Source organism: Mesoplodon bidens, assembly GCF_964165515.1.
Source record: "Mesoplodon bidens genome assembly, chromosome: 10".
Taxonomy (NCBI): Eukaryota; Metazoa; Chordata; class Mammalia; order Artiodactyla; family Ziphiidae; genus Mesoplodon; species Mesoplodon bidens.
In genome coordinates this window covers 74663620-74944026 of record NC_138172.1, presented here as the reverse complement: position 1 = coordinate 74944026, position 280407 = coordinate 74663620, and the positions used below count along the sequence as shown (strand labels likewise).

Sequence of the window (280407 nt, the reverse complement as noted above, 5' to 3'; positions counted from 1 at the left end):
TATTTCAAACGGGCTCAGCAAAGGGCTGGCTCTGAACAAAGACCTTGAGGAAATATGGGAGAAGGCCATAAAATGTCTGAGAGAGCAGCAAGCACAAAGTACCTAAAGTTGGAACATGCTTGTTTATCTGAGGAAAAGTGAGAATGTCTAAATGGCAGGGGAGAGAGGAAGCTAGCGGTCAGAACATGTAAAGTCTAATAGGTGCTGTAGAAACTTCGAAGGGCATGCACCTTCTCTCCAGGCACCTTTTCTGAGTGTGGTAGGGAGAATTCTGAGATGGCCTCCCAGGATTCCTCACCCGCTGTGTACACACTCTGTATAATCCCAAGACTGTGAATATGACAGTTTTCACTCTTGTGATTAGGTTATATTATATGGCACAGTTGATTCTAGAAATGAGAGACTGTCCCAATGGGTGAGACCTAGTCACATGAACCTTTTTTTATTTTATTTTTTATTGGAGTACAGTTGATTTAAAATGTTATTAGTTTCTGCTGTACAGCAAAGTGAATCAGTTTACATATACATATATCCACTCTTTTTTATTCTTTTCCCATAGTGGTCATTACAGAGTATTGAGTAGTGTTCCCTGTGCTATACAGTAGGTTATTATTAGTTATCTATTTTATATATAGTAGTGTGCATATGTCAATCCAATTCTCCCAATTTATCCCTCCTCCCCTTTTCCCTCTTGGTAACCATACGTATGACTTCTACATCTGTGATTCTATTTCTATTTTGTAAATAGGTTCATTTGTGCCATTTTTTTAGATTCCACATATAAGGGATATCATATGATATTTGTCTTTCTCTGTCTGACTTACTTCACTCAGTTTGAACATGAACCTTTTAAAAGTAAGAGTTTTCTCAACAATGAAGAACAAACAGCCAATTCAAAAATGGGCAAAAGACCTGAAGAAACATTTCTCCAAAGATATACAAATGACCTATAAGCATATGAAAAGATGCTTAACACCACTGTTCATTAGGGAAATGTAAATCAAAACTACAGTGAGATACCACTAAATGTCCATTAGGATGGCTATTACAAAACAAACAAAAAAAAAAACCAGACAATAAAAAGTGTTGGTGAGGGATGTAGAGAAATTGGAACACTTGTGCACTGTTGGTGGGAATGTAAAACGTTACAGCCACTGTGGAACACTGTATGGAGGGTCCTCAAAAAATTAAAAAGAGAATTATTCCCCGGTCTGGGAAGATCCCACATGCTGCAGAGCGGCTAGGCCCATGAGCCATGGCCGCTGAGCCTGCGCGTCCGGAGCCTGTGCTCCCCAACGGGAGAGGCCACAGCAGTGAGAGGCCCACGTACCGCAAAAAAAAAAAAAAAAAAAAAAAGAATTATTATATGATCCAGCAATTCTACTTCTGGGCATACACCCAAAAGAATTGAAAGCAGGATCTCAAAGAGATATTTGTACACCCATGTTTACAGCAGCATTATTCACAAGAGCTAAAACATGGAAGTAACCAAAGTGTCCATCAATAGATGAGTGAATAAGCAAAATGTGGTCTATACATACAATGCAATATCACTCAGCATATCAAAATTCTTTAATATGCTACAACATGGGTGCATCTTGAGGACATTATGCTAAGTGAAATAAGCATCACAAAAAGACAAGTACTATATGATTCCGCTTACATGAAGCACTTAGTGTAGTCAAAATCACAGAGACGAAAAGTAGAATGGTAGTGGCCAAGGGGCCAGGGTGAGGGGAGGATGGAGAGTTATTGTTTAATGGAGATACAGTTTCAGTTTTACAAGATGAAAGAATTCTGGAAACGTATGGTGATGATGTTTGCACAACATTATGACTGTATTTAATACAGCTGAACTGTACACTTAAAAATGGTTAAGATGGTAAATTTTATGTTATGTGTCTTTTACCACAATAAAAAAAAATTGGGAAAAAAAAAAGCAGAGTTTTCTTTGGCTGGTCAAAGAAGAAGTCAGAGATTTAAAGCATGATGCATTGGTGTTCCACTGCTGGCTTCAGTATGGAGGGGACTGTGTGGCAATGTACACACGCAGCCTTTAGGAGCTGCAAGCAACCAGCCCTGGCTGACAGCCAGCCAGGAAATGGAATCTCAATCCTACAGTCACAAAGAACCAAATTCTGCCAACAATAAGAATGAGCTTGGAAGCGGATTTTCCCCCCCAGAGCCTCCAGATAAAATCTCAGTCCGGCCAACACCTTGATTTCGACCTTGTGGTACCCTAAGCAGAGAACCCAGCCATCCATGCCAGACTTCTGACTTACAGAACTGTGAGCTAATAAATGGATGTTGCTTTGAGGTACTAAATTGGTGGTCATTTATTATACCACAACAGACAACTAATACACTCAGTATGATGGGAAGCCATAGGTACATGTAGCCTTTTTTATGAGTTTTACTTTATGTCACCCCAATTAGACAATAAGCTCCCTGAAGGCATAAACCCCACAGCCTCTGTGTGTCTCTGTGTCCTTCCACAAGACTGGACCAGTTGCCACATGGACACCCAGGAACTATTCCACAAATGGGTAAAACATTTTGATCAAAGGCAAGCTGTTTGGGAAAACTGCTTAGCCTCTTGTACTAACCACTTTGGAGGACTGTTGATATATGTGTAAGCTCTTTAAGAAAAAGTGGCACATTGTATACGTATGTTTTGCCCTCTTCTGGGGGGAATGACATCTTCAAATGCAACATGCTGAAATAGAGCTCACCTACCGTCCAAACACAGCTCCACCAGACCTTCCCTTCCACTGCCAATAACACCACCATCGCCCAGGTACCCAAGCTCTGAACCTTAGACTCACACTCAATTCCTGCCTCTCCCATCCACCCCATAGTTGGAGTCCTAGAAATTCATTTTCCAAAATGCCTCTCCATAAGTCCCAGCAGTCATGTTCCCACCACTGTCAGCCTAACTGAGGCTTCCTCTGCTCTCACCTGCATGAGGGCAAGGACTCCCAAAGAGCTTCACCATTCCCTCTTCCCTGCCTCAAATCCTCCTTGGTCCACCACCTGGTTAACCCCCTAAGATAACACTTGGCAATGTAGGCTTTTTCTCTAAGACCTCCATAGGCTCCTCATTGGTCACTTAGGTGAGCTGGTTGCCCCACACCAGGCTGTGAGCATCTTGAGGGCAAGGGCCATGTGTTGAGCTTCTTTGTAGCATCATTGATATCCCATGCCTGTAGGAAGCTATTGATGATAATGGTCATGACCATGGGAACTTGGAGGCTTCCTTTTCTTCTAGGTCGGAGAAGACTAGCCTGGGCTGTCCTTCTCCCGCACTCTAAAGACTTAATCAGAAGCAGGGGAGGGCTTCCCTGGTGGCGCAGTGGTTGAGAGTCCGCCTGCCGATGCAGGGGACACGGGTTCATGCCCCGGTCTGGGAAGATCCCACATGCCACGGAGCGGCTAGGCCCGTGAGCCATGGCCGCTGAGCCTGTGCGTCCGGAGACTGTGCTCCGCAACAGGAGAGGCCGCAACAGTGAGAGGCCCGCGTACTGCAAAAAAAAAAAAAAAGAAAAAAAAGAAGCAGGGGAAAGCTGTGAAGCGTGCCTATTCTTCTCTATTAAACCTACTACCCCCAACCCCTCCCCGCCCCTTGGAATCCTGGCCAGCATGCACCTCCCATCCCAGTTACTCCTTTATCTATATCAGCTTTCAGATCTTTTGTTCACAATAAAGGGGTTCCCTTCCCGAGGATATATGCAATTTAACATGGAGATAGTCTTAAAGGAAGCAAATGTTAATGGTAGGGATTCAAGTATCAGCTGGTGGGTGGATTGAGATGTTTGGACCGGGACATAGAGTTTTACTCCAGCATCCAAAACCACACCCCCACCCGTGCAGCAGGACTGATGTTAATAAAAGAATAGCATTGAACACGCGTACCCTCTTCCCACAGCTGGGAACAGAACAAGAATCCAGGAAATGGGCAGGATCCAGAACAGGCTGCTGTTAAGAATCCCCAGTGAGAAGATGCAGAGGAAATTTGTGAGATGTCGAATGCCCTGGAGATCTTAACAAAATAAAAGAAAAGCTCCTCCCATCCACCCCCACCTGAGACCCTTTTCCTACACCCCCAAAGGTCAGGCTGGGTTGGAGGGTTGGTCACTCAGTCAAGAATTGCAGGGAAGGCTGCTATGACTTTGGTCATTTCCATGCCCCCAACCTTATTACCAACTCTAAAGAGAATGGACCCCCTTTCCACAAGTCCAACCCACCCCAGGAGTGAATGATGGAGAAGGCATCTTCTAGATCCATCACACTCTCCCTATTCCATCTGTCCCGTTGCCCTGATTGAAGCCCAGAGAAGGGGACCCCTTTGCAATCCTTGCTTCCCTGTGATTGTAGCCCACAGCTCAGGGCCTAGAGAGGGGAAGCCTCTATGTGTGTGCGCAGGCGCGGGGCAGGGTGGGCGGAGGGGAGACCCGGGAAGATGAGAGGCGCAACGCAAGAGGAGGAAGGGAGGAAGATGTGCACAGCTTGGGGGGGTACTGGCCCTCTGGCATCCTGGAGGAGTCTTCCTCCTTAATTGCTTGAGTTTTACAGCTGTCATGGCTAACGAGAAATTAAAAAGCACCCTGACCCCTGACCCCGCCCCTGCCCCCGTCCTCACAAGTGCTTTCTCAGCACTTCGCCCTGGGAGAAGCACCCAGCGGAGGATGCTACGGAGACTCGACCCGGGGATGCCTTGGGCTGACGGCTCTCCGCTCCCGAGGCGGGAGGCAGGAGGCCACAGCAGGGAGGGGAGGTGGGAGTGGGTCCCCAGCTTCTCCGCTCAGGCTCTGGTTTCCTGGACGGCCCTGATTATACCTCCTGCTTCATAATCCCCACAGCTCTTCTGGGACTTGTCAGACCTCAGGCCCAGGTTTGGGGTTTGGGAAATAGGGTCCCTGGAACTGCAGTTTGAAGATCTAGACTCAGCTGGCCTGGGCACAGTGAGCAATTCTATAAAATGGAGGGAAATGAAGAAAAGATGGTCAGAAACCACAGCAAGAAGGATCTCAGCTAGCACAGGGAAGAACTTCCCAGCTGTCTCTCACACCACACCCAGAGAAACAGTCTCCTCTCTAAAGATAAGAAACCTCTGCTTAGCATCGCCCATGGGAGTCTGCGTGATCTGGCCAGTGCCTGCCTCCTCTCCCCACCCCCATCCAGGACTCAAGGCCAGACACTAACCTATTTGCTCTCAGAATGGAATTCCAACACCTACAGGTTTGAGACCATCAGCGTAGCTCCTTCCTGCCACCCACCCTTCCCCCTCCTCCCCCCAAGGACCACTGAATTTTCACAAGCCAAATGCTATGTTCTAATGTCTTCCCTTCCCATTTTTCACCTGCACTACCCCCCACAGTTCTGCACAGTACAGTTAAATAGTGGCATCGTGTACCCAGATTACCTGTCGTGTACCCAGTGGATTCTAGTTCTTTCACTTTAAATAGTAACACTGCAATCTGCAACAAACATCTCTGCAGCTCACTTAATCGAGTGAATAGATTTCCGAATACATTTTTTTTTAAATCAATGGGGTGACATTTTGCACTATTTTATTTTATTTTTTGACATAGCGTTCTTTTTTTTTCTTTAAAAAATTTTTTTTATTTGGGTATAGTTGTCTTACAATGTTGTGTTACTTTCTACTGTACAGCAAAGTGGAGTTCCCTGTGCTATACAGCAGGTTCTTACTAGTTATCGATTTTATACATATTAGTGTATATATGTCAATCCCAATCTCCAAATTCATCTCACCACCCCATACACTGATTCCCGAATACATCTGCTATTGTTCTTTCAAACTTGTGTAGATACTATGGAAATTAATGACAGGCGATGTCATTTCAAATTGCTCCTAACTTCATCATAGATTGTTGCCTTCACAGATTTTCTCAAATGATGGATACCTTTCATACAGCAACTGTCCTTTGGAGTTCTGGGATGTTTTGAAGGGTTTTTTTGGTGTTAAAATCGGGTTTTCCAGCTCAGGATGGTTGGGGATCTGCACACGAAGTCAACCAATGATTGCTGCACATGTGCCATCCCCAATCACATTAATATTCCATTCTGGCAAATCTTACATAAGTCCGTTTTTACATAAGTCAGAATCCTTTCAAATCAGGAGATAAATGAAGCAGGTATCTGCTTGGCAGCAACGTAGACATGGGAAAAGACGGAAACCTGCCTAGTGAGGGTGTCACAGCTCACCTTGCCCGTGAACGAGGGTTACTTCAGAGCAAAGGAGCAGAGAGCGTGACACACGTGTTTACACCCTGTCAGCCAGGGCTCTCTCTTGCCAAGGCTGCTGGAAAAGCTTGACTCAGGCTGAGTTTACATAAGTCAGCCTTACGTAAGTGTATACCTATAAAGACACTGGAAGGTACAAGGAGAAATGTAAATAGCCGGGATTATGGGTGTGAGTTTAATTTGGGGGACCTGATATTACAAGACCACTTTAAAAATAATGTAAGCATGCTCAAGATGAAGCTTGGGCAGAATGCCTACTATGCGCCCAGCCCTGTGGAGGGGTTGTCAGATAATTAAGAGATGTTATGAGATGGTCCCTGCCTTAACGAAGCCTATAATCAAGTTATGGAAAGCTCTAGAATCCACTAAAGCAGGCTTCCATCTCCCTCCCACTTGGCTGGCCCCGGGGCTCTGGCCACTGTCTGCTCACTCTTAATACCCCTTCCCCTCCCCCCACATTACTCCCTAACCAAGCTCTCCCCTCATCCTGTTCCCCAGCTTGTCCCCACAGAGGAGGAAACCTCTCCATGTACGGGACATTCCTTGGCATGTCACTGATATTCACAGCTATGACAATGTCAAAAGGCACGGCCCCCCCCCACGCCCGCCTCCCTCAGCTGCCTTTCTTGCCTCCCCAGTATCTTTGGGGGGACTCCAGTGTTCCTGCCTTCTCTCTGTCCCCAGCCTCCTCCCTAAACACAGCTCAGGGGGACTCAGGATGGGGATGAGGGAGGGAGGGGCAGATAGGCCTCCACCATCTGCATGTTCTCAGCAATCAAATCAGTCCTCCCCCGACGCCTATCCGGGGCTGGAGTCGGGGGGTGGGCGAGTGCTGAGTCAGGATATTCCTCACATTCCCTCCCTTCTCCTGTGGCCCGAATGCCGCAAACCCTGCCTCCGAGTGACCAGCCTCAGCTGAGTGTCTGCTCCTGGGCACTGACCCCAGCCTCAGACCAGCCCTCGTCCCTCACACCCCGAGGGGGAGGCCACAGGGGGGAGATCATGCTGCCTACTCTCCTCTGGCCCCCTGCTGGGAAGAGGTTGGGGACCACGCTGCCTCCTGCTGCCCCCATTTCCCTCCCTCATCCCTGGCTCCGTCTCCCCCACCTGGCCCTACTCACAAAATCTGCTGCCACTGATCGGGAAAGGACAGCGAAGGTGGTGGAGAATGAGAAGCGAGATCCTCCACAAGGCACACAGCCAATGGGGCACCACACGGGGCATGGTCCCCTCTTGAGTGCAATGTCTGGAGAGCCTCGGGTGTGCAGAAGCAAACCTGAGGGAAGCCCTGGGAAAGGCTTCCAACTCCAGGGAGCCCCCAGTCTGAAGGGAAGCCCTGCTTGTCCTCAGGGAGCCCAGAGTCTGATGAGGGAGACTCCCCACAAAGAGTGGGCAAGGGAGGAAGGAGGCTGTGCTTTCTAGCTAACTTATACTAACATATAAAGACTCAGAAGTTGCAGGGCAAAGCTATGTGAGTGAGCCTGGAACGTGCAAGAAGCACAGGAACCATCAGCAGGTAAAACTGGTCTAGACAGGAAAGGAAGGCCTCCTGGAGGAAGAGACTTTATGGGACAGAGAACATTTCTGGAGGCTCAGAAATGAGCAAGGAGGACAAGGTGAGTGGGAGGGCCCAGGACAGAGAGAAGGCCTCCCTAGGGCAGCAGAGCCTGGGAACGGGCACTGGACAGGGATCAGGATCCCAGGCTCCTTTTCAGGTGGCAGCGGCCAAGGCCCTGCCCCTCTCAGGCCACAGATGCCTCCTCAGCACAATGTGGGGCTCGGCCACAGGACTCCGAGGGCACCTCCAACAGGATGTGTGTCAGGCCCTCCTGCTCAGCTCAGTGCTCTGCTGTCAAACAAAGGACCTGCATTTTCATTTTCACTGGACCCACAGATTATATTCCCAGTCTTGCCCCCCAGCCCAGAGGGTCTGTTTTCTTCCCTGTGTCTTCTCCTCTGGAGAAGCCCTGGTGGGGAGGAGAGCAGGAGGGCGGCCTGAGGGGCTTGGCTTCCTGGCTCCTAAAGGCTACATGCAGGGAGGAGGTGGACCCTGCTGAAGCTCCTGGCATATGCAGGCCCCAGGCCTGACCCTTGGCAGCCGGCAGCAGCCCACTCAGCCCACAAATGGCCTCATCCCTCGGAGGGCCCAGCAGGATCATTTCACAACGTGTGTGCTCGATGGAGCCTGTTCTTGGAAAGCTGGGGACGGGACAGCTCAGTCCTGGGTGTGGGAAAGGCCTCGGCCCCTAGGGTCTGTGCTTGGAACAATAAACAACCGAGGGCCCACTTGTGTAGGAGGGGGAGTGGGGACAGGGTTTAGCCAGTGCTCTGTGGCTGGGGGGAGACAAGGGTCCCTCCAAGAGCTTACCACACAGCCTTCCCTGCTCAAGGGGAATACTCCAATCAGAGGAGGGGCACGGGAGGAGGCTGGGATTCGAGGGTGTGTGGCAGAGGCATGCAGGGTGGCAGGGGAGGATGTCATAGCCCAGCAGGCTGAGAGGGCTCAGGGCAGGGCCCATCACAGTGCCCGGTTCCCATGGACACGCCATATGGGTTTGGGAGGTAAGGATTCAGAATTACAGTCAGGGGCAGTAGGTGCCCTGTCCTTGCACAGCTGGCATCTGGCCACCTGAGCTGGAACAGAGAAGCAAGAGAAAAGCCCAGACCGTAGGAGGGTTCAATTTGCAGGGTACAGACTATGTCCTGAATCCACTAAGAAATAGGGCATGGGGGCTTTCCTGGTGGCGCAGTGGTTAAGAATCTGCCTGCCAATGCAGGGGACATGGGTTCAAGCCCTGGTCTGGGAAGATCCCACATGCCGCAGAGCAACTAAGCCCATGTGCCACAACTACTGAGCCTGCACTCTAGAGCCCACGAGCCACAACTACTGAAGCCCGCACGCCTAGAGCCCGTGCTCCACAGCAAGAGAAGCCACCGCAATGAGAAGCTCGCGCACCACAACAAAGAGTAGCCCCCGCTCACCACAACAAGAGAAAGCCCGCACACAGCAACAAAGACCCAACGCAGCCATAAATAAATAAATAAATTTATATTAAAACGAAAAGAAAGAAAAAAGAAATAGGACACAGAAGCTGAGCAGGATGGGGTGGGGGGCAGGGGCAGGCATTTTCAGAGAAGGCTTCCTGGAGAAGGGACTTGAAACAATCCTCTTTATGACAAAGGAGAAAGAGTGAGGCTTTGCACGGAACAGAGCTGAGGGTGTCCTGACAGAGAGAACAGCCTCTACAAAGGCCTAGAAGTGCCTGGGAAATGAAGATTACCCCACCTCACCCGCTTTGGGTGAGAGAGGGGGAGGAGCTGTGCTGATCCATGGGAAAAATCCCCAGATGACGGGTCAGGGCCAATCCGCCTTTGATGTGCCAGTTCAGATAACTGAGGCCTGGATGCTTCTAACAGGCAGGGGCCAGGCCAGCCGTGGGGGGGGGGGGGGGGCTGCTGGAGGAGGGGACCTAGCACTGTGGCTGTCATAGCTCAATAAATGTCTTAATGAATGCATTGAGTGAATGATTGATTGATTGATAGGGCTAATGAGTCACGGGTGGTGCTTTTCTGAGAGACTGGCAAAGGCGACCTCTGGGCTCAGCCCCCTTCTGATGCCTCCATGGGGTTTATAAATACCCCGCAGATTTCACCCATGGACTAGTGCCCCCTCCAGGCTGCCTCCTCGGCTCTCCTGGCTCCTCTGCCTCTACTCAAAGACCTTAGCCTCTAAAACAATACAAAATTAACAAAAAGGATTTTCATGTACATATAAAATTCAAGTACATATAATAGCAACAGCAATAATAATTGACATGTAGTGATCATTTACTGCATGCCAGGCTCTGTGCCAGTTGCTTTATGTGTCTAATCTCATAAATCTCAGAACAACCCTTCTAAGTAAACACTACTAGATGCACAAAAAATGTGTGTTCAAGAGAAATGTTTTTAACTTTATTTTGGTTCTCTGACACACATTTTTCACATTTTAACATCTCTGAAATCAGGATGCGCCTTGCAATCAATAACAAGAAGGCACTGTGTCAGAGTTTAATTAGCAGTATTTTTTCTTCTTAATGGTACGTAATTTGTTTGTCTTGCTTTTGATGAAATATAGTTGACGACGTCCATGGCCTACGTAACTGACCACCTGCCCCTTTTATCCTTTTTTTTTTTTTTTTTTTTGCGGTGTGTGGGCCTCTCACTGCTGTGGCCTCTCCCGTTGCGGAGCACAGGCTCCGGACGCGCAGGCTCAGCGGCCATGGCTCATGGGCCCAGCCACTCCGTGGCATGTGGGATCTTCCCGGACTGGGGCACAAACCCGTGTCCCCTGCATTGGCAGGCAGACTCTCAACCACTGCGCCACCAGGGAAGCCCCACCTGCCCCTTTTAATCAATAGTGGATGAGAGACGGTTCTTGTTTCTCTGTTTCCAAGTCTGTTCCTGGGGGTGGAGGTTGTGTCTCAACCCACCAGCCTGGGGGCTGCCTGAGAACAGGCTGTCTTCTCTCCCCAGAGCTCCCAGCAGCCCCCAGCCCAGCACCCCCAGCTAGGGAGGCCCACTAGACATGGGGGGATGAGGGGGCACGGAGTACCCTGGACCTTCCAAACAAGCCCTTTTTAGGCAGCATAGAAAGAAAGAGCACTGGGAAGCTGAACTCAGCAGATCCCCGGAGGAATGGAGGTCAAAGGGAAGGAACAGGATTGCCCCACACTTCTCCAGGAAGCTCTAGGCTATTGGAAACAGCGTAGGCCACCCAGACCAGGAGCCACTTGCAAACGCTGGGCCTGGCCTCTTCCAGCACTTGCTACGCTTACCTGCCAAAGTGTGTTCCCCTTGGCCTGCCCCTCTGCCCTCAGGCCGGGCCCAGGAGACAGGCAAGAGCAAGTGAGGGAGGGACCAGCCTCATTGGAGAGCCGAGGAAACTGAGACCCGAGGGCCCCCGACCTGGCTCTGCCCCAGCAGAGGTGCTGAGCTGGGTGCCCATGCCCACCCTCTAGGCTCCCCTCAGTGGGGGATCTCCGGGAGTCAAGGGGCGAGGGGAAGGGAGAAGTGTCTCTTGCCAGGGACTCTCCCACTTGGTCAGAACATTGCCACCACCTCCTCCTCCTTCCCTCTTTTCCCAGGACTCCTCCCCTCAGAGGCCCGTTCCTCTCCGTCCTCCACTTCCCGGAAGCGCCATCCTGGGATGCTGGTGGCCCCCAGAGGCCCACTGACCACTCAGTCAGGTGCCCAAGCCCTGCCTGGTTGGTGGGGGAGGGGGAAAGGGACAGATAAACCATTACTTGTTCCCTCCCCTCCAGACCTGGGGGCGGAGGCCTCTGAATCTGCAGCAGGGCTGGAGGATTAGGTCTTTAATGAGGACCAGGGACTTACGGGGTTAGGGAGGGGGCTTTCATCCTGGCCTGGGTCGGGGAGGGAGCCCAGTGTCCCGTGCTGGGCTTCCCAAGCCCCCTCTTTCAGCACCTCCTCCTCACTCCCCTGTCTTTGGAGGCTCACGGATGGGTCCTGTTGGGGTGCATGTGGGAGGCCAAATAATGGCTGCCCCTCCTGTCCATGGCCCACCAGGACTCTGCAGTCAGAGCCTACCAGAGCCACACATGCTCAGAATCCCCCCTCACAGCTGTGGGCCTTAAGGACAGAGCCCATGCCTCCTGCCTGTCTTCTACCACGCACCCCTGCAGGTGGATTTCAGAGGCTCCTTCCCTTCTCTCTGCATCTCCTGGCCGTGGGCCATGGACCCAGTAAATGACCTCTGGAAAAGGGGTGGGGGTGGGAGGTGCATAGACACCGGGACCCACTGTGACTACTGCCTGGGGTGACACTGAGCTGAGCCCCACGTGCAAGTGGAGGTGGTAAAAGGGGAGCAGGTGGGGGGTTAGGGCAGAGACTGAGCAGTCGGGTCCCAAGACTAAAGCTTGGGGAACTGGGGCTGGGATCCCTCGGACTGAGTGCATAGTGACCCCATTTCTCAGGGAGAAATTGGCCCCCGGGGATGGAGAGGGCAAGGCCTACTTACTGGGGCTGGACCCCAGGGAGAGAATCTCAAGGCCCTTAGGGATGCGAGGAGCCTCGGAGCTCAGTACACACCCCTGCTTTCTGAGCCGGGAGCCTCAGACCCAGAAAGGGCAAAGGGCTAGTCCAAGGTCCCACAGGGGGTTAGGAGTGAGCCTGGAATCAACCCAGTGCTCCCACCAACCAGCCTAGTGCAACCAACCCACACTAGTGCTGAGACCTAGAAAGGTATTAACTCACCTAATTCCTCTTATGAAGAAACTGAGACTCAGAGAAGCCAAGTAACTTGCTGAAAGTCACCCCAGGAGTCTGGCTCTAAGGCTGGTAAATGTCTGGTTCACAGTGATCTCTCCAGATCGCTTCTTGGGCATGAAGCCTGAATCCTGAAGCTGAAGCAGAGTGTCTCTGGGGATGCAGGGGTGCAGGAACTGGGGGCTGACCCAGGAGGTGGGGGCTCTCTACTTAGCTGGGGCACAGAGCTGGTCCCTACCTTGCTAGGACCATCCCAATCCCCACCTGGAGGACCCAGGGCAGGCAGGGAGACCAGGGGCCCCCATGCCCAGCCTGCTCACTGTTTCTTTAGTGCCAGCTCAGCCCTGCCCTCCCAGCACACTGTGGGGAGAGCTGCCCCTCAGTGGTCGGCTGAGCCTGGGCTCTGCTGGGCCCCCACCCTTCCACCCCATTCCAGACCACCCGACAGTGATGCCAGGAGACACTGGGTAGCAAGAAGAAGGGGGCCTCTGCAAACACGAACACTGACCTAGGCATGGCGCCAAGTGTTATACAGGACATATCTTTTCACCAGCATATTTCCAGCCCCTTAGCACGGTTCCTGGCTTTTGAAAACACTCTGTAACTGCTGCATGAATGACTGAGAAACACAAAGATCAGTGAGGCGTGGACCTGCCCTCCAAGAGGTGACAAGCTGATGGAGGAATCAGTTATGTAGACTACTAATTATAACACAAGGCAAACAAAATACAGTAGGAACTCAGTGGAGGGAGAGGTTAATTCCACCTGCAGGACTGGAGGAGGCAGCATTTGAGCTATGTAATAATAACAATAATACTGATGATGATGATGATGACTTAGATTTATTGGATTTGTCTGGCATACTTCTCAATACTTTTTATGCATTAACTTATTTATTCTTCATACTACCACCAGTTGTAGATACTATTAATATGCCCATTTTACAGATGGTGAAACCAAGGCTCAAAGTAACTTGCAGTAAGTCACACAGCTATAATAAATGAGCAGAGCCATGATTTAAGCCCAATTCTCACTGAAAAGGATGTTTGGGTTTTTACGTTTGTCCATTTGACATTCATTCAACAATTATTTATTAACTACTGCTCTGTACCAGACAGTCAGAGGCTAACTGACCACAGAACTGACCTCTATGGGTGATTCAGCAGGACTATAAATAACCTTAACATAAAACAGGAAGTAATTTGGTTCAAAAAGATGTACAGACAGAGGATGGAGAAAGTACGAGGCAATGGTGACAGAGGCTTCATGGGGGAGGTGGCCTTTGAGCTGGACTTAGAAGGCTGGATAGAACTTGGACACCCGGAGGTGGCAGGGGGCATTCTAGGCCAAGGGAACAGCTTAAGCAAAGGCACAGGGGCAGGAATGGGAGGGACCTATACAAGAAACAGTGAAAGGTGCAATTTGACCAGATAGGGAGGTTAGAAACGAGCGCCCATGGGCCACATCCGGACCTCAGACGTGTTCTGTCTGGCCCACCCCCACTGGCCTACACAGTGTCCTTGAAAAAGGCGCAGTCCATCGCCAGAGCCAGAAGGTAAACAATGAGGTTGGGGGTGGAGGAAGGCGGGCTTTGTAGTCTTAAATTCCAGAAATGCAACAACCATTGAGAAGCGGAGTAGCACACCTCCCCCCTCACTCCAGTCCACTTCCCTTGTCCCCAGTTACCTGTCTGGCCCCCGTAGGCATTTGAGTTTGAGGACCTGGATGAGAGCCCAGGGCACCGAAGAGAGCAACAGTGGATAACCATGGGAAGATACCTTGAGGTCTAGACACAAAGGGCCTTGAACACTGGACTAAAGAATATGGGCTTTATGTTGGCAATAGCTGTGTAATTATAGCCCCTCCACCAACCGCAGCTGGGTGAGAAAGACATGAACGCGCACGGGCATGCACACACACACACACACACACATACACACACACACACACGGAGTCTGGGGACAGTCTAAATTGATGTCAACCGAACCTGGGAAGCCCCAGGAGAAATCTTTACACACATTGTCCTGGCCTCAGCCTCAGATTTCACAGCCCTCCTGTCCCCATGCCCAGCCCCAAAGTTGTCCCAGCTGTGTCCTCAGCAAGCTTCTCTCTTCTTTATGCAGAAGGGAGTCCCAGAGGTGTCTCCTGACCCCAGAAGCTCCCCAACCCCCAGTGCGGAGTTTGCTGGCCAGACTGAGAATTCCGGACAGGATTTAGAACTGGAATTTCCCTCTGGGTGGGCGGGGCTGATCAGGTGAGCTGTGTTACAGGGCTGGGGGCTGAGTGGAAAAATTTGGCCTGTCCCAGCCCCTTCTCCCAGTGACTCAGGCCCTGGGTGGTGGTGAGTCTGGGGAGGGGATGAGACAGGAACCCATAGAAAAAAGTTCTCTTGTCTCTGGCTCTGCCACTGCCCAGTCCCCTCCCCCATTCCACACACACCCAGCCTCGCTGCTCACCACAGCCACTGGCTGTATCTGCAGCCACAGACCCAGCCAACTCATCCCAGGGCCTTCCCAGCCTGGGTGGGAGCAGGGTGACCAGCCCACCGGAACTTGGGCCTAGCCCACTTCCGGGCAGCCTTGGGGGCACAGGTGTCCCCATGGTGGATATGGAGGCAGGCTTGCCAGGTTTAGCAAATAAAAATACAGGACATTCATTGTCCCATGCAATATACTGAAAATTATTTGTTATATTTTCTCTCTTCTTTATGCAAAAGGGAGTCCTGGAGCCAAGCACTCTGAAATTCAAATTTAACTGGGAATCTTCCATTTTATCTGGTGACTTTCTGTGAGGGACAGGGGTGAGGATAGCGAATAGAATACCCAAGGCATCTCCACCGCTCAGGCCCACCGACGGTCCAAGATCTCCTCTGCCCCACCCCCCTTACCATGTGCCCCTGCTAGACCCCTTGGTCCCCTGCTAGACCTCAGGGAGCCCTGCTTTGGCCTCAAGGCCTCTCTCAGATCTCCTAAGTCCCCAAGCACCAAGCCTTTTCTCCCAGAGAATCCCGGGACCTCAACCCGCACGCCAGACAGGGAGCCTGCAAGGATGTAGGGGGTAGTTTTCTGGACATGCCTGTGTCTGAGGACACCCCATCTCCACAGCATTTTCTTCAAGTTAGGAGGATTGGAGGGAGGAGGGGGTTTGCAACTCCAGGGGACCACTTAGACACCCTGCCTTCCTCCCTCTTCTGACTTTCTCCCCTTCACCCAGGGTCTGGTTGAAACAGGGTTTCTTGTCCCCTCTCTTCTTCTGGACCCCACACCCCTCCCAAAACACACTTGCCCATGAACCTGTAATAGTCCCCATCACTGGAGTATTCAAGCCCAGGCCAGGGGTCTTGTACAGAGAACGGGGCAGCAGGTGGGGACTGGATTCCACCAGCATCCCTGCCTGCGTGGAATAAGCACCTCCGATGTGTGGGCACTGCACTAGGCCCCAGGACAGCAGTGGCCGAGGGCCTCAAGCCACTGCCAGCCCACTGGGAGACAGAGGACACTCATCAGACAGCGAGGGTGGGGCAGAGAGAGGTAAGGACAGAGGACATGGCTGCCTTGAGAACATCAGGAAGGCCTTTTAGGTTTTATAAGGCAGACACACCTGGGCAGCCACTGCATCTAGGTTGTGGCTGTGGAGACTCCTCCTCCCACTCCTCCTCAGGTTTAAATTGGGCTTCTCTCTGCCCCCGCCTCTATGGGCTGACTGGCTCTGACAGTAAGCTCCCTGAGGGCAGGGCCATGCTGCCGTGTCAGATGTTCTTTGGAGATGGCAGTGTTTTGACTCAGGATTGGTTGACGGTTGTTTTTTTGGCAGCAGCTGCCTCAGGCCATGGGGTGAGGGATGCTGTGGATGCTGAAGGACTGTCTTGTCCCAGAGACGCACCCTCTCTTTCCTGGAGATTCCCACACCCACCTGCGGTACAGAGAGGGTAGGGCAGGGACCCATTGTCCAGATGGAGAAGCCAAGTCCCAGTGACTCACCTAAAGTCACGCAGCCCATGGGAGGAGGGTGGAGCCGGGAGAAGAGCCCGGGGGGTCCCAGAGCATACCCCAGGACTCCCACCACCTCCCTCCCCCCATCCACCCACGACTTTGGTGATGCTGGCTAAAAGGGAAGACACTGTTATCATAGTGAAGCCCTCTCACTCCTTCATGCAGACCCATCAGAAGTCAGAGGGGGAAGAGAAGCATTTCTCTGACCTTTGGGACCCCTGCACAATCCGGCCTAGGTCCTGACCCTCAGAGGGGCTGGGGCAGGCCAGCACCAAATTCTGGATCCCCAGATGCCTGATTCTGAATTAAGCTCAGCCAGCCTTCCCCTACCCACTCCGTTGGGGATCCTGACTCCCGACCCCCAGGGGTCCTGCCCCGGTCGTTGCCTCCATATCCATCCACACCCTCCCCACATCTTGGGCTTGCCTTGAATAATCACATCCTGGCAGAAATCAACCATCAGGCATCTGTCAGTCTCCAGGCTAGATAGCACAGTGGGCAGAGCACTGACTGAGCTGTGAACCCAGCAGAGCCAATCTGGCCACCATCCAAACCAGACACTCCCCATACAATAGCCTCTGATCTCTTAGTTGGCAGAGATGTTATGTTGTTGAAAACAGAGACCGAGTAGATCTTACAAGTTCTCATCACAAGAAAAAACATTGTAACTATGCATGGTGAGGAATATTAATTACACTTATTGTGGTGATCATTTCACAATATAGACAAATACCAGATCGTTATGTTGTATATATGACTAATATAATGTTATGTGTCAATTATACATCGATAAAAATAATTTTCTGTTTTAAAAAAAAAAAGAAAGAAAAAAGAAGACAGAGGTTGAATCTACTGGAAGGGCCCCCTTCCCCCACCCCACCCCGTCCACCTCCACTAACAAAACCTCGGCACCTCAACAGGGAGAAACAAGGAGGGGAAGAGGAAGGACCCTGAAAGGCCCACGGTGTCAGAGCCAGAAGGGAGTCAGGAGACCCGCCAGGCAGCCCCTCAATACACAGATAGGGAAACTGAGGCTGTGGGATAAGGGAAAGAAAAATGGGCTTCCAAAGCTCTGAGTTCTAGTACTGGCTCAGCCACTGTGTGACCCTGGGTGAGCGCCTTCCCCACTCTGTTCTCTGGGATCCCCCCACCCCCACCTTGCTGTTCCAGGGTTCTGGTTAAAGCATCTTACCCGAAGAACTCAGGTCCAACCACAGTCAGCTTCCTGTGGACTCCTCTCCTGACTAGCCCTCCAGCCCCTACCCCAGCCAGGTCCTAGAGACTTAGGGCAGATGGGGTGGAGGGAGGGGAGGAGGTGGGTATCACCCCAGGGAGGGGCAGCAGGGAAGGGAAACTAAGTGTGTCCCTGGCTTGCCCCAGCCTGTCCCCTGCATCCGGGGAAGGGTGAGAGTGACTGTCAGCTGGGGAAGGGGGGCAAGAGGGGCAGGCTGGGGAAGGGCAGGGAACCCCCGTCTGGACTTGTTGGGGCAGCCGGGTGCAGCTGTTTCCGGATAATGAAAGGGCCCTGATTGATATGGCAGCAGGGACTGACTCTAACCCTTACACTGGAGCCCTTCCCATCCTCCCCAACCTGGGCACACCCAGGGGCCCTCTTTAAGGATAGGCAAAAGCCAGGGAGAAGAGAAGAGAGGGGCTCCTGCTGCCACTGGGGACAATACCCCAAGGACCAGGAGAGGGAAGCTTGTCTAATCTTCCTGCCCCAGCCCAGCAGGGAGGGGAGTCTAGGGCTGGGCCGTGGGTGATGGACCAAGCCAGAGCCCAGGAGGACAGGCGAGGGAAGAGGGGCAAGGGGTTTGCTCCCTCCTCTCCGCATCCTGCGGTGCATACACACATGTTTGAACATTCAAATATATACACACAGAAATAGATTTTATCTATCTAGCCTCCAGGGATGGCAGAGAGGAGAGCAGGGATTGTTGTTGAGCATTCATTTTACAAAGTGTATAGCCATCTACCATTTGCCAGGCCCACATAATAATAGCTAACATTTATTGAGCATGTCCTGTGTGCTGGGTATCCTTCTAAGACCTCTAGGGGTATGAGCTCATTGACTCCTCACCACAGCCCTATGAGGTAGGTGCTATCATCACCCTTTTTTTTATAGATGAGGACATAGAAGCCCAGAGTGGTTAAAAACTTTCCAGTGGTCACACAGTGGTCACAGGCAAAGTCAAGATGTGAACTCAGTCTCCAGGGCTTGAGGCCTTAAACACTATGCTACTGCCTGCAGGGAACTCATGGTGGGGTCAGGAAGACATGCCAAGTTGTAAGCAATTTGAAAATAAATAATGACCTTATAACTGGAAAATAGAGATGTACAAGGTACAATGAGGGGCACTGTGGCTGGGGGTGGGGGGAAAGGGAGAACCATACAGTAAACTTTTGAATTGAAATTAAGGGGGTGGGGCTTCCCTGGTGGCACAGTGGTTGAGAGTCTGCCTGCCGATGCAGGGGACACGGGTTCGTGCCTCGGTCCGGGAGGATCCCACATGCCACAGAGCGGCTGGGCCCGTGAGCTATGGCTGCTGAGCCTGCGCGTCCGGAGCCTGTGCTCCGCAACGGGAGAGGCCACAACAGTGAAAGGCCCGCATACCGCAAAAAAAAAAAAAAGAGTATATTGTTTGATTTCCACATTTTTGTGAATTTTTCGGTTTTCCTTCTGTTACTGATTTCTAGTTACATCTCACTGTGATCAGAAAAGACACTTTGTATGATTTCAATATTTTTAAATTATTAAGACTTACTTTGTGGCTAAGATACAGTTGATCCTAGAGAATATTTCCTGTGAACTTGAGAAGAATGTGTATTCTGCTATTATTAGATGGTGTGTTGTGTATATGTCTGTTATGTCTAATTGGTTCATAGTGTTGTTCAGTTACCCTATTTCTTTATTGATCTTCTATCTAATTGTCCTATCCATTATTGGATGTGGTGTATTGAAGTGTCCAACTATTATTGTAGACTTGTCTGTTTCTCCCTTCAGTCATGTCAATTTTTGCTTCATATATTCTGGGGCTTCTGTTTTTAGGTATTTATAATTGTTATATCTTCTTGCTGAATTGAATCTTTCATTAATATATAATGGCCTTCTTTGTCTCTTTTAATATTTTTTTACTTACAGTCTATTTTGTATGACAATAATTTAGCCACTCTAGCTCTCTTTTGACTACTATTTGCATTGGATATCTTTTTCCATCCTTTTACTTTCAATCTCTTTATGCCGTTATATCTAAAGTAAGCCTCTTGTAGACAGCAGATTGTGTGTATTTTCAATCCAATCTTTGCCTTTTAATAGGAGAGTTTAATCCATTTACATTTACTGTGATTCCTAATTAAAAATGATTTATTTCTGCCATTTAGCTGTTTTCTGTATGTCTTATCTGTTTGTTTTTTCCCAATTCCTTCATTACTGCCTATTTTGGTATTTAGTTGACTTTTTGTAATGTACCATTTGACACCCTTCTTTTTTCCTTTTTTGTATATTTTTTATTATTTTCTTAATTATTATCTTGGGATTGTAATTAACATCTTAAACTTATAAGAACCTAGTTTTAATAATACCCCTAGTTTCAATATATAAACATTCTGCACCTTTACATCTCCATCTCTCCCCCTTTATATTATCATCACAGAAGATATCTTTATACATCATGTGCCCATTAACATAGATTTAGGGCTTCCCTGGTGGTGCAGTGGTTAAGAACCCACCTGCCAATGCAGGGGACATGGGTTCGAGCCCTGGTCTGGGAAGATCTCACATACCACAGAGCAACTAAGCTCGTGTGCCACAACTACTGAGCCTGTGCTCTAGAGCCCATGAGCCACAACTACTGAGCCTGTGTGCTGCAACTACTGAAGCCCGCATGCCTAGAGCCCGTGCTCCACAATGAGAGAAACCACCACAATGAGAAGCCCACGCACTGCAACAAAGAGTAGCCCCCACTCGCCGCAACTAGAGAAACCCCACGCACAGCAACGAAGATCCAACACAGCCAAAAATAAATAAATTTTTTACAAAATTAAAATAAAATAAAACTACCAAAAAACCTCATAGATGTATAATTATTGTTTTATGCATTTGCCTTTTGGTTTTTTTTGGGGGGGTTGGGTTTTTTTGTTTTTGGTTTTTTGGTTTTTTTGCAGTACACAGGCCTCTCACTGTTGTGGCCTCTCCATTGTGGAGCACAGGCTCCGGACACACAGGTTCAGCGGCCATGGCTCACAGGCCCAGCCGCTCCACGGCATGTGGGATCTTCCCATGAACCCGTGTCCCCTGCATCGGCGGGCAGACTCTCAACCACTGCGCCACCAGGGAAGCACTATGCATTTGCCTTTTAAATTAAATAATGATCTTACAAGAGGGAAAGGTTTCAAAGAAAGAAGTACAAGGTATGATGAGCCCTCAGAGGATGGGCACTGTGTATGGGGACTGGAGGAAAAGTAAAGAACCAGCAGAGCCTTCCAGGACAGTACACATTTGAATTAAAACTGAGTTTTAAAGAATAAAAAAAAAAATTACTATGTAAAGCTGCTCACTCACAGGAAACGATGTCCAAAATACTTCACTTAGTGCAAAAAGTTGGTTATCAAACAGCATGAATGATTTCATTTTTGTCAGTATGTGTGTATTTATACATATTTCAAGATGTATGTGTACATATGAATAGAAAAAATTCATGATTATACTCATAGTACTTTAACAGTGGTTATCTCCAATTGTTGGAACTATGGGAAGAGGAAACATTTCCATTTTTTTTCTAGTGCATTCTATATTGTTTGAATTATTTATAATGAGCATGCATCACTTTTATAACCAGGAAAAGCAACAATGTCTTTTTTGTTCTGAAGGGTAAAAAGAATAAGTAGGCATTCACTGTGGAGACAAAGTGGGGAAGGACCTGCTAGGCAGAAGGAACAGCAAAGAGGCATGAAAACCATGCTCTATTACAGGAACTGCCAGCCATAGGCATTGCTGTAGGGCATTGGAGGTGGCTGGAAAAGAAGTATTTCCAGGGACCATATTACCAAGGCCCTTTCATTTCATTAAAAAAAAAAGAAAAAAAAGAAAAAGAAAGAAAAGAGGACTTCCCAGGTGGCGCAGTGGTTAAGAAACCACCTGCCAATACAGGGGATATGGGTTTGAGCCCTGGTCCAGGAAGATCCCACATGCCGCAGAGCAACTAAACCCATGTGCCACAACTACTGAGCCCGCGTGCTGCAACTACTGAAGCCCACGTGTCTGGAGCCTAAGCTCTGCAACAAGAGAAGCCACTGCAATGAGAAGCCCACGCACCACAACGAAGAGTAGCCCCCGCTCACTGCAACTAGAGAAAGCCTGTGCACAGCAATGAAGACCCAACGCAGCCAAAGATAAATAAATAAATAAAATATATATTTTTAAAAGAGTATAGAATTAGTTCTTGGCATGAGGGCAGGAGATAACAGGTTTTGATTTACATGTTAAGCAAATTAGTGAATGGGGATGGGGAAGAACCCAGAGGCTGGAAGGCCAGTGTGAAAGCTGTTGCGCTAATTAAGGAAAAAGAAGATGGGACTGGAGGTGAGTCACGGCTTAGAGGGTAGAGAATAAAAATGGAAATACAAGATAAGTGGAGGCCAAATCAGACAACAATTACCCATGAATGGGAAGTGGATTAGTCTGTCTCACCAGACTCTCCAGTGCTGTAGCCTAGCCTGGCATACTAATGGCAGGAGGCCAGGTCTAGAGGTGATCATGAAGGAGGGGGAGGAAAATTCCCATTAAAAGAACCCTGTAGCCCCTTTAGGGCTGGCAAAGTCGTCTGACTTCCATCTCTTAGCACATCAGAATGTTGTTCCCATTCCACAGATGAAGAAACGGAGGCCTGGAGAGGTGATACAACCAGAGCAAGACCCAGAGAAGATCATTTATTAGCCACATGGGCGGGAGCACAGCTATCCCCAGCAGAGCCTGAGCAATGACTGCGTGTTTACTTTCTAGTTGTGTGACGTTTACATTCACATAACCTCTCTGTGCCTCAGTCTCCTGCTCTATGAAATAGGGGAAATAGTACACTACCTCATATGGTTGCTGAAAGAATTCAATTACTTAGAGCTTAGAGCCTGGCCCATAGTCAGTGCTCAGTAAATATGTGCTCTGATTATTTTTTATAATTATTATTAGTATCTACATAGTATCCCAGGCAGATCACCTGAAAAGAATGAATGGGTGGGAGCCAGGCTCCTAGCATTCACCAGGCCCCTTCCTTACTTCTCAGACCCTCACTCCTATGAAAAAGACCCAGAGGTTGGAATCTGCATCTGTGGTCTGGTCCACTAGGGCTCTGGGGCTCTCTGCAGCACCAACCCTTTCTGTTCATTCCCATGCTCCTTGGTACTAACATTCATTCATTCATTTAACAAATGTACCAAACTCTGGGCCTGTACTGGAGGCTGGGGCTACAAAGAAAATTATGGCCTGGGCCTGCCTTCAGGGAGTTCACTGTGTAGTCAGCTCAGCTTACCCACTCACTCACTCACCCACTCACTCATTTATTTATCACTTACTAGGAGCCTCCTCTGGGCCACACACATACACTCTGTTTATATCTCCTCCTGCCTTTGGACATTAAGCAATTATTCCAGGAGTCATTTCCCAGGGATTGTTTTGTTTCCAGTCTTTTTCTTATACTTTTCCCCTTGTGTACCCAGTCTGTGCCCACAAACAAAATCACACAGAGAAACCAAAACAGAGATCCAGGAAGAATACATTCTTCCCCCACATTTCCTGTGGCTGAAGATCTTCCACTAGTTCTTGGAGTCTGCAGGGGACAGCAGCAACAACTGAATCTTCTGGATTTTCCTCCTTTCGTTCATTCATTCATTTATTCATTTAACAAACTGCTTACTGAGCACTGTGTCTGGGCCAAGCCCCATACTGGGCAGAGCAGGGAAAACATAAATGAACAACCACAAAGTACACCCTCAAGGTGTCTCCACTGAGGTGGGTCAGTGGCTCCTTCTTTCCAGGAATATTTATTGAGCATCTTCCATGCGTCAGGCACCAGTCAAGGCTTTGGGATTGTGAATAAGAAAGATGAAATCCCTGCCCTCATGGAGCTTTCCTTCTAGACAGAAGGACAGACAATGGGCAAACCAATGCATAAATAGATGAGCAACTCTCCATGATCAAGGCTCTAAAGAAAATAAAACAGATTGATATGGTAGTGACTGAGGTTGGACAGCACAATCTATTCGAATCTCAGCAGGGCCTTCTCTGAGATAGCAATTACACCTACCTCTGCTGTGAGGAGGAAATGAGTTAACACATGTGAAGCCTAGCACATAATAAGCACTATAAGTTATCTTTTTTTAAAAAAATAAATGCATAAACAGATCATCAAAACACCAGGCAGTCAGTGTAGGATAAAGTGATATGGACGTGAGGCATTCTGAGAGCACTGGGGAGGAGCTCCAGGGGGCCAGGTGTGGCCCAAACAGGGATGGAGACGAGGATGCTGAACACAGATGCTCTTCTTCCCCACCCCACCCACAGCCCTGCAGCCCACTGGCCACCCCCAAGGATGTTGCTTCTCTAAGGGACTGGAGCGGGTGGGGTGGGGCCGATGAAACACACATGCCTCACCTCCCTCTAGGACAAGAGAGGAGGGAGGGTTCACAGGTGTCCACTGAGGCCCTTGCCAGGCCCAGGGCAAGTGGGAGAGTACCTGCTTTCACGGCCATCCCCTTCCAGGGCCCCTGGCTCTCCAAAGTGCCCATTGACCCATCTGGTGATGGAGATGCAGGGTGTGAGGGTCCCCAGATGCTTAATCCACGTGAGATTGAATGAAAGAGCAACTTCCATTCCTGGAGTCCCTCCCTAGATCCTAGGATCCCTTCCAACAGCTCTGTGGTAGAAGTATCACTGCCCCCATCTTTCAGATGAGCACACAGAGGCTAAGGCAGAATACAGATCATTCTCGGTCACTCAGTTCAGAAATGGCAGAGGAATGTAAAATCTGGCCTGGCCATAAAGCGGCCGTTCTTTTTATCCTCCCCTACTCTGCTTCTCCTCAACAGCAGCAGGGAGTGTGTGGGGAAAGACCATGGGGGTGGGTGGGGAGGGCTGGGAGGCTCAGGAGGGCGGAGGGAGTGAGGCAGATGTTGCTGTGCAGAATGACCTGAAGCTGAAGTGAGGGCTCCAGGATTGGGGGATCGCGGGGGGTTTACAACCAGGAAGACATGGAAGAGATGGAACCACAGGGAGAAAGCCCACCTGCCCCACCCCCAGCACAACAGGCATTCTGGCAAACAGGATGAGGATGGAGCAAGGCCCTCTGCTCCGCACCAACCCCCACTTGAGCATCAGCTGACCAGGCAGCCCCATTTCAAGCCTCATGCCCACAAGGGACCAGGATGTGGGCACCCAGGGACGGACAAGCCCTGACGTAGACAAGTCTGCGACTCCCCATGTGCGGCCTCCGCAGCCAAAAGCCAAATACTCCTTGTGGTTTGGGCCCCAGCCAAGCGCCCACACCCCAGCTCACGGGACCACAACTTCCCTGTTGCATCAGGTTACCAAGCGCGTGCACACAACCCAGAGCTGGTTACACAACTGTGGTGCGCGCATACGGCACCCACACACCCCGGGTGGCCCTACAGTCCCACAGAGGAAACCGCAGCCTTGCACGGAGGGCACAGGCCCCTCTACAAGCTCCTGGCATGGAGAGCCGGGCGAGCGGTGGGGAGGACGCCTGGCCAGGAGCCAGGATTCTGTGGGATCCACCACCGGCTCACTGTGAAACCCCAGTAAGTCACGTCCCCAGAGCCTGTTTCCCCACCTATAAAGGAAGATCTCCTTCTACCTTCATGATCCAGATACCCCTTTCCCTCCATGCCACTCAGCACCCTCTGAACCACCACCAACATCTTCCTTTCCCCTAGGAAAGTCTACGAGAAAGGGAGGCGGGAATTATGCAGCATGGAGACAGAGGGTTGGATGAGATGACCTCTAAAAGGGCCCTTCTCGGATGGGTCTTCTCCCCCAACAGAAGTGGGTGTGCCTTAAGCGGAATGCCATGGTCACCTCCTCCCTAGAAGAGGCAGGGCTGTGGCCAGAGCTTTTTGAGATGGCTCTAAGGAGCAGGAGACAGGGGAGGTAACTTTCTTCTCTGCACTTGTTTTTTTCCATTGCTCTACAACAAACATGTGTTACATATTACTTTGCAATAGAAGGCGGGGATGGGCTTGACACATTAACCTTCCCTGGGGGCATTTGCCCTCCGCCCAGGATGATGCCTTAAGCCAGTGTTCCCTTAAGTGCGTTGTGGTGAAAGAATCAGCATAGGAAACCTGGGCTAAACAAAGTCTGACAGGTTTTCTTGCTCAGAGGACTGCTCTGAGCCTCCAACGTCTCTGGGCCGAGACCTTCTGCGAGGAAGAGTGAGATGAGGAAACACATTTGGTCTCAGAGCTCTTTATAGGGAAGCATCTCGAGAGACACTTTCTAGGTACTGTGGGAACTCAGGGTCCAGTGAGGCGGAGAGCCAGGCACACACCCAACCATGAAGGGCCGCCATGGGAGAAGAGATGGCAGGCCCCGGAGGGCAGCGAGGGCAGACGCCCTAGGCGGCCTCCTGGGACTGCATGAGTCAAACGCCAACCCCTCTGCCCAGAACTGGCCAGAGCTCCGCATCCCGGTGAAGGCAGGTAGTAATGTGAGAGGGACCTTGGGTGGCCCGGCCACCTGCCTGAGGTTACTTAGATCTGCAGTGACCCCTGCTGGCTCTGCCCAAAATCACCCCTCCCCTTGTCCTCACCTTCCTGGTCTACCTCACCCTCCTCACCCACCTTCTCCTGCTCAACCCCTGACCCTCCAACATCTTCCCTAATGCCTCCACCCAGCCCTATGGGGATCCACCCCTGACCACATCCTGCCACCAGGACCCCACTCATTTCCCCATCCCTGGGACTAGAATCTGGCTGGACTGTGATAGAGCCCATTAGTGAATTCTGGGGCCTGAACTGGGGAGATTCTGATGGCACGAGGAAGCGGGCTCCAAAGATGGCCTGCCCCACTCTCAAGGGCATGGGACACCCACAGGACCCCTCTAATAATAGCAGACATTCACTGAGCACTCACTATCTTCCAGGAGCACAGCTAAACTTTTATATAGATTATTCCATTTGATTCTCATAAGAATCCTAAGAAGTAGGCACTATTTCTACCTCTGTTATTAATCCAGTTTTCAGAAATGAAACTGAGACTCAGAAGTAAAAAAGTTAGGAAATGGCAAAGCTTGGATTCAAATCCAGCTCTCTGACTTCAGAGCCCATCCACGTACCCACTAAGCTATTTTATTCTTCTTGAATCTGCCCACCACCAGGGCCACCTTCATCTTCGAGGTCTGCCCAGTACCCACTGCTTTGGGGAAATGTGCCTCCATGGGCCCTGCCCCCTGCCCTCCAGGGATAGCCCAGGGATCCTCTTGTACCCTTCCTCCTGGTAAACTGGGTTGCAGATTTGATTTCCATGCCCAGGACCCACTCCCTCTTCTGATCATTGTGTCTAGATTTCTTTGGGGCAATACCCAGGCTCTCCACAGAAATGTCTTGGATGGAGATGACTCACCCCACCCCCATCTCCAGGGGGAGACATGTGATTCAGGCCTGGCCACTCAAGCACCAAAACGTCCTGATTGGTTCAGGAAGTTACATATGACCCGAACCAGGCCAACAGAGCCAATGCTAGGATTTTACTAAAGCCAGTGGGAAGGAGAATAGTTTTCTGCTCTGGAGTTGCTAACTGGATGTGTGTCTGTCAGAAGCTGCCTGAGAAGGAAGCTGACACAGGGGAGCAGAGACCAGTCCTGATGACTTTATGCATGCTGTGCCAAAGACAGGTCCATCCCTGGACTTTTCAGTGACCATAAGCCAATAAGTTACTTCTTTGTTGTTCTTGTCTTAAGCAAGTATGAGCTAGGCTCCTTCCTTCAAAACAAAGATCTATCAGAGCCTCCCCCCTCATTGTTAATCATTGTTAACAGCTGTGTCTCCTTCTTGCCTGTTCCTCCTATGCTTACTTAGACATACTGGACATTTTTTAAATAAAAATTGACACCACTGGCTACTCCTTCCTTCAGAATATACCCTTTTGCTTATTTTGGTGAAAACTTCACTCCCCTAGTTTTCCTCTGGCCCTTTCAAAGTCCCTTCCGGCTCTTTTTCCTTTGCTGGCTCCTCTTCATTTGCAAGTAACAGAAACCAACTCTGGCATTTGTTAAGCCCCCCAGAAATAGCATTTATTGGAAAAATATTGAGGAAGTAGCTCAGGGAATGGACTAGGAGGCTGGAGTACCTAGCTTGGAAATGAGACATACATTACTTGGCTGAATTCCAAAGGCCTCTTCCACGCTAGTGTCAGGACTCTCAAGATACTCAGTCCCAAGGGAGAGTCTGGCCCAGCTAAGCCCAGTTCACATGGCCAGCCCTGGGCCATCCCATGCAGGTGAGAGGGAGGGTCTGATGGAACAGGTCTCTAGGGATCCTTCTAAACTCTAGAGCAGGTAAGCAGATCATCTGATTTATCACCCCACGAGATGGCAGAAAGACAATGCCCCAAAGGGGAAACAAGGACCAGGAGGCCACAAAATGAGGGTGAACATCTTCCCAGGGTTCTCAGGGCTGTGCCTTTAGTGTTTTCTCTTCTCACTTTTTACTGCTCCCACTAACATGCCTACAATTCCCAACATAATCCTCCAGCCCAGACCTGTCTCCTGAGTCCATATCCGTATCTCCGTGAGCCTCACTGCATAGATGGCTCATAGGCCCTTCAACTCAATTAGTCCAACACTGAACTTGTGCTGACCACCAAACCTGCTCCTTCTTCAGGGTCCCTTAGCTCAAAAAATGCAACCACCAGTCTCTCAGCTGATCAGACTGAAAACTGGGAGTCACTGAGTCATTCTCAGTGTCCCGCCTGCCTGAGGGCCTCCACACATGCCAGTCCCTCTCTGGCACTCTCTCCAGTCTTCGCCACCCCGTCTCTCCCCCAGCTAAGTCCTTGTGTCATAGACTTCTATCCATCTCCTCTTCTTTAGTGGTAGAAACTGCTGCTCAACCCATGGCAGTCTAGAAAAAAGACAAATTCCTCAGCCCAGCCAAGTTAGCCTTAATGGGTCTCAGAATTCCAGCTCAGCAAACAGGCTATTATCTTGCTGGGCATCTCCTCCAGCAAGGAGGAAGATGGTACTTGCCATCCTCTTCCCACGCAGGCATTGGCCCAGGCAGCCACAAGAAGAAAGGGGTCCCAGGGCCAGGGGTGCCCCTCCTGGGGCCTGCTGTCTCCAACTCTTGCAGCTTGCTCTGGTGCCCCAGATTTCCTCTGACCTCCAAACCCTAGAGAATCCCTCTCTCCACCTCTGTCCTCCACCTTTGGTGATCCCCCAAAAGCATGAGGATGTGCCTAAGAGATGAAGTATGGAGGGTAAGGGATGGCGGACTGGTTTGGCCTAAACCTCACTAGGCTGTGATCTCCTTAGGGCAGGGATCAAGCGTTTTCTGTCCCTGTCTTCCTATACCTGGCATGGTGCCTGGCTCATAGTGGGCACTTAGTAAATGTCTACTGGATAAATAGAAAGGCTGTCTAGGGGGTGGTTTGGTGGGGTGAGGAGGATAATTTGAGATGCTGCCCACTGGGTGCTCTGAGGACCGGAGGAGAAAATGAGATGGGAAGGTGGTGAGAGCTAATGGTCTGCCCCAACCCCTCCACTGCCTTTGATGGGGGAGGGGACACAGCTGGGGGAGGCCAGGGGGAATCCAGAGCTGGTGGGAACTGGATCCCAGCAGACCCTCCTCTCGCCCCTACTCCCACACCCAGACGGGGTCTGTGGGTGAGCAAGCACATTTGGCTATTGTCTCTGATCTGTGATACCCCTGCTCCTCTTGATAGAGCAGAATCAAAGAGGTATTGCCACAGGGCCACACAAGAGCTGTCCAGACACACAGGGGTCTTCCGGGCCATTGTCTTCCCCGCACCCCCAGCCACTCCCAGGGGCCAGGCTGATCCCAGGGAGACCCGAGAAACAGGAGTAGTTCCAAACGGGTAGCTCGACTACAAATGTCACCTGGAAAAGCCTTCGGGATGCAGCCGGTTCAGTCTGATGCCTGCAAAGGGCAGATGAGGAAACAGAGGCCAGAGCACAAGGGTTTGCGCCCAGCCACAGAGGATGCTATCTGTAAAATACGGATAGCAGTGATTGTACTAATCTTACAGTGATATTGAGGGAACTCAATCAGTTGACACATATAAAGTGCCTGGAAGGGGCCTGATATGTAGTAAGTGCTCAATAAACACCGGCTATAACTACTGAATCATCATCAAAAGGTCTCCGTGTCCTGCCAAAGTTTTTCCTAACCCGGCAAAAGGCCTTCCCCTGAGGAGTGATTTGCGGGGGGCAAGTGGGAGGCAGCTCCGTCACACTCACTTCCCAGGGTGTGGGAAGAGCCTGGGCCCTTCCCTGAGCTCTCACTGACCTCAACCTCCAATCCCCGGCCTCTGGGATTCAGTGGCCCCTCAGCCTCTCCAGTCGCCAGCCTGTCTGGCGGGCTCTCACGCCTGATGCAGAGATAAACACATCCCGCGATAGTATTGTTTCCCACTTCCAGAAGCTCTCAAGTGCAATCCTAGAGGGTGGGATTAGCCAGGCATTTGAGCTGTTTAGGGGTTTGGAAGGATTGAGAGAGGCTGTTCCCAGAACTGGCCAGTCCCATCCTTGAGACAGTTGAGGTGGCTGGGCCTGCAGGCAAGGGGTAAGGGGAGCAGCTGTGACCTGAGCTTCTGGAACATTCTGCTGTCCTCCCCTACCACCATACACACTCACTTGGCCTCATGTGGCAGGAGGGGCTGCCCAGCTGAGTGGAAAAATGGGATAAATCTCTCCCATAGTCAATTCTCTCCCTGCCCCCAGAACAGAGCCTCCTGGTCCCTGTATTCCCTCAAGTGGCTGAACCAGGTGACTAGCCAGGTGTCTCCTGGGAAAGAGAAACTCTGAGCCCATGGCAGAGAGTGCCCACAGCACCCAGAGCCAGTGAGGGGCAGGCAGAGGCACGGGGAGTCTGGAGGAATGGAGTGTCAAGACTTCTTACATCATCATCTCTGGTAGGGTCAGCCCAGGGAGAGAGGCCTTCCTCTCCCAGCCAGGGCGGGCCCTCCTTCCCTCCCCACCCCCCAGTACTCTGGGTACCGCTACTCACATGACCTCACTGCTACGGCCAGGCCAGGCATGTGGCCAGGAGCCAGGCACCCGCCAAAATTCACATCCCCTAGAGACTAGCATGAGCCAGGCAGGGCCGGGACATGTCGCTCAGATAACCTCCAGCCGCCCGAACACACGCCTGCAAAGACAGCCTGTCCCACTAAGTGTTTACACCAGCCAGGCAGGCTCACCTCCCGTCTCAACAAGGCTGAACTTCGGGCACCCTCCTCTACTGATCCCATCTGTCAGCCAGAAACATCCCAACTCCGACTTCTCCCCTGCTAAGTTCTGCTCAGCTGTCCTGTCACAGGAAATCTCCCCTGAGTCCCCTTCCCACCTCTGACCTGTCCGTTATCTCACATAGTGATGTCCATTGTTGTAGTGATGATGGAAGAGGCAGAGGAGAAGTGATGGAGGTGATGATGTGGACATGGCTGTTGTAGTCATTCTCGCAGTTTCGGTGGTGGTGATGGTGATGGAGGTGGCGTTGATGGTGGTAACGGTGAGGGTACTCACGGTGGTGGAGGTGACAGTGGTGGTGACAGAGGGCTGGCAGTGATAGCAGAGGTGGTGGCATTGCTGGGATGGTGACAACAGTGGAGGTAGCAATGGTGGTTGAAGCAGCAGGAATGAGGTGAATAGGGGGTGTCTCCCTCCCCTCCCTAAAGCCCAGGGACACGACTAGACCCTCAGAAATGTCCCTGAGGACTCCAGGAAGAGTGGTGAGTAAAGAGTATCCAGGGCATTTAGTCACAGAAAGCCCCAGAGCAATGAGGTAATGACCCCTTGCCCAGTTCCCCAGTGAGGCATGATATGTTCCCCTCCCTGATCTTCAGTGACCTTCCCTCCGACTTGAAGCACAAATCATCTGGCCCAGAAACTGCTGAGGCTTCCCTTGAGAGAAGGTGGGAAGAGGCCAGGCTTAGGAGACGGAGGATCCAATATTGGAATCGCAACTAAATGGAACAAACTTAGGTCTGAATCTCCCTGTAGAATGGGAATCATAATTCTTACCGGCAGGGTCATTGTAAGACTGAGATGAATATCTTTAAAAGTGTCTGGCACAGAAGAGTAGCACGATGAATAATACATCTTTTTCATTCTGTTTTCCAAGGCTTTCTTATCAAGCCGTGGCCTCACCAACCCCTTTTGCCACATGCCTCCCTGTATTAGCTTTCTAGAAGTGCCATAACAAATTACCACAAACTTGGTGGCTTAAAACCACAGAAATGTATTATCTTGCCGTTTTGGAGGCCAGAAGGTGTCAGCAGGGTCATGCTCCCTCCGAACGCTCTAGGGGAGAATCTTCCCTTGTCTTTTCCAGTTTCCAGTGGCTCGAGGTGTTCCCTGGCTTGGGGCTCCCATCTCTGCCACCGTCTTCACATGGCTTTCTCCCATGGGTTTCTGTATGTTCTTTTCTGCTTCTAAAAGTACTCTCATCGGATTTAAGGCCCAGCCGAATCCAGCACTATCTCATCTCAATTCTCACCTTAATTACATCTGCAAAGACCCTATTTCCAAAGAAGATCACACAGTGAGGTCTCAGGTGGATATAAATTTGCGGAGAAAACTATTCAAACCACCAGACCCCTCGCCAGCCTCTGAGTACGCCAAACCTAATTCGCTAACCCGCACACCACCTGGCACGGTCACGGACCCTGTCCCTCTGAGCCTCCCAGGCCTGCTCCCAGACACCCCGCCCCATCCCCTCCACCCACAGACTGCCAGGCCCTCAGCCCTGGGCCCAGGCTCCCTGGTGCCATGCGTGCATGCCTGTGTGCATGTGCACAGACTCCCTTTTTCACTTGGCGGTGAGAAAGGGGGATTCTAGGCTTGAGTTGGAGCCCACAGGGGCCTCTCTGCTCGGAAATGCTTCTTCCTCTCCCCCTGGCAGCTGTTTGGCTTGGCGGGGACCCAGCTGGCAGGCTCTCCGCCAAGGAGCCCTGGGGGGCAGGGGGAGGGAATGGCGAGGGGCAGGCAGTTCCCTCCTCGGGCCCAGGCCCTGGGAGTTGGGCCAATGGCGGGCCTCCCTGCTGGCCAGCTCCAGCCCCCTTGCTCTTGGTCCTCCTCCTCCTCCTGTCCTTTCCATCCCACAAAGGGGAATTCTGGAGACCCTCCACCACCCCACCCCGGCCAAAGAGAAGACGTGCAGAAGGGGAGCAGCACTGGCAAAGCAAGAAACACACACCAGGAGAAAGAGCAGTCGGCAGGCCCTGGGTCTTTGCTCAGGGGGCTTTGAGAACTCTGAGGGCACCCCAGGACAACCTAGACTCTTCCAACCTCTGGATCCCCTGTCCCCACCCTCCCACAGCCTCCACCCCACTCCTCCCACATTCCTGAAATCTCCTGTCCTTAGCGTCCCCTCTAGGGCACTTGGCTTCTCCCTCCAGGGCCCCTCAGAACCCCCAAGCTGTTGCCCATTTTTCTGAATCAGTCCTCCCTTCAGATAAGTAGGATTGAAAATCATGCCCCCCAGCCCCCAGCAGGTCTGAGACCTTTTACTACTGATGGAAAAATAGTAAAGAAACATGCAGGGAGGGGCCCAGTATAATGAGCCTGGATTTTAGGGTCTAATAGGTCTGGGTTTATGTCACAGCCCTGCCACTTAAACACCCGTGTGACCCTGGACAGGTGATTTAGCCTCTCTGACCCTCAATTTCCTCTCATAAAAGTGGGGGTATTCATAGTTAATTTCCAGGTTGCAAGGATAAAATGGCACAGCTTCTGAAACAAGGTAGGTGTTCTCTGAATGGTAAGAGTGTACTACATGCCAAGCACTGTGTTAAGTGTTTTGTATAGATTAACTCATTCAACCCTAATAATAACGTCATGAAACACAAACCATTGCATGGCCAAGAGAGCTGAGCAGTGTCCCATAGCTGGTAAGTGGCTGAGTTGGGATTTGATTCCAGGTGCTTTGAATGCAGCCCCTGCTCTGTGCCTACACCACTGGCAGTGTAGCCAAGGTCTATAGTATTAGGATTAATATTATTAGAGAAAAAGTGTGCTTACGTAAATTTTGGAAGGAAAATGTATCAAGTATAATTTTAAACTTACTTGGGCTTCATTTTAAAACCTTTTTTTTAACCCATTTATTTTACTCGATTTGCTAGCTTTAGGGAAGAGATCCAAATGTGGGACCAGCCCTAAAGGTTCCATGTTCGTATTGCTTGTGCTGGCCATCACGGCAGTCTTGCTGGAGATGAACCATAGCACCAGAGCCCATGCTTCATTGTCAGTCTTGACCCAAAGATGTCACCATTCCTAGTTATCTGTCACCACATAATTGGTGTTGATTGGAAACTTTTCCCAAAATGGGGTAGAACTTCTCAGTTGTCTCTTCCATGTAACTTAAGCATAGTAATATAAATAAAGTAATAGTTGGATGTTAATTAAAAAAAGAAAGGCATAGAGAGCAGCTGGGCTGCCAGGGTTTTCCCAGGGGCCCCTGCAGGTGCAGCACGGACATCTCCCTTGCCCTTCGCACATGGATTTGCATGCAGTTCTTGAGTAGGGATCTGCCCAGCTGCCTTGGCAGTTCTGGAAGTCCCAGACACGGGAGCCAGCTCATCCCAGCCTCCCAGCCACGGCAGGAGACCACTGGACTGGAGGCTCCTTCGGCTCTCTCGTGCCCTGGCACATCTGGAAGCTGTTAGCCTCCATCCCCTCCCCCACCTCCGCCTCCGTGCTCCAGCTGTTCTTGGTGGCTAATTCTGGGAAGGACCCCTCAGCCATGGATGCTTGCAGAGGATGGGGTGGGGGAGGGGGTCCTCCCCACTGTGCTGGTGGGGTGGGATGGAGGCGGGCAGGCTGCAGAGGGTTCATATGCGTCACCCAGAAGAGCTGATCTCCTCCTCCTCCAGCCTTGCAGACAGTCTGCCTGCCCTTGGGGTTACTAGGGGTTGAGTAATGAGGAGGGAAGAGAGAGGGAGGAGGCAGGGGAGAGTGTGAAGGGAGACCAGGGAACAGAGACTGAGAGAATGTTTCTGCTGGAAGAGATCTGCAAAAAGTCATCTGATATTGTCCATCCCCCTGTTGCCTGGGGGTCACGATAACAACCACATAGTGTAGTGGACAGAGGGTAGCCTTTGTGATTGAGCGGAGCTGGGTCACAATCCTGGCTCCATCACTGTTGGTCTGTGTGACCTTGAACAAGGTCCTTACCCTCTCCAGGTCTGAGCAGCCTCATCTGTGCAATGGAAAGATGGTACCTCCCCTGCCAGAGGGTTCCCTGATTTGGTTCACACCCCAAATCATTGGCTTCCTCCTCTCTAAGAGCTGCAGGAAGCTGCATGGGATGCCTTTCCCTCACTCCACACCCTGCCCCACTTTCTGGGGTCTCACTCACTAGTGACTGCATCCAGTTCATTCACCCCATGCCTGGACCTGCTCTGAAAGCCATGCCCTACCCAGTTGGAGCCTGACTCTCCCTCCTCTCCTCACTTCTAAACTTGCTGAAGACCCCCTGCTGAGGGAGACTGCCTCAAATCTCCCTCCACTTCATAGTAACTGTGGCCTTGGGGAGGTTATTGAACATCTCTGAGACTCAGTTATCCCGGGGGTTAAACGTCATCACTGCTGCAAAGATGCTTCCTTACATGCTGTCGCGTGTCATCATCACAGCAATTCTGGAAAATATGGTTTCTTAGCCATCGTTTTATAGCTATGGAGGGAAGGACAGATGCTTACATTCATTGAAGACTTGCTACACACCAAGCCATGTGCTGGGCCTGAAAGAAAAGCTGAGGAAATCCTGGATTCTCCCCCTTAGAAGACGTGGGCTTTAAAAAGCCAAGGACTGGCTAATATCTCCTATGGGTACTACTGCAAAAGGCAGTGTCCCCAGGCCACCACACAGCCTGCCCTGCCTGCTATCATCCTGGTTGGGACACTCAAAGCACGGCTGCTCAGTCCCAAGCCAAGGAGCTGATCCAGCACCTGTAGTTGGATGGCCCTACACCCACACTTTCCTGCCGGTCAGCAAGCTCCTGTCCCTCTGGAACAATGAAATCACATCCCTCCCTGATGTGACGTGATCACATCTGACCCCATTCTTAGCCTTTCCTCTCCCCACCCCTCATTCCACACCCCCTTAACCCATTTGATGACTGGTCCGCAGTAGCCAATCCAGGTTGACTCCTTGTTATTTTTTCACAGCCATTCGAGTGCTTCTTTTGTGCCAGGCACTGTGCTAAGTGCTTTATGTCTACTGTCTCATTTGACACACCCCACAGCAAGCCCCCAAATGAGTATTATTATACCAATCTTGCAAATGAGGAAACCAAGCCTCAGAAACAGCGCCACCCCATGCATTGGGCAGACCTAGTCTATGGGACCAGCACCCTCAGTGCTTGTCAGCAGCCTTGCGCTGGTGTGAAAGAGCCAAGCCCACCCAGAGCAAGGGATTCTAGACCTGAGCAATCAACTGCCTATGCGTCAGCACTCCCTAGGTGCCCACTAGGGTCTCAAACTCAACGTGTCCAAAACCAAACCCCTGATTTTTCCCTCCAAATGCACTTCACTCACAGCTTCCCCATCACAGCTAATAGCAACTCCATCCTTCCAACGAATGGCTCAGGACAAAAATCTCAGTGCCACCATCAACACCTCTCCCCTACCTCTTGCTTTCAATCATCAGGAAGTCTTGTTTGCTCTACCTTCAAAATATATTCAAACCCAGTGACTCCCAACCGCCAAGCTGCCATCTCCTCTCTCCTGGTTTAGTTCAGGGGCCTCTCACAGGTCTCCCTCCTTCTGCTTTTGGACCCTACAGTCTACTCTCCTCACAGTCACCAGAGTTAGAGTTGACCCTTTTCAGGCCAACCTCTTGCCTCCTCTGCTCAACACACCCCAGTGTTACTTCCCACTCGGCATAAAAGCCAGGGCCTTACAATGGCCTCCAGCACCCACACATCTGACCTCTGCCCCCTCCCTCCCCTCCTACCACCTTCCCTGTTCCCTCTGCTCCAGCCACACTAGCCTCAAACACTGAAGGCACTTTCCTGCCTCAGGGCCTTTGCTCCTGCTGTTTTCTTTACCTGGAATGCTTTGCCCCCAAACACCCTCACGGCTCATTCCCTTACCTCCTCAGGCTTTGATCCTAAATCTCACCTCTCAATTAGGCCTGCTCTGACCAAACTATTTGTTTCTGTAACAACCTTTCCATCAACACTCTCAATCTTCTCCCCTTATCCTATTCAACTCTTAATTTCCAAAGCCCTTATAGGTCTCTAATATACCCTATAATTTACTTATTTTTGTTTCTTCTTTATCATCTCTCTCAACCACTAGAGTGCCAACTCCTTGTGGGCAGGCAAATGTCTCTGTTTTGTTCACTGCCACATACCAAGGACCTAGAACTATGCTTGGCACATAGTAGTACTTAATAAATATTTCTTGAATGAATGAGGTGACTGAGACGGTATATATCCCAAAGACACCTATGGGACAGCACATCTTGGGGGATTCAGGTGAGCTACTTGAAAGGTAAATTCACTTTTTTCGTAAGCATTTTTGGAGGTCTGCCATGTATCAGGCCCTGTGCTAAGTCCGGGAAAGTGATCAGGGACAGACATGGTCCCTGCTCTGGAGACTCCTTACCCAGAGGAGGACACAAGTACCATCTCCTGGAGTGGGGTCACAGTGGAGGTCATTCAGCTTAATACAAACAGTAATCACGGAGCAAATAGCATATGTGAGGCCCCTTGCTAGGACACCAGTTTTATTTTGCCCTTAAAATAGGTTTCACAGTTGAAAACACCTTCCCATCCATATCTCCTGAGACTCCCACCATCACTGCCACCATATCACCTCCAAACCCTCCCTCCTTTCCTCCCTTCATCCCTCCCTCCCTCCCTTTCTTCTCTCCCTCTTTTCTTTCTTCTAGAACACTTACTGAGCATCTGTTCCTTTCATAACACAGCAAGCTGTGGGTTGTAGGGTACCACTGTGGTTTCAGAGTCCCAGGAAATTTAAAACCATTTCAGTAAAAAGACCAAGCTGTTAGATAAGGAACAAACAAGCCATAGGCCTCAGGAGAAGGTAGGCTCAACCAAAGATATAGGGAGTTCTCCAGAAGAGAGTAGATCTGAGCCAGATCTAAGACAAAAAAAAAAAAAAAAAAGAATTTTCAGATATTCCAAGGTAGAAAGGAAGAAGGAAAATGATGCCAGGTGGAAGGAACAGCTTGAACAAAGGCTTAGAGAAGAGAACGAGCTGGCATGAAGGGCATCAATCTGGTTGGCACAGCAAGGTCATCTGAGGGGTGGTAGGATGTGCGGAGCACCCAGCCCATGTGAGGCGTGAGAAGGTCAGCAGTGGGACTGTGCAGTTGGACTTGACCACAGGCAGTAGAGCAAAGCACCAACTCTGGATTCACCTGGACCTGGAACCAGATCCTGGCCAAGCCCCTTGGGCAAGTCACTTCCTCTCTGCCTTGGATTTCTCACATTTAAAATAGAGATAATAATTCCCAGCTCACAAAATGTTTATGAGGATTAAATGAGATGATGTATATGAAAACTTCTGGCGTAGTACCTTGTAGAGGCTTTTTTAAAAATGTTTATTGAATCTGAGAAAATGAAGGCAGAGGGTGTGAACCGCTCATTCAGGTTTAGTCACAGAAAGAGGGAAACATATTGCACAATGGCCGGAGAGTGCAGAGCAGGGTCAAGGGAGACTTTTTTTTTAAGTTGTGGAAGACTGTGGGTATTTGAAAGCTGAGGAGGATGGGTGCAGCCAAAAGAGAGGCGGGCTAGTGATGAAAATGTTGTAAAACTGACCGTGGGGATGGTTGCACAACTCTGTGACTAGACTAAACCATCGAATTCTCACTTTAAGTGGGTGAACTGTATGGTATGTGAATTACACCTCAAGAAAGCTGCTTTAAAAAAAAAAAAAAGCAGGCTGGATAGACCTACAAGCTCCCAGGAAGGGGGTACTCAGCGAGGGCCAGACTTAGAGAAGAGACGAGGATACGGCGTTCCTCCAAGACAGCCTGGTGGGCTGGTGGGCTCACTCCTCTGTGCCATGGGCTTTAATAGGTGCCTACCAAGTACCAGGCACTGTATCAGGGACTGGGAGGCTGAGATGCCCTCAAGGTGCTCACAGTGCCTGGGCGAGGCCAACCGGAGCTGAGCCATGGGAGGGCAGGCAGAGTGTGGTGGAAGCAGGGAGGACACTGCCCTGCTCCCAGTCTTCAGCTGGAGGGGGCTTGATGTCTCGATCTGAGATAGACTCACCAGTAGACTCAGCGCTGAGGCAGACAGACACCTGGGCTGTGACTGGGGGTCGAGGCATAGCAAGGTAGGGTGCTCCCTAGTCTAACTGGGACAGTTGTTAAAAGTGCCCCATCCTGGAAGAAGTCAGAGAGTCCTCAAGCCATCACCCTTGATCTCCAAATCACTTCCATGAGACCTTGACAGGGGACCACCAAGAACATTTATGGAGTCCTCACTGTATACACAGCTCTAACCAGCATGTGGTTTCTTTGTTTTCTTGAGTAAATGCCCCCCACCCCAAAACACGGTGGGTCCTGCTCATGTGGTAAAGCCATGCTTTTGATGACAGGTGGAGGGAGAGACCTGGTGGGCTTGGGGGCAGGGCAAGCAGTTCGTTAGGGCCACTTTCTGTGGACAAACCACAGCTGGAAGAGCACCAAGAGTCAGATATATCTCTTGAGTCGACAGTACATGTCTCTGGGACACAGCCCAGACCAACCTGTAATGTCAGGTGTCCAGCACGTCCCCGGGCACTAGGCTGTCCCCACCACCACCACCACCACCACCCAGAGCTAACCACAGCCTTCGCCTTCCCCTCCCCCCCCAGAGCCACACCCCTGCTGGCCCCTCCCCCTACACCACCCCGCCCCACTCTGGGCTCATCAGGCAAACTGAGGCAGTGTGCTGGAGGGAGGGTCCTAAATGGGGTCCTGGCTTCTAGCCCCCCGGTTCTGCCATCAACCTGCTGTGTGACTGCCCCTCTGGACTCGGTCTCCTCACCTGTGAAGCAGGGGGACATGGCAAGGTTCAGAGCATAGGTTCCAGACCAGAAACTCCAGACTCCTGGGTTTTGATTCCCAGCTCTTCACCCAGCTTCTCTGTGAAACTGGGAAAATTATGTGTCCTCTTTGTGTCTCAACATCTTTAACTGAAATGGGGGTAGTGATAGCATCCCCCTCAAATGTTAGTGTGAGGAGCAAACAGGTGGATCGATATAAAGCACTCAGGATGCTGCCTGGCTCATAACGGTTAACTGTCTGTATTATTACGACTAAGAGGTAGGAGTGCCCAGTGGTCTCTGGGGTCCCTTCCAGCTCTGGCTGGAGTTCTGCCCACGCCATCATATTTGTCTGCATTTCTAATTATGCACAATATGTTGTTGTTATTTGTAACCTGGGCATCTCAAATCTGGATGACTCCTTGACCATGGACCTCTTTGACTTTCACCCTTTCCTGTAACATCCAATGCAAGGCTTGAGCCCCACCCGCAGAGCCCTTCCCCGAATCTCTGAGGGCTGGGGGATGGGGGGCTTCTCCCAAGTCTTTCCTCATGAAGCTCTCTGACATTTGGTGAGCTGCTCCTAAGCTTCACCAGGCCTACATCTATGTGGCAGACTTAAGTGAAGGTTCAAGTGTACGGTGGAAAAGTACAGCACAGAGTGGGAAGCACCCTCAACATTGAGGTGAAACAATGGGCATCTGGGTAAATAAGCCCCAGTACACACACAATGGAACACTGTGCAGCTGTAAAAAACTAATAATAATGCAAAAGCCCCTGCTGCCCAATGAAGGATCACTAAGTAAATACCAAGCTAGGTGCAGGATACTGTGAAGGACACATTTGTGAAAGAAAGGGAAAGGACCATAGATTTATATACATTTGCTGTATGTACATAGACTATCTCTGGGAAGCCACATAAGAAACTGGTGGTCACCTTAGTGGCTGGGGGCAAGGCAGAGGGAGACTTTTCATTGTTTACACCTTCGTACACTTAAAATTTTGATATATGCAAATATATTACCTACTAAGAAAAAAATAATAATTTTAAAAAATCAAGATGAGCCTTCATTGGGAGTTCCCTGGTGGTCCTGTGGTTAGGATTTGGTGCTTTCACTGCCGTGTCCTGGGTTCAATCCCTGGTTGGGGAACTGAGATCCCACAAGCCGCATGACACAGCCAAAATAAAAAATAAAAACTAAATAAAAGATGAGACTTCATTCTGCCTAGAGATGTCTTTGCTGGTCCTCACCAACTGGCCCTCTTTAGAGAGCCCTACCCGCACCTCTCTCTGCCCAGCTGCTTCAGACATGCCAGTGTCCTCAACATCTTGTAATATGCAAAACTTTCTCTCTTGACCTCATCTTCACCTATTCAAGGCCAGGCCTGTCTCTCCCAAAGGGCCCATTGCTGTATTTTCCCCACAAAAGAACCACTTCCTCAAGACGAAACACAGTACATTCCTAGAAAGCAGCCAAAGCGGCAGCAGCTTCTGTATTAAGTGGCCCTCTCGTTTTTCTGCCAGGTCTGTTTCCAAACCAGCCTCCCATCTGGACTGTGAGTTTCTTGGGGGCAGAAACCTGTCTTATTCATCCTTTATCTCCAGCCTCATAGGTGCTTGCCGTGCACACCACGTCATTTGTCCAGGGGATTCACAGCATCCTAAGGGCAGGAACTCCAAATTATCACATCTGTTCCTCCCTCAATGCCTAGCACAGGACAGCTCAGACCTCACACATAGAGCACGGCTAGGAAATGTCTATCAGATTGAATTGGTTTGGTAAGGTAAGTGTGTGGATGTGGAAAGATAGACAGGGAGGGTGGAACTTGAGCCAGAGCTGGAGCAGGAAAGCAGCTGCTGTATAATAATAACAGCTCATGTTAACTGAGCATTTTACTACGTGCCAGGTGCTCCTCTAAAAGCTTTTCATGTGTTACCTCATTTAGTCTTCACAACAACATTACCAACTACCAACAACCCTGTATTATCCCCATTGTACAGATAAGGAAACTGAGGCATGGAGCAATGAAGGAACTTGGCCAACATCACTGCAAACAAGTGGCAAAGCTGGGATTTGAACACAGTGTGAACCCAGAGCATATGTTCCCAACTTTATCTCACATGACCACAGTATAAAGCATATGCTCTCCAGAGAGAGTCTGGCCTGGCCACTGAAAAAATGAGATGGAAGGGCTCAGCCCAACCAGAGTCTGGGGCTGAGAGGTAGAGAAAAGGCCTTATAGAAGGGGTCCCCAATCCCTGGGCCATGGACCGGTAGCAGTCCGCAGCCTGTCAGGAGCCGGGCTGCACAGCAGGAGGTGAGCGGCGGGCGAGCCAGCGAAGCTTCATCTGCGGCTCCCCATCGCTCTCATGACGGCCTGAACCATCCCCAGCACCCCACCCACCCCGTCCGTGGAAAAATTGTCTTCCATGAAACCGGTGCCAAAAAGGTGGGGGACCGCTGCCTTATAGAATCTCCCTCTGCAGAGATTTTTCCAGGAAAGGAAGGACCACTCTCGGTCCAGGCCTGCTTGGAGGGTGGGGAGCTGGACACAATCACCTTCCAAGGTGTTCCCCATCTTCTGACTCGCACCTGAGCTGAGAGCCCTAAGAGCAGAAGACTATGTTTGGGGGTCCCTCATGGCTACAGCTTGGAGCAGCCACCCATGCCAGAGATTAAAGGTGGGAGCAACACAGATCCTGAAGAAAGACCAATGTCGATCTGACCCCAAATCCCTGCCTGGCAGGCAGAGGCCCCAACAAGGCCACCAGGAAACAGGCAAGAGACAAGAAGGTTGGGCCTTCCAGCTCCCAGACTGCCAATCCCAGCCCGGAGTGGCCTGACCCCTCCCACTAACCACCTGTGCTCCCAAGTGTGTCCCAGCCCACCAGAGGGGCCCTACACCCTCCCGGGGTACAACAACCCTCAGCTTTGATGTGTACCAGTAAATACACACCCCAAGAAATCCATTCATTCTTCTCCCATAAGTTTTCCCTGAGCTCACTACACTGGAAGCCCTGTGTTAGGCACCAGGGATGCTGGCCCACTTAGAAGTTACCCATCCATTGGGGAAAAGCAGTGCCTGAACAAGGAAGCACACTGAGGGTCCTCATCGGTTAGACGCTGGGAAGGAAATATGTGAGCCCGATGGATGCAGGAGTCAGTGAAGGCTACTTAAAGGAGTTAGTTAATGTTCGAGCTGAACTGTGAAAAAAATAATAAATGAGGTCAGGGGGAGCAGGGGAGGGGATGAGCTTTCCAGGCAGCGCTGAGGCCGTCTCATTTGTGTGGCGGCCAGGCCAGCCTCTCTCTGGAGAGCATATGCTTTATATTGTGGGAGACTGCAGGCCAGCTGGGGAGGGTAGGTCATCTGGGGTGACCGGCTTGTGGAGCCCAAGAGTATCAACCACGGGCAAGATGGAAAGGGGAGGGAAACAGAGGACTGGGAGCCACTCGGGCCCCTGCAGGGTCCTGGGTTTATGCTGCAGGAGACAGAGAACCACGGAGGGGCAGTAAGCAAGGGCGTGCCATGGTAGGGGGGAACCCTGGGCCTTGATGGTCAGCCTCATGGTCTGTGGGCCCCTGCTGCCCTTCACACCAAGCAGGATCCTGTCTACGTGTGTTTGAACCATGTTTCACCCACAGGCATGTTAAGGGAAGAGAAAGGAAGAGAACCCCACACATGGCTGGTCTGGATGCTGTCCTAGGCCCCAAAGGTGGCTAATGCCAGGTCCAGCTGGTCCCCATTGCTATCGACCGTAACTCCAGCAGGGGCTCAGAGGAGAGCAAAGAGAGCCTTTCATGGGGGAGGAGAGACTGGAAATAAGGTGAGAGATTTAAGATGACAGCAAACACTTATTGAGTGTTTAGCATATACTGGGCACTGTCTCAAGGCTTTTTACATATTAATCTTATGAAGTAGATTCTATTACTGTCCTCATTTTACAGAATGAAGCAAGTAAAGCACAGAGAAGTCCCACGGTATCTACCAAGGGGATTCAAATCCAGAGTCAGGCTCCTTCTGCTTATACTATAAATACTTACTGAACACCTACTATGTGCCAGGCACTGTCTGGGCACTTAGGACACAATGGTGAATAAACAGCGAATTTACAAATCGTCCATGTTGTCAACAAGTATGCCGTGCTACCTCCCTGAGGTGGGATAAGCAAGGGTCAGTCCTCATGCCTGGAGAGGATGCTCAGTGCCCCAGGGCATTATTGGCCCAGTTGCCAAGGAGAAAGAGCAGCCCCTCTGCTAAGAAGCTGGTGGCATCTGAGGCTCATGACCCCCTCTCTGATAGCCAGGCTACTGGACAGAGGACCTAGGGCTCAGGCCCTGCAGCACCCACCCTCACCACTGGGAAGAGTGTCCCTCTCACCGTCTCTCTGGGCTGTACCCAACCTCTTGGCAGCCCCTGGGTCAGGGGGGCGGTGAAGGGCAGTCTGTCAGGCAGACTTCATGGGAGAAACAGAAGAGACTCAGTTTCTCCTTCCCCAAGTCTTTTCTCGACCCTGCAGCACCGAGGGCTTCTGTCAGGCCTGGGGACTAGAGTGAATAGGTAGGAGGAAATAGCAGGACACTGGGGCAACTGGGCTGCTCTCCTGCCTGGGTGGTCAGCAGCTACCTCTGCAATATGACTCAGCAGCAGCCACTAAAGCCAGGCAAGGGAGAGAGGGCTTTGGTGTTGCAATCTTGTGCCAGCTACTCCAGGCAGGCCGTCTGAGGGCCAGGTCAGCCTCAGGGGTGTGGACTAGGGTAGGAATGTGTATTGGAGGGATCTTTGGGGACTTTCTTAAATTCATAGGCCAAGGGCAAGAAAGGCATTATCTGAGCTTATATTCCTGCTGCAAGCTCTACAGAGCCCCTGCCATGTCCTTCTTCCAACCAGTTCCTTTATTCCTCCCCTTGCCCCAAGAACCTCCCTGAAATTCTGCCTCCTCCAAATAGCCTTCCTGAACTGTCAGAAGTTAATGCTGCTCCTCGCCTCTGATCCATGTACCAATGCATAGACTGACTCAAGGCTTCTCCAGTGTTTTCCTCAAACTGTCATCCAAGTCAGGGAGTACAGTGGGCCCATGCCTCCTGACACAGTGGTCAAATTTTTTTGACATCTGATCTTTTATCTTCAAATATATGTGAGCTTTGCATTCTACTCCAGGATATAGCCATACATATCTGTTATTATATTGTGTTATTTTATTTTTTACCTCTTTATTGGATTATAATTGCTTTACAACGTTGTGTTAGTTTCTGCTGTACGATAAAGTGAATCAGCTATAAGTATACCTATATCCCCTCCCTCTTGAGCCTGTATTTTTTTTAATGTCTTAAGTTACTTACAAAGTGAATCATAATTTTTCTCCTAATATCTTCGAGGAAATTGATGCTGCAAGAAGATGCCCCACGTGTAACCTATAACTTTGTAAAGTGTCTGGGACTTCAGCACGAATATCATGCATGCCTTGATTGGAGGACCAATGAGGCAATAAACTTCAGCTGGAAGGACACAAGAGCTTCTTGTTGATACAGAGACACTGAGTCCTTAGGAACAGCCAGGCACGTGGGCAGCTGGAGCACCCTCTGTGATCACCTCTGGTAACATAGAACAAATACTACCTTGTTCTATGGATGCCATGATGGGACTGTGGTCAGGAAGCAGTTATCTAGAACAGTGGTTCTCAAACTTGGCTATAAATTAGAATGACCTGAGGATTTTCTAAAAATCCCAATGCTCAGACCACAACCTATACTAATTAAATCAGTGTCTCTGAGGATGAAATCTAGTCAAGGGTAGTTTTTAAGGCTCCCCCAAAGGATTCCAATGTGCAGTGAGTTTGAGAACCAAGGATCTGGGCCAATCCCTTTATAATGCAGATGGAGATGCTGAAACCCAGGGAAGAGAAGTGACTGCCCAAGGTCACGAAGCATGGCAGTGGCCAGACCCAATTGTTCTAGTGCCCAAGGCAGCCCTCCTTCTACTGTGCCCCTGCCCCCATCCTCCATGTTGTTGTGGGAACTGAGCTGGCCAACTGCTACTCCCACATGGACCTTGGGGTTCTTGGCTCAAAAGAAGAAATCCAGGACAGGCTGACAGATCCCCCTCACCCCAATATGCCCCCACCAAGCAGCCCCTGAGGCTGGACACCTTAGGGCAGAGCCCAACCCAGGAATTCTCCAGGCCCCGGACACCACCCTGGATTTAACAGGAGCTCAGGGAGACTGCGAGGAGAGGTGGGGCTTGCTGCAGGGACACCAAAGGGAGATGTGCTACAGCCATGGTGAAAGGGCTGGGGGCAGGAATGGATGATGACTTCCCTGGCCCTGCTCTGTGGGGCCCCGTACTCCCCACTCCCTTGATTCCCCACCCTTCTAATGATGTACTGACCCTTGCCCTCCACTTCACCACCCTCTCCCCCGCCCCCGATGGGAGGTGACAAAAATGCCAGCAGCCTGCAGAGTATCAGCAACTGTTTTCATTCTGGGGTCTGGCTGGGCTTTATAGGTCCATCTGGGGCCCTGCAGGGCCCTGTATCCAGGCTATCCTGTCTGTGAGGCACACACACACTAAACAGAATTTCTGGAGGCAGAGGAAGAGGCATCTCAGGGGTTCTGAGCCATTGGATTTAGGTGGGTGGGCGGGGCCGCAGGGGAAGACAAAGAGGCTGAATGGTGGCGGGAGGGTGTCAGTACTTCTGTCCCCCACCTTCCTCTCCTATCTTCTAACCCAGTGCTTCTCAACCCTGGGAGCACCAAGAAGCATGTGGGGGGCGGGGGGTTTAAAAGATTGATGCCTAGGTATTTGAAAGTCGCTAAGAGAACAGATCTTAAAAGTCTTCATTACAAGAAAAAAATTTTTTGTAACTATCTGTGGAGATGGATGTTAACTAGGCATATCGCAGCAATCATTTCACAATGTATACAAATATCAACTCATTATGTTGTACACCCGAAACTAATATAGTGTTATATGTCAATTATACCTTTATTTTTTATTTTTTATTTTTTTTAATTTTTTTTAATTAAAAAAAGAAAAGACTGATGCCTGGGGACTTCCCCGGCGGTCCAGTAGTTAGGACTTGGTACTTTCATGGCGTGGGCCGAGGTTCGATCCCTGGTAGGGGAACTAAGATCTTGCTAAGCCCTGCGGTGTGGCCAAAAAATTTTAAAAAATAATAAAAAATAAAAATGACTGATGCCTGGGCTCCGGCCCTAGGGGCCGTCTGCTTTTAAATCTCTACACGTGATTCTAATGTGCAGCCCGGGGGGAGCCCCCTGCCTGACAGAATCATACGGACAGGAGGATGGATTCTCAAACTGAGCAGAGGGTCAGGGAAAGTGTCTGCCCTTTCTGGGGGGTGCAGGGCAGGTAATATACCCTGGCCTCCTTCTTCAAGTCCATCATCAACAGGATGCAGTAAAATGTCATGGCTGGAGCACACAGAGATGCTGGTCCTCTCACTCCCCTTTCCTCGCCTTGGGCAAATTACTTGGCTTCTCAGAGCCTCATGGAGAGAATATTTGCCACCCGGGAGGTACCTGTGATAACTAAGTAATTAGGTCTACACGGTTCTGAGCACATAGTAAGCAATCAGTAATAGGTAACTTTTATTATAAAAAAAAATAAAAGCTAATTTGTACACCCATGCTCAAAGCAGTATTATTCACAAGAGCTAAAACATGGAAGTAACCCAAGTGTCCGTCGACAGAAGAATGGCTAAGCAAAATGTGGTCTATACATACAACGGAATATCATTCAGCCTTAAACAGGAAGAAAATTCTGCAATATGCTACAATATGGACGCACATTGAGGATGTTATACTAAGTGAAATAAGACAAATGTATGATTCCACTTACATGAGGTACTTGGAGTAGTCAAAATCAGAGAGACAGAAAGTAGAATGGTGGTTGCCAGGGGCTGGGGAGAGAGGGGAATGGGCAGTTAGTGCTTAATGGGTACAGAGTTTCAGCTTTACAAGACGAAGACAGTTCTGGGAAGGATGGTGGTGAAAGTTGCACATTACGAATGTATTTTACACAGCTGAGCTGCACACTTAAAAATGGTTAGGATGGGGACTCCCCTGGTGGTCCAGTGGTTAAGACTCCGTGCTCCCAATGCAGGGGGCCCTGGTTCGATCCCTGGTCAGAAAACTAGATCCCGCATATGGCAGTGAAGATCTTGCGTGCTGCAACTAAGACCCGGAGCAGCCAAAAAAATTTTTTTTAAATGGTTAGGATGATAAATTGTATATTATGCATATTTTACCACAGTTTTTTAAATGTGGAGAAAGTAAAACCACAGCCAGAATTGGTGATACAGCTGACCACAGGCCTGAGCAAGGCTGTTCCCAGGGAAGGGTGGACACAGGCCTTGCCTTCAGGCCTTTCCTTCTGAGATGGTACAGGGAGACAGATGCACAATGAATGAACTCAGCATTTACATTGCTAATAAACAGGAAATAATAGATGGGTTTAAATATTTACACGGTATGCAGGCTTCAGGGTGAGGACATTACTGGGGAGGGCCAAGAAGAAGAGGGGAAGAAGGGGACAGGAGACAGATGGAGAATGTAAACCCTGGTAGAAAATGGCGGGGGAGGGTTGAAGCCACTCAAATACGTGTTTCAGGCGTACCCAGGAGGAGGGGGAACCCCTGTCTAGGCCCCAGGGAGTGTGCCAGAGCCAAGCCGCATGCCCCTTCCTTCCACGGGAGATCCTTGTTTACCCTTTGAGACTGGAAGAGAATGTAATCAAATTATGACTCGTTATTCTAAATTACCATCTCCAGTGGGGAAGGCAGGCAGGCAGGGAGCCTGGAAAGGGGAAGCAAGTTGTTTTCTAGGACATTGTTTGTTTGCTCATTCTCCAGCTCCCTCTGTCCCCAAGCCCTTTCCTCCCTTTCTGCCTTCTCCATCCTGGCTTCTCCCTCCCTCCTTCCTGGATTCTGCTCCCTCTCTCCACCAGCTCCCAGGGCAGATTTGGGGGGGAGAGGGGGAAAGGGCAAAGCAGGCACTTCTTAGGTGACCATGGGAACAACCACAAGGAATATTCTGCCCCACAGGACTACCTGACCAGCCAAAAAGAATTTTTCCAGCCCCTCTCCCCTCCCAGCAAGATACAGCAAATATTGACACAATGTCTCTATTTCTATGTGTAGGGTCACTTGATTGACTAGGACTCTTTCTCTAACTTGCTGTGTCACTTTGGGCAAGTCACCAGTCCTCTCTTGAGCTGGGAGGTCATTCCAGAAAGAAGAACTTCCTCTGCTTGCCCTTTCCTGCCTCCCAGGACTGATGTGAGAACAAGGGGTGAGTCCACTGGTCAGAGACCCTCAGATCTGGGAGCCTGGAGGCCTGAGGCAGGTGACATGCACAGGCCTTCAGGGACAGGGGCAGCTGGGCTTGTGGTATGGTCCCCACAGAGATCCCAGGACCAACCTGGCCTGGAAGTCTTGAGCTAGATGCCCCCCTAAGAGCATCCCGTCCGTCCCCTGGCCTCCACTCAAGCCCACATGCAGCTTCTCAGAGAGGAGGGAAAGGTCAGATGGGCTAGATAGGGGAGAGCAAAGAAGGCCTCCTCCCTCACCCTGTGCCCGGGTACCTTCCAACCACCCACAGGACTGAGCAGAGAGGCTGGCTCCACTTCCTCGCCTGGGTTCTCATGCTCCAAGGCTTGGTAGCTTGTGGTGATAAATACAACCGAAAATCTTCTCAGGGGTCAAAAGGAAACTGAGAAAAGGGAAAAGGTGGCATTTTTCCAAACATGACAGTCATTCCCCCCTCCCCACAAACACACACACACACACACACACACACACACACGAGCTGTGCGTAGAGCACATACCATGTGGTCATGCGATCCGTGTCACTGAGAAAATCTAGTTTACGTTCTTTTATTATTAATATCCTTCACTTTAATCAATTCACCCAGAAACTGTCAGATCCAAAGCTCACCCAGAGACTGCACCCAGCCCGGGAGGACAGTGCTGAGGGGATGCTGTGACTGCCCTTTCCTGGCCCTGCAGTCTTCTCACTGCCCACAGCACCTTCCAACCTCACTCCATCCCCCTCCACCCAAGGGCAGGCTTCCTGAGGGGCCTGCAGTGGCTTCTGTAGGGACAGCAGGGACAGCATGAAGGAAGAGAGGAGGAAGCTTAGCTCCCCTGGCTCCCAGCCTCTCCCCCCACCCATCGTAGCCCCAGGACAAAAGTGCAAAGGATATACTTCAGCTCTAGAAGGATGGAGCCATCAAGTCAGAGATGACCTCAGAGACTCACCTTTCACTCTCCAGTGAGGTCACTGGAGTCCAGAGCAGCTCAGAGACATGCCCCAGGTCCCACAGCCAGTCAGTAGTGGACCCAGCGCTGAGACCCAGGTCTCCTGACTCTCCTATCAGCAGTGACTCCCCAGGCTTTCTCAGCCGTCGCCACCCCACCCCCAACTACCACTGTCCTGCTCAGTGTGGGTTGCTGTGGCAAAATACTGTAGACTGCTGTGTGGCTTAAAAACCAGACATTTAGTTCTCATGGTTCTGGAGGCTGGGCAGTCCAAGATCCAGGTGCCAACAGATTTGGTTCTTGGTGAGAGTCCACTTCCTGGTTGCAGATGGTCCTGTTCTCACAGTAGCCTCACAAGGCAGACGGAGGAAGCTCTGGTGTCTCCTCCTCTTCTTATAAGGCCACTAATCCCATCGCTGGGGCTTCACCCTCAGGACTCATCTAAATCTAATCAGCTCCCAAAGGCCTATCCTCCTAATACAATCACACTGGGGGTTAGGGCTCCAACATATAAGTGTGGGGTGGGGGGCACACAAACATTCAGTCTCTGACAACCACTGTGTGGCTTTTGCCCAACCCCCCCCCCACCAGTCCTCTCCAGGACTCTGAGGAAAACCATTCCAAATAGTAGAGCTCCCCAGGGGCCCCTGCCAGCTGGTCCTTAAAGTAGCCCCCTTCTCACCTAGATGCCCATCCCTGGCCTGGGCCCCAAGTGATTCCCTGACCCTCTGATAATGTCCACAGCAACAAAGATAAGGTCAGGGATTTACGGGAGGACCTGAGGATCGCCTCCGGATTCAGATCAGGCCTTTGAACAGAGCTCCTACCATCTCCGATCACTCTCAGCCCATCGTACCTGGTGACTCCCCAGACATCATTTTGTACAAGAGGAGAAACTGAGGCTCAGTGAGGTGAATGGACTGGCCCCAGCTGACCCAGCTGGTTCGTGGCAACTTAGAGCCCCCAGGTCTTCCACTCTGTGGCAGACTCCATGAGGCACTGTTCAGAGCCCCACTTCAGGAATAAAGGGCGTATTTTGCCAGCTGCTGAGAGTGCTGCAGGCAGAAAGGCCTGAGCTGCCACCCCCTGTGGAGACTGCCTGGCTGAAGAGGGGGTGACCTGCCCGCAACCTATGGCTGATTGTCATGTGGGTATAAAGATCTGACCCTCCTGTCCCTGCTTGAGTCAACCCTGAAGGATCATCCTAGCATCAGAACTCCCTGTGAGAGGCTGGGGCAGCTCACTGAGCCCCACTGCAGCCTGACCCCTCCCTCTTCCCGATCCCCCTTCCTTCCCTTTAGCAGACTCCGATCCTGGAGCACTCCTAGAACACCCACTGCATGCTAACCTCTGCCTCCGAGTCTACTTCTCAGGAACCCAATCTGTGACATACTCTGAATCCAGGGTGTGGGTTTCCATTGCTCTGAGAGATCTTGCACCTTACTTAGAGAAATAAACTTACCCAAAGGAAGACAAAAAATAAACAGCTGCATGGGAGACATGGAAGATGAAGAGGGCATGGCCCCTGATGCTCACAGAAGTCAGAAGGGAAAACAGATCCACCAGCTGACAGTCAAGATATTAAATGAAGGGCCCGCAAGAGCAAGATGGCAATTGGCATAGATGCTTGTAAAGTCCTGCTTTGGGGTCAGTCTGGAAGAGGAGCAGATTACAGAGTGTGAGCTCTTTAGCACCAGGATGAGTGTGAGGTTAGAGGACAAGCCCATTGGGCCAGGCACATCCTCTCTCAATCTGGGGACCTTAACAGATGTAGGGTGTTGAAATGGGGGTGCCAAGAGCCCAAATTATATCCTGTACTGGTCATACAACATCTGGGACACTGGGCTCAGCTTAGAGCATCACATTTTAAGGAGGATACTGACCAGCCCCAGCTGCACACCAGGGTGCTGAGGTCTGGAACTTAGGAGAGAAAAATAGAAGTTAAGGATGATCAGACCAAAGACTTGGGTGCCAGTGTTGTCTTCCAACCATTTAAACGCCATGGTGTAGAAAAGGGTCAGAGGGCAGAGCAAGGACCAGCAGGTATAAGTCACAGAGGGGCATGTTTGGGCCATCCACAAACGGAGCAGGCCCCCTTGATAGCACTATGTCCCCATTAGCGGGAAATGCCCCCTCAAAGCACCTCGTGGATTAGGGTCATGGCACATCTACTGTCCTCCAACAACCATTCTTCCCTTCTTCCTTAGTGTGTAACAGCACCTCTGATTCTTAGCTGTGCACATGGCTGTCCAGAATTAAGACATTTCCCTCGGGCTTCCCTGGTGGCGCAGTGGTTGAGAGTCCGCCTGCCGATGCAGGGGACACGGGTTCGTGCCCTGGTCCGGGAAGATCCCACATGCTGTGGAGTGGCTGGGCCCATGAGCCATGGCCGCTGAGCCTGCGCATCCGGAGCCTGTGCTCCGCAACGGGAGAGGCCACAACGGTGAGAGGCCCTCGTACCGCAAAAAAAAAAAAAAAAAAAAAAAAGACATTTCCCAGAAGCCCTTTCAGTTAGGGATAGCTATATAACTCAGTTCTGGCAATATAAGGGATATAAGCTAAAGCATGTACAACTTCCAGAAGGTGGCTTTCAAGGATGGCAGGTTGGGCCATTCTTTTTTTTTTTTTTTTTTTTTCTATTTATTTATTTTTGGCCGCACCGCGCAGCTTGTGAAATCTTAGTTCCCCAACCAGGAATTGAATCTGGGCCCTCGGCAGTGAGAGCTCGGAGTCTTAAACGCTGGATTACCAGGGAATTCCAGGGCCATTCTTTGTGTCTTTCTCCTTTCTCTTCCCTAGACCATATGGGCAGAATGACTGGAGCTCAAGCCATCATCTAGGACTAAGAGATAGCACAGCAACCAGCTAAAAGGAGCATGGGTTTCAGAGTCCTTTGCCGTCTTATTTAAGTCGCTGCTATTTGGAGTTTTCTGCCATGAAGAGCTGATATGACTCTTAACTAATACAGTGGTGACCATTTGTTGGCTTTTCTGTCCAGCACTTTCCCTTTCTCTTGAAACAGTACTTCCCTTCTTTGGGGAAACTGCTCTTCTTTTGGCCTTTCCTGCAGCTTCTCCATCAAGTCCCACTGGGGACTGCCAATCTTAGTGACTCAACTCCTGCCTCAAGGCTGAGAACTGCTGGCAGCCTCCTGAGGAGAGAACAAGGGAATAAAGGCAAAGTGCAGAGAGAAACAGAGACAAGAGGAGGAGGGGAAGAGCCCGGTGGTGGTTGAGTCTCTGGCTCCAGGTGTCCCGAGGCCCCACTGAACCCTGCCCATCCTAGGTTGGTTCTAAAAGGTAGCAAATGTCCTTCTACAAACTGGATGACTGTCACAACTCAGAGAGTCCTGGCTAATGTGGAATAGCATGTAACTAAGGAGCCAGAGATAGAAGGCAGACAAGCGCTGAAGTGGCAGGAAGGAAAGAGAGAGAGAGAATGCAGAAAGAGACAAAGGAGGTAAGGGGTGGGCCAGGCCTTGAAAGAAGCAGGGGATTCCAACTAGGAGATGAGGGAGGGCACCCCTGAAGAGGAACATGATGGAGGTGGAGGAGGGAAGGAAAATGAGCAGGGGTGGGTTTTGAGAGTCTGTGCGGGAGAAGAGGGAGGAAAAGTAGGAAGGGTAGTGGGAGGCACCTCACTTCACTCACGTCAGGCCGCAGAGTTGGGACTTTATTCTCCTTAGTCAGCAGTTCTCAGACTTTAGTCTTCCAGTTCCTTAAAAATGCAAATTCAGACTCCAGCTGTGGGCGATGAGATGCCATGGAGCAGGAAAGTGATTGGGGTGTTTAGGAAAATCAGACAGAGACAGTAGAGTAGATTGGAGATGGGGAAACTGAAGACGATGGACAAATTGACGTATTAGAAGATGGTGGAAATTTAGATGATAAGGAAGAGGGGGAAATCATGAGATAACTTTGAAATTCATGAAACTTATGAAAACTTTGGAAATTGGACGAGGGCAGTCAATGGTGTCTCTGTAAGTGAGAGGGAGACCTACAGCCCTGACAGCATTTATCAGGAAGGTGGTGGTGGCCTTACTTAGACATGGTGTACACCTAAGCTCCTTCAGAAGAACCAAGTAGAAATTTCTGTAGGCAGTCGTTGCCAGAGGCTGGAGCTCAAAGAAGCACTGCTGTGGATGTGGTTCTTATCAGCCTGAAGGTGAAAGCTGAAGGGCGAAAGTGGCTGAGACTCTGAAAGAGAGCAGAGCGGGGAGGTGGGAGCTGAAGGCTGAACTCTGCCGTTCCAGGTTACAAGGATGGGAATGTTCACAGAGCCAGAATCCTAGAACCATACAGAACTCCTCACAGATGGAGAAACTGAGGCCCAGAGAGCGTGAGTATCTGACTTCAGGTCGCCAGTTGGTTAAAGCAGAGCCTGATTTTCAGTCTGCAGCTCCTTCCTTTTGCTTTTGTAGGTGTTCCCATGTGCATGCAGGGGACAGCATCTCCCTAGGTGCCATTTTATACCCAGTAGCAAAAATGTGCCAGTAATTCCAAAGTGTTCTAAAAGGTTAAAAACCTTCTCCTTATACAATAACTGGATTGAGGCGCTGGGAGAAAGAAATCTGATGAGTTTCTCAGCCTGACAGGGACATGAAGGCCTTTTCTGAAAGGTCATCCAGCCCTCTGCAGAAATGCCCAGTCACAACCAGGGCTTGCTTGGTTTGTGAGGAAACTGAGTGGAGTGGGTCTCACTGGCCCCCACCACTGGGTGAAGCTGGGGTGAGGCAGATGCCAGCCAAGCACTGGGGGGTCCGGACTAGGGTGCACTCACTTGGAGAGGCTTCTGGCCGGGGCCTGGGGAGTGCACACAAAGGGCACTGCAGGCTTTCTGTCCTCCGGCAGTCTTGTTTGGGACCTCCTGCCTCTGGCCTCACTTTCCAGAAAGGTTCTGGGGTACTGAAGGCCCCTAAAGCTGCTTCTCACCAATCCCACTTCTCTTTTGTATTTTCCCCCTTTATCCATATCAGGGCGGCAGCATGCCGTAGTGATCCAGCATAGAAATGAATCAGTTTTGTTTTACAATTAATCTGTTATATGGTACATTTAAACTTTGTATACTTTTCCTGATGTGTGTGTTTTTTTTTTTAATTTTTGAAGGGAAGAGCAGGGAGGGGAGAGAAAGCAAATAAGCCCCAGGCCAATCATCCAGTTTACAAAATGTTTCTTTATCAGACAAGCGCTTTCACCCCTGGAGAGTGTTCCCCTGGTGCATGTAATCATTTGTTCACGAAAGGCACATAGTAGCTGCTGTCGAAATGAATCAATGAAGAAATAAGGGGATAAGATGAGTAATTTGGACAGAGTAAAGTCCTGGTGAGGAAAAGAAACAACACTGAAAAGCTGCTGGAAAACACTGAATGAGCAAGGACTCTGGACACACCCTGATTGTTTCCAGGCCCATTGCATCAAACAGGGCACACGTGTAGGTAGAGAGGCCGCCGCTGAGCAAGGGGTTCTTTGTCAAGGTCTCCTCACCCACCCCCACTCAAACCTGTTTGAAGGCAGCAGCCCAAACAAGCAGGAAACTGCCCTTTGTTAAAGGTCATGGGAAACCGAGGTGAGCAGCCAGGCGAGCCCAAAGCCAGCAGTCCCTGGCTGTCACCTCAACCCTGACTGGGGTGCTGTCCCTTCCCTCATCTGCACAAAACCAGTTGGGGAGGAGGGCAGCGGGGGCAGAGGAAACCGGACCCGTGTTGGGAGGCGCCCAGCCTCAGCTCCTGGCCCTGGCCATCCGGGCAGGCCACGTGTTGTTATGGTTTGAGTTGACCAGCTGGAATCAGCAGGGGGGTTGTAAGGAAACCACGTTAATTAGGAGAAAGCAAACAGGACTGTCACTGGCTCTGCCAGCCCTTTCTCCTAGTTCTCCCGCAGCCCCCTCCCACCCTTGTCTCTACCCCATCAGCTCTCTCCTTCTCGGGCCTTTTTGCTGCCTCTGCTCATTCACAGCGAACATCTGAACATCTGTGTGGCTCTTGGCTCTGACCAACTCTTCCTGGGCGAGGTGGGAGGAAGGCTGGAAGAGCACACTCATCCACAGCTGGGACCAGAACTTCCTCAGCCCCGAAGCCACAGACAGGCTGATCCACCCATGGCTTCCTAACTCTTGCTTTTGCTCTGACCTGAGCCGGCTGTCCTGTTGGCCAGCAGCAAGTCACTTAGACCAGATCATCTCTGCTGCGAGTTTAAGTTTTTCTTGGCAAAATGAACACTTCTGGGTTCATCTGTTATGAATGTTTCCCTGAACGTCTTCATTAGGACGGTTTACTTGGGACTTGAGTTCTCTCAAGGGTCCAGGACAAGGGGTGGGGTAAAGAAGGAAGATTTTCTTGGAAAATGGGGTGGAAACAAGGGGGCTGGGCTCCTGGGAGGAGGAGGTGGACAGAAGATTGTGTCAGGATAAGGAATGGTTCATTGGCCTCCCTCCTCTCATACATGTTCACACAGTGTCATTGCTGCCCTTCAAGGCCCAGGATTACTACTGCAGCTGGAAATAGTTCTTCCCGTGCATGAGAGTGACTCTGCCAACAGCCCCAGAAACTCTGGCTCCTGAAGAAACCTCTCCTTTGGGTGGCAACTACCACTTTGCAGCCCCCCAGAGAAGGGCCCTCACTCCCTTATATCCCACAGTACAGTTGTACTAGAAAATACAACAACAACAAAAACCACAACACACCCAACTGGGGACAGGGGTATATAAGACTCACTAATGAAAAGATGCTGTTTTTGGAGTAGGAAGATAGGTCTTAGAAAATATGTTTGAATTAAAAGCAACCTAAATGCCTAGTAATCAGGGATTGGTTAAGTAAGTTATGGCACTTGTAGACAATCAATTAGTATACAGCCATTTAAAACAGTGCTAAAGGGGATGTCGTGCTTCCACTGCAGGGGGTGCAGGTTTGACCCCTGGTCAGGGAACTAAGACCTTGCATGCTGCATGGCTCGGCCAAAAATTTTTAAATTAAAAAAAAAAAACAAAACAGTGCTAAAGAACAGAAAAAGAGATCAACAGAGATTCCAGAAATAGATCTATACCAGATAAAATGCAATGGGTAGAAGTATGACATTTTTAATAAATGATGCTGGGTCAGTTAAATTTCGCTATGGGGGGAAAAATGAATCTTAATCCCAATCTCAGACCACATAATAAAACAATTCCAGATGAGTTCAGATCTAATGTGAAAGTTAAACAATAAAGTTTTTGGAAGAAAACATAGGAGAACATCTTCATGACCCTGACAAGGAAAAAACTTTAAATAAGAAACCAAACAAGCCAACCAAAAAGGAAAGAAACCTGATAAATTACACTGTTAAAATTAAAAACAATGCTTATCGAAAAATATACAGTTGACCCTTGAATGACACAGGCTTGAATTGCACAGGTCCATCCCTATGTAGATTTTTTTTCAATAGTAAATACTACAGTACCATTTGACCCTTGGTTGATTGGTTCCCCGATTGTGGAACCAGGAATACGAAAGAACCTCGGATATGGGGGAACCCTGTATACAGAGGGCTGACTACAAGTTATACTCGGATTTCTGACTACGTGGAGATCAGTGCCCTGACGCCCACGTTGTTCAAGGGTCAACTGTAATACAGAAGAATGAAAAGGCAACCCACAGAGAGGCAGATGACATTTGCCATACATACATCCAATGAAGGACAAGTATCCAGAATATATAAAGAACTTCTACAAATCAATAAGAAAGACAACCCAATATAAAGTGGGTCAAAGACTTGAAAAGACATTTTACAAAAGAGGAGATCTAGATGGCTTACAAACATATGAAAAGTGACTCATCCTCATTTAGGCATCAGAGAAATGTAAATTAAAAACACAATGAGAGGGCTTCCTTGGTGGCGCAGTGGTTGAGAGTCCGCCTGCCGATACAAGGGACACAGGTTCGTGCCCCGGTCCAGGAAGATCCCACATGCCGTGGAGTGGCTGGGCCTGTGAACTATGGCCATTGAGCCTGCGCGTTCGGAGCCTGTGCTCCGCAACGGGAGAGGCCACAACAGTGGGAGGCCCACATACCGCAAAAAAAACACAACAACACAATGAGATCCTACTATGTACTCACCAGAATGGCCAAGATGAAAAATCACAGAAAATATCAAATATTGATAAGGATGTGGAATGCTGGGAACTGGTACAACTACTATGGAAAACTGTTTGGCAGAATCTACTTAAGCTGAGTATATACATACCCTATAACCGAACAGTTTCACTCCTAGATATAGTCCCAAGAGAAGTTTGCTCTTGTCTTCACAAAAATCATGTAGAAGAACGTACATCACAGCACTATTTGTAACAGTCCCAACTGGACATTATCTAAATCCTGTCAACAAAAGAAAGGATAAGTAAATTGTAGTATAATCACAATGGAACATTATACGACAATGAGAATGAATGATGACAACAATATATAACAATACGGGTGAATCTCACAAACATGATGTTGGTGAGCAGATGAAAGCAGACAGAAAAGGGTACATGCTACATGAGATTCTGTTTATATAACGTTCAAATGCAGGAAAAAGTAATTTATGGCGCTAAAAGTCAGGATAATGCTTACCCTTGAGGGGGCAGCGTCTGGAAGAGGACACCAGGGGGTGTTCTGGTGTGCTAGTAATGTTCTACTTGTTGGTGTGAGTAATGTGTTCCCTTTGTGAAAATGTATCAAGTTGTATACTGATAACCTGTATACTTTCTTATATAGGTTATTCTTTTTTTTTTTTTTTTTTTTTTTTTTTTTGCGGTACGCGGGCCTCTCCCTGCTGTGGCCTCTCCCGTTGCGGAGCACAGGCTCCAGACGCGCAGGCTCAGTGGCCATAGCTCACGGGCCCAGCCGCTCCGTGGCATGTGGGATCTTCCCGGACCGGGGCAGGAACCCGTGTCCCCTGCATCGGCAGGCGGACTCTCAACCACTGCGCCACCAGGGAAGCCCTAGGTTATTCTTCAATAACAATTTTTTTTTTTAAGTAAAGGCTAGTCTCTTGAGCAAAATCTGGTCTCAGAGAGTTCTTTTTTCACGTAAGGGCTAATTACGCAAGGATTCAGAAAAATAAGATATTACAAAACAAAGACTATGCACAGTATTATTTCATATTGCTGAATGCAAATAATGCTTATCTCTGGATTATGGATATTTCTTTTCTCTTTATTGTCATATTTTTTTACTATGATCATGTTACTTGTCATTGTAGAAAATATAAGTTGCTTTTTAAAATAAAATTTGATTATATTAAAGTAGGATATGATAACGAAGGGAGGGTTAGCACTCAAACACTTTAGCTCACTATGTCCAAAACAAACCCTGGGTGGGGCTCTGTTACTGCCTTGGTCCCAGTCATCCCCAGAAGTTGGGGACTTGTAAAGAAACAAGGGGTATGGTACAAGCAGGAAGGGCTCAAGGTCAACTGTACAAAAGGAAAGTATATAGAAGCTACATGAACAGCCAAGGATTTCCTTATCCTGGCCAGAACACCTGGACCTATACACCACCAAAACCCTCTGCTCCACTCCTAATCCATGTGTCCGTCTCACTCACCTAGATTGACCTTTCTCTCAAGTTTCCCCTTCCCAGCACCTGTTTTTGCTGAATTTGATGTTTTAAGGAAACCCAATGCCACGTTTCTCCCACTCTCCTCATCTCTGGTGACACCACTCAAGCTCCCCATGCAGCAGCTGCTCTGCATCCTCTTAGTCTACACGTGTGGCAGTCCCAACTGGAAGATGGACTCCTTCCCTCCCCTTCATCAGGGAATGTGCTCTGCCATTTAATGAGCCTGATTTTCCCACCCTTGAATTACAGTAGGATAACTAGAAAATCCCCCTTCCGGTGTGGAAAAGAATATCCTAACCACAATGTGGAAGAATTGAGCTGTGAATGGCTTTCCTTTCTTATGTAGCTCTAGGGGAATATCCTATACACCCTGCAAATCCAAAAGACAGAAAACTGGGCAGCTGTGTTTTCTTTCTGGTACTATAAGCTTCTTTATTAGGCACGTATGTCAAACTTATGAAAAGTACCTATAGCACAAAGGCCATTTCAGTAATTGCGCTATTAATAAATTATGTTTATTGAGCACTTGTGTTTTATCCCATCTAATCTTCACAAAAACGGTATAAAATAGGTTCTACCCATTCACTCAACAAGTATATAATGCACTCATTATGTGTCAAGTGCATAATGGATGCTGGAGCTATGAGAGTCAACCAAAAAAAAACAATGTCCTTGCCTTCAAGGAGCTTACAGTCTGGTGAGGAGACACATACTACACAGATGTAAAATTACAGTTGAGTGGGGTACTAAGATGGAGAGGTATCTGGTGCTGAGAACAAGTAACAGGGAAGTTAAGGAAGACTCTAATGTGGAAGTGAAGGTTGAGCTGAGCCCTGAGAAATAAGTTTACCAGTAGCCACAGAGCAGGCAGAGGAAATAGCTGAGCAAAGGTCCTGGGGCCAAAGGGAAGCGCCAAGTTATGAGAATGAAAGACGCGCGGGGGGTGGGGTGGGGGTGGTATTAACTCTATCCCAGGTCTGCGAGATACCTGATGTTCCAGAACCATTGTTTCTAACCATTTCAACTGCTCTGGTACAGACTTAAGCCCAGCCTCAAGAAGCTGAAAATCCACATCTCACCTGAAGAGAAGAAAAAGTTTTAAAGAAATAGGGGCAGTGCATGTGATTTTACCGAAGAAGCCCGCCAGGGAACGAAAGCGACCTTGGGAACTTCGAGGACTGGCAGACAAGAGCTAAAGACCTCCCTAGACTCTCGGAACAAAGCACAGACTTCACACAACGCCGCACCGCTTTGCGAAAAGCGGGAGAGGTGAGGAAATGGAAGTAACGGACAAGAATAACGGAGCTAGAAGCCCACAGGACGCAAGCTTCCGGCCCACCACTGCGGCTGCGCGCGCGCCGTTCCGGAAGCGGAAGGGCACAAGAGGTCAGCGTTGGTTTTCAAGATGGTGGCCCTCAATGTGCTGGTGTCCGGCTGCGGACGGCTGCTCAGAGGGCTCCTGGCAGGCCAGGCCGCGGCCAGCCGGGCCCGGCCTCCAGCTCGCGGGTTCAGGGAAGGTGAGTCCTGGGTACTGGTGACCTCCCAGGGTTGAAGAGGAGAAGCGAAGGTTGTTTCTTTCTGCCCCCGTGCGCCCCTCCCTCCCTTTCCTTCGCGCGGTTCCGAAACGCCGGAGATGCTTGGGCTCCGGGAGTGCTTGCAGTTCCCTTCCAGACCCTGATGCTGTTACTTTGATCTCCCACCCATCGTGATTTTCCTCATGCGTGGGGACGGGGGTGGGGGGATGGAGATCGGAGAGAAAAGCCTACTTAGTTAGCAGGGGCAGAAGAGAAACCTGTCCCAGGGTTCAGGAAAATTTTTGGTTAGGGTCTGCATGTTAATTCTCCGTTCCGTATTAGCCGAATCGCCGCCTCCTTCATTAAAGAATTCCTGCGCCATCGGGGAAGGACATCTGGATAACCTCCCCCGGGCCTCCCTTTCCAGTTTCTCATCTGAAAATGCTGTAATCTCATGGCAGCTTTTTCTACCTGGGCCGCTAGTCTGAGAAGTGGAAGCTAAGATGGAAGGATCATTGAACAGTTGAAACAGAGGCATATGCTGGATGGTGGCTTTGCTTTTCATTAATATTAAGTCTGGAAAAGCAGCCTGATTCTAGTATTGCACCGAGAGCTTACTGAAGGCCAAGTGCTGTACTTCAAGCTGTTAAGGGATTCTGGAGAAAAAAAAATATAACCCTTTTCCTGAGAACTTAGGTTCTAATAAGATGATATGATACATTCCAATAAATGCAAGTTAGGTATTAGGTATTTACATGCGGAAGTACAGGGAGATTAGGTTACCGGCAACAGCAAACCGAATTGGAAGTTTTCATGAAGGGGGTGTGTCTTTAACAGGCTCATAAAAGGATGGAATCTGGCAGAGAGTGAAAAGGTCTTTCAGGACATAGTCTTTGTGCACTGCTAGAAGCAGGAAAGGATGAGTGATGTGCAATAGAAGTGAAATGGTTTTGTGTGTGTGTGAGTGTGTGTTTTTAAGATCTGGTGTAGTATTGACCAGCATATCCTTTAACTGAAGCTGAGAAGAATCCAGAGGAAAATAGTGATCATTTTTGCCAGGGGGACCATAAAAGTCCAAAAAGAAGAGCCTAATGAAGAGAGCATTGGATTTGTCTCAGAAAAGGTCTCTTTTTTTATCTTTCAAACAGCAATTTCAATAGAATGGCAGACAGGGAACCCAGTTTGGGGAAATGAGAGATAGTTCATGAAGAAATTAGGTGTGTTTGAAAAATTTAGCTATGAAGGGAAGATGGAACATTTGCTAGAAAGAACAACAACATCCAGATACTGCCTGGTTAGCATTAGATAAACTAATTCATTGATAAAGAAAGACAACAAAGAGGTGTCTTGGATAAGGTGTTTCATCTGTTCCCATGCTGCAAAATAGGCATATGCCCATAACATTTTTGAGGGCGTCTACCAAGTGTCAAACACTAACGGCTGCAATTTACTTATCCTTTATGAAATCAAAAGTTGAAAACAGTTTTTTGCTATGTCCCCAGAGGATAAGCAAGCGGAAGAGTTTTGATTTTTTACAAAGGAATATTTGAGATTAGAATTTTTCAGTTGGAGAGTTTGTGAAATGCTGGGCTGTATGATGAGATGGGTGTTTGAAGTCTTCCTTGCCATAAATACCTGGTAGCTTCTCTGTGTTACTGTCAGACCTAAAGGCTAAATAATTGAATTGATGTGATCTTACATGAAGGCATTACCATATTCTATATTTTTCTTGAGAACCACCTATCTCCAAAGCCTTTAAATGAAAAAAAAAACCTTAATATTCTATCCATTATGTGTAAGGCTTAAAGAATTACACATAAAGCTAATTTTGACTGGTCCCAGCTGGTATATTTGACACACAAATAATATTGTACACATAGAATTTAAAGTCATGGAGAGGGGGCTTCCCTTCCCTGGTGGCGCAGTGGTTGAGAGTCCGCCTGCCGATGCAGGGGACGCGGGTTCGTGCCCCGGTCCGGGAAGATCCCACATGCCGCGGAGCGGCTGGGCCCGTGAGCCATGGCCGCTGAGCCTGCGCATCCGGAGCCTGTGCTCCGCAACGGGAGAGGCCACAGCAGTGAGAGGCCCGTGAACCGCAAAAAATAAAAATAAAAAAAGTAATAAAGTCATGGAGAGGAAGCTGGGTGTCTTGCTGAAAATATTCAAGCATTCTACTTTTCAGAGTATCAGATAGTACTTCCTTAATTTTAGTCAGAGTTCATGGGCACTCAACACCACTCCTCCTGCCTATAGAATCTCTCTATCCGAAGCAGTGATTCTCAATTGGGGGCAGTTTTGTCCCTCAGGGAACATTTGGCAATGTCCAGAGACATTTTTGGTTGTCACAGCTGGTGTTCATGGCATGTGGTGGGTAGAAGCCAGGGATGCTGCCAAGCATCTTCCAGTGCACAGGATAGCAGCCCTCCACAACAAAGAGCCACCTGGCCTGAAATATTGATCCTGCTGCTGTTGAGAAAGCCTGGTCTAAAGTTTGACAGAGGGACACACAAAACCAAAAAAGGTAATTACAGAAGAAGCAAGACTAAAGGAAGACAAAAATGGAAGTTGTGGTTTACTCAGTGCCTGCTGCAAACACTGTGCTAGGTTTTCCACGTACACTTATTCAGTCTTCTCAACAGTCCTTAAAGGTGAATATTACAGGCATTTTCACAAATGAGGAAATCTGGTCCAGAGGTGTTTGGGTAGCTGCCCAATATCACACAGCTAGTAAGTAGTGGAGTTGGAAGAACAGCAAGCACTTTTCCCTCCAGTAACATCACCTTGGTATATTCCATAGCAGGGCTTCCGCATGGTTCCCTCCCTTCCCTGAAAGCTCTTGTCAGTTAACTTGCTGGAGACCATTTAGTGTTCATGATTGACACTGTCAGACCTAGCAAAGGTTAGACCTTGTTCCTGCCGTGTCACTCTTAGAGCCCTTGTGAAGGAATGCATTTAAAACAAGAAAAGTAAACACATACGACTATCTGAATTAACAGTAGTGATCTGTCAGACCCTCAGAGCAGAGTGTGTTGAAATGAGTAAAGGCTGAAGGGAATTTTCTTCATCTTTTCCTAAGGGAGCTTTCTGGAGGACTTAGCATTTCAGACAAGGATATGCCTGGCAGGATGGGCATCCTTATAGGTAAAAGCTTTGAGAGAGGAGTGAGCAAATTGGGGCCTTTAAAGAATTCAAAAGACATAGTCCAGGGACTTCCCTGGTTGCGCAGTGGTTAGGACTGTTCCAAGTGCAGGGGGCCCGGGTTCGATACCTGGCCAGGGAACTAGATCTCACATGCATGCTGCAACCAAGAGTTCACATGCCGCAACTAAGGAGCTGGCGAGCTGCAACTAAGGAGCCCGCCTGCCGCAACTAAAACCCAGCGCAACCAAATAAATAAATAAATATTTTTTTTTTTTTTTTTTAAAAGACGTAGTCCAGAGTAACCTCCTAGTGGAAGGAGATTTTTATGTAGCAGTAAGACTCCTCATTTGAAGGATGGGACATTCCCTCAGAGGTCCAAGGGGAAAGGAAGGGGTAGGTGATGAGAGAATCAGAAAACTTTCGTGGCAGAATTAAAGGTGAACAGAAGGGAGCAGAGCTTGAGCAAGGAAGGAGTCTGAGGAGAGTAGTCAGTGGCCATACTTAGCCAACATGCGCTGTACTCCCTGACCCTGCATAAGGTTGTTGGTGCTGCCGTTTAGCCACCTTGCCATTCGGTTGCTCCGTCCCTTCATACTCTACTTGGGACTTGGTTTCCATGGATCCTTTCCAAGAAGAACCTTGGTCTCTGGGCACTTCCTGCAGCAGTGCCCTCCACTCCTCGTCTTTCCGCTCTCCTTACTTCCTCCTTTACTAAACAGCTGGGTCTTTATCCCGCTGCAGTTCACTGCGTCTGTGTTTATGTGGCCATCGAGGTCTTTTTCCATTCATTGCAATCTCACCTTGATGCTGTTTGCTCTAGACTTACAATTCAGTTATCTTGGACTCCATCCTAGGTGAGTATTTACTGAAGTACTCAAAGGATCTCTTTACGAGGCATGGACTTTGTTAGAGTGAGATTCCCTTGCTTGGTATAGTTCTCTTTTCTCCTCTAGGGCAAAGACTGTGTCTCCTAAGTAGGCTGGAGCTCTCCACAGTGGGTGGAGCCCGGCTGTACATTCCATGGGTGCTCAGCAGATGTGTTGCCTCCTGTGGCACAGATTATTTGATGTGTATGAGAAGTGCCTATCTTAGAAGATTTTGGCCCTTAATTCTAGTTTAGGAAACTGCTTTGTATCTTTCCTTAGTTTACTTGATACAGCCATATCTCGGAACACAAGAGCAATTCCATCTTTTCCTAAACAAGTTTTCAGTTAGTGACTAACAGTTTTTTATTAGTCCAGCTTTTCTTATCCACCCCCACTTCTCTTGAATGGAGAGGAGGCCAGGAACAAATGGATCTCAGGTTTTGTTTGGTTTTGACATGTTTTTGTATGCATGCTGAAAAGCAATATTATTTTGATTCCTAACTCCTGTTTTCAGAGGCTTGAAATCTCCTAGGGCCTCTTCAGGCTCCGGTGGGCCCTCTGTCCCTGCACTGAGACACCGCCCTGACCAGTCTCTGTCGTGTAAGAGTTCTCCAGTCATTCCTTCTCATTTGACAAATTGTCTCTATTAGATAAGCATCTGCCTATTGTTTTACCCACTGACTTATAGTGAGATGATTCACTGGTTCAGAGTTGCTGTGTGGGGAGCTCATTAACAGTGGAGCTTGCTACGAGCTTTGATCTGTCTTCCAGGGTACAGTGGGATGACTTCAGGGTTTGGTTCTTTGCCGGGAGTGATGTGTGTTTTGCTAGACTTGTTTACTTGATGGTTAGGACCCAAGTGCCTCCACCTAGAGGGGAAGCACATGTTTGTCCGCTTCATTTCAGGGCACTGTTCTCACGCTGACTCGAGTGGTACTGGAGTGGGTCTCTCCTTTTGTTTCCTATCAGGATTCTTAAAAACTCGCCCCCCACCTGTTGTTGCTCAGATTGGGTCACCCTCCGTCCCTCTTCCAACTTGGTTTTTGCAAATTTGCAAAGTTTCCGGGATGCCTGGCAGCCCTGCTGGGCTAGGGCTGCGTCCTCCTGCCTCCCTACTTTTGTAGGCTGACACAGTGCAGTGACCATCTCCCTGCAGCTGTGCTGGCCACCAGACTGAGTACCAGTTTGAGTCTCACCCACATCCCATTTAGGCTGGTCTCTGTTCGAAACAAGTAGATCTGTGCGGTGACACATTTTCTCCTAGGGAGAGAAACCTAGTTTGTCTTTGAATTGATTGGTATACAGTGTTCTCTGGAGGAAGCCTCGGGGCCTTTCTGGCCGTTGTTATACTCCTTTGTGTGTGTGGAGTTGAAGTTGAGAGGCTCTCAGGTTGGTTGTTTGAAGTAATGAGTCTTTATGAATGGCCTTGCCCAGAAAACAAACGGGGGACAATTCCAGGCAATCTGTGTCCAGTTTGGTGTCAGTCACAGAGCTCAGTGATCACAGATGCTGCTGTGGGCCTCCGGGTGGGTTAGAATTGCCTCACTTTTTTTTCTTAGACATTTTCATTCTCTCTTTTTACTGTTTATTTTTTATTGCAAAGGCAGTACATGTTTATTTTAGAAATTTCAGAAAATCACCTCCTCCCATCCCTGAGGGAAAACCAGTATTACCATTTAGGTGCGCAGCTGTAGGGGTCTGTGAGCTTCCTGTAATCCATGTCTAATTGTGTGTACACTTACGGACGTGTTTCCAGGGCAAGGTCCGTAACTTTCATTAGATTCACAAAGTTAACCTTAGGCTCTTTCTAATCTGTACTACTTCTTTCCTTGGCTAGGGCTGAGTAGAACTGATTGTGGTAGCCAAGCTACTGTTAAAATATGGTTTTACTATTTGGGGAGACAGTTTGCAGCCTACTATGTGCACTCATGTTTTCTGTTACAGTAGTTAGCAGTCAGAAGGGCATTATGAGAAGTATTTTGCTCCCTAGCCTTTATGGAGCATCTGCAGTATGCCAGTTCCTATGCTAAAAGCCATGGCTTCTTTCTCTAAAGAAACTGGGAGACCAAGGAGAATCTCCAAGAACTTTCTATTTGATTATATTTGCGGAATGTGGGTTATTAGCTTGGTTCTTCCTTTGGATATTGTTGAAGTTGTCTTTCTGCATCCTGGTTAAGTAAGAGGAAATATGTGCAGCCTGGCTTGCGTGCCTGTGTGCGTGCGACTTAATTGTCTTGCCCTCGGGTTCTCTTCTGACTGCCGCAGCGAAGAGCTGAGGGAGGCCCTCTAGTGTGGAACTGCAGCACTCTCTGCAGTTCTGCCTGGACCCCATATCTGCAGGCCCCTCATTCCCACCTCTCCCATCACCCCTCTCCGGTGTGGATAACAAAATGCACCCCTGCAGGGAGAGGAGAGGATTTGACTCACACAGCTGCCCTTGTACAGCTTTAACACAAGGCTCTCAGGATGTTTTAGGAGTGAACTGGTCTCATTACTTATCCACCGTGGGACCCCTGGAGCAGTGTTAGTTCAGTGCTGTATCTTAGATTGCAAACTCGTCAAGGTCAGGAATCATATTTGTCTGGTTCTCCTCATGAAAGAACATATGCGATGGGTATTTTTGAATGTCTTTTAGCGGCTTCTGCCCACTTCCCACCCCCCACCTTCAACCCTCAACTCTTAGGCCATTGTTGCTAGCCACAGTAGGGCAAGGTCTTGCCAAGTACCTTGGATGGAACCAAGATGAATCTAAGCTTAGAAATGCAGAAACAGTGTGGAGACCCTTAATCCCAGACAGATGATATGACGTGGGCATCGGGGCTTGCCCCCACCCAGCCTCCAGGGCACAGAGCCTTGGCACTGGGAGGTGAACCCTGCACACTTCCTTTTCCAGGTCAGGGCTGTGGGAGAGTGCAGAGAGAGGGCTCCGTTTTTCTGCATGTGTAGAGTTTGAGCTGTTACTTGAAACTCCCTGTTCCTTATTAAATGGCTGACCTAGTTTCTCCCTTTTATCTCTGTAGTGGTGGAGATCCAAGCAGGGAAGACAACTATAGTAAGTATCGTCGAGTTGGCCACTTCTAACATCTTTAATGCTTGGAGCTGCCTGGCTGCTCCTCTGAGGGAGGGTGGGAGGCCCCAACTGGACTCCTGGCTTCAGGATCTGCTCCCTCTGTGACCATAAATCCCACAGTCTACTATTTTCAACCTGTGTGTGAGAGTGTGGTTAATCAGGAACAGTTGCTGTGCCTGGACTAAGGCATCTGTTACTTGATTAAAGTGGCCCTTTGTATGACAAGAGCTCATAGGTATTTGCTGATATGTTCTTTGGCGGGTGATAAGTCAGTTTTCCAAAGGGGAAAACTAAGGTAATGACAAGACTAGAGAGAGTAGACCCCGGGCGAGGAGCCTGGATCTTTCCTTTCTGCCTAGAATGACTAAGCTACTACTCCTTCAGTGATGTAGTTAGAAGGTGACGCTCTCTGGGCCCTGGGCTCATAGCTGGCACCCTGTCTTCTCTGTTGGTGAGAAAGCTAGCACAGTTCTTCACCCACCTACTCCCCCCCTCCCTCACTGGGCCCATCTCACCTCCCTTCCTCTGGGAGTCATGGGGCCTAGATTATCCTATAATCCCTAAAAGACAACGTTGTTTTCACATGGCCTTCCACGCCTCCAAGAAATCCTCAACCACTCCACCGAGTTCCCAGAAGCCTCTGTAGCTTCCATGTCAACCAGGGATTTAACCCTTTGGCAGCCAGTCAAGATCAGTCCTCCCCAAGGCCTTCTTATCCCCAGGACAAGCCTTAGGGTTCCCTCTTTGGGTCTTCCCCAGAACACTCCCTCAGCCTTTTCACTGCTTAGCCTCACAACAGTTCTTTCTAGGGGGATCCCATTCCCTTAGGGCACCTTTTTTGGTTCCCTTATCTAAAGCCAAAACAGGTATTCACCCTTTAAACTCCATGCTGGTGGAGAGAAGCACATCTGGCTTTTGAGTGTGAAGAGTGTTTTTCCTGTGGGGCGTGAATTTGCTGTTTGTGGAGTGAACACAGAAGTATGTGGCCCCATGAGAGCCCCTGGGGGAGGTAACCCAGCCATGCCTGGAGAGGCGCTGCCGTGGCTGACTTTGGGTATTACTCTCCAGGGTCTCACTTTCTTCATCAGTAAAATAAGATCATGATTCCGCCCTCACTAGGTTGTGGGGTTAAATGAGATGATACATGTGGACCATTATTAGCACAGAACCAGGCCTATAGTGGGGAGTCAATAAGTGTTAGCTCTCCCCCACCAGGCCCACCTTGACCCCCTCCCAAGTCCTTCCATATACTTGCACATTTTCCCTAGCGCACCTCTCCCTTTCTGGCATAGCTGTGGTGGCCTTGGCAGAAGGGTAGTAACAGCACCCTGCATGGCCAAGCCTTGCTTCTGGCCCCCTTTGCCTTCTGCCAGTTCTTCCCTGGGAGACAGTGTTGCTTCCCTCCCAGAGTCTCTCAGACCTGTCCCAACATCACACAATCTGTGGCCTCAATCAGCAAGGCTTTCTAAACTCCCCTTCTTGCAATTGGAGCTGATGCCCAGATCATTGGTTTATTGAGCTTAGTAATTCCAAGGCTGTGTCACAGGATACAGCAGCCATGGAGGAGGTCACTTCACACGTGGCCTCAGCACGGTTTGAAAGGTGTCATCCAGAGTGACAAGAGGAGGAGGGCAGGGGAATGTATCCTCTCCTCTGTGTTTTTAGAGAGAGGGGGGAGGAGGAGAGCGCACACAGTTGTCTGCTTGTATAGGCCTAGACCAGCCTTCTCAGCCTGGCACTGCTGGCGTTTTAGACTGGCTGGTTCTGTGTTGTGAGTGGGGGCTGTCCTGTGCATGTAGTGTGGTTAGCACCTTCCCTGCTAGAGGCCAGTAGCACTCCATCCCCCCGTGGGGATGATCAGAAATGTCTCAGACGTTGTCCAGTGTCCCCTGGATCCTGTTTTTAGGCAACCCTGCCTGGTTGAGAACCACTGGCATAAACTTACCTCTGTCAGATAAAACTGGAAACTGCAGTTTCCTCTGAGAAGGACATGCAGGGTGGGAGGGAGACTTCCTTTGTACTCCGCATCCCTGCACAGTTTGAAACTTTTTACCACGTGCATTTATTACTTTTTCCCAAAGGAGAGAGAGGGAGGCATAATGTTCTGGAGTTTTTGTCTTTTTGAGGAAGGAAAGGTAGCATTCAGCTGATACAGCAAACCCCTCCCTCTTGCCACCAGCATTAAGTCCAGTTTCTACTACCCTTGCAGACCATCAGACCCATCTCTGTGGCCACCCCAAGGTCCATTATCCAGCAGCTATGGAATCAGCACCACAATTCTGGCGGAGAGACCCGTTAGCTACTCGCGTGAGGCCCCCAGAGATGAAGTCTCACCAGCACTCCTACCACTCGGGGGGTTGTTTGAGGATGAGAGGCTCTGCACAGCCCTCTCCCTCACAGGCTCTCTTTCTCTGCCTCCTAGATTGAAGGCCGAATCACAGGGACTCCCAAGGAAAGTCCAAATCCCCCCAACCCCTCCGGCCAGTGCCCCATCTGCCGCTGGAACCTGAAACACAAGTATAACTACGAGGTGAGTCTGGGCACAGACACACACGTCTGCGCATCTTGGAGCTCGTGTTCCCCGTGGGCTTAAGCAGCATCTCAATGAACCACCAAGACAGAAGCATTTTGTCCAGTTTTAAAAATGCTCAGGCTCCACCTCCAGATGATTCTGTTGGCCTGGGGTGGAGCTCAGCCATCATTATTTTTTAAAGCTCCCCAGGTGATTCTAATGTGCAGCAAGGGTGGAGAGTCACTGACTTAGTTCATGGTCTGGTTGTGGTTGATTCAGACCACCAGGGCCCTGGAGCCCCGTCTCATAGGGCTATGTTCCCAGGGGAGTGGAATCAGAATCTGAGCTTGGCTTTCCTCCTTTTATAATGAGGGCATCTCTGGAGAGTCCTTACTGTGATCTGGGGATACATCATTCTCTTTCCATATTGGAGCTACAAAGACCCCTGTTTGCTGTAGGTCTTCTAGAGCTGTTGTTTCACAGAGAGATGACAAGAGTGAACAACAATAGGTGAGTTGCACGGGGTGCTGCTCTATGTGTAAGCACCTACGGGGCATAATTCACTTAGTTTTCACAATATCCCTGTGACGTAGGGACTATTTTCATCCTTGTTTTACAGATGAGGAAATTCGAGGCATGAACTTGTTAATGAACAAGTGCCTCAGATCACCCAGCTAGTAAGTATCAGAGCTGGGACGCACACTCTGGGGCTACAAAACCCAGGCAGAGGCTACGATCCCAGCTAGTACTCTATATCGTGTCTAGAGGTGGGGCGGGCCTGCGGGAAAGGACGCAGCCCTGGAGAAATCCATACTTGTCCTTCAACGTTCTATTGGTGACATTAAGCAACCCTGTTTTTAGGTTTCAGGTGATTCGGACTCTGGGCCAGTTTGACCTGCAGGTTGTCCCTATGCCCCTCTGTGGAATGGGATGACTAAGGGCAGAGATCCCGGTCAGGTGGTCAGAGCAGGAGAGGCCACATGTCCACGGGATCTGAACAGAATGACCCAACTAATCTCCTGGGCTGGGAGCCTTGGCTTCAGGCCACCCCGGGGTGGGGGTGGGGGTATTCTTTTGACCTGTCCCGGCCCTTCCGCTGATGGCCACCTGGAGTAACAGGGAACTTGCAGGCCACGGGGCAGTGCTCTCAGCTTCTTGTGACATGGAAGTTAGTGGGGTCCTGGCCATACTTAGAATCCCAGCTGTGGATAGAGAGGTGAACCCCACACCTGCCTGATCACCATGGGGCACTCTTCCTATGAGCCATTTCCAGGAAATGGACTTGGCTCTGTTTATCAAGCAGAAGAAATCCAGTCCCCTCCAAGGTAAAGGCTGAAGAAGTTGTTTTTCTTTTACCCCTTTCCGCTCAGGGCACCGCCACTTTGAGCTGCACAGAGCTGTCAGCTTTCTTGGCAGCCTGCAGTGGGGGCACTGGGGCTGTGAGACCAGTGTATTATCCCTGGATAATCCAATCCAAGTTCTTTTCATCAGATTCTGGAGATTACGGGGGTGGCAATTGGGGGCCTGCGTCCCCCGGGAGCTGTCCAGTGATTAAAACAAACCTGCCGTTATACGGCGAGGCACCTGCCAGGGCAGCGAGTCAGTTTGAGGACCAGGACCATGGAGACAGGCATGCCAGGCCCCTCCGAGTCGGGTGGGTGACTTTTCCTTAACCCTCTCAGCCATCCTGTGAGAGTTGGGAGGGGACGTGGTCTCTCTTGATTCTGATTCTTAATTCTTGACTCTCTCCTTGACTCATCCAAAGCAGTCTGATGGTTCAAAGGAAGCCCAAGAATCCATTTACATCTGGTCACAGGGGGCTTAGAAGATGTGGGATTTAACCTCGCAACCTGGCCCCATCCTCAGCTTGTTGCTGCCTGGGGCTTCAGAGGGCACGGCACAAGGTTGAGGGGCTCTGTGGGTCTTCTGGGCTGTGGCATGTAGACTCTGGGGGCGGAAATGGTACAGGTTTTCCCTGTTGTGCAGAAGTACATAACATACCCCCTACCTCACCCAAGGAGGAGACCACACCTTTCATCACCAGGAAAGATACCGTGGGTGCATGAAAGCTTGTTAACCTTCTTGAAGAGTTCCTGTTCTCTAACCTAGTCTATCGGAAGACTTATCTCATGGAGGAGCTGAGGGCTCCTGGGGTTGGTAATGGGGTCGGGAAATCTCGCTAAGTTGGGATTGAACCTTTGTTGGGGTGGAGGTAGCAGGCCTGCGTGCAGAGCTCTGTGGGGAGGGAGTGGCCTCAGGTCTGTTCCGGGGGAGCCTCAGCCTCTTGCAGTGCCAGGGTACAGCAGCCTCCCCTGGAGGCCACTCGGCCCTGGCTCCCCAGCAGCAAGTGCCCGTCCAGAGGACCTGCATCTCCTGTTTTCCGTTTCCACTAGGATGTTCTGCTGCTCAGTCAGTTCATCCGGCCACACGGGGGCATGCTGCCCCGAAGGGTCACAGGCCTGTGCCAGGAAGAGCACCGCAAGATTGAGGAGTGTGTGAAGATGGCCCACCGAGCAGGTAGAAAGCACCTTGGGCTAAGAGGGGCAGAAGAAGGCTGTGGGCACCATTTCCACCCTCCAGCTGCCCCGTGTTCCAGCCCCTCCTGAAAGGGCAATGGGTATCCAGAGGCTTCATTATACTCACCCCCTAGTGCCAACCTCCTACCCCCTTGGGCTTTCCCTCCAGCCCCCAAGAGCTGCACAGGGAGCTGCAGAGACCATCCCCTTAAATGCTTTTCTCTCCACTCAGGTCTGCTCCCAAATCACAGGCCTAAGCTTCCCGAAGGATTTGTTCCAAAGAGCAAACCCCGACTCAACAGGTAAGCAAACCTGGGCTGGGGAGGCTCTCTCCTGGAGCTCGTCCCACAGTTCAGGAAAGCTGGAGCATTCTGTCCCTTCCAGCCTAAGCACCCACCCCATCAGTCCGACCACTGTGCACGCCTCTTGTTACCCTCCCCTGCCGGCCTCAGCCTCTCTCCTTGTCCCTCCCCAGTAGGGCACTTAGCACAGGGGTAAGAAGGTCGTTCTTCTTGTGCTAATGTGCTTATCTTCTGTTTATGACATCATACTGGGTTGCTATGGGAATGTCAGAGCACTTCTGCAAACTTTCAGTAATAGCACTGGGGTTATTAAAGGGCAAAATGAGGCCTTAGAAATAGAAATGGGAAGGCTCTCCGGGTCAGGGCCACTGTACATAGCTGCGCAAATCGTACACTGCAAAACTTTAAGGCAGCATCCAGGTAGACTAGATTGTGAATGGTTCTCCCTAGAGTTGTGCAGTTAACAACCTGCACAGCTGCACATGGCATCCCATGAGGTCCTGAGGTTTTATAGAGGAGGAGAGCAAGTCCCCTAGGTCCTAGAATCAGTCAGTCTGCCTTTCAGGTGGCCCCCTCTGGTGTAGATATAGATTCCTGTCTAACACTTAAACAGCTGTCTCTGACATTACCACACCCACATACTCCTAGAACTATAATACCCCCTTGTTGAGAGTAGATCCAGGTCTGTAAAATCAATGTTGGTATTTCTTCTTGTTCTCCCGTATCGTATCAATAGACCCCTTGCCTTCAGCCTGTCCCGCTGCCACTGGAATTGCACTCTGTGGTTAAAGCAAAGCAAGATACCCCACCCCCAGCAAATCTCCTAGGCTGATCCCCAACAGAACCCAGGCATGGAGGATGAGAGGCCAGGCAGATACTAGCCATGGATTGCTGGGCTGGGGGAGCAGGGCCAGAGCTGGGTCTTCACTGCCGCCTCGCCAACACCCTGGCCCCTTGCCCATCTCCACCTGCACCTCCCACACTGCTAGCTGGGCCATGTGCCAGCAGCCCCGGAGGAACGGGACATATTAACCTCTTCCTGTCTTTCCCAAATGTGCTGTGGACCTTTCGGGGGTGGAGCCCACCCCTACTCTGACTTGTTAAGAGACAGCAGCAGGCCTAAGGACACAATCCATCCTTCCCTCAGGCCTTTGAAGCAAAGCCAGGCTCCCTCCCATATATCCGGTGTCCTTTAACGTGACACAGGATTGATGATGCGTGGGGGCTCTTGGGTTGCAAAGGCCACCCTGGGGAGGAGAGGGAGTCCTGGCTACATGGGAGGCTGATTCCTTACAAGGGACTTTATGATTCCATCCAGAGGTCCTTGAGCTGCCATGCACCGGCCCAGGCTGTGCCGGGCCCCAGGGAGCCATGCGTCCTCCTTCCCCGCTCCTTCAGGAGAGGTAGGAGGAAGGAACCTTGGTTCTTCTTAGAGCTGGAGTGTTCCCAGAGGACCGTCGGAGGCCCTCAGCCCCCTCCCCTGCCAGCTGGCTGCTCCTTGTGGCACAAGCATCAGGCCCAGGGCCAGCTGAATGCCAGCTTCCCTGGGGTCTCCAGGGTGGGAGGGGCAGGGGGCCTTTAGGGCAGCAACTATGGAGAGCCTGGTGAGCCTCGGGATCTGGGGTCTTCAAACCCAAGGAGCACCCCTTTGGGGGAGGCTGCTCCTACACCCCCCCTCTTCACCCACCCTTCTGAAGCCTGGGAAATGCCAGCACAGGGGCCTGCCAGGTCCCAGCACCACCATAGGCATCCCTGAGCCCAGCCCACTGCACAGAGGCCCCCCCCTGCTGGGGCACTGACAGCCCAGTGGACATGGGGAAGCCCTCTCCTGCCGGCCTACCTCGCACGTGGCATGGGGCCAGTACCACCCACAGCTTTTACTTCCTCACAAAGCTCAGAGCAGAAGACATAGGTCCAGGGGAGCTCAGTTGAAATGTACAAATCAGCAGTCATTTTTTCACTCTTAGCTAAAAATTTTCAGCCATGGTTATTAATTTTTTTAATTAAAACCTCTCATTTGAGGGTCTCTAGAGGCGGCTGGGTTGAGCCCTAACCTAGTGTGGAAGCAGGGGAGGATCCTGGCCTTTGCCATGGCTGAGCTTTCAGGACGAAGGGTGGGCCTCTCTGGACGGGATCCAAGTTTCGCTCTGGACGGAGTAAACCCCAGTCCCAGCCGGCATGAGCCACTTTTCCGGGAACTATCAGGGCCCTGCTGCCATCCCCAAAGGAGGCAAAAGGACTATGGGTGGCAGCCATCTTTCCCCACCCCCACCCCCTCCTACTTACAAGAACCTTCCTGGCCCCCATCATGGGTTGGGTGAGGGGCAGGGATCCTCTACGAGTTATGGCTGCCTAGGCTTGTTCCCTGAAGGCTGGGGTGGCAGAGTGAGCCAAGTCGGGGAGAGGGAAGGATTCCTCCAGGCCCTTACATCAGCCTCTCCTCTCCCCGTGACTGGGCCACAGAGGGACGATCTGCTCTCTGAGCAGCCTCTTCCTCCACCTCCTCCCCCAGCAAATGCACACAAACACTGACGACTCATAAAGATCCAGGAAGCGTGTGGCCTTGTGCTGCCTGACCCTGGCCACACACACCTGCGGCAACAGGAGCCCAGCCCATCTGTTTACAGCATACTCAGCAGTTGGTCCCAGGAAAAGCCCTTCTCCTCAAGAAAGGAAAACTGGTGAAAGGGTTTGGTTGGCCAAGCGTGGCTTGGGCCTGAGGAGGCCATACCCACGGTCCCACAGCCGCCTCTCGTCCTCGCTCCACAGGTACCTCACCCGCTGGTCTCCCCGCTCCGTCAAGCCCATCTACAACAAAGGCCACCGCTGGAACAAGGTGCGCATGGCCGTGGGGTCCCCCTTCCTGAAGGACAACGTCTCCTACGCGAGCAGGCCTTTGGTGCTGTATCACTGACTGAGATCAGGGCCTCCCGAGAGCCGGCCCTGAGCTCATCCTGCACTCCCGCCCCATCCCACCAGGGTGGCCTGGCTCCTCCAACGTGGATGGCACAAGGGCTAGCAGGCCCAACACCAGTGCCCTGGGCCTGCTCTGCAGCAGAGCTGGGTGCTGGGTGCAGGTGGGGCAGTAGAGTCCCCAGGCAGCTGCTGTGGTCTCGTGACTGGCCTGGGCTCATTGCTGGTGGACAGGAGCTTTGCCCACAGGAATGTTATAAACCAGCTTGTACTCACCCACTGGGTGTGCGCCCACTGCTTGGGAAGTGCGGGGGGCTCGGCCCGTTTCCGGCCAGTTACTGAGCATTGAGTCACTGATCTCTTGTGATGGGCCACGTGAATGCAACAGGGGAGTTCACGGGCCAAACAGGTTCCCTTCCTCTCTATTGACAGCTGTTAGCTTTTTGGCCAGGGGGGCTGCAAGGAGGAGGTAAGTTAGGCTGCCCGGCCCATGTGCAGCTCTCATCTGAGTCCAAGAAGCTGCCCTCCTCAGAGGGCTCCTGGCTGTCACCTCCCCCCGCCATTTCCTCCCACCATTCTCTCTCGTTAGCACATTCCAACCCTCCGCCACTTGCTCTATTTAAGCTGGGCCTCTCCTCAGCCTGGACACCAGATGGAGGTGGAGATGAGGGGAAGCAGCAGCACAGAACAAACAGACCAAACTCACTGGACTTTATGAAAATACTGTTTAGACTCTCCAGACTCCCCAGGCGGCCCTCCTACAGCATGAACGGCAGGTCGATGTTCTTCTCGCCAGTGCCCACGTAGATGTAGCCATAGTTCTTGGTGCGAGGAGCGTGGTAGAAGGTGAGACCTGGCCAGAGCAGGCTGCGCAGCACCACCAGGGTGTTGCCTCTCTCCATCTGGATGCTCCAGGACCCTGAGGAGGAGCAGGAGGCAAAGCCTGGGCACTGTGGAGGCAGAGCCCTGCCGGGTATGCAGAGGCCCCAGGCTCCGGGCAGCCAGGCCCGAGCATTAAGTTCCAGTGGGAAAAGGGAAGACAGTTTAATTATCCCGGCACTTTACTCCTTCTGATTGCCTTTGAGCCGTTTCACTGCTCATTAAAACCACTTCCAGAGGGAGGGCAAAGGAAATGAAAAGAGGTAAAACTCAAAGCAGTCCCGTTTTGTTCCTGTCAGCAAGTCTAGTGAAAGGTTGCTTGGGGGAGGAAGCTGAATCCACAGTGCACAGGCAGAGGGGAGCTGGGGCTGGGCTAGGGGAGGCTCCAGGCTCCCTCTCACCCTGCGCTAGGGGTGCTCACTGGTGGCCTTCAGTCCTGGTGCGCTTCACCGCTGTTTGCCATTTGCTCTCTCTTCCCCAGGCCAGAAGCCTCTGCTCCTGAGATGGATGAGACCTGACCAGGCTCACATAGAAGTGGGGCCGTTTCAGGGCTCCCAGCTCAGTAGCCCTTTCTGGCAGCCGGTAGACTGGGAGCCATCCTTGGCGGGAGGGTACTTGAGCTGCAACTAATAAGCCTTTGTCTGTCCTGGGTTCTGCCCTGGTTTTTGCTCCTCAGACGGGAGCAGCCCAGCCTAGGGCTGAGCTGTGCAGCCGTGAGGACTTGGCGGGAAGGGCCTCATCCAGCTCCAGAACCGAGGGAGGGAGCCGTTGTGTGGGAGGAAGGAGCCTGGGAAAATCGCCTCTGGATGCAGATCTGGAACTTCTATTCCCCTGCGCAAGGCCTCTCCCGGCCCAGCCGCAGCTCTGCTCCAGGCCCTGCCAGAAAGGCAAATGCTTTGAAGGTTTTGGTGCTGGACCAGCCGGTGATGCGCTGAGAACTGCGCCTAGGCCTTCATCAGCTGCCAGGTCAGCCCGGCTGCCTAGCTTCCACTGCCCCTCTGCCCCTAGGCCTCCTCCAGCCACAGCCCACCATGGTCACTCCACACCCAACAGCCTCGGAGCTCAGGTCCCACCCTCCCACCCCGAATCCAAGAGACCTGACCACCAGGCACCCCTGGCTCTGATGGCAGCTCAGCCCTACTCAGGGTGCCAGCACCTGCCCGGGTCAAAGCCAGAGCTTTTGGGGTGGGGGGGTGTAGGTCAGCTGGCCTTGGGCTGCTTAGGGAGAGGCCACCTGAAGGCCACCTCAGCACCGTGCAGTGGCCTGCACCAAGTGCCACCACCCATGCATGAGATGATGAAGCAGAAGGCACAGTGTGGGCTTGACCCCGCTCCCCCGGGCTCACTCAGTGCCGGCCAGACAGCATTAAGAAGAAAGAAGGGTGTTCCTGGGTTCCCAGAGCTCTGGGTGGGGCACTGCCTAGGTTGGGAATGGGGGCACTATCTTTCCTGGTCAGAGAAGTGGAGAGGCTCGCAGCTTTCCTCTGCATATCTCCACCTCATAGACGTGCCCGCAGAGTTCTAGAGGCCTTAAAGGCCTGTTGCTTTCCCAGTCACTCACTTCAGAAAACAGATGGCCTAGGGGTAACTGGAGAGGGGGTGTGACAGAACAGTGTTCCCAGTGCACTGCATTCAGCGTCTGGCCAGAAGCACAGGCCCCCCCAGAAGACAGCCCCTGTTAGCCCCCCCTGCCAGTTCCCAGAGCATCGTCTGGGGTGTCCCTCCCCGCCCTTGGAGTCCACGGCCACACAGCCCCCTTGAACTGAAAAAGGTCAGGCTCTGCCCACCTGGGGAGGGCAGCTTGCAGCCAGATGCTGCCCTGGAGAAAGAACTGGAATCCTGGAGTCCCCCAGCCCAGACCACTGTCAGCAGTTCCCTGTTGCTGGCACCTTGGCACACCCTGGGCAAGGGCTGGGTCCTGGCCTCCCCTGGTACCAGACTGCCCACCTAGGGTTTGGCCACCGGGGGGCCCAGGCTCATCAGCAGGGGCTCTCCCCACCCCACCCAAGAGCAAAGAGAAACTGACAGGGGTGCTAGAGAAATACAGTGCTGCCTCCAGGGTGGGGGCCGGTGCTGAGCAGGCCCAGGGTGCTGGCCTAGTACAGGAGCGGCATGTGAAGTGGCCGGCCAGCCAATGACACTACCTCCTCCCTCCCTTGCATTCCTGTCACACTCCTTTCCTTGTCCCTGGCGCAGCTTGTCGCCCAGGAAACACACACACTCAACGTGCCAGGAATCACGTAGCGTCTACCTGGGAAGCCAGGCGCTTGCTGTCACCTTCACCCACTTTTCTCACTGCAACTGCTGGAAAGGCTGGGCCCAGCCAGCCACCACCTGTGGGACTCTGGGGAAAGCAGCCTCATGCAGCCCTGGTGTTTCCGTTCACAGCCCCTGGTCTCTCCCAAGTCTCCCCAGACCTCCCGTCCGGTCCCCTGGCAACCACTCTTCTCCACAAGCGCCCTTCTTCGAGGGTGTGGTGGGAGGGATATAAGCTGGTAAATCAGGAATGGGCCTTCCTGCATCAGCAGGAAGTTCCAGGGCCTTACCCACCTTGCCAATGTGGAAACCTCAGGCTGGGGTAGGCTCATCATAGTTATATTCTCCTGCCCGCCAGGAAGGAAGGCAGCAAAGCTCTGAGATTAAGTTTGAGGAGTAGAGTGGACCAGGCAGGGGTTCAGGGCTGTCCAGGGGCAGCAGACGGCTTAAGCCGGTCCTCAGACCAGCACCACACACCTTGTCACACACACACAAATGGCCATGGGCACCTTCTCAGAGCAGCCACTCCCACCACACCAGGGCCACAGCGCATGGGAAGGGGGTGGGGGCGGGGTGGGGAACCAGGCAGAAGAGTTCCCAGTCTTACTGATGAGCAAGGCCAGGCCCCCCGGTCCAGAAGACTGAGCACCTGTCACCCAGGCTTCCACAGGGCTGGAAGGGAGGTGCCACCTGCACACCCCCCAAGAGAAGGCTGATCCCAGACACCGTGTCCCCGAGCCCTCTTCGATGCTGTCCCCCTGGTCCCCCGCTGCTTTCCAGGGAAGCAGGCCCCTTGCTGCCCTCTGCTGCCTGAACTGGGCATTGTGCTGGAGCCTCAGCGGCCCTGTGCTGAGCAGTTCCTGAGATCTGTCAGCTCCGGCCCAGAGTGGAGCAAGGTGAGGTGCTCTGGCCTCTACCCAGCTCGCTCTGCTTCCCAGGACACCTATGACTTCGCTTGTGAGGCACCTTCTATTTTACTTTTCTGTTTCATTTGATCTTCCCAAACCTCTGTGAGGCAAAGATGGTGTCTTATTCCCAGCGGTGTCTCTGGTGCCTGGTACATAGTAGCTGCTCAGTGGCTATTATTTGCTGATAGACTAGAAGATTAAGGAGCATTGAATGGCAAGAGTACTGCCTAGAAATCTGGCATCCTGACCTGGTACTTCATGTGTCACCTGGCGAGAGCCCAAGCTCAGGGAACTCTTAGCTGTTGCCCTGTATCCACCAGGAGGATGGTTCTGCTCCCAAAGCCCTACTCCCGCAAAAGTCCGCAGACCCCAAGGCACAGTTAGGAGGGCATTAGTGGCCCCAGGCAGGGCCAATCTAAGCCATACCTGCTCACAGATGACATGAAGTTCCCCTGAACAATTGCCTCAGACCCTCAGAAAGGAAACTGATCCTACCTGGGCAGAAAACGGCTCCCAAATTCCACCCCTCCAGCCAGTGCTGGTGTCCCAGGGAACTCTCCCTCGGGATTTTGGCCTCACTTAGCAGCGCAGCCATTCTGGCTGCTGTCTGCCTGATGGGGCAGCCTCCCAGCCCCTCCTTTTGCTCTTTCACCGGCAGATAAGGAAGGGAGTCTGGGAGCAAAGTCCGAGTGAGTGTCTGCTCTCCCCCGACCATCCACACGTTTACCCCCACACCACGGCCCCCATCAAGACATCATGAGAAAAAGCTGGGCCCGACTTCCTGGAGGCTTTCTGGTGTTGGCTCTGGGAGGAAGGGAGCTGGAGGCCCAGAAGCTGTGGAGTTCCCAAGGTCAGGCCAGGAGCATCCCTCCCCTCAGGCCCACACACACAGGAGATGTCAGGAGCCCTCAGCCCCTAAGGCTCCAGGACTACGGCAAAGTGCGGGGGTGGACTGGGATGTTGAATCACTGGTTGACGCTTCAGCCCTAAGGCCCACCATTAGGGCAAGAAGTCTAGGCTCAAGCGGGAGGAGGCGCTCTTGTGTTAGCCCCCCCTAGTCACCCAGCGCTATGGAGGGAGTGCCTCATCCGCTGGCCCTGGAGCATCCTGCAGCAGGTGAGAAGGCTGAGAAGTCAGCACCGGACAGAGCTTTCCAGCCACACAGTGAATCAGGGAGGAGGGGCTGCTGCCCCCCGGTTAGGGGCTCTAAGAGGACTTTTCTCCATCCACCATTCAGCCCGTGGCGCCAGGTCCCACTACCACAGTGTTCCTGGCTCCCTTTATCAACCAGGGATATGCAGCCCCTTCCGGCCTTAACAGGCGGGGAGCAAAGAATTGGAGGAGGTAATGGGAGTCTGGGAAGTATGGTGGTTGAGAAATGCCCATCCCCAGTAAACCTTCATCTCCCCCAGAGGTCCAGGACCCCCTTTTCTATGCTCAAGGAGGGTTCACTCTGGAGCCCCCATGTGGTGGAGGCCAGAGTAGCCACTCTTTGCCGGCAGTCTTTACCCACCTGGGACCCAAGGCCCAGCCCCTGGGGCACTGCAGTAGCCCTGAAACAGCCTCCAGATCCCTGGCTTGCCCCTTGCCATCCATCCATGCACCACTGCCTTGCTATCACAGACCTGCTTACAAGCCACCAGCAGCTCCTACTGCCTTGGTCTACGCCTCCTACCCCTTGGCCTTCTAGGCTCTTCTAGGCCTGCCCGACCCACCTCCAAGGCCTTTTTGCTACCGACAACAAGATCAGTAATAATTATTAATTTTTACTTGAGTCCTTACTCAATGTGTTAAGCACTATTATAAATGTTTTGTATATGTGTTAACTCATTTAATTCTCATAACAACCCAATGAGGTAGGAAGTATTATTCCCCTTTTACAAATTGAGGCACAAGGAAATTGAGGGACTTGCCTGAGGTCACCCAGCTAGTATGCGGCAGATTCAGGATTCCAACGCAGGCTTTCTGGTTCCAGAGCCCTCTCCTTTAACGACTACTGCCGTCCCACCCCTACCCTGAGTTCCAGCCCGACTGGCTTGCTCGTTGCTCCTCAGAAGCATTTCCCCTTAGTGGTGGGGGTGACTATTGTCCTGCCATTCCCAATGTCCACTTAAAATGAAACACCATCTACTTGACACCACAGTTAAGGCCAGAGCCTTGGAGTCTAACGCTCTAACACTTAACTATGTCCTTGGGTTTAGCTCTCTGAGCCTCTGTTTCTTCATCTATAAAATGGGGATAATAGTATCTACCTCATAGGTCAGCTGTGAAGATTAAAATGAGATAAGGCATGGGAAGGACAGTACAATGTCTGGCACACGATAAGCAGTGTCATTGCTTTTATGAGTAGTTACTAGTATCATTATCTTTGCCATCATCAACAACGGATCCCTCCAGTTCTCAGAACACCAAGCATGGGGAGGGAAAGAAGCAGGGGTGCTGAGTCAGTGCCTTGGGTCTGGCCCCTGAATGCCCAGAGCCTGGCACCTGTCCTGGGATGCAGCATCCAAGCAAGAACATCTTCCAAGGACTGGTGGACCCCAGGAAGGAAATGGGGTCTCTGCGACTCCACCAACTGCTGGCTATATGCCTGGGCCAGGTGGGACCTGAAGTACAATAAGGCCTCTGGAGACCTCCCTGGTGGCACGGTGGTTAAGAATCCACCTACCAATGCAGGGGACAAGGGTGCGATCCCTGGTCTGAGAAGATCCCACATGCCGTGGAGAACTAGTGCACCACAGCTACTGAGCCTGCGCTCTAGAGCCCATGAGCCACAACTACTGAGCCCACGTGCCACAACTACTGAAGCCCGTGCACCTAGAGCCTGTGCTCCGCAGCAAGAGAAGCCACCGCAATGAGAAGCCCACGCACCGCAATGGAGAGTAGCCCCCGCTCGCTGCAACTAGAGAAAGACCACGTGCAGCAATGAAGACCCAACACAGCCAAATAAATAAATATTTAAAATTTTAAAAAGGCCTCTGAAGTTGTATGTTTTATGATTAAAAAGTACAACCACATAACAGGAGGCAAATGTATAGAACTCATTTCCTTAGCAGATGGCCTCAGCAGGTCAGTCAGCACCCACTCACTGAGCACCAGCTGTGTGCCAAGCACTGGATCTAACCCTGAAACTAACCATTGCGATGTATGTATGGCTAGTATTTTCAGGGGTGTTTTCAGAGATGTTTTGGGTGGGGGGAGATTCCCAATTTGCCTCCATTCAAGATTGGTATGAAAGTCAAAAGAAGCACTGAGAGACTTCCTGTCTGTGGAAGCACATGGAAGACAATCCTTTCGTCTGCAAACACTTACCAGCTGTTTACTAGGAGCTGAGCCCTGTATTGGGCCCTGGGGAAGCCCCATCCTCAAGGCCCCACAGTGAACCCCCAGTTCCCACCCAGGCCCTAGGTCCCACTCTTAGAGGAGAATGGCAGGTGGCACGGCCCACTGCTCTGACCTGGGGCAAATCCAATGTCCTCCAAATAACAGGCTGTTACCTTTGGGGAAGTCATGCTCCAAGGAGTCCATGAAGTCCAGGGAGGGGTCCAGGTCAGCCTTCTCAAGCAAGGTCTTGTTCTTCAGCTCAACAGGCTCCCTGAAGTGGAAGTAGGAACTGAGCTTCTTGGCTTCAGACGAGGACAGTCCTACAAAAGGGGCAGCAGGTAGGAAGTGAAGGTCATCCCCAAACCCCACAGCCCCCTTCCTCTATGATTGGGGACCACATGGAGGGGGTTACAGAGGACTCAGTCAGCTACTGACGGGGGACTGAAGAGCAAAAAGGGAGCAGTGTTCTCTCAGCCCGAACTTGGCTCAGATCCTGCAATGAGGACAGACCATGGAGGAGGAGGATAGGAAAAGGCGGGGAGCCCAGCACCACACAAAGCCCCAGACCCAGGTGGCCAGATGCTCCCCCACCCTCAGGCATAAAAGAGTCAGGGTCCAGTGACTGGGTACCCATGCCAAGCACAGATACCAGGTCATTGGGCACATCCTCCCAAGTGATGTGGCCACAGCTATTCTTTCTCTGAGAGAGTGGGCAGTCTCCCCTGGACTCCCAGGCATGTGTCCAACTATGCTCAGGAAGAGATGCCTTCTGGCCCTAAGAGATGCCTGAGAATTCACCTTCAAAGGTCCGATTGACACGGATGGGTCCAAAAGGGGTCTTAACGAGGGCACCTCGGGGGATGACAGCCACAGCCTTGTCGATCTGGTCAATGATGGACACCAAGCGGGTCTCTTCCTTGATCTGGACCTGAGGAGACAGGAGACAAGCCATCCTGCCAGGGCGGTGTGCCCAGTCACCCCTGGTGCAAGGGCCTCAGCATGACCATCTGATCTGGATCACCACAGTGTAGATGCCAGGTCCATGGAAAATCACGATGGTGAGTCCTCGCCTTCCCGCCCTCCGTTCCTTTCTTAAATTGGTGATGAGTGCAGTATTTAAAACTTAAAAAAAAAAAAAAAGCAGTCTCTCTCACTTCATCCCTGGCCCCCAAATTGCCCTCACTGGGGGCAGACACCGTTAATGGTTTTTTATGTACCTTTCCAGAAACAAACCATTCTATCATCATATTTTAATGTTGCTTATTTTGCCTTTTTAAAATATAAAAGCTATCATGCTCACTGTAGACTATCTGGGTAATAGAGAAATATTTTATAATATACCTAAGAAAATGAAAACCACTCGTAATCCCACCTTCTAAAGGTAATCGCTGATAACATATTGGTATACTTCCTTCTATTCTTTTTTTCTATGCCTATATTCAAAGGAAAATTAGAGTTACAGTTTATATAGTTTCATATCCTGCCCTTTGACTTAACATTATTTCTCAAGCATCACCCCATACTATTTTTACGCAGATGAAATTTGGTTATAATCAATATCAAGGGCAACCCTGAACAAAAGGACTTCATAGAGATGTTTGGGAAAAAGCAGCACTTGACAGGGAAAACATGTCACTGGGAGCCCCCAAAGTCACTCAACCACCTGTTTCCCATGGGTTGCTGACTAGAATTGATTACAAAGGAAGAGATCGAAACTAATACTTGATAAGTGTCTAGGCCAGGGGCTTTAAATATGTCACCTCATTTAATCTGCACAAGCCTGCAAAGTAAACATAATGATTCCAATTCTACAGAAAATAAAACTGAGGGGAGGTTAAGTTTGTCAGGCAGGCACAGGGTTGCAGCTGAAGCATCATAGACCTAGACCCAGAGTTTCGGCATCACCTGGGTTCCAGTGCAGAGGCTGGGTTTTGAATCCCAGGTTTCTCTAGTTTCAGAACTTGGGCTGGTTATTTTTTTACTGCACAATCCCATGTCTAGGAGTTGATCCTTCAAATCGAGTGCACACATGGGAAATGACGCATGCACAAGCTTATTCACTGTGGCATCGCTTGTCAGAGCAAAAACTTGGAAACCGACATTTCCATGAGACGCCGGTTACATATGGTATGTTCACACAATGGCAAAAAGAATGGAGAGGTTCTTCAAGGCACTGATGTAGAAAAATCTCCAAAATATATTGTTAGGAGAAAAAAGCAAGGTGTACATAACATGCTGCCATTTGTTTTGTTTTGTTTTTTAAGATAAAAAGAGAATATGTCTGGGTGAGGTATTGGCTGAGGTTTGTACTTGCATAAAATGTCTCTGGAATCAGAGCTTCTCAAACTTTAATGCATATTTAAATCCCCTGGGAGGGACTTCCCTGGTGGCACAGTGGTTAAGAATCCACCTGCCAATGCAGGGAACACAGGTTCGAGCCCTGGCCCAGGAAGATCCCCCATGCCGAGGAGCAACTAAGCCCGTGCACCACAACTACTGATCCTGTGTGCTAGAGCCCGCGAGCCACAACTACTGAGCCTGCACGCCTAGTGCCCGTGCTCTGCAGCAAGAGAAGCCACCGCAAAGAGAAGCCCCCATTTGCCGCAACTAGAGAGAGCCCACGTGCATTAACGAAGACCCAACGCGGCCAAAAATAAATAAATAAACTTATTTAAAAAATAAAACTAAAAATAAATCCCCTTGGAACATGTTAAAATTCAGATCCTGATGCCAGCCCAAGAGTCTGCATTTCTAACTCCCAGGGCATGGTGATGCTTCTGATACAGACTGCACTTTGAGTGGCAAGACTTGGACACACACACACACACACGCAACACGGTTATATTAATGACCCCCAGAAAGACGACCTGAATGACTGGTGGATAGGGTAGAAGGGAAACTTTACTATAATCCTTTTTGTGAATTGTGAACCAAGTGAATGTGTTATCTAGTAAAATACACATTTATACAAAAATATAAGCACCTGCGCACACCCCGTTGCCCCAGAGCAAAGCACACACCCCTTCTTCCCAGCCCCAGCCCCACAGCACGGCTCCCCCGAGAGTTGCCCAGCCACTTTGCCACCCTGTCATCACTCAGGAGTGGTGTTACCCTGGGCAAGTCACTTAACCTCTGTACCACCTGGAAAGTAAGGTACCAACTTCCCAGAGCTGTGAGGATGAAGCAATGGGACTGGCACAGTGGCACAGGGCCTTACACACCCAGCACCCCAGGCCCAGCTGGCCCCAGTGGCAGTGATGATAAACGTTGTTTCTGCTGCAGTGTGCATTGGGCTGGGATTTGGATGGCCCAGGTCCCTTTCATTCAGGCCCTCCTCCTCCTCTTGTCTTCACTCACCACTACTTCTTCTTCAAAGACCTTTTCGCCCTCATTCGCCTTCTGCAGCTCGGTGTGTTCATACGCATGTGAGGGGTCCCCCATGAAGCGGCCCTTCACCACAGACGTCTGCATCTCCATCTCCTCCGTGGCAGGGGGCAGGAGGCTCCACTCCATGCAGTTCAGGCTGCCAACAACATCCCCATCACCCCGATTCTAACTCCCCTCTCCCTCCAGCTTCCTGCCCCCGCCCCTTCTCAAGAGAGGTGAGGCCCAAGAAGAGCTGTTGGGAGTCACATCTTTCCCCTAAGAAGCGCTAAGTGCCTGTGGTGCACCCCACCCCACATGTGATGAAATTCAGCTTTATCTTTTAAAAGCTTCCGTATGCCAAGATTCCAAGAGCTTCTTCCTAGATAGATATCTGGACTGTGAGGTCCCGATGAGTTTCTGGAATCTGAAATTTCCTCAGTTGCAGGTGCCTCAGGTGGGCCCCAAATTCATGCTCAGCCTGCCTGCTGAGCTACAGCATGGCTATCTTCCCCCCACTTCTCAGGAAAGCCCAGCCCAGGCTCAAGAAGCTCTCTTCCTCTGAGGTCTTCCCTTCTTTCTCACATCCTGCCAGGAGGGGATATCCTCCCACTCCTCCCTCATCCACGTAGGGCCTGTGTCCCCAGCCTGCTCTCCGCTCACGTTTCCTCCCTTCACTCTCCACTGGCTCCTTCACAACATGAAAATGCCCCAGCTTTATAAAACAACAGCCCTCAAATCCATGCCCCTCTAGAAAATGCCCCTTTCCTGTCCCGCCCTCTTCTTCCCCAACTCTGAACCATAATCGAGAACAATTTGTTCTGTGGCAGCCCTTGTTCTCCCTCACTTTCACTCTTTGACCACTGCACCAAGATTCTGCCCCTGGCACCCCAAGAAACTGCTCCGAAGAAGGTCATCCATGGGACCTAAAAGCCAACAAACGCATCTCCATTTCTATTTCCTTTGACATCTCCCTTCTCCCTCCTCCAGTGCCTTAAGTACTTCCAAGGATCTATTCTCACTGCTCTTTTCTCTCCATGGTCTCACCTACCTGACCCCTAGAACCCCAGCTACTCCCTAGTTGAATCCAGCCACCTCTCACCACCTCCACTGCTTCCACACTTGTCCAAGCCACCATCTACTCTTGCCCAGATATTGCAGTAGCTTCCTAACCGGTCTCCCCATTGTCCATACCTGCTCCCCTTTCAGTCTAGTCCCCACCCAGCTGTTAAAACCTAAGCCAGATCATGTCTCTGTGAGGAACCTTCCAGTGACTTCCCATTGAGCCAAGTCCTTACAGTGCCCCACAGGGCCCTGCACAATTGTCTCACCCCTCTCTGACCTCATGTCCTGCAATGGTCCCCCTCACTCACTCCTCTCTAGCCACACTAGCCTCTTCAGGGTTCCACACTACACTAAGCCTCAGGGCCTTTGCACTTGCCTGGAATGCTTTTCCCTGAGATAAACACACAGCTTACTCTCTCAGTTGCTTCAGGTCTCTTCTCAAATGTTACTATTTATAATAGTACCCCATCCTGTATTCTCTGTCTCCTTTAGCACCAATGCTAAGTGTATGCAGTATATGTGTATGTTTATTTATTGTCTGTCTCCCCTACCCCACATACACACTAAAATGTAAACTCCATGAAGACAAGGACTTTGTCTCCTTTCGCAGTGAATTCCCCATGCCTAGATCAATGCCTGGCGCATACTAGGTGCCAAAGAAATAAAAACTAATTGGAATAGAGGGAGTCTCAAATCTCTATCTTCAGTCCAAATTTTTCTCTGTACTCCAGATCTGTACTTGAATATGCCTCCTTACCACCCTGCCCCATAGGCACCTCACACCAAATTCACTAGGCCTTCCCTAGTACCTCCTGAATTCTCTCCCAGTGGGGGGCACCAGCACTTACCCAGCTGCCTAAACTGGAAGGAAGGGTCAACCTTGACCTCTTCTTCACCTTTCCCCATTTAGTCACAAGTCCTGCCACTTCTACCACTTAAATCTTTCTTTCCAATCCCTCCCCTCTATTCCCTCAGCTACCTCCTCCTTTCAGTCCCCCTTCATCTGGACACTGCAACGTACTTCCAAATGCTCACCCACTTCCAGACCATTCTACCCACTCAGGTCTGAGCAGGCTCTTCTTGATTAAAGGCCCTCAGTGGCTCCCCATAGCCTGTGGACAAAGTTAAAACCCCTTGGCCTCTCCATCCAGTTCAACATAACACCCTAGGCTGCCACTGCCATGTTTGTCTGCCCACTATTCTCCCAAAACACCCAAAGCCAGCTCAAGCCAATAAGCTTGCAGTTGTTCCCTCTAACTGGCATGCCTGTCCCCCACACTTTCCTGGAGAACTCCAGATCATCTCTCAGATCTCAGTAATCTTATCTAATTACTCTCTAGGAGAATGTCCCACCCTGGCACCCCTTTGTGTACACCTCTGTCCCGGTTTTAAGACACTTTGCTGTAATTGCTGGGTTACCCATTGGTCTCCCTTCCTAGGATGTGAATAACTTGGAGATAGGGGTGAGTCTTAGCCATCTTTTTAACCCCAAGTCTAGCACAGGATACATCCAATCAATGTTGGATTGATACATGGATAGATAAATGAAGTCTCCAACTTCCTGAGGCCTCAACGGAATACTTGTAAGAGGATGAGCTCCCTGTCGTCGGGGGTAGTCAAAAAGAGGCTGGATGGTCCTGTATGGCACTGTCCAGGGAAATTTCTTCAGTTCTAAATCCCTTCTCTCCCATTCAACATTCGTTCACTACTTCCTAGAGCGCCTCCTGTGAGCCAACACCTCCACCGAAGATGCTTCAGGACCCACTTCCAAACAGCTCCCCACCCCCCCCTCAAGGCTTCTGACCCTTCTCCAAACTGAACTCTTTGAAAAAGCAGGCCCACCACCTGACGTCTACTCTGGGTCTTCATTCTCCAGAAACTTTCACCTTGCCCTGCCTCCGTTCTTGCCACACTTCCATTATAAACCCACCAGTCTCTAAGTTTCTCTGGCGTCCCTCCCCACATGTCCTCCCAGGGAGGACCTCGCCCATTCGCTTCCTGGACCTCGCCCCTTTCGATCCTACCTCGCACCCACCCCTTCCCGGCCCTCGCTAGCCCCCGGCTCCTCAGTATCCCCCTGTGGCCTCAGCCAGCCCAGGCGCCGCCTCCACCTGTACAGGGTCTTGCGTGGTGCGAGCTGGTCCTCGCTCAGGCCCTGCGCGATGTAGTAATCGGCGACGAGGCCGAGGATGCGGCCCCAGAAAAGGACCCGATCGAAGCGGTAGTCGCGTTTAACCAGCATAAGGGAAGTGAGCAGTGAGGCCCGACGGTCCGGGCTGAGGCCCTGCCCACTACCGGACGCCAGCTCCAGAGACAATAGGAGGCTCTCTTCGTCCATTCCTCCAGCGGCTCTGCTCAACGACTGCCAGGTTGCTAGGAGAAGCCGGTGTCCACTGAGACCCAAAGCTCCGCCCTCCCACTCGACCGGAAGCGGGATTTCACGCACGCGACCTCCTGCAGCCCAACTTCTGGGGCCTCCTGCCAGCACTTCTTCCCATGGAGCCCTTCCGAAAAGCCTGGGGGTACGCTAGCTCCCTCCCGCTTCCTCTCCCGAGTAGGTGTCGGGAGGTGTTCAGTTGTCAGGGCAACGGCGTGGTTTTCCCCCCAAATAGGTAGGACACAGTTGATATGTTGGAAGTCCAAATAAGCCAAATTCTGGGGATATTTTTGCTTTCCCTAAGCCCTTACACACGGTCAACATTTACTGAGTCCTCACTGTATATGCAGTGGGGGGTTGGGAAGAAAAATGCAACAGCGACACCAGCTATATTATTTCACTCCAGTCGTGTCCTTTCTTGGCCTCAGAATTATCTATGCAGAAAAGAACTTGAGATCCTCTTGGCTCTAGGATACCAAGGCAATTAATCCCCCGCAAAGCCAGGTCTTACAAAGACCTAGGCAAGGTGATGGGGTGGGGCGGGGGCGGTGAAGTTCCCCAGCGGCCCAGTGGTTGGTTAGGACTCCCCGCTTTCGCTGCCTGAGGACCTGGGCCAATCCCTGGTGGGGGAATTAAGATCCCACTAGCCCTGCGGCACGGGTAGCTGGGGCCTAGGCAATGGGGCAAGGTATAGGGCCATACCTTGGGAAAGGAGGGTGCGAAGAGGGGTACAAAATGGGTGATTTTACAGACTACACTTCCCCATCAACATTTTCACTTACATTAACAACTACATGTTCCCTACCACCTACATTTACCTACCTCAAGCCCCACAACTGTTGCTTTTAGGCGAAAGTGGTGGCAACAGATGAAAGGCCAGAACCCCACTGAAGCTGGGGCTCGCTCTTCACTCCCTGGGCTAGATACTATTTCTTCACATCCATCTCTGGAGTACCCAGCCAAGGTTAAGAGATAAACAGGGACTTGCATAGTGGCGCAGTAGTTAAGAATCCACCTGTCAATGCAGGGGACACGGGTTCAATCCCTGGTCCGGGAGGATCCCACATGCCAAGGAGCCACTAAGCCCATGCGCCACAACTACTGAGCCTGCGCTCTAGAGCCCATGAACCACAACTACTGAAACCCGCGCACCTAGAGCCCGTGCTCCGCAACAGAGAAGGCCCCGCGATGAGAAGTCCGCACACCACAATGAGGAGTAGCCCCGCTCGCCACAACTAGAGAAAGCCTGTGCTCAGCAACGAAGACCCAATGCAGCCAAAAATGAATAAATTAATTTTTAAAAAGAGATACACAGGTGCCTCAGCAGGCTTGTTGTCAGAGGAGGAGATGGGATTTATTGATAAAATTATTAACTGATCTTTTAATTTCTGGATTCCTTTGGAGGACTCATGAAATCAGAATGACCTGGCCCCAGTGCCAACTGGACAGAGAAGTGTCTAAATTACCTGAATAATTACTTTGTTTTGATTGCCTAGACATTCTTTATGAAGGCTTTTAGAAGTAGTACTTGAGGGACCTGACTTGGCTTAATGTGTCTTACATCTCAAAACAATTTATAACTCCCTTGTTCAAAACTCTCCCTCCCTTTAGGCAGACCCCTCAGCCTGTCCCTTCCCAAGTGGGAGATATGGCCCTGCTCCTCTTCTGTAAGGTAATATCAGACACAAAACCAGCAAAGTCCAGCTGGTGGAATATGTTTCAAGTGGACACAGCACAGAAAAGATCTCAAACCTTTTGTTTGCATTGATTCCATATTTACTCCACACCAATAAATGGCAGGTTCCATGTCACGAAACACAATCTGAAGCCAGAGACGGAAGTCCTGCAGCTTTCCAATTCTACCGCCTTCAGTAGGGCAAACCCTGCTTAATTAGCTCAGAGTAAAATCACACAGGGTGTACAGCACAGTGTAAAGCACTGAGCCTCTGGAGCCAGCTGGACTGGGTTTGAATCCAGATTTCGACACTTATACAAGTTATTCAATCTCAGGAATCCAGGTTTTGACACTTATCTTATGCAAGTTATTCAACCTGCCCAATCTCCCCAAGCGTCATCTATAAAACGGGGACTATAATATGAAGTTTTCAAGGTTATTAGATTAGATAATGTATATAAAGTGCTTAAAACCTACTATAAAATGTTAACTATTCTTATGTTTTCTTAAAATATAAAACATTCTTCTTAAAACATAAAAAATAGTATATATTGCCCCCATTTACACATACATACATACACACACACACACAAACACCCACCCCTATCTCCAACACCAGCAGGATGAGGATTCTGTCTTCAACTTGCTTCCAAGAAATAAGCAGGTGTTCTCAGGGACAAAGGGCATCAGTGCTTAGTGGTCAGGACAGCATCAAGCTGGAGAGGGTAACACTAAGGCTCAGGATGGCCAAGCCAGAAATGTAGCTGAGGAAGGACAGCCACAGGCAGGAGAGCAGGGTCTGCCTGAGGACAATACTGCCAACAGTAACTGCCAGCAGCCACCATGTAACTGCAATGGAGAGGCAGGGCAGAATTCCAGAAGGGACATCTGGCCTCAGGGAAGTGAGCCTACAGGGCAGTCTTGGTGCCTTAGCCTACAGTTCAATCAGGCTTTGCAAAGACTCTCTCGGTTTTCTTTTCTCAGTTCCCTTCCCCCATGTGACCTCTGCTTTGGGTACACATACTCATGTGGCAAGCAAAGAACATCGGGCTAGGAGCTAGCTGATGAGGACTCTTGCCCCAGCTCTGATATCAAACTGTTACAGAACCCTGGCCAAGTCACTTAACTTCCCAGATTGGCCTGGGGCTGATGAAGAGAAAGAATCATTAGTAAAAAAAAAATCATGGAAGCCCAAAGCATAAGAGGCCAAGGGGGAAGATAAAATACTCTAACCTCAAGCCTGGAAAGTCTCTTTAAGCTAAAAGAGTTTCAGGAAAATGTAACATATTAATCCATACATTTTATACCTAAGTTCATGAGTCATATTCACATTATGTCCCTAGTAAAAATTCTGAAAGGCCACAGCAAAAAGCAGGAAAGGGTCACCTCCATAGGGGTGTCTGTCTATGGGCCCATGTTTGCTTTCCAACCCCCAAAAGAAACACCTGACCTAGAACCCTCTGGAAAAATCAGCCTTTGATTCAAAGAGATGCTTGTTCGTGATTATTACAGCCCTAGCCATACCATCAGCCCCCCGGGAAGTCTAAGGGAGGCAGGCAGCCAGAAGGAGAGAACCTTCCTCTCACCAGGAATTAACTAGCTCCAAGCAAGAGACGGGTGACTTGGTGCCACAGGGGGAAAGATAATTTAGCCATTGTGTTCACGACGGGAATTCCCATTCACTCATGGAAGCCCTTCAGTGTCACTGGTGCCTGGAACCAAATATAATCCTCCCAGGCTGTAGCTGGGATGGGGGGTTGGCCACAGGACAGGGTCACAGTCAATTTGTGGCCCCGGCTGGGCACTCTGTAGTTGAGCTTAGGTCGAAACCAGTCTTCTCCACAGTCGCGGTGACCCTGTGCCATGACAATGGTGCCCATAAGTGGAGGAACCTGCAGCTCACTGAAGGCATCAGCCATGAAAATGGCTCGGAAGAGGCGGCGCAAACAAGCTGCCGTGCTCAGGCTCGGGTCCATGCTGTTGGGGACCAAGCGGGACAAGTCAAGCTCATAGAACTCCTTGGGACTGAGGGCATTGCCCCCAAGGAGGATCAGCACTCGTGGTACTAGTGTCCGGGCAAAGAGACCCTCCAGGTGGCTGAGGACGCTCTCCAGTTCTGCCAGAGTTTGTTGGCATTTCCTGCTGCTCACCTCGGCAGTGGCCCGAGGTTTCTTCTTCACCACTTCCTCTGCCTGTGAAGACAAAGAATGGTGACAGAGAAGTTCTGCAAGGTAGGGGAAAGCTAATGACCTTTGAAGAACCCTCTGGGATGGAGTAGACTTATGGGACTGGATTTCCAGTTCAGTGAACTGCCACAGGCAAGACACTGGGTTTTATCAGAGGGTAATGTATCAAAAAGGAAACTATATTCTTTGTACAAAATCCTAATTCTTCCACACTTAGAACAGCAAAGACAGTGTTCTGAAGCAGGAGGCATCCAGAAATTAGCAACTAAAATACTCAAGGAGATGTGGTGGCATGGCAGGTGGCAAATTTTTGCTGTGCTGAGAGTGATAACAAGACTGAGGATTATTTGGTCTAATAAATTCTGGAGTTCATCCTCCAGTTAAACATGGCAAATGGAAGGAAGGGAGGGATGGAGGGAGGAAGGGAGAAGGAAGGAAGGAAGGAAGGAAGGAAGGAAAGAGGGAATGGAGGGAGACAGGAAGGGAGGGAAGGAGGGGAGAGAAAGAGGACTCCCAAGGGCAAAAAGAACTGGAAGGGACTTCCCTGGTGGCACAATGGTTAAGAATCCGCCTGCCAACGCAGGGGACACGGGTTCAAGCCCGGGCCGGGAAGATCCCACATGCCGCGGAGCAACTAAGCCTGTGTGCCACAACTACTGGGCCTGCACTCTAGAGCCCACAAGCCACAACTACTGAGACCGTGTGCCACAACTACTGAAGCCTTCACGCCTAGAGCCCGTGCTCCGCAGCAAGAGAAGCCACTGCAATGAGAAGCCCGCGCACCACAACAAAGAGCAGCCCCCACTCGCCGCAACTAGAGAAAGCCGGCGCACAGCAAGGAAGACTCAACACGGCCAAAAATAAATAAATAAATAAATTGCAAAAAAAAAAAAAAAGAACTGGAAAATAGACAACTGTGGCCAAAGGCAACAACAAATTTTTGGAAGACAGTAAGCAGATGAAAGAGTTCGAAAGAGCTGAATACCAAGTACTGACAGAGGGGACTCCCCTGAGAAGTTTGAAATGATTCACAATGCAGAAGCCCATAAAGGCCCAGGAATTGTCCACTTAAGCACCACAGAAGACAAAAGTGAACACATGAGGACTGAGGGAACACCTGTGCAAGGACCCTTAGATCACCTGACAATTTCCTCCACCCAGACAAGAATGTTTTGGAAGTCCTCTTTCTCTTTCTTTCCTTCCTTCCTATTTCTCTCATTTAGTAGTATTTCAGATGGGAGCACAGATAAGCATGTGTTCAATTTGCCATGTTTAACTGGAAGACAACTCCAGAATCACCTTTATTAGATCAAATAATCCTCTTTCCTGTTATCACTACCATTACTTTCTCACCCAATATCCTTCAAGGTTATCAGCTAGCTCAGAGGCCCAGCCATGCACACAGAACTTTCAATGACTTATTCTTAAATATTCATCAGACACCAAATAAAAGCCTCTAACATGAAAGAGACCAAAACAAATAAATAGGAAAAGGAATCTGGAAGAAACGGAGACACTGCAAGCGACAGAGAAAAGCTTCAGAAATACAATAATTAACGTCCACAGGTAAGAGAAGTTCATACAGACAGGAAACAACAGGATGCAATTTAAAAGGAACATGTAAAAATTAAGAAAAACCTCTTAAGACTATGACTGCCAAAAAAGAAAAAAAATTGATGTAAGTGTTAGAATATAAACTCAAGGAAGTTTATATAAATATAAATTTATATTTATGTAAACATAATATAAACCCACAAAAAATATAACACAGAAACAAAGAGATGAGGATATGGACAGAAAAGACACTAAAATTAAAGGATCAGTTCATGAAGTCCAAATGCAACACACAATAGGAGTTTCAGAAAAAGAAAACAAGAGGAAAAGCAGGAAGGATTAGACTATCAAGACTAGAGTGGGTAGAAGGGGACAGAAGCCATAGGGCTGAAACATCCCTTACAGCTGCTTAGGCTGACAGGTCTGAAGATTCCTTAGACGCCGTTTTTACCTGCCCACCATCTAATAGCCACAAAGTCTCCCCACCAATTTTCTCCCAGAGCCTGTGACCACCTGGGGAGGTTTTCGGTAGAAGTGCTTAAGCTGTTCGTAGGGCAGAGGGAGTTGCTGGCGTTGGTACATGATATGCTTCAGAAGTTCACAAGTAAACCGACAGCACCCTTCCTGGCTGACCGGCCCGGGAAACACCACTGGCACCACGCAGTCTCTGGGGCGAAGGGGCTCCGAAGGGTTGGGAGGTTCCTGGAAGGAGGTGGTCTCAAGTTCTATCTGGGGGTCGTGGGTTTCCTCCGACTTCTCACACCACTCCAAATCTGGTAGGTGCACAGGGGGACAAGAGAGAAAAGTGAAAAACTTAAAAGGCCAAAGCCAGTCTTCTCATTCCCTTGTGGCGACATCGGCCACCACTGCGGAGGCGACACCCCGACACATGCAGATTCCCTCCCAAAACTCCCCTGTGGGCGGTGGCGCGGAGGTTCCGGATCCCAGTTGCCTAAGGTGAAGTAACGGCGGAATTTGTGGGGAACGGGTGGAGGATTTCGGAGGCAGCGACTGGGGCTCTGCTCAGAAAGTGGAGGCCCTGATCTGGGAAAACGAGTTGAGAGAAAGTGTAGTCAAGCAGGGCCCAGAACCCGTCGCGAAAAGGGGGGTGAACCAATGGAGTCCAGGGCCTTGGGGCGATGGAGTCAACGGGCCGAGTCAGAACTGGGAGGGACGCCGGGAAATGGGGACAAGGAAGACGGGCCAGAGAAGGGGCCAGGGGCTAAGTGACTGGAGGGAGCAGCGGTAGGGAAGAAACAGACTCCTCGAGCTCCGGACCCCAAGCCTTACCACAGACTGCGGACAGGGACTGCACTTCCAGCTCTGGGGCCGCCATCATAACCTCCTCCCCACTCTCCGGGCGGTTTGAATAGTTGCCCCGCGCAGCCTCATGGGAAACCCGCGCCTCCACTTCCGGTTCCGTTGCCCGAAAGTGGGCGGGGCGCCGCGTCAGTGTGGCGGAGGCTGGGCTGGTTGGGGTATTGAGCTCCGCGCTCTCCTCCTTAACACCGTCCGGCAAGTCTGCTGAGCCCTTCTCCCACAGGGTAACCACGGGTTCTCAGCCACTTAGCGCTGCCTTCCAAAGGACACCCGCCCGCATGCATCCGTTCTCTCCTGCGTTCCCTATTCGCTGCGCACCTACTTCGTGCCAGGCCCTGTCCTAGGTGCTGGAGACTCTGCAGCGAAGAAGCCAGAGGCAGGCGCTGTCCGCAAAGGGTTCAGTGCCTAATAGATTCAATGCAATGTGATGAATTATATAGTAAGGCATACATGGGCAGCGGACGCGAAGAACAGGAGCGCCTAACCTAGAGGGGGTGGGAGTGAGGAGTGGTCCCGGAGGAAACTGTGACCTGTAGGATGAGTAAAGGTAAAGAGGAGGGCCTGGTGGTCCTGGAGACTGTTAGAAAGAAACAACCCCCAAACGGATTCACTTGTGCTAAATCTCACCAAGACTCATTTCCTAACCTAGTAGCAGTTTCAGCTTCTCCTGGAGTGGAATTCTAAACTAACCAGTCTGGAATTTCCTAGTCAGCGCTAGTGAGGTAATCTGCAAGATAAGTCCCCCAACATTCCCCCTAATCCTTTCTTTCCTTTTGCTTATAACCTCCTTATCCTGCCCTCCCCTTTCTATAAAAGTCTTGCATTTTGAACAGCCCCTCAGAGTGCCTTTGTATTTACTAGATGGGATGCTGCCTGATTCATGAACTGTTAAATAAAGCCAATTAGATCTTCAAATCTTCAGTTGAACTTTGTTTTTTAACAAGACCTTGAGATACAAGAGCATCCTCTATTCAAGGAATAAAAAGAGTTCAGCTTATGAAGAGTTAAGGCTGTGATGGACAAACAGGAGCCAGATCATGGAAAGGCTTTATAAGCCACGTTAAAGCGTTTGAACTTGATCCCGGAGCGGGGGTGGGGGAACCTTTGAAAGATTTAAGTAGGGGAGTGGCATAATTACATTTACATGTTATAAATTTAATCTCTACACTGGGTCTAGATTACATACAGGATAAAGGAGGAGGCAGGGATACCAGTTAGAGCTAGCAACTGGAATTACCCAACTATTGGCTTGGCCAAAAAGTTCGTTCGGGTTTTTCCATAACATCTTATAGAAAAGGTGGTGAAAGAGGCCTGAACTAGGGTAGTCACAGTGGGGTGGAGAGAACTGGGTGAACCCTAGAGATATTTAGGAGGTCTAATGAGCATGGTGGTTGAGCCCAGGAAGAGGAGGAGGGGTAGAGAGAGACTGTCAAGAAGAAAAGCAGGTTTTTTACTTCAGCAACTCTTTGACCAGTTGTGCCATTCAGCGAAGGAGGGAACACCAGAGGAGGACCAGCTTTACCGGGGTATAGGTAAGGAGAAAAGATGAGTTCAGTTTTTTATAGGTTTGCTGTTCCATTGGACAGTGAAGAGATATTTAGGAACACCATTAGGAATAGAAATATGTATTTGAGAGTCATCAGCATGGGAGTGGATAAGATCACCCAGGGAGTGCATAGAATGAAAATGAGCAAGGATCCTGAAGACACTAATGTTTAGGGGATGAGCAGAAAGAGAAAGAGAATCTGTGGAGGAGACTGAGGAGTAGCCAGAGAAGCAGAAAGAAAAATAGACAAGTATTAGGTGATAGAGGCCAAGAAAAAGGTGTGTTTCAGGAAGCAGGGACCAGAGATCAAAACATACCATAAAAGTATAATGATTAAAATACTGTGGTGTTGGCTCAGGAATAAACAGATAATAAAACAGAAGACAGTCCAGAAACAGATCAATGTATATGTAGATCTTAGTATATGATGAGGGTGACTTCTCAAAGCAAATAACTTGAAACAACTCCCTATCCATTCAGGAGGGGAAAAAAATCAAGTTAGTTCCTATTACACATCCTACATAAAGATACATTCCAAATCGATTAAACATCTACTGGAGAATAATCCATAATTTAGGAGTGGGGTTGGCTTAGACATGACACAAAACCAAGAAAAATAAAGGGAAATATTGCTAAGTCTAACTTTAAAACGTATGTAAATGTACTATACACAAAGAATGAATGACTAATAATTACATACCAGGAAAAAAGTCTGTATGTATACATCCATTATTTACCTCACAGACAACCATATCATAAACACCTCATAAGCAACCCCTCCAGGAAACTAGACACATATAACACCTTCCATCTCCCAGGATCCTGATCTCCTCCTGGACAGACATCCCTGTTCAGCCTACTCCTCTGCCAGCCTTCACTCCTGTCTGTGGTAAACCAGGTTGTTTAAGAATGGATATCAGAATGGGTTATCCCTTCCCATCTCTTAAAATTTCTCCACTTAGGAGACAAGGGAATTGGAAAGAATGAAGTGAAATTGTGTGTGTTGGGGCGTTTGAAAGATCTATGATGATGAGAGGACAAGTGTTATCAGGCGAGTGCAGCAGGCCCTGGTTATCAAGAGACCCCAGAGCTGGTGGTGGTGATAATGTTGGGGGAATAGTCTTAGCTCTCGCTTCCAATCCCCAACCTTCTTGAGATCTCTCACTCAGCCCCTAAGTAGCAGCTTCCCTAGTTGGGTTGTGTCCCTGGCTACGGTTGACCGCTGCAGCAAAACCTTCCTTTAGCTGAACAGCGTTGAGAAGCCACATGTGCTTTCAACCACTGAAGACCACATAATTGGCCAGGTCTGCTAGGCCCTTTTGCAGATTTTGGTCCTTCTGCTCTCACCGGTTTGGGGAGCTATGCCATGTGGACAGCAACTACGTGATCAGTAACTTGCCTTTCTCCTTGTGGTCTTGGGGGGAAGCCATGGACTCCACCAAGTCTGAACCCCTGAAAGGATCACCAGAGGTAAGCCACTGTTGCTTCTTCTAGTTTTCCAAGGAAAACTGAGGTCTGGCGGGAGAGGCTGTTTTATTTCTGGGCCGTGTATGAGGATCTCGCTGTTTGTGAAGAGAGCGGAAGTGGACATACAATGGGTGAGTGGTGCCTACGAGACAGCCACGGGGCTGGGAATTGAACTCTGGCATCCTGACTCCCAGGTCAGCAACACTAACTGCTTCTCCACTCTGACTTTCTAGTGTCTCGTACACTGGTTTATGTCACTGAATGCGTTTACTCTTTGCTGACTGCAAGAGCCCTAAAGAGCAAGAGAGACGACAGCTTGGCAAGAAAGTCAGAAGTCAGCAATCCCCTGGGCCCTTGGCCAAGTTTCTATTCCAGGCAACTTCCCCCTCCCTCGCCTTGGTTGACGTAACCTGAGCCCCAGCCCCGCCCCAAGTAGGGGCCAGGCCCCGCCTACAGCCCTAGCGGTTTTAAAGCCAAACTCGGTTCTCCCGGATTGGTTCCGCTTCAAAACAAAGGGGAGGGGTAATACTCGCTGCGGGCCCTCGCTGCAAGGCTGGTTTATGGGCTCGGGCCTCGTGTCGGGGCCACCGCGGTATCTCGGGCTGCTAAAACCAGCCCGCGGAGGGTGCCAGCCTGGTAATAAACCAGTGACTACTGTGTAGTAAAGGTGGCATAACCATCGTAAAAATAAAAGCCGTAATTAGGCTAACCACCATCTGCCTCCGTCCTGGCATTGGTCCTAACTCACCCAAACGGCACCCCGGCCGTCGAGGGAGAAACTGAGGCACGGGCGGAGCCAGTAGGCTGGAGGGACCAGTCGCCCTGAGTTCTGCAGCTCTCCAATCCAAAACCCGTTGTCTTGGGTCGCGGTAAGGGTCTAAACCCAGAAGCGCCTACAAAGTTTGATTCTGATATAAGCTCCCCGCCTCTGATGACTGCCCCACCACCAGGCCCCAGGAAAAGACCCGCTCAGCGGTTGGAGACTGAGAACCAGACTACAGCTCCCTTAGGCCTTTGCGGGCAAAGGCGCGCTCCTTGCCTACGCCCCGAAGCCACCCGCGGCTCCTTGCGCCGCGATGCCGCCTGGGAGTTGTAGGGCGGCGGCGAACTCTTTCCAGGGAGCTCGCAGGCTTGGGGACTCAATATCCCTTGGTGCCCTGCGGCTGTTTCTGACGCGACCTGGTGGCCAGGGAAGGTGGAGGCGCGGCCTGCGCAGGGCCCCACCCAGCCCTCCTCTGGCTGGCTCGACTCGGCCGTGGCAGTAGGCGCGGCGGTGGCGGCGGCGGCAGCGGCAGCGGCGGCGGGGGGGAGGGGCCGGGCGGGGGGCTGGCGGCAGCGGCGGATGGACTCGCGGGTATCGGAGCTGTTCGGCGGCTGCTGCCGGCCCGGAGGGGGCCCGGCCGTGGGCGGAACCCTCAAGGCTAGGGGCGCCGGCGGCAGCAGCAGCTGCGGTGGCCCGAAGGGGAAGAAGAAGAACGGAAGGAACAGAGGGAGCAAAGCCAACAACCCCCCGTACCTGCCCCCCGAGGTAAGCAGCTGAGAAGTGGCGGGGTGAGAGGAAACCACTCCTTCCGGTCCCAGGACTCCAGGAAGGCGGGTCAGAGAGAATTAGTACCCCCTTCCGGTGTCAAGACCCCCAGGAGAGGAGAACCCTTCTTTCCGATCCTAGGACCCTAGGGAGGAGGGACAGAGAGACTGGGCCTCCCCCTCCTGTGTTAGGACCCCAGGGAGGAAGAGTAGGGAGGAGGGAATCTCCCCACTCTGATCTAGGTAACTCCAGAAGTGGGGAAAGGGGATCCCACCTGCATCCCTTTGGGAAGAGCAGAGTAAAGTGCCCCGGTCCCCTCCCTTATGCAACAGGAGAAGGGAGACTGCATCCTGGGATGAGGAGTTAGAGTTTTCTGAACTTGTTCCACAGGGAGGAGGGGAGTACCCGGGAAAAGAGCAATATGTTACACACACACACACACACACACACACACACGCGCGCGCGCGCGCGTCAGGCTTAGTCCTCCCGCCCTTTCCCTGTGCAGACAATAACTGCTACTTTGTCCCTCTTAGAAAAGGAGGACCCAGGGGAAGAGCCTCATCAAGTGGTTATAAAACTTTAGCGTGTATGAGAACCACCTGGATTGCTGCTCCACTCCTAGAATTTCTGATTCAGTAGGTCAAAGGTGGCCCTGATAGTCTGCATTTCTTATAAGTTCCCAGGTGATATGAATGCTACTGGTCCTGGGACCACACTTTGATAACCATTAGCCTAGACCATTATCTTGTACCACTTTTTGAAACCATCCTAATTCTTCATCTCCAGCAAAATGATAAAAAGGAAGGTCTTTACTGATGGGAAAAGATCTCCTTTATACTCCATGAGGTGGAGATTATGGGTGAAGACCTGTAAGAGCCTGGGAGTCAAAGGGCCTTGAAGGGATGGAATGATGACAGGAAGGGGAAAAGAAAAATAAAATGGTCAGGGAGGAGGAGTGCAGAAATGCAGGACAGGCAGAACAGGCAAATCTCATATCCTTTTGTACCCGAGAGGGGCAGGCTTAGGCAACAGGATCCTTTTGTGTTGGGTCACCTGTTATAGGGAAGAGGAGGAGATTGTGGAATGGACTCAAGATTTCACCTCAACTGAGCATGAGAGTTAGGGGACAGGAGGGGAAAAGCCACAGTGAGTCTAGTTTGTGGCATCTGTCTCCTTCATTATATTTTGAGTTTCTTCTCTTCATCTCAACCCCAACTTTGGAGCCCTGCCGCTCTTTCACCTGGACTCCTTTCTTATCAGGCTTGTAGTGACCAGTGCTGAGCTCACCCTTTGGCCGTGTTCCAGAACCTCTTGCAACCTCTTATTCTTGATGTCATCAGCTGAGAGGGGCGGGCAGGAAGGAAATGGTGTCTCTCAGATGAGTGGCAAAGAATGGCCTCAGCAGCCTGGACACGGAGAAGACATAGACTTGTGGGGACAACAGTTTGAGGCCCTAGGGGGAAGGGAGGGGGAGAATTTTGCATCCAGGAAGAGCGTGTTGCTAGTGATCAAAAAAGGAGGGAATCCGGGTTCTGTTCCTGGCTTAGATGGGTGACTGACTGTGTTCTCAGAGGCCTTTCCTTCAGAGAGGTCACACTGGGACTGAGTATAGGGCTGGTCTGCCATGACCTTTGACAGACACCTGCCTAAGCAGGTGCAGCTGAGGCTTCCTTCTCTCTTAAGTTAGCTGCCTGGACCCCAGTGGGAATCAAGGGGAAGTAGGGGTTAGGTCTGGACAGTGTGTGGTAACTGCTCCCTGTTTCTTTTCAGGCTGAAGATGGAAACATCGAATATAAAGTGAGTCTTAGGTTGGGGAGGGTCAGGTTGTCCTTGCTGGCGTGGGATGATTTCTTTGAGATCCTTCTAACTTCATAATCTGTAGTAATTTAAAGATGTGGTTCAGGGTAAGGGCTCTGTACCTCATTCTGTTGGAAGAGGACTCACTGTTAGAGGAGGTCAGGGATGAGGGTAGTTAAGAGGGAAGGGAAGGTCCTGGTCCTTTCGGCAGGACAGATGGGGAGCATGTGGGTTCAGGAGGAGCATCTCTGACTTTATCTTCTCATGACACCTCACCTGCCCTAAGCTGAAGCTGGTGAATCCATCCCAGTATCGTTTTGAGCACCTGGTGACACAGATGAAGTGGCGGCTCCAGGAGGGCCGCGGTGAGGCTGTCTACCAGATTGGAGTGGAAGACAATGGGCTGCTGGTGGGGCTGGCTGAGGAGGAGATGCGGGCCTCCCTTAAGACCCTGCACCGGATGGCGGAGAAGTATGCTCCCCCTTCCCCTTGGTTCTCCTTTCCCTAAATCTGGACCCACGCATGCCCAGTCACCTAAGGCCTGCCTCCTCTTGACAAAGGGCTGAAGTGGAGAGGGTTAGTTTTCTGGGATCCTCTGCATTGGATCCAGGCTTTTTTTGCTCCTTTACTTAAGGTTTGTTTGTGTAACGGGAGCTATGGATGTGGGATAGACTGGAGGGTGGGTAGGAAGTGAAGAAAGGTGTTGGGAGCTCTGTGGGAGGTATGAGAAGGCCATTGGTCCAGAGCAGGGATGGAAGGGGGAAGGGGAGTACAGGTGAGATGTGGCAGCTGTAGCCTTGCTGTGACAGGGTCGGGGCAGACATCACTGTTCTCCGGGAGCGAGAAGTGGACTATGATAGTGACATGCCCCGGAAGATCACCGAGGTGCTGGTACGAAAGGTCCCTGACAACCAACAGGTGGGCCCACACCCTTCCCTGCCTCTCACGCCCATGCTCCCTGGGAGGACCCCGTGGTGGCAGACTCCCCTCTGGCCTGGGACCCTGTGGGGGTCCAGTTCATCGTTCGGTCCCCAGAGAGTGCCACTGCCTTTGACCTTAACTCTCAGTGGAGAGAGGTTAAGGGTCGGAGCCCTGACCTCTGACAATTCATCCACAGTTCCTGGACCTCCGTGTGGCTGTCCTGGGGAATGTGGACTCAGGGAAGTCGACTCTGCTTGGAGTCCTGACCCAGGGAGAGCTGGACAATGGGCGGGGCCGGGCTCGGCTGAACCTTTTCCGCCACCTGCATGAGATTCAGTCCGGCCGAACCTCCAGCATCAGCTTCGAGATCCTGGGCTTTAACAGCAAGGGAGAGGTGCATGCCATCAATGGGACCCAGTGGGACCAGACTCTAAGGAGGGGATGGTAGTGGTGAAGGACAGAGTCTGAGGTCAGAGTGTGGAGACTTTCTGGAATAGTGTAGACGAAGGCCCTGAGGGCACTGAACCAGCTCTGACCTCCTTAGAAAACAAATGGGGAATCAACTGAACTAAATCGGAAGTGGGGCTCAGGGTTAAGAGGCAGGGTCACCCAGGGACTGATTTAGGTCCTGGCAACTCTTGAAGGGTTGGGGAGGCTGGCAGGGGGCACTGAGAGCCCTGGGCTCTGGGCCAGGTGGTGAATTACAGTGACTCACGGACGGCAGAAGAGATCTGTGAGAGCAGCTCCAAGATGATCACCTTCATCGACCTGGCAGGCCACCACAAGTACCTGCACACCACCATCTTCGGCCTCACCTCCTACTGCCCTGACTGTGCCCTGCTCCTCGTCAGTGCTAACACTGGGATTGGTACGAGGCATCAGGGCAGGGATGGGGCTGGAGGGGGGTGCTGACTCTCCTACCCTGGGCCTCCTTAAATCTGGGAGCCAGACCAACTCCCCTCTTGCTCTCTCCTCCTTCCCTCATCCTAACTCTTCTTTTTGCTGCCTGCCTGCCTTCTCTGAGCAGCCGGCACCACAAGGGAACATCTGGGGCTGGCACTGGCCCTGAAAGTGCCCTTCTTCATCGTGGTCAGCAAGGTGGACCTGTGTGCCAAGACCACAGTGGAGAGGACGGTACGCCAGCTAGAGCGGGTCCTCAAGCAGCCTGGCTGCCACAAGGTCCCCATGCTGGTCACCTCTGAGGACGATGCCGTCACTGCTGCCCAGCAGTTTGCCCAGTCCCCCAAGTAAGCCTTTCTCACTCCAGAGCCCTAATCCACAGGGATGGCTCCACAGGGCCCCAGAGCATGGGGTACCCCTCCCCCTAGGGCCAGACCAGTCCTGGTTCAGTTCTGTGGTTTTTCAGGTTGGGATTGTAGGAGGGAGTCTTTGCTGAAGGCTGGACCCTTCCCCCAAGCCAGCTTTGCTGACGCCTGGGACCCTGGAGACGAAGTGCTGTGCCAGGCATTTCCATCTCCCTGGGCTCTGGGATGGGCCTCACGTGCCACACTCCATGGCTCACAGAGAGAGGGCCCCAAGCTCCTGAGAACCTTAGCAGACAACAGAGAGGAGCCCCTCGCCACTCCAAGAGAAGCTCACCTTTCCATGTATAGTGCTCCAGCCTCTGCTTCCTGTTGGAACTTTCCTCATCTGCCCATTCCGTGCCTCCCCCTACAGCGTCACCCCCATCTTCACACTGTCCAGCGTGTCTGGAGAGAGTCTGGACCTGCTCAAAGTCTTTCTGAATATTCTGCCGCCACTCACCAACAGCAAAGAGCAGGAGGAACTCATGCAGCAGCTGACGGAGTTCCAGGTAACTGGCCGTCTGAATGGGCAGTGAGCTGGGGATCTGGGAGGGACCAGTTCCAAGCCCCGAGTCTGTTTAGAGATTTTGGACCTGCCAGCTCTTGATAGAATCTTCTTTGGCTTCAGGTGGATGAAATCTACACAGTACCAGAGGTGGGGACAGTTGTTGGAGGGACACTTTCCAGGTGAATTGCCTTTCTTGCTACCCACCCTACTCAGCCCTGACATACCCAAACTCTGGAAGACATCATAGCCCAAAAGAGACCCTGGAGTTGAACAGAGCCCATCTAAAGGATGTGCTTGTTTGTAAATTAGGCTTTCACCATCAGAGGAGCTGGAGAAAGCTTGTGTATTGGCTTATAAGGGAAGAAACAGTATTGCTGCTTATTAGGACTCTCCAGGCCCCTGGGGGAGAGGTGTGGGTCTTGGCCCCAGGAAGAAAACTAGAGTGCATCAACTGACTTCATCTCCAACTAGGGAAATGAGAGATCCCTTAATACTCTTTCCAAAGCAGAGGATGAAACCCAAGGGGATAATTGCTCTCTCAGGGATCAAGTGCTCAGTGTCAAATCAACAGGTACCTCTCTGCCAGCGTCACTGCCAGCCTTTCCTGGTGTTAGCCTTCAGTCTGAATTCTGGACTGGGGCAAGGCAGTCATCTTCCCTACCTTCCAGTCGGAATTTAGGGTCTCTTTCTCCCACCCAAGGGACTCAATCTTAGAAGGGAAGGACCTAGTAGAGAAGCAGGTAGGGGAGCTTAGGCTGACGCTGTGCCACCTGCCCTGTGGGCTGCAGTGGGATTTGCCGTGAGGGGGACCAGCTGGTGGTGGGCCCCACGGACGATGGCTGCTTCCTGGAGCTGAGAGTATGCAGCATCCAACGCAACCGCTCTGCCTGTCGTGTGCTGCGAGCTGGTCAGGCCGCTACGCTGGCCCTCGGGGACTTTGACCGAGCACTCCTTCGCAAGGTGAGGTGGGAGGGTGGGTTGGAGAGAGAACACAAAGAGAAATGCCTGGGAGGCCGGCTCCTTGAATGAGAAGCATCTGTCTAAGGTGCTTCAGGGGAACTTGAAGAGAACCTAGTCCCTAACCCAAGAAGCTGGTTACACACAGACTGTCCGTGTATGAAAAAGGCTTAGGGTGCTCGTAAAGCACAGGTCACTAAATGTGAATTACTGTGATGCAACCCGAATGTCCAGGACTCTGAAAGTACTAAGCGTTAGAAGGGTTAGAGGACATGAAAGGTGGGTAAGGAAGTGTTCCCTCAGAAAGAAGAGTTTTCCGTATTGTCTTCTGAGGTCTTTGTGTTGGAAGTCCTGGAGGAGGAGGAAGTTGAGGAGCTCTAAGGGGTGTGAGGGTGGCCGGGGAGGAGAGGCTAATGTGAGGTCGGCCCTTCCTGGGTCTGGGGGCTGTGCCTCCCCAGGGCATGGTGATGGTGAGCCCAGAGATGAATCCCACCATCTGCTCAGTGTTCGAGGCAGAGATAGTCTTGCTGTTCCACGCCACCACCTTCCGGCGAGGCTTCCAGGTGACAGTGCACGTGGGCAACGTACGTCAGACAGCAGTGGTGGAAAAGATCCATGCCAAGGTGAGAGGGACCCAGCCATGCCCCTGTTTTCCCAGGGAAAAGTCAGAATTCTGCTTCCAGAAAGGAGGAAAGCCTGTCCCCAGATTTGTAGAGAGCTCCCTTATCCCACAAAGGGGACAAAGCCCCACTTGGGGTGGGCAGACACCTGCTAGGCCCCCGAGGGTGGAGAGCCAAGGCTGGTAGAGACAGGAGGTGCTTTCCAGGGCCAGTGACCATGTATCTGCTGCAGGACAAGCTGCGGACAGGGGAGAAGGCAGTGGTACGTTTCCGCTTCCTGAAACACCCGGAGTACCTGAAGGTGGGCGCCAAGCTGCTGTTCCGGGAGGGTGTCACCAAGGGCATCGGCCATGTCACCGATGTGCAAGCCATTGCAGCGGGAGAGGCCCAGGCCAACATGGGCTTCTGAACTCCAGGCAGGCACAGCTCTACTGCTGTCCCTACAGTACATAAGGTGACTTCCGGCCATGCTGTCTCCTGTTGGCAGCTCTGCGTGTTAGTAGGCGAGGGAATGAGGGGTGATCTCTACTGCTTGCTCCCTGCCACCTTTTCTGGAGAGATGCCAAGCTTGGTGTGAGCAGGGAGGGGCAGTCCTGAGGGAGAGGACAGGAGAATTCAGGGCAGTGCTCAGCAGCTGTGTGTCCACCTGGTTGGCTCATCAAGCCTGGCATCCCTAACGGCCTGTCTACCGGAGGGAGCTGATCACCGCCACATTGGCCCCACTGTCAGGACTGGGCATGATTCGCCGGTGTGGTCGCTGCACATCAGGAATTGTCACAACAACTGGGAGTGGTCCTCGAAAGCCCTCCTTTTTGTATACCTCTTCTCGAGGCCATGTAAGTTGCCCATCTCTACCTGACTGTGGACAGAAGACATCTGCTCCTGGCCAGCTGGTGGCCCAGGGTCTGAAGAAATGGCACAGGGACAGTGAGTGGCAGTGCTCCCGCCCTGTGCTGAGACATGCGGTCTGCTCTTCAGCTTTGTCTCCCTTCCCTTCTTCACTCAAGGGCCACGTCCCCGGTTCCTCCTCGCAGAGGCCCCACAGGTGCTATTCGTTGCGCTGGCCCAGGTGTGGGGCCGCCGAGCTACGACTCGGCGTACCGAAGGTCAGCTGCGTGTCAGTCAGCCTTGTCCCCTCCTCTGCAGTGATCTGCTAGTTGTAACGCTGGGTCAACAGGTTGTTGGCCTCAGTCCCCAGGCCGGGGGCCGGGGGCCGGGGGCCGCACAGCTCCCCATCCTGCCCCCACGTAAGTCCTCTCTTGTTTTAGTCATCTGTAGTGATCATCCCTTTCCCACTGTTGCAGGGAACCTGGAGGAAAGGGAAAGATGTTGCCATACTTCCCATTCTTTAGAGCATGGATTCCCTCCTTCCCTTTGGTAGTGTCCTGGGTTCCCATGGACTCAGGGATTTGGTTGAGGTTTCTCTGCATATATATATACATATATATACATATATATATATATTTAAATACACATATATATATATTGTACAGAATAAAAATGTTTTATTGAACACACGGTGCTTATGCTTAAGACCCAGGCGCATCTTCCAGAGCTGGATTCCTCTCCAGGATCAGAGACGAGTGAAACCCTTGCACTGCTGAGCCCTGAATGGGGGAAGAACCCAGTTGGTATCTCATTCACCCTGCTTCCTTTCCTCTACCCCACTTGGCGATCAGTGTTCCAGTGCCGTGACTCAAGTATTCTGGCCTGTTTTGCATAGTTCTTTGAGTGAGCAGAATAGAAAGTGAAACTGCCACCTTTTCAGCTAAGATAGGTATCCACCCTGTCTGTACTTGAGGAGTTGGCCACTTGCTAATGGTCACAGGGGTAAGGAGGCTGATGACCATGCCCTGTCAGAGATTTGGAGATAAGCGTGCCAGCTACTTAATGACGAGTAGAACTTAGAGACATGGCAATCTGGTCCTCACACTTTTCCTAGCAACGCAGAGTAGCCTGATGTGAGGTTTATATAGTCTAAACTGGCTTTTTGGAGCCGAAAGCCAGCTGGCGAAACCTTTGTCCCTTCCTCCTGTTTGTGTTCAGAGTACCTGACTACCACATTTTATGGGTGAAGAAATATGGCCCAAGGTTAAAGTCGACCGTAAAAAGCAGGGACTACAGGGACTCCCCTGGCCGCCAGTGGTTAAGACTCCACGCTTCCATTGCAGCGGGGCGAGGGTTTGATCCTGGTAGGGGAACGAAGGTCCCGCGTGCTGCGCAGTGTGGCCAAAAAAAAAAAAAAAAGCAGGGACTACATTTTCAGTACTGATCCTTGCAAAAGAAATTTAATGATAAATGTGGGCCATGGTTCCACGGGTATTCTGCCTCCAGGGCATTAAAGTGATAGTCTCCCTACCATTCAGGCTCAGCTGCTTTTTATATATCACTGGTTTAACTTGCTACTAAGAAGCCTGTGGTTGAAGAACTTCCTCTTGGTGTTGGGAACTAAGAACCATTTACGTCCTTCTGTACGGTTGCTGATAAACCGCTATGAGGGAAGGTTATAGTCAGCAAAAAGGTACTATAGCCTTCTCCCAACACTGACCTTTGCATGTCTGTCTGCTGCCCCCTCCACAGGCTCACTGCCCGTATGCTGGGGCAGGGCTGGCATTCCCAAGAAAACAAGGTGTGCTGCTAGTATTGTCTTTATTGGTTATTCACTAGTGCTCCCCCTACCTCCCCCCACTACCTGTCTTGGCCTCTAGAAGGTCAATGAAACCAAAGTTTCTACCACATTACTTTTCTATTTGACCCCTTCCAGTCAACTGAATTGTTAAAAATTTGTTCAACTTGATCTGTACAGCACCCAGAGGAGATTTTTTTTTTTTTAACTTCTCCCTAGATTAGGAAAGGAAGTTTTGGAAAATGATACCCGAGACATCTCCACAAACTAATGAGGCACTTTGCTACATTAATGCAACATTGAGGAGTACAAAAAGGTGTATAAGTAGTATGTACATTTTTATTGTTACAGTTCTGGTAATCTTAAAATTTTCAGTATATACGTTTCATCCAGTGAATATCAAGCACCTATTGTGTGCAAGGCACTGTGAAGAATTCTTGCCTTTAAGAAATCTACAAATCTAGTAGGGAAAGAGCCATATATACAGTAAGCACTATCTTTTATTAGATATTTAACTGCCACAAAAGTGGAAGGTCTTTCTGGAGGAAGAAATAATTTGCTAGACACAGTGGTTTTCAAATGTTCCCCCTTCAAATTACAGACCCCCAATTTATAAATAAGCTAAAATAAGCCTAAAAGTACCAGTTTGAGTACATGTATGGGAAGGGGGGCTATGTATACCGTTCTCCCTACCCTCTTATCTCCCCCCACCCCCCGCCACTACTCAGTTCATCTTTGATTGGGTTCTCTGTGTAATCAACATTTCCCATATCAGAAAAGCCAAAACTGACTTTCCACACATAAGAATGGAGATGAAGAATACAGTACTATAAACATGGACTAGTGCAAAAAGCTACAATAATTCATTTAAAACCCTAAGCTAAAGATTCACACTTCAGTAGGGAAGAGATGAACATGCCAGTGACCCTGAAGGCCCAAGCATTTACCTCTTACATTTGTATTTAGGGTTTAAGGAAATGACATTGCCCTCTACAAACCTGGTGGGCTGTTACTATCTTCTAGATGGGTATTTCTCAAATTTGTTAATATACAAATTCAGTAGGGGTGGGGGTAAGGCTGAGACTATTTCTAACAAGTTCTCTGGTGGTGGAGCTGCTGCCCCTCAAAATCACACTTGGAGTAACAAGGTCCTAGAGATGATCTAGTTCTGATCATGACTTAGCCAATCTAAACAGAGTTCCTGAGCTGGTCCAGTAACAGTCTCGTTGCAAGAGGTAGAAGGGCCAGTGGCTAAAATTGTGGCTATCATAGGGTTTACTTGAATGAAATTCAGTATTTGTTGAGTAGCTTCTATGTACACAGTCCTGCCCTAAATTAGTTACCACTTTAGGGTTTCAGGTCTTCACCTCACATAAAAAAATTTTTTTAAACTTTTTTTTCACTCAGTTCCTTTTATGTGCCAATGTTAAGCTACATACTTTAAGTACATTTTTCTTAACCTTCAATAATCTAAGGCATTATCTCAGTTTTACACATGAGGAAAGTGACTTGCTCAAGGCTGTATTCCAAGAGGCAAAGCCAGGTTTGGAACCAGATCTCTCAATGTTCCAAGGCCCAGGCATTTTAAACTGTATGACACTGCTTCCCTAAAGACTAACAATTAAAAACTCAATACAGTTGTATCTCTGGAAGATGCGTTTTTACATCCCTGTCAACAAAGAATTAGAATCCCTGAGGTGGGAGCCTTAACATCTAACCGGATTATTTTCCTTATTAAAAATTTTATAAAGTTATAAATTTCCTTGAGAAGTGAACATATTTCCATCTCCCAGTTACAAATAAAATATTAAAACCCTGCAGCAAGCCTGAGGGCAGCACTAGTGTGTTAATGGCTTAAAAAATGATTCCAATGTCTGCATGCCCCCAGGCCTAGGGCGTTTATTATTGGAGGCCAAAGGGCTCTTGGGATTTCTTTTGCCTTGAGGAGAACTGGCAGGAACAACCTGGGGGTTTGAGGAGTGGGGCTGCAAAAAGGATTTCTGCAAGTCCAATGCAAAATGATAGTCTGTATGTTCTGGCATCTCCCATACAGGTACCAGAGAGCCACACTTCTCACAGGGCACTTGGTCCTCAGCAGCCAGAAGACTGGAGGTAGTAGTAGATGCCTTCTGAGCCACCTCCAGAGCAGACTTGGAAGTTAAAGAAGCAAGGCTGCTTAGGCTGTTCTGGGCCAAATCCATCTCTGCAGGAGTTGCTTTGAAGGATCCTAGCTTCAACACCTTTTCACAGACAGGGGCACAATCTGGACACTCTGTTGGAAGACAATTTGGTAACTCTTTAGGACTGGACTGTGGTTTTTGTGGAGGGAGGAAAACATTAATAAGCTGTTTCTGCTTTAGAAGCAGACTTTTCTGTTTAAAGAAGGGCTCAGTTCCTGAAGTACGACTGGTTTGGAAAGGTAATGAGGGCTTGGAGGGTGAATTGCTTATGGGGGCCTGCGTAGTGGCAGTAAGAGAAGAAAGTGAAGCTTCTTTGACTTTCTGCTTTTCTGCAGCTTTCTGGAAGAATGATTCCAGAGAAGTGGTTGCTTTCTTAGTGGTTGTCACCGCTGGGCCATTTTCCTGGGTCTTAGCTTCTGAACTGGTAATTGGCACCTTTGACGGAGAACTTGGGTCACTGCTCAAGAAGATGGTGATGTCTGTGCCAGGTGAAGGGGCAGAGGCAGAGAATTTGGTAGCGCAGAGGAGAACCATTGTAAGGGGAGGGGACCTGAAGAGAAAGTAAAAGAGTGAGGTTAGCACCAGGTCACAGGTTCAGTCTGTAAATGATTGGGATTCTGGTTCTGCCACACAAGGAAACTGTTACTGCAGTGGTTCTCAAACTTTAGGGTATATTGGATTAATAGATTCAGTAGACCTGGGATGGGCAGAGAATTTGCCATTCTAACAAGTTCTCAGGTGATGCTGATGTTGCTGGTCTAGGACCACACCTTGAGAACCACTGACTTTGGTGAACACCTACCAAGTCAGACGTAAGTTGGATACCCTGACAGCTGGGTTTATTGTTTTCATAAGATACTTCTGCAGAGCTGCTGAAATTCAGGGAAATTGAGGCAAGAAACTATTCAGGGCAATAAAAAAGCTTTAGAATATTTAGACTGGAAAGACTTTTGAAAAAATCCTCTTATGCACTCTTCTGTTTTTAAACAGAACCAGAACTCTGACAGACTTTCAACTCTGGAATTTTTAGAGAATGAAATTTCACAACTGCTTTGGTTATCTGGTCTCAGAAATATTTCAAGAAATTCCTGTCATGAAGTTCCTCATTGTGTCTAATTACCCAAATAACTTTTCACATGGGTTGAATTTTGGAAGATGAAATGTGCTTTTATATACAGATTAGTCCCTTGATGAGGTAAGTTTAAAAATTATCATGACTATTCTCCTCTTTCATGCTCTGGGATAGTCTTATAATCAGACAAGGTTATGCTTCCCTGTCAATATTTCACACTCTTGGTGAGCAGTATTTGTTATAGCCTGTCAATTTACAAGGTTTAATGTGAACATAGTATCACAATTATCATTTGGTTCAGTAAAACCGTTCAATATTTGAAAATAAACAAATATACCAGGAAGTAAAAGTAAATTATTCTAAGTAAAGAACAAAGACTCTAACTTTAGAGACCCATACATGTAGTACCCTTATATTCAGATATGCAGTAACTTAGGTGCCTAGCTAAACTTTTCTTTTTATAATCTCCAATGTAGATATATAAATAAACAACCAATTTATCTTCCTCACATAATTATATTTACATTGTGAATCTGGAATACTTTTTTCAATTTAAGAGGCTATGTTAAATAAATAATTACGGGATTCCAATACTGAAAATCATTAATATCTGGACAGTATATACTTGATTATCTTTAATGGCCAGCTGAAGTGAAGTTTATTATTATGACATTTGGTATTACACCGGTGGAGCTTGTAACTGAGTTGGGATGTGAGATAGAGATTACTGGTGAATAGGTCACTTTCATTATCAAGGAAGATGATTTTAAGATAGAACCATCAAGCAGTTGAGAGAAAAGTTCCCTGAAACTTGAGTTCTGTACTCCTAAGTACAATTGGTCATTCCCCTGACTATAGCAAATTGATATAGGCAGGGATAGTATTGGTTCACTCTGCCTCTCAAACCAAATGTAGGCAAAGAGGCTGCAGCTGAGCTGCCTTGTTTCTGGTGCTTCTACTGTGTCCTACCCCAGCTGGAATGCTTATATACCCACTAATTTTAAATAAAGACAGGGTTTAAGTCTCAAAAGAAGATGAGTTAGAAGGAAACTCACCATTCAGTTTGGGTTCCTGAAGTGTTACAGTTCCTGATGACAGCAAACGCATCATGGCTCATCTTGTGAGCATCATAGCGAGGAAGGGCACAGCAGCGGCGCAGGCTGCTGAGACGTTTGTCTCCTTGTACGCGAATGCTCACGACCAACTGAGTGGCCACCCTGTCATTCTGTGGGTGTAAATGGATTGAGACAGAACTGAAGTTACCTTGAGCATGTGGAGTCTATATAGTGAACTCTGTGAGAGGAAAAACCAGGGTGAGAGAATGGTTTGGGAACAGGTTTAATTTTTTTTAATTTTGTGCTGTTTCTGAGTATAAATAATTGGAGAAGACATAATTTAGATGATGGAATATTAGAATATCTAGGATATTTTGACAGGTAATGGGAACAGGACAGAATAAATGAAAATGAATTCTTCTGAATGTTTTGTTTTGTTTTTTGGTGGTGTCTGTGCAGGAAGATTATACTAAATACTTGTAATACTATATTCTAGTTTGTGACTGAAGGAGGGTTCATGTAAGTCATTGAAAGGGTGTCAGGATTGAGTAGTGGATCTATTCTTTAGTCTGCTCTGATGCTCTTATGCTTAAGAAGAGCAGAAGTGGACTTACCTGGTGGCACAAGTGGTTAAGAATCCGCCTGCCAACGCAGGGGACACGGATTCGATCCCTGGTCTGGGAAGATTCCACATGCCGCAGAGCAACTAAGCCCATGTGCCACAACTACTGAGCCTGCGCTCTAGAGCCCGCGAGCCACAACTGCTGAGCCCGTGTTCCACAACTACTGGAGCCCGTGCTCCTCAACAAGAGAAGCCACCACAATGAGAAGCCCACACACTGCTATGAAGAGTAGCCCCTGCTCGATGCAACTAGAGAAAGCCCGCATGCAGTAACGAAGATCCAACGCAGCCAAAATTTAATTAATTAATTAATTAATTTAAAAATATGTGTTTGTTAAATGCATAAATATTTCAATCTTAACAACAACAAAAAACAGCAGTGGTTTCCACTAGCACCTCCTTACAGCCCATCTATAGAAGATAAAGTGTAGTGAGCCTGCTTCTAGAGAGCATGATCATTGATTCACTTTTCAGTGACGTCTAAGCACCTGAATACTGTTGATGCAAAGCAAACTAAGAAATAAAGGTCAAGAGGCAAGAAGGTAAAAAGTATACATAGGGATCCCCTCAAAATCAAAAGATTCTAGTGAGAAGAAATACTCCTAAGACAGACAAACCAAGAGCAGCAACCAACTTCTAGGTAAAAATACATTTTGTATTTTTGTGCATTTTGTAAATACAGTTTATACAGATTTGTATATCTCGAGAGAATACAAATAGGCAATTACAAACAAGTCCTTGTTGACTAAAACCGTTCAACTATAACTGACTGCCTACTATGTATCAGGCACTATCTAGAGATACAGGAGAGAACAAAATAAAGTCCAGGCCCTTCTGGATCTTATCTTGTAGTAGGAGCTGCATATAATAAACAAGTAGGCATGTAATAGAAATGACCACAAAGTGCCATGGAAAACAGAGTAAGGCAGGGAGTGATGGAGGCTGCTGATATGACAGGGTAGTTGGGGAGAAGGTGAAGGTGAAATTTACTTGATGTGTTAAATAAACGGGGAGGAGACCAGCAAGTGGAGTCTAGAGAGGAGTGAGCTAGGGGGAGATGATAGGACATAAGGTCATTGACTGTTAGAGAATAAAGAGATGAGAACGGAGCGACACCTAGTGGGCAAAGTCAAATAGGCCCATAACACAACCTCTTTATGTTGCCTCCCAAAGAACAAACATTTACCAGCACCTCAGCTAAAAAGGGGCAAACAGGTAATTATAGATGATTCCTGACAGTATACAGTTGATGTCTCAACTGGAGAGGACACATCAAACAATACCATCAGGAAAATGGAAAGAAAATCCACAGAATGGGAGAAAATATTTGCAAATTATATATTTGACAAGGGACTCATACCCAGAATACACACAGAACTTTTAAAACTCAATATAAAGAGACAACCCATTTCAAAAATGGGCAAAGGATCTCGACAGACATTTCTCCAAAGAAAATAAAATAGCCAACGAGCACCTAAAAACCCTAAGACACCACTTCACACCCACTAAAAATTTTTAAAAAGACAATAACAAAGATATAGAGAAATTAGAACCCTCTTACATTGCTGGGAGTGTAAAATAGTGCAGCAACCGTCTGGTATGCTAACACAGAGTTGCCATGTGACTTAGCAATTCTACTCCTAGGTATATATACAAGGGAAATGAAAACATGTCTACACAAAAACCTGTACATGAATGTTCACAGCAACATTATTCTTAATAACCAAAAAGTGGAAACAAATAACCATTCACTGATGAATTGATAAATAAAATGTGGCATATCCATTCAATAGAATGTTGTGATAAAAAGGAATAAAGTACTGATAGATGCTACAATATGGGTGAACCTTGAAAATATTATGTTAATTGAAAGATTTCAAGCCAGTCACAAAAGGCCACATGTTATATTATTCCATAGATATGAAATGTCCAGAATAATTAAGTCTATAGAGACAGAAAGCAGACTAGCGGTTGCATAGGTCTGGGGGAGTAACTATTAGTGGGTATAGGATTTCTTTTCCGGGTTATGAAATGTTCTTAAATTGATGATGGAATAGTTGAACAACTCTGAAATATACTAAAACTACTGAACTGTATACTATAAATGGGTGAATTTTATGGTATGTAAATATATATATGTATCAATAGAGCTTTTTTTTTTAAAGATAGAAGATAAACTAATCATCAGATGTTTCATGTTTGACCTAAGACTCTGTCTCTAAAACTGTGAGTACTTCTTTGTCACATGGACTATGTTAAAGCCAAATAATTTACAGTCCAATCCCTAAATGTCCTGCTTGATGGTTCTGTACTCTGATGAAGATCCACTGTATATTCAGAGTTGCAGTAACATTTAGATAATATACAAAAAAGTAAAAGCAAATGGTAATGAGGGAGACAGGAGTAGTCAGGTCTTACGTTCACAGATCCAGGCTTTTGAGAATCATACTGAGTTTTATGGCAGTTTTATGGGAAAAGATAAAAGATTTCTTAAAATTTTCCAGCTGGTATCTTTTTGTATCTTTGTTTCTACTCCATAAGGTAAGGAGCAACTTGTATTTAAATCCCAAAGCTCACCCCAGGAATAAAGAAAGAAAATCTTACATCATTTCGGTCCTTGATTAGTCTCTCCTCTAGTTCCTGGGCTAATTGCAAAAGCCACCATTGTACCTAAAAAAAGTATTGAGACTTTAATCTTTCATTTAAAGACTCTAGGTTTATTATAGAACTAAATGGTGGTTTTGTTCAGTTCTCCCCAAAATGGAAGTGTGCAACAAAGTCTCCCCTGTAACGATCCCCACATCATAGAAATCTTCAGTACTCTGACCTGCCCTAGCTCAAGATCTTTCATTCTTTTCCTGCTGGCATGCCATCAGGTGAATTTCAGGCATGTTCCAGCTCTGAGAAAAAAAGACACAAACTTGAGGCACAATATCCTGGCCTCAGAAGATTTCAGCTACCAAAAAATGAGTAATTCCATTTCAAACTTCAATCAGCTCCATTCTATTTCTTTTTAGATGGAAGAAAGGGAAAAAATAATTTTTAAAAAAACCCCAAGTTAAACTAATCAATTTTCAGCACACAAAAAACCTTCTATTTCCTTCATATTTTACAGTATAAAGGTCCCATCTAACTTTCCACAGCTACCAAAACCTACCCACCAACTCCCTTAAAAGAGGCAATGTTCTGTCAAGAATGTCTGCCTACCTGTTCCCGAGCAGCCAGAGCTGTTTTTCCTGGGAAGTTCTTGCTGCAGCCAATGGTTTTGGGTATTTGCCTGGGTTTAACTGGATCATGTTCAATCCCCCGGCACATGGCATATAGCCAAGATCTAATAAAACCAGCAAAAAAGTTTAAGGTGAAAGCAAATGATTATTCTTGTTAAAACAAAATACCTATATTATACTACCTTTTATCCCTTTCATGAAAAAGGAAAAATTTGTTCAAAATTAAGTACACCTCACCCGTAACAGAATCCTTGCCGTTCCCAATGAATTCCACTAATGATAAATTGCCAAGGAGAACACATTATGCTTTCTAAAGCCAAGTCATCATTTGTATTTTTGGAAAAGTGCCAACTAAGCCACAGATTTCATATCCCCAAGTATTTTTGGTACTTACTAAGCATAAATCAAGGATTTTTAAGAGAACAACAGCATCTTAGCACACATAAATGTTGTACATGTATGTATCAGAGCTTCAAAGTAACAGTTCCTATCTACCGACCTATTTAGGCACGTGAAAAAAACTAGACTAATAGGTTATAATGATTTAATTTTTTTTGGTGGTGGTACGCGGGCCTCTCACTGCTGTGGCCTCTCCCGTTGCAAAGCACAGCCTCCAGACGCGCAGGCTCAGTGGCCATGGCTCACGGGCCCAGCCACTCCGCGGCATGTGGGATCTTCCCGGACCGGGGCACGAACCCGTGTCCCCTGCATCGGCAGGCGGACTCTCAACCACTGCGCCACCAGGGAAGCCCAATGATTTAATATTTTAAAGCAAAAGGACCAATGCAATTACCTCGAGGAGCAAATATTAACCTAAAGATAGGTCTAGATTTTACCTGATGCTCTTGTCTACATTTGAATTTAGCATATCCATAAAGGTTATGATTGAAAAGTATTAGGAATCACTTACCCATTCTTCTCCCCAAAATGACTCTGGAGCTGTGATTCAGTGAACTGGGTCAGTTCTCCCATGTATTCTACCCCCAGGATTTCAATGACAGAAGCCCCTAGCTTTCCTCCAAGACTACGGCTAACAACAACCAAAAAAAGACAAAAGATTTATAGGTCACATCATAAATATCTAGTTAGCAGTAGATACAAAACATTTTGCCTGTATAAGAAGCTCTCCAGAAAGTTCAGGGAAAATGAGAACACACATTGGTCCTGTAAACTATTGATTTTCTAGCATAAGATTAGACGACTCTGGGAATTCAGTAGTCTGGAAGTTAGGGCCTGGGAAGAAGATTAACCATAGCATAAACACAAGGGTAAAGTCATTAATTAGTTATCAAGTCAACTGTGTATAAAACTTTCAATTATACAGGATCTACTGTCCCATTTAGGGATTAAAATTCCACCTCCAAAACAAACCCCTTCCATAGCTAAAACCTTTTATATTTAAGAATATAGTAAAAAAAAAAAAAACTCTTCAGCTTTGCCTTTGAGATGTCTAATAATATGTCCTCAACCTCTCTGTTCAGTCCTTTTTCCATCACTTATCTTCCTCAATATGGTCCCAGTTCACTGGAAATATATTTTCTCCCTCTTGGTGCTCAAAACAGTCTCCAAATTGGTATTTCTCTTCTATTCTCACCTGACTCTCCGAATTGTGCCAATCTCAAAACAAAATCCCATGCCTTTTTCATAAATCCTTCTCAGATGACTTTTATGAACTTTGGTAACTACCTGTACAATTCATTTAGCAGTTACTCACATACACTCTTGATGATAGCACTTTCACTATTGTTTTGAACAGTTATATCTTGGCCCTTCAACAATATTATAAGCCCTTGTCAAGGACACACTATTGGTATGCACAACCTAGTTATTAATTTTATTTGGGAGCAATTCAGTAGCCCTGAACAGCTTGATACACTACTAGAACAAAGAAAAGAAGTAAAATTCCTATTTGTTATTTAGTAACAGGCTTGAGTAAAAAACCTAGAAGGAAGTTAAACATATGGCTAAAAAAAAGTTCATTTTTTAAAATTCAGGATTAAGTATCTTCCGCAGATAATCCGGAATTGAAAGTTCATTAAGAAGAAAATCTCAGTATGTTTGTAAAATTTTCTGTGTCATCTCCCTCCTGTCCTCATGGTACCTATTTTCCCTGGCTCCAATCCTTAAGGGAAAGAAGAAACTACAACCAGAGAGGGCCTTCACATATATAGAAGTGAAATCTAAGGTGCTCCCTGAATACTTACATTTTGCTAATAGGCACTTGGCTGAAGAGCTGTGGGACTGACCCATGTGAGACCAGGGTCTGCCCGTTGGGCTTGTTTAGTCCACAGGCCAGCTTTGCCAGAACCTGGAGCATGGAAAGTATAAAAACCCCATTACTGTCAACACCCACACACAGAGTTGGTGAATATTAACACACACATATACACGCATACCCAAGGCACAGCTTAAGGGCTGTAACTAATGGTTTCCACGTTAAAAACAAAAACAAAACCAGAAACTCAAGACATCTCCAAAGCTTGGTGTCCCACAATATCCACAGTGGAAAACATGACCCACTATCATTATCCTCATTGTTCTTTCCACATCTTCCATTCTCAGTCTTTCTTTAGTCATTTATTCCACCCTCGTCTATTCTTTAAGGTTTTCCTACTTCAAGAGGGTGAAAAAGTAGAGAAGCTACAGAAGAGACTTAAGATGCATTTCTTAGTATGTCCATATGAAAATGCTAAAACAAACTCATTTTACCCTACTCCATTTATATACATTTCTTGATTAATGGTTAGTCCATTTTGAGTCCCGGATTTAATACAGATTACCATCATTTAGTATCTGTGATAAAGACTGGGCTCAAAATCATTGTCCAATAGCAAACATCTTCTTATACTAAATAAGACTTCAAAATGAAAAAACCCTTGAGAAGTCTTTTCAAAGAATAAGGTACTTCAGTGGTATCATTTAACAACTTATAATTGGTAGGAAAAATATAAAATCACTCTTCAAATTCATTGGAGATTCTCTGAAACTTCTACTAGGCCACATTTAGTCTAAATTACTACATTGAGACTTTTGTTTCCCCTCCCTCCACCTAACCAGAAAAAAAACCCCCAAAACTCTACTGTGTAGTTTGGCAGCTTTCCTCTTCTTGGGAATTCCCTGGCGGTCCAGTGGTTAGGACTCGGTGCTCTCACTGCCGTGGGCTGGGGTTTAATCCCTGGTTGGGGAACTAAGATCCCACAAGCTGAGCAGTGTGGAACTTTCCTCTTCTTGAGTGAGGGAGAGAAGGTAGTAACTAGGAATAATCAGCCACTGCCCAACTACTGAGTCTACACCAAAGGGGATGAAGATCCCAGGGCCACACTGCAGTTTAATCAGAAAGCACAGAACAAAAGCATAGAACACCCAGAACTCTACATAAGAAGTGAGATAATACTAGAAAATTCAGCAACCAAAAAGAAAAGAAATAGGTTCCTACTAGCCTCCTCCTTTCTTTGTTTGCTTTCAGGATCTTACTTCCCTGTCCAGGGACTGAACCCAGGGCCCCCGGCAGTGAAAGCGCTGAGTCCCAACCACTGGACCACCAGGGAATTCCTGCCTCCTCCTTTCTTTGGATAGTTCAGTCATTAAGGAAATACTGTGGATACAACTATGAAAATAACCATTTCCAGCAAAATTTTCAGCCTGCTTCTTAGGAAAGTACATGTGCAATGTCAATTCCCACGTTAAAGAATTACTTAGGTTTTTATTTGGTCTTCACCGTGAAGTTTAAGTAGAAACCCATTTCAAAGTATATGTGTAATGATTTAAATGCCCCACTCATATCTATCCTGGCTGTTTGTTTTTTGTTTTGTTCTTCTTCTTCTTCTTTTTTTTTTGTTTCTATGCCTGCTGTGTTTAACTACAGATATCTGTGTTTCTCTTTGAAATCTACTATTAGCCTTCACCTTATTGTGTGAAATCCCGGCTGAACACTGAAAACCAGTCTGCCTCTCTATGGCTGCTCTCATTTCCTCCACGATCACTGCTCCCACAGTGAGCTGTAGGTCTGGAGAGGTGGTGTTATCAGTCTGAAGAGAATCAAGCCATTGCAATAAGCCTTGTTTTCGCATTTCCTCTGAAAAAGTTGAGAGGTAACAGTTAGACTTCTTTTTTTAAAAATCGGGGTTTTATTTGTGTTATCTAATGCAGAAATGCTTAGATTTCAGGTACTTTACATATGTAGGTTTTCACCAAAAATGGCAGCCATTTTAGAAGACTATTCAGTATCACAACAGAGATCAATTTCTCCTTCATACCAATTCTAGCAGCCTCATCTCCCAGCATAGGCTGAACCTTATAAGCTCTAATAAGCAACAAATATTTTGTATTGTCTTTCATGAGTAATAATTTAAAAGTACATCTGTTTTCTCTCTCCAGTTTTTGAACTTTCTTCTTCCAACTTCCCTTGAACATCACCAAGAATTCTATTAAGTTACTCAATTAGAAAATATTCAGAATTATCGCACACTTCAGTATAAACTTAAGTTAGCATTTATGTATTTTTAGAGACTGGTTCCAGTTGAATAGCTTAAGTCCAATCAGAGGCACTAGAAGATTTATTCTCTTGACAAACTATTTAAATTAGAAGTAGCTTTGTACCTTAGGGCTTTGAAAATACCTTACTATCCAATTTAGAACTAGTCACAGTTTTGAAAAACATTTAAAAAGTATTATATAACAAGGAAGTTAGGAAATATACACATGCTGTTTTAAAGAGGCTGTAATGAGGTATGAACAAGGCAAGAAAATTCAAAATATCTTGGAGAGGTAGAGTGAAGGGTCACATATATGGAGAAGAGGAGGAAGATGAGCACATAGAAGGAAGTATTTTCCAGCTATTAAGGACTGCTGTTTCTCTCCTTTGCTGGTCTACCTCCCTCCTCTAACACCGTAACTGCAGATTCAGAGCAACGTTCTCCTCTTCTCTGTATATACGGTTTTTCTCTTGGTGAACTGGTACTGGCTTATGTTTCAATTTGCTTATGCTAAGTACATGCAAATCTTAATCTCTATCCCCAAACTCTTAACTTTAATCCCTTATTTCTACCTCCCTACAGAAAAAGTCTTCTTGAATTTTTCATTACAGTATCAAACAAAATACTACTAAAGTCAACCTTTATTATATCTTCCTCCCCAAAGGTTCTCTTTCCCAAACAACTCCCTATTTCTCTTAAAGGTTTAAAATCTAATATTGGCTTCTTCTTTTTTTTTAAATTTAATTAATTAATTAATTTTTATTTTTGGCTGCCTTGGGTCTTCGTTGCTGCACACGGTCTTTCTCTAGTTACAGCAAGCGGGTGCTACTCTTCGTTGAGGTGCGCAGCCTTCTCATTGCAGTGGCTTCTCTTGTTGCAGAGCGCGGGCTCTAGTAGTTGCAGTACACGGGCTTAGTTGCTCCTTGGCATGTGGGATCTTCATGGACCAGGGCTCGAACCCATGTCCCCTCTGATGGCAGGAGGATTCTTAACCACTGCACCACCAGGTAAGTCCCTTGGCTTCTTTTCTTTTATTCCCCTTTATTATAGTTACTTAGTTACCAAAGCCCAGTTCAAAATATTTCACATATCCATTGCAACCCACCGTATTTTATTCAGCTTTTCATCATTCTTGCCTAGGCCACCTCAAACTTCTTTGTTTGTGGTTTTTGTTTGTTTGTTTTTGGCTGCACCGTGCAGCATGTGGGATCTTAGTTCCCAGACCAGGATCAAACCCGTGCCCCCAGCAGTGGAAGCACAAAATCTTAACCACTGGACCACCAGGGAAGTCCCCATACATTTATAGTTAACTCTTGAAAATCAGGTAGTGTTAAGTCTTCCAACTTAGTTCTTTTTCAAAATTGTTTTGCTATTCCACATCCTTTGCATTTCCATACAAATTTTAGAATCAGTTTATCAATTTCTATAAAATCCTGCTGGGATTTTGGAGGGAATGCAATGAATCTGTAGGTCAATTTGGGGAGATTTGAACTCTAATATTATTTAGTCTTTCAATCCATGAGCATGGTCTCTTCATTGATTTCATCTTTGTCAGTGATGTTTTGTAGTTTTCACTGAACTAGTTTTTCCACATATATTGTTAAATATATCTCTAATAATTTTATGGTTTTAATGCTATTGCTTTTTAAATTTCAACTTCCCATTTTAAATTTTTTTTTTTTTTTTTTTTTTTTTTTTTAAAAAGGGCCTTGGTAGCTTTATTTCAGTCTTATTTTCCCTAGTAGCCCCAGCCCGGAGATATCGTGGAGCCGTTCATCAAATGGTCCCGAGCCTGCAGACCTTCCTTCACAGCTCAGTTTAGAGCTTTCATCTTAATAAAGCTATAGGACAGGAGCCTTTTCCTGTCCAAGGGCTACCTTATTTATTTATTTATTTTTTTGCGGTACGCAGGCCTCTCACTGTTGTGGCCTCTCCCGTTGCAGAGCACAGGCTCCGGACGCGCAGGCTCAGCGGCCATGGCTCACGGGCCCAACCGCTCCGCGGCATGTGGGATCTTCCCGGACCGGGGCACGAACCCGTGTCCCCTGCATCCGCAGGCGGACTCTCAACCACTGCGCCACCAGGGAAGCCCCCATTTTAAATTTTAATATATAGAAATACAATCAATTTTTGCATATTGACTTTGTCCCCTGCAACCTTGCTAATCTCACTTATTCTAGGTTCTTTTTTGGGGGGGGTAGTAGATTCCCTAGGATTTTCTATAAACATGGGCATGTCACCTGCATTTGACTAGAACTGTTGTAAGAGTGAGCACTGGTAATTTGTGCAAAAACTTCGGGATTAAACTGATAAACCTCTAGCTATGGCTCACAACTCTAGGGACCATAACCTCAAAAGAGAAGTCCCTATACGGGTGTACCTTCCTCTGTGCTATGAGCTGATTAGTGCCTTCCAAGCTCCCTCTGGTTGTTGGCAGAATTTATCATCCTGGTGGCAAAGTGGTTTAGAATCCGCCTGCCAATGCAGGGGACGTGGGTTCGATCCCTGGTCCGGGAAGATCCCACATGCCACGGAGCAACTAAGTCTGTGTGCTACAGCTACTGAGCCTGCGCTCTAGAGCTGGCGAGCCACAACTACTGAGCCCACAAGCCACAACTACTGAGCCCGTGAGCCACAACAACTACCGAGCCCATGCCCCTTGAGCCCGTGCTACACAGCAAGAGAAGCCACTGCAATGAGAAGCCCGTGCACAGCAACAAAGAGTAGACCCCACTCGCCGCATCTAGAGAAAGCCCATGCACAGCAACGAAGACCCAACACAGCCAAAAATAAATTAATTAAAATAAATTAAAATAAAAAATTTATCATCTTGTGGCTGTAGGATTGAGGTCCCCATTTTCTTTCTGGCTGTCAGCAGAGGGCAGCTCTCAGAGCATAGCCATGGGGGCTTCTCCAAAGGCCCTCTTACAATCTGGCAGCTTACTTTGTCAAAGCCTGCAAGGAGTCTAGCCAACTCTTACAGCTCTCAACTTTGGCAGTTGATTTATTTATTTTTTTAATTTTTAATTTTATTTTTATTATTATTATCATTATCATCTTGTTTTTTGGCTGCTCCGGGTGGTACGCGGGGATCTTAGTTCCCTGACCGGGGATCAAATTCATGCCCCCTGCAGTGGAAGTGCGGAGTCTTAACCACAGGACCTCCAGGGAAATCCCTGACAGTTGATTTATATTTTTTTATACCACTACACAACTGTTTCTTATTATATGCATTCACATGTTCAATACTTGCTTAGAAATAAATGAATTAAGAGGAAGCAAACGGAGAACAAATGAGTTCTTTAGCTAACACAAACCAGTTACAAAATGGCCCCGAAGGGTAAGTTTTCACTCTGGCAATTTTTGAGTATTATTTTTAATTAATATTACTACTTAAACTTTCCACACACATAACTATTTCAGAAACAGAAAAAACAAAGTTGCAAATGCAGCATGGCTGAGTAGGACCCATTAAGAGGCACCATGGTAAAGTTGAATGGGAACTTCAGTATAAAAACATCACAAATACCTCGACTCTTTTTCCTAGCTTTGAAATACGTCACATCCACGGAAAACAATTTCTGGGAGGGTATTTGCACTTAGATCAGCTAATTTCTGTTATGAGGTGTTTTTTTTTTTTATTACACACGTCATATGAAGACTCAGGAGTATGATATATCATCATAAATCATTTCCTAGACATTGTACTGTTCTGAGCACTCTAAATAATAAGATGATATCACTGCATCTCGAAGCTTAATATTTAAACTAGACACAATAAAGCAACTTCTTCCTTCATATATGAATACCTTTTATTTCCTCATACAGAAATAAGATTTCTTTAAAACACTGGCATTTTACATAAAAACGTAAGAAAGATAGGTATAGAAGAGGAGCATGTCCATTTGAAGTAACATTTGACCACCAACAAAGGTATGTACCATCATCTTCACCAGAGAGCTCTTCAACAATGAGTTGTCCTCCAAAACCAATGTAACGTGTAATAATATTTCTTATTCTGAGGTATGTAGGTTTCAGTGGGTCTGTGAATCTCCTGAAAACTACATGGAAAACTGTCTTACATGTAGATTTTTCTGAGGCAAGCAAGGGTTCACAGCTTTCAACAGATTTTCAAAAGGGCATATAGCCTTCAAAAAAACCCTTAAACAGCAAATAATTTAAAGTACTATAAAACCAAACACAACCACACAAAATCTATGGGATACAGCAAAAGCAGTCCTAAGAGCGAAGTTCATAGAGATATAGGCCTTCCTCAAAAAAACAAGAAAAATCTCAGGGACTTCCCTGGCGGTCCAGTGGTTAAGATTCTACGCTTCCACTGCAGGGGGTGTGGCTTCAATCCCTGGTTGGGAACTAAGATTCCACATACTGTGCGGTGCAGCCAAAAAAAAAAAAAAAAAACCAAAGAAAAACCCAGAAAAATCTCAAATAAACAATCTAACCTACTACCTATGAGAATTAGAAAAAGAAGAACAAACAAAACCTAAAGTCAGCAGAAGGAAGGAAATAATAAAGTATTATGAAACCAATTCCAAATGTTTATTTTAAAAAATTAGCTACACAGTAAAATGTAGTACACAAAGCTAAGCACCCCCACAAAAAAAAAAAGAAAGAAAGAAAAAAAAACAATAACAGGACTTCCTTGGTGGTGCAGTGGTTAAGAATCTGCCTGCCAATGCAGGGGACACGGGTTCAAGCCCTAGTCTGGGAAGATCCCACATGCCACGGAGCAACTAAGCCTGCGACCCACAACTGCTGAAGCCCACGCACCCTAGAGCCCGTGCGCTGCAACCACTGAGCGCATGCGCCACAACTGCTGAAGCCTGCAGGCTCTAGGGCCCGCATGCCACAACTACTGAGCCCGCGTGCTGCAACTACTGAAGCCCATGTGCCTAGAGCCTGTGCTCCACAAGGGGAACCACTGCATTGAGAAGCCCACGCACCGCAACGAAGAGTAGCCCCTACTTGCCACAACTAGAGAACGCCTGCGCACAGAAACAAAGACCCAATGCAGTCAAAAATAATCAATAGATTTGCCTTTAAAAACAACAACCCCCCCAAAACCCAACAACAACAAAAACAAAAACACAACACGAAAACCAAAACCAAAAACCCCTTCCTTACTCTGATCCCAGAATAATGATAATAAACCAATAAAGGCAAATGTACCATAACTTTGCCTCCTTTAAGTGGCACATTACATTGTCCATTGTATTCTCCCTAAAGAACTAAAAGATCTGCAGCCTCCACCTTGATAAACTCAGCTATCAGAATCAGAGAATAAAATAATTCCTCAACGGTCCTTCCCATAAGCTTCCCTGGGTAGTTCCAACTCTACCCTTCAATACAACATATTAAAAGGCATCATACAACTGTTGACAGCAAAACTAAACTTTAATATCTTACATCTTACTTTAAAACATGGAACCCATGGAAAATTCACCACTGTAACTAGAAATAAGCTAAACACTCTTGGAGCTTTTTCTGAACAAATCTGTATTGTTTCTACAAGTAATAACATATTGCCCTGACAAGTCCCCCAAGAAGTTAACTTGCTAGAGATTTGTATCCTTTTGGTTAATGTCCAACATTCAAAGATTTTCACTAAAAGAGCTCTTCTAAATAAGAATAATGTTGGGATTTCCCTGGTGGCATAATGGTCAAGAATCTGCCTGCCAGTGCAGGGGACACGGGTTCGATCCCCGGTCTGGGAAGATTCCACATGCCGTGGAGCAACTAAGCCCATGTGCCACAACTACTGACCCTGTGCTCTACAGCCCATGTGCCTAGAGCCTGTGCTCCGCAACAAGAGAAGCTACCACAGTGAGAAGCATGCGCACCACAACGAAGAGTAGCCCCCGCTCACCCCAGCTAGACAAAACCCATGCGCAGCAATGAAGACCCAATGTAGTCAAAAGTGAATAAATAAAAAATAAATTAAGTTTAAAAATAAATAAATAAGAATAATGTTACAAAATAAAGCTAAAGTACATGTTACAAATGAAGGGGAGAATAGATACATTGTTTTGAATATAGCCATTATCATAAGTACTAGAAAATGTGTATGAAAAGGTGTTTAAAAGCCTCTAAACGCAGAATCTTTGCTCTGTGAGATTCAGCTGAATTCCACTTTCATAATATTTTGATTAAAAAAAATAAGACCCGGATTAAAAGCAAGTTTTAATTGCCCTAATTTAATTCTAGTCTAAGAAATTTTTTTTTTTTGGCCACACCACGCAGCATGCAGAAATTCCCCGACTAGAGAGTTTCCCCGTGACCCCTGCAGTAGTCTTAACCACTGCACCTCCAGGGAAATCCCTAAGAAAATATTTTTAACCATGAAGTACATTTTATTAAAGCACTTTCATGCAGATTATATCTCAAGTTTTTATCAGCCAGATAAAGTAAACAAAGATAAGCTTACCAAAAAAAAAATCACTTATCATTCTCCTACACATCAATAACCAAGTGGAGAATATAATAGAAAAAACCACAAAATCGTAATGGCAATTTAAAAAAATTAAAGCATCTAGGAACTAACATAATGAATGCACAAGACCTTTGTAGAAAAAAGTAATGCTTTAATAAGGATATTATAATTGGATACTCATGTAATAAAAAAGGAATCTTGATCCCTACCTCACATGCTGCAGACACACACATAATGGATAGTAAATCTAAATGTAAAAGGCAAAACAATAAAGCTTCTAAAATAATATAGGAGAGTTTCTTCATGATCTTGAATAGGTAAAGAAGACCTTAAAAAATACTATCCATAAAGAAAAAAAAGACAAACTGGACCAAATTAAAATTAAGAGCCTCTATTCATCAAAAGCCATCAGTAAGAGAGTAAAAAACAAGGGAATTCCCTGGCGGTCCAATGGTTAGGGCTCCACGCTTCCACTGCAGGGGGCATGGGTTCAATCCCTGGTTGGGGAACTGGAATCCCACATGCCGCACGGCATGGCCAAAAAATTTTTAAAAAGAGAGTGAAAAACAAGCCACAAACCAGAAGATGTTGCAATACATATATTTGATAATGACTCATATCCAGAATACATAAAGAAGTCCTATAGATGAATAAGACAATTAAACCAAAAAAATGGGCAAATACTTAAACAGGCACTTCATGAAAGAAGAATGGTCATCAACTTACAAAAAGGTGCTCAATTTCATTAACACCAGGAACATGCAGACTAAAACCATAATATGATATCACTATACACTCATCAAAATGGCTAAAAAGCAAAAGAGAAAAAAGCAAGTGTTGAAAAAGATGTGGAACAACTAGAACTCTCATATACCGCTAGTGGAATTATAAATCAGTATAACCATTTTGGAAACCTTTTGGTAGTATCTACTAACGCTGAGTACAGGCAAACTAAAGCTGAATACAGACAAACCCCATAACTGAGCACTTCTAGTCATATGCTCAACAGAAATGCATACACTAAAAGATATTTACAAAAATGTTCATAGCAGCACTATTCTTAGTGGTCCCAAACTGGAAGAAACCCAAATATCCATCAACAGTAGAATGGGTAAATTGTGGTATATTCATACAATGGAATACTACAGAAACTCAACTATATACAACAGAATGGATGAATCTCACAAAGACAATGTTGAGTGAATGAAGCCAGACTCAAGTATATACTGCATAATTTCAATTTTATAAAGTTCAAAAATAAGCTAAATAGAAATCAGGGCAGTGGTTATATAGGAGAGGGGGGAGAGGAAGAGATAATGACTGGGAGGGTAGGCAAGGGTGGCTTCTAGAATTCTGACATTTTTTTATCTGGGTGCTGCTTACAGAAGTGGGTTTACTTTGTGAAATCACTCAAGGTGTACACGTACAATTTATATACTTCATGTATATTACATCAATTAAAAGTTTAGATGAGAAAGAAAAAGGAAAACATACTGGATTCTAGATTTCAGAAGAAGCAGAAATATAAATCAAAAATTTTAATTTAAAAAGTCACTAAAGGGGGACTTCCCTGGTGGTCCAGTTGGTAAGACTCCTCACTCCTAATGCAGGGGACCCGGGTTCAATCCCTGGTCAGGGAACTAGATTCCACATGCACGCCGCAACTATGAGTGCATGCCGCAACTAAGTAGTCCACGTGCCGCAACTAAGTAGTCCTCATGCAGCAACTAAGGATCCCATATGCCGCAACTAAACACGGCACAACAAAGATCCCGCGCACTGCAACTAAGACCTGGCGCAGCCTAAATAAATAAATATTTTAAAAAATAAAAGCAACTTTTTCCAAAAAAATTACGTAAAAAAATTTTTTTAATCACTAAAAGGTATGTGGAATCTAAAATATGACACAAATGAACTTATCTATAAAACAGAAACAGACTTACAGACATAGAGAACAGACCTGTGGTTGTCAAGGGCAGGGGGAGACATGGATTGGGAGTTTGGGATTATTAGATACAAACTATTATAATATATAGAATGGATAAACAACAAGGTCCTGCTATATAGCACAGGGAACTATATTCAATATCCTGTGATAAACTATAAAGGAAAACAATATGAAAGGAATTATATATATGTCTTACTGAATCACTTTGCTGTACAGCAGAAATTAACACATTGAAAATCAACTATACTTCAATAAATTTTTAAAAATAAACAAAAATCACTAAAAGGGGCATAAATGAAGACCTAAAAAATTGGTGAAATGTTTATGGATGGGATAACTTAGCATTAAGATAACTATCCTCTCTAAATATGTAAATTTAATGTAACTCCCAGGATTTTTTGAAGAACTAAACTAATGTATTCTAAAACATATATTGAACAATAAAGGTGCATAAATAGCCAAGACAATTTTGAAAAACAAAAGCAGAGGGGAGTCCTTATCAAATATTATGACATACTACAAACTAATAAAAATAATGTGTTTCTGAAGCAGAAGCAGACACTAATGGGACACTACAGAAACAGACCCACTGATATATAAGTTGAGGAAAGAATGGATTATTAATAAATAATTGTTGGGAAAACTGACCCACTATAAGAATAATAACTAAGGTGGCTCCCTACCTTAAATCAAATAAAGGTAAACTCCATATAGCTGAAATACCTAAAAATAAGCTATAACGCAAATAGAAGAAAATGTAGAAAAATGTCTTTAGGAACATCTGGTAGAAATGGATGTCTAAAATGAGATTCAAAATGCACAAACCATAAGGTGAAAAACTGAAGGACTAAAAGAATTTGTTCAACAAAGTACAGCATAAACAAAGTTAATGGATGACAGACTTGGGAAAAGATATTTGAAGAGTCAAAAATAGACAAGGGGGCCTCCCTGGTGGCGCAGTGGTTGAGAGTCCGCCTGCCGATGCAGGGGATACGGGTTCGTGCCCCGGTCTGGGAGGATCCCATATGCCGCGGAGCGGCTGGGCCCGTGGGCCGTGGCCTCTGGGCCTGCGCGTCCGGGGCCTGTGCTCCGCAGCGGGAGGGGCCACAACGGTGAGAGGCCCGCATACCGCAAAAAGAAAAAAAAAAAAAATAGACAAGGGACCAACAACTAGGATACACAAGGAGCTCTTCCAAGAAAAAAAAAAAGGCAGAAATCCAATGGAAAATTGGGTGAAGATTATAAATAAGCAATTCACAAAAGTAGAAACTCAATTGGCTAACAAGTATATAAAGAGAAGCTCAACCTCAATTAGTAAAGAGAAGTATAAATTAAAACAAACCCCAAAACATAAAATACCCCTTTATAGCCATCACATTGGCAGGTACTTAAAATATTAGATAATACCAATTGCTGGTGAGGATATGGAGGAAACAGGAATTCTTGTGTACTGTCAGAGGTAGGGCAAATTGTTACAGTTATTCTGGGGAGCAATTTGGCAGTATTTAGTGAAACTAAGTGTATGTGTATACCCTATAATCTAGCAGTCCACTCCTGAAAATACTTCCCAGAGAAACCCTTGCATATGTCCAAAAGAAGATTAATGAGGACATTCATCATATAAACAGAAGGACGTGAGAAGCAACCAATGAGCTCATCAGTAGGAGAAGGGTCTGTAAACATGGTAGATCCATACCACGGATTATGCTGCAATTAAAAGCAATCAATTACACATAAATACAGCTACATGAATAGATGTATAAAATCAGCAATGAAAGAAAATTAAGAAAAAGAATGAGACCTATAATAACAGTACTATCATGTAATTAAAAAGCACAATTTTTTTTCAACATTGTTTCACAGCAAATTAATGCAGTTTATACTCAACTGCATCTTTTTTTTTTATTGGAGTATAGTTAATTTACAATGTTGTGTTAGTTTCAGGTGTACAGCAAAGTGAATCAGTCACACATATACATATATCCACTCTCTTTTTTTTAGATTCTTTTCCCATATAGGTCATTACAGAGTATTGAGTAGAGTTCCCTGTGCTATACAACAGGTTCTTATTAGTTATCTATTTCATATATAGTAGTGTGTATATGTCAGTCCCAATCTCCCAATTTATCCCTCCCCCACCACCTTTATCCCCTGGTAACCATAAGTTTGTTTTCTACATCCGTGACGCTACTTCTGTTTTGTACATAAGTTCATTTGTACCTTTTTTTTTTTTAGATTCCACATATAAGCGATATCATGTTTGTCTTTCTGTGTCTGAATTACTTCACACAGTATGACAATCTCTAGGTTCATCCATGTTGCTGCAAATGGCATTATTTTGTTCTTTTTTATGGCTGAGTTATATTCCATTGTATATATGTACCACATCTTCTTTACCCATTCCTCTGTTGATGGACATTTAGGTTGCTTCCATGTCCTGGCTATTGTAAATAGTGCTGCAATGAACACTAGGGTGCATGTGTATATATATATATATATATATATATATATATTTTTTTTTTTTGCGGTACACAGGCCTCTCACTGTTGTGGCCTCTCCCGTTGCGGAGCACAGGCTCTGGACACACAGACTCAGCAGCCATGGCTCACGGGCTCAGCCACTCCGCGGCATGTGGGATCTTCCCGGACCGGGGCACAAACCCGTGTCCCCTGCATCGGCAGGCGGACTCTCAACCACTGCGCCACCAGGGAAGCCCCTGAATGTATATATATATATATTTTTTTTTTTGCGGTATGCGGGCCTCTCACTGTTGGGGCCTCTCCCGTTGCGGAGCACAGGCCCCAGACGCGCAGGCAGAGCGGCCATGGCTCACGGGCCCAGCCGCTCCGCGGCATGTGGGATCTTCCTGGACCGGGGCACGAACCCGTGTCCCCTGCATCGGCAGGCGGACTCTCAACCACTGTGCCACCAGGGAAGCCCTGAATGTATATTTTTGAATTATGGTTTTCTCTGGGTATATGCCCAGGAGTGAGATTACTGGGTCATATGGTAGTTCTTTTTTTTTTTTTAGTAACTTTTTTTTTTAACTTTATTTATTTTTGGCTGTGTTGGGTCTTCATTGCTGCACATGGGCTTTCTCTAGTTGCAACGAGTGGGGACTACTCTTCGTTGTGGTGCACAGCTTCTTACTGTGGTGGCTTCTCTTGTTGTGGAGCATAGGCTCTAGGTGCACAGGCTTCAGTAGTCGCAGCACGCAGGCTCAGTAATTGTGGCTCGTGGGCTCCAGAGCACAGGCTCAGTAGTTGTGGCACACAGGCTTAGTTGCTCCCAGGTATGTGGGATCTTCCCGGACCAGGGATCAAACCTGTGTCCCCTGCATTGGCAGGCGGATTCTCAACCACTGCGCCACCAGGGAAGCCCCGATATGGTAGTTCTATTTTTAGTTTTTTAAGGAACCTACATACTGTTCTCCATAGTGGCTGTACCAATTTACATTCCCACCAACAGTGTAGGAGGGTTCCCTTTTCTCCACACCCTCTCCAGCATTTGTTGTTTGTAGATTTTTTTGATGATGGCCATTCTGACCAGTGTGAGGTGATACCTCATTGTAGTTTTGATTTGCATTTCTCTAATAATTAGTGATGTTGAGCACCTTTTCATGTGCTTAAAAAGCACAAGTTTTAAAAGCGCACGTTATATAAGTCAGACAGAGAAAGACAAATACTGTGTTATCACTTATATGTGGAATCTAAAAAATAAATGAATTAATACAAAAAAACCGGAACAGACTCACAGATATAGAGAACAAACTAGTGGTTACCAGTGAGGAGAGGGGAGGGGAAGGGGCAAGATAGGGGTAGGGGTTTTAGAGATACAAAATACTGTGCATAAAATAAATAAGCAATAAGGATATATTATGCAGCGATTATTTTATAATAACTTTAAATGGAGTATAATCTATAAAAATATTGAATCACTATGTTGTACCCCTGACAGTAATATAATAGTAAATCAACTATATTTCAACAAATAAATAAATAATAAATGAAAAATAATAGCAGACAAATAAAAATAATTAAAAGCACATGTACAAAGCAACACTGTACAATTTACAAAGACATATACATATTTAAGAAGATATACATCAGGGAGTGCCAGAGGGTTTGTGGGGTAGGAAGGGAGAAGGGGGAATCACTATGAAGGGGAAAAGAAGTAAAGTAAAATGAGAGAGGCCTTGAACAGCCCATCGATGACATTATCCTGAGAACTGATTAGAAATTTTGAGTAATTCAACTCCCTGTTGTTTAGGTCCCCTTAAAAAAGCTCACTCTTCTTATGAACCAAGCTACAATAATATAAATTAACCTACAAATAATGGGAGTGCTCAGTCAGCCTTCTACTGATAACTTTAACCTGCCCTAGTTATGTCTGAAGAGAAACGATGTTAATACAGATTTCACAGCTTCTCAACATCCATATACCTGGAAAGATAAGAGAATTTGTATATCCTTCCATGTGAGTCCTTGTGATTCATTCACATTGTAGTTTAAGTTTCCTTTCAATCAATCCAAGAAGGAGAAGTGTGACCAAGCAAAGCAGGTTCCAAAGGCAGGAAGCAGAAGCAACATGGTGCTATGCAAGTACCTTTCTGAACAGTCCCTTCTGCTGTTGTAGGGCTTTGAGGCAACCCTTCAATGTAGGTGGTTGGCAACAAGTCTGCTGAGAGAGGCTGACCTTGGAGCTTTTGCAGTCTCTCTTGTACAGCACTGGTCAGGTCTACATAAGCCTCATCAATGCTGGCACGTTCAATCACAGCAAAACGAGACATTACCTCCATCACTTCCACACTGGCTTCCCGGTACCTAAGAGCATGAGAGCACAATATACTCACACACATACAGAGCAAGGAAAGGATGCTCTATTGCAGTAGTTGGTGTTCTTTCACAGACTCTTAAGTAAATCACTCCAAGGTATTTTTAAGAATATTTGATTAAGTATATATATGTTTCTACAAATCATATTTTTATTTTTATTTTTATAACCTGGCATCTCAGGTTAATTATTAAAATAATAATTTTAAATTACCAGGTCTTTATTAATAACTCTCTGGTCTACAAACTTATTCCTAAATTTTCTAAAACTGCCTTTGTTCATTATTTGATGACGATTTTTTTTTTTTTTTTTTCTTTTTGCGGTATGCGGGCCTCTCACCGTTGTGGCCTCTCCCGTTGCGGAGCACAGGCTCCGGATGCGCAGGCCCAGCGGCCATGGCTCACGGGCCCAGCCGCTCCGCGGCACATGGGATCATCCCAGACCGGGGCACGAACCCGTATCCCCTGCATCGGCAGGCGGACTCTCAACCACTGCGCCACCAGGGAGGCCCCGATGACGATTTTAAGAGTAAAATAAATGATCCAGTTTTAAGTTGGTGGCATGCGGCTTTTCAAAATCACACTCTGAAGTCAACTATATTTCTGGGAAGTTACACTGTCTTTCCCAGCATAAAATTCTATTCAATACAATGTAGCATATGTCCATTAGCTGAATTAATTCTACTTTAGGGTTACAGTATTAATCTTCAGTCAAATCTGTCTTCTTTTCTGGCAATAATCCCAATGTGAGGTTGGCTATGACACTCCACCTTTAGATTTCTAATTGATAGGTGAATTCAGGAGTATCTCAAGTCCCAAGTCAAAGCATGATCCCTACACACACCACCCCACACAGTATAGTGTACTGTGAGAATGTGGAGATCTGAACATGAATCCTCAGTCTTCCACTTGCCAACTATGTGAACTTAAATTATTTAACCTCTCTCAATTGGTCCCTCATCTGTGTGTGGGGGTGTGGTGTGGGGGGGATAATATTAGAACCTTCCTTATAACAATGTGAGATTTAAGAGACACTGCCAATGAAGAATTTAATACAGTGCCTGGCATATGACATATGTTCACTATACACTAGCTATTAGGATTATTATAATGACTGGGGCTTATATCTACTTCTAACTTGGCTATGCCTATACTTATGCCTCCCATTCCAAGGCTAACTTTCTAAAATCTGGGCAGAGATAGCTCAGTTCAAAAACAGAGAAATTAAGCTTCTTTGGGACTGTTCAATTCTGGCAAATAGTTCTATATATTGCACTAGAATGTGAGTTTGACTCAGCCTTCTCTGGAAAAACTCTTATTAGTTTCACAGTCAATTTAATTACTTCAAACATTTCAGACTTTTGGCCTGAGAACATGGGAAGTGGAATTAAGTTTTAATTATAACAACCAATTTTTAAATAATTAAGGAACTGAAAGGGTATTAAGGGTGGCAATTATTATAGGTAATAATGATTCTGAACTGTTCCTAAAACGCAATATTAAAATCTGTTTTCATTCCACACTGAAAATTTAGCTGACTAAAGGGAACTTTTTCAGATGTTATTTACATAAAACGAATTAGAAACATGAGTTCCTAGCCTCATGAAATGCTTCCAACTCTTCCATTCCCCTTAAACAAACTTTTCTTCTTACTTGGTGAGGTTAGCTTTTCCATGGGACTCATGAACTTGTGCCAGTAGAAGATCGGGACATAACTTCTTAGCATCATCTGCCCACATGTATCTAGTGACCCCAAATGCACGAGCTTCATAACTTACTGCAACGATTCTAAGGTTAGGAAAAAAGGGGAAGAGAAAAATATTACATGATCACAAGCAAAAATAATTAAAATTTAACATGATGAATAGGTTATAAACATAATAGTAGAAACATTTTTGTCACTGATACTACTATTTATTCTCAAACACAGCCGTTCAGAACCCTCAAAAACAGGACCTAGCATAGTGCCATGTATTCTTATAGATTAAAACAGTAGTTGAGAGTTACAATAACTATGATACATACCCACCACCCTTCCATGATTTGTACTGTACAACTGCACAAGGCTTATTCCTCAAATGAGGATTTTGCCGCTGTTCCACTTGAACAAAAAAACAGTCCATGTCCACTAGAGTAACTACCCGGTCTTGTCCATTAGCCATTTTTCTGTAAGACAATATTTTATGGACAGTTAGAAAGGATATTGAATAAAAAGTGACAAAGAAAATAATACTTCCATTCTTCCACTGTTGAATTACCATAACCATGGGAACATGGAAACTAACAATAATGAAACAGGCATTTTCATATACTGCTGGCAGGAAAATAATAAACTGATACAACTTTAGAAAGGTAATAAATATTGAAAGCTTTAAAGAATACCCATCCCCCCAAAGAACTGAACACTTCACAAAAGAAGATATACAAATAGTCAACAGGCACATGAAAATGGCTCAACATCATTAGTCATAGGGAAATGCAAATTAAAACCACAATGCACGTCAATGGAGGGATAAAGTCAACAGTTAACCTAGTTGATAGACAAATCTCAAATATAAGTTCAGGGAAAAGAGAAGCAGAAAATGATATATAATATCAAAGCATTCATGTGAATTTTTAAAACTTTTTATTTTAAAATACTTTTACACTTACAGAAAAGTTGCAAATATAGTAGGGTTCTCCTATACCCAGTTTCCCCTAATGCTAACATTTTATACAGCACAATTATCAAAACTAAAGAATGAACATTAGTATAATATTCACACTACAAACTTTACTTGAATTTTACCAGTTATTCCACTAATGTTCATTTTTGGTTCCAGGATCCAGCTTAGGATCCAGTCTTAGTCATCACGTCTCCTTAGTCTTCTCCAATCTGTGACACTTCATGTTTTTCATGACCTTGACACTTTTGAAGGGAACTACTCAGTTGCTTTGAGAATCTCTCTCAGTTTAGGTTTGTCTGTCGTTTTCTCTTGATTAGACTGAGGTTATGCATTTTTAGCAAGAATATTATGGAAGGGTTCTGCTTTTCTCAGTGTATCATGTTGAGAGGTAGGTACATGATGTCGCTGTGTGTTAATACTGGTGATGTTAAGCATATCATTTAGTTGAGATAGTGTTTGCTAGGTTTCTCACTGTAAAGTTACTATTTTTTCCTTTCTTAGGAGAGATACTTTGAGACTATGCAAATACCCTGTTTCTCCTCAAACTTTCAACCACTAAGCACCCATCAGTGGATCTGGTCTGTCACAATTACTTTGTGATTTTCTAAAGGTGATTTTCTATCCATTCATGTAAATTTTTGAAGGCAAAAAGAAAACAATACTACATACTATTTGTAGACAGACATATATAAAGGTATGGATGCTAGACTGAAAGAACAAACCTTATACACAGTGAATACGGACTAACGTTTTCATTTAACATTGTTAGAAATCTAAAAGAAGGATTCAGTAAACTAAAGCAGTGGCTCTGCAAACTTTGCACAGATTAGACTCACCTAGGAACCTTTAATACTATTGATTTCTGGCTTCTACCACCAGACATGTAACTTAATGGGTATGGGTGTGACCTGGCCATCATGATTTTTAAAAGCTCTCTCTAATAAGCTCTCTCTCTCTCTCTCTCATGATTTTTATTTATTTATTTATTTATTTGCGGTACGCGGGCCTCTCACTGTTGTGGCCTCTCCCGTTGCGGAGCACAGGCTCCGGACGCGCAAGCTCAGCGGCCGTGGCTCACGGGCCCAGCCGCTCCGCAGCATGTGGGATCTTCCCGGACCGGGGCACGAACCCGTGTCCCCTGCATCGGCAGGCGGACTCTCGACCATTGCACCACCAGGGAAGCCCCCTCTCATGATTTTTTTTTTTTTTTTTTTTTTTTTTTTGCGGTACGCGGGCCTCTCACTGCTGTGGCCTCTCCCGTTGCGGAGCACAGGCTCCAGACGCGCAGGCTCAGCGGCCATGGCTCATGGACCCAGGCGCTCCGCGGCATGTGGGATCCTCCCGGATCGGGGCACGAACCCGTGTCCCCTGCATCGGCAGGCGGACTCTCAACCACTGCGCCACCAGGGAAGCCCTCTCATGATTTTTAAAAGCAGAGATTGAAAACCACTGACTTAAAGTAAATAAGATATTTGTGGAAACACAGTAATTCATGATTTAAATATGAGAGAACACAGGTTATACAGTTGAGTAAGCACTCAACTGTATTCTTTTTTTTAAAAAAGTGTCAAAAATTAACATTCACCCTGAAAAAAGTGTCATGCAACTACAAAGCTGGAAGATTAGGGGAAAGAAAATGATGAATTCAAAAACTCAGAGTATTCAAGGCATTAATTCCTTACAAATTCCACTCACCTAAAACAGGCAGAACGTAATAATTTAAACATTTATAAGTTAAAACCATAACATGCCAGAAATCACTTTACCTTGAAATGGCTTTTGTACAGTCCTGGAACAGATAACGCCAAATTAAAAATAGTAAATGCATTGTCACACACACACACCCAGGTTAAGTACCATATTAGATACAAACACTAGAAGTGGAGTATGAACAGGGAGCAAGGATTTAAGTACAGCAAACATTTCCTAAATATACAACACCAAAACGGATATTCAGATTTTAACTGTTCTAGTTTTCAGTTTATGTATTTTGCTGGAGAAAGCAAGAGTTTTTTAAAGATGAAAAATGAAACATACTCTCTGCCAAAACCCTCCTTTGGGAATAAGGATTACACTATTTTGAAGTCATATAAATATTATATATATATAATATACATATATATTTCATATATATGATATATATATAGCACTTCAAATGATCAAAACTGTACAAACCTTCGGTATTTGCAATTATTCATCATTAACGATCTCGATTTACCCCAATCTTTACAAAACAAGTTTGGTGCCAATCAGGTGATAACACACCCAAGGAAAATACGTACAGGTGAAGAGGGAGGTTTAAGAGCTACCATGTTTTTTCCACAAGAAAAATCCTCTTAAGAGGCAATACCAGGGCCTTTTCTCTCTGTGAGCAAGTATTTCTATTTCATGTAATTTCGGCCCAATGTTGTCCCCAGTCACTGCTATATTATACAACCAATAGCCAAGGCAACATGAAAAGTCTAAAAACAGAGATACAGAACGGTTCTAAATTCTCTTACCAATGTGACAACACTTGGCAAAACCGCCACCAGCGGACGCCACCGATGCTGGACTCAGTGTCCACTGGAAGGACGATGAAGTGATCTTGAATATCCGTCCCCTTTCCGGGAACGGATCAGTCGGTTTCGAAAGAGATTTATTACCGGCAACGACGGAGAAAAGGACCTAGGCGCGCAGACGATCCTCGCCCTGGCAGCAGCCGGCACAGCCGGGCGGGTCCAGCCTTAGCCACCGAGATCTGCGCACAGCCTTCCCGACAATTAATCGCCGCGCGCGCCGCCGAGGGCCGTTGACGCGCCTGCGCACCGCGGCCCCTAAGTCTCTCGCTCCGCCCACCAAAGAGCAACCGTCAAAAGGAAGTCGCCACTTCCGCGGGCGCATGCGTACTGGAGGGTCGGGCGCGTGCGCAGCGCTGGCTTTTTCCCGGCTGGGTCTTCTGCGGCTCCCGCTCCTCCTCCCGCTCCCCACCGTCCCCCTTAAGCCCGCCGCGGCCGGGTACCCGCCTGTGGTCCCGCCAACGGAGCGGTGTGTGCCTCGTGCTTCCGGGACGTCCGTGGTGCACGCTTGCGGCGCGTGGCACTAGTCATGTCGATGGATCAAGTGAACGCGCTGTGCGAGCAGCTGGTGAAAGCGGTGACGATCATGATGGACCCCAGCTCCACCCAGCGCTACCGGCTAGAAGCCCTCAAGGTAGCTGGAGTCTGTCGCCCCGGGCCTGCTCCGAGACCCTCCCCCAGCCCCAGCCGTACCGGCGCAGCCCACGACCCTGGCCGTCTCCCGCCCACGCGGCCCCTGGACCTCGGTCCCCAACCCCTGGGGGCCCTCCCCTCGCCGCTTTCCGCGCCTCTTCCCACTCCCCGCCTTCTGTGCTCGCCGCGCCTGCCCTTCTCCCGGGACGCTCTCGTCCCTAGCTCTCTGTGGCCGTCTCATCTCACCACCACTTCCCACTGCCCTCTCCTCCCCCTTCGCCACTTCTGTTTACTCTTCTCCGTACCACGACCCCCTCCACAGCCGGCTGCACCCACTTTATTCCCTCAAACCCCACATCCCTGCATCCCCTCGCTTTCCCGTGGCGCACGTGTCCAACCCGTGTCCAACCCGTCCCCAACACCGGCCACATTCTTTATAGTCTCCGCTGCACTAAACGTTTCCTTGCTGACCCACTCCTGACCCGCTCTAACCGAGCTCCAGCCCCTCTAGTGCCCCCTTACTTAACACCCTTACACCTCTCTATAACCCACTTCTGTGTCTTGGGTATTTCTGGCCTAATTCTCACCCCCCCCCATGTTTTTTATTGTGCGATATTCTTAGGCTGTTTTGCGCAAAGATGAACTTCTACCACTTACTTTGCATTTTAACAAGGGTCTTTTGGTTTCCTGAAAGTAGTTTTCTTGACTGTCGGACGCTCTGCTACCGGGACTGACTCTTGTGGTGTAATTTGGGAATGCTAATACAAAACCAATGGGGATGCTAATACAATTCGAGTTTATTTCCCCATCAAACAATGTATGTGGGCTGTGAGAAATGATCTCTAGGAAGAAGTATTTGTGCCGTGCGTATTTTAAGAGATGTAACTTCATAAAGTAGAGTGAGCATCACTTGGAGGAAACTTTACAATATATAGATGTATGCCACAGGATTTGGAATCAGAAATATTTGGGTTCTATTAGTTTCTCTTTTACTATGAAATATTAAAGATAGACACAAAAGTAAAATATTGCAGTGGTCTTGTGTATACCTAAACTCAGCAGCTGTAAAGATTTTACCACATTTGCTTTATCCCTCCCCCCACCAAAGATTTTTAAAGCAAATCCTAGAAATTGTCATTTTACCTGTATACTTCAGGGGTGTATCTCTAACAATTTTTTACTCATTTACGTCAAATTTATTTTTTCTAACACTAATTGGCCATTGCATGGGAAATCTGGAACTATCAAAGTGAAAGGAATGTTTATCAGTTCTTTATTCATATAATATTGATCTAGATTTTGCAGCTTAAAAATATAGCTCAGGTTGGAGTTGAAGATGAATTTTTTTTTTTAGTCCACACTCTCTCTTGGCTCCTAAGGAAAACACTAACTTTTCTTCTTTTCAGTTTTGTGAGGAGTTTAAAGAAAAGTGCCCTATATGTGTCCCCTGTGGCTTGCGGTTGGCTGAGAAAACACAAATTGCCATCGTCAGACATTTTGGCCTTCAGATCCTGGAACACGTTGTCAAGTAAGGAGCTTTTGGTACCACTGAAGTGTGTGAGAGAGCAAATCTTTATTCCTTGTATAACTCATAGAGGTACTGTTTAGATGAGTAGAAAAGAGCAATCCCCAGGGAGAAAGGAATGATTCCTGAGAGGTTATCACAACCTCACGGGAGCTCTCATTCAGAACTTAACCTTTCTCAAGTTTCTTCATCTGTGTAAAGTGCATGGTACATACTAAGCATTCTGCAAATATTAGCTCATAGTCATTTAGCTAGCATTTATTGAGCTCCTAATATATGCCAGCAGACCTCAGAGTTTTTTTAGAATAATGCAGTGTATAGGTAAATGAATCTCTGATTAGGCAACATGCCTTTAATTTCTTTTCTTCTTTTCTTTTTTAAGTTTGAGTGTGAATGGCAAATTCTAAGCAAGATTATATGAGAATAACTGAAAACCCTTCCTACTTGAGTCTCCTACTCCCAGTGCCTATCAGAAGAATCAGCTTTTAAGATTTAGCCACAGTTTTTCTGGAATTGTGCTATTACTTCCCTAAGCCAGTTCAGAAAGGAAGTTAGTGTTTTCAAATTCTATTTTCTGAAAATCAGCTACATTGTTGCAGTTGTCCCAGGTACATATTTGCTTTTGGTCTGTCAATAAGATCAAGGGGAAAAGCTCATCTGTGCACAGATCCTATGTGGATTCTAATTAATGGACTACTGCCTATATAAAACTTTTTTTCTGTTAGCATTTTGGTTAAATGTGGACTGTTTCTGTCCATTCTTTGAAGGATACCAAAATCCAAAGTATAGTTTCTTAATGAAATCACCAGCATAATTTTAACACAGGAATCAAAGCTAATCTCTTCTGAAGAGAAGACTTCTAATTTGGTTCTGTTGACTTTATGCATTTTGGTGGCCAGGTTTCGGTGGAACAGCATGTCTCGATTGGAGAAGGTCTATCTGAAGAACAGTGTCATGGAGCTGATTGCAAATGTAAGGAATGGTTGGTTGGAAGTCTTGTGTTTCCGAGGTAGTTTAGACAAAGTGTGACTTTTCCAATGTAGCATTTGTGTAAAAATTCACTGCTTCTACATAGGTCAAACAGCATGCTTTATATAATATTAAATGTTACCTTCAAGATAAAAAGAACCACCATCACTAGAAATCACAGTTCATCATGTTTCTCTTACTGGATTTAATTAATCCCTTATGTGTTGACTTCTGTTTTTAAAATTATGAAGACAGGGCAGAGAGATTAAACATTTTCAGCAAATGAGTAAGAGTCTTAGATTAATCAATTCTAAATTAGATTACACTTTGCTATTTGTTTCCTTTTATTCTAAAGCGAATTACTTTATGATATTAGCAATAAAAAGTATGCTGAATGAGTTTGTTTCAGGAGTTAGCATATGACTTTGAACATGTTTAGAATCCATAGCCTTTTATGTCTGTTTCACAAAGGGCATGAAAAGGGGAATTCAGTGGGAACAGATGTATATGTATGACTGATTCACTTTGTTATAAAGCAGAAACTAATTTAAAAAAAATAAAATAAAAAAAAAGAAAAGGGGAATTCACACCCCTTTTCCTCCTCAAAGTCTAGTGTAGTTAATAGAAAAAAAAAATATTCCCTTCAAAATTATTAACTTAGCTAGCTAAGGATCTGTATTTTATTAATTCTGGGGAAACTTGATAGAAGTCACAATTCATTAGTCTTGATATCAAACTTCAGAAGAGAGTCCCAGTAATGGTCTTTCTGTATCTTCTAATACTAGAACTGTTGGTAAAATATTCAGTTGCTCCTTATTGTCCCACTTTATCAGCCTCTCAATGTGTTCCTTATTTCCATACTTTTCCACCCTGGCCCTCTTACAAAATGAAAACAGTCAATATGAGAGTCTCTTCAGTTTGTAAAGGAGAAGAGCGGTGATGTCTTCCTTGCTCCATGAGACAGCCATTTTATTAGCTGATGCAACCCTCTGTTAAGCTTTAAGTGGGAAGGATGATCAGTGAGAATTTCAGGACAGGTGACTCAGATATGGAGAACAGGTTTGTTTATTCTGTTTAGTTTAAAAGTAGGCCTGCTCATGAGTTTCGTACACTTTTACAGCCCACTTTTCCCCTTGAATTCAGTCTTGCAGACCTCTTAATATCTCTTATTCTTTTTCAGGGAACACTGAACATTTTGGAAGAGGAGAACCATATTAAAGATGTTCTGTCTCGAATTGTAGTAGAAATGATCAAGCGGGAGTGGCCACAGCACTGGCCTGACATGCTGATAGAACTGGACATTCTTTCCAAACAAGGGGTATGTAGTACAGCTGTATCAATCCAGGTTTTTGTTTTTGTTTGCTCTGCAGGGATTTTTTGCTTGGTTGGTTTGTCTTGTCAGCAGAAAAGAGCCTTTGGTCACATTTATAATGAAAAACATATTTCAGTTTCATTTAACTACCTTCTCTCTATTGGTATAGGAAACACAGACAGAATTAGTGATGTTCATCCTTTTGCGACTGGCAGAGGATGTAGTGACCTTTCAGACGCTTCCCCCTCAAAGACGAAGGGATATCCAGCAAACATTAACCCAGAACATGGAAAGAATCTTCACTTTTCTTCTTAACACACTTCAAGAAAATGTAAACAAGTACCAACAAGTGGTAAGGGATAAATACCACCTCCCTGAAGTTCTATTTTCTAATATGAGTGGGTTTGTTTGTTTTTTACAGTTAATCCTTTAGCAAGAAACTAGGGTGTTCAGTTTAGTAAATGGAACGGCTGTTTTATAAGCAAAAAAGAAACAAAGATGACAGGAAAAACTGGAATTAATTTTCTAAGAAGCTCAATTCAATGAGTTTCCATACCTACCAGAAAAAAATAATTCCTTTTATAGTAAGAAAATTCCTAAGAAAATAGCATAAAAATGAAGGTTAATTTCTTTCTTTGTTTGTTTAGTTTATTTTTAAAATTTTGGCCATGCCGCGCAGCTTGCGGGATCTCAGTTCCCTGACCAAGGATTGAACCCGGGTCACGTCAGTGAAAGCACCGAATCCTAACCACTAGACCACCAAGGAACTCCCTGAAGGTTAATTCTTAATATTTGAAAACCCAGATTCCTGATAGGTCAGGATAGTATCCCTGTTAAATTTCGATGTCCCATTTAGTCTTGTTCCCTTTTGCAGTGGAAACTGTGCCAAGTTTTATTAATCTTGATTACATGATTCCTGGTATTTCTTCCTGATGAGGTTTTTCTTCTGCAGAAAAAGGCAAACCAGATACTGTCTTTCCAATCATTGCCATTTTTAGCAGAGAGCCTTTAGAAGAAGGCCGTGTGAAAGTTAATCTAGTACCGTGGTTCTCAAAAGGAGGGGCGATTTTGCCCCCCAGGTTGTCACAACTAGGGGTTGCTCCTGGCCTCTAATGGGTAGAAGCCAGGCACAATGCTAAACATTCTATAATGCCCAGAACAGTCTTCCAAAATAATTTTCTGATCCAAAATGTCAATAGTATTGAGGTTTCAGAACCCTAATGTAGAATCCTCATACATGCTTATTTCACACAAAAAAAATCATTAAAATTTGGGTTGCCAGGGGTTTTCTGCCCCTGACATCTTCCTTAAGTCTATTTTTTCAGGGGAGCACTAGATACTAACACAAATGATGACAAGGTACTATTGGTGTCAGGGTAGGGAGAAACTCACAATGAATACCTAATATATGCTATATACTTTTTTTTTTTAACATCTTTATTGGAGTATAATTGCTTTACAATGGTTATATACTTTTTCTTGCTTTACATGTTATTTAGTCCTCAAAACAACCCTAAGAGTCAGAAAGTATTGTCTCCATATTATGGATGAGGAAACTGAATTTCAGAGAATAATTATTGAAGATCCCCTAATAAATGATTATAGTAGAATTCATGCCCCATTCTTTTTACCAAAATGGACTCTTTCCCCCAAAATATCTCCCCGAGATTTTTTTTTTTTTTTTTTTTTTGCGGTACACGGGCCTCTCACTGTTGTGGCCTCTCCCATTGTGGAGCACAGGCTCCGGACGCGCAGGCTCAGCGGCCATGGCTCACGGGCCCAGCCGCTCCCCGGCATGTGGGACCTTCCCGGACCGGGGCACGAACCCGTGTCCCCTGCATCGACAGGTGGACTCTCAACCCCTGCGCCACCAGGGAAGCCCTCTCCCTGAGATTTTACAAAAGAAAATATCAAAGTATTTGCATTTAAAAACCTATGTGTATTGAGGGTGAAAGAGGTTGGTGTTCTTTGTTTTTTTTTTATTTTTGGCCGCGTTGGGTCTTCATTGCTGCACAGGCTTTCTCTAGTTGTGGCGAGTGGGGGCTACTCTTTGTTGCGGTGCATGGGCTTCTTATTGCGGTGGCTTCTCTTGTTGCAAAGCACGGGCTCTAGGCGTGCAGACCTCAGTAGTTGTGGCTTGCGGGCTCTAGAGTGCCGGCTCAGTAGTTGTGGCGCACGGGCTTAGTTGCTCCGCGGCATATGGGATCTTCCTGGACCAGGGCTCAAACCCGTGTCCCCTGCACTGGCAGGCAGATTCTTAACCACTTTGCCACCAGGGAAGTCCAAAGAGATATTCTTTTCATTTTCCCCTAGGAGATTTAATCCCTAAGAGACATGAACAAATTATGAATGCTTCAGTGCCCTAGAAATCTAGCCAACATGCCAGAGCAGGGCCGGTTGATGATGGTCTGACACAAGTTAGAAGTACATCCACTGGTGTTTTTCTTTAGCCTTGGTGTCCATTATCTCCATCTGTTAAACCAGGCCACCACGACCAGAGTGCACCAAGGGACATCTCTTGTACCTGAAACTTCTCAGTTTCCTCATAGTTCCTTCTCTGCTTCCATCCCTTCACCTTCCCACCTAGGGAGTAGGCTGAATGGTAAACAAGGATGGGATGAGTAGGCTTACTCCTGGCTCCATCACCTGGCTCCTGTACTGGTCCCAGGGGGCAGGAGGATAGGATCCAAATGGGAATGCAGGATTTGTTGGAGGAGATGGTGAAGGCTGGACTTGGCTGTTGTTGCCTCCCTTTCCTTCTTGGGCAGCATCAGTAGATGCTGGTGAGAGGGTTCTACTCATCTCTGCCCCATTAACACCGCTCTTTGACCACTGATGGTGAGGGCTTAATACTTGTTCTTTGTTAGAAAAATTACTTTTTGAAAGTTGAGAAAAGGAATTGTAAAACAAATCCTTTATCATGCTAATGGTGGTAAGTTTTTAAGTACTTCAGGAGTTGTTATTCCTGCTTGTAAAATTATAAATTGTATAATTTACTGAACAGACATTATTTTGGTCTATTTAGCATTTAATATTTTTGTGTTTGTGGTTTTCCTACAGTTATGTCCCTACATGGTCATAAATTGTACTCATTTTAATTTTGTTTCTTGCTTTTTTCCATTAACATTACATCATTTCAGTATACCTTTGCCAGTTATAATTTGTCTCTATTTTAATATAGAAAAAATGCTAATACTTTGATTTAAACTATATTTCTTTCATCACTAGCAATGTTAAGCCTGCTTCACTGTTCATCTGTTAGTTGTATTTCTTTGTAAACTGTGTGCGTTGAAACTGTCTTGTGGATCTTAATGTTCTAGTAGATTTTGTCATATTGCTGAAACTAAAATAACCCGTCATCCTTTGGGAGAATATCAGTTTTGTGTTCTTAGTAAAGTTGTCTTCTTTTCCAAGATTAAAAGTTGAGTATTTAAAAATCATTGTTCAAGGGCCTAGATTATGGGGGTGGAAAGTTATTACATAGCCTTTGCTCTTTAAAAACATTTAGATCCTTATACTTCTTTTCTTTCAGAAGACAGATAATTCTCAGGAGTCAAAGGTAAGAGCTCTTGGTGGAGTTGGAAGGAGGCTTCTTTGAGGCTTTCAGGTACAGGGATGCATATACCTAGTGGAGGGTGACCTCGGCCTTGGTTTTTTTTTGTTTTGCTTTTGTTTTTGGCCGTGCCGTGTGGCTTGTAGGAGCTTTAGTTCCCCGACCAGGGATCAGACCCATACTGTCAGCAGTGAAAGCAAGAAGTCCTATCACTGGACCGCCAGGGAATTCCCTCAGCCTTGGTTTATTTGATCATTGAGCTATGGTGGAAGGGAGTTAAAATGATAATATCTGAGATTTCTTGAAGGACGTAAAATGGCCACACATGCCAATATAGTCTTACTGATGGACATCAAGAATGCCATCATTTGATAAGTGATTGTGTATCAGAAGAAAACCTTTGAGTTGCCTATCAGTAACAGTTGCATGAGTACATTTTGTTGTTTGTTTTTCTTTTTAGAATTAGAAAGTAGAAGGAGCTCGGGTATAATCACAGCTTTCTTGTCTGTTAGTGAGGACTTAATGGCTAAAAGTTACTTCTTTTCATGCAGGCCCAAGCAAACTGTCGAGTAGGAATTGCAGCACTGAATACTCTAGCGGGCTACATTGACTGGGTGTCCATGAGTCACATTACTGCTGAAAACTGTAAACTCCTGGAGATGCTGTGCCTGCTTCTGAACGAACAGGAACTTCAGCTGGGAGCAGCTGAGTGTCTTCTCATTGCAGTCAGCAGGAAAGTAAGTTACCACTTCAGACTGACTTTGACAGTCTCTGAGTGATGCATATGTGTGTTTAATTCCATGTTGTGGTGAAAGACATTTAAAGGTTTGGGGTTTTTTGTTGGTTTTTTTGTTTTACTTGACACCAACTTAATTACCTGCCTCCAACCTTTTGGACAACAGTTTGCCGATATCCTAGGAATCCATTGTCAGGATATATAGAGATTTGTAGGGCTACTTGTTTCTTGAAAGAGCTGTGAATCTTGGTACTTCATGCTTAAGAAACTGTATAAGCGTCATGTTAAAGTTTAAAACTCACATAGTGTTACGTCAAAGAATTGTAGAAGGTGACTATACTGGCTTTATAGCTGTCTTGGCTAACAAATGGGATTGTGACTTTTCTCCGTAAGAATGTTATTTTCAGATGTAATTTATTTTGCTTTCATATCATCATTATTGCCCAACACATTTTAAAATATAAGTCTTATCCAGGTTTGGATCTAAAGAGTTGAGTTTTTTTCAGTGTTCAGTTAGCCCCAGGGCTATGTGAGAAATTAGGAAGTCAGTATATTTGATTATATAGGTATAGAAGCTGTTAGTACTTGGAGGTTTTTAATAACATAGTTTGTGTTACCTGTGTTTCCCTAAAATCGGGTCTAGGGCAAGTTGGAAGACCGAAAGCCCTTGATGGTCTTATTTGGAGATGTTGCCATGCATTATATACTCTCCGCTGCGCAGTGAGTATCTTCTTTTCTGTGTGTTTTCTAATTTCTTTGTCATTTTTGTATCTCATTTCGATGTATCTGAAGTTCCTATTTGACTGTTGGCAGTCAGTTGACTGTGTTTTTAATAGGAAAATCAGGTACTCTGAAAGGGACTGTTTCACCTTTTTGAAGATCTTATGCTGGAAATAAGTTGCGGCTGTTGACTCAGCATCTACTCACATTCACAGTTTTCCACATTCTCCCCAGACTGCTCATCCCCTTGGTTCTCTTTGTCTGCTTTTGATGATCCCTAAGCCTCCTAGTAGCCTTGGTGACTAGGCCAGAGAATGCTCTGATCTGACCAGAGTCTGTCCCAGGGCCTTCCTTGATTGCAGAACTCGAGACACTCCTCCCTCTCTCCTTGTCAAAGTAATCAATGCCTGAAGTGCTGAGGCTCTAGGAAGCAGCAGGAACAATGTGGTCCGTGTGAAATATGTGTATAAATCCTGTAAAAACATTCTATGTCCTGAAATAGTGGCTTCTGCTTATTTTCTTCTAATCGCTCTGAAAAATGTTAAAGCATTTTCTGAAATGTTTTTCTTACCAGGGAGTCAGGTAGAACTGTGTATCACAGTAGTTGAAACTCTCACAGCACCCATTTTTCCTCAATACTCTTTCTTCACTTTTGGTGCCAGGGACAAATGAAAAGATGTGAGATGCAGATATATTACTTAAAATTTCTTACTGTCCATTCTAACATAGCTTTTATGATGGCTCTTTCCTATGGATACTACAGGTCTGTTTTTAAGGAGTGCTGTTAATTAAGTTAATAACATGTCTTTTGGGTGGCCACTGTAGTTATTGTTTCCAGGACCCACTTCTTAGTTCCCTAGAGACTGTGGCATTCACACTGAGGTGTCCTATCTCCATTTGTTCTACTGGTACTGGTTAGTAAAGCTATGATTCAGACTTCAGAGCCTGCACTAGAAACCATGATGCCACGCTGTCCTTCAACATCACTAGAGCCTAGGTCTTTCTTACCCTGAGGCCCATGCTTTTTATGTTATACTGTACTGCCTCCAGAACACGCTAATATGGCTGCTGTCCCACCAGTCCTTATTAATTCTTGTTAGTGAGAATCGTCCTACATCATTGTAGGTCAGGTTTTGCCACCAAATAATTTTTTTTTTAATTTAAAGGGTTATTTGCATTCTAAAATAGCACATAAGTGATTACTGATCTGAACTAAATGACTTGGAGAAATGAGATACCAAGTTATGTTTTGGTTTTTTTGTTTTTTGTTTTTTTTTTTGTGGTACGCAGGCCTCTCACTGTTGTGGCCTCTCCCGTTGCGGAGCACAGGCTCCAGAAGCGCAGGCCCAGCGGCCACGGCTCACGGGCCCAGCCGCTCCGCGGAATGTGGGATCCTCCCGGACCGGGGCATGAACCCGTGTCCCCTGCATTGGCAGGCGGACTCTCAACCACTGCACCACCAGGGAAGCCCCCAAGTTGTGTTTTTAATACCGTCTTTAAAAAACGATTTTGTTTTTTTAGAGCAGATTAAGGTTCACAGCAAAATTCAGGGGAAGGTACAGAGATTTCCCATATATTCCCTGCCCCCACACATGCATAGCCTCCCCCATTATAGCCATCCCCTATCAGAGTGGTACACTTGTTAGAGCTGTTGAACTTACATTGACACATCGTAATCATCCAAAGGCCATAGTTTACCTTAGGGTTCACCTTGGTGTTATACATTTTATGGGTACATTCTCTGAGTTTCAACAAACGTGTAATAACATATATTCATCATCATAATATCTTACAGGTTTTTTTTCACTGCCCTAAAAATCCTCTGTGCTCTGCCTATTTATCCCTCCTCTCCCACCCAAACTCCTGGCAACCACTGATCTTTTTACTTTCTCCATAGTTTTGCCTTTTCCAGAATGTTGTATAGTTGTAATCATATAGTATGTAACCTTTTCAGATTGTTTCCTTTCACTTAGTATCATGCATTTATAGTTCCTACATGTCTTTTCATGGCTCGGTTAGCTCATTCCTTTTTACCACTGAATAATATTCTGTTGTCTGGATGTACCAAAGTTTATTTATCCATTCACTTACTGAAGGCCATCTTGGTTGCTTCCAGATTTTTGCAATTATGAATAAAGCTGCTATAAACATCCGTGTGTAGGTTTTTGTATGTTCAGCTCCTTTGGGTAATTACCAAGGAGTGTGATTACTAAATCATATGGTAAGAGTATGTTTAGTTTTGTAAAAAACTGTCAAACTGTCTTCCAAAGGGTCTGTACCATTTTGCATTCCCACCAACAATGAATGAGAGTTCCTGTTGCCCCACATCCTCACTTGCATTTGGTGTTGTCAGTGTTCTGGATTTTGGCTATTCTAATAGGTGTATAGTGCTATCTCATTTTAATTTGCAATTCCCTGATGACATTTGATGTGGAGCTTCTTATCATATGTTTATTTCCCATCTGTGTATCTTCTTTAGTGAGGTGTCTATTAAGGTCTTTGGCCCTTTTTTTTTTTTTTTTTTTTTTTTTTTTTTTTGCGGTATGTGGGCCTCTCACTGCTGTGGCCTCTCCCGTTGCGGAGCACAGGCTCTAGACGCGCAGGCCCAGCGGCCATGGCTCACGGGCCCAGCCGCTCCGCGGCATGTGGGATCCTCCCAGACCGGGGCACGAACCCGTATCCCCTGCATCGGCAGGCGGACTCTCAACCACTGCGCCACCAGGGAGGCCCTGGCCCTTTTTTTTTTTTAATTAATTTATTTATTTTTGCTGTGTTGGGTCTTCGTTTCTGTGTAAGGGCTTTCTGTAATTGTGGCAAGCGGGGGCCACTCTTCATCGCGGTGCGTGGGCCTCTCACTATCGCGGCCTCTCTTGTTGTGGAGCACAAGCTTCAGACGCGCAGGCTCAGTAGTTGTGGCTCACGGGCCTAGTTGCTCCGTGGCATGTGGGATCCTCCCAGACCAGGGCTCGAACCCGTATTCCCTGCATTAGCAGGCAGATTCTCAACCACTGTGCCACCAGGGAAGCCCTGGCCCATTTTTTAATCATATTTTTTTCTTATTGAGTTTTAAGAGTTCTTGTATATTTTGGATAACAGTCTTTTATCAGACTGTCTTTTGCAAATATTTTCTCCTAGTCTGTCACTTGTCTTTTCATTCTCTTGATTATAGTCCTTTTGATTTTGTCAGTGGTATAAGGAATTACTGCATGCTGCCCTAGAGATCTCTCTAAGTCCTTCCTCAGTATCAACCAGTGTCTTTTTTTTTTTTTTTGCGGTACGCGGGCCTCTCACTGTTGCGGCCTCTCCCGTTGCGGAGCACAGGCTCCGGACGCGCAGGCTCAGCGGCCATGGGTCACGGGCCTAGCCGCTCTGCGGCATGTGGGATCTTCCCGGACCGGGGCACGAACCCGCATCCCCTGCATTGGCAGGCGGACTCTCAACCACTGCACCACCAGGGAAGCCCAACCAATGTCTTTTTGTGCAGTTTTTATGCATATAAGTATAAGTATTGCTTTGTGGAGTCATGCTCAGAGTTCACAGTATTATCCCAAAGTACTCAAGGACTGCATTACCCAAAATTAGAGTGTCTCTTGAAGGATGAGATGGCATTGAACCCTATTCCTCATTGATCTTTCAGTGTTTGGTTGGAGGTTTTTGGTTGGTTTTGTTTTTTGATTTTTTTTTTTTTAACTTTAATAATCAACGGAAATTTGAGTGTTGGAGCACAGACCACATACAGCTCCATATTCCATGGGACTCTCTTTGGTGCTCTTGATGTGCTACTAATCACACTGTGTTCTCCTCTTCAGGACTGCTGATGGAGGAGGCTTGGTAGAAAAACACTATGTCTTCCTGAAGAGACTCTGTCAGGTGTTGTGTGCCCTGGGCAATCAGCTGTGTGCATTGCTGGTGAGCACTTTCTGGAGAGTTTCAGGGCCATTTGAGGAGAGGATTTAGAAAGTTATATTTGTGTAAGGGGTGACACATGCCATTGATTTTAGCCTGAGGGGGCATTTCCCTACAGATTATTTCTTATAATTCTATAGATTAAATTATTTTAATTGAGTTTGAATGATACAGATTTTTTTTAACAAGTCAGTTATTAATGTCAATAGTAAACATTCACATCTGTTATTCCATCTGTTACAACATCTGACTAAAGTCAATGTTGCTACTCCTGTTCATTTTGGTACTTGTAAAACTTCAGTCTGCCGAGTGCATTACCCTTTAAAGTCCTATTAGGTCATGAAACATTATGGATTTGAATAAAGAACACTTTTCCCAAATCTAAAGAATGTATTATTAGATCATAAAAGAAAACTTTAGTCTGATTGACCTGGAATTAACTGTCTTTAGGGAAATATTTCATACTCAGTCTTATGTGTTAAAAGATAGGATATTGGTACAGACATTTGCGCTTGATGTTATGTCTTTTTGTGGTGGCTTGAATGGCTAGAGAGGATGGAACTTCAGACATAAGATGTGTACCATCAATTGGTTATTTAATAGGTTAGGTCACAGAGATGTGACTAGACTAGATCTGAAGAAATATACGGATTTCTGAAATGAATACTCTTGTTTTACTATTTGACCACAGAATAGGTTTTAATGATGACGATTAAGGAGGTAAAGCAGCTTTCCTGTGTTTTAGCCCTTGAAATGATGCCTTCCTTAGGCCACAAGGAAGTATAAAGTCCTTTCAAACCTGAAATTTTTGAGGGTATAAGTTGTCTGTATTTGTTACTCCACTCTCTACTCTGACCTCCTCATCAACATCGTTAATGTAGTGGTCTTTTTGTCCTACAGGGTGTGGATTCTGATGTAGAAACACCAGCAAATTTTGGAAAATACCTGGAATCTTTTCTAGCTTTCACAACTCATCCAAGTCAGGTAAACTTTATGGAGGTGACTTCTCAAAATTTTAGTCAGGTAAATTAAAATCAAGCGCTATGGCCTGAAGTAATCAGCAGCTGAAGTATAAAATGTGACTCTTAAGATCCTAAGGAATAACTGTAGTAGCATTTCATTAAGAAAATTGCTGAGTCTTCCTGAGCTATGCATTGCAGTCTAGGTCAGCAGTTACCCCTCAGGTAGTGTCATTCTGATAAGGCTCAATCAGATATGAGGTATGTCCCAGGTGATTTACCACTGAAGACATTTTAAATACAAAAGTCTGATTAATTGTGTTATAAAATTAATTTTATCCAATCCAAGATTCTCCTTGTAATATCATCCTGAGGTTCCTGTATCCTTTCTTGCATAAAACAGAAAGTGGTAGAATTCAGCTCATACTCTGGGAATTGCACCTGACCCAGTCTTATTAACATATGGTCCATAGTGAGCAGTCATTACTGCTGTACTACAGTATGGGCAGTTTCAAAGTATTACAGATATTTGTTTCCATGGAAAAATATAGTGGATAATTGCTGAGCTAAGTAGTAGTCTTGGTATATAAAACCCACATCCTTAAACTGAGTTTCTTCTTTTTTCCCTTTAGTTTTTGCGCTCTTCAACTCAGATGACTTGGGGAGCCCTCTTCCGGCATGAGATCCTATCCCGTGACCCTTTGCTATTAGCAATAATACCAAAATATCTTCGTGCTTCTATGACTAACTTGGTCAAGGTATGCAGTGGGAATCTAAAATGTGGAATGTCGGTGAATACACATCATAAGACTTAGATGGCCTCATTGACAGCCCTGTCTTGGTCACTAAGATCCTTTCCTTGGGCATATTAGTCTTTTATTCCTCAAGAAGAAATATCTACTCTTTCATATTTTGGAGCACTTCTATGCCAAGTATTGGGCTAAGTGCTAGGAAGAAGAAGTGATAGGACGAGAGCAGTGACCATGACCATACAGTATGATCATTGCTTTTCAGAGGTTAAAAATAGAAAGGAAGGTGGAGTCAGGGAGCTTCCAAGAGGAAGTAATGTCTGACTTTCTGAAGGCCAAGTGAGGGTCAGGAAGGTGAATGAGAAGAGGAGAATGGAAGCAGGTTGCTCATTACCTCGATAGAGAGTTGCTTATCAACACTCTGAGATCTGTTCAAGGCTCTTGCAGCTGACAGATGCTTCATCTTGATTTGTAAAATCAGAATAGGACCCATTCAAGGGTCCCCTTATTTCCTCAAGGAATTCACCTAGCACGTTGCACACCATCTTCTAGTTCTCTGCCGTCATGGTCTTCAGTACTTTTTGAATGAAACATAAAAAGTTACATTCTTATTTCCAGGGTTCAGCATTTAAGAAGACAAATTGTTTCAGTTCTTTTACTTATTGCAAGCTGTATCAGCACTTTGTTTTGGGACATCTTTATACTCAAAGACCTTAAACTAATTCCAGAATTTAATTTTCCATGAGGAACCTGGAACAGAGTATCAAATAAAAAACAATCTCTTTCTACCACTCCCAGGATTATTCCCGCTGGAAGCAAATTGTAGACTTAGGGGTAGACCAGAAGCAGTTACTTATCATATATCTCATGAAAACCCTCACCCCCTACCCCATTATGTTTCTCTTTCCAGATGGGCTTTCCTTCTAAAACAGACAGCCCTAGCTGTGAATACTCTCGATTTGATTTTGATAGTGACGAGGACTTCAATGCTTTCTTCAACTGTGAGTGAATTCGCCTGGAATTTCTTCCAGTCTCAGAATGACACCTAGTGTTATGAGTCATGGTGCATGACCCTTGAGCTTCTGTATTAAAGAGCCCCAAGTCTGGACAGCAGCCTGTTTAATCTCCATTTGCACATTGCAGAGAGTGCTGGGATTGTACTTATTCCACGCATTGTTTTATCTCTTACACACACACCCCCACAAACATATACACACACACACTGCCTTTGGACATTGATGTTTAGAGATAGTAACTTTAGGTAAGGCACTCTCATTTTTTTTTATATTTACATATTAGAATTAAATACCATCTTACATTTTGGGTCTTTTTTCTAAAAAAGAGAGGAAAAACCCACGATTCCTAATTCTGTTCTGGGTTTTCTGTAACCTGGTTCCCCCCCCCCCTTTTTAATAACAACTTTATTGATGTAACTTATGTCATACAGTTCATCCATTTATAGTATATAATACAGTGGGTTTTTTTTGTATTTTCAGAGTTCTACAACCACAACCACAGTCAATGTTAGGATATTCTCATGACCCCAAGAAACCCTGTAACCATTAGCAGTCATCTCCCAATCCCCTCATCCCTCTCAGCCCTGGAAAAGCACTAATCTACTTTCTATTTCTATCTTTCACCTATTCCGAACATTTCATATAAATGGAATCATACAGTGTGTTGTCTTTGGTAACTGCCTTCTTTTTCTTAGTGTAGCGTTTTCAAAATTCGTCCATGTTGTAATATGTATCAGTACTTCATTTCTTTTTATTGCCAATAATACTTCATTGTATGGATATACCACATTTTATTCATCCATTGATAAGTTGATAAATACTTGAGTTGTTTCCACATCTTGACTATTAAGAATAATGCTATTATAACATTTGGGTACAAGTTTTTTTGTTATTTTTTTTAAATAAATTTATTTATTTACTTATTATTTATTTTGGCTGTGTTGGGTCTTTGTTGCCGTGCATGGGCTTTCTCTAGTTGCGGCGAGCGGGGGCTACTCTTCATTGTGGTGTGCGGGCTTCTCGTTGTGGTGGCTTCTTTTGTTGTGGAGCGCAGGCTCAGTAGTTGTGGTGCACGGGCTTAGCTGCTCCGCAGCATGTGGGATCTTCCTGGACCAGGGCTCGAACCCATGTCCCCTGCATTGGCAGGTGGATTCTTAACCACTGTGCCACCAGGGAAATCCCCCTGGGTAGAAGTTTTTGAGTGGACATATGTTTTTATTTTTCTTGGGCATATGCCTAGGAAGAGAATTACTAGATCATATGGTAATTCCATGTTTAATGTTTTGAGGAACTGCCAGACCATTTTCTTCAGCAGCCATACCATTTTACATCTGTACCAACCTGATCTCCTTTTAATTCCAACAGAAATGGGAGACCACTTTTGGTTTGCCGCTTATAGCATCTAGCTGGTATGGTGGCTTCTTAGAATTTAGTTTTGAAAATTTCTAGATTTGTTAACAAAGCTTTACTGAACATTTGTTAGATTCAGAGCATAAGTCTGCAAAACAAAATCTCTTGAATGTTTTCCTCCTGGGATGGATAAATGAATAAACATTAACTAAGTATCTGTTATATGCAGTTATTGATTCATGTCTTTCTCTTGGCAGCCTCTCGGGCCCAACAAGGAGAAGTAATGAGGTTAGCATGTCGCTTGGATCCCAAGACTAGCTTCCAGATGGCTGGGGAGTGGCTAAAGTATCAGCTCTCAACTTCTGTTGATACTGGATCCATGAACTGTAAGACTTTTTTTGTTTTTTTTCCAACTGAACATTAGTGAAGTATTTCTATGTATCAAAACTGTACATAGAAATAAACCTCTGAGCCACATTTCAAAACAGTATGCTAATAGTGTTCAAAAACAGCTTTGCTCACTGCCCAGTTCCATCCTAGAGAGTGAGCCTTTTCATTTGCGCATATAGGCAGAGAAAGCAGATATAATACCAGATTTTAACTCTGTTTAAATTAGGGTAAAACCATGACCCTATCAGTTTTGCCTTCATTTTTCTTTTCTAACAGAGTCAACAATTGTTTATTGTTGATTTTATTACTTCACTTCAGGCAGCACCTAACAAATTACATGTCTAGACCTAACTTTTTAAAGCTTTTCAACCAAGTTCTTGCATGGCATTTCTCTTAAACTCGGAAAAAATGACTTGTTAGTCAGGCACAACAAGCAGTGCAGGGGTTTCCCGTATCGCTCAGCCCCCTCAAAGCCTTTGGGAAATGCCACTTTATGTAAAATCAAAATAACCCCCCTCTACCCAAAAGCATAAGCTAGGCAACTTCTCTGTGCTCTGTATCTTCTGTCTGTCATCTTATTAATGCAGGCAGTGAGTGAGAGCAGTCACTGCTTTGGAAAAACTCCACACTATGGTCAGTTACCAAGTACACTAGTTACTTGACATTCGTGGGATTTAACATTCAGTTTTATGTATTCACAGTTGACTGTGAAGGTTCCTGGTATCTAGTAACTTGAATGTTTGCAGAAGCCCAAATATGTTGTACCAAGGTGAAGCTAGTAAATGTGACTGTACGGAAGCAAGAAAAGTAATTTGTAATTCATTTTGCAGGGGCCTTGCTGTTTAAGTGACATGCTTTGATGATACTTGTGGGGTTTTTCCTTTTCTTTTTTTTCTCTTTTTTCATATTTTGGTCACGCCATGTGGCTTGCGTGATCTCAGTTCCCTGACCAGGGACTGAACCTGGGTCAGGGCAGTGAGAGCACCAAATCCTAACCACTAGGCCACCAGGGAACTTGATGATACTTGTGAACTTGGAAGGTGGCACAGTTCTCTGCACAGGGCCCTTGCAGTTGTCATGAGGCTACTGGATGTGAAGCAGCATTTTGTATCTTACAGCAGTTCCTTGTTGGAAAGATTCTTTATGGTCTTAGATATCGTAATTATTTAGATTCCCATGGACAGATTATGAAAGGGGGGGAATTAATTAATATTTCTCAATTGGCCGGGCACTGGTGTTGATTCTTACATGTATATTCTCATTCAGTACTTAAACTGGCTTTACAGACAAGGCTCACAAAGGTGAATTCAGACAGTTTGTTTTTAGAGGTAGAGGCAGGATAGGGATCCCTTTCTGCTTCCTTTTCTTTTCCCAGGCTGAGAAGGGTTAGATTACCTTGTTCCTTCAACTGTGAAATTACCTAGTGGTTTCTACAGCTCCATGGTCTCTGTGTCTTCTGTGATCCTACAGTGTTTATAAGTGTGTGCGTGCGTGTGTGTGTGTGTGTGTGTGTGTGTGTGTTTTAAAACCCTGTTCCCCTGCAGCTGGAACTGGAGAAGGCAGCCTCTGCTCCATCTTCTCACCTTCATTTGTGCAGTGGGAAGCCATGACCTTTTTTTTGGAAAGTGTGATCAACCAGATGTTTCGAACATTAGATAAAGAAGTAAGTAATTGTTTCTTGTGCTGATTGCATAATAATTTTGATCTTTTTTTTATTATTATTTATTTGGTTGCGCCAGGTCTTAGTTGCAGCAGGCGGGCTCCTTAGTTGCGGCTCACCGGTTTCTTAGTTGTGGCATGCGAACCCTTGGTTACAGCATGCATCTGGGATCTAGTTCCCTGAACAGGGATCGAACCCAGGCCCCCTGCATTGGGAGTGCAGAGTCTTAACAACTATGCCACCAGGGAAGTCCCCAATTTTGATCTTCTTAAAACTGGCAGTGGGATAGGAAAATATGTGAGTGTGCGTCTTACAGAAGAGGAAACTGAGATTCAGAGAGGGTAAATAACATGCTCAAGGTCAAATAGCTAATAAATAGAGCTGGGACCCAAATTAGGTCTCTCTGACTTTAAGCCCCACAGTGTTTAGTATTCGTTTTAGGAGATAATAAGATGAGCCTGATAGTACGGTGAACCACAGGTAGGATAACTATTACAGGGAGGACAGTGATGGAAGCCTTGAATTGGAAAATCTAAGAGATATCTGCCAATTTTTGGCAAATTGACCAGAATATTCATGATGGCTGATCTGTGTCCCTCTTTCCTGAATAATCTGATTAAACCAGATAACAGCATATACTATATTAACTATGTTAATTAGATTAAAAATAATCGGATCACTTATTTTGGGGTAATTCGTCTTAACTCATTCTAGGTTAGTTGTAGAAAGAATCTAAGTCCCTTGAAGATAAGTGAACTACAGTGCTTTTTCTCATTAATGGCACATTAACAGATTAGATCTTAGGATCATTAACTTCATCTGTTTTTATATTCACTTCAGTTTGAAATGATGGCATTCTGAGTTCAGTTTCTAGTAGTAGGTAATGCTACATCCCTAATAATGGCAGCAGCATTTGTGAAAAATTTTAATAACATGGGGTAGTGCTTAGAATTTTAAGGGTTAAGAAGCACTATATAAAACCATATGTGACAGCCATATTTATATAGAGTGTGAAGGAAATTTAGCAAAAGTGGTTTTCAGTTATGTCAATCTCCTTTTCACGTCTGTATCACAGGAAATTCCTGTTAATGATGGAGTAGAGCTATTGCAGATGGTCCTGAACTTTGACACCAAGGATCCCCTCATCCTGTCCTGTGTCCTCACTAATGTCTCAGCACTCTTTCCATTCGTCACCTACAGACCAGAGTTCCTGCCCCAGGTCTTCTCTAAGGTAAACTCCCTCTCCTTTGTAAACTTATTTTGGCATTTCTAAGCTAATTATTTTTTGTAACTGTTTTTGTAAGTATATGAGACAAGCTAATAAACAGTTGTTTATTCATTTATCAAATATTTACTCAGTACTTAATGTGGAGCAGGCACCATGCTAGTAGGAAAGCCTTGTCCTTTACCACCTCTCTGTTTGGGGAGAAAGGCACATAGACAGATGTGGTACCTACGTGGCATTGCAGTTAGTAGACATGTACACTGAGATGGAAAAGAGTACCTGAAGGAGGAGGTATCAATGTGTGCTGTCAGGTTGGGAAGTGATTTGTAAGAGGAAAGGTTTTGGGGTCCAGTTGTGACTAGTGAGAGGTGAAGCACCACCTGAGTGAGAATATCGGACCGGGAGGAGGGAAGGAGTAAGGCAGAGAAGGGGTGAGTTCTGTTTTGCAGGACTAGGTTTAAAGTATACATATAATATCTCAGTGGAGACATCTCATGCTAAACTGGCTATTTGAGGTTAAAGGTCTAGATTCAGAAAATTATGAGAGAAAATTAAGGCATCGCCATCATAGAAATGCCAGTAGTAGAGGTGAAGCCCTTTCAAAAATGTGGACTCATTTGTTGCCACAGAAATTCTTTAAGAACTGGAGAGTGTCCATTGGGTTCCTCTAGATCTTTGTTAGCGTGTTATTCCATCATAGTGGCTAGGGCAGCAGTCACATTGCATTGGGTTAAGGAGTAAGTGGGAAGTTATGAAATGGAATCAGGGAGAATAGACCACTCAACTTTTTTTTTTTTTTTTTTTTTTTGTGGTACGTGGGCCTCTCACTGTTGTGGCCTCTCCCATTGCGGAGCACAGGCTCCGGACACGCAGGCTCAGCGGCCATGGCTCACGGGCCCAGCCGCTCCGCGGCATGTGGGATCTTCCCGGACCGGGGCACGAACCCGTGTCCCCTGCATCGGCAGGCGGACTCTCAACCACTGCACCACCAGGGAAGCCCAGACCACTCAACTTTTAACAAAAAGTGGAGAGATGTGACCATGGCTGAGTTCTTGGGTGATAGCCTGGATTGTTCTGGGATTCTTTGGCCTTTATCTTTGTAAAGTGTTTGCTGGTAAAATTGTGAATCTCAAGCCTCTTGCAGAGTTATCTGAGAAAATGAACATCTGAAACTTTGTAATGCCAGTTGAAACCCCATTTTTGTAATGCCAGTTGAAAACCCTTTTCTTACCATATTGTTTGCACTTCAGGGATTTTGTTAGAAACTTTGTAAAATACTTTATGCATTTGGTACTGATGAGTGACCTTTTTTCTTCCCCTTAGCTATTTTCATCTGTCACTTTTGAAACTGTTGAGGAAAGTAAGGTAAGATCATTAATTCAGCCTACCAATTCTAACTTCTTAAGAACAAAAATGTGAATACCCAACACTTAGTGTAGATTTTTCTAATAAGCAAAAGGGGTTAATAAAGGCAGGAGATAGTCATATGATGGGGTGTTTTGCACTAGAGATACTCTAGGACAAACAGTAAACATGTGGATTCATGGTAACTATAAATGTCACTTGATTATACTCCCGTAGCTGTGAAAATTGTGAATTTACCTCCGAAGGAGATATTTACATGATTCTCTGCAGCATCTGTTAATTATATTAAAAGTAGCTTTAAGTTTGTTGAATATCTCTTCCCAGGCTCCCAGGACCCGGGCAGTGAGGAATGTGAGGAGACATGCTTGTTCTTCCATCATCAAGATGTGTCGTGACTACCCCCAGCTCGTGCTGGTAAGCCCTGGACTCTGTTCAAGTAGCCACTGAGACATGCCGAGTTTGGGTACATTTCTCTATAAATCCACCCCTAATTATACCTCACATAAGGTTGGTCTCCCCCAACTCCAGAGTTACTCAGTGAAGTTTAGAAACACAAATATATAGCCTCAGAATGAATTGTTCTCTTCCACATGGATGACCAAGTTTTCCCTGTCAGTGTACCCCTCTTTACCGTACTATGTGTGATGGTCTTTTTTTTTTTTTTTTTTTTTTTTGCGGTACGCGGGCCTCTCACTGCTGTGGCCTCTCCCGTTGCGGAGCACAGGCTCCGGACGCGCAGGCTCAGCGGCCATGGCTCACGGGCCCAGCCGCTCCGCGGCATGTGGGATCTTCCCGGACCGGGGCACGAACCCGCGTCCGCTGCATCGGAAGGCGGACTCTCAACCACTGCACCACCAGGGAAGCCCTGTGTGATGTTCTTAACCACCACTGCCAAGTGATGTGCCTAGTCTTGAGAGAAGCCAGGTGCAAACCCCAACCTTTTTTGGAGGGTTTCTGTAAGAAGTTTAGCACTACTCCAGATAACAAATTAACCAAAAATTTCTTCTCTGAATACCCAGCAGTTATTTGTGTGTGTCTGTCTGTCTCTCTCCCCCTCTCCTTCCTTCTCTCTCTCTAAAATATATAAATATATATGTATATAAAACAAACTGATCTTTGTCCATGAAGATACTGTAAAAGTTGATATAGAAATAAAAGACAGATGGTTTTCACAGTTGTAGAGTCGGAAAGTGCAGTTACCCAAGTACTCAAACCTAAATTGCCTTGCCTGTTCAGCCAAAAGAAGAGTGTTATAATTAAATTAAGTGACAGCCTTATTGGCCTGACTGTCCTGGAAGTGTCTTCATCCTCTTTTTTATCTTCCTTGAGTGACCCACCCACTCCTTGAAACTCAGACCTTCACCACCTCTGGGTTTTTTTCTTTGTGAAATGCAGCCCAACTTTGACATGCTGTATAACCATGTGAAGCAGCTCCTCTCCAATGAGCTGCTCCTGACACAGATGGAGAAGTGTGCCCTCATGGAAGCCCTGGTTCTCATTAGCAACCAGTTCAAGAACTACGAGCGTCAGAAGGTGTTTCTAGAGGAGCTGATGGCACCCGTGGCCAGCATCTGGCTTTCTGAAGACATGCACAGGTAGGGGAGATCCTTTGCCCTTGACCTTGACTGCACTTGAGTACCCATTCTCTTCTAAGACTATGTCCGGGGTCGGGTTGTAAGGATATCGAGGTGTAGTGGCACTATCAGTGATAGCTGAAGGCCTCTAAAACAGGGGTCCCCAACCCCTGGGCCACAGACCGGTACTGGTCCGCTGCCTGTTAGGAACTGGGCTGCACAGCAGGAGGTGAGCGGCAGAGGAGAGCTTCACCACCGCTCCCCATCGCTCGGATTTCCGCCTGAACCATCCCCCGTACACCCCCGACCCCAGGTCTGTGGAAAAATTGTCTTCCACGAAACCAGTCCCTGTGGTGCCAAAGAGGTCGGCACCGCTGCTCTAAAAGCAGTCTTGTAAGTGAAATGCCGAAAACATCACCTTGCTCTGCAGAGGCGTAGGAACAGAGACGAAATGACTAAGATGGATAGTGTGGGTCGGAACGCCACAGAGTGAGGTCTGCTGTGGTGTCTAGTTGCAGCTTCAGCACATATAAAGAAGTGAGAACAGCCAGTAGGGCCATACAGAGTAGGAGCTGCACAGACACCCCTCTGTGCCCACATAGCCTTCTCAAGCTTGTACCCTTTTTGATTCTTAAAGTGTCACTAATAACATTTAGAAGTGGGAAGAGAAGTTAATAAATCTTCATATGACAGCTGACAATTTGATTAGATTCCTCTCACTGTAACAGCTGCTCTTTGGGGGTCAAATAATCACAGCTTATTAGCTCTTGAGGAAGAAACTATCCTTGCTTAAAATCATGCTGTAACTTGTCTTTCCCCCACCAACCTTTAGAGTGCTGTCAGATGTTGATGCTTTTATTGCCTATGTGGGTGCAGATCGGACAAGCTGTGACCCGGGCCTGGAGGATCCCTGTGGCTTAAACCGTGCACGAGTGAGTAAGCCTCTCCTGGGATAGGGAAGGTGCGTAGGCCACAGGTAGGAGTAGGGTGTTGTCATTTGTCCAGGCTCTTGTAGACTTGTGTTTTCTCGTATACGAGCAAGAAATCTGGGAATCTCTACTTCCGTTAGTGTCTCCTTTCTTTTCTTCTTTAGTCTTAAATTCTTGAGTTAGTTCTCACAGCAGAACAGGTGGTCTTTTCTTTGAAGTCATTATTTTGGTTTTAAGGATCTGTAAATAGCTTGGAGGACTGAAGGTGTAATGAGGAAGTAGGTCAGAACTTGGTCAGCAGGGTGGGTTCTCCCTGCCTTTGCTCCCTGGCAAGTAAAGTCCTAAATGGTGGCCTAACTTGCAAACCTGAGATTTTCCAGTTCTTTGCTATTCAAATAAGCATTGTTCCTGGCTCCATTACGGCAAAAGTCTTATTAATTAACCCGGCAAGTAGTCAATTGGTAGAAAGTACTGTGAGTGAGGATTAGGGCAAAATCTATGAAGGCCTAAACTTGAGGATGCAAGGCCAACTCAAAAACAAGATGAAATGTTGGCAGGGTAAATACTGTTTTGAAGTATGTCCAAGCCACCTTCTAATTGGGGTCCTGTAAGCCTCTGGAAGGATATCCTCATGAAAGGGAAGCTTTTAGAGCCTACCACTGGTCCTGAAGATGGCATTGAAAGGATCCCTTTTGGACTTGACCTTAAAGGAAGGGACAGGGATGGGGGCAGGGGAGGGGGCGTCTTTTCCTTTTGTCCGACTTCTATGTCACCTTTGCCATAATCTTGCAAACATCTAGTAGCACTTTTGTCTTTTTTTCCCCTTTTATATTTACCTTTCATTTTTATGTTTTTCTATAGATGAGCTTTTGTGTGTATAGCATTCTGGGTGTTGTGAAACGAACTTGCTGGCCCACTGACCTAGAAGAGGCCAAAGCTGGGGGATTTGTGGTGGGTTATACACCCCCTGGAAATCCAATCTTCCGTAACCCCTGCACAGAACAGATTCTGAAACTTCTTGACAATTTGCTTGCCCTTATAAGGTGAGTCAGAATAATGGTTTTTCTCTGTTGTATTTAAAACTTTTTGCCTTAAAAATCTCAAAAGCTTAATTTGTTTATATTTCTTCAGATCATATGGTGATAAATAAGAGATTAGGTCTTGTTTCGTTCTAGAGGGACTCTCCTTTTTAAAAGTAACATTGACTCTCACTTTTTTTGTTGTTGTTGTTATAATTTTATTTTATTTATTTTTGGCTGCGTTGGGTCTTCGTTGCTGTGCGTGGGCTTTCTCTAGTTGTGGCAAGCGGGAGCTACTCTTCGTTGTGGTGCGCGGGCTTCTCACTGCGGTGGCTTCTTGTTGCAGAGCGTGGGCTCTAGGTGCACGGGCTTCAGTAGTTGTGGCTCGCAGGCTCTAGAGCACGGGCTCAGTAGTTGTGGCACACCGGCTTAGTTGCTCCACGGTATGTGGGATATTCCCGGACCAGGGCTCGAACCCGAGCCAATGTCCCCGGCATTGGCAGGCAGATTCCTAACCACTGTGCCACCAGGGAAGCCCCAGCTCTCACTTTTATAAGTCTTGCATTCCAAGTGAACACATGGGGGCTAATCTCAAAATGGCTTTTCTCATTTTGAGCCTCCTCTGTGTTCTTTTACTTCTTTATACCTCATTTCTACTTTTTACTTTAAGTTTCATTTGGTCTAAAATTTTGCCACTAAAGGAATTGTTCACTGGGAGCAAGGCAGTTGCTTTCTGTAGTGGTGCTTCTCTGGGTCAAGTATTCAAACGAGCTAATCTGAATTTATCAGTAGTGACTGTGTTCTCAAATGGACCAAACATCCAGTGGCTGAACATGCCAAAGGAAGGCTTGATACATGCTCCACATCAGAGTCCTAGGTTTTTACTTCTCAAAGCTGAGTCCTCAGACCAGCAGCATCAGCAGTCACCTGAGAGCTTGTTTAAAATGTAGTATTAGGGCTTCACCCCAGACATACTAAATCAGAATCTGCATTTTAACAAGATCCCCAGGTTGTCTGTGTGCACATTAAAGGTTCAGAACCACTGTTATAAATCACATGAGCTAATATAATCAAGCGGAAGTAGGCCATGTCTAGGCTTGTTGGTTACTCAATATATGTTTGATGATTCAGGGATAGATGCTCTCTACAGTGAAAGAGAGCCTTTGCAGAGAATCAGTTTTTACTGGCCAAAGCAAAATTTGATTGCTTTTTACATCTCCTAGTGTTTCTGAGTTCAAGTTAGAGCTCTGTTCCACTGTTTTTTGGCCTCTTACCCAGGGTGTTAGAGCGGAGTCTCAACTGAGTAAACCAAATTGACTCAACACAAGTAAATCAAATTACTCATGTCTCAGGGATGCTCTGCTGACAACAGACACCCTGGACCATATGCTTAAGAATCCAAGGTTTTAAATTAATGTTGACCAAATTGGAGGGCTGGAGTGTCTGAACAAGTTGTCACTGTGGACGTGTCTATGGAAATAGACAATACTTTGCTCTGATTTCAAAAGGAGGAAAAAGATTTCAAAAAGAAGTATGGGTTACATGTTGAGAGGGTAGTAAAATATTTAGTCAAGGAAAAATTTGTCTCCATGTTGATGTTTTTAAGACCAAAAGGATCTTCTGTAGTTTAGAGAAATGTGAAAGTGATGAAGTCAGATAGCAACAGACTCATTTACTTTTTAAGCCTGTGGCCAGAGTCCCTGTGGTGGGAACCTAGACCTGGAAACAAGGTTCATCCCTGGTTAGGTAAGGAGACAAGAGATTGTCATCTTGATATTTTTCTAAGAGTACAACACTTTTGGAAAATCCCGAAGTCAGTCAAAAGGTATTTTGAAAAATGTTGACTGTAGTTATGGAGTAGTTAGATTCCCTGAGTAGTGTGCAGCTGTAGCTGTTAGAGTTTTGTCTTGTTTTCGTAGTAAGTTTTATCTTGAAGTATAATGTTAAGGGTACAAATATACATAAGAAAAGGACACAAATTGTGAGTGCGGGTAGATGAATTTTGACAAAGTGGACACCTCCATGTAATCAGCATCCAGATCAAGAAACAACCTTACCCAGCACCTCTTTTCAGTCTTACGTGCCCCTCAAGGGTAACCACCATTCTAACTTTTAACACTTTGCCTGGTTTTTTGAGCTTTAATAAATGGAGTCAGAAGCATGCACTCTTTCGTGCCTTGGCTTCTCTTGTGTAATATTATGTTTGTGAGCTCATCCATGTTATTGCATGTAGTTGTGGCTTGTTCATTCTCATTGGTGGGATGGTATTCCATTGTGTGAATATGCTGTAACTCATTTATCCATTTAGTGTTGATGGACTTTTGGTAGTCTCCAGCATTTTTTTATCACTACGAGTGCTGCTGTTAACATTCTTATAAATGTCTTTTGGTGTATGCATAATTTCTGTTGGGTAGGAGCAGAATCCTACATGTAGGAGTAGAATTCCTGTTTATAAGGTATGCATATTTTCAGTTTTCATAGGTAGAATCAAATAGTTTTTTAAAGTGGTGTACTAGTTTACATTCCTACCAGTTTGTGTATTAACTCCTTGTTATAAAACTCCTGTTTTAACTCCTTGTCAGACAAATAGTCTGATAATCAAAGGTGTTATAGCTGCACTGTCTAGTATGGTAGCCACTAGCCACATGTGGCTGGCTACTGAGCACTTGAAATATGGCTAGTCTGAATTGAGATAAACTGTAGGTGTAAAACACACACTATATTTTGAAAACTTAGTACAAAAATGTAAAAATATCGCATTAATTTTTATATTGCTAACATTGAAATGATTTTTTGATGTGTTGGGTTAAATAAAAATATAATTAATTTAACCTGTTTCTTTTCACTTTTTAAGTTTGGCTGGTTAGAAAATTTTAAATGGCTTATGTGGCTTACTTTTTATTTCTATTGTATGGTGTGTTCTTAGTGGGTTGGGTGGAAGATAGATGTGGTGGGTAGCATTCTCTGGTTCTCAGAAGGTTCATTATTATCATTCATTATCTGTTTAGAATAACAGCTTTTCTGTTAACTTAAAGTTTGTTACAATGTTTCCAGATATCTTCTGTATGTTTTATTGAAATCTTTGTATGTGGGAAGTCTTGTTTAGCATAGCGATTATACTTTTTTTTTGGTTTGATATATGTATATATTGTGAAATGATTACCACAGTAGGTTTAGTTAACACCCATCAGCTCACATAGTTACACATTTTTTTCTTGTGATGAGAACTTTTAAGATCTCTCTTAGCAACTTTCAAATACACAATATAGTATTAACTATAGTCAGTGTGCTGTATATATTACATCTCCAGAACTTACTTACCTTTTTAACTGAAGTCTGTACCTTTGACCACCTTCGCCCATTTCCCGCACCCCCATCTCCCTCCTCGGGCAATCATCAAACTGTTCTGTTTCTATGAGTTTGGTTTTTTTGATTCAGCGTACAAGTAAGATCATACTGTATTTGTCTTTCAGTGTCTGATGTGTTTCACTTAGCGTAATTCCCTCAAGGTCCATCACATCGTCACAAATAGCAAGATTTTCTCCTCTGTTATGGTTGAATAATATATACCTGTGTGTATGGCAATTACACTCTTAGTTGCTGATACTAAGAATATTTCAGATAGATACAGACTGTGCAGAACTTAAAACTTTTATCACTTGATTGTCTTTTTCTTTGCCAAGCAATAACTAGTTCCTCTTAATGTGGAAGCATAGTGCTCTAACTTGCAAGTGTGTCAGGAAAGGTGATATTTCAGGAACCTGAATGTTACTAGGGCCTGTAGGACTCCGTGGAGCCATAGATAAGAGAGCAGTATGTACTGAGTCCTCCTTCCATTACTTGTGAGTTACAGGTGCAGCCACCATGGTGCCACCTCCTTGGCGAAGGGGAGGAGGAGGAGAGGAGACTATACAGAATACAAGATTTTGTTGTACCATCAGGGACATTTGACATATGATGCGTTATATTTTTTAAATTATATCTTGGGATCACAGTCACACTTAATTAAAGAATAAAAATAAAAAACATCTCATCTGTTCCCCATCAAATTTAAGACTATGAATTTCTTTTCAAGAAGAACTGATTTGGGGCTTCCCTGGTGATGCAGTGGATAAGAATCTGCCTGCCAATGCAGAGGACACGGGTTCGATCCCTGGTCCGGGAAGATCCCACATGCCGCGGAGCAACTAAGCCCGTGCACCACAACTACTGAGCCTGAGCTCTAGAGCCCGCGAGCCACAACTACTGAAGCCCACGTGCCTAGAGCCCGTGCTGCACAACAAGTGAAGCCACCGCAATGAAGAGTAGCCCCCGCTCGCTGCAACTAGACAAATCCTGCGTGCACCAACGAAGACCCAACACAGCCAATAAATAAATAGATAGATAGATAGATAGGGAAAAAGCTCTATTTTTTAAAAAAAGGACTGATTTTATCAGAGATCATTTCATAGTATTAGACATCTTCCCAAACAACCAAGAAAACCTTAATTCAGAAACTAAAAAGTTGGCAAATTGCAGTTTTTAAAAGTAAGTGGCACCACTTACCAACCCTTGGGCTCCACATAGCAGGAAGTAAAGGCTAAGGTAGAGTTATGGATAGCCTCACAGAATACAAGCAAATTGAATCCAACAGCATGTTATAAGGATTATACACTATGACCAAGTGGGATTTATCTCAAGGATATAAGAGTGGTTCAGCGTACAAAAATAAATCAGCATAGTATACCATATTAATAGAACAAAGGAAAAAACCCACTTGATCATCTTAATTGACACAGAAAAAGCATTTGACAGAATCCAACACCCTCTCATGATAAAAACACTCAGCAAACTAGGACTAGAAGGGAGTTCAAAAACTACTCCTGCTAATAAATAAATTCAACAAAGTTATAGGATACAAGATCAACATACAAAAATCAGTTGTGTTTTTATACAGCAGCAATGAATGATCCCAAAAGGAAATTAAGAAAATAATTCCATGTACAGTAGCATTCAAAAGAATAAAGTACCCAGGAATAAATTTAACCAAGGATATGAAAGAATTATACACTGAAAACTAAAAAATATTCTGGAATTAAAGATGACTTAAATGAAAAGGCATCCTGTATTCATGAATTGAAAGACTTAAGTTCATTAAGATAGAAATATTACTCAAAGCAATCTACAGATTGAATGCAGTCCCTATTAAAATTCCAACAGTGGGAATTCCCTAGTGGTCCAGTGGTTAGGACTCCAAGCGCTTCCACTGCAGGGGGCACAGGTTCGATCCATGGTCAGGGAACTAAGATCCCTCATGCTGCGCAGCATGGCAAATACATACATACATACGTACATACATTAAAAAAAAAATTTCCTACAGTTTTTTTTTGCACAAAGCTGATCCTCAGATTCATATGGAATTGCAGGGGGCCCCTAAAAGCCAAAACAGTCTTGAAAAAGAACAAAGTTGGGAGATTCAAACTTCTCATTTTCAAAACTTACTGCAAAGCTACAGAAATCAAAATAGTTTGGTACTGAGAAGGATAGACATATAGAAAAAGATAATCTAATCAAGATAGGCAAAAGGCTTGAATAGACATATCTCTAAAGAAGATATACAGATGGCCAACAAGGCCATGAAAAGATGCTCAACATCTGTAGTCATTAGGGATATGCAAATCAAAACCACCTCATACCCAATAGGATGGTTACAATAAAAAATAATGTTAAGATAGCTTCAAGATGGCAGAGGAGTATGTTGTGGAGATCGCCTTCCTCCCCACAAATATACAAAAAATACATCGACATGAGGAACAGCTCCTACAGAACACCTACTGAATGCTGGCAGAAGACCTCAGACTTCCCAAAAGGCAAGAAACTCCCCACATACCTGGCCATGTGGCTGACAGGGTCTTGGTGCTCTGGCCGGGTGTCAGGCCTGAGTCTCTGAGGTGGGAGAGCCGAGTTCAGGACATTGGTCCACCAGAGACCTCCCGGCCCCATGTAATATCAAACAGCGAAAGCTCTCTCAGAGATCTCCATCTCAAAGTGAAGACCCAGCTCCACTCAATGACCAGCAAGGTACAGTGCTGGACACCCTATGCCAAACAACTAGCAAGACAGAAACACCACCCCACCCATTAGCAGAGAGGCTACCTACAATCATAATAAGTTCACAGCACCCCAAAATACACCACCAAATGTGGTCCTTCCCACCAGAAAGACAAGATACAGCCTCATCCACCAGAACATAGGCACCAGTCCCCTCCACTAGGAACCCTACACAACCCACTGAACCAACCTTACCCACTGGGGGCAGACACCAGAAACAACGGGAACTACAAACCTGCAGCCTGCAAAAAGGAGACCCCAAACACAGTAAGTTAAGCAAAATGAGAAGACAGAGAAATACACAGCAGATGAAGGAGCAAGGTAAAAAATGCACCAGGCCAAACAAGTGAAGAGGAAATAGGCAGTCTTCCTGGAAAAGAATTCAGAGTAATGATAGTAAAGATGATCCAAACTCTTGGAAATAGAATGGAGAAAATACAAGAAATGTTTAACAAGGACCTAGAAGAACTAAGGAGCAAACAAACAATGATGAACAACACAGTAAATGAAATATAAAATTCTCTAGAAGGAATCAATAGCAGAATAACTGAGGCAAAAGAACGGATAAGTGACCTGGAAGATAAAATAGTGGAAATAACTACCGCAGGGCAGAATAAAGAAAAAAGAATGAAAAGAATTGAGGGCAGTCCCAGAGACCTCTGGGACAACATTAAATGCACCAACGTTTGAATTATAGGGGTCCCAGAAGAAGAAGAGGGAAAAAAAAGGGACTGAGAAAATATTTGAGGAGGTTGTAGTTGAAAACTTCCCTAATACGGGAAAGGATATAGTCAGTCAAGTCCAGGAAGCACAGAGCGGCCCATACAGGATAAATCCAAGGAGAAACACACCAAAACACATATTAATCAAACTATCAAAAATTACAAAGAAAAAATATTAAAAGCAGCAAGGGAAAAGCAACAAATAACATACAAGGGAATGCCCATAAGGTTAACAGCTGATCTTTCAGCAGAAACTCTGCAAGCCAGAAGGGAGTGGCAGGACATATTTAAAGTGCTTAAAGAGAAAAACCTACAACCAAGATCACTCTACCCAGCAAGAATCTCATTCAGATTCGACAGAGAAATTAAAACCTTTACAGACAAGCAAAAGCTAAGAGAGTTCAGCACCACCAAACCAGCTTTACAACGAATGCTAAAGGAACTTCTCTAGGCAAGAAACATAAGAGAAGGAAGACACCATCAATAACAAACCCAAAACAATTAAGAAAATGGTAATAGGAACATACATATCGATGACTGCCTTAAATGTAAATGGATTAAATGCTCCAACCAAAAGACATAGACTGGCTGAATGGATACAGAAACAAGACCCATATATATGCTGTCTACAAGAGACCCACTACAGACCTAGGGACACATACAGACTGAAAGTGGAGGGATGGAAAAAGATACTCCATGCAAATGGAAATCAAAAGAAAGCTGGAGTAGCAATTCTCATATCAGACAAAATAGACTTTAAAACAAAGACTTACAAGAGACAAAGAAGGACACTACATAATGATCAAGGGATCAATCCAAGAAGAAGATATAACAATTGTAAATATTTATGCACCCAACATAGGAGCACCTCAATACATAAGGCAAATGCTAATGGCCATAAAAGGGGAAATCAACAGTAACACAATCATAGTAGGGGACTTTAACACCCCACTTTCACCAATGGACAGATCATCCAAAATGAAAATAAATAAGGAAACACAAACTTTAAATGATACATTAAACAAGAGGGACTTAATTGATATTTATAGGACATTCCATCCCAAATCAACAGAATACACTTTCTTCTCAAGTGCTCATGGAACATTCTCCAGGATAGGTCATATCTTGGGTCACAAATCAAGCCTTGGTAAATTTAAGTGAAATTGTATGAAGTTTCTTTTCCAACCACAACGCTATGAGACTAGATATCAATTACAGGAAAAAATCTGTGAAAAATACAAACACATGGAGGCTAAACAATACACTACTTAATAACCAAGAGATCACTGAAGAAATCAAAGAGGAAATCAAAAAATACCTAGAAACAAATGACAATGAAAACATGATGACCCAAAACCTATGGGGTGCAGCAAAAGCAGTTCTAAGAGGGAAGTTTATAGCAATACAGTCCTACCTCAAGAAACAAGAAACATCTCAGATAAACAACCTAACCTTACACCTAAAACAATTAGAGAAAGAAGAACAAAAAAAACCCCAAAGTTAGCAGAAGGAAAGATCATAAAGATCAGATCAGAAATAAGTGAAAAAGAAATGAAGGAAACAGTAGCTAAGATCAATAAAACTAAAAGCTGATTCTTTGAGAAGATAAACAAAATTGATAAACCACTAGCCAGACTCATCAGAAAAAGGAGAAGACTCAATAGAATTAGAAACGAAAAAGGAGAAGTCACAACTGACACTGCAGATATAGAAAGGATCATGAGAGATTACTACAAGCAACTATATGCCAATAAAATGGACAACCTGGAAGAAATGGACAAATTTTTAGAAAAGCACAGCCTCCCGAGACTGAACCAGGAAGAAATAGAAAATATGAACAGACCAATCACAAGCACTGAAATAGAAACTGTGATTAAAAATCTTCCAACAAACAAAAGCCCAGGACCAGATGGATTCACAGGCGAATTCTATCAAACATTTAGAGAAGAGCTAACACCTATCCTTCTCAAACTCTTCCAAAATATAGCAGAGGGAGGAACACTCCCAAACACTTTCTACGAGGCCACCATCACCCTGATACCAAAACCAGACAAAGATGTCACAGAAAAAAGAAAACTACAGGCCAATATCACTGATGAACATAGATGCACAAATCCTCAACGAAATACTAGCAAACACAGAAGCCAACAGCACACTAAAAGGATCATAACACCATGATCAAGTGGGGTTTATTCCAGGAATGCAAGGATTCTTCAATATACACAAATCAATCAATGTGATAAACCATATTAACAAATTGAAGGAGAAAGACCATATGATGAGCTCAATAGGTGCAGAAAAAGCTTTTGACAAAATTCAACACCCATTTATGATAAAAACTCTCCAGAAAGTAGGCATAGAGGGAACTTACCTCAACATAATAAAGGCCATATATGACAAACGCACAGCCAACATTATTCTTTTTTTTTTTTTTTTTTTTTTTTTTTGCGATATGCGGGCCTCTCACTGTTGTGGCCTCTCCCGTTGGGGAGCACAGGCTCCAGACATGCAGGCTCAGCAGCCATGGCTCACAGGCCCAGCCGCTTCCCGGCATGTGGGATCCTCCCAGACCGGGGCACGAACTCATGTCCCCTGCATCGGCAGGCGGACTCTCAACCACTGCGCCACCAGGGAAGCCCCAACATTATTCTTAATGGTGAAAAACTGAAACCATTTCCACTAAGATCAGGAACAAGACAAGGTTGCCCACTCTCACCACTATTATTCAACATAGTTTTGGAAGTTTTAGCCCCAGCAATCAGAAGAAAAAGAAATAAAAGGAATCCAAATCGGAAAAGAAGAAGTAAAACTGTCACTGTTTGCAGTTGACATGATACTATACGTAGAGAATCCCAAACATGCTACCAGAAAACTACCTGAGCTAATCAATGGATTGGGTGAAGTAGCAGGGTATAAAATTAATGCACAGAAATCTCTTGCATTCCTATACACTAATGATGAAAAATGATGAAAAATCTGAAGGAGAAATTAAGGAAACACTCACATTTACCATTGCAGCAAAAAGAATAAAATACCTAGGAATAAACCTACCTAAGGAGACAAAAGACCTGTATTCAGAAAACTATAAGACACTGATGAAAGAAATTAAAGATGATACAAACAGATGGAGAGATATACCATGTTCTTGAATTGGAAGAATCAACATTGTGAAAATGACTATACTACCCAAAGCAATCTACAGATTCAATGCAATCCCTGTCAAACTACCAATGGCATTTTTCACAGAACTAGAATAAAAAATTTCACAATTTGTATGGAAACACAAAAGACCCCAAATAGCCAAAGCAATCTTGAGAAAGAAAAACAGAGCTGGAGGAATCAGGCTCCCTGCCTTCAAACTATACTACAAAGCTACAGTAATCAAGACAGTATGGTATTGGCACAAAAACAAATATAGATCAATGGAACAGGATAGAAAGCCCAGAGATAAACCCACACACATATGGTCACCTTATCTTTGATAAAGGAGGCAAGAATATACAATGGAGAAAAGACAGCCTCCTCAATAAGCGGTGCTGGGAAAACTGGACAGCTACATGTAAAAGAATGAAATTAGAACACTCCCTAACACCATACACAAAAATAAACTCAAATGGATTAAAGACCTAAATGTAAGGCCAGACACTATAAAACTCTTAGAGGAAAACATGGGCAGAACACTCTATGACATACATCACGGCAAGACCCTTTTTGACCCACCTCCTCGAGAAATGGAAATAAAAACAAAAAGAAACAAATGGGACCTAATGAAACCTAAAAGCTTTTGCACAGCAAAGGAAACCGTAAACAAGTTGAAACGACAACCCTCAGAATGGGAGAAAGTATTTGCAAACGAAGCAGCTGACAAAGGATTAATCTCCAAAATATACAGGCAGATCATGCAGCTCAATATCCAAAAAACAAACCAAAAATGGGCAGAAGACCTAAATAAGACATTTCTCCAAAGAAGATATACAGATTGCCAACAAACACATGAAAGGATGCTCAACATTACTAATCATTAGAGAAGTGCAAATCAGAACTACAATGGGTATCACCTCACACCGGTCAGAATGGCCATCATCAAAATATCTACAAACAATAAATGCTGGAGAGGGTGTGGAGAAAAGGGAACCCTCTTGCACTGCTGGTGGGAATGTAAATTGATACAGCCACTATGGAGAACAGTATGGAGGTTCCTTAAAAAACTAAAAATAGAACTACCATATGACCCAGCAATCCCACTACTGTGCATATACCCTGAGAAAACCATAATTCAGAAAGAGTCGGGCTTCCCTGGTGGCGCAGTGGTTGGGAGTCGGCCTGCCGATGCAGGGGACACGAGTTTGTGCCCCAGTCCGGGAAGATCCCACATGCTGCGGAGTGGCTGGGCCCGTGAGCCATGGCCGCTGAGCCTGCGCATCTGGAGCCTGTGCTCCCCAACGGGAGAGGCCACAACAGTGAGAGGCCTGCGTACCGCAAAAAAAAAAAAAAAAAAAAAAGTCATGTACCACAATGTTCATTGCAGCTCTATTTACAATAGCCAGCACGTGGAAGCAACCTAAGTGTCCATCAACAGATGAATGGATAAAGAAGATGTGGCACGAATATACAGTGGAATATTACTCAGCCATAAAATAAAATGAAATTGAGTTATTTGTAGTGAGGTGGATGGACCTAGAGTCTGTCATACAGAGTGAAGTAAGTCAGAAAAACAAATACCATATGCTAACACATATATATATATGGAATCTAAAAAAATTTTAAAAAGTGGTTCTGATGAACCTAGGGGCAGGACAGAAATAAAGATGCAGACATAGAGAATGGACTTGAGGACATGGGGAAGGGGAAGCTGGGATGAAGTGAGAGAGTGGCATGGACATATGTACACTACCAAATGTAAAATAGACAGCTAGTGGGAAACAGTTGCATAGCACAGGGAGATCAGCTCGGTGCTTTGTGTCCACCTAGAGGGGTGGGATAGGGAGGGTGGGAGGGAGACGCAAGAGGGAGGAGTTATGGGGGTGTATGTATATGTATAACTGATTCACTTTGTTATACAGCAGAAACTAACACAATAAAGCAATTATACTCCAATAAAGATGTTAAAAAAAGATATTATACATTAAAAAAATAATGTTGAAAAAAGAAAGTAATAGGTGTTAGTAAGGATGTGGAGAAATTGGAACTCTTGTACACTGTTGGTAGGAATGCAAAATGGTACAGCCACTCTGGAAAACAGTTTGGCAGTTCCTCAAAAAATTAAAAATAGTGGGAATTCCCTGGTGGTCCAGTGGTTAGGACTCCGTGCTTCCACTGCAGGGGGCCCAGATTCTATCCCTGGTTGAGGAGCTAAGATCCTGCAAGCTGTGCAGCATGACCAATTTAAAAATTAAAAATAGAATTACCGTGTTAAGCAGCAAGTCCAGCTTGAGGTATATACTCAAAAGAATTGGAAGCAGGTCTTAAAGAGGTATTTATACACCTATGTTCATAGCAGCATTACTCACAATAGCTAAAACGTGGAAGCAACCAGTGTCCATTAGTGGATGAATGGATAAGCAAAATGTGGTCTATACAAACAGTGGAATATCATTCAGCCTTAAAAAGGAAGGAATTTCTGCAACATGCTACAACATGGGTGAACCCTGACTATGCTAAGTGGGATAAGCCAGTCATAAAAAGGCAGTTTAAACATGGGTACTAATGAATGCACATGGTTAGACTTAAAAAACATTATTGAGGGTTTTTTAAAAATAAGCATGGTCTAAAATGATCTATTCATTGTTCATCTTAAATATTTAATCTTGCTGGTCCATGTTCTGTAATTTTCTATACATTTGAAATGTTTTATAGTTAACTTTTAAAAGAGAAATAGGTAGTTATGCCCTCTGGCTATAGATTGTTCCGTGGTGCCATTGCTGTGGAAAGCAGGTAGATCAGGTCTGTAGTCTAACAAAGGTAAGTCATTTTGGTGGGGAAGAGATGCTCATGCTGGGAACTGCAAATGTGCCTCTAGGAGACTAAACAGCTGCCAGAGCATTGTTGGGTCCATGCTCTTGATTCAGAGACAAAACATCCTAAAAATGGGGACATATTACTACCTGCTCTGTGTTCCTGCCTGTGAACCATGATGCCTCTGACATTTCATCCTCTATCACGGACAGTCAGAAAACTGGGAGTGCCTTGGCATTGTCTCAGGTTTGAAAGAATTTTGCTTTCCAGCTTTAGACTGTGATGTTGTTCGGCTCTCTCAGAATTCGGTTCTTGTGGTTGATTGCTATTAGGTGTTGTATACTGTACAAATAAACTTAATAGCATCAAGTCTGCCCCTTCTCCAGGGAAACATTTAAATTCCCCTGCCAAGAGTAGTGTTGACAGAGAGGTATCTATGTGGAAATGTAGTGTCACTGCATTACAAGATGGAAACCCACTCTTTCCTTCTCCAGCAGACTAAGAAAAGTTCACATAGCATTCCTATTTTTTTCAGAACTCACAATACTTTATATGCACCAGAAATGCTAGCCAAAATGGCAGAACCTTTTACGAGGGTTCTAGATATGCTTGAAGTGGAAAAATCTGCTATTTTAGGTAAGAAATGTAACCTTTTTTTTTTCTTGAAGTTTTCTATACCTTTGTATGCCTTTATATTTCTATACCTTATCTCTAACGCAGCTTCAGTGTGCCTTGTGTCACCTTCTCCTCACCTGGCACTACCGTGGCCACCTGTTTGTTCAGAAATGCATGTATGGAGTTCCTACAGGCTCTCTAGGAACAAGTGTGTTTACTTCATTATCTTATCATGCAGAGAAGGTCTTCAGAAGCACACACACCCCATGTTAACCCCTCCTTCACTTTAGCTGCCGGCTGGTAGTAGGTGTTAGAGCCTTTAGATTATAAATAAACCATGCTTTTTGACCTGAAAGATACTAGCATACTTTCCTGCCTTTTGTATATGGGGGGGAAAGTATTCAAACAATTACGCTTAAATAGCTTTAATCAGTAAAATATTATGTATGTTATCACTTTTCTAAGGAATAGTTTCTGAACCAGGTTTCCCAATTTTTACCTTGATCAGAATGTAGCTTTAACTCATTTCTCCCATTAGCAAATAACTTCACGATCATAATTGTGATACGTGCTGTGAAGGCAAGTGACTGTGGGAGTGTTTATTGGGAGACCTGACCCAGTCTTGGAGTGGAGTCACAGACTGCCTCCCAGTGGAGACTTGAAGGATGAACAGGGGCCAACCCGGCTGGGGCCAAAAGGAGATGCTGAGCATTCTAGGCAGACAGAATGGCAGGTGCAAGATCCCGAGGCATACAGCAAAGAACTTGATATATCCAGGGAATAGGAAGGTGACTTGTGTGGCTGGAACACAGAGGGCAAGGCAGTTGGTTAGAAGTTAGAGCTAGAGGACTTCTCTGGTGGTGCAGCGGTTAAGAATCCGCCTGCCAATGCAGGGGACACAGGTTCGAGCCCTGGTCCGGGAAGATCCCACATGCCGCAGAGCAATGAAGCCCGTGCACCACAACTACTGAGCCTGCACAGCACAACTACTGAGGCTGCGTGCCACAACATCTGAAGCCTGCACACCTAGAGCCTATGCTCTACAACAAGAGAAGCCACCGCAACGAGAAGCCTGCGCACCACAAAGAGCAGCACCCGCTCGCTGCAACTAGAGAAAGCCTGCGCGCAGCCAAAAATAAAAAATAAATAAGTAAATAAATTTATTTTAAAAAAAAAGAAGAAGAAGTTAGAGCTAGAGACACCAGCTAAACCTTGTGCTTATCTCTGGAGCTTCAGGCTGGCTTACCATCACAGCCCTGACAGTGTGTTTTTGCCCTGGCTATCACCTCTGCCTGGGCCTGGCCATGATTAAGCAATCTAGTGAGCATGCCTCAGCTATGACTTAATGAAAAGAAGACTGTTAGCTTGTCTTTCCAGGGCCCATGGCATCTCTCTTGGCCTAAATGGTCCTGGGCCATTTCCTTTGGCACCACTACACTTAAGCTCCCTTTTGGAGACACCAGTAAAAATGAAACATCCAAAAAATGTCTTGTTATTAATATAAAAATTAGGTGTTGCTTCACCACCCGTTACCCTCCTGCCCCCGCTTCAGTTATTCATATTAAGCCAGGAACTGCTGCTGTAGAAATTGTATGACCAACCAAAACATACTAGAATGGATAAACAGTTCCCTCTGGCAGCTTCCAGCCAGGAGCAAGATTGGAAACAAAATTGCCTCTGATTAGAACTATAGATCTTTTAAGGCAATTGTTATACTGAGATGAGTGGGTTTCATTTTTATCTGCTATACACCTTGGGCTTTTGCATAAAATTTTGCTTGAAAAAGAGGTTCTGTGACTTAAAAAGGAAGCAGGGGACATTCCCAGTACTTTATGGAGAGATCATTTTGGGCTATCATTGTGTGTTTTGGTACAAGTTCCATCTGGAGAAACCCAGGCAAAAGTTAGAGTACTCAAACCTGGACACTTAAATAGCTTTCGCCTTTCCCTGCAAATGCAGTGTAGCAGTCACTTTAGGGAAGCTGTTAGCACTTCCAGCTGGTAGAAGACTTGGTCAGCTGCTTTGCATTTATAGCAGCCCGCCCCCCAAACCACCTCTGCCTATGGGAGGGTGTTGGCAGGTTGAGACCCTCAGCAGAGGAGCAGCAGGTTCCTGATCCATCTTTGTCTGTAGGATTACCTCAGCCTCTCTTGGAACTGAATGACTCTCCTGTCTACAAAACGGTCTTAGAAAGAATGCAGCGTTTCTTCTGCACCCTCTATGAAAACTGGTAAGGAACCAATGCTGCCTTTTCATATTCTCCTCCTAGACATGCATTGTATAGGATGGCCTTGGGTTGGACATCTGATCTAGAATTCTAGTGTACAGGTAATGTGAGGAAAGAATTTGACAGGAAACTAATGATTCTAGTGTCAAATCAAAATGAACAGGCTTGTTTCCTGCAATTTTTATTTTAATTGTCACATGTGCCTTTAAGTCCTAGCCATGACTTGATATTTTAATGCCCAACTTGTCTGTTTCCAGGGCATAAAGTGATGAGACCAAAGTAGAAGTTACAGTGATGGGGATGCATTTTCTCAGACCCCTCACTCTCATAGCCCACTATTCATGGGCACTGGGAGATAGCTGGCCATATTTTGTCTTGAGGTCCTGGTTGTGGCATGGGGGTTGTAACTGGCCCTTCTGTACACCAACATCCCCAGGGCACTGATCTCGCTAACACAGTGCTCTAGTCAGCCAGCTAACAAAAGATTCTCCATTGTAAATCCATATTACTTACAAAGTAATGAGAGGCTACTGTTGATCTTGGGTACCGACATCTGTCTTTTAAAAGATGCTGAATCTGGTTTCAAGAAGTTTCCTTAAACGTTGGGGCGGGGCGGGGGTGGCTGTTATTTTCCCTTCTGATAGAAGACTAAGTCCACATCTTCGAAGTGTACTGATTAAGCTAAAGTTCTCTTAAAAAGAAAATACAATTAATTGCTTTTCTAGCCGAGAAGTCTTCTTGTAGACTAGAAATTCCCAAGGCAGTCAGGGCTGGCGATAACAGATGATGGATTTGATGTTGTTCGTGATTTTCCCTTACAGTTTCCATATCCTAGGGAAGGCAGGCCCTTCCATGCAGCAGGACTTCTACACTGTGGAGCACCTGGCCACCCAGCTCCTCAGCTCTGCCTTCGTCAACTTGAACAATATTCCTGACTACCGACTCAGACCCATGCTTCATATCCTTTCAAAAGTCCCTAGATAACCCAAAGGGCCAGAAGATTGAAGACAGGAACAGTTCAGAAGCACCAGAGGAGGCAGAGCTGAGCTATATGAAATAGATGGAAACATTTCTGACAGAATATAGTAACCACATTAGAAAGACAAGAAGATTGACGTAAATAGAAGGAAAAACCTGAAAGCAGTCCACGGGGTGTTGAAAGCTCTTTCTCCTTAGGAGAAATTCTTAACATCCCATTTCTTGGAAAGATGAAAAATGAAGCTTTTATCCCTTTTCTGTACTTTGTCAGGTGCTTCTCTTTGAAGAAGCACTCTCATACTGCATTCTCATTCAGACTCTTTGTTTTTGTTTGGGGGAGTATCGTTCTTCCCTGAAAGTTATATTGTAAGGAGAGTTCATTACAATTCCAGCCTGGCAGGGGAGTGGTGCTTTAGAACGACGGGCGTGCGCTCGTGTGCTAGAGCTTCTTAACCTACCGCGCATGGGTCTTTGTGAAGCCTCTGGTGCTCTTCTGTCCCCCGGAGCACTACGAAGCCCTGGTGTCTCCCATCCTTGGACCTCTTTTCACCTACCTTCACATGGTAAGAGATCAGCCAGGAAAGGGTGGCAAAGAGGCCTCTTAGAGTGGGTGGCCTCTCATGAGTCTCACAAGTCAAGAGCTCCTGAAAGCATCGTCTCCTAGCCCTGCCAGGATGGCTGCCCAGCCGCTCCATCCTGTGGAGCAGCCCCCCTGAAGAACTAAACTGGTTCCATTGCCTGCAAAGCACCTGCAGACTCAGATTCTACTCCTATCCTCCTGTTAACTGAGGAGAGGTGATCAGGGGAGTGCTTTTCCTGGGTCTCTTTCCCTGACTCTGGAATTAAGCAGGGGGACCAGCTGGGCAGAGAATAGGTGTGTCCAGAGAGACTCAGGAGTTCTGAAATGTCATTGATCCTTTCCAAGCAAAGAAGTGTTTGATACGCTGCTCTTGTCGTGGGTGTGGGAGAGGTTACAGAAACCGTATCTGGTTTTTTAACCTTGTGGGGTCTCCCAAGGCTCTGTTATTGTTACCTGGACTCATCTTCAGCTAATTCTAACCATGAAGTGGCCCTTAGATATTATCTTTTCCAACCTTCTCCCTAGTGTAGCACTTATTTCTTTTTTTGTTTTCCCAGAGGCTTTCCCAAAAATGGCAAGTCATCAACCAGAGGAGCCTGCTGTGGTAAGGAACTTTCTCTTCTCTGTGATGGATGAGCTGGCAGCCAGGTTTGGGGTGGGAGAAGGTAGACATGGAGGAAGAAGGACTCTGCCATCCCAGGGCTAGAACAGTAGTGGGTTATAGTCATCCTCAGCCTAGATGGTAGATCACTTTTCTGTGACCATTAGGCAGACTCAGCTCAAGCCTTCATAGGGGGTACCTTCAGCTGCCTTAGGTGAATGCTGAGACATTCTTAGGATTTTAATCCATTCTGCTCAAGCCAACTGGATATAGTCACAAGTAATAATGCCCCTCAGTGGATCACTGCTGCCCATTCCTAACTTTTGAGTGGAATGTAGACCAGAGGAAGTCAGGAGAAGGAAGTGGGCACAGAAGGTCTAGCTAGGGTCACTGCTGCTTTTGCATTCCCATGGAACTTGGCCCCTGGTTTTCTGCAGTGGAGAAGATGAGACAACAGATGAAAACCCAGAGTCTCAAGAGATGCTGGAGGAACAACTGGTGAGGATGTTAACCCGAGAAGTCATGGACCTGATCAGTAAGTGGCATGGGAACCAGGGGTAGAAGACAAGCCTTTTTCTGGAAAAAAAAGCTGGTTACTCACCTAACACGTTTGCAGCAACACTGACAGATTGATAAGAAATAATTAACTAAATAGAAACTATGTAATTCTTAAGTCAATTTAAGGATACTTTATGAATTGTGAACTGCATTGTAGTTATTCATACTAAGGGCAGATTATGAGGAAATGGTCTAAAATAGCAGGAGGAAGTTGGATTAATGGTAGGAATAACTTCTAGCTTTGTCAAAATAGGGAAATTTTTTAACTCTTAGACATGAAGGTGGTTATATTTCGTTTTTATTTTTTGGTCAGTTCATTTGTTTGAGATCCAGAGTAGACCAAGTATACATATTAGGCATCCTCTCCTGGTCATTTACTCTCAGATAATTCTGTAATTTCCCTCCAGTTGACTGAACTTGAAGAGGGACCAGAACACAGTCTGGTCAAATGCCTCTATTTCTGTTGGTGAAGCTGACTTTGTGCCTGGACGGTATCCCACCTTCCCCCACTCCTCACCTGCCCAGAGACAGTTTGGGATCCATTGGCCTGAGACGGCTGTTGTCTGGTGGTAATAAGCCTAGTAATCCTGCTTTCTTGCTTTAGCTGTGTGCTGTGTTTCAAAGAAAGGTGCTGACCATGGTACTGCTCCCCCTGCAGATGGAGATGGTAAGTGAGCCTGTTGCGGGCCTTGGAGATCGGCCATTAAGCTCCTAAATATTGTTACTTCTGTAACTAGGTCAGTTCCCATAGAAACTGTGTCCCTAGCAGTCTGGTGTGGAGGAGACTTTGTACATCTAGCTTTCGTCCATGCTGGCCCCCTTGCTGTATTCCCCAGCACAGTCCCTCCTCAGAGCCTCTGCGCTTGGTGATTCCTGTACCTAGAATGATTGTTCTCCCAACTATATACCTGGCCCATCCCCTTGCTTTTTATTCAGGTCTCTGCTCAGATGTCACTTCTGAGAGGTCTTCCATGACCAGCTTATCAAAAATAGCAACGCCAGCCTCTAGATTCTTCCTCTGCTCTGTCTTCCAGCACTGATCACTACCTGACATGTTTTATTTGTGTTATTAACTACTTCTCTCCCTCAGTAGAATTTAACTCCTAACAGGGAAGGGACTTTTGTTGTATTCCTCTTATATCCCCAGTAACTTCTATAGTGGGCCCTCAAATATTTGTTTAATGACAAAAGATCCTCAGCATTTGCAGCTTTTTAGGTAACTGTCCAGAAAAATTCCTTGTTTTGCAAATGTATGGCTAGATGCATCTCTAGATCTGCCACGGGCAGAGGCTTCTACACCCTCTTATGAGGCTGGGGGCTGTCCTAGTACCTTTAACCACCAGTCAGCCCAGGATACTCACCTCTCCTTTACTCTGTGGGCTTCTGTCAGAAAGGACGGTCTCTGTTCTGAAAGGATGGAGCTTAACATTTTGGTCTCTACTTACAGATGAAGAGATGATGGCCACAGAGGTAACCCCCTCGGCCATGGCAGAGCTTACAGACCTGGGAAAATGTCTAATGAAGCATGAGGTGGGTGGAGGGGCAGGCGAGATTTTTTCCTTGCCCAGCCAGGGAGCCCGCTTCCGCTTTTCTCAATTTCTGATGCCATCAGGAGGGTTTTTTGGTAATACGCCTTTATATGAGTTAAAGAAAACAGTGGGAAAGGCATAAGGCCACTGTGTTCCCATGCTGGCATGGGCAAAGGCTCAGAAAAACACCCAGGCACGTTGCCACCGGTCCCTGGTGTTCAGCCTCCCCCAGGCCTGAGCTCTCTTTCCTGCACATAGGTTTTCTCTTCTGTATTGGTTAGTTTTTCTTTTTTGGATGGCCTGATAGACATAGAGGAAATAAACTCCCATCTCTTCAGTAGCTGCTTTTATCATTTTCCTGCTTACCTATTAAAACTCTAGCTCCTGATGCATAAGAATTCAGAGAACACTGTACTTATTTTCCCATTGTAATTCTCCATCCTTTTCCATTAGGATGTTTGTACAGCGCTATTAATTACAGCCTTCAATTCCCTGGCCTGGAAGGATACTCTGTCCTGCCAGAGGACGACCACACAGCTCTGCTGGCCTCTCCTCAAACAAGTATGGTTACTCACCCTTTCTCCTCTCCCCTCATGAAACATTTGGGTCATGAGGATTGACTGAATCAGTTGGAAGAACTAGGGTGCTGAGGCCTTCAGAGTCCCGCTTTGGCCCTGAGCACAGCTGTCTCCCCAGGTGCTGTCAGGGACACTGCTCGCAGATGCTGTTACATGGCTGTTCACCAGTGTGCTGAAGGGCTTACAGACGCATGGGCAGCACGATGGCTGCATGGCTTCCCTGGTCCACCTGGCCTTCCAGATATATGAGGCGCTGGTGAGTGGAGAAAGCCTGGGGGCAGGATGGCTGCGGCTTCATCCCTCACAGCCTGCCTGCTCCCGGTCACTTGGGCCTTAATCCTAAACGTAGGCAGCTGCCAAGTTGCTAGTGCTGCCCCTGAGAAGTGGGTGTGGCAGGGGATAGGGAAGGTGATGGGGCCCAAAACTGTGCCATTGAGTGGGTTTACCCCTACTTCTCAGCGTCCCAGGTACCTGGAGATAAGAGCTGTGATGGAGCAGATCCCTGAAATTCAGAAGGACTCACTGGACCAGTTTGACTGCAAGCTTTTGAACCCCTCTCTGCAGAAAGTGGCTGACAAGCGCCGGAAGGACCAATTCAAACGCCTCATTGCTGGGTGCATTGGGGTAGGTCACACCCTTTCCTTAGTGCTCCCAACCACCTTTGCAGTCTTCTTGGACCATGTGTACAGGCAAACCAGAAACCAGCTGTAGTCACGACCATTATGGTGAGATGATCTTTAAAACAACCCACCACTCGAGACCCAGCATTAGTTCTTTCTCGTTTGTCTTCCACAGAAACCCTTGGGCGAGCAGTTCCGAAAAGAAGTTCACATTAAGAATCTTCCCTCACTTTTCAAAAAAACAAAGCCAATGCTGGAAACAGAGGTGCTGGACAATGAGGAGGGCAGCCTGGCCACCATCTTTGAACCCTGAATCAAGCTTTTGGGCATTCTTCCTCGACCTTTATTGTCATCTCTTCTTCCCCTTTGTAGCTATTCTCTAGGCCCCTCTCCACTGCCACCTCACTTTACACCGTCGTCAGCCTGGAGAGAGATCCAGGTCTGGAGCTGGAGAGAGTGGGCCCTGTACAGGGCTGGAAGCCATGCTAAAGCATCAAGAAAGGGAGTTAGGCCTTACACCATTCTGTCTAGATTTCCCAGGTATCTCCCATCCTACTTGGAGTTTTGCCTTTTCCAAGAGAGAAAAGCTAGAGCAGAGCGGCCCTTCTCCCCAAGCCCTCCCACCCCCAGGCAGCCATACACCTGTGCAGAGTGGTAACTAGGGGCGCTGTACCCAATGCTGCGACTAGCCAGGCTTGCGGCGGGGGCTCAGCCCTGAACTACTTGTGCCAGAGTTTCTCCTGGATCATTGAAGGTCCCACTGAGTCCCCTTGCTGCTGGGCTGACAGGGACCTTCCCCATCCCCCAGGGGCATATCTGGGTCAGGTGCTGAGTGCTGAACTGAATTTGGCCAGTTCCTGCTTTGAGCAAGAATCTGGTCAACTGATGGGATCCATGGTACAGGCCACTGCTAAGCTCTGGGCACAGTATCAAATGTTAGTACCTTCAGGGACCAGGGCTGGGCCAGGGTCTGTAGCGCTCTGTAACATCCCTTAGAGCTCACACATTTTGTCCCTCCATGAATGACCCCTCAGTGTGGTTTCCCCAGTCCCCAGGGTCCACTCAGGCACAAGAGCCACAGTACCCTATCTAGTGTCACATGATGTCATTGGCATTTAAGGATAATCCAGACCAACTAGGCTACATCTGTGGCAAGCAGCTAGCAAAGCCACTGGTCTCTCCTAGGACTAGCTCAGTCCAGGTGCCTTCAAAAATCTCGTGGTCTTTCAGGTCCCTGGTCACTTCCCTCATGGGCCATTTCCAAAAGAAAAACTATGCCTTCCCATCACAACCTGTGAGTCTTTTCTAAACATCAACTGGATGGCCCTATAAGCACAGGGGACATGGATGCACGGACTAGTTAATCTGTACAGAAGGACACATTTAGTGTGTGTGTCCATGTGTTCCCCACAGAGGCCTGGCATTGATCCAATCCACTGACCAGGGTTTTGGTGAGGACCGGTGGAGCAGCATGGACTGAAGCTGCAGCTTTTAGCTGGTGTGGCCCCCCAGGTAGGGTAAGGTCAGGAAGAGGCAAAGCTGGGGAAATAGACTTGGGAGTCCCACATTGTGCTTTCTGTGGCACAGACTTGGTCCATCCCCTCTTCCTGGGTGGTGCTTTGGGCTTCTTGTCCACTGTGAAGGCCATCTCAGCATGTTTCCCTCCAAACTTGTTAGCTGCCTACTCTTCTCTGCGGTGGGGCTGTGGAGGGTATAGTTGTATTTATTGTGTTGTAATATTTTTAACATCCTGTGACTTCATGCTAGAAGTTTTCTATTGTTTATAGAACCTTTTTGTAGAAACATTAACTCTAAAGCACATCTGCATGTCAGTAAAAATCTCAATTTCATATAGAAAGGGCCCCATCTCCCTTTTTCAAACTAGTAACATACTCCAGGGTCACTGTTCCTCATGAGCATCTTGCTTGCTAAGGGGGGCTGGACAGGAAGAACTGTGACTGACAGACCTGCTCTGTCAAACCCTCTGAAATAGCGTGCCAGCCAGAAGCAGCTTTCTATTCCTGACACGTAGACCAGGCAGCCCTTCCATTCTCTCAGTGTCGTCATAGGTGGCTACTGGACCTAACCCAGAGGGGCTGTCCAAAGGGAACTGTCGTTCTTCCTTGTGTGGCTCTTGATAGTAATGTGATGTGACTGCCATGGACCACCCTTTTTTCTCTCAGGAACTTCCTCTGGTGTCCAGGAAATAGGTTAAGCACACACAGTATTTTTCTGTGGTCTGGCTGTGCCCCCAGAAACCATCACACTTGGCATTTCTCAAGGGGCTTCAGAGGGACCTGGCCCTGACTTGTAGTGATGTCTGAGCCCAATGCTCCTAACTGCTAAATAACACCAGATCTCTTCTGAGGTGCCCCATATTTTTGGACGAAAGCTGAAAAAGTGGTCTCCAACAAAAGGACTTTTGTCTGGATGTGAATTTATTTACATTAAGACCTTACAAAGGCATAAAAGTCACATTTTGTGGCACATTTAACGAAGTGTATTGACTGAAAATAAAGCTGAAATTGTCCCCAGAAAACTCAGGACCCCTAGTCTCTGGGCTCTCTACAGCAGTCCTGTGGGGGCAGGTCAGAACGTAAAATCTTCAGCTTGCCTCAGGAGCATCCAATCCCAGCTATGCCAAGTCCAGCGCAGCCTCAATCCATCTGAACCGCATCCAGTTCATCCAAGAACCGCCGGCACTTCCCCATCAGTACCTTGATGGCTTCACTCACCAGCACGTCTGGTGGCAACACCCCTGTTGACTCAACAGAGACTGGGGACCAAAGGGACACTTTAGCTCAGGCAGGGCTTACAAAAGCTCCTTATACGTATTGCTAGATTCCACATCTGAACTCTGCAAGGAAGCTGCAGCACCAAAGAACTCCACCCCCACCCCACCCTCCAACTTGAAACTCACAGATGTAATGGTTCCGAACACGAGCAAGCCGTACAACCTTCTTTAGCTTCTCATTCCGGAAGACTTCCCTGCTGAAGGTATCTAGCCGGGGATTGGCAACTCTGGCCACCTTTTTACCTAATGAAAACAAACCATATTATAAATACATAAGCCCAGAGCTTTTATTTCTCTGCTACCTTCAAAGAAAATATACTTTAGGGCCTTGCATCCCAAATCCCATACCTTGGATTTCTTGCACCTCAATAACACCAGGTGAGAAGCACTGGCTCAGCTCCTCAGCCGCATCCCCTTCCACAGGCTCAAGCAGGGTGATGTCCGGCAGGAGCCGGTAACTGGCTGTTGCCACAGGTGAAAACTTGGCATGATCTTTGCCTGGAGGGAAGAGGGAACTCGGAGCCTGGGAGGAGACCCTTCCTCACATTCCCTAAGCTACTGACATCAAAGGCCCATTGGCTTTCTGCCTGTCGGGGACACCTCAGCCGAGTCCCTTAGTCATACCTCACCCCAGGGTAATCAAAGGGTCTCACCAATGCCCTTGACGCAGTGCATGAGCAGGTCAATCTCCTGACCAGGCCGTAGCTGAGCGATGAGGATATCATCATGTACTGGTCGGATGGTGCCCTCCGGGAAGAGGTCAGCCTGGTTCCCCAGGGGGACCCATGTCATGTGCCTGGTGTACACTGCGGGAGAAAGCACATCAGACCCAAGTCCCTAAAACTAGCACCCACCAACAGGGGGCCCTCTTCCTCACCCCACCGGTACCTACCTTTGTGGTTGACATAGAGCTCATTGGGGTCAGAGGAATCTTTAGCGGCGTGGGGGTTCCGAGTGCACCTGACCTGCAGCCGAAACTGCAGGGTATCTATCTCTGTGCCTTCTTCATCTCCTACACAAAGGGAGGAGGTGGGGGCTGTTAAAGAGCTAGTGGACCTCGGTGCCAGGCACTACGCTGAATGCCTTGCATGTTTCTCTCATCCTCTTGGCAACCCTGGTAAGGCAAGGGCAAGTGTTCTCACAGACAACAGCACTGATGTACCAAAAGATTGGTAACGGGCCCAAGGTCATACAGTAGCCAATCAAGGGTTCGAACACAGGCAGTCTGATTCCAGAATCAACTTCAGAGGAGAGCTGCCCACCTTTCCCCAAAATTTCATTTTCTCAAACCCTCACCTTGGTTCCGATATTCAAAAAGGCGAGGATCAGCATGAATGGGGATGAGCCCCAAGCGGTGAGCGAGGATCTCATCCTGGACAATGGAAGTGTTGTTGTACACCAGGACCTTCTCCACAGCCATGGTTGGCACCTGCCCAAGAAAAGAAAGCCACTCATCTACAAAGACCCTGTAGATTCCCCATCTACTCCCTGCCTCCTGACATAGGGAGATGGAGACTTCTTCCTAGAAGAACTCCTGATGAAAAGTTTACAAAGAATGAGCAGGAGGAATGCTCAGCAAAACTGCAGGAAAATACCACTTGAGACAATTCTACAAATGAGGATTCCCCACACAACTCCACCTCTGTCATCGTGCCCACCTATACCTCAGCTAATAGAATGCGTCGAAAAGCATTGGCAATGGCTGCGTCGATTCCCACCATGTCAAACTCCAATGAGTTTTCATCCATGTGTACCACATCCACGCGGAAATTCTAAAGGAACGGGAAAAACACTAAGTAAAGCCTGCTCTCTATATAGTCAATATCTCCCCCCAGATATTCCCCTCAAGAACCTCCCTTTGCCCAGATGTCCCTCTCTCCCCCAATCACTTATTAGTTTCTGGAAAAGTCTTCATTTTTATCTTCAATTCATTTAAAATCCTCTGCAATATGGCTTCTAGCCAGGCCATCCACAGAGGCTATTTTACTAAGAATAGGCTCACGTATTGCTCAGTCCAGTTGATATTACTCAATCCTTATCTTACTAGACACCTCCCTTGTACCTGGCGTTGTTGAGAGAAAACCGTTTCCAAACTCTACTGCCTTGATTTCTGAGCACCAATCTTCTGTTCTCTTCCTTCTTGTCTGATCAGTCCTTCTACTAAATTCACAATCTTCCACGTACTACATACATGTTACCATTTCCCAAGTGTTTGTGTCTCTCCAGGGTGACCTCAACCCCACTCACGGTTTTAGCAACTGTCTGTACGGACAACTGCCCAAATTGTATCTCACTTCTGATCTCATATATATATCTCCTGCTAGCCTGCTAGACTTCTCCATCCACAGGAAACTGAATGCATCAACACTCCCTTTCCCCAGACCCATTTCTCATCAGTAAATGACACCACCATCCATCAAAGTAGCTCCCCAACAAGCTAATTTTACACTCCCCCCTCACAGCCCATATCCAAGCAACCATCAAATTTACCTTGTCTCCCGTGCTGTGTTTCCATGATCACAATCTTAGTTTCTGCCTTCAGCCTCAGCTCCCCTATGCAATTCTGTCACAAATCTGCACACACCACATGACAATCCTCAAATTCATTCTCTCCCAACCATTAAGCTTGCATATATGATAATATCTGCTTAAGAGCTCTTCAAAAATTCCCTATCGCCTACAGTGCCTAAAACGCACTTCAGTGTTGCCTAACACTCATGCTGACCCACTTCATATTCTAGCAACAATGAACTGCTTGGACACGCCTCACCCTTCGCTGTTCTCAGCTTCTGCTCATCGCTCAAGGCTGAACTGAAATGTCATCTCCTTCAGGAAATCTTCCATACTTCTGCCCCCTCTTCTCATTCTGGATTAAGTGCCTGTGCAGGATACACCCGCCCCAACCCCATCACCTTTTTTGCTTTCAACCGCCTTTACCGCATTACACTGGACTCATTTGTCTACGAATGCTCTTCTCCAACAAGACTGAACATCTTGTTTGCAAAACAGGGCAGAAATCGTGTATACCGAGCACCTAGCATGTTGCTCAATATACGGAGCAAACCCCAAGTGAGGCAGGAAAGACAGGGCCCAACCCAAGGACAGCCTCCTCATACACAGACATTAGGCAAAAGGCAACGCCAGGGCTTCCCTGGTGGCGCAGTGGTTGAGAGTCCGCCTGCCGATGCGGGGGATGCGGGGGATGCGGGTTCGTGCCCCGGTCCGGGAAGATCCCACATGCCGCGGAACGGCTGGGCCCGTGAGCCATGGCCGCTGAGCCTGCGCGACCAGAGCCTGTGCTCCGCAACCAGAGCCTGCGCTCCACAACGGGAGAGGCCACAACAGTGAGAGGCCCGCGTACCGCAAAAAAAAAAAAAAAAAAAGGCAACGCCACCTCTCCTTGTGTTGCACTTAATGAGATTATGAAGCATGGAGGAATGGCATCAGCAACAAGAACATACATTAAACCTTCATTAAACTTTGTGGCGCCTGAACAGGGAAACCTGCCCAGAAAACCCACAGAGCTCAGCCAAGCATGAGCAATAAAAATGCACAGGCTGCAGCTGACTGCTATACAACCTTCCACACCTGGTGCTTGACTGCTAAGGGAAAATGGCTCTTAGAGCACATGTGCAGTGGCTTCAGGAGACAGACTCGCAAGAGAAGTGGATGTAACCAGGTGCAATTAAGATCCCACCCATCCTCCCACCAATGAATATTCTGCCCCTAATCAAAGAAACGTGCATCCATTCAAGGAATTGAAATAAAAGGGGGGGGTCAGAAAACTCCTCAGATGCCCTCCTCACTGGTGAGGACGCCCGAGTTCTTTTCCAAGTGTGTTTGCTTCTGCCCCTTAATACATTGCTTCTTTGTTTCCCTCTACACCTCAGTCTGTGTGACTTTTTTTGCGTTCCCTGTCCAAATTCTTTTGGACAGGTAGAACAAGAACGTGGACTTCTAATTTAGCCTGTCTGGCATCAGTCTTTGGCAAGCAAGCCAGGAGATTTATTGGAAGTTAATTACCCTTCATCTTGGTCTCTTGTAAGCCTTAGCCTCCCACCTCCCTTGCACTTGAGTGGTGCTCCCTGACTTCCTATCATTACTTTTCTCTTTCGCTCTTTGTCGCGCCTCTGCGGCCCATCTCACTCATATATTCGTGTCTTGCTCTCCTGGAAGTGCGGGAAGAGGAATCTGTCAGGTGCTTTCCAAGCTTGCTGCTAGGTCTTGCACTTCTCATTGTTGCAAGGCACGTCAGGCCAGCTTCTATTCACAGGCAGTCAGGGACCTGAACCACAGGAGCTTTGCCCTCTGGGTTTATCTTATCCACCATTTGATTAACTATTGTCAGGTTCAAATTAGCAAAAATATAAAATACAGCCTTACTTGGACAGACTGTAAGTTGAAGAAAGCTGAGGTTTTCTTAGATTTTTTTTTTAACACAATTACACATACCGGCTCCCTTAGTGGCTGGTACCCATTTTCAGATACTTACCACCCTTTCAGAGAATGAAAACTAGAACCTAAATAGGTCCTGAAACTATAAGGATGTCCATTTTAGGGGAGTGCACCCCAGGAACACAAGAATTAATCATTGGCTATAGAATCTACAGAGAAGCCTTGAAGCCTTCAGGAAGGTCGCTCACCCTGGGTACCGCAGACACCAGGGGAGGACATGGGCCTCAGGACAGGGGCTGGCAGGGTTGCCATATGATGGGGTCGCTACCCTCACATAGGCTACAGTTAGCAGGAATGAGAAAAACACGGATACCTGTAGCCAGTCCTGACCGGCAATGCTCCTCCTTTTGGCAGGAGCTTGGTTCCCCTGAAGGATCACAGGTAATCTTTACTCCCAGGGACATACCCTTTGGGAGCATTCAGAGACACCAAGGACATTTTCTCTGTTGGGCTTTTGTGCACCCCATGCTGCCTGGGGACCCTGACCATTGAGGGCTATATTTCAGAACTAGTTAAACTCTAAAGGCATGTAAAACCAGTGAACTCATTAAGAGCAGTACTTAATTAGTTAATTTGGGACAAGTCCAGACAGTTGAATTCCTTCTCTGACCAAATGAGCCTCATCTAGGATTAAACTTGTGAAAGTTTTTAGAGAATGCACTAACACAGACCCCTCCACCCCAAGAACTAGTCCCTACTGGGACAACATTTTTATCAGCTAGTCTGTCCCTGATATTAGGTGAAAGCTCCAAAAGTTACAGTTGGGCCCTCAGGCTCTGATGCCTTAGCCGCTAGATATGGCCTATGGGGTATTTAGTAACCGTGACCAGGCAGAGGAAACCCTGAGAGACTGGCACGAAGGGGAACAAACTAAGAAACAGGCTCAACTGACAGCTCTTGCTGTCAGCAGTGCCTTGCAACCTCGGGGACAAAGAGAAGACACGACACCAGATCAACAGAGACTCCACAAGGGGTCTGCTTCAAATGTGGTAAGCCAAGCCACTGCACCCGTTCCTGCTGAGGGCAAAAGGCGAAACTGCTTGCCCCATGTCCAAACTGTGGAAAGTCAGGCCATCAGACGTGAGAATGTCCCATGTCCGATTTGGACAAAGGGGTTTCGAAACTCCAAATGGTAGCTGCAGATAGCTGACAGGGCCGGGGGTCCTTGGCTCCCATGGAAAAACTCACTATCTCAACAGAAGAGTCCCAGGTGATCCTTAACAAGGCAGGTAAGAGGGTCATTTTTAATCAATACAGGAGCCACTTGCTCTGTCTTTAAACAATTATGCTGGACTCTCAAATGTTAAAAGCTGCCTGGTATTGATAAAAATCGAGTATTGAGAAAAATCCCCACAGTTGGTATTTCATTAAGCCACTCAATTGCCAATCTGAACAATATTTGGTCTCACATGCCTTCTCGATAGTCCCTGAATGCCCCATCCTTTAACGGGACAATACGTTATAAAAGCTTGGGAGACACTTCAGTGACTAGGAGCAGGCCCTAACTTTTAAATTGCTCTGGCTGAAACCTAACATTTGGGCGAAACCTAATACCCATAAATTTTCAAGCCTGAGACAGAGACATCCCAGGAAGGGCCCCCCAGGCCAAGCTGATTATTACTAGGTGCAGGTTACTAGTCTTTTGTCAGTCACACACAATACTCCTATTCCGCCTGTTATCAAACCCAACAGGATCAAATAAGTATTTTGGGGACACCAAGAATGGATGACCAACTATTAGCTAAGCGGGGAACCTGTCTAGAGTTAAACCTATCCTTCCTCCCAAGTCTTCACAGGACATCGAGGACCACAGACGACCAGAAGAGTCCAGACAGGCGAGTGAGCCCCCTTCCAAACCTAAAGTTCTTATTAAAGAAGGACAAAAAAACTTCATAAATCCAAGGCTAAGTACCTACGGCCACTATTTCCCTTCTGCCCCGTTACACCAGTCCACCCATAAACTAATTAATATGCTTTGGCGAATTTGGATACCTGTTATCCTCCTCGTGTTCCTTCTTGCTGCTCTGGTAATCCTTTCTGAGTGCTGTCTTGATTCAGCACCTTTACCAGAGAGAGCTCTGCTCTGTCCATGCTGGGTTTAAAAAGGACTGTTTGTTTTTAGCTCACCACTGCCGCTGCCACCACAAAATCGTTATTCATCCTAACCTTTCTCTCCCTCCTTTGGGTGTCTGCATTAGGGGAATAGGAATTTAATGCAACTGTAAATCTTTCAAAAATTACTCATGGTTTAATTCCTTGGGTCTCACTTTTAGGAAAGATCTGCTTACTCTGGCAATATCCAAAGCTTCCAAGGCAGGCTTTCTCTCCCCCTCTCTCTCTCTCTCTCTGAGGAATCCTCTTCCATTAATGTCTTTAAATGTAGAAGTTTTATTTAAAATCTTAGATTCCCGAGCTAGGTGGCAATTCCACCACTATGAAGGATTCTTAGATTCATAAGAAAAGTGGATACATCTGGGCACCACAGGCAGACACATTACTGGTCATGCCCTATATCAAAAAGAAGCATAGAAAAAGAAAAGGCAATCCCCTTACCTGGCCAACGGGGACGAATGGGCAGGGTCCCGGACCCTCTCTCCTTGGAGACATCCAAGGACTAGTAAGGTCACTGAGTGGACGCCTCCAAGGCCTAGGAAGTAGGTAACTGGTAGAAGGAGACGCCCTTGCTGTTACCAAAGCCGAGAGCAAAAATCACAGGATGCCCTGATTTTTGTGCGGTTTTCTTTTCTGTCCACTTTAGGTATAAACACCACAGGAGGTGCCCCTTCAATACCCGAGCAGGGAATTCAACGTTGATGAGCTAAAACCCAAGAAACTCATCTTTTTCTGCCATACGTTTTGGCCTCAATACAAGTAAGGGTCAGGGAAACCTGGCCCCAAAATGGCTCTTCAAATTATGATACTATTTCACAACTGGATTTATTTTGCAGGAAACTAGAGAAATAGACTGAGGTTCCTTACGTGCAGGCTTTTATGATGCTATACCAAAACCCTTCGTTGAAGGAATCATGTCAGATTTGTTTCATTGAACCAAAGAAAAGAGACCAAAATACCCCAGATATTTTAGATGACAACCCCAACTCCTCCTTCCCTTCCCTGGGATTGGCTAAGGCCTCTCCTTGTCTACATAATGCCCTGATAGTGGGACAATGCATGCTAGGCCAACTAAGTAATCAGAGGGACCTCAGTATAACCATTTATAATCCCATTCCTGAAATAAGAGGGCAACTGGACTCATCCTGGCAAAAAAAGGAGCTGCTATTGGTTTGGCAGCTCCACGGGGCAGGGGGGAGGGGGCTTTGCCTACCACGAGGCAACACTTTATAACCTGTCAGATACTCTGTCTTCCCTGGCCAGGACCAGAGGGGACTCACTCTCTAGACTCTCAACATCTCTTAATTCCCTAGCTAATGTGGTGATGGATAATAGACGGGTCTTGGATTATCTCCTAGCTGAGCAGGTAAGGATATGTGCAGTTATCAACAAAACATGTTACACCTACATCAACACCCCTGGCCAGGTGTTACAGTTTTGGAAAGGATAACCCCAGTGCCCACTCCACATGGACTGCAGTCAAAAAGATATAACCAAAGGTACCCTTGGACCTCTGGTTGCATTAATACTTTTGCTGATCTCTGGCCCCTGCCTTTTTACTTGCTTGTTAAATTTGTTTCCTCCAGGTTGCAACAATTTGACATAAACATGATGGTCATACAGGGATTCCAGCCACTGCCTACTGCTGAGGCCTCTATGTAAATCTTGGGACCCCTTGACCAGAAAGGAGTAAAGTTTCATTCCCAGAGTCAGACAAAGTCTGAAAAAGTTACAGAAGAATGAGACTTTTGGCCCTAAATAACCCCAAAAGACTTTGGGAAGGAACTCCTTCAGGGTGGAATTGAGGCAGGAATGACAGGGCTGGACCCAAGGACAGCCTCCTCAAACACAGACTTTAGGCAACAGGCAAAGTCACCTCTCCTTGTGTTGCACTTAATGAGACTATGAAGCATGGAGGAATGGCCATCAGCAACAAGAACATAAATTAAACCTTGATTAAACTTCGTGATACCTAAACAGAGAACCCTAACCAGAAAACCCACAGAGCTAGAGCTTGGCGGAGCGTGAGCAATAAAAATGCACAGGCGGGCTTCCCTGGTGGCGCAGTGGTTGAGAGTCCGCCTGCTGATGCAGGGGACACGGGTTCGTGCCCCGGTCCGGGAAGATCCCACATGCCGCGGAGCGGCTGGGCCCGTGAGCCATGGCCGCTGAGCCTGCGCGTCCGGAGCCTGTGCTCCGCAACGGGAGAGGCCACAACAGTGAGAGGCCCGCGTACCGCAAAAAAAAAAAAAAAAAGCACAGGCTGCGGGGTGGCTGCTATACAACCTTCCACACCTGGCGCTAAGGAAAAATTTAAGGGAAAACAGCTTTCAGAAGTGCGGTGGCTTTAAAAGACCAATGCGCAAGAGAAGCTGATGTAACCAGATGCGATCAAGATCCCACCCCAAGGACTTCCCTGGTGGGTTAAGAATCCTTCTGCCAGTGCAGAGGACACGGGTTCGATGGCTGGTCCAGGAAGATCCCACATGCCGCGGAGCAACTAAGCCTGTGCTCCACAACTGCTGAGCCTGCACTCCAGAGCCCGCGAGCCACAACTACTGAGCCCATGCCGCAATTACTGAAGCCACGTGCCTAGAGCCGGTACTCCACAAGAGAAGCCACTGCAATGAGAAGCCCGAGAACAGCATCGAAGGCCCAACGCAACCAAAAATAAAAAATAAAATTTTTTTACAAAGCAAATATTAAAAAAAAAGATCGGGCTTCCCTGGTGGCGTAGTGGTTGAGCGTCCGCCTGCCGATGCGGGGGACGCGGGTTCGTGCCCCGGCCCGGGAGGATCCCGCGTGCCGTGGAGCGGCTGGATCCGTGAGCCATGGCCGCTGAGCCTGCGCGTCCGGAGCCTGTGCTCCACGACGGGAGAGGCCGCAACGGTGAGAGGCCCGCGTATCGCAAAAAAAAAAAAAAAGATCCCTCCCCATCCTCCCAACAATGAATATTCCTCCCCTAATCAAAGAAACCTGCACCCATTCAAGGAATTAAAATGAAATTAAAAGGGGGGGTCACAAAACTCCTTGGGTGCGCCCCTCACTCGCGAGGACGCCCTCATTCTTCTCTGAGTACGTACTTTCCCTTCTGCCCCTTAATTGCTTCTTTATTTCTCTCTACGCCTTAGTCTGCGTGTGACCTTTCTTGCGTTCCCTGTCCAAATTCTTTTGGACAGGTAGAACAAGAACCTGGACCTTTAATTTAGCCTGAATAGCCTCACAAGGACAGCTTCTGAGGCACAGGCTACTCAGACCACAAGGTCCGATCACCGTAATCTCTCCGGGCACCTCCAGCTCCACCCACCTTTTCGAAGCAGTCCTGGTCCCAGGCATCATCGTAGCCCGAATAGTTACCGGGAAAGTCGGTGGTATGAACCTAGAGCAAAGAGAGACGAGCCTGTCCGCGAAGGGGCAGCGAGGCCAAGCCTGTCCCCACTCTGACCCCAACTCATCCCTGTTCCGCTCCCATTTCTCCTCCCGAGCTCAAGGCCACAAGGCTTACATTGCGAACCCCGAACTCCCCTAAAACCACGCGGCTCCGCATTTCCTCCACCGCCTGGGCCGCCGCCATCTTCAACTCCTCCACGTGACGAAGGCACCTAACTGGTGCGTGCGTTCATAATGGCCCTCCTCCGTCTCCGTGGCAACGCATCACCTCCTGGAATCTTAGATATCGCGAGATTCTGCCCCGCCTCCGTCCACGTCTCCAGCTACCGGAAGTCAGTTTGGGCCAAACATCCGGGTTTCTCTTTTTTGCGTTCCGACAGATCCCTCCTTTCTTTCTCGTCCGTGGACCTGTCCCTGCTTCAGGCCCACGTCTCTCCCACTCCTCTTCCGCGCGCGGGACTAGCGCGGGCTTCAGCGACGGGAGCCCTCGAGGGACATGGCAACTCCGGCGGCGCCAGCCGGCGGCGCCCGAAATGGGGCTGGCCCGGAATGGGGAGGGTTCGAAGAAAACATCCAGGTAATGGCCCCACGGCTCCGACCAGGGGCCTCAGGTCCCTGGGCCCGCTTGCTCTTGCTTTCCGCACAAGTTAGAAGGTCGGTCGGGGTCAGGCATGGCGCGGGGCAGGAGTGGGCTTGGGGGTGGGCGGGATTCACTGGCCAAAACCCCACTGTGTGCGCACAGCCTTGTTTTGGGGTTGGGAAAGACAAAGGAAATGGGCACTTTTGTAGCCCTCTGGGGGCTTTGGTAGGGAAGGTAGGAGAAAGATGTGTATGGAAGACAGGGAATAGGTTTCCCAGGCTAGAAAAGACAACCAAACAACCAAGGGTTCTGAGAGCAAATGAGGGGGAGAGAATGGCGTGATCTATGGTAATGCCAAGCCATATCCCGAGCAGTGTAAGAACAGAGCCCCAAACTCTGTGGTGAACAGAGAAGGACTTAACGGATGGAGCAGAAAGGCACTGCACTTTAGGTCTGTTGTCTTCACAGGGTGGGGGCTCAGCTGTGATTGACATGGAGAACATGGATGATACCTCAGGCTCCAGCTTCGAGGACATGGGTGAGCTGCATCAGCGCCTGCGTGAGGAAGAAGTGGATGCTGATGCAGCTGCTGCTGAAGAAGAGGATGGGGAGTTCCTGGGCATGAAGGGCTTTAAGGGACAATTGAGCCGGCAGGTGGCTGATCAGGTAAACAAGATTGGCTCCCTGACAGGTGGAAAAGTATACCTAGGAGGCCCCTGGTTCTGGAGTTGGTGTTGGTGAAGTTCATCCCGGGCTGTCCAGTTAGAACCATGAAGAAATTCAACAAAAAATAAGCAATAGAGCCAAGAGTCTCACAGTACCCTCCCACCCCACCCGTCTTCCTTGCTTCAGATGTGGCAGGCAGGGAAGAGACAAGCCTCCAGGGCCTTCAGCTTGTATGCCAACATCGACATCCTGAGACCCTACTTTGATGTGGAGCCTGCCCAGGTGCGAAGCAGGTGAGGATCCTTCTGACAGAAGCTGCCCCCGTAACACCTAGTCCTTCATCCAAACTACAACCGGACACCAAACCCCTCTTCATGACCCCAGCCACATTATACGTCTTACCAGTCACGGAACAGGGCATGGCGATAACACATTGCCGTCCTCCTCTTCTCCCTCTAGCAAACTACTCACGTTCCCTCAAAGAGTAGCTCAGATGTCACTTCCTTTGCTCCCCATTGCCAGTTTGTCCTTGCCTGGTGCTCCAGCAGAGCTCTGCGCTTTCCTCTAACAGATAACTCTTCAGCAGTGCTGTACTTTATTATTTCTGGGTCTGTCTCCCCAGAGACCTCCTTTTCAAAAGCAGGCTCTGTTTCACATTTTTATTCCCAGCACCAGAACAGTCTCTGAACTAGAATATCGGTACCTAATTGTTGAATGACTTTTCAAGAGCTGGATTTAATCCTGGTTTCATTCTTTGTTCATCCTTTAATTCAACCAATGCTTATCAAATATCCATATCACTCAGCAGGTATTTACTGAGCTTTTGCTCTGCGTCAGGCACTACAGTAGTTGTGTCTGATTCAGTGGTGAAGATAGATGGGAGCCTTACCCTGGAGTGCAGCCCTCGAGCACTCATTTGCCATGAAGGGACACGCAGAAGGGACACCTGACCCAGGCTTGGCTGGAGGATTGGACAGGGCAGCTTTCTCAGAGGAAGTAAAATTTAGTCAAGATCCAAGGTATTATTAGGAGCTAGCTAGTCACTTAAGAAGTGGGGAAGTTATTGGTACTTTTATTCCTTCTGCCTGGAATTTTCATACCACTTCAAATATATTTTTCAAGAAAATGCTCAGTGGTGCCTGGAGCAGTGATAAGCAGGAAGAGGCAGGAGGCACGCTGGTTCCCTCAAGTAACAACTTTCCCTCTAAACCTTTCTCACGGCTTTACTATCGCAGCCTTGAATTTGGGATTCTCTGCTGAGGTTTAAAGGGGAGCAGGTCACATAGGTAACGGGGGCCAAGCCCTCTCCCAAGGCCCAGCAGGGCTTTCTAAATTCTCCGCGTTGCTGCTGCATCAGTCAGCACAGCATCAGAAGGCTGTTTTTCCTGGAAGCATTCAGGGGCAAGAAAGTGATTTCCTCATTCCTTGTCTGCCTTCACCACCCTCTTCTCCCTTTGCCATCCAGCATGTTCTCTTCAGTTAGCAAGATGACTAAGATTCAGGCTTTCCAGAACCTCACAGCCTAGTGCTGCCTCTGCTCTCATCTCTCCTCTCCCCTCCCAGGCTCCTGGAGTCCATGATCCCTATCAAGATGGTCAACTTCCCCCAGGTGAATAGCGGGTAGCATGTCTGGAAGAGCCGGGGGAGGCACTAGGGCAGAGGGTGGGGCCACCACGCAAAGCCTGGGAAGGCATAAACAGAAGAGCCACTGTACCCTCCAGCCTGAATGAGTTGGTATATTGACAGAAAATCGCAGGTGAGCTTTACGGACCTCTCATGCTTGTCTTCACGCTGGTGGCCATCCTCCTCCATGGGATGAAGACGTCTGACACCATTATCGTAAGCAGGACAGAGGACTTTGGGGGGTGGCTGAAATGAGTTGAAAGCTGCCCAAGGAGACGATGGTCGAGTAAGATAGAAGCAGCCCCTGAGGAAGGCCCTGGGTGAGCTGAGACAAGAGGCCTCCCAGGACTAATTGGAGCCTTCACCCCACAGCGGGAGGGCACCCTGATGGGCACAGCCATTGGCACCTGCTTCGGCTACTGGCTGGGCGTCTCGTCCTTCATTTACTTCCTCGCCTACCTGTGCAATGCCCAGATCACCATGCTCCAGATGCTAGCGCTGCTGGTAAGGAGTCCAGCATGGTGGTGGGCAAGGGTGATCTTAAAAGAGTAACCAGGCTTTGGTCTGCATCTGTCCTAGGGCCCCAGGGCCTGGAATAGGGTGAGCTGGCCAATGGACCATTTATTTCTCAGGGTCCTCATGAGGGTCCAGAGGCCAGCCCAGCCTGAGTGATTTTCCTCTCCGCCATCCTCTTTCCTAGGGCTACGGCCTCTTTGGGCACTGCATTGTCCTGTTCATCACCTATAACATCCACCTCCATGCCCTCTTCTACCTCTTCTGGCTACTGGTGGGTGGGCTGTCCACCCTGCGCATGGTAAGCTCGGCAGGAGGTTTCCAGGGGTGGGCTGTCCTCCAAAGGAGTAGGGGAAACAGCCCAGAGCTCAGGCCCAATCCCACAAGGGGCTCTGATTGGGAGGGAAGAGCCCAAAGACGGTTCTGCTCTGGGTTAAGAGTGGCTTCTCTACACTACTCACTTGGATCAGGCCTTCTGAGCTGTATTCCTGTTGCCCTAGGTGGCAGTGTTGGTGTCACGGACTGTGGGCCCCACACAGCGGCTGCTCCTCTGTGGCACCCTGGCTACCCTGCACATGCTTTTCCTGCTCTATCTGCATTTTGCCTACCACAAGGTGGTAGAGGGTAAGTGACAGGAGGGGTGCAGGGGAGAGGGAGGACAGCTGCCTAGGCAGGGCCCTACCAACCCCCACTCACTTTCCATCCTCCTTCTTTCAGGGATCCTGGACACGCTGGAGGGCCCCAACATCCCACCCATGCAGAGGGTCCCCAGAGACATCCCCGCTGTGCTCCCTGCTGCTAGGCTTCCCACCACTATGCTCAACGCCACAGCCAAGGCTGTCGCGGTGACCCTGCAGTCACACTGACCCCACCTGAGATCCTTGGCCGGCCCCCTTTCCCCCAGCTGCAAAGTGGAGGAAGACTGAAGGACAGTACTGATGACATGTCTCTCTTTGAGGGGTCTGCAGCTGCCACAGAGCTGTAGCCACTTAAGCACCTCCTTGATGCCTGTCGAGCTTCTGAAGGGCACAAGGCCAGGAAGTCCTGGCCAGGACTGCAGGGCTCTGCAGCCAGTGCAGAAAGTGGGTCAGCTCCTCCGAGGTCTTCTCACCACTTACCCCTTCCTTCCTCTTTATCTCTTCCACATTGTCTTGCTAAATATAGACTTGGTAATTAAAATATTGATTGAAGTCTGGAACTACAGCTACCCGTTCCAGTGGTCCTCCCTGCCACCCTATTTCCTGTACACTTTCCTGTTCTGTCAGTGGTGGTAATGTCACATGCTCACTTCATTATACCCCTATCCAAGCAGAATGAAAGTGGGACAGCCCAGACTGCATGGAAAGACTGAATATGGAACCTGCCCTCAGGGCAGGGAGCACAAGATCCATGCAGCATCAGGGAGGCCTCAAACTCAAGAACCATAAGTCTGATGGAACAGTGCACCCGGCTTAAGTCTGGGCTCAGCCTCACTCTTGGGATGCTTATGGAGCAGTGACAACTGGACAAAAACTTCCAGACTGAACACCATGTTACAAGACCCTTATGCACCTGGGCCATTGTGTAGGGATAACTTTTCTGTGGAGGTGCACAGTTGAAGCCAAAGTTGGCTTTGCCCTGGTTATACTGGGGCCAGGGGAACAAAGCTTTCTTCAGGAGTTCTCTCAGTCCTTTCTCTTCAAGAGTGCTATTTACTCTTAAAAGCAATAACCACCCCAAGCACAGCACCATCCTCTCCCGCTACCCATTTAATCTGTTCCACTTAAGTCAGGTAGTTAATGGAGGGAACAGAATCTTTGACCTCCCTTCACTATGTTTATATTATTCATGTTTTAAAAATTCATTACCCTAGTAAATCTGGGTTAGCGTTTTTCCCTTCTAATAAAGGGACTAAGAAAGACGTGCCCTTCATTCATGCTATGTGATCCTACGTGATGTGAGGCCCCTACACTATCACCAGTGGACAACGTTCCAAGGGCACTGCCTGTATTGTGCAGTGTGCCCTTACTGAAAGCTCCGGCCCACTTTTCACGGCCCCACAGCCACTGCAGCCCACTCTCCTGGTACCCACCCCCCTTCATTTTGGCTACTCCAGTCCCACGGGTACTGAGGACGTGAGAGCATCAGCAGTGCCCTAATCACCTGGGAAAGGAACGGCACCAGCGCGTTGCATCTACCTGCGGCTCCCCTGTTTCAAGGACCCTTTGGGGTTCCACTGGGCCTGGCAGCTCAGGCCGCCTCCACGGGGCAGGGGCTCCCGGCGCCGCCGCTGCGAGGCAGCCATCTTGGCGAGGGGCACGCGAGGAATTCCTCGCGCCTGGAATGCCCGCGCACGCGGCTCCTCTTGTCGCGGGGGCGGGGCGAGGCGCGAATTAAAGGGCCCTTGGGACTTCCAAACTGGACGGGGGGTGGGGGGTGGGGGGCGTCCCTGGGATCCAGGCGAAGGCACCGAGGGGTCTGGCCCTTAGGAACGGGGAACGACGAGAAAATGAGCAAAAGAACCGTGTAATTGTCTCAAATGCCGTCTCCACGTGATGTGCCTCTATTCTCTCATCCCCACCCCCTGCCCGTCCCAGGCTTCCACCTGGCCACCTGTTGTCTGGCCCTACACCCAGGGGAACAGCGCCCCCACCGCTCCTGAACACCGGGTGTGCGCAAACCTCGTGTGCCCGCGTGGCCTAGGCCGGGCAGGAGGCGGGGCGAGCGGCGATGACGATACCGTTGCCATGGGAACCCGCCGCCCGCTCCTGCGCAGCACCCTGAGCCCGAGCTGCCGCCCGCCGCCCGCTGCCTGCCTGCCGGCCCGCCCGGCTGCCCTCCTCGGGCTCTCCCTGTGGGGCAGTAGGGGGAGTGGGGCTGGAGGAAGGGAGGGAACAGATGCGGCCTCCGAACGGAGACCGGTCCCGCGCGTCCTAAGCCGAGGCCCCTGAGCCGGCGCCGTAACCGCGAGGGACGAAGACCAGCGCGGAGCAGCGCCCGCCCGGCCCCGGAACGCGCGCCCCGACTCGCCGCCCAGACACGGACGGCACGGTCCGCCCCGGCCCCAGCGCCGCGCGGTCTCAGCCCGGGCGGCGACCTCGGCGCCTCCGCAATCCCGGCCAGCTCCCGCGCGGGCCCCGGCGCTCCTCTCCGCCGCCGCTGCCTGTGCCTCTGCCTCCCCCTCTGCCCCCGCTGCGTCGGCGACCCCACCCCGGACCCCGGACCCGACCCCGCCCGCGGCCCAGCCAACCTCGGCCGCGGCCCGGGCCCTGGCCCCGGAGGCCCAGCCGTGGGTACGATGCTGCCCAGTTCCATCCAGATATCGGGGGAGCCGCTGTCAGGTGCCGAAGTGCGGGACATCTGCCGCGGCCTGCGCGACAACGCCGTGCGCCTGCTCTCACTGCGCGGCTGCCGTCTCTGCGACCGCGACTTCGGCCGCATCTGCCGGGCCCTGGCCGGGGCCACGTCCCTGGCGCAGCTCAACCTTAACCTGGGCGTCGTGTCCAGCCCCAGCCGCATCAAGCAGCTGGCGGAGGCGCTGCGGACCAACCGCTCCATCCAGTCCCTCTTGTGAGTGCGCTCCCTCTAAAAGGGGTCCCGGGCACCGCACCCCTCCTCGCACTCCCCCTGCCATCTCCTGTTCCTCCGCACACCTTCTGGTACCTGTCCTTGCACCAGCCTACCTTCTTACCCCTTATTCATGCACCTCATTCCTCTGCCCATGCCTCCACAACACCCTCCAAACTCCTGCCTCACCTCCAGACTTTGAACACCAGCCCCACCCCAAATGATATAGGATACCCACCCCTTCCTGGCAGGGCCCGTGTACCTCCCAACCTAATCACCCGCCTTGACTTCTCCGGGGTAGCTGCTCAGTACCCAAGAAGGAATACTCCCCTGAGGACTAGATCCCTGCCCCTATGTTCTGTCCAAAACACCACCCACACACCCTTTCTCTGTGTTCTGATCTGGATCCCAGTCCCTGCCCCAGAAAAGAAACCGAATTTTCCCCTTCTAACTGCATTCTTAAGAGTCTAGAATTTTCTTTTTTCCTTCCCAAGGCCTCTCCCAAGTGCTGTGACTGAATGTCCCCTTCAGCTCTACAGCTCACCATAAGGGAGGGCGCCCCTTCCCCCTTACAGTAAGGGCTGATGACTGCAGTAACCTCTGCTCTCTGGTCTCATCCCCCAGCCTGCATGGGAGCCCTCTGACAGATGCAGGGCTGGCCTTGCTGAATCCAGCTCTGGCCCTCCACCCTGCCCTCGTGGCTCTGGACCTGGGGGACTGCATGCTGGGTGATGAAGCCATCAACCTCATCTGTGGCCTCCTCCCCCCTGATGGGGCCAAGTCTGGTGAGCTGGGCCCTGCTGAGGGCATGGGCTAGTGTGGCCTTCATGAAGAGCTCAGTGCAGAGGGCAGGGGGCATGGCCCAGAGATGAGGGCTCTGACTGTGTGGGTGAGAATGTTTTTCAAATCCTCTTAGGAGGGAGAAGGATTGGGAGCTGAGCAGGATGGAGACTCAGGAATCCAGGCTGCAGCGGGCAGGAAAGGCATGGGTCGCTAATGTCCCTGGAGCTCTGTGGAGGAGGTGGGGTAGCTCTCAGTCACTAGGGATACCCCAGAGATCCCCAGGTGAGGGATGGGCTTGAGAAAGGCCTGACCCTCTCCATCCTGGCTTCTCGCTATGATGCTGCCCAGGCTTGAAGGAGCTGACGCTGAGCGCCAACCCTGGCATCACCCCTAAGGGCTGGAGCCGCCTCGCCATTGCCGTGGCCCACAGCTCCCAGGTCCGCGTCCTCAATCTGGACTACAACCCCCTGGGTGAGGCTCAAGAAAGCCCCCTTTGATTCTCACCACCCCTCACCCCTGTCCAAGAACCTGGGACCATCAGTTGCCATGGTAACCAGCACACTGGCAGAGGAAAGAAGAAAGGGGGTTCTGGGTGGAAGTAGAGGAGCCACCTGTGTTGAGGACCAGATGACCAACAGGTAGATCAGAGCATCCATCACCACCCCGGGGCCTGGCTTGCTTCATCCATTCACTCATCAGTCACAATGCTCCCCTCCTGGCCACCTACCAATTGCCAGTGTTTCCTGGCCTGAGGGTGGATTCTAAGGTTGTCAGGGCAATGGGGAGGCTGTGGGGAGAAAGGGTTAGCAGGCCTGTGAATGCTGGTGAGTGTGTGCACGTGTACTCTCTCCCCAGGTGACCATGTGGCAGCGATGCTGGCTGTAGCTGTGGCCTCCAGCCGCACCTTAGAGGTCCTAGACTTGGAGGGTACAGGGCTCACCAACCAGTCAGCTCAGGTGAGAAGTCTTCATGTTTGGGGATGGGCCAGGGGTTGAGGTTAGCCAGTGTGTCTGTGGACATACTGAAGGGGTGGCAGGTTGGAGTCAGGAGCTGCCTTAACTGTGTTCATCCTTTTCCGTACTCTTCCCCACCGCAGACCCTGCTGGACATGGTGGAAAATTACCCCACGGCTTTGCGGAGTCTGGTGTTGGCTGAGAACAGCATTAGCCCGGAGCTGCAGCAGCAGATCTGTGACCTCCTCTCTGAGGGGGAGGAGGAGGAGGAGGTGGCAGGAGGGGCTGGCGACACCCAGGAACGAGAGAGAGGGCGGGAGCCTGCTGCCCACCAGAGGGGCAGTAGCTCCTGGATGTGCCCCAGTGGTAAGAGCCATAAGGGTTGATCAGAGCCAGGTCTGAAAGAGGCTTGGGACCAGGGAGAGTGGGTGTGAGAAACTTAGGCCACTTCTATTTGTGGTCCCCAGCGGAGGAATGCATGGTGGTCTGAACACCTCTCTGCCCTTCCACAGATCCCAGCTCTCAGATGGTGCTAATGACGTCAGGACTAGGGGACAGTCTGTTGGCTGAGACGGAGATGTGACTCTCCCATTCAGGCTTCTGCGCGTCATTACATTTGCATCTCCAGCACTTTGCCCCAGATGTCAGGGTCAGGCCCTGGGGCTTAGGAGGGTGGGTGGGGGGGTGCCTGGGGCTCTGGCAGCTCCTGGCAGCATGGTGGGAGGCTCTGGAAGCTGTGACTAAACAAAATCGTTGGGGGCACTGGAACCCAAGGCAATGCCTCTGGACTTGTTGGCAGCTCTGGCTGCAGCCCGCTGGCTCGGAAGAGATTTTATGAACTCGACAACCTGACGTGTGGCTCTGGTCACTGGGGGCTGGCAGCGAGGGAGGAATTGGAATTACCACTAGACATCACTAGGGGGCAGTGCCACCCCACGGCCCAAGCTCCAGGCAGCATCCACTGGCCCCAAATATCTCAAACAGGTCTGGCTCAGGTCTCTGACTTACAGGACCTGGGGTTCTGGGGTGACAGAAGGATCGTAAGGATCGTAACTGAGGTAAAGAGCCCCCACCGAGCTGGGCTGGACCCTACCTCAAGGAGAGACTCAGGGGCCCTGCCAGGTTTGCTTGAGGTACACCCTCTCCCACCACCTGATGCTCTGTGCCCAGGGAAGCCCCAGGCAGAGCAGTGGTAGTGGGGAGTCAGCAGCAAAGACTAGGATGTGATTAGGACTGGGAATACTCAAGAATGGGGAGAATAAGGGCAGAAGGAAGGTCATTAATAGACAAATTAGGCCATACCAGTAAAATAGTTTTATTTAATTTTAAAATAGTTATTGATGTGAAATTTTCCCAAAGCTGGGAGTTAACAGTCTAGAGCCAAGGTTGGGAGTGGGACCAGGATTCACCTAGAACCCAGCTTGAGGGCCCTGAATCCCACCCTCTACTCCCTTCCAGAGGGAGGAAGGAAACAGCTGAGGGGAGCCCTGAGTCAGTCCTCTCCCTCATCCCCCCGAGGGCCTGCTGTGCCAGGCCCCTGAAGGCAACAGCTCGTGCAGAGGATTTGGGGGGAGAGGGAAACAGGTGAAAACTTAAATTAGAGGTTAATAATCCCAATGACCCTCCTCCCCCCACCCCCCCACGCCCCCCCCCGGCCAGATAAAAATAGAAAACTGGTGGATATGAAAGGAGGATGGAGATAAACACTGATGTAATAAACCCCTCAGCTCCCCAGAACAGGTCAATTTGGGCCGACTGGAAGAAAGGTCACGAGCCACAGCTGCATGTTACCTTTGGAGAATAAATATTCCAGGAGGGAAAAACCATGAGGCAAGCTGGTACCAGTTACAGTCAGTGCAGCTGAAAGGCCTGGTGTAGCCTGACCCTATCTGCACAGGGAGCAGAGGCCAAGGGCTTGGGCTAGGTGGGGACCCTGAGCTGCGAGGGTTGGGGCACCTTGCAGTCCCCCTGCAGCAGTGGCAGGAAGGCAAGCAGGGCCCTAGTTGAGCAGGTTGCCCTGCTCCTGGGCCTGGGTCAGGCTGTCCTTGCGGTGCAGGTGGTGCACCCCCATCCTCTTGGGGCTGCGCTGGGGGCGGCTGGAGCTGGGGAGTGCCCAGGCCCTGCCCTCGGTGCGAGGAGTGCCAGGCCCCTCCTCTGTGCCACCATCACTGGGCAGCAGGCTCTGGCGCTCTTCCTCAGGGCTGATGGGCAGGTTCAACTGTTCCTCTTCCTCCTCCCTGGGAAAGCCAAGGTCAGCTTCTGTTGGCAGCAAAAGCCCACTTTCACCGCGTGGGGAAGAAGGTGCCTGCACCTCCTCATCTCCGCCAGCGGGACCAAAAGCAAAGTGGCGCTGCAGTTCAGGGAGCGCGTCACGTCCAAAGGCTGTGCGCTGGGCCACAGCGGCCGGGGGCGGAGTGCGGTCCACAAACGCCCGCTGCCAGCTGGCCAGCAGGTCCTCCTCGGAGCTAGCGGAGCTGGCCGGGGCACTGAGCCCCGGGGGGGCTGGGCTGGGCTGGTGCTGCGGGGAGGCCTGGGCCGAGGCAGGGCTGCTGGGCACTGGGCTGGGGCGGGCTCGCTCACTGCCCTCCTCCACCAGGCTCAGGGAGATGGCCTGGCGGGTGGCGTAAGTGCAGTTGGGCAGGGGGCTGTTGCGGGGAATCCGCACCTTATCCTCAGAGAATTCTATCACCTTGCGGCCAGGATACAGCGTGTGGGGCGGAGACGGGGTGGGGTAGGGGCTCAGCTTCTCAAAGGCTGGCAGGGACATCTCCTCCTCTGGGGAGCCCCCCACGGTGCCCCGAGAGCAGCACTCCCCGTTGGGTTGGGGGACGGGGCTTCCCGGAGCTGGGCGGCTGGCTGGGTCACCTGAGTCACTCCCACTCATATCCACGTGCACAAAGACATCCTCAGCCAGGGGGTGCCCGGCGCTGCCTGACTGGGCCGAATTGAGCAGAAGAGACTCTGGCTTCTCCAACACACGGGCAATGACCGAGGTGGGCACCACAGCCCCTGGGGCCAGGCTGGGGGCAGGCCCCGGGCTGGTAGCCTCCTGACCACTGTGCAGATGTTTCCGAACCATGTCCTGTAGCTCACAGGGCAGCTGGGGTAAAGGAATGAGAGAAGGGAAGAGAGACATGAATGAGCCCAGCCTAAGACAGCTTGCTTCAGGGCAAATATAACGGCTGCCACATATAAAGCCCCCCGTGTGCTGGGCACTTTGCTATCACCTGTTCTCGCAGCACACAAAGGTATATCCTCATTTCGCAGATAAATTGAGGCTCGGTAGTGGTAAAATAAGTTGAAGCTTTTGATTAACAGAGCCAGGATCTGAACCCAGAACTGGTGCTAAGGCCCACATGCTCTCAGACGTCTAACTTCCCCATCTCAGCGGTAGATTCTGCCCAAACCAGACACAAGCTTGAGAATCAGTATTGACCAGAAGCCTTAGAAATACCTCCACTCCTTCTGTAGGCCCCATTAACCTTGAGCCTGAGCGCTGGGGTCTAGAGTTTGCCCCTTGGAGCAAGGGGCCCTCTCAATTATTCTCATGGCCCATACCTCTGGCAACCCCCTCCTTCCTGCATGGGATCCAGAAATTGAGATCCTCTCTCCCTGTCTCTGTTCCAGAAATACCAACAGGGCCAGTCCCCACTCTGCCCCTAGTGATGGGCCCTTGACAGCATGCAGGACACCAACCAGCGGCCGAGCTGACTGGCTTCAGAGGACACAGGGAGGTGAGGGGAAGGCAAAGCAGAAAGCAGGGAGCTGAAGGTATGAGGACAGGACAGAGAGAGGTGTAGAAACTGGAGTTGGAGGGTCCTAAAAAGGGCAGACGGGCATTGGCAGGGACAGTGCTCCACTCACATCAGCGAACTTGTGGTTACGGAAGTGAGACTTGTTGCACTTCAGGAGCTGCACAGCCAGGTTGCAGTCCAGCCGGTACCGCTCCTGCGGACACAGATGCAGTTCAGAGCCCGGCACAGCCCAGGGGAGCAGGGCGGGGCCAGGACATGGCAGCACAGGCAGGGAGGCCCCCGAGGTGACCATACATTGAGCTCCTCCAGCCTGTTGATGGTGTTCCTGGCGTCCAGCAGCTTGTTGGTCAGCTCCACGATCTCCCAGTCCAGTGTCTTCCTGTCCATCTCAGCCTTCTTGATCTGAGGCACATGACTCAGTGAACCCAGCCCACACCCCAGCCAGCCCTTTCTCCTCTCCCCTCCCCCTCTTCCCGGCCCAGAGACACAGGAAGCCACAGGTGCTAGGGCAGCCAAGGCACACAGAGACAGACGATGGACAGACAGAAGGAGACCAGACACCTCTCCTGCAGTCCAGGCTGGCTGTGGGGAGGGGGCTCTCTGAGCATGACTGACAGCTGCCCAGGCCAGGACAGAGCAATCTAAGAGCTGCCCGGCCCTGGAGGGCACTCAAGGGGCTCTACACACCAGGTGAGGCAGCTGGTACCTGAGAGGCAAGAACTGTGCAAACCCAGGGGCTGAAGCCGATGCTGCCTGTGGCTGTTTCCAGGATCAGGTTGGGAAGCGGGAGGAGGTGGGGAGTGGGGCTGCGTGGCGGCTGGGGGCACCTGTGAGATTATCTAGTTGAGCAGGGAGGGAGCTGCAGGCTCAGAAGCAGTCTTCTGATCTTCAGCTCATGGACTGGATCCACAGGCCCCCTTCCCCCAAATGGCCGGGGCTTGCTGCCCACTGCAGCCAAGAAGCTGTGAGCATTCAGTGGTGACATCAAGCAGTAACTCTGCCCAAGCCAAGAACAGGCTCCCCAGCTGTCCCCCAGGAGGGAGGCACTGACTGCTGAACAGGCCTCACATGAGGAAGAGGAAAGGAGTGGGCAGAGGGCAATGGCCAGGCCCCAGCAATCCCAGATCTCAGCTGAGGAGGAGGCGAGGGCAAGGGAGAAAACACAAACTCAGACGCAACTGCAAAAATCCAGCTGTGGCTAAGAGAGGCCTGAGAGGAGAGTGCGGCAGCAACGGTGGCAGCATGAGGGAAGACGAGGAGAGAAGAGAAACAGTGTGAGCATTAAGACAGTCCTGACTCTCACAGCACACTGCGGGCCCCTCCCCACCACGGCCCACCCCCTCGCCGAGCCCAGGGAAGGATGGCAGTCCCCTGGCAAGTCCCAGCCCCTGCTATCCTGTGAGCACAGCTCCAGCCAAGCTGCCCTCCTGGACAGATTACCAGCGTGTGCAGCTTGTCCTCTAGCTCCTGGTTGGTCCTCTGGGAAGCCGTGTAGCTGTGCTGCAGCCTGTAGAGGGACACAAGGCAGACCCCTGGATCAAGATCCTATTCTTCAGACCCTGCTCAGCCCCTCCTTCATAAGGGATCTTGGGCAAGTGCCCCTCCCAGAACTTCAGCTTTCGCATCAGAATCAGATGATCTCTGAAGCCTCTCCGGGCTACCTCCTGTGAACAGGGAGATGCGTGCATGTGTGTCCCGGCCCCTTGTTCCCACACCTGCGGAACTTGTCCTTAAATTTGTCCAGCTCCTCACGGCTCTGGCCCAGCTCCAGCTCCAGGCAGTCCTGCCCAATCTCCAGCTCGCGCTCCAGGGCCTCAGTGCGCCTGGTGGCTGAGGCCAGGCGCCGGCGAAGCTCCTCATTCTCCTGCTGCAAAAGCCTGGTAGGGTGAGGAGTCAAGGGCAGAGGGGCATCAGAGATAGAAGGGCCACCCTAGAGTTCCAGGGTGGATTCAGGAAGGAGTAGGGATGACGTGAGAACAGGTAGCTGTGGGCAGGGGACTCCTTGAGATTCAGCCTGCGTCTGGGGCAGCGTATCCCATAGGCCTGCTGGCCCTGAGATCACAGCTTGGGTGGGAGGGGCAGAGGGGATGGGAGAGGACAGTCTGCCCCCCTCACTGCAGAAGAACGAGAAGACAGAATTGCAGGGGCTACAGTTCCCAGTCTGTCTCTGGTTACAGCCCAAGCCAGCTGGCCAGCAAGCCCCCAGCTCCAGTTTCCCCACTGCACAATCAGGCTGCTCCATTATTCATCTCTTAGAAACCCAGCCCAGTGCTGCCCTCCTCTGCAGAGGCCTCATGTAGCTGATAGAAAGGGCTGCGGGGAGGCAGCTGGCACAGGAGGGCCAGGAGCTGGGGAAGGGAGCTTTGGCAAGAGCAGGCCTCTCAGAGCCATCCACCTCCTTGATGCCAGGTCCTCTTGGAGCCCATGGAACAAACCTCTTTTTCCGGAAGGAACATCCAAAACTTCAAGCCTCCTCCCAGAGTCCCTAAAACACCCCACCCCAACCTTTACCTCCACCTAATCCAAGGAAAAGCCCAAGTGAAACAACAGCCTCGCCTGCAGCTAAGAGGGACAGAGTTGAGGCAGGGCAGGCTCTCGGGCAGCAGATACTCACTTCATCCTCTCCGCGTCAGTCAGGGTCTCCTGGGCACAAAAGAACAGAAGCCTGAAGCTCAGCTCTGGACCACTGGCCTCCTGCTTGCTCCCCACCCCCTCCAAATAGCCCTGGAAACGGTCATGTCTGAAGCCTAGAGACTCTCACAGCAGAAGTGGGCTGCAGGGCCCCGCAGATAGAGGCAATCCAGTAACACCTGGACCAGCCTACTCTCTCCCATGCCAACCAGATTCGAACCCTCACCCTTACCCACACTAGCTCCAACCCCTCTTAATACTAGAGCCAACTGCAAATGAGTCCTGGTACCCATGCTACCTCTCCCAGGGCTAAAGAGAGCCTCTCAGCTGTTCACTGGGCTCCTAGTGGGCCCTGCAGGCACAGCCAAGACTTTCCAGAGAAGTGATGAAGCCAGGCAGCTAGAGTAGGGTTCTGAGCTCTGCCAAAGCCCTTCTGGCCCCCAGGACAGAATCAGGCCCTCACAGAGGCTCCGGAAGCACAAGCGCGTGGGGGAAGGAGAGCCTCTGGGCTAAACCTGACTGAGACAAGTAAAGCGTCTTCTGCTTTCACCCTCCTGCCACATCCTCCTCAAGCCTCCACGTTGGTCACAAGCCAGAGCTCAGCCAACCACAAAGCAGAGCAGACCCGTGCTATGACAGGAGGGAAATGTCAAGCAGCATTTGATTGGCCTGACTGCTTCAGGATGCCAACCACAGGCAGGACAATGAGGTGGGTGGCCCAGACCATGGACTTGGGAGCCACTGACACCTGGATTGATCCTGTTGTACCATACACTGGTTATGTTAATCTTGCTGAACCCTAGTGGCCTCATCTACAAAACCAGGGGAATGCCCAGTGGGTGGCACCTAGCACAGTATCTGGCCTTTTAATTTAATGTCTCCTGAACTGAAAATGGGCAAGTCATGGATGGCACTTCTGCCGTGAATGTGACCAGAGTGGGCCATGGTATGCCTGATGCTCGGCACGTGCTGGCCATCTCTCAAGTTCTTTAAATGTGTTTCACACACTGCAACAGGATAGAGACACGGAAGCAAGATGAATAAACTGCAGGACCCGTTTCCTCCTGCAGTAAGCTGAACGGGGGAGGAAAATGGATCTGGAGAATGCTTTGCAGTTGCCTGAAGAAGCCCTCCTAAGAATCTAATGCAGTTCCGAGCAGGGAGCACGTACTTGATAAGTGTCAGCCAAACAAAGGGAAGCTGGAGGAGGGCCTGACTTTCAGGGACAGCACAGAACAGCTAGTCTGGGGGCAGCTGCTGGAGCGCTGCTTCCTAATGGCCCCCGAGGGCCCCAAGTCGAATGGCTCTGCTCCACCAGTGGAGGACCAGAGTCCTGGCCTCCGGTCAGGTGAGCACCCCTCCGTCGGGTGGGCTGCCTCTTGCACGGAAAACAATACCGCATGGGATCACTTCTGCTGAGCTACATGTCCTGGACACGTGGACGTGTGTCACAGCTGTCCCCTATGAGTCTACATGGCCCCCACCAGCACTGCTGCAACTGAGAGCCCAAGTGTGTACCAGCAATGCCACACCCTCACCCCAACTGGTGGGACCAGATGTGCCCTCAGGACAGCCAGAACCCCGCCTCAGGGGCCTGCCTCTGCCAGCCGGGGCAGGGGCACCACTCTTGCTGACCTCCTGCTCGAGCTGGGAGCCAGGAACTTCCAGCCGCAGCTCCCGATGCTCAGGTGGTGCCTTCCGGTAGGGTTTCTTAGCAGGGGCTGCACTGGTCATTCTGGGAGGTGAGTGCTCCTCAACCTGCTGAGGGGAACAAGGAAGGAGGCTCAGAGATGTGGCAAGAGGCCTCTGAACTGAGAAAAAAAAGAGGACATGTAGGAGCCACCAGGCAGGCAGACAGGCCTGGGCTGCTGCTGGGGTCATTCGAAGGGCTGGACTCTGGTGTGTCAGTGCCCATGGGTCAGGGGCGTGCTGGATGGGGGCCCGGGTCCAGGGGGAACAGATGAGAGGAAGCCAGGGTCCAGGGACTGGGTGCAGGGAGTATGGATTGGGCCTGAGGAGCAGCCCACCCCTTGCCCCTGTGGGCTCGGAAAGCAGCCTCAGAGAAAAAGCTGCTCTCCAAGCACCAGTTTCCTCAACTCTACACTGGGTTGAGAATGGCACCAATTTCATAGGGTTGTTTTAACGATTATGTAAAGCACTAACAATGGTAGCTGGCACTCAGGAAATGTTCGATAAATGTTAGCTTTAAAAAAAAATTATAGGGCTTCCCTGGTGGCGCAGTGGTTGAGAGTCCGCCTGCCGATGCAGGGGACACGGGTTCGTGCCCCTATCCCGGAAGATCCCACATGCCGCGGAGCGGCTGGGCCCGCGAGCCATGGCCGCGGAGCCTGTGTGTCCGGAGCCTGTGCTCCGCAACGGGAGAGGCCACAGCAGTGAGAGGCCCGCGTACAGCAAAAAAAAAAAAAAAAAAAAATTATAACCAGAAAGTAAGGGTTGGAGATGTGTTCCCCACCTGAGCTCCTCCAGGGGGTCACCAAGCTTAAGGGCCCTGAAGGTCAAGCCCCTCTGGCCTCCACCACCCTTTTCACCAGCCCCCACCAAGAGGGGCTGCCTGCTGCCGCCTCCCCAGGAGGGAACCCGGTGCGGGGCGCAGGCCTCACCAGGAACATACCGTCCGTCTGTCGGCAGCTCTCTCTGTTCCGCTGTCCGGGAGTCAGCCCTCGGCTCTCCGCATCCCACAGCCCCGCCACTTCCTCTAGCCAATAGCTCCTGAAACCAGAGAAGGGGAGAAAGTGGAAACCAGGTGTCAGCCGCCTGTCTGTCAGTACCCGCCAGGGAGAGCTGGACAAGAGTGGAAGCACTGGGCTCCCCATGAAAGCTCTGTCCGGGCCCAGAGGAGACCCATGTGTGTCTGTGTGTGGGTTCATGGTCTCGGCTTATCACATGCCTGATTCCAGGATAGGTCTGGTCCTGTCTTGTCCCTATCCTACCTCACATCTGTCCTGTTCATCTCCCGGGCCTCTCAGAGTCTAAAAACAACTAAGAGATTTGGGGGACAAGGGTTGCAGAAGACAACACCAGGAAAAAGCCTAACAGAGGCTCAAGAAGATGCTGGGGGAAAAAAGCTCCCAGCAATGTTTCCAGAAGGAGCCCAAACACCTAGTTCTGTGAACAATGGTGGTGAACAGACTGTGTGATGAGGAGGGGTAGGTCCAGGAGAAAATCAGAAAAAGGAGCATTTTAGAGCAATGATGGTTCTCAACCAGGGTGATTTTGGTCTCCCCCGCCCCCTCCTCCCCCCACCCCTGATATCTGGCAAACGTCTGAAGACATTTTTGGTTGTCACACCAGGGGTGGGTGGTACTGGCATCTAGTGGGTAGAGGCCAGGGGTGCTGCTAAACATCCTATAAGGCACAATACAGCCTCCCACAACAAAGAATTATCAGCACAAAATGTCGATAGTGCCTAGGCTGCAAAACCCTGTGTAGAGAGCCCCAGTCTGGGGAGCTGAGACGCCTGGCTTCTAGGCTCAGTGCTGCGTCTGACACAGTGTGGCCCTGGGTAAGTCCCTTCCTCACTGGATAAATCTGTCATCTGCACAGAGGTGGCTGGACTGAGTGACCTCTGAGGTCCCCTCCAGGTTCTTGGGGTTCTGACCTCTCCCCCACCTGTAATGAGCTGGGCTGCAGCATGGCGGCAGCAGCCACCACAGGGACCAATGGAGGCAGTAACCTCAGGTGGCCTTCTGGGCATAAACAATCTCGCGGCCGCCATCCACCTCACCAGAGCTGGGGCTGAGGGAAGCCTTGCGGGCTACAGCGTGTGTTCCTGCTGCTGGGACATGCCCTGGCCATGACTCCTGTCACATTCCACCAGGGCCTGAGGCAGGAAGCACAGTGAGGGGGCGGGGAGGGCGGGCAGCAGGAGTGGCCTCCCTCCTCCGTCTGGGCAGCCTGGCCTCTGGTGTGGGGCTCTGGGGCTTGGCAGCAGGCATGAGCCGCCACGCCAGCCCTTTGATAGTGAGGCAGAGTGGGTGCCCACCGGGCACTTGCAGCAGGCCGTGTCGGGCTGACTCCACGCGCAGGAATCCGGGCAGGCCTGAAGGGGCAGCACGCTCCTGAGGTGTCGTCACCCCTACAGGTTCCCCAGGGCTACCCTTCCGGTGGGACCCCGGGTGGGAGCTCCTCTGGCCCAGGGGAAAGGCCCAGAAAGTCCCAAGCCAGCCTGGGCACCTGGGTTCTGATCGTCAGGGGGTCTCAGCGTGGGGGTGTATATGAGTTACAGAAGGGGAAAGAGCCAGAGCCGCAGGAGTAAGAGACACAGGTAGCCAAGAGCTCCCGGGAAATCCAGAGCTGGCCTCTGCCTTCTCCCCTTCTCTGCAGAGAAGCCAGGCCCCCCCCTCCCTTCCCCATCTGCTCCCCACTCAGCTGAGTAGCCCTTTCTCCTTGCAGGCCCCTTTATATATACCCCCTCTATTCTCAGCCTCTCGTCTTCCCTATTCCTGCCAATGCCCACACTGCCCTCTAGGTACTGGGACACCTGTGTGGGCGGTGGGTGGGCAGGGAGGACACTGACAGGCCCAGGTAACTGGTCATTCTACCTGTGATGAGAGAGAGCGGTCTCACTCCATACCCTGCTGGCCCAGCTCTAGCCATCACATGTCCTACAAGCTCATCCTTCCTCATCTTGACCTCACGGCCCCACAGCACATATTCCCAGGGCTTTCATGGCAAGATAATCTGGCTTGCTGAGGGGACAGACAGTGTGGATGTGGCTGGCATGAGATGGATCGTAAGTGCAGGCTCGGACTATGGATGAATGGTAGTGGTGATGGGAGGTTCTCTCTCCCAGCCAGAGAAAACTCTTTTCATACGTGTCAGAGTCACAGGGAGGAAAACGACTCCCAACTGGGGAAGCAGAAGGCAATGCCCACTAGCGAGACAGTCCACCAGGGAGCCTGCAGTGACCCCAACACAAGTCCACGAGGAAAAGTCCGTGCCGCCCCCTGCCCCATGTCCATAAATTCCAGTGCTTGTTGGGGCCCTGGCTCCAACTCCTGAGATCTGCTAAGCGCCCCAGATCCAGCCCATAGGGGACCACAATTCCAGCACTGAACAGGGACTCGATGCGCCTCGCAGGCTGCTGTCCCTGACTGGAAGCACTGCAGGGAAGGTCAGAGCCAGGAGTGAGAGCAATGCCAGGTACACTGCAGAACAAAGTGAGAAGCAGCTGGACAGCAGGTCCACAAGCTGGGAGAAGAGGAACGATGAGCTGGAAGGCAGCAGAGTGGTCCCTCCAGGAAGACCCAGCTACTAGATGCAGCCTCCACTGGCCAGATCTCCTTCACCTCAGCTGAGCTGGCTTCAGGGCACCTCCGAGAAAAGAGTCTTCTAGAAGTTCTAGAAATTGACAGGGAAGAATCCCACTCCCATCCCTCACCACAAACCACCTGAGCTTCAAGGAATTGGAGGCAGATGACTCAGGATGTGGGGTACCAGATCACATGCTGGGTTTGTACTACAAGAACAGCTGTGCTCTGGGAGAAAGGCTGAAGCCTAAGTTAAAACCCCTGGCTGACCCAGTCTGGTCTGCAGCTCCTCGGGCTGGACCTGCAGGCACTGCTGAGGAAGACACCCAGAGCAGCAGTAAACCCTCCCGTCTTGTGGAGGTGAGGTGAGAAAGGAAAGCAGCTCTCCTCACTGCCCCCACCCCACCTAACTCCTCCTCCTCCTTCCTCTCCTGCATAGTATTCATTCTTCAGTTACTCAGAATCAGTTCAGAGGACAGACTCAACCCCCTATCTGCTGGGGCGGGTGTGTGTGATAGCTTCGTAATTGCCATGTTGCAATCTGCCAGTCGGCTCAGGCCGCCTGTTACCGCCTGCCCTGCGTGAAATACCTTCTCCCTGATTACAGCCCACGGGGCACGATTAGTTGCCTCCAGAGAACAAAGTCTACTTTCATTAGAAATGGGACTCGGCACGCACAGCGAACCTGCACTGTGAACCCACTGAACAGCTGAGCAGAGCGTGTATCACAGACAGATACAAGGAGCAATGTGCGCCAGGAGCTGGCTGAGCAGTGTCCTTTAATCAAAGGACAAAACATCTGCCAAGCATCTCTCTCGAACCAGGAGATGGGACTCCTACCCACTCCCCTTTGTGGATAAGGAGAGTGTGGGTATGTGACCTGGGGCCTCCATCAAGGTCAGGGATGACGCTTCTGGAGGCGAAGTAGGATAAGGAGAAACCTCTTCAGAATTCAGATTATCTCCAAACCACTATCCTCTCTCCCACTCCCTGCAAACACCCACAAAGGCAACAGCAAAAGGTTCAATTCCAAGAGCCAAGGATGCCCTGTTACTTCCCTCTGCCATCCTTTCTGTGGGTCTGCCCAAGGGCAAAGTCACCGGTGCAGGAGAGGAAGGGAGGTCCCAGCATCCAGCTTTCTCTCTGCTCAGGGCTCAGAGGCTACCCCCTCAACACTGGCCCAGCAGAGGGAGACAGGATTGAACCCAAAATAGGTGTGGCTCTTTGGCTTTTCAAACTCTGCCCTCCCACTGGAGGTCTCCTCTAGCTCCCAAGTTCTGCACTACCCTGTCCACCGGCCCAGTTCAGCTGCCGGCCCAGAGACACCGCCTGCTTCCCCAACTCCCCACATCACCCACACTCTTCAAGAAATTAGGGCCCCAACAGTTCCTCTGGGCTCAGACCATTTCTGAACTTACTCATGTCTCTCTGCTCCCAGCCATCACTGAATCAAGCAAGTGAAGGACCTCAAGGGGCCAATGAACCCAACCTTCTGAATCAGGGAAGGCACACACCTCACCACAAAAACCATTAAAGCTCTTCTTTCGTAATTCACCCAAAGAAAGTCAAATGGACGTTAGCAATCACTGCTGCTTTTAAAATGAAAGGAAAATGGCCCCTTTTCTGAATACTCCAGCTGTGCTGTATGGTGCCTTAACCCAGCAGGATGTAAATAAATAATAAAAACAAATATGGGCCCTTCCTGAAGCCCCTAATCAACCGCTAAACAGGAACATCTGATCACAGGGACTAGCGCCTCCCCTGCGGAAATCGTCCTCAGCCGTGAGCCCTGATGTAGTCTCTGAACACTACAGGCCTGGAGGAAGCTGCACCTCTCAGGGCAGGACATACTCCTGACGTACATATCTAGCTGCTTCTCAAGCCTCTGAAATTCAGTCTCTGCCTCCAGCTGAGGCCCAAGAAACACAAACCACTACCCTACAAGGGCCAGCCCTATAACCAGCAGGGGCCCCTAAGATTGCCCACAAGGACCGCCCCCCCCCCAGTCAGTATGGCTCCCCTCCACCTCGACTGTCAGTGAACAGCCGCACAGTGAGCCGATCCTACCAAAGCAGGCTGCGTTCAGCCTTCCCCACACCGGGCCTCCAGTTTCCGGCACAGCTGTTCCTGAGATACCTGAGCAAAGCCCTCAGCGATGCTGGGCACGTGGCAGGCAAGCAGCCAGCAGAGCACAGGTGGGGCCCAGGCAGGCTCTGCTCTGGGCTGATGACAAGGCTGGAAGATGCCAGTCTGTGCCCAGACCAGCCCTGCTGCCCCTCTCCCAGGCAGGCCTGTCACCCCTCGGGGTAAGTTCAACCTCACCCTCTTGGGGCATGCTGCCTGCGGCCCTGACCTGGCCCCCTGCCCGCTCTAAGCAAAACAGACTGACAGGTTTTTAAAAGCCAGAATGGGTGGGAATTATTGTGCCCCAAAGTCATCCTGAGGCCTCAGAACTAGTGCTGGTGACCTGTGAGAGCTCACCTGGATCCCCACCTGAGCAAATACCTCAAGTCTATCCACCTGGCCTCTCATTCAAGCAAACACTTGACAGGAACAAAGGGGCTGAAGACTGCTGATGATGATGATCCAAGCAAACCAACCCCCACCCAAAGGGAGGGCCAAAAAATCCCCAGGATCATAACCAGCACTTGACCTTAGTCCCCATGCCCTCTCCTAAGGAAGCGCAAAGTGAGGGTGGCCCTGAATCAGCCCTCCACTCCACGCCCCTTCTGCTCTCCTGGTCACAGCCAAGCCACAAACCCCTCCAGCTTGCTACCTCCTTACTCAGGGTCCCTACACATCTGCGCAGCACCTACCCCCTCTCTCATTTACACACTTACACCTCATGGTCGCAGGCAGCTCCCTGCCATCTCCCTCCTGGCTCAAGGGAAACAGAATCCACTTAGAGGACCTCCGGGTCTCAAGTTCCCCCATCCAGCCCACCCAACCCTGCACTGCCTCCAGAGGCTGGAGACAGTGTCTGTCTACAGAGTTACCCGTGAAGAACAGCAGGGAGCCCCGAGCAATCGGTCTTCCTGCTACCTCTGGACCCCCCTTCTCCTTTCCAAGCCTGGAGGGAGGTGGGAGCTTGTCGGGGGCTTCTCCATGGCAAGCTGAGGCCAAGGCCTCTCCCAGGCCCACTGTGGAGTCCAAAGCCAGGTCCTTCCCCCTCTGGCTGAGTTGCCCTCCCCAGCTCTTTCTGGTTAAAGTCCACCTGAAGCTCCAGACGTGGAAGGCGGTGGGGGGACTAACTCCACCCACTCCACCTCCCAGAGCCACGGTCACCAATGGGAGCTACATCTCAGATGGGTACCTGGTTCTGGGCTCCAGCTTTCAGTTTAAGTAGTTTCACTCTTCTGCCCAGGCAATTTCCCACAGCCAGGCCAAGGTTTTCCTCAACCTCCCCACCCCCAAGAAGAACCTGCAATTGATCCTAAATTCAATTTGTACCCTGGGATGAGAATAATGGCGACAGCATCTTCCCCTCTTTCTTTCTTTGGCCCCACCGCAGGCCTTGTAGGATCTTAGTCCCCGGACCAGGGACTAAACCCAGGCCACGGCAGTGAAAGCGCCAAGTCTTAACCACTGGACCACCAGGGAATCCCCACGATCTTCCCCTGTTGATAAAGGGAGGAAACTATCCGGTCTAGCAGAAAATTCCCTTCCTACTCTCGTTCCATCTGTCTCTGAGGCGTGAAACCAACAGTATGGTAACTGAGGGATGTTCTCAAACTCCACAGTGCTAAAAGCAGATTAAACAGAAATGCTAACCATTCTGTTTTAAGGGAGAACTGATAGGCATGGTACTAACTGAAGGGAGAAGGAGGCACAGAGTCCAGCAGCAGGCTGGCAGATAGGTAGGTGCCCATGCACAGCCCCACCCACAGCAAGGAGACTGGGAAAATGGAGGGAACCCAGTAGTAAGGACAAGCGAGCAGAGATGGCATGATGTAAGCAAAGGGGAGAAGGCACAGGCCAGGGGGAGGAAGGGAGAAGAGAGGCATGGTTGGCGGCACCCTCAGGGGAGGTTAGCTGGCCCAGGTCAGACTCACAGGGTTAGTGTCTTCTCCCCAACCAGCCAGCTCTCCTGGTTAGCACGGTTAGCGACAGACTCATGGCAGACGCCCTCCAGGCACTCCATACAAACAGACAGCTCGGTTTGTGAGCAGCCCAACTCCGGAGCTGCAAAGAGAGAGCAGAAGGATTGCCAAGCTGCAGGATGCCTGAGGGTACACACTGCACTCTCCTGACAGGGACACTCCACTAGACTTACCACCAGACCCTCAGGGGCTTTCTCCACTCTGGAAAGCATGCCCCGTGAAAGTATAGCACTCCCCCTGCCAAGCAGTGAGCCCAGCTCATGACCCCAGGGATGGTCAACAGAAAGAGAGGACTGCCGTTGTGGAACGGGGCACTGCGACCAGGGGGAAGCTCCCGTCTCACCTATTCCTGGAACATTGCTGCCAGGCTGCACCAGAGCCCTGAAAAATGCTTGTAAGAACAAAGCCACCCACAGCTGCAGCTGCCACCTAGCCCAGGCCTGTGCCAGCAGAGTTCACCCCACCACCTCCCACGGGCTCTGAGGAAAGGGACTGGGAGAGAACTGGCCCAGGGACCGGAGGCTGCAACAAGAGCTGCATGGAAAGCCCAGTACAATGGGGCAGTGTACACCCCAGCCAGCTGGGCCAGTCAAAGGAACGGGTGACACACTGTCACCTTTCAGTTTCTGAAAGGGCCAGGGAATGATGCTTCCCAGTGAGCTGGCCCCAGAGGAACCCACAGAGCAAGAATAAGGGCTATGCTACAGCCAGGCTCCCCAGATCCTGAGAGGGACTACCTCACCCACTCAGAATGAGCAATGCCCAGAAAGGCTAGCGTTCCCACACAGCTAGCCCAAGGAACACTCTTTCCTGAAACCTCCAGAACCACCTAGGGGAAGTGACACACCCCAGCTTAGAGATCTCAAGGCAAATGTACCACAGCAGTGGAGTCCCAGAGACCCCCACCCAAGATGTGACCCCTGGGTCAGCAGGACAGGAAAGCCCTTCTGTCTGAAAGGCCTGCAGGTGATGAGATGACTCGGGGAAGGAAGGGGAGAACAGAGACCACCCTGGCCCCACATATGGGCCTGGCTTCTCCCAAGCCCAGGCCAACAATAAACACAGGCAGGAGAAGCCTCCGACAGGCTTCCCAACTGCCTCCTCACTGGGCTCCCCGCATCACTCTGACAGCCCCCGAGGTCAAAGGCCATAAAGGGTGAGAAAACCATCTAGCAGAGAAGGTGACAACTCTTCCTGTGGGCTCTGACCTCTTCGCTGGACCGGCAAGGAAGCACGGCCACGGGCAGGCTACCTTCCGAATCCTCACCACACACACACACACATAAATAAATAAACACCAGCTGGGTCTGGTTTGCTTTTGAAAGGTAGAGCAGCAAGTGACCTGGCTAATCCAAGGTTTCAGGAACTAGAGGGGACTCTCTCTGCACTAAAACAGGGGTTGAGAAATCAGGTAAGTCTACTCCCTTCCCAGCCAAAGATGAAAGAGGAGCGAAGGAGAGAAACACGTGAGGCGAGAGTGTTGATGCCCGCATCACGCTTGCACCCATCCTGGTTCCCACTCAAGGGCACTCCTGCCAGAAAATTTCATCCCAGAATAAAAGACAATCCCTCAGAGATAAGCAGGGTGCCTGCTGTGGCAAGAGCCTCTAGGAAAGCTGTTCCATCCTCCCAGGGAGCCAGCCCCCAGGAACGCACCAGGCTGGGCAGGAGGCTGCAACCAGGCTCCTCAAAGGCTCCAACAGGGAGGGACTCACTCCCACCCTCACCCCCCGGGGGTTAACTGTTAGAGGAGGGCAGAGCAAGCTGAAGAACAGTATGTATTACTATCGAGTTTTGTTTATTTTACAGGCGATACACGATGGGGAATGTCTGGAAGGACACAAAAATGATTAGAAGGATACATGATAAACGGTTAACAGTAGTTCCCTGTCTTTGGGAAAGGGCTTAGACAGGAGCAGTGGGGGAAGAAAGGAAAGGTCTTTTTACTTTACTTTTAATTTTGTATACTTTTCTGTATGGTTGGTATTTTAAATAAGGACATACATTATGTTTGGTTTTTTTTGTTAGTTTGTTTTTGCAGTACGCGGGCCTCTCACCGCTGTGGGCTCTCTCGTTGCGGAGCACAGGCTCAGCGGCCATGGCTCACGGGCCCAGCCACTCCGCGGCATGTGGGATCTTCCCGGACTGGGGCACGAGCCCGTGTCCCCTGCATCGGCAGGCGGACTCTCAACGACTGCGCCACCAGGGAAGCCCCATACGTTATGTTTATGATGAAAACATACAGTTCCTCATCAAACGGACAAAATCCCTCCACCTGTACTGTGCTTTATCATTCTGGAAGTGCTTTCCCTTCCATTATATTTCCTTTGATCCTTATAGCCTAGTGAGGCCCACGGAACAAGTGGAGTTCTCCCATTTTGAAGCAACAGAGAGGACAAGTGACTTGCCCAAGGCCACAGACACACTGGGACAGAACCCTCCATATCCAATTCAAGTGCAAAGCCTGGAAAGCTGTCTTCTCCAGGGAGCCACAGGAAAGCGACTACAATTCTGCCCTGATGTAAAGACCCTCAAAGACTTCTGAGATTGAATTCCCCACTTGGCTTACCTGGGAAGGTGCAAAGAGGCCACTGCTCAGTACCCAAGGCGATAAGCACAGAGTTCTATCCCTCTGGTTGGCTGAGTGGAAGCACAGGGCTCTAGGGCCTAGGCTGACTTCCCAAAAACCAGTCCCTACCCTCAGGGAGATCCCTGCCACAGTTTACTGTGAGAGCACAGAAGGTCTTCACAAATAGGGGGCCATGTCCTTTATAGATTCCAAATGTCACCTAGTAGACAGTTGGCACTTACGAGATAGACCAAAGTTCTCACTCTTCTACTCATGGACTCAGTCCCTCTGAAGCCTAAAAGCACACAACACAATCCAGGCCAGCTGGCTCACCCAATCTCCTCTCAAATCTGCTTAACATACAATGCAGCTTATTACTCCTGCCAAGATGCCATCAGGAAGATGTGCCACATTGCAGTGTGCACCCCACACCGAGGGATGAGGGGTAGAGCCCGGGGAAAACTCCTTCAATCCACTTCTGCCTGCTGGTTTCATCCTTTTAGTTCGTCTAGGCACTAACAAGGCTGTAGTAAGTCCTGGTTGTGAGCATGGAGCCCACCAAGACAGGACCAGTGATACAACAGAAAAGCAAGCAGGTTACAGTGGACACTAAAAGGAGCTTAATGAATAACAAAGAGGATGCCAGCAGCCAAAGACCTTTTAGAAGACGCTAATTAAGCAAGAAAATACACCTGTGTGTACTTTGATTCCTCTTTTAACTCCTTCCTGATGGCTTAGGGATGTGTGATTAGAACATAAGGCTGAAAAGGGAGACAGCTGAAGCCAAGCACCTGGAAGGTCATTTAACCACATTAACTCAACTCTGGAAAATAATTAGTAATTTGATTGTTAATACTATCACCATTTGTTTATGCAGGACCTTCCTTCCTGAGGGTTCAAAAAGCTTTGCCAGATAGACCTTATCTGCTTTAGTCTAAGGAAGGACTGGGTTGGGTCACACAGGAACCAGAATTGCTCAGCACCTACTATGTACAGTCTAACTAAACGCTCAGCCTTCAATAAATGACCTTACCCCTAAGAAGCTTCAAAGAAAGAAGATCTTGCCTCTAGAGGGGGAGAGACAGGTTAACTGCCCCCCTGCATCATAGGGTGATGAGTGCTCTGAGAGCAAAGAGGAGAGGCACCTGGCTGGGGCAGGGGTTTAAGGACCAGACAAAAAGGTTGCCCTCCCGAGAACCCAGACAAATCTTCCTCTGATTGTAAACTCACACTGGAGCACCACCCGGCATTACACAATTAAGAGGTCTAGACTTCTGGAAACAAATTCTTTTGGTGTTTGTTCAGAACTGGTGCCCGAAGAACTACTCCCATCAACGATATCAAAAACAAAAAGGCAAAGAATGGACAGCAACCCTCAGCTTCCAACCCCATTTCTGGGGAGCACCTGAGTTAAGCCTGTTCTGTGGCACAAGAAGATCATCGAAGCCGTAAGAAAACTGGGACAAGTCTGGCTTCCTCAATGCCTACTAGATGTGTTCCATCAGCTTCACCCAACATTTTTCAGTCTATAAAACACCGGGGAACATGGATCATCAAACACGCCATCCAGTCATCCCCAGCCTTAACTATTGGATTGACCAAAAAGTTCGTTCGGGTTTTTCTGTACCATCTTACAAATCCACCACCTACCCACCCCCACCTGTACCCACCAAGGTCATCACCAATCTCGAATGCATGTCACAGTCCATCAAAGGAATTGTTTCAACATAACAGATGGGCAGAAGGATCAACAATCTTATTTTGCACACTGATGCTGTACCCAATCTCACCTTTTTTGTTGCTTCATCACCCAAAAGGAGACTCTCTCAATTTTACTCCCATCTCAAAAATGTTCCTGGCTACCTGGCAAAAATCAAAAGGCTGAGTCTACCTTGAATAAAAACAAAGCCTTTTCTTATCCACTGAGTTTTCCAAAGTGGGATTCATTCATTTAACAAATATTTACTGAGTATCCTTCATATGCCAGGCACCTTGCTACAGGCAGTGTACTCATTATCTCTAATGCTCAATACTCTTGCAAAAAAGGTAATGTCACCTTCACTTTATAGGGGACAAGACCGGTGATCCTACTGGTTAAGCAACTTGCCCAAAGTCGCACAGCTGGTAAGGGGCAGAATCGGGATTAAAACCCAGCTCCAAAATCAGACTCTATCTACCACATTGCTCACCCCACTTCCAACTCCCCTCACCCCCACCCTCCCAGTCTCCCCTATCTCCCCACCCCCACTCCATGATCAGGGAGGGTCCCTCCTCTACAGGGGGTCAGCTCAGTGAAAGAGACAGACAGGTAAACAGAGGACTCACCACACAACATGGTAAGTGCCAGGACAGAGGTTCAAAGTGCTGTGGGGACCAAGAGGAAGAAAGGAAAGCAGGGAAGTCTTCTCATTGGAGGAGACAGAGAAGCTGGGTCTCAGGGGATGAGCAGAGCTTCAGAGACAGAGGTGAGCATTATGGAGAGTGAAGTGCACAAGCGAGAAGAAAAAAGTAAGCGGATGTCTAGAAAAGGTTCAGGAGCAGTAGGAAACTCAGAAGCAAGGAAATACAGGACAAATGAAGCAGAGTGGCAGCAACTCAGGCCAGAGGGTTGAATTTGGGCCAGAGTGCTTTTCGCACACCACGTTAAAGAGTGTGGACTTTATCCCAAACAAGGGAGAAACCACGGCCTTTCTAAGGGAAGAGACATTGGGTTTTTTTATAGGAAAATAATTTTTAGAGCAGCAGGGTAGAGTAGGGAGAGACTGCCCACATTTCATTCATCCGTATGCACCACAGCGTTATAAAGCACCTCTTATGTGCCCTGCACTATCCTAAATGCTAGAATACAATAGTAAGACAGTATCTGTTCTCAAGGCACTTGTAGAGTCAAGACAAGTAAACAGGCAATTACAATGCAGCCTAAGTGCTAAAATAGAAGTAAGCACAGAAGGACAGTAAAGGGCGGTGGGATCCCAAAGGAAGTGACATTTAAACTGAGACCACAAGAGCAATAAGGAAGGTAAAGGGAGTCTGGAATGTCTGCATTCCAGACAGCACGACCAGCTTGTGCAAAGGCCCAGAAGCTACAGAGAATGAGATAAATTTAGAGAGCTGTCAAGAGGCTGAATCCAGGTGAAGAAATGAAGGCCCAGTTTACCCACAGGTCCTTGGCACTCAAGATATGGTGGCGAGAAGGAGGTGAAGGGATTCGATTCAAAGGTAATGAATGGGGGTGTTATGAGAAGAAACTGATTTAGACGACAACAAAAAGAAAATGCTAAAGGGGGAGAATCGGCTCAAAATCTATCAGCCTTCACCCTGAAGTTCAATCATTTGCTAAAATGTGACCTGAATCTAGAAAGTCTGAGGACTTCTACCAAAACACAAAGGTGTACTCTACGGAGATAACACGTTTCAGCATGCTGACTGAAGCACGAGTCAAGATAAAGCACATTATCCTGAGATACGTGGCTCCTCTATTGATGGAGGAGGGGAGCAGAGACTCACAGATGCTGTCTAACTCTCAAAATCACACATGCCACAACAGACAGAAAAGTTCATCACAGGGCTGCGTCAGAATTCCCAGGGCAAACCCTAGGTCCTGAGCCCCCGACACCAGGCGCATGCCTACCCTGATGGCAGAATGGAGAGTCATTTACTGAAGAAAAAGATGGACCCCGAGGGTGTGTTAAATAGACAGGACATGACTCAGAAGGAGGGAAAGAGTAAGTCTTAAATACAGGGCAAAGGAAAGCCAGTCAATCAATCCTTGGGTACTCCTCTGCCCCAAGGCTGCACACGGGTCTCCTGCCTGGTAAAAGGAGAGACCTGGGCTCGGCAACAGGGCCTTCCTCAACAACATAAGCTTCAGCCGAAGCACATTTATTTTCCATTTTCCTCTCACGTTAGAGGGAGGGAGCTGTTTAAAATGCCACATTTTTTCCCCTGTGTAGTTTGCTACTTGCTATTTTTAAAAGAAAGATGTATCCAGAACGTCTATGAGTTTAACACTATGGCTACTTCAACTGCTCATGTCAGTAATCATAGTCAGATTGAGCCTTATATTTACATCTACATTAACTAACACACACACCCACACCTTTTTTTTTTCCTGTGTGTGAATAAGTTTTTTTTTTAATTTTTTTTTATTTTTATTTTTTGCTTTATAACAAATTTAATCAGTTATACATATACATATGTTCCCATATCCCCTCCCTTTTGCGTCTCCCTCCCACCCTCCCTATCCCACCCCTCCAGGCAGTCACAAAGCACCGAGCTGATCTCCCTGTGCTATGCGGCTGCTTCCCACTAGCTATCTACCTTACGGTTGGTAGGGTATATATGTCCATGCCGCTCTTTCACTTTGTCACAGCTTACCCTTCCCCCTCCCCATATCCTCCAGTCCATTCTCTAGTAGGTCTGTGTCTTTATTCCTGTCTTACCCCTATGTTCTTCATGACATTTTTTTTTCTGAAATTCCATATATATCACACCCACACCTTTAATGCATGCTAAGAATGGATCCCAATGGAACTCTGTCTGCTCACCCAACCCAGCCCAAGGTTTTCCAAAGCACAGTCACCAAGTTGAATCACAAAGAGAGAGTACAGATTTGGCTAACATGGCACAGGGCGCTCCCTCACCAATCCCTGCATCGGTTATTATCTCTGAGAGGAAGGAGAGAACTGAGATGAAGAGCTCAGCTCCTAAAACATTTTTTAAACAAACAAAAAATATTTTACTACAATATGGGTATACATCTAACCATCATTACAAGCAAACGAGATACACATTGCCAGTAGGCATATTTAAAAGTTAATTTCATATCAAATGCAAAAAAAAAGTCTCAACTGCTGAAGCCAGATTGCCTGGGTTCAAATCCCAGCTCTGCCACTTACTTGCTAGGTGACATTGAGCAAATTACTTAACCACTCTGCACCTCTATTTACTCATCTGTAAGATGGGGATACTAACAGTATTAAATTACTTAATACAGGTAAGGCACTTAAAATAGTGCCAAGCACATAGAATCTGCTCAATAAGCACTATTATTATTATTATCACTCAACAGCAAATTAGATAATTCTGCAGCCTCACAGCTTCAAACAGGAAATCACTGGCATTTAAACATCACTTTAAATAGCTTAACGAGGATATTCTCACTACACACAAAATCTATGCTATCCAAAAGCTGCGCCTCTTCTCCTTAACATCAGGATAGCAGCTCAAACCAGTACAGGTCCTCCACAGAGAGACACCAAGTTCAATCATGAAGCAGAAATTAGTGCTGAGATCTGACTAGCATAATAACAACAAATACATATTGCGTGTCAGGCACTGTTCTAAACACATTAATATACTGACTTATTTGACCCTCACACAACCCTATGAGATAGGTACTCTTACCATCCCCATTTGATTGATGAGAAAGCTGAAGCATAGTGAGCTGTGCAATTTCTAAAGGTCACAGAGCTACAAATGGCAAGGTGCAGATTTGAATAGGCAATCTGGCTCCAGAGTCAGTGCTCTTAATCTCTACGTGCACTCACCACACTGTCCTTCCTGATCGCAATTTCCTAGGGACATCCACAAATTGTTCGCAGAAAGAGAAGTTTCTCAACCTTCTAGAAATGAAGTCACCGCTAAATAACACCAGTTCTTCAGATACTTGAAGGTACTGAAGCTAGTCTAGTGACAGTGATTCGGGTTGGTCTGCCTGGAGTAAGCCTTTTGCGGGCGGGGATGGGGTGGGAGTGGGGAGCAGGAGATGGTTAGTGCAGAGTCCTAGATCAAACCAGACTGGCCAGTCCAATCATGGAGCAGATGCTGGCCCTGAAACAGGCTCCAGTAAGAAGCATGCTACCAACTCTGGCTTGGGCATAACCGCAGGGCATCAAAGGAAGTGAGGACCATACTCACAGCACTCTGTAGCTCCAGACCCCTTCTCTTTTCTCCAACCCCAAGTCCACTATCTCTCAAGCCATGCTTAGTTTTGCTAATGAAACTGATTTTTTTTAATGTGGTTTGATGGGAAGAATATAAAGGAAGAGAAGAGAACTACCAGAAGAGAAAGGGGCAAGTTTTACAATCCTTTCCTTCCATCACCACACTGGTCCAGGTTGTAAAGCAGCTCTCCAAAATCAGGTGTCTCAGGGACAGAATGATGTGAAAAATGTTCGCAGAGCTTTACCCCAGTCAGCTTGACCTCTTACCATAAACTGACCTGGGTTTCTCCTCCCTAATCCCAACCTGCCTCCCACCCTCCTCTGACCCCACCTACCCACCAAATCCACACCCCCAAAGAACACTAACGACTCCTTCTTACCAAAAGAAACGATCAAAAGAGACAGACATGCTGCAAGAGTGAATTCAGGTACTGGTGACAGCAGGTACCTAAATGGTTAGTGAACACCACCAGAAATTTGTTTTCTTATGACTCCCCACCATCTGTCACCCACAAATTTCCACTTCCGGCAGGATACCAAACTGAAGATGTGTTGGGGAGACCAAAGAAAATACAGTGAGCATGAATGCACTGCTTGTGACAGGGATGTGTTCAGATACTTTCAGCCTGATCCCTACGCTCTTGCCCACGTTCGCCTGCACAGGTGAAGGCATACACGGCTCAATTCTACACCCAACTCTCAAAGATCAGCGTGAGATCTAAGCAGAACATTAACTTAGGGACCACAGGCAAAGGGCAGCCTCTATAGAAGAGTGCCCTTCTCAGATTAAATAATTTTCAGCATCACTCGTAGCCCACGCATCCTGCTCCGCTCCCCGGGAGCATGGCAGTTTGTCACCGGAGGCCACCTTACCCGCTCTGGGGTTGAGCTGGGGCAAGTCGCTACCTCTTCTTCTTTCCAAGTATTGTGATTTCTTCCAGTCCCTGGGGCCCCTGAGTCTTCAGCTGAAATTGGGGCAGATGCTGCTATAAGAACTGTGAAAAGGCTGATCTAAGTCTAGAAGAGGGTCATTTGATTGGCTTTAGTTCCCTCTTTACCAAACCTGCCCAACATCCTTCAGGTCTCTCTTCCCCGCTTCCTTACTCTCCTCCTCCACGGAAAAGACCCCTTTCCTCTCCCACCGGCCTGGTACGGTCGGGCCTCGGCCCCACACTCCAGGCTTTTTACTCTCCGCTAAGAAGTTCCGCTCCAGTTCGTGACTCTGCTTCTCCGGGGCTGCATACCTACTTCTGGTTCCCCCGCCTCGAATCCCCTCCCCCAGGGCTACCACTGGAATCTAGGCCCCCTCCCCTCCATTCCTATCGCCTTTTTTTCTCTCCGCCTCCAACCTTCCACCACTCCATTTCCTCTTCTTAACCCCGGTGCTAGTCCTTCCTCCGTCCCAACTCCATGCTGGTGTCCCCATGACCCCCTACAAGTCTAAACTCCCGGCCCGACTACTCCAATCCCATAACAAACTTTCTGCCGCTGCCCACTCCCTTCAGACCGCCATCTTGCCGCAGGGCAGGCCGGGTAGTGGTCACGGCCGCGGGAATCCCCACGCACTAGGCGCCGTGCGTCATCGGGGGCGTGGTCATGGGGCGTGGCTTCCAACTAGGGAATAGTGGGGCGCCAGACAAGGTGGAAAGAGGAGCAACTCGGAAGAGCAGGCTTTGGTGGCCTGGCAGCAGAAGAAGGAAGGAGGTGTCAGGAGTAGGGCGATAGCGAGAAAAGTGGGGAAAGATTCTGGTATTCAAAAAACAAAACCAAAAAAGACTGGGGGGAAACAGCACAAAAATATACTGAGGGAGTTGCAGCACTGGTTCCCCATCACCCAAAGGATAAAAGGCAATTTCTCAACTTGCCACATGGAAATCTCTAAGACCCAGCTTCTTCGCCCCTTCATGAGCCTCATTTTCCACCTCTCCCGGGGACTTCATGTTCCCCATTGTCCTGTTTTCAGGCCATCAGGCCTGAAAATGTCCAAGCCCTCTCCTCCCCTTGCATTATGAATTCCTACTCCTCCTTCAGCCCTCAACTCAAATTATCACCTCCTCCAGGAAGCCTTTCCCAATATCCTAGATTGGATTTGGTGCTCCTTTTGCTGGGTATCTCTAGCCACTTGCACATAACTTCATTGTAGCTACCTGTGCTGTAATTATTTATTTACATGTTGTGTCTCTCACTAAACTGCTGCTCCTTCAGGGCAAAAATTACATCTGATTACATCTTCATATTCCCTAGCAGGCGCCTGGCACACAATAAATACTTAAGAAATAAATAGCATAGCATTCTGCCACTCACTAAGAATACTCCTGCCTCAGGGCTTTTAGGTTTGCTGTTCCCTGTGCCTGGGATGTGCTTCCTCCAGATATTTCCTCTCATTGTGTCTCTGCTCAAATGTTACCACCTCAGAGAAGCCTTCCCTGGCCAAACTATCTAAAACAACATCCCCAATCACTCTCCCTTACCCTGCTTTAATGTTTTCTTTCACAGCACTTATCACTATCTGACATATTATATTTTTGTTTGTTTGTTGACCATCTCCCACTATAATGCAAACTCCAGAGCTCTGGGACTTTTTCTCATTCATTACTGTATCTAAAGCAATGCCTGGTATAGTAGGTACTCAATAAATGTTTATTGAATGAATAAATGGCATGGAGATCAGTGACAGAGGGACTTTGGAATGTAGTGATGGGGAGAAGGAATTGAAAATACTGTAAAATAGGGAAATGCAGAAATGGAAGGTACAGGTCCCTAAGGCCAGACTTGGCCATATAAAGAATGGGAACGGGGGCTTCCCTGGTGGCGCAGTGGTTGAGAGTCTGCCTGCCAATGCAGGGGACACGGGTTCGTGCCCCGGTCTGGGAACATCCCACATGCCGCGGAGTGGCTGGGCCCGTGAGCCATGGCCTCTGAGCCTGCGCGTCCGGAGCCTGTGCTCCACAACGGGAGAGGCCACAACACTAAGAGGCCCGCGTACCGCAAAAAAAAAAAAAAAAAAAAAAAAAAAGAATGGGAACGAAGACAGAAGCCAGACGCAGCAAGGAAGGGAGGGAGTAGGATGAGGGCCAGGTGGAACTCTGGAGCAGGGTCCTCAGGGAGCAGAGCTCTCCTGGGAAAGCCCCAGTTCAGGTAGAGGAAATGGGATGGGCAGGAGGCTGAGGAGTTTACTCAGATCTAAAGACGAAATCCACCCCGAGCCCAGGCCTCTTTTGGCCAGATGGTTCCGGAGGAGCCTCAGCATCTGTTCCTCTGTAAATTATCCAGTGCTCCCTCCTGCCTGTCTTCTCTGGTGACAGCCGGAACAGTTGTCCAGGAATTCCATCTGCTCCCCTGTGCTTCTCCCCTCCACAGCTCATCAACATTTTAGAGTGGAGAGGTGTCCCATTTCCCTGGGCCGAGGGTTGGGAGCCCAGTTTGTCCCTTGGTGGAGCTGGCCTCAAGCACTCACTCCTCTAACAGCACAACAAATAAAACCTCAGCAAAGATCCCCAGGCCCTTGGAAGGAGGGGTCAGTCATCTTTATTTCTCATCCTGTCCACGTTTTTCAATCCCATTCAAATGTTTATTATTATTAATTTAATAAAATTATACTAAATGAATCAATTATATTGGTTCTTGCAGAGCTTTATCAAATAAGGGTTCCTGGTCATTGTACGTTTCCACATGGTTCTCTTTAAATTGTCCATACACTACTTTCAAAATGTGACATTCATTGTGATATAAGACCACAAACTCAGATTTTTTTGAGATGACTTTTACTATTTTTTATTTATTTTTTTTTTTTTTTGCGGTACGCGGGCCTCTCACTTTTGTGGCCTCTCCCGTTGCGGAGCACAGGCTCCGGACGCACAGGCTCAGCGGACATGGCTCACGGGCCCAGCCACTTGGCGGCATGTGGGCTCTTCGTGGACCGGGGCACAAACCCGTGTCCCCTGCATCGGCAGGTGGACTCTCAACCACTGCGCCACCAGGGAAGCCCGACTTTTACTCTTTGCTAAAGGAATCTGACTGAAAGAAGAAAGAGAAAAGAAAGATCATCTCTCTACTTTTCCCTAAATTGTTTTGGGATCCAAAGGAGGAGGGAAGCCCATGAACTTTCAGGTAAACAAACTTAGGGTATATAAATCTGAAAAATGATTTAAGTTTATATTTTGTAAACAGGGAAAGTGTCAGTAAACATAAATATACCTTTGAAAAGAAAGGGAGTCACAGTCCTCCAGAGTTTTTAACTTTTAGGATATGTAAGATAAAGTTCTTTTTACTATGAGGAGGCTGGCTGACCTCATCACTCCTTTCTCTGTGGATGTACAAAGGCACACATGCGTGTGTACCTATACATTCATTAGGCCACAATTACAAACTTGTTCACTTTCACTGTAAAAGAACTATGAGGAAGGTGGTAAAGATTAAAGATCTCTTCTAGGCTTTCAGGGTTTTACGAAGTAGCTGCAATTTGTGGTAGAGTCAAGCTAACTACCTTTTGATGGCAGTTTTCATGACTGTGCCTTGGTGTCTACAGGGCTACAGGGGCTGTAGGGCCCACCTGAGTAAGCATGGGCAAGTATTTCCCAGGTCACAATCCACCCAGGTCCGAGACAGTTCTTTTTCCTGATTTCACTCATGTAGATCCAGTCTCCCCATTGGAATGAATGTTTGTGTCATGTCCACGCTTAGCAGAAGAGAGCCTTGGAATGGAAGTGGGTCTTGGGATACATTCACCCCTATGTTCATAGCAGCATTATTTACAATAGCCAAGACATGGAAACAACCTAAATATTCATCAACAGATGAATGGATAAAGAAGCTATGGCAGGGCTTCTCTGGTGGCGCAGTGGTTGGGAGTCCACCTGCCGATGCAGGGGACATGGGTTCGTGCCCCGGTCTGGGAAGATCCCACATGCCGCGGAGCGGCTGGGCCCGTGAGCCATGGCTGCTGAGTCTGTGTGTCCGGAGCCTGTGCTCCGCAATGGGAGAGGCCACAACAGTGAGAGGCCCGCGTACCACAAAAAAAAAAAGAAGCTATGGTGTATATATATATATATATATATTACTCAGCCATAAAAAGGAATGAAATAATGCCATTTGTAGCAACATGGATGGACCTAGAGATTATCATACTGAGTGAAGTAAGTTAGAAAGAGAAAGACAAATACCATATATCACTTATATATGGAATCTAAAATATGACACAAAGGAACATATCTATGAAACAGAAACATACAAACATAGAGAACAGACTTGTGTTTGCCAAGGGGTAGGGGGGTTAGGGGAGGGAAGGATTGAGAATTTGGGGTTAGCAGATGCAAACTATTATATATAGGATGGATAAACAACAAGGTCATATTGTATAGCACAGGGAACTATATTCAATATCCTGTGATTAACCATGATGGAAAAGAATATGAAGGAGAACATACATATATGTATAACCGAATCACTGTGCTGTGCAGCAGAAATTAACACAACCTTGTAAATCAACTCTACTTCAATAAAAATTTTAAAAAGGAAGAAGAAGTGGGTCTTAGAATAAGACAGCAATTTGAGCTGCAGGTATTGGAGGAAACTGCTGGGAAAAGAGCTGAAGCCATCCTGGGTTCTGCCCCATAGTCCTTTAAACTGTTCATCATGTTAGCTTGAAGGGCCTTAAACCATATTCAGCCATTCTGGTTGCAAATGACATTATCTACTAATAGTTTGAAGCCGAAAGGCTACCTATCTTCTCATTTATGACCTGATTAGACAAGCTGAACCCTATTTACCTGGTTGTTTTGACAATGTTTTCAAAACCTCAAGAGGTGAAAACTCAGTCTGCTTCCCTAGATTTAAGCTGTACACATTTCCTAATTCTTCTGTCTATTAATAGAAGTCCATGACTGCCACACTGGTGGATAAGCTTTTATTATGTATAAATGTCTTTTTCCTAACTTGGGATGTTGAATTTGATGGGAGTCTAAGAAATGTAATTTTTTTAAATTTATTTATTTTTAGTTATTTATATTTTTGGCTGTGTTCGGTCTTCATTGCTGTGCACAGACTTTCTCTAGCTGCGGCAAGCAGGGGCTACTCTTCATTGCAGTGCGTGGGCTTCTCATTGCAGCAGCTTCTCTTGTTGCCGAGCACAGGCTCTAGGTGCACGGGCTTCAGTAGTTGTGGCACGCAGTCTCAGTAGTTGTGGCTCACAGGCTCTAGAGCTCAGGCTCAGTAGTTGTGGCACATGGGCTTAGTTGCTCCTCGGCATGTGGGATCTTTCCGGACCAGGGCTCAAACCCGTGTCTCCTGCATTGGCAGGCGGATTCTTAACCACTGGGCCACCAGGGAAGTCCCTAAAAAATGTAATTTTAAAGACCATAAATAAATAAATAAATAAATAGGGACTTCCCTGGTGGTCCAGTGGTTAAGACTCTGCACTACGAACGCAGGGGGCCCAGGTAAGAGCCCGCATGCTGCAACTAAGACCCAACACAGCCAAATAAATAAATAAATAAATATTTTTTAAAATAAATCAAGACCTTGAATCGTTGCAGGATCTTGTATTCTTAAATGTTCTTAAACCCACTTAACTCTTAAAAGATACTTAATAAAGGCAGGAACTCAAATAAATATTTCTACATTGATATATATGAAATAATGCTATGCACAGCAGCACTATTACAACAGCCAAAAGATGCAAGCAACTCAACTGTAAAGCACAAATGGACTAACAAAATGTTGTATATACACACAATATAATATTTTTCAGCCGTAAAAAGGAAATTCTGACACAGGCTAAAGCATGGATGCACTTTGAAGACACCATGCTATGTACAATAAACCAGTCACAAATACTCCACGATTCCACTTATATGAGTTTCCTAGAGTAATCACATTCTTAGAGACAGAAAATAGAATGGTGGTTGCCAGGTGCTGGGAAATGGGGGATGGGGAGTTAGTATTTAATGGGTATAGAGTTCCAGTTTGGGAAGATGAAAAATTCTGGAGCTGGATAGTGGTGATCATTGTACAACAATGTGTATGTTGGCAATCAATGTTAATGCCACTGAATTGTACACTTAAAGTTGGCTACAATGGAAAATACTATATATATTTTACCACAACAAAAATATTTCCAGTAAAAGAAAAAACTTTAAAATATACATCCCATATATCTTTATATGATACTGAGTCTTGTCTTCTGGCTTCTGGTGGGCTCCCTGAGGGCAGGGCTTGTCTCCCCACTCAGACTTTGGGCAGGTGCCTCCCTTCTCAGACTTCAATTTTGAGTCCTGGGGAAGCTCAGAAAGTGCAGAAGCACCAGCTTACCTCCCTCTTCTGGACGGCACTGGGGCCTGTTTGGCAGGCCCAACTTCACTCTGACCCAGTAGCATCTGGGTAGTTCTGCCATCCCCTGTCTCTTTGCCGAATCAAGAGGGCTTCCCTCCATCCCAGGTCTGTACCTGAAACTTGGCCTTGAATGTTTGTGCTGTCCCATAGACCAAGTAACTGTTCATACATGAAATGTTAGAAGAGGAGGCCCAGCTCCCAGAAGCTTCAGGTAAACCTCCTGGGATGGCTCTTTTAGCGGCTGCTGGAGAGGCTGGAGCAGGACCTGCCTGGGCTGTCTCCTCCACCACCCCCTCATGGGCACTGGTACTGCTATGCTTTTCGCTCATAGTTCTGGATATGGGTGAACCTCTTGCCTTTTCAGACCTGTGCACAGGAATCTGCAAACTCTCATGATTCCAAATGGATGTATCCCCTCGCTTGACATTTGGACACTAACTGCGTGACTACACACTTAGCACATCAGTGGGCAAAGTGTCCTCCTCTGCCACTTCTCAACTAACCCAAGGCCCACAGTCAGCATCCACCCTCATCCAGCTTCCTCCCTTCCCTGAGCAGGTATCTCCAGATACCCCAAGTGTGGCATCCAGGGCCTGAGACTTGGCACTCCTCAGGGAGCCCCTAAGGCACATAATAAGCCCTCTCCCCCCGCAACACCCACAGTCAAACAAAGCCAAAAAGAGGGGCACAATAGTTGGTTTAGATTTCAGGCCTTGAGCAGCTGCCTCCAACTCCTGCTATGAGGGAGGGGTGGGGGTGGAGGACAGGAAACAACCAGAGGGGGAGGGCATTCGTGTCAGGGCCCTGTGCTGGCAGAAAGGCCCAGCGAAGGGTGGGACGACATGGATACACCTGACTCCCTCCCTGCACCAATTTAGTGCCCACCTGCAGCCCCTACTTGTTGGACTGGCCAGAAATGGCTTGGAGGGGCAGTGGCAGGACAAAACAAGCAGGCAGATGATTGTCCCTTACCTGGTGAGGACAAAGGGCCAGACCTGCGTGCCCCTGGATCTCCGTGAGGTCCAGGCCCCACAGGTGCATCTGGTCCCCTGTTTACTTGGAGTGTGTGGGTAGTGAATGGGTGTGTCTACCCTATTAGACTGTAAGCTGCTTGAGGTCAAGGCCCAGTACCTGTTTTCATTCGTATTAATTCTTGCACTCATTTGACTAATGCTTACTGAGCATCTGTGGTCCCTTCCCAGCTCCTGACCATATGCTAGGCTCTGATGGAGAGAAAGAGAAATATCTGTGGGTGGGTCAATGAATATGCAAATGAATGAGGAGCTCCTCTTGCTCCCTGTTCTCTTGTCTCTGCACCCATATTTGGTGTTGGTAATACACAAAACTTTTGGTTTGAAAGGAGATTAGGGAGAGAGGAGGGGAACCTGGGAACCCGCCCCCAAGGTGATGGGTGGGGAGGCCAAGAAAGATGAATCCACATGGCTGGGGGCCCTGGAGGAAGGGTTGATTGGCAGGTACTCAGAAAGGAAATGCTCAGGGAAGTGGGGAATCCAGAGGGTTGGGAATCTGGGGTATTCTAGAGCAGTAGTTACTGGTAGGATCTGGGATCAAAGCCAGAAATGAGTCTCAGATGTCTACTGGCACCCCTCCAAAAGAGGCCACTATTCACAGGTAGGTTTAGGAGGATCCCAAAGTCATCAGGCTTCTAGCCCAACCTGTTCCCAGAGTCCTCCGAAGAGTAGCCACTAAGTTATATTGTGAAGCAGAAATTAAAGACAAGAATTGATTAACACCAGACAGCCCATACCAGTCACTTTTCCCAAGGATAAGAGCAGGGTCTCTGATGGACTTCCCTGGTGGTCCAGTGGTTAGGACTCCGTGCTTCCACTGCAGGGGGTGAGGGTGTGATCCCTGGTCAGGGAACTAAGATTCCACATGCCGCAAGGCGCGGCCAAAAAAAAAAAAAAAAAGAGCAGGGTGTCTGAAGCAGACTGCCTGGGTTGCTATCCTGCAGTTAACTAGCTGCAAAACACGGGCAAATGACTGAAGTGCTCTGTGCCTCAGTTTCCCCATCTGTAAAATGGGGTTAAACATCGTACCTACCTCACAGAGTTGTAATGCTCAGATGAGTTCATGCATGTAAAGTGCTTAGAACAGTGCCTGGTACATAGGGTGTTCCTCTCTTTTATCAGCGAAGACCTTGAGGCTCAGAGAAGTTAGTTATCTCCTGAAGGTCACTCAGCTGTGGATGATGGAGCCAGGATTTGAAGCAGCTTCTGGTACTCTTGTCTTGACCTCACATGGCCTGAAGAGTAATAGGAGCAATCTCAGGCTGCTGAGCCAGGGAGGGAGGTGACAAGGATGGTGATGCAGAGCGTTTAACCTCAAGGCATGCTGCAGAACAGGTGCGTGGGAGGAAGGAGCAGTTCTGGAGCTGAGAGACCAGGTAAGAAATGCTTGTCTTGAGTCTGGTGTGGTGAGGAAGGTGGACAAGGACTGAGACAGTGAGACCGAATGGACCCATGGTCCCAGGAGAAAGAGGACTGGACAACGTTTGGTGAGCAGCCTGAGCAAGGGAATAGAGGAGAGAGAGGAGGTGAGGATGGCTTTAAGGTTTGAAGCCTCAGTTACCCGGAGAATAGAAAGTTCTCTGCCAGAAATAGGTTTGTTTCAGGGGATTCTTGGAAATCCAAGCAGTGAGACAAGCCCTCTTTCCTGGGTGACTGTTAAATAGGCGAGGGGTGTGTGTGTTAGAGAATTTTGCAGAGATTGAAGCCTGGACTCAGTGGTGTCCTTTATGTCAATGTGCTTCCACCCCTAGTAGTGGATTCTCAAAGATACTGGAACGGGGGACTTCCATGATGGCACAGTGGTTAAGACTCCACGCTCCCAATGCAGGGGCCTGGGTTCAATCCCTGGTCAGGGAACTAGATCCCACATGCATGTCACAACTAAAGAGCTGGTGAGCCGCAACTAAGAAGCCCACGAGCCGCAACTAAGGAGCCCGCCTGCCACAACTAAGGAACCTGCCTGCCGCAACTAAGACCCAGTGCAACCAAATAAATAAATATTTTAAAAAAAGATAGTGGAACAGAAACAGATGCTGAGATACAAGCCCCAGCACAGCCCAGAACAGCCCAGTTCAACTTCCCATTATTGCTCTCATCACTAACCCCTTCTCCTACTCCAGGGCAGAAAACTGACTTTACCAGGGACCACCCCCTCCCCAAAGCCTCAGCAACCACTCATCCCAGCCTCCACTCTCCCACCTCCTATACACATATCTTCGCTTGTACACACACTGTCTCATCCTGCCCTCGCAGCAACCCCGTTAGAGAGGAAGCCTGGTACTATTCTCCCCATTTTACAAACGAGGAAACTGAGGCCCAAAAAGGTTATGAGACTTTCTCAAAGTCTCAGAGACTTTCTCAGACTTTCTCAGACACAGCCAATGTCAATCAGTGGCCAGATTCCAAATCCTGTTCATTTTACTTCACTACACCACACCTCCACTTCAAGACATCTCAAGCAGATTAGGGCCAGAGGCGCACATCTCCTTTCCCCAGCAGATCCACAGACATTCCTTGCTGTTGGAGGGCATTAGTTTTCTCTCTGGGAATAATGGTGTGGTGGGATAATGACTGGGTATTAAGGAGGCAGCAAAAAATGGACAATGAGGGATGTGGCATCACTATGGATAAGCACCAACCATTAGGGCTGGAACCATCCTTAGAGACCACTGAGTTAATGCCCACTGTTTACAAGGGAAACTTAGGGCCAGAAAGTAGGGACTTGCCCACTGAATGCTTCTGACATTTTGTTACTCCCTTTGTTCCAGGTATCTATCACTGAATATAACAAATCACTTCAAAACTTAGTGGCTTAAGACAACAATCATTGTATTATCTCTCAGATTCCTGTGGGTGATTCAGGAAGGGCTCAGCTGGGCGGTTCTGACTTTGTCTCTCATGCAACTGTCAGTGGCTGGAGCTGAAACAGCAGGAGCTGGAGCAGCTGGGCTCTCCGGGCCTCTCTGTTTCACCATGTGTCTCAGGTCCTCTCCATGTGGCCTCTCCACTGGGGCTGGTTTGGGTTCCTCACAGCATGGTGACCTCAGGGCAATCAGACTGATTACACAGCAACTCAGGTCTCCAAAGGCAAGTGTCCCAAGAGAATCAGGTGAAACCTGAATCATATTTTGTGATCTAACCTCCGAAGTCACATAGCATCACTTCCACCATAGTTACAAGCCTGTCTAAAGGCAAGGGGAGGGAACATAGACCCTATCTCTCAATGGGAGGAATGTCAAAGTCACATAAGAAGAGCATGTGGGGTGGGAGATCTTGTGGCAGCCGTTTTTGGAGACCACAATCTGCTATACCCTTGCACAATTCCCTAGATAGATAGCTTGGCACAGGGCAAAGGCCAACCTGGGTCAAAGCCCTGGCTTCATCACTCACTAGCTCTGTAACCTTGGGGAAGTCATCTAACCCCTTGTATCTCCTCCTTCCTCATCCACAAAACCAGAATAATAGTAACACCTGTCAAAAAGAAAGTAGTAATGCCTGTCTTGCAGGGTTGGGTTAAGGATTAAATGGAAGGGCCTGGCCCATAGAAAATTCATCTTTTTTTCTTCTTCCAAGTTATGAGAAAGCAGTGAACACACCATCAACCTAAATCTTGCACCCTGACCATGAAACAAACCCAAGTCTCAATAAAGACAGAAAAACAAATTCAGTGCTACACAGTACAAGATGTGATATGATAAATCAAGAGCTGGGTTATAGTAGTAAAGAAAAATAAAGTCCTTCCCCTCATGGAGTTTATAATCTAGTAGAGGGAGCCAGTCTATATATCAATATGCTAATACATATACATGTCAGGTGGAAAAAAGTGTTCTGGGGAAAAATAAAGTAGGGTAATGGAAATATGCCAGGGGTGGGAATGGGGTTATTATATAGGATAACCAGGGAGGGCCTCTTTACTAAAATGAAATTTGAACAGAAGACTGAATGAAATGGGGGGAGTGAACTGTGAAAATATCTGAGTAAGAGCATTTCAGGAAGAGGGAGGAGCTAGTGCAAAGTTCCTGAGGCAGGGAACATGCTTGATGTGTTCGAGGATCAACACAGAGGCCAATTTAGCTGGAGCACAGCAAGACAGGGGGAGTGTAGGGAACAAGGTCAGATGGGATCCACTGGAAAGTTTTGGTCAGAGATGTGACTTAATTATGACCTCTATTTTTTAAATAAACTTTTTATTTTGAATAATTTTCCTTTTTAAAAAAATATTTATTCACTTATTTAGGTTCTGCCAGGTCTTAGTTGTGGCACACCGGATCTTCGTTGAGGCATGTGGGCTCTTTTAGTTGTGACAATGCATGTGGGATCTAGTTCCCCGACCAGGGATCGAACCTGGGACTCCTGCATTGGGAGTGCCGAGTCTTACCCACTGGACCACCAGGGAAGTCCCTGAATAATTTTCAACTTACAGGAAGTTTGTAAAGATAGTAAAGAGATTTCCCATATACCATTCATCCAGTTTGCCCCAGTGTTAACATTATACATTACCGTGGTACATTTGTCAAAACTATGAAGCCAGTATTGGTACCTTGTGTAAACTAAACTCCAGACTTTACACAGACTTCACCAGTTTTTCCACTAATGATTTTGTTTTCTGTTTCAGGATTCAATTTAGAATATCACATGGCATTTAGCTGGCTTCCACTTTATCAGGATCACCCCAGCTGCTACATGATAATAGAAGATCCATTAGGAAGCTGTTGCAGTAGTCCAGGAAGGAGATAGTGGGGCTTGGACCCAAGTGTTAGAGGTCAGATTGTGGAAAGCGGACAAATTCTCAGTTGGAGGCAGAGTCAACAGGATTTGCAGGACATGGGATGTGAGAGAAAGAGGAGAGTTAAGTATGATGCCAAGGATTTTAGCCTAAAACACTTGGCCATTCACTGATATGGGTGAGACTGACATAGGAAGACTATTTGGGGCTGGAAATCAGGAGTTTGCATTTGAACATGCTAGGTCTCAGTTGCTTATTGCACAGTGATTAAGTGGAAACGTCAAGCAGGCAGTTGGATACACGAGGCTGGATTTCAAGGATACATCGTAGCTGGAAATATAAACTTGGGAGTCATTAGCTTAGAGGTAGTATTTAAAGTCATTAGGCTGAATGAGATCACGAAGGGAGTGGGTGAAGGTAGAAAAGAGAAGAGGGGGATTTCCCTGGTGGCGCAGTGGTTAAGAGTCTGTGCTCCTAATGCAGGGGGCCCGGGTTTGATCCCTGGTCAGGGAACTAGATCCCACATGCATGCTGCAACTAAGAGTTCACACGCCACAAATAAGGAGCCGGCAAGCTGCAACTAAGGAGCCCGCAAGCATCAACTAAAGAGTCTGCCTGCCACAACTAAGACCCAGTGCAACCAAATAAGTAAATAAATGAAAAGAGAAGAGGTCTGAGGAGTGAGCCCTAGGGCTGTGGAAGAAATTGGAAGGATGAGGAGGAAGCAAAGGAGACTGAGGAGGAGCGGCCATTGTGGTAGGTAGAGAAGCTCCTAAGATTGAGCCTAGAAGCCCAGGGAACCACTGTGTCCAGTGCAGCTTACAGAGCCACCAAGATGAAGACTGAGAAGCAACTGTTGGATTTGGCAATGGTGAGGGCACTGGTGACCTTGACAAGAGTAAATCTCGTAGAGTGGTGGGGCAAGAGTCGGTTCAACAGAAAATGAGAGGAGACGAGGCAAAGACAGCAGGTATAGACAAATGTTTCTGAAGAGTTTTCAGTAAAGAGAAGCAGAAAAATGTAGCTGGAAGAGAATATGGGATTGAGGGAGGTTATTTTAAGATGGGAGACAGGATGATGAAAATGATCTCATAGAGAGCACACTGATGATGCAGAGGGGATGTGGAGAACTGCTGGGGCCCCATAGTAACACAGGTGAGAAGGGATGGGAACTAGTGCCCAGGAGGAGGGAGGGCTTCACCTGTGTAAGAACACTGGCATCGCATCAATGGTAACAGATGCGAGTATATGGAGACAGATATAGGTAGGCGGAGGAAGCACGTGGAAATTCTCTTCAGACTGCTTCTATTTTCTTCATGAAGTTGGAAACAAGACCACCAGCAGAGGGAGGAGGAACAGGAGGGGCTGGAGGTTTGGAGGAGAGAGGAAAAAGTAAAAATAGCCGTCGAGGAGGCTGAGAGAGTGCACAGAACTGGGGAAAGGCAGGAGCATGGATGGTCAACACAAAGGGTGTTTGAGGGTATGAATTTAAGGGAGACTAGTCAGTCTAGATATGTGTTATTTCCAGCCACGTTCAGCTGCTTGGGTGCAGGCCGGAGAAGTCACTGCGGTGGGGTTTTCCCAGATGAATATGATGGGAGAGAAGGGCCAGGGAGTTGGTGTATGCAAGGAGCTGATTATAATGATAGATCATTGAATCAAAGCTGGGTAAGGAGTGAAGGGTGGATGTGATGGGGGTAGGTGTTCCTGAAAAGGGGATAGGATCAATGGATGAGAGACAGGGCTGACTTATCCCTGGAGGCATAGTGCCAAAGGCCCACAATAGTTTTAGGGGCTCACAAAATATTTTAATTTTAATTTAGTTTAAAATCAGAAGAAAAAAGTGAATATAATAAAAATGAATATATAATAATGGATCCATCCTGGATTATATTCATCCTGATACCAAGGCAATCATAAAATATAACTTTTAATATTCTCTCATAGAGGAAGGGGCCCATGAAGGCGAAGTGTCTAGGGCCCACAAAAGTCATAATGTGACCCTTATGAGTGATCCCAGTGGATCCAAGTTCAATATTTGTTGAATTCATTTATAATGGCAAAAAAGTAAACATACCTAAGTATCCAGAATTGTTTGAGTCCAGGTACGATGGGCTGAAAAGATAGGAGTTGGTAATAGGAAAGTGTGATACCTAAAACTGAGATTATGGACTGTGTGAAGCAATTGGTAGTAACAAGGTTTGGGTGGGAACATCCTCCTCATTGGTGGAGAAGAAACCAAGGCGATGGGAAGCTGGTTTTATTGGTTATCTACTGCCATATTAACAACATCCCAAAACATAGTGGCTTAAAACACTCACCATTTATCTGTTTACTGACGATTTATCTGCTCATCCACCACTTATATGGTAATATGGCTGCGCTCTGCTGAGCAGTTCTTCTCTTGGTCTTGCCAGGGCTCTCTCAGGAGGCTGCAGTCAGCTGGACGCTTGACTGGGGCTGGGTAATAGGACCTCATATGTGGTGGATGGTGCTCAGGGCATCTCAGTTCTCCTTCCTGTGGCTTCTCATCTTCCAGCAGGCCAGACTGGACTGCTTTACATGATGTTGGAAGTTTTCTAAGAGGGCAAAGGGGAAGCTGCAAGAGCTCTTGAAGCCCAGACTCTGGGGACTCACACAGTGTCATTTCTGCCACATTCTGTTAGTCAAAACAAGTCCTAGGACCAGCCCAGATGCAAGGGGTTGAGAAACAGACTCCACCTCTTGTTGCGAGGAGCAGCAAAATCACTGCAAAGTGTCATGTGGGACAAGAGGAACTGGAGTGGCCATCTTTGCAAACAAACTATCGCACATGTTGGAAAAATTGTCTATGTGGTACCAAATCAAGCATCACCAAGAATTTGACAGAAGTGAGAGTGAAGAGAGTGACAAGCCAGGTGCTAAAATTTTCAAAGCATGAGGGAGTAGTAAGTGATACAATCTGATGCTATCAACTTCTAAAGCTTCAAGTATCTTTATTGTTTCATCGGTGAATGTGAGTGAATTTCATTAATGAAAAGGAACTCTTCATTTTTCACAACTTTGACTCAGTCACTCATCAATTCAGACTCTATCTTAAGGAAGGAAACTAAAATATGGGGAAAAAATCTATATGCATGAAAATTTGTAGCACTTTTATTTATCTGGGAGCTGTAGCCCCAGTGCCTGCCCCAGTGCCTAGGATGATGTCTGGCATGGAGTAGTAACACATAGGTGCTCAGTAAATATTTGTTGAATGAATTTATAATGGCAAAAAGTAAATACAACCTAAGTATTCAATAATGAGAGCTAGGTTAAATTTGGGTGTATCTATTTCATAGACTATCATGCAGCCATAACAAAAATTATGATTTTAAGGACTATCAATATATGATGAGGAGTGAAAAAAAAAGCAGGATATAACATTACAGGTTCTGTGTAAAAACAGCTGGATAGGAAAAGGAGTCAAACAACAGCAGTGGTTTTATGAAGCAAATAGAATCATGAGTGATTTTTAACTTTTTACTTTTTTTTTTTTTGGCCACACCACGAGGCTTGTGGGATCTTAGTTCCCCAACCAGGGATTGAACCCGGGCCACGGCAGTGAAGGTGCCGAGTCCTAACCACTGGACCACCAGGGAATTCCCCAAATTTTTAGTTTATTCTAAAAGTTCTTTAATGTTACTGAATTTCTTTTATAGTAAGAAAAAGTTGGACACATTCATTTTGGAAAGATGAGAAATGTTGAAAAGCATCAATAAGAAAAAATAACCTATAACTCCATCATCCAGGAAAAAAAAAATCACTGCTAACATTGAGACACATTCTGTTTTGTTTCTTGCTTTTTTTTCCCTTCACCTGACGTATTCTTAGCTTTTAAAAAAAATATATCTTTAGACTTCCAAGAGGTGACTTTTAATAGTCACATAGGCTTGATATACCATAATCTATTTGACTTACAGTAATTTTGGACATAATAGGTTCTTTGCAATTTTTCAGTGAAAAAAAATTAAAATAAATGGTCAGAGCCGTGGCATTACTCAATTCAAATTTAGAAAGCTCTTGAGGAAAGAGGTGATCAGAGTTCCAGGGAAGGTGGCTAGGAAAATAGGGTGGGTGTGGCTGTTCTGTCCAATGGAGAATGCAAGAAAAATTAGTCCAGCGGCTCCGACTTGTGGGGGGGTGTCTGTGGGAAGCTGCACGGGCTAGGACTCCTCCTTCCCATGTTTTGAACTTAAAGATCGTGAAATCTATTTTTTTTTTTTTTTTTTACATTTTTGGCCTCGTTGGGCCTTCGTCGCTGCGTGCGAGCTTTCTCTAGTTGTGGCGAGCGGGGACTACTCTTCGTTGCAGTGCGTGGGCGTCTCATTGCTGTGGCTTCTCTTGTGGAACATGGGCTCTAGGTGCGTGGGCTTCAGTAGTTGTGGCACGCGGGCTCAGTAGTTGTGGCACGCGGGCTCAGTAGTTGTGGCACACGGGCTTAGTTGCTCCGCGGCATGTGGGATCTTGCCGGACCAAGGCTTGAACCCGTGTCCCCCCGCACCGCCAGGCGGATTCTCAACCACTGAACCACCAGGGAAGTCCAAAGTTGGTGAAATCTTGATTTGAAGGACTAGAGATGGACAGTGGTGGTCCTGATCTCTGCCCTCTTGCCTTGCGCAAATAAGAAACGGTTTCCTGCCCTTGCCTCTGCCTCGAACAGATATCTCTGAGCCATTAGCCTAGAGGGATAGAGCTCCCTCACTCCCCCTACATAACTCTCTCAGCCTGAGCTCTGGGTTTGGGCAGTCGACGATTAGCCTGAGGTCAAGAATGGATGTTTTCCGGGGTACACAGGTGGGAACTTGAGGGGCACATTTACAAAGTCAGGGGCGTTCCCAGTTCAGGGAAGCTTCCCAGTAGTGGTCACGAAAGTAGTGGGGTAGGAAAGACAGACGTGATGGAAGGAGGGATGGAGGGGGTGGGTGAGTGGGCCAGGCTAATACTTAGGCACGGATCGATCCTGGAAGGTTGTGGTTGCAATGAGGGGGGAAAGAAGCGGACGGGGCGGAGGAGGAGGGGAGCAGACAGATTAAGCAGGTGATGTAGGATTTACAAATGGAGGAGGCGTGGGCTGGTGACAGGAGGAGGGCCAGGAGCGGCAAGTATGCCCTGAACGTGCATGGGATATATATGAGAAGCGTGACGGGAAGCGGGCTGGTGAGAGCAGAGGTGGGGCGTGGGGTGAGCAGTGCGGGTCACGAAAGCGGAGATGTGAGATGGAGAATAACGGCTGCGCACATTTGGCCGACCCTTTACAGTCTGCTCCCATTTAGACTCCCATAATTTCCTCCTCCCATCAGGGAGAGCGAGGTGCGGAGAGGTCGGGCGGCTGCGGAGGGTGGGGTCCCAGGAGAGCGCGAGGCCCAAAGGAAGGGTGAGCCCCGGGGCGGGGGTACGCGGTGCGTCGCCGGGGGTGGGCGCCGGGCGCGGGCGGGTGTGGGGCGGGCCGGCTGAGGCACGGGAGGGGAGGGGGGAGTCGGGCTCCGCCGGCACACGCCGCCCCTGGCAGGCGGCCTGAGCGCGTGCGAAGAGCCGCCGCCGCCGCCGCCGCCGCTCGGGGTCGCCTTGAGCCCCGGATTCCCCAGCTCGCATGGCAGCCGCCTGGGCGCCCGGCCCGGAGACCCGCTAGGGGCGGCCCAGCGCCCCGGCCCAGCCCCTCAGCTGAGTCCGTCGGATCCGGCCTCGCTCTGCGCCCCGGGGCGCGCCGCCTCCCAGCCCGAGGTGAGGACAGCGAGGGCAGGGGCGCGCTGGGCCGGGGGCGCCCTGGGGTGCCCAGGCCCCGCGCCGCGGCCGAGCCGAGTGCCGCGGAGGTAGGAAGGGGATGCGGGAGCAAGTCCTGCGGGGAGTCGGAGGTGGGGGGCAGAGACTGCTCGCTGCCGGGAACCAGCCACCGCGTCGCCCCCGTGCTCGAGGACGCCCCTCGGCGCTGTTCCCTGTCCCCCTCCGTCCGACTGCATTCCCCGGTCCTTCCAGTGTCCTGACCTCGCTCTGCGCTGCCCATCCTTCACCTCCTTCCTACAGAGCCCGCTCCCGGTTCCTGTCTCCAATCCCCTCGTCTGCTCAGACCTTCCCAGCCCCCGCCCTCCGCTGACGCCGCCGCTTTTTTCTGTCTGGACGCCCCTCTCCCCTCTCGGCTCGTTATCACTCGGAACCGGAATCTGTGCCGCTATCTCCACGTCCGGCCGCCTCCCAGCCTGTGCCGTCCCACAGGTGTCCGCACGTCCGGCGGTCCGTCTGTCCCTCCCGGGGCCGGCGCTGACCATGACCAGCGGCTGCCGCTGCCTACATCTCGTGTGCCTGTTGTGCATCCTGGGGGCACCCGTAAAGCCTGCCCGAGGTGAGCCCTCCCCTGGGCTCAGGTCGCGGCCCTGTCCGGCTGTCCCTCGCTTGCACGTTGACCTCTGCTGGCCAGAGATGGCACTGCAGGCGCTCCGACCCGCGGGGTTGGCGACACCCAGGACATCCTTTTGGAATGGGATGAGTCTCTGTTCTGCCCTGTCCCAGAGCTGAGTCCACCCAATTACTGGGACCCTGCATCCTCTCCCTAGCCCCGCATCGCAGGCAGCTGAGCGCTGACCCCGGGCTCACCCCTCTCACATCAATCTCTTGCAGCCGATGACTGCAGCTCCCACTGTGACCTGGCCCATGGCTGCTGTGCACCTGATGGCTCCTGCAGGTACCTCTCTGAGAACGTGCTCCCAAACGCTGTGCTCCACATTTCCCGGGCCTCCACACACACAACCAGCTCAAGCCCCAGAGCAGAATGACTCTACTGCTCTCTCCCCATCCCCTCGTGCACATGGCACACAGGGCAGAAAGCCAGCCCCTCACCCTGTGCTTACCCCTCCCCAGTTCCCCTTTGCCTTGCCACTCCTTTGCTTCTTCTAGCTTATGGCTCCCCACTTCACTCTCCCAACCAGGTATTCTGCAACATTCCTCTTCAAGATACCAGGAGAAAGACCCAAAGCTTGAGGGAGTGTGGAGAGTGGGAGCCATAAGGAAAAGGGGAGATAAAGGAAAGACATAAAGAGAATTGGTTTAGCCTGGAAAAGAAAGGCTGTTGCAAGGGTTGCTGGGGAGAAGCACTTATGAGAGTCTTTTCTGATGAATTTGAGTAATTGACTCAGTGGGGTGGGGTTGAGCAAATTCTGCAGCAGGAGGAAAAGTGTGTCTGGTCATAAGGAAATGAGCTGACAGGGCAAGGTCCTGGAGGGGCTGAGGGTGCTTGGGACTCTCCAAAGTAGAGCAGGCCTTTGCCCTGGAATCAGGGTAGAAAGATAGTCCTGATGACCTTTCAAGGTCACTCTTTTTTGTTTTTTTTTTGTTTGTTTTTTGTTTTTTGTTTTTTTTGCTGTACGCGGGCCTCTCACTGCCGTGGCCTCTCCCGTTGCGGAGCACAGGCTCCGGACACACAGGCTCCGCGGCCATGGCTCGCGGGCCCAGCCGCTGCGCGGCATGTGGGATCTTCCGGGACAGGGGCACGAACCCGTGTCCCCTGCATCGGCAGGCGGACTCCCAACCACTGCGCCACCAGGGAAGCCCAAGGTCACTCTTTTTTAAAAAAATGTTTCTAAGCACCTCAGACATGCCAGGAGTGGTGCTGGGGGCACTTACAGACATCATCGTAATTTCCTCCTCAACACATCCCTGCCAGGTGTATCCCCAGTTTACAGATGAAAAAACTGAGGCTCAGAAAGGTTAGACAAAGTGCAGAACCAGGACTTGAATGCTGGTGTCTGATGGTCTGATACCATATATGTGTCCCGTGACCCTGCACAGCCCTATATCAACCTGGGATAGGCCTGCTTTCCCCTGGGGGCTGTTATATTTGTCTGTTTCCTAGAAGCTCTGATCTTGCCTCCTCCATTTCTTCACATCCTTCTACCCAGAGCCCTGACCCTGTGCTTCTCCCCATCAGGTGTGACCCAGGCTGGGAGGGGCTGCACTGTGAGCGCTGTGTGAGGATGCCTGGCTGCCAGCATGGTACCTGCCACCAGCCCTGGCAGTGCATCTGTCACAGTGGCTGGGCAGGCAAGTTCTGTGACAAAGGTAGGGGAGTAGAGAGGGTAGCTGTTGTCTGGGGACCTCAAGTGTCTTGGGAGAACATCCATCCTTATTTATTGAGCGCCTATTGTGTCTGGCTCAAACCCGAAAATATATGGTAGCTTATAATTTTAGACTTTGTACCTATCTGTTGTCTGAACTGATCCTAAACACAACCCTATGTGGTAGGCAAGACACCTGCGGAAAACTGTACTCATATTACAGATGAGGAAGCTGAGATCTACAGACAAGATACAACTTGCCCAAAGGCACTTTGAGACAGACAAACAGGGCCAGGGCTGAGTGCCTCCCGACTCCAAATTCAGTGTTGTTGTTTTCCCCCACTACACTGTACCAGCATGGGCTGGGATTATAGTATGAGCCACACCCACAGAACTTTGGGTGGGGCCTGGGCAGGTCTGGGTGCCAGACATGAGGGGCTAACCCCAAGCCCTCCTGGTGTCCTCTCCAGATGAGCACATCTGTACCACACAGTCCCCCTGCCGGAACGGAGGCCAGTGCGTATATGACGGGGGCGGCAAGTACCACTGTGTGTGCCCACCGGGCTTCCACGGGCGTGACTGTGAGCGCAAGGCCGGACCCTGTGAGCAGGCAGGGTGAGTGCTGGTCCCAGATTAGATGAGGATCTGGTGATGGAGGAGAGAGGACTGTTGAGAAGATGGTGGGGCAGTGTTAGGGCTGACGGTCTGAAGTCCCACACGGGGGTACTCGAAGATAAAACCCAGTCTGTCAGAGTATCTGTAGCGTTTCTCAACTTTTTGAGAAAAAAGTGAACCATTTCTCCAACAACAAAAATCTACAGGGTTTGGAGGTGTAACACATCAATGTGTGACCCCCTGGGTGGGGAGGCTGAGAGCCTAGGACTCCCCTCATCCTCCCAGGAAGGGTGGCACGCAGCCCCTAAAGTTGTTCCACGCAGCAGCCTTATGCCTCGTGGTGAATGGGGAAATGGCCTACAGGTCTGGACTCTTCCTCATTTCCACGTCAAGCCTGAGAGCCTGCGTGGATAATAACTGTACACTTGCCTTGAGCCTTGCTTTGGGGCCAGGCCCTCTGCTACTTGCTTGACCCTGGATTATCTTATCTAACCCTTACCATTTGGGAAGCCGGGTACTGCTCTTATCCCATTTTTATTTTTTTTAAAACTTATTTATTTTAAAATTTCTTCTAACACTTTTGTTTATTTATTTGTTGGCCGTGCTGTGCAGCTTGTGGGATCTTAGCTCCTCAACCAGGGATCGAACGCAGGCCCTTGGCAGTGAAAGCACAGAGTCCTAACCACTGGATCGCCAGGGAATTCCTCTAATCCTATTTTTAAAATGAGGCATTTGAGGCTCACAGAAAAGTGGCTCAAGGTGACATAGCTAGAAGGGGGGTGGTAGTGGTGGCAGTGATCAGGATGTCGACCTGGGCTACCCTGCAGATGGCAGTCGGTAAAATGCCCTCTCCCATTCCACTCAGCTCCCCGTGCCGGAATGGCGGGCAGTGCCAGGACGACCAGGGCTTTGCCGTCAACTTCACATGCCGCTGCTTGGCGGGCTTTGTGGGTGCCCGCTGCGAGGTGAACGTGGACGACTGTCTGATGCGGCCTTGTGCTAACGGCGCCACCTGCCTGGACGGCATCAACCGCTTCTCCTGCCTCTGCCCTGAGGGCTTTGCTGGGCGCTTCTGCACCATCAACCTGGATGACTGTGCCAGCCACCCATGCCAGAGAGGGGCCCGCTGTCGGGACCGGGTCCACGACTTTGACTGTCTCTGCCCAAGTGGCTATGGTGGCAAGACTTGTGAGCTAGTCTTACCCATCCCAGATCCCGCCACCATAGCGGACATCCCCCCGGGGCCCACCTTGGCTGCAGTGGTACCTGCCACGGGGCCTGTTCCCCACAGCGGGGGCGCCGGTCTGCTGCGCATCTCCGTGAAGGAGGTGGTGCGGAGGCAAGAGGCCAGGCTGGGCGAGTCTAGCCTGGTGGCCGTGGTGCTGTTTGGGGCTGTCACTGCCGCTCTGGTCCTGTCCACGGTGTTGCTGACCCTGAGGGCCTGGCGCCGGGGTGTCTGCCCCCCTGGACCCTGTTGCTACCCTGCCCCACGCTATGCCCCGGCGCGCCAGGACCAGGAGTGTCAGGTTAGCATGCTGTCGGCAGGGCTCCCCCTGCCGCCTGACTTGCCCCCTGAGCCTGGGAAGACCACAGCACTGTGATGGAGATGGGGGCTTTCCTGCCCCCTCCTTCATCTCCTCTGCCGCTCAGACTGGATTGGCCCTTTCTCGCCACCCCTCAGCTGGGATACACAACACTGAGGGACCTCAGCCTCATGCCAGAAATATTATTTTTTTAATACACAGAGTGTAAGATGGAATTTTATCAAATAAAACTATGGAAGTGCATGTGGGCTCCTTTGCCAGAAAAAAATCCGCCTGGAGTCCCAGATGCAAGAGGGCCAGAGCAGAGGCCTGCTTCTGGGGAAGCCGCGGGACTCTGCCCCCGAGAAGGAGTGGTTTGTAAAGAGGAACCCAGGGTACCCTTTTCCCCTCTGCGGAGGTGAGAGAGAGGTAGAGCCACAGAGGGGTGTAAACAAGCGGTAGGCCCCCCTGTGCCAGGCAGCAGTGGGTAGGACAGAGGGAGGCCCTGTGGGGTGGGGACTCGGGGCCCTCAGGGAGAGGAGCGGGCTCCCTGCTGGCTGCTCTGCAGCAGCTGCTGGAACAGCGAGTGGGGCTGGCTGCGCAGGACGGCGGGGGAGTCCAGCTCCGCCACCCTCCCGGCTTGCAGCACCAGCACCCGGTCCGAGTTCAGGATCGTGTTGAGCCTGCGTGGGAGAGGGTGGTCAGCGTGGGGGTGGAGGACAACGCCCTAGAGAAAGTTGACCTGCTTTCCCTCCTCTTCTCCTCTGGACAGCATCAGCCTGCCCCACAGGCTTCAGCCCCTGGCTCTGTGCTAGGGGAGGGGCTGCAGGCTCCCTCAGACAATGCGCTACAAAGGGCCTGGGTCGGTGCCTGGAGAACACGGAGCTGAGATTCATGAGGGTTGGAATCTCTAGAGCCCTGACCCCTGGGGTTTCTGAAAGGAAGGGAGGCTATGGGTCCATGACACCTTAGCCCCTGATTAGATTCTCACTCTGGATGCCTACACACCTGTGGGCGATGGTCAGCACTGTCTTGTTGGCAAAGCGTTTACAGATAGTCTGCTGGAGCAGCTGGTCTGTCTTCTGGTCCACGCTTGCTGTGGCCTCGTCGATACACAAGATCTGGACCATGTGGAAAGGATGAGGGGGGAGGAGGGAGAAGAGGGTCAGCCGTGGCTGCTACATAAGCCCCAGCCCCCGCCTCCTGGTCTGGCTCAGGCCAGCCCACAGCTCCCCACCTCCAGCTCTAAAAGAAAAACTAACTAGGTCTCTTGAGACCTCTCCCCAGTCCACTTCCTCACCCCTCACCCCTCACATGTCCGCTGCCTTCTTCCTGGCCCTCTCGAATGTCCCTTCCTCTTGTCTTACCTTGGCATCTGTGAGGAGAGCCCTGGCCAGACACAGCAGCTGCCTCTGCCCCAGAGATAAGCTCCGGCCCCCCTCGCCCAGCTCACCATCCAGACCACCTGCAAAGCGCAGCATCTTCACCCCTGGGTTCTGAGCCTCCCTCAACCCCCTCCCTGCTCACTCCTGCCACCATGCAGGATAGGACCTAGAACTCACCCATAGATACGATCACCTCACTCAGGTGGCACTGCTCCAGGGCCTGCCACAGGGCCCTGTCCTCATACAGACCCCGGGGGTCCAGGTTTTCCCGAACAGTTCCACTGAACAAAAAGGGCTCCTGGGGGATGACAGCCAGCTGGGATCTGGGGGATGAGGACGGGACAGGACATGGGGGTCTTGGCTGGAGATGTGGCCGCTTCTGCTCCCAGCACAGGTTTTAGCTATAGGTCCAGCCCTCCAGAAAAGCTTGGGGATAAGACCTGAACATAACCCCCATCCTGTTCCCTGCTTGGTCAGCCATGTACCTAGAACTGTGCCAGTGCTATGAGGAATACCAAAGGAACCAAAGGCCTAGACTCTGCCCTTAAGGAGCTTACATCTCACTGAGGGGCAAAACAGAACAAGCATGAGCTAAACCGTATGGTACTGACTCCAATCAAGGGACAGCAGTGGATGGCAAAGAATGACCAGAGGGGACCAAGGAATGACTGGGTAGGGGATGCTTCAAGGTTGGAAGCGGGCCTGAAATTGGGTCCTGAGGAGCCTTATGGTCAACCTATGGCCACCACAGGTTAGAAGAGAAGGCAGGAAGGCCAGGGCCAGGGCCTGGGATCAGTAATGGACTTTAGGACAGAGCATCCCTACCTTTTTCCACATCATGGAACTCAGAAAAAATGATACTAGGGCAACGTGGTTGGGAGGGGTGTTTAGCTCCAGATGAGACCCCTTGTGGCCAGAGGAAACTGGCCCAGGTCTCCAGCTGTCCCAAGCACCGCCTGCCAAGCCCGAGGTCACAGCACCTGGGAGGCTCTGACTCAGGACGCAGTGACTGGTGGTCTAGAGCGGAAGGTGCATGCTCGGAAGTACAAGGTGAACCTGGGAAGGTGAAAACCTTAGGACCACAGCTACGAACCCCAGCCTGAGCACTGGCAGCTCACTATCCTTGCCTGCTTGTCCCATCCTCCGTCTCACCTCCTGATCAACCTTGTCTGCCCTGAGTTTATATAAAGCCTTCCTAACTGGGCCTTCCTCTAAGTGCCAGTAGTCTGGTCCCCTCTCCTCCCTCCCCCAGACCTGAGCTCGGCCAGCTCCAGCTGGCTGGTGTCCACGCCGTCCAGCAGCACTCGCCCAGAACTGGGCTCTAGCAGCCGAAAGAGCACCAACAACAGGGAAGACTTGCCAGAGCCCGTGCGGCCCACGATGCCCAGCTTCTCTCCAGGCTGCACGTAGAAGGTCACCCCATCCAGGGCATTGGGCAGCCCTGGCCGGTACACCAACACCACATCCTGGAACTCCACGCTCCCCTGGCTCAGCCAGCCAATGCCCAGCTGGTGGGGTCCGTGGGTGGGAGAGGGAGGGAGATGGGTGAGATGGGGAGGAATGAGGGGAGTGGAAGGGAGAGGAATGAGGGATGGATGCCGTGAGAGGAGAGGTGGGGGAAACGAGGAGTGATGGGGGGATGGACACAAAAATCAGGGAGATCACAGGGGACGGTACAGGAGCTGAGAAAAATGGTGAGGGGCACAAGGAAAGGAACTGGGGGAGAGACTGGGGCCGTTAGGAGGATCCTTCAGGGTTCTAGCACCCAGGCTGGGATGAAGGTGCAGGCTACCTGCGGCCGCTGGCCCTGGGGCTCCTGGGGCAGGTCACAGGAGTATTCCTCCAGCCGCTCGATGCTCACCAGCATGGCTTCTGTCTGTGTGAAGCTGCTCACCAAGCCGGAGAGCAGGCCCGTCAGGGACAGGGCGTAGGACAGTGACAGGCCCACGAGTCCTGGGGGAAGGGAACACAATTGCCAGAGGAGGCTTGGATGCTGGGATGTGTGTGGGGATGGCTGGGCAGAACGGGCGAACCCTGAGCTGTGGACCGTGGGCATTTAGAGGAAGCTGGCACTGAAGGAGGAAGATGCAGGAGCCAGACCAGGCCCACAGGAGGCTGGCTGCAGCAGAGTGGAAAGGCTACGAGGGAGGACGGGTGGAAGGCAGGTGGGCTATAGGGCCGGTTGCTAAGTGCTGAGGACGGGTGAGCACGGAGGGGCAGAGATCAGAAGACTTGACTAGTCCCAGATCCACGACCACCAGGGTGAGTGACTCCTTGAGACTCAGTTTCCTCAACTCTAAAATGCGGGTGATGAGAATTACAACATATCCTCACAGGGAACCCCGGATGGGAGGTGAAAATGCTTGGGGCTGTGGCGGGGGGGCAGTGCAGGGAGAGGTCTGGGGCAGGTGCTGGGAATAACACACTTCTGAGGTGAGAGTGAAGGGTCCCGGGGCGGCACCTGGGTTGGCGAGGCCCTGCTGGTGCTGTACCAGGGCGATGCCTGCGATGGCGCTGACCACTGCGGCCCCCATGAACTGTAGCCGAATGTCCAGCCACTGCATCGTGGCGCTGGCAGCAAACTGGCACCTCTGGTTTAGCTCCAGGAGTCTCTGGTTCTCCTCCTCAAACCTGGGGGAAGCCACGCTACAGCTGCACAGACCCGCCCAGACGCCCTGCCCGTAGAATGCCTCCTCCTCAGAGCTGACCTGCACGCCCACAGGCCGCACCTCAGTGGTACAGAGGAGCCAATGTGCGCTCTCGTAGGCGTCTGCTCAGTGTCACTCTCCCCCTTTTCTGTTTCCTTCCTCTTCCCCCTATGTCCTCACCCACCCTTCCCTTCTCAGGAGACTGAGACCCGCCCCCCTTCTTCTCAGGGGTCCCTCTTCCCCCCTCCCCCCAGCACCTCACCCCCCTCGCACTGATTGGAGGAGGCGGACCTCACACACCTGTAGGTGGTCCCGGTGGCCCGGAGCACAGGGAGGCCGGCCAACGTGTCGGCCAGGTGGGTGTAGAGAGGAGACAGGGTGAGGCTGCCCAGGCGCCGCAGCTCCCTCGAGGAGGCCCTGTAGTGGCGCTGCACGCGATAGTGGATGAGGCTCAAAGCCGGCAGCAGCAGCAGCAGCCAGGGCAGGCCAGAGCCCAGCACAGCCAGGAGGCCCAGCAGGCCTGCCGCGTTGGCCAGGAGGATGTTGAGGATGAAGGGCAGGCTGTCATCCGCACAGGCCACGTCGGAGGAAAAGCGGTTGAGGACCCGGCCCGTGGGGGTGGAGTCGAAGAAAGTCACCGGCGCCTGGGAGGAGGGGTGTGGGTGGGCCAGGGCAGGGGCCAGCGGAGAAGCCATGGAGGGAGCCCCCGGGGGAGGTGGGCTGGGGGGAAAGGCCGAAGGTAGAGAATAGGAAAGGAGTAAAGTGTCCCCAGAGTCTGTGGGCACTGAGGGGGGGCTGGAGGAGCTTAGAGGAAGAATACCCCAGGTGGGAAAGAAAGAGTCTCTCCCATCCCTCTGGCTAGCGGGGGCCCTGAGAGGCCAGGCGGGCCACCCCTCTACTTCTGTGCTAGACGTGCCTACCCCCCTTTCAAGGGCAGGGAGCTAATCTCTTTCCAGAAGATGGAGTCTTCAGGCCATCAGTGAGATTCAGTTAGATGTTAGGAGGAACATCCTGATTGCCCGTGGCGGGACAGAGTGGTGAGGGCGGCGGTCAAAGTCCACACTGTCCCACGGTCAAGCACTCAGGCTCCGGAGTCAGACTGCTTCTTGGCTTCCAGCCCTGCCACTTACCAGATGTGAGACCCCAGGTAAGGGGGCTTCATCTCCTCAAGGCCCCTGTCCCTCATCTCAAAAAGGGGGATAGTAATGAAACTGCACCTCCCGGGGCTGACAGCAGAATTGAAGCCAAAAAGACAGCAGTCAGGAGCTTAGTAGGGTCTGCCTGCCACAGAGCAGGTGCTTGGTAACTCCTAGCTATTTAGACTACTCACTATTGGGAGGTACGGTCTCAAAGACGCTTTCCCTTTCTCTGCCTTCCCTGTCCCCCAACTCTCTGCCTTTACTTGGGGATCAGTCCTATCTTAAGGCAGGGCACTAGGTCAAAAGACTTGCTGAAGCGTTTCCTAAAGCCAGCTTATGAGAAATTAATTCCTTCACAGCCTGAAGATGTGGGCAGACAGTGGGCAGCTGCTCCCGGAGAGGCAAGGGAAAGACCCACATGTCCTGGGTTCATGGCCACAGAACTAGCCTTGTCCAGGTTGCACACACTCTCAGAGCCTGTTTTCTCATCTGTAAAATGAGGATAATAGTACCCACCTCAAAGGGTTATAATGAGGCCCTAATAAGATAACAGACAAAAAAGAGCTTCGTATAATAACATCGTTAATAATAATCGTAATTGGGCCCTGTATATGCCAGACACTATCCTAAGCACTTTCGATGTACTGATTAATCCTCATAATGACCTATGGGGCAAGCAACAGACTATATATACACACAGCAACAGGGATGGACCTTAGAAAAGCTCTAAATAAAAACTGTGAGAAAAGGAATGTCATTTATGAAACTATGTGCACACAAAACACAGGCATTTTGCAAAAAGCCAAAAAGATACATATTAAACGCATCTAGGAGAGCTGCTTATCAAGGAAAGGAGAGGAAATGAAAACAGGGTTTGCAGATAAATAGGAATGGACCAATACATAAAATTAAAAAGGGATCTCACATGAACTAAGTGGTGATTAACTCAGTCCTCTGCGCCTGAAGTAAAAAACGGAAGTAAATCTGAGGAAGATTCTCTTCTCCCCACTTTATAGATGAGAAAGCTATAGGCCTAAGTAATTGGGTTTGAACCCAGGCAGCTGCTCTGCTCTTGGCCTCTCCAGGTCTCAAGTGCTGCACCCATCTGTGAGGGGCTGTTTTCTCCTGAGGACCAGGATGGGGGACGGGCCCCTGATGGAGCCCAGGTACCGGGAAGGGCCCCCCATGCCACCCCCACCCTCCCATCCCCTCACCATGAGGACTCGACTCAGCAGGCGGCGGTGCAGGGTGGCGGCTGCTCGGAGGGTGCCCGCTGCAAAGAGCACTGCCCGGAGAAGGGTGCAGAGGGAGTTGACGCCAGCAATGGTCGCATACACGGTGAGGTAAAAACGGATGTCTGAGGAGCCATTGGGGGCAGCTCTGGGCAGTGGGAACACTGAGGTGCTGGGTGGTGGGGAGGGGGCTGTGGGTAACCAAAAGTGGGGCCACTCAGGGGTCCCTTCCCCACGCCCCTCCCCAACGCCACTGCTCCCCACCCTCCAGGAGACACAGGGCCTGGAACACCAGCCCCCCAACTCACTCCCTGCCTGGCAACCACTCTGAGAGCCCCAGGCCTGCTCCTGGCCCCAGCCACTCACTAGAGGCTTCCGGGGAAGAAGAGCAACTGGGCAGACAGTGGCCCTGCGGAGCCCAGGCTGGTGGGAGCTGGCGCCTCCTGGGAGCTATTCTTGGCTGCCTTCAGCTGAGCGATCCAGTGGGAGAGCCACCAGTCAGCCGAGTTCCTGGTTGCTGGGTGGGGATGGGAAGGAGAAAGCTGCCAGACAGCTCATCTTCTTCTTTCTATTCAGACACCCCCTTCCTCTGCTCTCGACTCTGGTTTCTACCCTCCTCCCCAGCCGTCCCCACCTTATGTCCTCCCCAGTGTGCACTTCTTTCCTGGGCCCATCACCCTTCAGCTCTGGGGAGAGCGTGATCTTGAATCTGCAGAACGAGAGTCAGCCTTGGGGTCAGGTCAGAAGATGGCTACGGAGCATCCCTGCTCCCCTCTCGCTCCCGGTCCCTGGGACCCTCAGAATTGGGGACATGTCTCTTGGCCCAGCTGTCATCAACACATGGTGAGTGTCTGGGCTTTGTAATGATTAGTACAAGGTGATGGATGTGATGGGGACCTAGGTGACAGGGCTGTGGGTGGGATGAAGGCCTGCAGGGTTTACTCCTACCTTGCATGAGGAGCAGAGAGAAGAGGATGGCAAGGGCCAGGCCCCAGCCCACGGCCCTCCAGTATGCACGGTACACGTGGAAGGCCACGGCGCCCTCCTTCTTGCTTTCTTCCTGCAGCAGGCGGCCAGACGTGCTCTCCTCCACCTCCAGCCCCTCCTTTGTTTTCTCTGGGTTCCGTACTGATTGGGCTGTGACTGAGAATCAGAGAGGTGGGTGGTGGGGGGGGTGGAATTAAGCTTACAGGACATGACAGTTGAAAACCTTAGTGTTTTCAGGGGCAGGCAAGCTTCCTAGAAACATCTCCCTACAAGTGTGGTGGCGAAAAGCAGGCTCTTTCCTCTCACCCCGGGCCGTACCTGGGTCAGACTCTTGTCCATCCTCAGCCCAGGCTTTGGGGGCAGCTTGTACCAATGGCAGGATCTCAGAAGGGGGCCCTGGAAGGCAGCAGGGGAGATTAGGAGGGCGCTCTTCTGGGTATATTCTATGCCTTTCTAAACATGTGAGCCAATCCACCTCCCATGCTCTTTGGACCCCCTCCCTGACCTACCCATGCCCTGGACCCGCAGACCCTGAGCAGGACCATCAAGTCCATCCCTCTGTGTCTGGAGTCCGATCAGCACAGACAGAAAATGTTCACCCCTGGGAGGAGAGTCACGGCCACCTGTGGGAAGCCTGTCCAAAGGCACCTCTCACTACCGCTGGGCTTTCTCCTCATGCTTCCTGGAACTCCTAACCTGCTGGTGGAGCCTCATTCTGTTTCTCTCCAGTGAACATGCCAATGGTCATGTCCCTCTGGATAATAATCCATCAGAGTTTCTGTTTATTTGTTTTTAAATAAAATGATTATTCTAAACCTGACTGCTTTCCTTTCTCCGAGGACATCAAACTGTTCTCTGAGATCCTGGGCCTCTTTTAAGTTCTCAAAGCTCCCAGTCACAAAGCCTGCGTCACAAAGCCACAGGCTCCTTTCCCTCCTGCTCTCTGTTCCTCACACCAGTTTTGTGAAGGCAGAAGAGGGTCTCCCACTAGACAGAAGTATGACGGGGCCCAGATAACACACAGAGGGGGTGGCAGAATCTGCACTTGACAATCCATCTGTCGCACCCGAGCAGATGGCTCCCTCACTCAGCCAGGCTCCCACCCTGGTGGCCCACATTACCAGCCTGGATGAGGCGTCCAGCCTCCATCAGCAGCACCACGTCAGCCCTCTCCAGGTACTCAGTGCGGTGGGTGCACAGCAGCCGCGTGGTGTGGCTCAGCACTCCCAGGATGCACCTGTGCAGCAGGTGGTTGGCTACGTCCGCATCCACAGCGGCCAGAGGGTCATCGAGGAGATAGAGCTCCTTCTCCTAGGGAGAGGTGGGGGCACCATGGATACCAAGTCCTCTGGCCAGAACCCAGACCTCTCCTAGGACGTGATCTTGAGGCCGTCCGGGCATACGGTTGAGAGGAACTCTGGGGCTACCCCTACAGCAGTAAAGAAGGTGGTGAGACCAGAGGGTGGACTTCCCTCCAGTTAGGCAAGGCCAGTGCCCCAGGGCCAGTGTTCAGCTTTGCTGGGTCCCAGTGCCTCAAGCCACATAATGCTTTTTAAAGGGCCTTTAATTCTGCCTTCAATCTAAAAAAGGGGGATGGGATGGCCAAGGGACCAACACCTTAGGAGCATGCAGGGGGGAGGGAAGAAACTGGATGCTGATGAAAATATCCCCACGCTGCCCCCTCCCCAGACGAGCTCCCGAGGCTCCAGGCTCCCCCATCTTCAACTTACCTGGTAGACGGCACGAGCAAGGGCAATCCGGGCCCGCTGTCCTCCGCTGAGGGTCACACCCTTCTCCCCCACCTCTGTCTGGTCCCCAGCAGGCAGGATCTGACAGGACAGGCCCCGCAGTGTTGGTCAGCGAGCCCCCCAGTACTTTCCACCCCATTTCCTACCCCTCTGCAGGGAAGAGATGGCGGGGGTCAGAGAGCCAGGGAGCTTGAGGAGACTGGACTTGAATTTGAGGTATGTGGGCCAGAGGGGACAAACCACAACTCCAACAAAAAACAGCATTTGTTGAACACGTTTTTCTTTTCTTTAGGAATTTTTAACAAGCTTTCCTATTTTTGCTTTTTGTTTTTCTGGCTGCACCACGCAGCATGCAGAATCTTAGTTCCCCGCCCTGGGATCGAACTCATGGCTCCTGCAGTGGAAGCGTGGAGTGTTAAAAACTGGACCGCCAAGGAAGTCCCCTGTTGAACACTTTCTATGTGCTAAGCACATTACAGGCATCATCTCATCTGACCCCCACAGCAACCTTATGAAGTTGACGTTATTTCATTTTCACAGATGAGACCAAAGCTCAAAGTACCCTGCCCAAGGTCATTCCACAGCTAGTAAAGGGCAGGACACGAATGTAGATCCTTAACCACTCCGTCACACTCACTACCCTGCCTTTTTAACAGGCAAGGATGAAGATGGCCAAATTCAAAGTGAAACTTTCCTAGGTTTTTAGAGAAGGAAGGTATCCTGAGCCTTGGAAGAGGTACCCTGTGGCCTTGGGCGAGGTCTCCTTAGCTAAGGGGTCCCCATACCAGAGGAAGCACCTGTGGTCGACCAGATGGTGGCTCCCCTGAGGGAAAAGCTTTGTGATTCATTTCTTTTCTTAGTACCCAGAACAGTTCCCTGTATCCAGGAGACATTTGGGAAATGCCTGATGTAGAAACAAATGATAAGTGGACATAAGATGCTCCATGGTTGGAGTCAAAGGTCCTCCTTTCCAGGGAAGTTCCACATCTACCTGGACAGGGTAGTGCTGATGACAGTCCTGCAGGGGACATGGGGGTTGGGTGGGAAAGTCACAGGAGAAAGCTGGACTCTCATCCCCCTTAAATTTAGTATTCTGGATGTGGGGGGTCTGATGGGCTTGCCAGACTTCTCTAGAATAACCTTGACTCTTCCAGTGGGAGGTGGGAGAAGGCCTCTTGAATCAGAACCATTAGCCAGATCTACAGAGCTAAGCCTCATAGGAAACCCTCCCCTAGTCCCAGAGGCTGCAGGGTTCCCACGGCTGCTGTGTGGAACACCCAGTCTCCACCCTCCCCCCAGGCCCTGTGCAGAAGCTGGACACTCTGGGAGGATCAAAGCCTGATGGCCAGTCCTGGGTAAATGATGCCTGAGAACAAGCAACCCCTTCCCAGAGAAGCAAGTCTCTGACCTGCGGTGTTAGGGACGCGGGGAAGCGGGCGGCCAGGCACTCACGCTGAGGTCATCGTCGAGGGCACAGGCTTCCAGCACTTCCTTGTACAGCTGGGCATTAAACGTCTTCCCAAAGAGGATGTTGTCTCGGATGGTAGCAAACTGGATCCAGGGTTCCTGGGTGGCCAGGCCAAAGCCTTTGGACAGCCTCCACACTGCCACCCGCCCACGCAGCCTGCAGAGAGCCAGGCCAGCAGCATGGGAGGCTGGCTCCCCGCTGGTCCCCTTCCTGCCCAGCCCCTGCCTCTCGGAAGCCTCTCCAGATTGCTGTCTCTTACACAGGGTCCCGCTCCATGTCACATGGCTCTCTAGACTGGCAGCCACTGAGGTCAAGGGATCCTAATGAGGCTGGAGGCTCACTCTGGACTGGGAAGGGAAGAAATTGCTCTTTGGCTGCAGCCAAGCAGCTGTCATATGTCGATGTGCTCAGAAGAGAGTGTGGCCACCACCCTGCACTCATTCATTCTCACCGTGAAATAAAAAGGCCCTCCCTCACACCTCTCTGCTCCTCTCTGGATCCCTCCCGTGCACAAGCACACTTTCTGAAAGAGCAGCTGATGCCGGCTGTTTCCATTTATTTCTTCACTCACTATTACAGCACTTCTAACACTCTGTGGTGATGGTTTTGAGAACCCACTTTCACTTCCTTTCCCTTTACAGACTGAAAACTCTCCCAAGAAAGGGACCATGTCTTGCTCATCCTGGCATCCTGCGGCCTCTAAAAAGGTGTCCACCATGTAGCAGGGGCCAGGACAGTGCTGACAAAGGGCAGAGCTGAGGACACGGGGTGCTGGAAGTTGCTTACCTGTGCAGCTCTCCCGCGATGGCAGCCAGCAGTGAGCTCTTCCCGCAGCCCACCTTCCCCACGATGCCCACCAGCATACCCTGCAAGGAAGCCACACAAGTAAGTGTCAGGTCTCCCTCCTGAGGCCCTGGGATAGCAATCATCCCATGGAGGCTTCTCTCTAGGCCCCAGTTAGCCTGGAGGGAAAGAATTCTCCACCCCACAGGCTGAGCTGAGCCTCGGTGACATGCTGTGTGGCCCCAGGGGAGTAGGGTGTTTTATTCTCTGCTCAGAGAAGCATCAGTTTCACTGTGTGAAGGGCCTTTGGAGAGCAGCAGTGTGCCAGAGAGCATGGGAGGAAAACTGCCCGAGAACTTCCAAGGAAAGCTCTGAGGCAGGCGACCCAGGATGGGGTGAGGGGAAGGAAGGACTCCAGGCTTTGGGGCCTGGATGCTGGGCTAGCTAACTCCACCTGCAGCTAGATTTCTTTTTTTTTTCTTTTTTTAAATAAATTTATTTATTTATTTTTGGCTGTGTTGGGTCTTCGTCGCTGTGCTTGCGCTTTCTCTAGTTGCGGTGAGAGGGGGCTACTCTTCATTGCGGTGCACGGGCTTCTCATTGCGGTGGCTTCTCTTGTTGCGGAGCATGGGCTCTAGGCGTGCGGGCTTCAGTAGTTGTGGCTCGCAGGCTCAGTAGTTGTGGCTCGCAGGCTGTAGAGAGCAGGCTCAGTAGTTGTGGCGCACGGGCTTAGTTGCTCCACCAAATGTGGGATCTTCCTGGACCAGGGCTCGAACCCGTGTCCCCTGCAGTGGCAGGCAGATTCTTAGCCACTGCGCCACCTGGGAAGTCCCTGCAGCTAGATTTCTAATAGCTCAGGGCAAAAACAATGTTTTGCACAGGTACCCATTTCTGTGATTTGCAGTTTAAAATTCTCTGTGCTCCCTTCCTTGCTTAGTTGTAACATACATTCATGGAGCTATCTCTTTGTACACAACGGAAAAAAATTCCTTCCATAGAAACAGGTGGGGCTCCTAGCAGCTCTGTCTGTGATGTCCCACACTGCCAGCCAGGGTTAGCCTATCTTCAAGTGGACACCAGACCAACCTGAGACCCTTCCCTGGGAAGCCTCCCTCTTTCTGGCTGTGGCCTGTAAGTGAAAGGGCTCTCTGCAGGCCTGTCTTCTGCTCAGTGGAGAGCAGGTCCACAGAGAGAGAAGAATGAGGCAGATACAGAAAGAGAAGCAGACGGAAGGAGCTGCTTGGCAAGTCGAGGCCTGGCTCTGGGCTGCTGCTGAGATCTGCCCACGTGCTTGCCTGTGGATTCTGCAATTCATCTCTATATCCTTCTTACAAATTCTTGCTGGCTTAAGCTAGCTCCAGTGGGTTTCTATGACTTATATCCAAAAAAGCCCCAAATGACACATTAGTAAAATTCCTTTCAAAAATTCCAGCCTTGTCTTGCCTGAACTAAGAGGAAAAACAAAACATTCAGCCCAAGCCAGAAACATGAGCCAAATGCGGTAGAGGCAGTTCAGGCTCCACTGGAGAACGCTGGGTTGAGCTGTGGGGCAAAGGGTTGGACATGGGTCAGGGGAGAGTGAAAACTCAGGACTCTGGTGAAGAGGAGTTGCCGTCCTGCCAGGAATGTTCTTTCAAGTGCTTCTTTGATGATGTATGCCAGGGTGTGAGTCACAGGGTGTGATTCCTTTTCACCAGGTTAAATAGAGGATTATCTATACCATTTTCAAAATCCTTCTGAGAAGGGGCTGCTGGGCCTCTCCCGGAGGTCCCTAGCCTGGGGAAGATGCTGGATAAGTTCTGGAGTCTGTTCTGAACTCGACAGCCCCTGAGGGACACGGAGAGAAAAATGCAGTTGTTGGACTGGACTGGGTAGATGTGAATGGTCTGGTGACCAGGGAGAGATGTGACTGCTCGGAAGTGGCTGTGTGTTAGAAAACTGACATTCAGAGATAAGGTATCATCTCCTCTCCAATGAGAACCTGCTCACCAAAACCTCTCTGGTCCTTCCCTCAGTAATTAGAGCCACTGGGCCATCTTGCTATGATTGGCTCTGTCCTTGTTTATCGGTCACTGAGCTTGCATGTCCCTCGTTAGTCTGGGGATTCTACTAGGGTGTGTCTGACCAACCAACCTTCTTCACTTCAAGGTGACTGATGAAGGTCTCCTGGCTGGTTCCAACTGCGTCCCAGGAGAAGAGGGCTTCATGTAGCTCCAAGGCTGTAGATGGCTCTGTCGGAGGATCTGAACAAGGAAGAAGCCACTGAGCTTGGGCTTCTAATCCACAATCTACCTGCCCAGGGCTAATTCAGCCTCAGTCTTGGTCTGAGGATTTTCCCCCAGGAAATGGCCACCTGCCCCGCCTAAATTCTGCTGCCTCTGGCTCCCCTTGGCAGCATCTGTGTACAGCAACCGAGGGGCTACAGTTCCCTCCTCCCCTGTGCCAGGTTCTGCCCTCCAGCTTCCCATTACCTGGGCTGTAGCAGGCCTGGGGGTTGTGGTTGGGAAGGTCGAGGAAACGCTGGATCCGGTCCAGGGACACTTTGGCCTCCAGAAGGCCATTGATCACCCAAGGGAAGTTGTTGAGGGGAAGAATAAGCATGTGCACCAGTGCCAGGGCCGTGAACACCTAAGTGGGGTCGAAGGCCGGGGGAAGGGTTGGAGCATCACCTGAAGCTCGGGAATTATCTGAAGGCCTGCTCTATGGGTGGCCCTGCAGACAGGTCTGTGGAGGGGAAAACAGGGCAGCAGCAAAACTGAGGAGTTAGCTGGACAATCTTGGGTTAGAGGTGGCCAGTCCAAGAATCCCAGAAATTCCAGATACTCCTCCAGGGATCCAGGGTGCTCCCTGATAAGCATACACACCTAGCTCACTCTGAGACCTTCTCAGAATTTCCAAGTAGCAACATCACCTGGCTATACCCAGCACTGGATCCACCTTGCACTGGATCGTGAACTTTTCCTCCAAGGCCATCAGAATGAGGATAAGGGGACCTAACCACAAGTAGGAGAGGAAGAGGAGAGGAAAGAAAGGAATTCCTTCGCAGAGGGAAGGGTTACATATCCGAGGCCCCAGATGAAAGGTCCCTTCAGAGAATTTCTCCTTGGTTGGGAAAGGATAAGGCAGCCAGGGACCCTCCGTCCCTCCTTCCCAGCCAGCACTGAGTGCCCCAGTCCACTCCTCACTCCACACTCCACTGCAGTCTCCGTGCTGCTGCTTCTCTCCCATGCATTCCTACAGCCGTCCCCTCCCCTCCTGGTCCTCACCTTGGTGGCAGTGAGCTGGTGCCCCATGAGGACGTAGGTGATGAAGATGACGATGGAGATGACGACTGGCAGGGCAGCCCACAGGTACACACAGGCTGCATCCAGGTACTTGATGACCCTGAGTCGCCCCAGCTCTCGAGCTCGACAGGCCTCTACACGGGCCCCCAGCGCCTGCTCCCACCCGAAGAACTTGATGACACGAATGCCACTCAGCAGCTCTGTCATGAGCTAGGGGTGGGGACAAGAGAGCAGTACAAAGTGGAGACACTGCTCACGCGTGTTCTCCACTGCTCAGTCTCCCCCAGGCTCCTGGCACAAGATGTCAAGTATTCTGAGCCCCCATATGCTCCAGCTGGGGGCAGGTTGGAGCTGGAATCCTCCCACCTTCCTAGATGAAGCGGTGGAAAGTAAAGGGGGGGTCGGGTGGTATGGGAACTATTCCTATAGGAGTATACAGGTGTAGAAGGGCACACCACAGCCCAGGGTCAGGCAGACGACAGGGCCAGGCAAGACGGGCAAGGGCCAGAGGAACTCCTTGAATCCTAACATTCAAACATCCCCAGCCTGCAAGCCAGGGAGGCACTGGGAGCCTTCCCAGGTGGCCCTGGAGACTAGTCAATAGCTGTCATGGGTAGCGGAAAAGGCTTCATGCCATAACCAGCTTTCAGAGACACCCCCCTCCCCATTAGCACTCGGAGCTATTCCAGTAAGAGGTTGACAACTACGCTATATGGACCCCTAAGCCTACCATCCCCTCTCTAAAGGTACTACAATCACTGCAGAACCCAGAACTGACTCAGCCAGACCCTCACACCTAGAGTTGGCCCAGGCAGGAGAGAGACCTACTCATTTCCCCACAGCCCACCCCTAAGAGGTAGCTGGGGTTCTCCTAGGCCTCTTCACATGCGGTTGTGGGGTGCTCTGTGCCCGAGATGAGGAGGTGGGAGATTGGGTCCTGGCTCTAACACTAAAATCCCATTTGGCCCCAGACAGGTTACTTCCTACCTCCTAGGGTTGCTCTTAGGGCTGCATGAGCTAATACTATAATATTACTAACAGGCTACACTTACTTAGTGCTTACTTTGTGACTGGCACTTGCCAAGCAGTATCTCATACGATCCTCCAACTATGTTATGAGGCAAGCTATTATTATCCTCGTTTTACAGATGAGGAAATGGAGTCCCAAAGAGGTTAAGTGACTTGTCTAAAGTGATTAAACTAGTAAGTGGTAGAGTTGGGATGTGAACCCATGTCTGTCTTTCTCCAGTCTGAGCTTTTAACTTCTAGATCACACTCACTCTCTCAGGCACAGTGCATGGGAGGACCTGGGGACCAGGATGCTGGGACCTGGGGACTCTGGATGACTGAGGGACCCCAAGCGGCCCCTCACCTTAACCCGCGCATCCTTGTGCTGTAGCATCTCCTGGTTGCTGGCCATGATTCGGGTGGCAATCACTTTGTTGACGGGAACCAGCAGCAGTGCCAGGATCAGACCACCCACGAAGGCCACGTCCACCTGCTGGTGCAGCAGGTAAAGGGTAATGGCCAGCTGCAGGGGCAGGCCCCAGGCCTCATGGAAGCTCCCAGCAAAGTTGAGCAGCCGCTCAGAGTCGGTGCCTAGTAAGTTCAGGATCTCCCCAGTGGGAGGGCGTCTGGGCCCCAGCTGCAAAGCCTTTCGGTACAGGATGTTCAGCACAGCTCCCCGTGCCTGAAGTGTCACCTTCCGCACCTCATACCCATACTGATTCTGCAGCACGGCGCCCAGAACGGCCCCACCGGCCAGCCCCAGGGCATAGAGCAGGCCATTGCTTAGTGGCTCCTGCCCCTCCTCCAGGAAGCCCACCAGTAGGGACAGTAGCAAGGGTCCTGAGAATCCCAGCATGGTCCCCACCAGCTTCAGCAGTCCAAGTGCCAGGTAGCGCTGCCCCAAGGCCCCATACAGGGCCCTCCACAATCGGGCCCCCTCCTGCCATTGTGCCTGGAAGACACGGGCTAGGTAGGTTGGGTGCAACCTGTCAGGGAGGCGGCAAGTGTCCTGGGGCTGCCGGAGCTCTCCACGGGCCCCACGGGCCAGCAATGGTGCCAGCCAGGCATAGGAAAAGCGTGACAGCCAGCTCTCCCCATCTTCAGCTACCTCGGGTTCCTGTCCCTCAGAGAGGAGGGGCTCCTGGGCCCAGGATTCCTGTGGCCGCCCAGGGACTGCCCAGCCCAGTCCATAGGCCAAGAGTGCAGCCAGCTGCAGGATGAGAAGGCATAGGCGGGAGAGGGGCCCTGGGAGAAGTGGAGGCAGAAGTGTGCCTCGCTGGCAGTGCCACAGCAGGGTCAGCACCAGGGCTGGGGCTGGCAGGAAGGCAGTCAGAGTCAAGGCCAAGGGCCCCCGGGAGCGGCCATGAGGGGAATGAGCCAACACCCACAGGGCCAGGCTGTGGCTGATCCAGGCCACAGCTGCCACGCCCCCGGCCAGCACCTCTAGTCCTATGGGCCCTGGGCCTGCCCCTGGTGGCAAAACGACTGGAAAGAGGTCTAGCAGTGGAAAAATGGAGAGCAGGAAGGAGGCTGCAAGTCGGACCCGCCAGCCAGGACTGCAGCGCGGGATGTAACCTGGATTCCTGGGGACAAGGGGGAAAAGAGAAAAGGAGGCATATCGCAGCTGACTCAGGGCCCAGACATACTTCCAATAACTCACTTACCTAGAGGGAATCAACTCCCTTTCCTGCCTGTATACCTTATTTCCATCCCATTTTACTCTGGAACTCAGGGTCTTTTCTCCCAGGAAATCTTCCTGGATTAATCTAACCCATTTTTCTAATCGACCCATACCATTTCTTGTCATTCTTTTGCCACAGAAATAAAAAATTCTGAGTTAAGGTTGTACGGAACATGAAGACCCTAATTACAAAAAAAACAAAACAAACAAACAAACAAAAACCCCAAAACCTAAATTTTCCTACAGATAACAACTAAGAGATGAGTTTTCATTTTTACAAAAGTATCTACATAAAATAACCCTTAAATTCATAGATGGATAAAAATTTGACTTACATACAGCTTCTATACACTAACACTATAGCCTAAATTTTCTGAAGCCTCAGAATATTCTACTCTCTGTTTCTCCAATGGTTGTAGAAGATGGTGTGGATCATTTTTGTGACTCCATTAGCTGAAGAAAAACCTATTTTCATTTTTGTATCATCTTGGCTTGCAAAAAAAGTTTTTAATAAACAAAAGGGTTATCTGCCTGCATTAAAAATCAAGTACAGGGGGGCTTCCCTGGTGGCACAGTGGTTAAGAATCCACCTGCCAATGCAGGGGACACGGGTTCCAGCCCTGCTCTGGGAAGATCCCACATGCCACCGAGCAACTAAGCCCGTGCGCCACAACTACTGAGCCTGCGCTCTAGAGCCCGCGAGCCACAACTACTGAGCCCACATGCCACACCTACTGAAGCCCACGCACCTAGAGCCCGTGCTCTGCAACAAGAGAAGCCACCGCAATGAGAAGCCTGCGCACCACAACGAAGAGTAGCCCCCACTCACCGCAACTAGATAAAGCCCGCGTGCAGCAACAAAAGACCCAACTCAGCCAAAAAAAAAAAAATAGATAAATAAATAAAATTTAAAAAAAAATCAAGTACAGGGGATTTCCCTGGTAGCACAGTGGTTAAGAATCTGCCTGTCAATGCAGGGGACATGGGCTCGAGCCCTAGTCCCGGAAGATCTCACATGCCACAGAGGAACTAAGCCCGTGCACCACAACTACTGAGCCTGTGTTCTAGAGCCCGCAAGCCACAACTACTGAGCCTACGTGCCACAACTACTGAAGCCCGCGCGCCTAGAGCCTGTGCTCCGTGACAAGAGAAGCCACTGCAATGAGAAGCCCGTGCACCACAATGAAGAGTAGCCCCCGCTCGCCACGATTAGAGAAAGCCCGCGGGCAGCAATGAAGACCCACTGCAGCCAATATTTAATTAATTAATTTTTTAAAAAATCAAGTGCAGGAAAACACACCTGCAACAGTACATATCAGAACACCTTGAAGGTTCATATAAGAAGAGGTTCATATAAAAACATAAATCTATATTCCCTGTGTTGTTGGCAGGGCTGGGTTACTCAAAATTTTAATTGTAGGTTAAAATGTTTGGGGTTTCCTTTAAAAAATTCAGTAATCACAGTTATATGGAGGGGTTTATATTCAGATAAAAGTCAACCTTTAGGGCTTCCCTGGTGGCGCAGTGGTTGAGAATCTGCCTGCTAATGCAGGGGACACGGGTTCGAGCCCTGGGCTGGGAGGATCCCACATGCCGCGGAGCAACTAGGCCCGTGAGCCACAACGACTGAGCCTGCGCGTCTGGAGCCTGTGCTCCGCAACAAGAGAGGCCGCGACAGTAAGAGGCCCGCGCACTGCGATGAAGAGTGGCCCCCGCTTGCCACAACTAGAGAAAGCCCTAGCACAGAAACGAAGACCCAACACAGCAAAAATAAATAAATAAATAAATTAATTAATTAATTAAAAAAAAAAAAAAAAAAAAAAAAAAAAAAGTCAACCTTTAATAATTCTTTTTTTCTAAGATGTGGGGACAGAAGAACATTGTGAGCCCTTGGAGGCTGGAACACTGGCTCCAAGCTGGCCATTAACCAGTCTTATGAACTCAGGCAAGACTCTTTCCTTCTCTGCATCTCATTTTCCTCATCAGCACAGTAAGCAGTGAGGAGTCTGGACCCAAAGCCCTCTGAGGTCCTTTCCTGTCTAAGATTCTGGATCTCTCTAAACCTTTTCAGCACCTTGCAAAAATCTGTTAAATGAAGTGAGATAACCACAATTTCTGTGGATTACATGTTGGTCTTTCTTGCCTTCTCCTTACACTGTGAGTTCCCAAGGGACTAGGCCAACTTTTAAAAGATACTCCTCTGAGCACAGATAATCCTTCTCAGTTAGTCAGTGTCACTCTGTGCTGACTGACTAACCCTCTCCAGACTTTTGTCTCTGCATAAGAGACAAATCAGGATTCCTCCCAGACCAAGCAATTCTGAAGCCTCTCCTACACAAGGAAGGGATTCATCATCCTCTAACTCATCTTAGGTAAGGACATGGTCTGTCCATTAGACTAGGGACTCCCAAAGACAGACCAGACATTCCTCCTGCCTTACCAGTAGCAAGAGTGAGATTAACTTTAGCCATATCTAGACATACAGGAACTAAGTACAAAATCAAGGTGAGTTTAGCACCTACACCTTATAGCCCCAAATTCAGGAAGGATTAAGGTTCTGATTTTGCTCTTCTTTTCTACCGACTGCTTCCTCTCTAACGAGTACATATGCTTTTCTGAGCCTAGAAACACTGAGGTTTCCTAGACGGAAGTGGTGAGAAATTGGTCCAACATCTTCGGCACACGTTAACCTTTTTGGCTTAAAAACATTGCTCACCCACTTTTGCCTCCAATTCATGACAACTGTGTTTGCGCATCTGAAAATCTACAAAAGTGATGATTTTTACCATGCATCAGGCCTTTAAAAATGTGCCAAGCACTGCACTATATGCTTAAATGCATTATCTAATTTAAATCTCCCAACAATGTTATGAGGCTCAGGGAAGCCAGGTAACTTGCCTCAAACAGCCACAATGCTGCAAAGTGGTTATGCCCACATTTTATTCTACTTTTGCCTCCTACTCCAGAGATCTCACTATTTCGGTTACACTTCCGCGGAGATGTGGGTTTCGAGTGAGGTCTGCAGGAACACAAGGACAGATGTCTTGCACCCGTCTCTACCCACCTCGGGTTGCCCCAGTGGCAGGCACTGAGCACAGCGAGGAGCGCGTGGGGCAGGGCGCTGAGCACCAGCTGGGTGAAGCAGTGGCCGGTGGTGTCCCCCTCCCACACAGGGAGCGGCTGCAACACGCTGGTGCCGCACAACTGGGCCAGGAACCGCTCCATGGAGGCCTCACCTGAGAGGAAAGCAGAGGGTGGAGGGAGGGAAGGACCCTCCCAGAGAGAGAGGAATCCGCGTTCCCAAGTGCTAGGCGCAGGCAGGGAGCCGGCACCCGAGGGGGCGGGACGCTGACCAGGAAGCGGGGATGGAGTAGAGTGACAGCGCGTCCCCTGTCGGACCTCCCCACCTTCAACCCCGCCCACAAAGCGGGACCTTCCCTTGCTGCCGCCCCGAAACCAGACACCGCCCGTTCTTGCGTTACCTCAGCGGTAGAAAGGGAGTTGGTTTGGCTCTCAGGAGCAGGCGGCTTTCTGGACTGGTCACCTAGCCGGGATCCGCTTTTCCCACTCCCTGCGTCCCCGCCCCCAGAGATCTGGAACCTCTCACCTGAAGACGCTGTTTTTCCACCGGATCCCGAGATCCTCAACACTGGTGGAAGCAAAAGAGCGTGCTTCCGGCTTAGACCCTGACCAGGCTCGCGTGGCACCCCCTAGAGGCGGGATGACCTCCCAAAATTTGCAGGGCTTCTGTGCGCGTGCGCATCTCTCCCTCCCCGCCCCCCGCCTCCCCTCCCCCTCCCCCTCCCCTCCCCCTCCCCCTCCCTCTCTCTCTATGGAGGCGAGCCCCTTGTATTATGGCGTGCTTATGCTGCCTCTCAGGACACTTGCAAATGCACTGATCTCAGCTCTAATGCAGCGTCAGCCATACACTGTCACGTAGAGTACTCGCTCCCATCTGTTTACTGTTTACTAGCAGGCACATGCATTGCACTCTAATTCTTACAGCTTACGGCGATGGGAAGCCAAACATGCGAGCCTCGTGCCGCTTACGGACACTGGAACCATTTCCTTCCTTACTCCAAGGCTGTATGGCCTTGGGGAAGTTGCCTAACGTCTAGGAACCTTAGCTTCTTTGTCATTACAAAGGGGGCAATAACACCACTACCGAAGTAGTGTTGAGAGAGTTGAATAATTAATTTACAGTGCTAAGTGCAAGTGCCTTGCTTAGAGTAGTAACGCAAAAAATAAATCTTTTAGGGAAGCAGTAGAAGAACATAAGCTTTTAGTTCAATGGACCTCAGTTTGAATCCTGACCCCACCAATTTTTAGCAGTGTGATTTTGGGCAAGTTACTTCTGCATCTTAGTTTTATTATTTGTTTAAGGGGCATGTTATTGGTATACATCTGGCACAAGTATGTGCAGCGCCCAAAGAAAAGTAGCTCAACAAATAACTATGATTATCCCATTTAATCTCAGTAAGAAGCCTCTCATTAGATTCTCTAATGTCAGAAGTTAATGGTCCTAACACAGCATTGTAAGTCAACTATACTTCAATAAAAATATTTAAATGAAGTTAATGGTCCTATTTTTACAAATTTAGAAGTGTAGGTGTATATTTCACACCCCCTAATAATTAATGGATCATTTAGGCATTGATCATCAATGGCTGCTAACTCACAAAAAGAGAGACAACCAGAAGTTGTGTGCCTCCTTATGAAAAATAAAATATTCTTGCCAAAAAAATGTAACTTGAATTGATCAAGCCACTATATCTAATTATCTAGTTGCAAGAAACACAGGACACAGTTAAACAATACAGAGCTATTTGCAAGTTTACATTAGCCACTATAAACAAGTACATCGTCCTATACAAAGCTAAAATGTGTTTCACTGCATGTGTATGAGCAGGATGGGGTGAAGTTAATTGTGGGGAACCTAAGAACCAGAGGACAGGAGGGCTCTTTAGAGAGACCACTTCTGAAGAGAGGGGCAGTTAATGGTTCTGTTAAAGGTTACTCCTCCTTTACCACCTTCCACCCCCACCTATGGCCAACTTGGTGCTCAGGCACACCAGGAGGGCCCGAGTTCCCACTGACCACCTGAAGAAAGTGGTGCAGGGGGTGGTCCCCTCATTTTCGTAATACCCCAGTGTCCTAATTTTCAGTAAGAATTTTGGCAAAGGAGTCATACTACCAATAGGATCCTTTCTGACAGCCACAAACAACCAATTTACATTTTCCCAGATAGAGGAGGAAAGACAATTTGAAACAAATAATTCCTGCATTCAATATCATTTGGCCCCTTAGTTTCACCAAGTTTCCCGGAGAAATTTTTTACCATGGTTTCGAAAAATGAGGCCAAAGCTACAAGTTTGTCTCCTTCCTTCCACTTTGGGGAACTGTTGGAGTAACAGCTAGGTAGCAGGAGGAGAGCTGAAGAGGGAGAGGAGGAAATCATTGGTCACTAGATGATTCACAATCCATAGAGTAGAAGGATGGCCAACCTCTCCAAAACCTGAATGTCCAAAGGAAGATTCTACAACTTTTTAAACTGACTTGTTTTCAGACTGGTGTGAACTGAGCATATCAGGCACCCATGGAGCTGGTGGGAGTGGGGGTGGGCACATTCAGCGGACTGCCCAGGAAGGGGGTGGGATCGAAGGGAGGGCAGTGGAGGTACCTCTGAAATGAAGAAGA

The 280407-nt window shown here is 48.5% G+C and overlaps 12 protein-coding genes across 31 annotated transcripts; 6 read left to right on the top strand and 6 right to left on the bottom strand.

Annotated features, from left to right (window-relative positions):
- The first annotated feature begins 61019 nt into the window (after nt 1–61019).
- Nucleotides 61020–76738, top strand: MRPS18A (mitochondrial ribosomal protein S18A). Its single transcript, XM_081247159.1, has 6 exons — nt 61020–61145; nt 68170–68201; nt 70642–70749; nt 73125–73248; nt 73480–73549; nt 76319–76738. The coding sequence occupies exons 1-6, from the start codon at nt 61034–61036 to the stop codon at nt 76461–76463; spliced, it is 591 nt and encodes a 196-aa protein (XP_081103285.1). The 5' UTR covers nt 61020–61033; the 3' UTR covers nt 76464–76738.
- A 420-nt stretch (nt 76739–77158) lies between these two features.
- RSPH9 (radial spoke head component 9) lies at nt 77159–90636 on the bottom strand. 4 transcript variants are annotated; one of them, XM_081247158.1, is made up of 5 exons: nt 90369–90636; nt 87187–87352; nt 84628–84757; nt 84003–84149; nt 77159–77405 (listed from the first exon to the last, which is right to left on the bottom strand). In XM_081247158.1, the coding sequence occupies exons 1-5, from the start codon at nt 90593–90595 to the stop codon at nt 77221–77223; spliced, it is 855 nt and encodes a 284-aa protein (XP_081103284.1). In that variant the 5' UTR covers nt 90596–90636; the 3' UTR covers nt 77159–77220. The 4 variants fall into 4 exon arrangements, with proteins under 4 accessions (XP_081103284.1, XP_081103281.1, XP_081103283.1 ...); XM_081247155.1 differs by having other exon boundaries at nt 77159–77381; nt 87226–87352; XM_081247157.1 differs by having other exon boundaries at nt 77159–77381; nt 90369–90619.
- Nucleotides 90637–92387: 1751 nt separating this feature from the next.
- MAD2L1BP (MAD2L1 binding protein) lies at nt 92388–97415 on the bottom strand. 2 transcript variants are annotated; one of them, XM_081247321.1, is made up of 3 exons: nt 97340–97415; nt 96536–96822; nt 92388–94501 (listed from the first exon to the last, which is right to left on the bottom strand). In XM_081247321.1, the coding sequence occupies exons 1-3, from the start codon at nt 97386–97388 to the stop codon at nt 93989–93991; spliced, it is 849 nt and encodes a 282-aa protein (XP_081103447.1). In that variant the 5' UTR covers nt 97389–97415; the 3' UTR covers nt 92388–93988. The 2 variants fall into 2 exon arrangements, with proteins under 2 accessions (XP_081103447.1, XP_081103448.1); XM_081247322.1 differs by having other exon boundaries at nt 96563–96822.
- A 4277-nt stretch (nt 97416–101692) lies between these two features.
- On the top strand, nt 101693–109530 carry GTPBP2 (GTP binding protein 2). Its single transcript, XM_081245836.1, has 12 exons — nt 101693–101910; nt 103681–103707; nt 103994–104178; nt 104517–104625; nt 104825–105022; nt 105322–105496; nt 105656–105875; nt 106306–106441; nt 106561–106619; nt 107229–107400; nt 107856–108020; nt 108250–109530. The coding sequence occupies exons 1-12, from the start codon at nt 101725–101727 to the stop codon at nt 108424–108426; spliced, it is 1809 nt and encodes a 602-aa protein (XP_081101962.1). The 5' UTR covers nt 101693–101724; the 3' UTR covers nt 108427–109530.
- A 1432-nt stretch (nt 109531–110962) lies between these two features.
- Nucleotides 110963–141919, bottom strand: POLH (DNA polymerase eta). 3 transcript variants are annotated; one of them, XM_081245834.1, is made up of 11 exons: nt 141673–141919; nt 138531–138671; nt 138159–138293; nt 136369–136496; nt 122705–122874; nt 121004–121107; nt 119710–119829; nt 118780–118903; nt 118177–118242; nt 114951–115120; nt 110963–113373 (listed from the first exon to the last, which is right to left on the bottom strand). In XM_081245834.1, exons 2-11 carry the CDS (start codon nt 138665–138667, stop codon nt 112482–112484), a joined length of 2046 nt encoding a protein of 681 aa, XP_081101960.1. In that variant the 5' UTR covers nt 138668–138671; nt 141673–141919; the 3' UTR covers nt 110963–112481. The 3 variants fall into 3 exon arrangements, with proteins under 3 accessions (XP_081101960.1, XP_081101959.1, XP_081101961.1); XM_081245833.1 differs by having other exon boundaries at nt 136279–136496; nt 141673–141918; XM_081245835.1 differs by lacking the exons at nt 136369–136496; nt 138159–138293; nt 138531–138671; nt 141673–141919 and adding an exon at nt 136116–136272.
- Nucleotides 141920–142067: 148 nt separating this feature from the next.
- XPO5 (exportin 5) lies at nt 142068–190663 on the top strand. 3 transcript variants are annotated; one of them, XM_081245831.1, is made up of 32 exons: nt 142068–142363; nt 143769–143890; nt 144787–144859; nt 146037–146174; nt 146338–146520; nt 149701–149727; nt 150273–150458; nt 151101–151177; nt 154987–155086; nt 155984–156067; nt 156675–156800; nt 157702–157792; nt 159415–159543; nt 161092–161210; nt 162283–162438; nt 163756–163797; nt 164122–164211; nt 165193–165392; nt 166204–166303; nt 167162–167343; nt 180622–180722; nt 182835–182931; nt 183750–183886; nt 184372–184469; nt 185044–185090; nt 185525–185622; nt 186250–186312; nt 187093–187175; nt 187628–187735; nt 187871–188008; nt 188212–188376; nt 188548–190663. In XM_081245831.1, the coding sequence occupies exons 1-32, from the start codon at nt 142259–142261 to the stop codon at nt 188683–188685; spliced, it is 3603 nt and encodes a 1200-aa protein (XP_081101957.1). In that variant the 5' UTR covers nt 142068–142258; the 3' UTR covers nt 188686–190663. The 3 variants fall into 3 exon arrangements, with proteins under 3 accessions (XP_081101957.1, XP_081101956.1, XP_081101958.1); XM_081245830.1 differs by having other exon boundaries at nt 183750–183900; nt 184386–184469; XM_081245832.1 differs by lacking the exon at nt 187871–188008 and having other exon boundaries at nt 183750–183900; nt 184386–184469.
- A 129-nt stretch (nt 190664–190792) lies between these two features.
- On the bottom strand, nt 190793–201343 carry POLR1C (RNA polymerase I and III subunit C). Of its 3 annotated transcripts, XM_081245837.1 has the most exons (9): nt 201239–201343; nt 201041–201112; nt 192831–192938; nt 192463–192595; nt 192059–192178; nt 191820–191972; nt 191515–191664; nt 191293–191409; nt 190793–191148 (listed from the first exon to the last, which is right to left on the bottom strand). In XM_081245837.1, exons 1-9 carry the CDS (start codon nt 201305–201307, stop codon nt 191030–191032), a joined length of 1041 nt encoding a protein of 346 aa, XP_081101963.1. In that variant the 5' UTR covers nt 201308–201343; the 3' UTR covers nt 190793–191029. The 3 variants fall into 3 exon arrangements, with proteins under 3 accessions (XP_081101963.1, XP_081101965.1, XP_081101964.1); XM_081245839.1 differs by lacking the exon at nt 191515–191664; XM_081245838.1 differs by lacking the exon at nt 192831–192938.
- Nucleotides 201344–201465: 122 nt separating this feature from the next.
- Nucleotides 201466–205703, top strand: YIPF3 (Yip1 domain family member 3). 2 transcript variants are annotated; one of them, XM_081245469.1, is made up of 9 exons: nt 201467–201700; nt 202172–202369; nt 202556–202662; nt 203933–203978; nt 204116–204208; nt 204365–204496; nt 204693–204806; nt 205006–205129; nt 205223–205703. In XM_081245469.1, exons 1-9 carry the CDS (start codon nt 201620–201622, stop codon nt 205369–205371), a joined length of 1044 nt encoding a protein of 347 aa, XP_081101595.1. In that variant the 5' UTR covers nt 201467–201619; the 3' UTR covers nt 205372–205703. The 2 variants fall into 2 exon arrangements, with proteins under 2 accessions (XP_081101596.1, XP_081101595.1); XM_081245470.1 differs by lacking the exon at nt 205006–205129 and having other exon boundaries at nt 201466–201700.
- A 1995-nt stretch (nt 205704–207698) lies between these two features.
- LRRC73 (leucine rich repeat containing 73) lies at nt 207699–211019 on the top strand. 2 transcript variants are annotated; one of them, XM_081246492.1, is made up of 6 exons: nt 207699–208054; nt 208676–208836; nt 209183–209305; nt 209690–209790; nt 209931–210153; nt 210300–211019. In XM_081246492.1, exons 1-6 carry the CDS (start codon nt 207783–207785, stop codon nt 210368–210370), a joined length of 951 nt encoding a protein of 316 aa, XP_081102618.1. In that variant the 5' UTR covers nt 207699–207782; the 3' UTR covers nt 210371–211019. The 2 variants fall into 2 exon arrangements, with proteins under 2 accessions (XP_081102618.1, XP_081102619.1); XM_081246493.1 differs by lacking the exon at nt 209183–209305.
- A 67-nt stretch (nt 211020–211086) lies between these two features.
- On the bottom strand, nt 211087–235617 carry TJAP1 (tight junction associated protein 1). 5 transcript variants are annotated; one of them, XM_081247618.1, is made up of 11 exons: nt 235537–235617; nt 234931–235022; nt 233662–233736; nt 218806–218903; nt 217809–217934; nt 216157–216185; nt 215258–215419; nt 214983–215049; nt 213837–213944; nt 213652–213735; nt 211087–212887 (listed from the first exon to the last, which is right to left on the bottom strand). In XM_081247618.1, exons 5-11 carry the CDS (start codon nt 217905–217907, stop codon nt 211787–211789), a joined length of 1650 nt encoding a protein of 549 aa, XP_081103744.1. In that variant the 5' UTR covers nt 217908–217934; nt 218806–218903; nt 233662–233736; nt 234931–235022; nt 235537–235617; the 3' UTR covers nt 211087–211786. The 5 variants fall into 5 exon arrangements, with proteins under 5 accessions (XP_081103744.1, XP_081103743.1, XP_081103740.1 ...); XM_081247617.1 differs by lacking the exon at nt 233662–233736 and adding an exon at nt 225496–225625; XM_081247614.1 differs by lacking the exon at nt 233662–233736.
- A 17793-nt stretch (nt 235618–253410) lies between these two features.
- On the top strand, nt 253411–257458 carry DLK2 (delta like non-canonical Notch ligand 2; the record flags this gene model as incomplete). Of its 3 annotated transcripts, none has more annotated exons than XM_081247556.1 (5): nt 253411–253501; nt 253777–253840; nt 255083–255213; nt 255680–255824; nt 256690–257458. In XM_081247556.1, 5 exons carry the CDS (start codon nt 253426–253428, stop codon nt 257423–257425), a joined length of 1152 nt encoding a protein of 383 aa, XP_081103682.1. In that variant the 3' UTR covers nt 257426–257458. The 3 variants fall into 3 exon arrangements, with proteins under 3 accessions (XP_081103682.1, XP_081103681.1, XP_081103680.1); XM_081247555.1 differs by having other exon boundaries at nt 253426–253501; nt 255083–255204; nt 255770–255824; XM_081247554.1 differs by having other exon boundaries at nt 253426–253501; nt 255083–255204.
- A 78-nt stretch (nt 257459–257536) lies between these two features.
- On the bottom strand, nt 257537–278396 carry ABCC10 (ATP binding cassette subfamily C member 10). 2 transcript variants are annotated; one of them, XM_081247552.1, is made up of 22 exons: nt 278318–278396; nt 277775–277946; nt 273394–274612; nt 272004–272231; nt 271209–271365; nt 270871–270980; nt 268741–268820; nt 267939–268110; nt 266469–266567; nt 265860–266049; nt 265057–265134; nt 264700–264894; nt 264118–264268; nt 263734–263923; nt 261681–262024; nt 261194–261363; nt 260525–260685; nt 259987–260240; nt 258910–259055; nt 258715–258812; nt 258356–258468; nt 257537–258030 (listed from the first exon to the last, which is right to left on the bottom strand). In XM_081247552.1, exons 2-22 carry the CDS (start codon nt 277933–277935, stop codon nt 257877–257879), a joined length of 4470 nt encoding a protein of 1489 aa, XP_081103678.1. In that variant the 5' UTR covers nt 277936–277946; nt 278318–278396; the 3' UTR covers nt 257537–257876. The 2 variants fall into 2 exon arrangements, with proteins under 2 accessions (XP_081103678.1, XP_081103679.1); XM_081247553.1 differs by lacking the exon at nt 278318–278396 and having other exon boundaries at nt 273394–273522; nt 277775–277797.
- Between the last annotated feature and the right edge of the window lie 2011 nt (nt 278397–280407).

What these genes read in the sequence shown, in the direction of transcription:
- TJAP1 (XM_081247618.1), bottom strand. Translation starts at nt 217,907, where the DNA reads ATGACCAGTGCAGCCCCTGCTAAGAAACCCTACCGGAAGGCACCACCT. An exon ending in AGGACAAGCTGCACACGCTG is followed by an intron (nt 213,945 to 214,982) that starts GTAATCTGTCCA and finishes CATGTGCCTCAG; the next exon opens with ATCAAGAAGGCTGAGATGGA. An exon ending in ACAGGCTGGAGGAGCTCAAT is followed by an intron (nt 213,736 to 213,836) that starts GTATGGTCACCT and finishes CTGTGTCCGCAG; the next exon opens with GAGCGGTACCGGCTGGACTG.
- POLR1C (XM_081245837.1), bottom strand. Translation starts at nt 201,307, where the DNA reads ATGGCGGCGGCCCAGGCGGTGGAGGAAATGCGGAGCCGCGTGGTTTTA. An exon ending in TGAGGTGCAAGAAATCCAAG is followed by an intron (nt 191,410 to 191,514) that starts GTATGGGATTTG and finishes TGTTTTCATTAG; the next exon opens with GTAAAAAGGTGGCCAGAGTT. An exon ending in TGTTCGGAACCATTACATCT is followed by an intron (nt 191,149 to 191,292) that starts GTGAGTTTCAAG and finishes TTTGGTCCCCAG; the next exon opens with TCTCTGTTGAGTCAACAGGG.
- XPO5 (XM_081245831.1), top strand. Translation starts at nt 142,259, where the DNA reads ATGTCGATGGATCAAGTGAACGCGCTGTGCGAGCAGCTGGTGAAAGCG. An exon ending in TCACAACTCATCCAAGTCAG is followed by an intron (nt 156,068 to 156,674) that starts GTAAACTTTATG and finishes TTTTCCCTTTAG; the next exon opens with TTTTTGCGCTCTTCAACTCA. An exon ending in CTATGACTAACTTGGTCAAG is followed by an intron (nt 156,801 to 157,701) that starts GTATGCAGTGGG and finishes TTCTCTTTCCAG; the next exon opens with ATGGGCTTTCCTTCTAAAAC.
- YIPF3 (XM_081245469.1), top strand. Translation starts at nt 201,620, where the DNA reads ATGGCAACTCCGGCGGCGCCAGCCGGCGGCGCCCGAAATGGGGCTGGC. An exon ending in CCTGCCCAGGTGCGAAGCAG is followed by an intron (nt 202,663 to 203,932) that starts GTGAGGATCCTT and finishes CTCCCCTCCCAG; the next exon opens with GCTCCTGGAGTCCATGATCC. An exon ending in AGACGTCTGACACCATTATC is followed by an intron (nt 204,209 to 204,364) that starts GTAAGCAGGACA and finishes TTCACCCCACAG; the next exon opens with CGGGAGGGCACCCTGATGGG.
- RSPH9 (XM_081247158.1), bottom strand. Translation starts at nt 90,595, where the DNA reads ATGGACGAAGAGAGCCTCCTATTGTCTCTGGAGCTGGCGTCCGGTAGT. An exon ending in CCACGCAAGACCCTGTACAG is followed by an intron (nt 87,353 to 90,368) that starts GTGGAGGCGGCG and finishes TGTTGTTGGCAG; the next exon opens with CCTGAACTGCATGGAGTGGA. An exon ending in TCTTTGAAGAAGAAGTAGTG is followed by an intron (nt 84,758 to 87,186) that starts GTGAGTGAAGAC and finishes CTGTCTCCTCAG; the next exon opens with GTCCAGATCAAGGAAGAGAC.
- LRRC73 (XM_081246492.1), top strand. Translation starts at nt 207,783, where the DNA reads ATGCTGCCCAGTTCCATCCAGATATCGGGGGAGCCGCTGTCAGGTGCC. An exon ending in CCCTGATGGGGCCAAGTCTG is followed by an intron (nt 208,837 to 209,182) that starts GTGAGCTGGGCC and finishes GATGCTGCCCAG; the next exon opens with GCTTGAAGGAGCTGACGCTG. An exon ending in TCTGGACTACAACCCCCTGG is followed by an intron (nt 209,306 to 209,689) that starts GTGAGGCTCAAG and finishes CTCTCTCCCCAG; the next exon opens with GTGACCATGTGGCAGCGATG.
- POLH (XM_081245833.1), bottom strand. Translation starts at nt 138,667, where the DNA reads ATGGCTAATGGACAAGACCGGGTAGTTACTCTAGTGGACATGGACTGT. An exon ending in GGAAAAGCTAACCTCACCAA is followed by an intron (nt 136,497 to 138,158) that starts GTAAGAAGAAAA and finishes TCATGCTCTTAG; the next exon opens with GTACCGGGAAGCCAGTGTGG. An exon ending in CATTTTGGGGAGAAGAATGG is followed by an intron (nt 118,904 to 119,709) that starts GTAAGTGATTCC and finishes TGGTTTTATTAG; the next exon opens with ATCTTGGCTATATGCCATGT.
- MRPS18A (XM_081247159.1), top strand. Translation starts at nt 61,034, where the DNA reads ATGGTGGCCCTCAATGTGCTGGTGTCCGGCTGCGGACGGCTGCTCAGA. An exon ending in AACACAAGTATAACTACGAG is followed by an intron (nt 70,750 to 73,124) that starts GTGAGTCTGGGC and finishes CGTTTCCACTAG; the next exon opens with GATGTTCTGCTGCTCAGTCA. An exon ending in AGCAAACCCCGACTCAACAG is followed by an intron (nt 73,550 to 76,318) that starts GTAAGCAAACCT and finishes CTCGCTCCACAG; the next exon opens with GTACCTCACCCGCTGGTCTC.
- ABCC10 (XM_081247552.1), bottom strand. Translation starts at nt 277,935, where the DNA reads ATGGAGCGGTTCCTGGCCCAGTTGTGCGGCACCAGCGTGTTGCAGCCG. An exon ending in TGCCACTGGGGCAACCCGAG is followed by an intron (nt 274,613 to 277,774) that starts GTGGGTAGAGAC and finishes CCTTGTCCCCAG; the next exon opens with GAATCCAGGTTACATCCCGC. An exon ending in GCCACCGGGACCACCTACAG is followed by an intron (nt 261,364 to 261,680) that starts GTGTGTGAGGTC and finishes GGCTTCCCCCAG; the next exon opens with GTTTGAGGAGGAGAACCAGA.
- GTPBP2 (XM_081245836.1), top strand. Translation starts at nt 101,725, where the DNA reads ATGGACTCGCGGGTATCGGAGCTGTTCGGCGGCTGCTGCCGGCCCGGA. An exon ending in AGGTCCCTGACAACCAACAG is followed by an intron (nt 104,626 to 104,824) that starts GTGGGCCCACAC and finishes ATTCATCCACAG; the next exon opens with TTCCTGGACCTCCGTGTGGC. An exon ending in CAGTTTGCCCAGTCCCCCAA is followed by an intron (nt 105,876 to 106,305) that starts GTAAGCCTTTCT and finishes CTCCCCCTACAG; the next exon opens with CGTCACCCCCATCTTCACAC.
- MAD2L1BP (XM_081247321.1), bottom strand. Translation starts at nt 97,388, where the DNA reads ATGATGGCGGCCCCAGAGCTGGAAGTGCAGTCCCTGTCCGCAGTCTGT. An exon ending in GTCCCTGTCCGCAGTCTGTG is followed by an intron (nt 96,823 to 97,339) that starts GTAAGGCTTGGG and finishes TGCACCTACCAG; the next exon opens with ATTTGGAGTGGTGTGAGAAG. An exon ending in CAGGCTCTGGGAGAAAATTG is followed by an intron (nt 94,502 to 96,535) that starts GTGGGGAGACTT and finishes TTGTCTTCACAG; the next exon opens with GCAGAGGAAGTGGTGAAGAA.